This window comes from Pholcus phalangioides, unplaced genomic scaffold (assembly GCF_987345545.1).
Source record: "Pholcus phalangioides strain wild (caught in Gottingen) unplaced genomic scaffold, Ppha-v1.0 ptg000042l_1, whole genome shotgun sequence".
Classification (NCBI taxonomy): domain Eukaryota; kingdom Metazoa; phylum Arthropoda; class Arachnida; order Araneae; family Pholcidae; genus Pholcus; species Pholcus phalangioides.
The window spans coordinates 32,707,024-32,929,807 of record NW_028301628.1 but is presented as its reverse complement, the minus strand read 5'-3'; the positions used below and the strand labels follow the sequence as shown (position 1 = coordinate 32,929,807).

Below are 222,784 nucleotides of genomic sequence, written 5' to 3'. Positions count from 1 at the left end.
TGATAATTGGGATACGTGGAATGAAGACGTCTTCTCCTTTGGCACATCCATTTGAATCGTTGCTTCAATGATGTAATTGTGCAATTTCTTCACGCAGAGTCTGCTGCCATTGCAGTCTCGGTGTCTCCAAATTTCTTAAAAGCATTATAGGTGTTCCGACTTTGAGGGTCAAGTTGTACGCCCGGGTGGCACACCGGGAATTTCCAAAGAGTTCAGAAATTCTGCAGGATACAGAACTGTCTGCGGTGTGTCTGTGTCAACCGATTTATAAGATTTCTCCCGGAGTAATTTTTAGGATTTTTTCGTTGATCTTGTTCACACTGTCATTTTTCGGTGAAAGAATTGCTCTCTCGCAAAGCCACTCATGGTTTCGGAAATGTTGAATGTTTGGGAAGACTTTGTCTGCAAGTTCTTCAACTGATTTCAACAACTGGCAAAATCCATTTGGGAACGTAATCAGTCCAGTGCTTGGGTCTACGGGAATTCTTGCATTGCGAAGTTTGATCAACTGACGTGAAAATGATAGCAGTGCTGAGTCATTTTGCAGTCGAACTCGAATGTTGGGGGATAATGATAATTTTTTAACTTCGTGACAGAGTGTTGATGATTTGAGGCGAGCATTGAGTTCATCAGCTGGCGTTAAATATTTTTATCCCCAATTTTGTCGTCGTAGTAGTTGTCCACTGTTGTTAGCGACGTCATACGTCCAGCTTGTGCAGCGAATATTATTCAAATGCCTTTTAAGCATTTTTTAAATTGAAACTATGTATACCTCTACGATGGGCGGTTGATGAGATAAAGGCCGCATTAGCACTTACAGGATACCCTGTATATAGGCTAGCAGAAATACCCGGCGCTCTTCCCGGGATTTCTTCAACTACTGGGAGGATTGGAAAACTTACAAACCGTTATAAAGGAATAAACTGTTATAATAACAGAATTAAAGGTGTGAGAAACCATTGTAAAGGCATATATTCACGTCTGAAACGCATTGTTGGAAACCACGGTAACCAAAGTAAACGTTCCGAAAGTAATTGTTGAGGCCCCAAAACCATTGTTGCCCGACAGTTTTTCGCCCATTTGCCTTGCTCTGATGAACTTTTAAAGTAGCCTACGGTTCAATCCCGGTCCTGTTTGGTATATATGCAAAATCTGGCGACGATCGGCCTAAAACTGTAGATTTGTATAAAGAACAGACATACATACTTTCACATTTATATATAAGATTATAACCGATTTCCGTTAATTTCAATGCTATTTGAAAAGGTTATGAACTCAAAATTTCTCTAAGAAATTCATTGCGACCCACCCTTCAAGCCATGTATGGTAATCCCTTGACCCGCGGACCAAATGTGGAACTGAAGATTATCTGATGTGGCTTGCCCCCTCAACGTGGGCAACGCGGAACGTAACCCCAGCGAATAAGGGGGGGGGGGGTGCCGACTGTGTATGTATTTCTATGGAAATCGCACCCCGATTTACGCGAATTGGATCTCCGCAGTGATCGTTGGTTCCCCCCTATCGCGTAACTTCGGGATATATTTCTATACTCATAAGAACAGAGATATTCGTGGAAGAAATACTGCTGAACTTCATAAAGAAACGAAACCAAAACATGTACAAGTTATCATTATATTTTTTTTATTGAACCAATATATATATATATATATTTAAATATATATATACCTGATTGTTAGAGACCCCCAAAGGGAAAAGACAAAATAATCACCATTAAAAAGAAAACCGAATAAAAGAATAACTAAAGAAAAGAAAGGATATATAAATTTAAAAAAAAAGGAGACTGTTAACCTGGAAAAGGACAAATACACTCATAATTTGCATACATGACCTTCAAAATGACTCAATCGTAATAGTATATATATATTCTATTTAAATCAGTTTTTAAAAGGAATGTCGCTAAATCACATCTACTGCAAAACAATATCACAGTATACTTTTCTATTGCAATACTTACAAGGAAAAAAAATTAACAAAAAAAATTGACACATATATATAATATACACACAAAATACACATCAATATAATAATAATACGGTTATATTCGAAAAAGGAAAAACAAAAAGCTCTATCGATCGAGGCTGACTGATTCAATTCAACACAGAATAATGCAGCCAGGTGGCATCATTTAGGGGAAGGACACCCCTCCAGACACACTTTCATTGTACATAAATTACAAGCTCTTCAGCTCTATTGAAGTGTATACATGTGTAAGCACAAATCACACATGGTGAGAGATGTATTATCTTACATTCCACAAGTTCTTCTTCATGCATGCATTCTTGATTACACATCCGTTAGCAACAGCAAATAAATGTACGACATTCTGGGTAAAAAAACTATGTATAAAATAATTATAAATTAAAATATGAAATCAATCAGGACGGAGAGATGGAAATCACTCTGTAGTGAGGCGAGGGAATTTACAAGATTCATCTGACCTCCGTGTAGTCTACATTAACAATCAGAACAATTTCCATACATTTTTTCGTCAAATCACGAATCAACTTTAAAACTCTCACATCTGATTTTATTGCGAGAAAATTCTCTCAAAGTCAAACGTAACACTCAAAATCTCGCTCTCTATTCTGTACCAATTCTTTTACACTCAGGAGGTGTGGATGGGGAATAGAGAAACACAGATATGATTGGCACGTACACCAAAGCGAATGGAAATGATGTGACCGTTTCTTAATCTCTTGAAAATATTCTACCATATTTCAATGTTTTTAATCTACCATCCTTATAAATCTTAATTCCATAGCAACCATCTATAGCAGTGTTTCCCAAAGTGGGCAATAGAATGGTCCAGAGCGGCAACAGAAGCTATGGACTTTAAGACTTTACATAAGACTCTAAGACTTTACATAGAATCCTATGAGTTCAATTGAGTTGGGGGTTTCATCTAGAAAGAAATAATTCTGGAGTTCTGAATATTATCTAGAAAGAAATAAACTATAAAATTCTTTCATACATTCTGAATTTCTTGCGTCTGTAATTGTTTTTTTTTTAATAAATTCTAAATTTTCGTCAATTCTGGAATTCTGAAAAACATTTTCATCAATTCTAATTATTTTTCTTTTAATCTTAATTTTCATGGACGCTGGAATTATTTCTTGAATTTACTCTGAATTTTCATGTTCTGAATATTTTTGATTTCCCCTCTTTTCAAAGGAGAAAAAAATTGAGGCAAAGGGGCCACTATTATTTTTTCACAAGACCCCGTATCTGGTAAGGGTAGCTTTGTTTGTAGAAACTGAATAGAATTTTCAAAAATCAGACCATTGGAAATAGCTATGTGTGACACTTCTACTATTGGAAGTTTTCAATGATATGACCATTTTTACTGATTGAAAAGTACCAAATGTTTTTAGAACTAACAAAGGGCAAACTTTTCACAAGTCTTTCTTCATATCACATAAACACACCTTTATGATTGCATGTATGCTCCATTGCACAAAAACTATGATCATTATGCTTATGATAATGGGGGAAGGGAAGAATACTTATCAAAAGAACACTAAAAATTTAAAATATAAATTTAAAGAGATTTTATCTTACGAAATAAAGAGATCACATATAATTATGGGGACAGTACACTTGAACTGAACAGGGCACAACACATACACGAACTCTAAAAAATTAGCTATAAAGAATACAAGACTTGAACCGCCTCTCACACACGGTGCTGACTGCTTCTGGGCTTGACAATTTTGTTCTTGGTTTCAACATACACATTTTTTTTCCTTCTAATACATACTAAAGCTACACTATTTCAAGTCTACGAAACATCTCTTGATCTCCTCTCTGGTTTTTTGTCGAGTTTAAAACAAACATCTCATAAACAGCAAAATTTTAATAAGAAGCATGTGTTTAAATAAGCATCATTGGTGAGAGAATGGGAAATAAAAGAATTATATGAATTGAAACAAATGTAACTGAAAGCATTCATTATGAGGAAAAATAAAATTTCAAATTATACTATTCTATACCACATATTTCTTGACACATAAACAGAGTCACAGCCAAAAAAACCACACCTCATTAGAAAAGTTATCAACTTCAGCATCTGTCAATTAACAAATTCAATCTTAAAAAAAAAATTAATAAAATTAAATTCTGAATATCAGGGAAATTTTAATTTGAACATGCATGTGCAAATGTCATCTCAGTTTTTCATGGCCGGCATTAGATGGCAGAATCACGAAACATCAGGGTTATTAGATCCATGGTGGCAAAATTACTTTATGTTCCACCTGCAACTATAGCGTGGCATTTTCACAGGTGTTGTATGAGGGTCTCTACAGCTCCTCTTATGACTCTTCTCACTTGCTATGGAATCCCCTCATGCAACACCTCTAAAGATTTCTGCCCTAATCGCAAACAAAATATTAGTGATATTCCTAAACCATGGCTAAAACTCCCCTTCTCTACGTACATAGATTCCAGCATGCACAGGAGCATTCTACCTTTGCGTGGCATGCATACAGCTTAGGAGCGGTGATCATGACCCAATAGTCCAGAAGAAAAGCCTGTAACCATATGGAAATTTCACCTACATTTTGAATTTCATTCTTACAAAGGATCAAGAAGAAAATAAGTTTTGTTTCCATTGACTTATGTATGCAGGTAGTCAGGGCTGAAGGTAAAAAAAAATTACTAGCTTATACTGAAAGAATAACACGTGCTTAGTTATGAAAGTACTGGGCTATCAGTAGGGGGATTGCCCTAAGTTTTTCCATGTGAGTAAATGGCAAATACCAAGGTAGAGCATGTGCATTGTCAACAGCTGCTTTGAGGTGTTTTTCTCTGATAGTCAGCATGTAAATGCCACAGTTCAGTGCATGCTTAGGCTAGCTGAATTTAAATCAGTGACACATATTCAATGCCGTGTATAAACTGAGTAGAATGCGGAGCCTCCCACATCTGTATCAGGTCTGAAGGTAAAAAAAATTACTAGCTTATACTGAAAGAATAACACGTGCTTAGTTATGAAAGTACTGGGCTATCAGTAGGGGGATTGCCCTAAGTTTTTCCATGTGAGTAAATGGCAAATACCAAGGTAGAGCATGTGCATTGTCAACAGCTGCTTTGAGGTGTTTTTCTCTGCCAGTCAGCATGTAAATGCCACAGTTCAGTGCATGCTTAGGCTAGCTGAATTTAAATCAGTGACACATATTCAATGCCGTGTATAAACTGAATAGAATGCGGAGCCTCCCACATCTGTATCAACAGCACATCTCTGCAGTAGTTGATTTAAAAGCACTTCATACGTTACTAAACACTCTGTGAGAAATCTGCTACAAATTAGACATCTACTCTGCCACTAATGGTGCTTACATTGAACTTTATCAATTTGCAAAGAGAAACTTGAGAAGTTGCCCTCTTCAATGAAACTTAGATTTATAAGCAATTAATGTGTGGTTCTCTAACAATAAACCATTACTTTTGGATACTTTTAGCCTGGACACCCACTACAATCACATACTAAAGAAATCAACAGATGCACAGACAAAACTTCAAATTACCCAATAGTGATATTTTCTAATACACTATGTCCCAAATAACATTGCTCAGGGTAAAATGTTTTATGTAACCAAAATAAATCCCTCAATAATATTGTCTTATAATAACGTATTATTAAAGGAAAATTTCTTTTTAAGGTTTCTTTTTAAGTGTTTTCCATTGAGAGAACCAACCAGCAATACCGTCAAATTGACAAATTGCAATATGCATGAAATTTATCATGCTTCGAGGGCAAACTCTTAACCAGATGTTTCTTCCTATTGCTCAGCCGCAAAAAAAAAAAAGAAAAAAAGAAAAAAATTGATGGAGAACACTGAATACATGACATAAATAACAAAGAAAAAAATCATTATAGTTTAGATCTGACATAACTGCTAATCCAATCAGTAAAAACCGGTTTGAAAACCACAATTTACACAAATTCATCTTGATTCTTTTTGGTGCAAACACATGGTTATATAGAGGGGGGAGAAACAAAGCTTATTAAAAATCAACAAAATAAGGGAAACAATCGTATCATTGCACATAGAAGGGTGGTCATTACTATTTTCAAAGTAACACAAACACATAATAGAAAGGGAGGGGGCAAACTCACCAACAACAAAGATTTTACTACTAAACTACTTTTTTACAAATATACCATTATGAAAAACTTTTTCCATTGACTGAAGACTAAAAAAAAAAAAATACTCGTGACTAAATTTCATGTTTGATTCTAAGTTAAATACACTATATGGACACTACAAAAAAAAAAACAAGTTTTGATCGACCGTTACCTCATATAATGATTGTGAAAAAAACCGTCCTTTATTTTTCTTCTTATTTAAATTTGTGAGATAATCCAGTGTAATGTATCATTGGCAATAATGGATCAATTTTTTTTTCCACTTGTAACATTCACCAGTTTGTGGGTGTTCTTCATTACTAGACGGATATATTTCAAATATAATCAACATTTACAATTTATAATACAATTGGAGGGTATATGCTATGGACGTGGTTCTTTGTATTTTTTTTTTTTTCCTCTCAAGTGTAATGCGAGTGTTCTTCACAAAGCTACAAATCCTATATATAGCTAACAATAACAACTACAACGGCTACAAGATTAATTTTCTCTGGGGGAAAAAAAGGGGTGGAGCTTGACCTTTTTTTTTTGCTCATGCACATATACACACATACATACATACACACACACAACTAACAAGCAAAGGATAAAATTTAATTAACAAACATCTAAAGCACAAAATATAGTAACAAGTAATTTTCTTTTCCGATGCAATATTAGTTTATACAGACTTTTTTTTCCGCATAACAAAAGCTATCAACCAGCATGACAACTTTTTTTTTTCTTTTTACGTAACTGTTCTAATGCACCTTATATTGTGAGCAGCATAGGGATTTTTCTCTCCCAATTAAATCGTGGGCTTTGAACAGCTAATATCAATAACGCTGTTGGAATTCATGATGCCACCTATTGAAATCAATGTAGAACACAGTGATTGAGCCATTAGCAAGACCTGCCAGAAGAAACCTACAAGAGAACAACAAAACAGATATCACTTCACTGACCTCATTGGAATTTCTTAGATTAAAAAAAAACTGTATATTTAATATGGAAACGTACTCTCAAAAACATGCACTAACACAGAAACATAAAATTGATCAAACTAAAAGCATGTTTGATGAAACACGAAAAAATTTGTTGCTTAGATTAGTGTGAAAATTCAGCACGGTCACACCACCCTATTATCAGATGGATTCCACAATACCCATTTACAAAGCACTACATTGCCCACTGCTTGAATCATCAGGTCATAGAAAGTCGCAAGCATTGCAAGAAATTTAACAAGGAACCAGATCAAATTAAATCTGACACCTTGAGCTGCATGAGATCATGGAGAAAAAAATAGTTTAAGGCGGGCATTACACTATAAAAGTCTGATAAAACATCTTTTCCGAAACTTGAAAAAAAATTCAACAATTTGTTATTGGTTATAATTAGTTAACATTTGCTTAAATGTATTTGATACACTTATTGGTTGCATTTTGAAGTTTTAAAAGAGAAAATTTTCTAAAACTTTTATAGAGTAATCCAGGACTAAATCAGTGTTTCCCAAATTTTTTGATGACATGGCTCCCCTGTAAAGAAGTTTAATACACTGCAGACCCCTGTGATACAGATCAACACTCCACCAACCCTTCGTAGCATCAGATGGTCAATTTAGATGTCTCCTGGCATGAAATCCAAACTGCATTGTTTTTTTTATAATTAGCATATCATGAAAAATTTAATAAACTATGATTTTACAGTACAAAATGTACCACTCGTACAATGGCAGTGAATGAAAATGATTCCGTGGACCCCTTACAAAGTTTTCACAGACCCAGGGAGGGCTCTGCAGACCACAGGTTAAAAAACACTAGTTTAAATGTTTCAATCAAAATTTATTCTTATTTATTGCTATCAATGAAAAACATTATCAAGTGAAGATTTCGGGTATACACCTACACCTCATTCAGACAGGGATATGTGGATTAACAAAAGAAAAATAGATAACTTACTTCTGATCATGAGACAAAGCCAATGAGCGAACACCACTGTCACAAGCTGAATATGCATACAACAATGACAAATTAAATGTTCTCCAAACTTCGACGATCCCTTTATCACTTCCAGTCACCATATATTCACCATCTCTACTCATCGTGAGACACTACAATGCAAAAATACAAAAAAAACATTGTTTTTTTTTTCAATATAAATCACAATATATATGTGCTCCCATACATATCAGTTTTTTCCAGTTAGGTCCTATACAATTATTTTGTGTGCTCCTGGTAAAAAAGATATAGGAATAGTAATGATTAATATTTTGTAATAGCAAAATGGTTATTTGTATGGTTTTATGGTAAATGAACAAAGACATGGGAAAATAGTGATTTTTTCATTTACATAACTCGTTTTGGAATGTACTGCTCAGTTACGAGTCAAAGAAAACTTCTGATTTATTTACTTTTTTTTTAAAGTGAGCCTGAACAGGTTGTTGTTTTTAATGCTCAAAATATGATCAACAATGAGAACAAAGAAATACAGACCTGCCAAACTTCAGAAGGTAAAACCCTGTAACTTTCTTATGAAAATCCTATTTACTTTAAAATCGGCCAATACTTTTGCATGATAATTTTTGTTTTGTTTTTTTAGACATAAGAACTAACATAATAAATACAAAATAAGATAACCATATTACCCATATTTTACGCGGAATTTCACGTATTCTATGTCATTTACTGTCTGACTATTCTAAATGAATCCAATTTTTTTACTGATGCTTCCTCGAATGACACTTACTGGACATGTTTTCCCCCCCCCCCCAGCATAAACGTTATGCTGAATTATTTTTTTGTGTGAAATCATTCTAATTAACAGATCTATAGGAGCCCTCAATTTCCTCCCATCAGCATTAAGAAATTTTGATCACAACTAGTGATGCCCCATATTTTCTGGTACATAGATCCTGATTTTCTCCATAATTTTTGCCATGAAATATGGCCGGCATAGTAATGTCTACTAAATTGTCTACCAGCTGTTTTGTGATTAAGCACGTATTAAAAGAAAGAACACTTTCAACATAAACAGCTCATTTTTTTTTGTTTTGTTCATAGATTTGGACAACTTCGACCACCATTCATACCGGGTACTGTTCAGGTGATGCAATGTCACAAGAGCTTTTTCACAGGCCCGTCATTTAGGGGGCGGGGCAAGGTGGGGGCCATTCTCTCCCCCCCCCCCCCGGCTTTTGAAAATACACTAATAATGGTATATATATATACATACATTGAGTACATGTGCTTTGCCCTCCCCTGGAAAAAGTTGAAATGACGGCCCTGCTTTTTCATGTAAATGGGGGATGGGGCAGTCCCTTTCTGAAGAAAAGAAACAATGGCAGTGGAAAACAGCGAACTTAACCCCTTTCTCTTTTTTTAAAGTTTCTATTTTTTTCATGTTGATGACAATAATTGAAACCCAGCAGTATGAATTAACAGCCGCTGTGGTGTTCGAGTGGTCATAATGACGGACTCGCATCGCGAGGATCCGGGTTCGAACCCCACCGTCGCCATAGTGGTGGTCGGCTGAAGTTGGTTTCCTGTGGTTCCCAACTTCGAGGCGCAAATGCGAGCCGATCTCCCCATTAAAAAGTCTTGCCACAGAGAGCAACAGGCCTACAACGATTAATTATTCAATCATTACACTTCACTCGTATTTAGAAGAACTGGTGGCAGATGGCAACACTACACATAACAAGCATTACACAGAAACAAACTTTACCTCAGGTTTCACTACACGTACACACACATTCCCGCATGTACCAATTCGTTAGAAGTTCTGCAGAGGAATATGAACGAGGTACATGTGTGGTTTAGTAGTAGTAGTATGAATTAACAATATGAAAGCCCTGTAAATGTTGCAAAATCCCCCATTACCGGGCTAAATCCAGAAAGTTGGCAGGTCTAAAAATATCATCTAAAGACAAGGTTCAAGGATGAATGCATTTTTCCTCAACTAATTTTTGAGCAACATGAATTGAAAAAAATCCAAGTTGGTCTTTATTTTACTTAAACTGTCTACTTGATAGCCCCATCCCATATTTTTGAAATCATGAAGGCCAAATAAGACACAAAATGTTCTGCCACCTGACCTAAATTATTCTCCCAAATACTTTAAAAAATATAGTTTCAATTTGAAAGAAATTAATGAAAGGTAATAGTAATTAACTACTATTACCTAATACTATTTAAAGGTAATAGTAGTAATTAATCAACAGCTGTCACCTGAATATGATGATGATGTGAATCATGACGTAAACGTCTTCCATTAATAGTGAAACAACAGATGTTGCTGGTGTCATAACAGACAACGATCAATCCTTCCCTGCATAACGTGCAGAGCTCTGGAGAACGAAACTCTTCTGGCGCTTCCAAAGAACGTAACAGGTCTCCATTTGTAGTATGAACCAAAACAGGTCCATCTAAATTATCAAAACATGACAACATTATCAAATCATACCAATTCATTTCCTTTTCTTTCTTTTCAATCACAAAAACATTGCTAAAAGAGTTGAGGGTAATTCACTTGCAAGATCTTTTAAATAATTGTGTTGAACATATAAACATTTAAATCTAAAATTGAAAAAAAAACAAAAAACAAATTGGCAAAGCAACAAAGACATTTCAAACACTGCAACACAAACAAAATATTTTCCATACTTACTCCTGGAACCACTGACAACTAGGCCAAGCTCAGCGGAAACTACAATACAGGTCACTTCAGTTTCATGGCCAGTCAAAGTGGCTCTTGGAGTTGGTAGATCTGAAAATTATATTATTCATAGTTATTCACAATATTTTGTTATCATTTCAAACTCTAACTTAGCTAGCTGAACGGAGAGAGAGAGAGAAAAAAGTAGATACATATATACTTCAGTAATAAGTCAAACCTAACCCCCACTAAGATTGCCAAAACCACAATGCAGATATAACTCAAAGTTCTTATCCGCAAAAACTGACCCATATACAAGTCTAACCCTCCCAAATTTCGGAACTAATTTTTGAATAAAAAACTCTGCTTATACACAAGTATAGACAGTAAAGGCTGTACCTCATCCAAGACAATCACAAGACACATAGAAGATGTAGCATACAAAATTGATACACTTTATATAAAATGGAACACCATGCATCTGTTTTGAGGCTAATTTAGCCCTATTTTTAAGTGGAAGCATTTTCTTCTTCTTCCTTGAGTTTGAGAACATTGTGTCTGTTATAGTGCAGACCGATTGCTGGAATGATGGCACGTGGTCAGATTGAGAAACATTATATCTCATTCCAGCAAGCAGTCTGTGTGAGCTATAACAGACCATTTTCTTCTCTCAAAAATTCACTAAAATTTGCCTCAAAACAGGTGTGTATGGTTTTCCACTCTATGTATTTTGAATGCATCAATTGTATCTGCTTAAAGGGCATTTTATTTTATACAAGATACATAATGCAATTTTATTCGTATATTTTAACAGAAGATACAATACAAAATTATGATGCATTCTTCATACCTGGACAATTCAGAAGGTCTCCAGCAATGCATTGCGTACGAGCATTCCAGTGCCACAGAAGCACAGTGCAATCTTCTGATCCTGAGGCAATATAACAATCAGAAGTAATGTTGCATTCAGAACGCGCTAGACACGTGACAACACCAAAGTGGCCATAGACTATTTGCACAATTTTTGCTGAAAGATAAAAGCAAAAATAATCTTTTGATTTCTCAAGAAAATTATTTTTACACACTTGTATCTACTAAAAGTTATTAAAATTTTTTAATAAAAGATTTCTCTCTCAGAAGAAAAAAAAATAGGACACTTGAAAACATTAGATAAGATCACAAAATAATCGCAATATAAAAAAAACAGTCTAAATGTAGCAATCTCGTGTGTCAGTTAAAGAAAATAAAAATAAATAAATTTAAAATAAAGCAAATAACTTAAAAATAGATAAAATAAATAATTTAAAAACAGATAAGATAAATAATTAATTAGCATATAATTACTAAATACTGTATTTAGGTTTTTACAGCATCTGTATAAAATTCCAACCTACATTGCTTTTCTTAATGATGAGAATGTTATAAAATAACAACATTTTCATCATTTTTAACTTCCTCAAAAATTTTCAATTAGGGTGTCAATATCTGTCATGTCAGATTCAGTTTGTACATTATCATATCTATTTTTACGTAATCCACAGCATCAGACCATGAACAAATTTTGTGGGGGAAAGAGAACGCAACATGATTTTTATTTATTTTATTTATAACACAATCCAGTAGGCAGATGCACTTACACTGGTAAGATTCAAACAGGAAACATAAAAAAACATAAATCAAATGGAAAAACACTTCATATAAGGAGAAAAGTTAAAATCGTCAAAGGAAGAGACGAATCCAGCATAGGGGGCAGAAATGAGGTCCCGAGGCAGATTGTTCCACAGTCTAGCCGAGTGGCATCTGAAGCCATAGAAGTAGTGGTCGCCTCTGGCCACTGGAATTTTCAGTTGAAGACTGTGTCTACGGAGGTTAGGTCGTCTGTCCAAGACTTTGAAAAAAGGATTATCGGAAGGTAAATATACCATATTTGTACCAGTTTATAGCACATAATTAGGTCAGATCGAGCCCTCCTCCACTCCAAGGAGTGAAGGCCAAGTATCTCGAGTCTTTCTTGGTATGATCTTCCACCCATCAAATATCAAATACCTGGAAGTCGTTTGGTAAAAGCTTTTTGGGGACTCTCGATGAGTAATATGTCTTTAAGTTTGTATGGACACCACACCTGCGAGCAGTATTCAAGAATCGGTCGGACATATGTGTAAAAAGCGAAAGACAGGATATGCATATCGCACTTGCTGCATGCCGTACGTATCATATATGCAACTCTATTCGCCCTGCATACCATATTACGATAATGATCAGTGAAGTCAAGAGATCCGGATAACGAAACACCTAGATCAGAGCATATGGTCAAGTGTTGTAAAACTTCAGGACCCATCTGATAACAGACAGGGTCGGTGGGTCTGCCTAGATGCATAGAGCCACTCTTGACGGTAGAAATAGGAAGATTGTTCTGGCTGCTCCAATGGAAGAGACGAAAGCAGGCAGTCTCGAGGCCCATTGTGTTGTCCGTCGTTGAGAATAGCTTTATATCATCTGCAAACTGTAGAATGGGTATGGGAGAGATGACTTAAGCTACGTCATTAGTGAACAAGGTGAATAGAATAGGACCCAATACAGAACCTTGGATGACGCCGCTTGGTACGGGGTGACTTGCTGACACAGCCCCAACAACTCGAACACAATGGACTCTGTCTGACAGTAGGGCATGGATCGTCCCGACTATTTTGCCAGGAACACCCATATCGGTTAACTTTCTTAAAAGAATTGATCTGTCGACTTTATCAAATGGCTTATTAAAAAATCCACATAGATTATATCAGCATTGTGACCTTCATATCTAGACCAACTGTTGTGGGCGACTAGATGCTGAACAGGTAACGAGCGGCCCGGTATGAAATCATATTGTGTAGGAGGTATAAGACCCATCTCAATTGCATATGGAAGGAGGCGATTGGCAATACATCTTTCGAAAATTTTGCAGGTGATGTCAGTCAAGGAAATCGGGCGATAGTTGCATGGATCTGAGGCGGAACCCTTCTTTTTGTAGACCGGAATAATAATTGCGGAGTGCCAGGAATGAGGTATAATCTCATGGATGTAAAAGTAGGAAAATAGAAAACTGAGGAGTGGAGATATGACATCAGAGAGGAGTTTGAAGTAAATGCCTGGAACTCCATCGGTACCCGGGGATGCACTGGTGGAAAGAGAGGAAATAATGGACTGTATTGTATGGGTATGGAACATGTCATTAAAAAACGGATGGTCTTCCACAAGGTCACTGAAGGAATGGTCATAGCCCTGTCCAACAGGACTGTAGGAGTGAGAAAAGATGTCAATAAAGATATTAGCCTTATCAAGGTCTTCAGATATTGGTGAGTTGTTCAGAGACAGCACAGGGATACTCCTGGTCGCACAAAGTCTATGGCAGACATCTTTATAAAAAAAGTTGCAATCATGATTCGAACAAAGTTTTTGAAGATGCAAATGCTCTCTATACTGCACATAGTCTGAGTGTATATCCGTGATATATTTTTGTAATGATCTTTGGAAAGTTGAGAGGGAAAGTTCTTAAACTGGCGCCAGGCATATAGGTTTCTTTTGTTGCACATTCGTAAAACTCTATCTGATCTACAGGAGATACAAAGTGGAATATGATCTCGGGAGTGACGAAAGAGAGTAGGGAGGACATCCACAGCTGGAATGAGACCCGCCAGTGCCTGGTTGTAGACCTTGGTGACAACAGAAGATAGCAGAGAGTAGTTGGCCTTAAAGTAATTTAACGATAAATTGACTTGTACGTCTGAGGTAATAAGTAACGTGAAATGAAGTGGAAGGTGGGGCGGGTTGTCATTGTAGCAGAACGGGAGAGTGAAAACAAGTCTTGAACCAATGAGGGGGTCGTTGTGAAGAGGAGATCCAAAAAGTTGACTCCTCTTGTAGGAAAGTGGACCGGCTGAACAAGACCCAGTTCGGTAGAGTATTCTAGGAACCACGATGCCACACTAGATGAACACCTACCGGTCAGCCAGTCAATGCCATGCAGATTAAAATCTCCAAATAGAACCACCGGGAAGTGCACCGAACAGAGTTGGGAGAGCTCACTCCAAAAGATAGACCAATAGTCAGTAGAGCAAGACCTATTAGGAGGTACGTAGGCCGAAATCAATCTGCATCTATTATTTCAACACTTGATGTCCACTGACACAATCTCAAACTCATGGCTCATATGGGGCCTGGCCACCAGCTTCGGTTTGAGTTTGATGTTAATAAAAAGACACACACCACCACCTGAAGAAAAAGATCGATCGTGCTGAAATACCTCATATCCCGATAGGCCTATTAAAGATGTTGGAATGGACTGATTCAGCCAAGACTCGGCTATGCCCAAGATGTCAACGTCATGTGCACGGATGAAATAGTGTAGATTGGCCAGTTTATTCATTATACTTCTAGGATTCATTTTGCAACCCTCACCACTTTAAAATTTGGTGATTTCATAAAGGTGTTTCTGTATCCACGTAAAATTTGCCACCCTCTAAATTTTGCCATCAGGGCAGTTGCCGTTTTGCCTCTCTCAGATTAATTCCGGCCCTGCTCAGCCTTTCGATCATGGAATGCACCCAGCTTGCATGAAATTTTGTAAGTCTTGCGTATCATTTGGAAATTCTACCCTTACGCTAATTTCTCTCATGGAAAAGCCTGCTTTTTCAAAAAAATTTGTTACAATTTCAGAAAGTAACTGCTTTACTACACATAGCTTACCAAAACCACAGTATCAAGTACACAAACAGACTTTTGCTAATCTAAGGGTGGATGATGTAGAACTCACATTTGCAGTGGGGTATTTCAACATTCTGTATGATCCTTTGGTCTACTGGTCGCCAAACACTCAGTGTTTGTGTGAAATTTTCTGTTAAAGGGTATAATTTTCCTTTTCCATTTCACGTTAGTCCAGGTTTCTTAATGTGTATTTTGGCATTGAAATCACAAGATCACAATTTTTTTTCCCATTGAAGACACACACACAGATTTACTATTAATACAGATTCCGTTAAAGACAGGTTTTACTGCATATTGGAATGCCCAAGGAATATCAGATGTTGTAACTATGGAGATAGGTCGATCTCATTTTATATGATACAAATTATTTATGCTATAAATTGATTAAGTCTTCAATTTTTCAGTCGAATATTTATTTGATTCTATGTTAATAGTTTTTGTTTTAAGGAAAGTAAATTTGAACAATAAATTATTATTTTTTTAATAATTAAAATTTTTGCACGTTTCAATCTTGTAATTCTGATTTAAAATTGTATTAATTTATATTGTAAGACCAAGGTTCACTCTGATGCTTCCTTAGTCTACACATGTACACAGGATCTATCTTTTCAGGGGAGGGGGGGGGGCACACACTGGTTTATTGGAAGTTTGCAGGGGGAAGGACACACAGAATCTCTTGCAAAGAAATATTGTTTCTAACCTTCAAAAAGTTATTTTAAATACACAGAAATCGATAAAAACATCATACGAAGTTGTTGTTGTTTTCAATAAGATCTTGTACCCCATCATGTACGCCTCTTCATTAGAAAGTAGTAAGTAGAATTCCAACCTTCTGGTTGATTCTCAAAGTTTGGAGTCAAATGATTGGGGGGGGGGGGGGTGTCACTCTTTTTTTTTTTTTTCTTTTTTTTTGCTGGGCTTCAAATTTATTCATATCATGATATCAGGATAAGCGTTAAGGCTTCCACAACCCATTCACTAGGATATACAGCTTGATATCAGGATAAAACTATATTGGCTAATATCCCACATTCAATATTATTTTTCAGTAGCACAAAGATGTAGATCGATATTGTAAAATTTCAGTTTCGGATATCGAGCCAAAATATAGATTGATACGTAAAAAACATAGTTTGAAATACATAGATCTATACAGGGAATCTGACAAAGATTTATACCAGATTCACAATATAGACCTATGTCTTTCAAGATAGATCAATAGTATGTTGATGTATGAACCCATTTTATCAACTGGTCACTAAATCTCAATTGTAATTGAATCTATATTACTGAGTATGTTTTATACTAAGGATTAGAGGATTGATGAAATCAGTCAATGATGGAAAAGATGCAGTGAATTCTTTGAGAGAAAAATTGAATTTATTGAAATAAAAAAAAAGAATTTCAAGTACCTCTTTTTTTTCCTTTTTCTTTGAAAATTCTAAACAACGCAAACAATTATTTGCATTATTTATAATTTTTCAAAGATAAAAAAATGAAATAAGGCCAAAATAAAACTACATTAAACATCATTAGCACCATTAATTGTAAACTCACGTTATAATAGCAAATTATGAGTACTGCTATAATGGCACAGTAAGTTAAGGCATCAAGTCAGCAAGACAAGATCCTCAGGGTCCGGGTTCAAATCCTCACACTGGAAGACTGCATATTTTTTTCGAAATGGCCCTATGTATTGACCAAAAGTCAACGTATTTGCATATGGTCAGCTATGGTCATTTCTACATATATATATGCTAGATTCACAATATAGATATATGTCTCCTAAGATAGATCGTTATCAGATTCACAATATATATTTGTCTTTCAAGATAGATCTTTGTCATATTCACAAAATAGATCTATTTATCTCTGACTATGTCTTTTTTAAACCGTATCATCATATATTGTTCGTCAATATTGTGACCCAATATTGATGAATATTTGAAACTGAAATTTTAGGATATAGCTACACATCTTTGTGCTACTAAGATAACTAGCAGAGTATAAATTTTTTCTTACTTCTTCGTACAGAAAGCAGCAACTATTACATCAGAAATTTAAAAAAAGATATAAAATAGGCCCAAAGTAAAAAATTTACCTGATTCAGTTGAGAACACTCTGAAACTGTTATCCCAGAACCCACAAGCAATAAGGAATCGACTATCAACTGTTGTCACAAAGCAGCAGGAACGCATTTTGATTCTTTGGCTGAAGTTATCACCGAGATGTCTCTTATAAGGGGCAACATTCATGACTGAAAATAAATACTTATCAGCAAAATAATTCTCATAGAGAGGAAAAGAATATTTGTTCTAGAATTAATAATGTAATTAACTTTTTCTAAATTTAATTAACTTTTTCCAAATTGTTGAGATCAGGAGTTAAGGAAAATGGTGATTTCAGACTTTTAATGTGGAATGTAAACATAAAAAAAATCACTTTGTTTATATCGCAAGAGATAAAAAGTTACACATTTATAATTAAAAATGTGTTAGGCAGAGATTACACTATTGAGTTTAACACTTTAAAGTTTGATAAAACATCTTAAAAGTTCTTTTACCAGACTTGGAAAAAAAAAACCAATAAGCCTATTGGTTACTTTCATTTCATTTCATACCGTGCACAGCCCAGGCTCTATCGACCATTGTCAATTTTAGCCATTGCCTCGGATGAGGGGGCTGGGCAGTGTCTGGTGCTTTCTTATGCATATAAAATACATTACATGAATATAAACACATTATTTAAAAAAAAGTACATACAGATTTAAATATTTCTATCATTGGTTACATTCACTCAAATGTAACCAACATGCTTGTTGATTACATTTTTCAAGTTTTATAAAAGTACTTTTCTAAAGCTTTTATGCTGTAATGCTGGCCTTAAATCTTTGCTGCTTTCAAAGTTGTACTTCTATCTTTAATAAAACTCAAAAGTTTTAAAACATGGTTTCTTTTATTCCATCGCCCCCTTTATCAAATTGTTTTCTTCTTCTCATCACCCCCAAAATCAGAACAATCAATCCATAGAACCCTATACTAAACCCTGAGCTTACAGTCCACCTGGACCTTTCCATCCCCCCTCCAGGGGGTGATATTACCCACTTTGGGAAAAACTGTTTTAAAAGAAGAAAAACTAAACAAAATTGAGTTTACAACAGTCTGAAAAGGAATTAATAAACAAGCCAAGCCTTAAAACCAGTGAATTGTAATCTAAATACACAAATTTTTTTCATTCAATATATATTACAACATATGAAAATCAAAATTAAAAATATTTATTACCAAGTAAAGGATCCATAGCTAAAGGTAAATTTGAAGGAGATGTCTGAGGACTATCAGAGTAAGGGGACTGATGCAATGGACCTAAGTTGAACGAAGAAAAGACATTCCATTACAAAAATATTGATTTTGAAATATGGATAATGTATGCAGTTGAGAAAGAATCAAATATTTTAAGATTCAAAATAGAGGTTTAAAATTCTCAACACATTTGGATTGTTTACATTCAAAAAACATGAAATCAATATATTTTTTTTAGATTTTCTAATCTTCAAATAAGTATGTATAACTACAGACCTGTCAATTTTCAGAAGGTGAAAATCCTGTAATTTTAGGAAAATCCACTAATTTATCTAAAAATTCGGCAAACATGCTTTTGAACTTTTAAAATTTTTATGGGTTTAATAAGAATCAAAATAAGAAGTAATACATATGGTGACCATATTACCCAATACAGGGTTCCCAGCAAAATCAGTTTGATTTCCCTGACTAAAACTCTGGAAGAAAGAAATATCGTTCAAAATCTAAACCTTCCGAATTTTTTGTTTTTTTATTTTCATTTGTTTACGACTTTACAGAACTTTTCCTTGACTTTTATTAAATATTTGCATATTTCCCTGACTTTTAAAAAATATTTTACATTTTCCCCGATCATTTTTTAATTTACCTGATTCTCCCTGACTTTCCAGGTCGTTAGAAATCCTGTCATAAATTGCGCAGCCATATTTTTCGTTATCATTTGGCATCTGACTATTCTAAAAAAAAAATGCCCAGTTTTTCCAACTATGTTTGCATGAATCTCTCATATGCACCGGACGTTTTCATTATGTTAAAACATTTTTTCGTGAAATTATTCCAATCATTCCATTCCATAATAGAAGCTCTCAATTCCCCACCCATCAGCAATTTTCAGCGATAAATTTGGGAATTTTGCCTAAAACTGATGATTTCTCATATTTTCCGGAGTATATAGATCCAGATATATTTTCTATAATTTCCGCTATGAAACATAGAATGCATAGAGATACATTAAGAAAATACGGTGACTGAATCCTCTACCAGCCATTTTATGACCAAATATGTATAAAAAAATGCTTTCAGCATGGAGTCGCCATGTTTTTTTACATTCATAGCTTTGACCACCTTTCATATAGGCTAACGTGCCTAGAGTGTAGAAGGTAGCATACTACAAGAGCTTTTTAATGTAATGGGGATAGGTAGGGTCACTTTCTTAAAAAAAAAACCAAGCTTAATATTCATTTTCTCCATATTCTCAAGTTTTTACTATTATGTTGAAGGCAATAATTGAAAACCAGCAATATGAATGTATAACCTGGAAGCCAAGTGAAAGTCATGAAATCTGGCATTGCCAGGCTAAATTTAGAAAGTTGGCAGCTCTGCTAGATGAATTTTAATTTTCCCTTGCAAGGAAAGAGTAGCAGGAGCTCATACAGCAAAAAAAAAACAAGATAGAACAGGGAAATTCAAACTTACCAGTGAAGCATGGGTTCCATCGGTTCACAGCAAAGTTTTGGTTGCAAGACACAGTGACTACTGAAGGCAATGGTAACTGTGGATAAGTGTTTGCTGAAATATGGCACACTGGAGAATTTGACAGAAATTTCATAATCATGCACACTTCTTCAGTTATAGGAGAAAACATCATCGGGCTCTGTAAAAATATAGAAATAAGTTTCAACTGAAAAATAAACAAGGGGGGGGGGGACTAAAGCAAACTTCACAGAAAACCTAATTTTATATGTAATAATCTGATCTTTTAATAGTTTTTGTACATTTTTTATATTATTCAATGTGACTATGAATTAAATATTTATTCTCGATGTCGACCATTAATTTCGAAGAAAAAACAATTACAACTACAAAATTGAATTGCAAAAAATATATAAATTAAAATTGTACAAACATTTTTATAAGATTGATTTCAAAATTACGTAATACAGTAGGACCCTGATGTCTGAGCTAGTACAAACCGGACCCTACTCAAATAATTAAAACATCGGATAATTCAGAACTTATAGAATTTTGCCATAAAATGAAATAAACAGTCATAAATGGTGGAAAATATATTTACATAGAAGTTATTTTTAATTGTTGTATAGAGCAATTAAATGATCGAAAGAATATACTGCAGCATTAAGTTACATAAAATACTGTAACATATTTGCAGTTTACGTAATTTCGAAGATTACACAGGTGCTTTATGAAAGAGTAATGTCCTCTATCATTGCCAGCATTCTTAAATGCTTCAGGAAGTACTGTGGCACTTGTGAGGAAAAGGTTTTATAAGATGTTTCTCTAATCAAAGAGTGTTCTAAACTTATTTTTCTAATGAACCATCTTCTCAGAAAAAATAAATTTGTCTTCAACTGGCTAAGCTAACCCATATGATCTTATGTTGTACCTGTAACTTCTAACATCCCACTGATCCGTTCCATTGCCTCCTTCTCAAAGCGGAGATATTACCCAATTCGCAAAACACAGTGTCTAACCTCTACATTCCATGGAGCTCTTCCATATGCTTTGACATTCAGCAAATGGGTTTGTTGCGATGCTGGGCATTTAGCATGTTGCTTGTCTGCATCTAATTTTTATAATGAGTTCATGAAAAAAGCCTCGGATAACCCAAAATTCCAAATTTCAAAATTTAATTTAGGCTTGGATAATTGGGGTCCTACTGTATTTGTAGATAATTGCTGTTGCATCTTTTAACTCACAAAGGAACATTAGCACAAGAATATTTTTTTCACAGTAATCACTATTCATAAAAATTTATTAGATATCTGGAAAAAAAACTGAATAAAAGAACAATGAGTGGCGCTTAGCCAAAAAATGCTTATATAAGGGTCAAACCATAAGCAGAGAGAGAACAAACATAAAAAAATTGTAAGTAAGAGAGAAAAATATTGATATGAATATGAGTCTCGAGTACATACAATATGCATTGCAGAACTTCTAGGCGGATGAGGTTCCATCAGAAGCTGGGATGGAGTTTGCCCGAAATTTCTGATCTGATTTTCTATGGCCTGGAAAAAAGAATCATATTAATAAATATATATATTTGTAAATAAATGGAGCAACTATTATCTTCAATGTAATTGAAATTCATTGTGTAAACTTATTGAAAATTGATTATAAAACTCTTGTATTTTAGATAGCATAACTTTAGGCTGAGTGTTGCTGTACAGTTACAGTAAATAAATAAGCAATACTAACTTCCTTCATCACAGGATCTTTCATATTCTCCAGGTCAACACTTCCTTCATAAGTCAGGTAATAGAACACATTGGTAGCTCGAACTGCTTCAGGCCCTAGTGTAGGAAAAACAATGAAATTAAAACAACTGAAAAATTTAGGCATCTAGCATTAATGTCTAATATATATATATATATATATCAGCAATTCAATCTTATAAAATCACTCTTTTCTTTAGTAATTATCAATGAATGACAATTAATAACGTAAATCTTACTAGAATGCATAAAAGTTTTCCTCAGAGATCCAACAGTGAGCTACAAGCATATTATATATATATATATATATATTGAAAATTGTTTTGATGAATTCATCAATTCTAAAACTGAAATTTATTTGAAGGTATAAAAAAATTGAATAAGTAAGATTAAATTGATTTTACATGTATATTTCAAAATTAAATGATATGTGCATTTATTTCATAGACGGAGATAGACTAGAAAGTCAGGGGGGAGCACAATGATGATTTCTGGGGGGGGGGGGGGCATGATGATGATGATATCAGTTCATATATACCCATATACATTATATCAACTGGCTTTGCTTTCAATGGGAGGGGAGAGCAATGACACCCCCCCCCCCTCCGGCACATTTGGAAAAAATGTTGTATTTATTAGTCCAAACAATACACACGCAGGGCTGTCTTAACACATTAGCCCACCTGACTATCGATGATGATGAGATATGGTACTAGGATTTTTGACAGTACGTGAATTGGTACGTTGGTGTTTTCAGTTGAGTAGGAGCTCAGAATATTACTTTACCTGGGAGCCCATAAAGCTGTTGAGATGGCCCTGTACAAATATTTGTTCAGGGTTGTGTGACTTACGTTATCTTCTAAATCCACAAAAATACCCTCTCCTTCAATAAAGCTGTGAATGTTTTTGAAAGGGCGGCTGGTTCACATCCACATCAAAGTTGAAAAATTAAAAAAACCAACTTTAGTCAATTGTTAGAGAACCCCCAGCCCAGGACTGATAACTAGGATTTTTATGATTGGGGGGTGGGGAGAAGAGGAGCAAACATGGTTTTGCCCACGTCCCACTGTAAAATTCAATGACTTTATAACCTATAACTGTGTTTTTTTCCCTCCTAAAATTTTTTGTCTCTCAAAGTTTGCTACCTGAGGCAGTTGCATCTTCTCTCTAGTTTTCTACCCTGACTCAGTCAACTACCATAGGGAACAAATGTGGGCTTTCGCAATGCAAAGCCATCAAATTATTTCCACAATGATACAGCTGAAAATATATGTTGCAACTGCAGATGATACATTCTGTTCTGCTCTTGATTTCCGACAGTAGCTCCATAGTCCATTGAATCATTGAGTTATCAGATGTATGTAGCTATGATGTATGTCTTCAAATTACCTCTTTGTTTGTATCCAAAAATCAAATCAATCCACTGATGCAGCTGACAGGATACAAATTCTGATTCAAGTGCCTGAAATTAAATTAAAGAAGAAACAAATAAATACAAATACAATGCCACAACAGGCGAAATGTCCAATGAGGTAGCTGAGAAATATACCAATATACTCATATACCAATTCAGCATTTCTAATGGAAATCATAAACAAGTCATTCTTTGAAATGAGTTATCGTAGACTTAAGAGAGATTTATTTCTTCAAAATGCTTGAAACTTGCACCAAAAAATGGCGGGAAAAAAAACTTTAGTCACGGCAACCTAATATCCTGAAAGCTGTTAATTGTCCAATTACTTTGTTATAGCATTAAAATAAAATAAACTACAAAATTATTCAAAAACTGTAGATAAATGAATTGTTTTATTCACCAAAAAAAATATATAACTAAATGAAATTGAGAACTGTCATGAAAGTTTTTGCCCACCCTGTATATTCATAAATAAACGTGAACACTCACTATAAAGATTATCAGGGCTCCCACTCAAAAATTAAAAAAAGTAGGAAAACACAAGACTAAAAAGTAAGATGGGGGAGGGTAACCCCCTTAGACAACATAATCATAGCATAATGAAAAAAAATCTCTAAAAAAAATTTTTTTTTTTTTTTTCATAGCACAATTTCAGTATCCTGTAAGATTGACTCGAGCCAAAGCAAAATGACAAATGACTTGGTTACTAAACCAATTTTTGGCTAAAACAGTCTAGCAGCAACCACAGATAATTCTTTTGCTGTCTTTCCTCTTATATATTACTTTTTTTTGTAGTCTTCCAAAGTGCAGAGTTTGTCAACGCTCTTCAACAATGCACAGCAAATTTTGAAGGTGTACGTTTTTTAAGAATGACGCTCCTTCGAGACTACTTTCAAAAGCACAGTGCAAAATGTGTAAATTACAAGATCCGATGTAAATAAGGCAAGGAGACCCAGATAGTTTTACTGCGTTGTCCATCCTTTTTTAAAGGGATTTGTTTACATTTTACTGTTCAATGCCAGTGTAATCACTTTTGACAAATGAAGCACTTTCATTTCTAGCTCTTTGCTGAGCATTGCAAATATTGTTCATGCCTCTTCATGCCTTAAAAAACCAGACGACTACTGAATGCTATTGGGTAGCATTAGAATCACAGAACCTAGAATAGGCGTATGTATGTAACTGCTTTGTAATGCAAACATGTTATTTCACCTATTTGCACCATAATTTTGAATGATGAATGTTAGTTACTGTCCAAGACCATGAAGTAATAAATACAAAATTATTTTTCCCATCCAGACAGACGTTTTTAATGACTAGTATACTTGTTGAACCCTCAAACTAAGCAAATGAAAACATAATAAAACAAATGGTCCGCATACAACCTCCCCCCCCCCCCCCTCCAAATAACCTTAAAAATGATACAATTTCTGCTTTGACAGAAATCATTAGTTGCAATCTCCAACATTTGTAATATTTGGCAATATATCAATGATTCCCTGTTCAATTAAAATCAATTACACAAATTTTGTTGATAGGATTTGGTAAAAAAGTAGGAAAAGTAAAACAAAAACTAGAAAGTAGAACAAAAGTAGGACATTTTACCAAAAAGTAGGAAAAGTAGGACAAGTGGGAGCCCTGGATTATGTATAAATTAGCACCCTATCACTCTTAAAACCTAATGAATATTATTAATGCAACTGCTCACCATCCTGTTGATGCGAACAAACTCTTCAGGAGTCGAAGACCAAAGTGGAAGAACTACATCTCCAACAGGTGTACCATCTTCTTGACAGCCCAACTGGTAATTATTTTTGTTCATAAATATTTCAGCCAGATAGAAAAACTCGGGGATCAACTCCTGTCAAGTAAAGAAGAAAAAAAAGCAGATGTGCGTGATTTATAAATAACTAATAATTATGAAAAATAACACATTTTGTTTTGTGTCAACTCATATAGCACAAAAGATTTTCAGTTTTACATACTTTGACATCCGATGTATCCCTCTGACAGTTTTTCCAAGCTTGAGCAACACTGGCAAACATGCGATTGGCATGATCAAATTTTCCTCCTTGCAGACTCAGAAACATAGTAGTGAATGGTTCCTTTGAAAAGAAAGATAGAATTAAATGAAAACAAGAGTAGATACATAAATAAGTTTTAAAAAAATGACCAATTTATTAGATTATTAAAAGCAAAACTCTGGGCAATCAGAAATACAACACAACAAAACAATCTGCAAGTTATCCCCAAATAATCATATTAAAACCATAAATATGTCAAATCTATCTATCGCTCATTATCAGAAATCACTTTTTTAGACAGATACCTCGAATAAAAATGAAAATTCATTTCAGAATCATATTCATGAGAAAAACATTTTTTAGCCACAAATAGATTGCTCGGAGATTTCTACAAAAAGTTTTTTAATTCCTTCTATTAATCAACTGTACATGCACCTTGTACATATTACAAATATACAAATATTTCTTTGCAGAAGTTCTAACGCATCGATACATGCCAGAATGTGTGTTCCGAGTGTATAAGTGACCCCTAATGTATTTACATTGTAGGAGTTGTGCTTGTATCATTTTGTTGCTGGTGCTGCCATCTGTCTCCCACACTTCAAAGCAAAAATGACAAATGTCCAAATTTAAGTGTTATGTAAGTGTCGTGTTGAGGGTCTGTCTGTTCTCTGTGGAGAGATATTATTTTAAATGGGAGACTGACTCATATTCACGCTTCAAAGTTGGAAAACCACAGAAAAAAAACTTCAGTCAACCACCACAATGTCGCCAACAGGGTTCAAACCTGGATTCTCCTGATCAGAGTCCAACACAATGCCCATGCAACAAGTGCACAGCGGCCTTCAATTCCATCTGAATACTGCTCAAAGTTTACATATAAGTTTTATAAAACAGTAAGAAGCCAAAGGGGGAAAAAATATGAAAACTCACAACAGCTTTTACAATTGGATGAAAAGTGGAAAATTTAAAAATACAAAAACTGAAAATCTTTTTATTTTCCAAAGTTTACACATCCAGGGGTGGGAAGTGACCAAGTCCATTTTGGAGCAGCCTTGGAGCAGCGAAATTCAGGATTCGGAGCAGTTTTGGAGCAGCAAATTCGGGATTTGGAGCAATTTTGGAGCAGCAAAATATGATATTCGGAGCAGATATTTATAAATTGGAGCAGTGAAATTAACAAGAATATTTTCGTTAACCCTCAACCCTTTTCAAAATAAAGCTGCACTGTCTTTTGTTATCAAACATCTATTCATCAGCTTGATTTTTGTTTTTAGTGTTTTAGGTTTTTGACACCTTGTTTGAAAGAGTGGCTGTCATAAAATTTTTTGCACCCGTCTATTTAAGATGATTTTTGCTTACTGAGGGCACTATTTGCTGCCTTGAACAGCAGCACTTCAAATGAGCTAGAAAAATTTTATAAGTTTTTAATTTTTTTATACTTGGAAAGAAATTGTTGCAAAATGGGAGAGAATTTCGGTAGAATCAACTCTATGTTTGGCGATTCAGCGCTCATTATTATCTGGCGAGATTGGCAATCTGACACTCGTTATTTGGCGATATTGACGATTTAACACTCGTTATTCGACAACATTGGTGATTTAACGCTCGTTATTCGGCAACATTGGCGATATTCGGCAAAATTTCTAAACTAACATTCGTAATTCGGCGGACATGCGCTTTTTACTTCCGGAATGAAAATTTTTTTCACGAAACATCGAGATTTAACACAATCACAATCAACTACAGCAATTTCTGCTGCTTCCAGTGACGACTTTTCTTTTAAACGGAAACACTCAAATTTGCACTTTAAAGCTGAAAGGCATTGCAAACCATCTTCAGTTCCGGACAATATCGGGTTTCGCGATATTGTCCGGATGGATCAGGGACCCATAGTTTAAGGCGATAGTTTAAGTATAGTGGAATAAAACACGCTCTTCTCATAAAGAAACGTTTCGTGGCTAGCGGGAAAAAATTTTTTTGCCGTCCTTTCCGATATTTCGGGCATACTGAAGCGAAATTCGCTATTTGGCGCAGAAAAATGCGAAAATACGCTATTGGAGCAGGATGGCGCAAGATATTAGTTTTGGCGCAGTGCGGCACAATTGGCGCAGAGTTCCCACCCCTGCACATCCTAAAAGTGTTGATGGGTGATGTGTCCAATTATGTTCCCTATGTGATATGGTCAGTTCATTTCTCTGTCTCATACATAGAGAGAGAGAGAGAGAAAAGATAAGCTACTGGAATGGCCCAAACTCTGTGTGTGTATGTCTAGTATGAAGCTAAAAGTCTTGCCATGTGCACTAAAAACAATAAAGCCAAAGTTATTTTTTCTTTTTAGAATGGCTACAGAAATTAGGATACAGGGTAAATGTAAGAGTACCGCAGATAAAAAACTAAGTAAGAGTACCGCAGATAAAAAAAAACTTTGACAACCACTGCCCCAAAACTTCAGAGAATGAAAATGGTGCAATTTAAAGTTATACATATGGCACCATTTTGGGGACAAAAGCAAAGGCTAAAAAATTTTATTGGGTAAATTTGTTGAGAATTTTTTTTCTTCCAAAATCAAGAAAAAGTGAGGATTTTTTGCAATTGCCAGAAAAACTCTACAGATTTAGGAAGTTCCTGGGCGTTTTAGAAATAAGACTTGAAATTAAGACTCAGCTGTGTGGTACTGTATAAGCACAAACAATTTTTTAAATAATTCCATTCATAAATAAAAATTACTTACAATTCTGATGAGCCAGTTCAAAGTGAAGGCTGCAGTAGAGTAATGGGTTCCATAGTGGAAAGGAGGAATAGTATCATGCTCCCATGTTTCATAACGATCTTCAAAAAATGCTTTGCGACTTGGATTCAGAGCACCAACTGGCTGCATAACAACAAAGTAATAACATTAACAAAAGACAAAAACAGTTCAATTCTTTTTCCAGAAACTTTTTTTGTGTATACAGAATGGCTCTCATGCTAGTATTCACGCATAAAAAAAAAGTTATAATTTCATAAACTGCTGCTTTATAACTCACTCTTACCTTTGATAAGTCACGGTAATTACTAGGCAGGCTGAGATCTAACTCTGGGGATTCATAGTTTGTAAGTACCCAAGGAAAAACAGGATACTGATTGAGATCATTGTAAGTACGTCCTGAAATGAGTTTAAATCACAGTAAAGAATAAAAATATTGAAAAACAGAAATAACATGAGCATTTGGACAGGGTTGTTCAAAAGGCGGGAAACTTTTCAAAAAAAGTCTTCCGATTACATTCGCCAGAATTTCTCGCTCCTCTGCTTTTCATTTGTAGCAAAAGACATCACTCCATGTTAAAACTATTCAATGTAACATATAGTAAGTCAAATACAAGTTTATCATCATCTGGCAAGTTTAATAAAGAATTATTCTGCATTTTACTTTTAGCATACTGGACCAACGCACATTATGTACAACAAGCACATTTTCAAATAATTAATATAACTTACCTGCAATAGTGTTCAAGAACATCAGGTATTCAAAATTTGTAATTTCTCTCCTTTGCCATTTCTGTGTCATGTTGGACTGTTGAAATATTTGACGAGGGGACATGAGAGATGCTCGCCTGCATTGGAAAAAATAATATCAATGAATGAAAGCGAAAGTAAGATATGAAAAATGTTTAAGATGCCTGATATTTTCCAAACCACCACAAAAACTGCATTAGGTTTTGAATTCCCATACCCTATACAATGCATATTTTCTATTTTAAAATTGCTATATTCACAGCTGGTTATTCTTTCATCCCATTGAAATAATTCAATGCTTTGAAATTTCTATCAGTGGTTAATTAGCATGGGCACTGTTTGATAATAGTGTAACAGAGAAAAAAAATAACTGTGAAGAAAATAACTGCTCTTAAGAATCAAACAGTGCAACGTAGATTTGAAATGAAACTTTATACTAAATTTTATCATCATATCTAACCATTGCTGCAAATGCCTTTTTTCACCTATTTCTAAACTTTTTGTAAAGCACCCTTTTTGAATGTTTCCGGCAATAAATGCCTATTTAATTCAACAAACTTTTTAACATTGTTGTAAGTTAATTCATGGATTTAAGAAATCATATTATGTATAATTCAGATATTTTGAGTAACAATCAGGGCCGCAACTAGGGAGAGTGAGGGAGTGAGTCTGGTGCCCCGGCTGCTGGACCAGGAAGGACACAAGTTTATTTTTTTTGTTACAAAAATTACGGGGGAGGGGGGACACAAACTATGCACCCCCAGACGACAAATTTTCATTTTGTTCCTGTATACAATGCAGTCCAGTCTAATGTATAGCTGACCAATGACTTCACAAGAGGCCACCAGTTGAAGTCATGGCTTACATAGGGCACATTATATGGTGCACTGGCCCTGGTTATTTTGATTTTATTTTTTTTACACCATAATGCGTTTCAAACAATGATACAAGATGCACTGCAAGCAATCGCAGCAAGTTGTTCTAGGCACATATTTAATGTTCAAATAAATTGTCTAGAGCTGCCCTCAGACGGCTGTGTGACAGGTGTAGCCACAATGAACCCAGCTCTTGAAGGAGTGCCACATATACAAATGCAAATACAACACCACAACAGGCAAAACGCCCAACGAGGTGGCTGAGAAAAAGATGCCCATAAAAATATGGATGTCATATATTTCAAAAATATAGCAACTCAATTAAAAATGCAATTAGCAAAAATTATAATCAATATATACACATGATAAAATATTATACAATATCCATAAAGAATACTTATGGTTGTCTTATTCTAAGTATGGATAGTTTCTCGATTTACCCCAACATGTTCATCATATTTCTTTTTAAACGTGTCAATTGTGTTACAATTTACTACCTCTGGGGGTAAGCTATTCCATTCATTAACAACCCTATTAGAGAAAAATTTCCCCTGCAACACTATAACCTCGCATTGTCCCCTACCCATCGATACTGGGTGTCCCCTTGTAAGAGCAGTTGATTGGCAGTGTACTAAAAGTTCATGGTCCATCCTATCCATCCCGTTAAAAATTTTGAACACTTCGATCATATCTCCTCAACACCTGCATTCATCCAATGCATAGTCCCCCAAACTTTTTGTTCCATCGCCCCCTTCATCAGAATTTTTTTCCTCTCATCGCTCCCTAACTCAAGTAAACCCATAGGATCCAATGTTAAATCAGTAGGTTCTATCGCCCCCTAGTGGGCGATGGAATGGTCCAAGGGGGCGATATTGCCCACTTTGGGAAACACTGATCCAATGTAATCACAACCATTTTCTCTATGGGTTCTGTGTCTGGTAATGGTGGGCCCTGAAATCGATCTTATCCTGAGGAACCACAAACACTTTATTTTTGGCATCAAATCAATTTAATTTGGATAATAATGTGATAATTATAAGCTATAACTGAACTGGTAAATGGAGTTGGTGCAATCAATTTTTCAGAAAATTTTCAGATTCTTAATATCTTAACGTTTAGTTATTTTGCCTTTCTCTTTCATTAATTATAAATGCCTATTTTTGGTGCCAAAACTTCCAGGCCCTACTAGTCATAAATAAAACTTGACGAATGTCACCTGGTTTGAGGAATTCCATATTTGATGCCAACTCCAACACAAGGAAGTGCTTTGACCACCTTCTTGACTGTATTGTGATCCATAAAAGCGAGCATAATTGATGCTAAAAAAACCAACAAAAAGAGAAAAGGAATGATACACAAATACATCAATTGAAGAAAATATAAAAGTAAGAAAATAAATAAAAACCAGGCAAATAAAGGCATATAAAGAGTAAATAATAATAAAAATATATTTTTTTGGAAACTCCCCAACTCTTCCCAACTTAAAAGAACTCAAACATCCATCTGATTTTATTCAATTTCAACTTACTTCGCGATGCCAAGAATATTTCCAAAGCAACATTTTGTAGCAGATATCGCCTGGAGAAAACTGCTCTGATTTCACTAAAGTGCCATTTTCCATGAACATGATCACAGTATTTGAGAACCTAATAAGGAGTAGGAAATAAATTTCAATCTCATCAAATCATTATCAAAAATAAAATAAAAGGAAAAAAAAGCTATTAGAATACAAATTATAATTACGAAAAAAATAGTTATAGAGAGATATAGATGGCTTTTTTCTCAGCCAGAGATATCAAGGAAACAGTTATTTTCCGGATATTATGCTGAGGTGAGCTCGGAAAGAAAAGTCATCACGTCTCCGCCGGGACTCGAACCCAGGCCCTCTTGCATACCGGGCAAGCATGCTTAGTTAGTAGCATGCTTGCCATTATTAAAAATAGTTATGTTCCAAGTGTTTTAGAATCACAATTGTACGTCATATAAAAATTTATAATTAAATTACCACAAAACACAAGAGTAAAGAAATCGCTATGATACTAAATTGTTGATGAACAACTCTGACTTTGAAATGAGATTTGTCTAATTAATTAAGAGAATCTTGATATTTATTTCATGACTACTGAATATGGCCATACCAAGGTCATTTTCTGCATTCAAGGGCTGATTAGACAGGGACCAACAGATTGTTGCTGTATCCAAAAAGCAGGGATCGATACAGTGCTGGCCGAAAATATAATTTTAGAGAGTAATTCCCCTCTTTTCCAAAATTTTAATTGGTATTTTCGTAAAAGGGGAAATATTTTTTTAATCAGTGAGAAATAACACTTTTAAAAAAAACTGCCCAAAATTTGAAAGTGTTTTCACTATTCAAGGAAATTCAGAGCAGTAAAATTCTATTTTGATGTGTGAATCACGCATCTAGATGAGTATTGGTGAACAACACTGGTGTTCAACATGGTTTTTCTTTTATGACTTAAACTATTAGGTGGGGAACTTCCTTTTGTAGCAACCTTTTTCTACAGCAGTGGTTCTCAAAGCGTGCGTCACGGCTCCTGGGGCATCGCCGACCATTATTAGCGGCGTCGTGATGAGCTGTTAATATTGACACGAGCCAGTTTGATGCTTTAAATAAGCAATTCTTTGTAGGACTATTAGTGGGGAGCTGCTGGTAGACTTTGACTAAGGGCAAGAAAGCCAAGGTGACAAAAGTTTTAAGAACCACTGTTCTATGGTCATGTTGTCAAAATATTTCTAGTGTACCTCCACCAGGGCCCATTTATCGTAAATTCAGGTCCTGGGCATTGCATTTGAAAATTTAACATAAGGAACTCGCTAGGGTGCTTTTCTTTTGTCTTGTGGTATCATACATTGCATTAGGATTGAGTGACCTCGCTACTTCATCAAACACATAAAAATGTTCTAAGAAAGGGAGGTAAAAGACCGAAATTTTTGGGCTCCTGAAAATTAGTGGGCCCGGGCACGTGCCCCGTACGCCCATATGATATATAGGCCCTGACCTCCGCGTCAAGAAAGATTCCGACAGAGACGAATCGGGTATCGAACTCACGACACCTCTGAACATCCTTTGGTACAGCTGACAAAGAATTCATCCTATTATTGAACTTTTTTTTTTTTGAAAATCTTATTAACATTAAAACTATTTTTAGCTGAGCTCAGTGATTGCGAAATTGATTCAAGCACGAAAAAAAGTTTTCCTTCAACCAATTCTTATACAATTTTTTTTTTCTTCAGAATTTATATCGGAATTTTTTTTTCCCACTAGCTCATTTTACTACTTTTTGAATTTCAATCAACGAAACTGGCAACTTACAAAAACCTTTACGTACTTCCGACGAGTACGACTGAGATCGAATATCCTGTGTTATATGACCGTGAATTTCCATGTAAGATTCAAGTCAAACTATTGCATGTGTAGGTAGAGAGATTGGTACGAAACGATATCAAGTGACAGCCAAGCTGACTTTGCCTGAGGCCGCCGAAACGTCAAGACTAGACTTGGAAGACATAACACATATTACCACGACTTCATCATATTTTCTGATTAGAAATTTCCACACGTATCCCAAAATAATTTTATCTTATGGCTGGTTCAACGAAACACTTACGTGTTGAAAAAGGTAAAAATTGGGCTGGAAAGAAAACTAGAAATTCTAAATTTCTAGTTTTCTTTCTTTTTCCTTGTCACATGGTTTTATCGGCTTTTCTGTGATAGAAATAAAATGGATTTATGAATTCAAATGTAAGTAAAGAAAATATTGTTACTGCCCGAAATTCCAAGCCTCGGTGAATGAGAAAAAGAAAGAAGAAGCCTAGATATTTACGGCAGCCTTCAAAGCAGATGTTTTACGACCTGTTTTTCCCAGCGTTTGCTTTGGTTCTTTCTGACTTTCACTGATAAGAGAGGTTTGGCTGTTGCTCCCTCAATGAGTTTTTTTCCCCCTTCTTTCAGGTCAAGTAAAACAAACGTAACGCCGGAATTCAACAAAATTGTAAAAGTTCCTTTAAAATATTTCGCGACCGTATTTAAGCACAATCAAAAATATTGGGTTTTTTTTTGGATAGCTATCTTTTAATGATAATAATATACAGTAAAAGTCATAACGAGTACAGCTTATAACGAGTGATTGTCAAATAACTAAATGTTAAACATACAAAAATATTCGGCTATAGCTAATTGAAAATTAGGAAACATTTGCTATAACGTCAAAAGAATTCTCAAAAATTCGAGTTTTTCCTATTCTTTCTCCAAGAATTTAACATGGTAACTCTCATCATGGCACATGTTATTAGTAAAAATTACACACACTCGGTAAGTCGAACGGAGAATGGACAAAGAAAAGTCAAATTGTTTCAACCCCTTCTTCCTATTTTCGGCCTTCCCCGCTATACACATGGGTTATGTGACGATTTTATTGGACTTTTATCTCTTCTAGTGACAGTGAGATCACAGGCCTAGCACATGCAGTTTAAAATCGTTCCCGAATGACTGAAAAAATCGAGCTAAAAAACTTTCTGATCAGCGGGAAAATGTTGACAAGTCCATACCCATGTGTGAAAGTGAACAGTAATATAATAATTGAGACTTTTAATTGTTCAGTTGGTCGAATAAATTAAATAAATAAATAAATCACTTTAATACGAAATTGTATGCATAAAAATGTCAAAGAATTTACTTCCAACTCAGTATTTTACAAACCCAATTTTTCAAGACCGCGGATTACATTTCCCCAGAATGGAAACTTCCGATAAGGATACAAAGTTTTAGATAAAACTAAAAACGCTGTAAACTTCAGATTGAGTTTCATCACAAACGAGAAGAAATAAACATAAGACTTTTGCAGATGTGATTCAAATGCCGATGATATGACGATAGAGATGGCTATGATGCAAACAGAAACAGCAGCCACGCATCACAACTCCCGAAGGACAACTTCCAGTCGAGATAGGATACATACCAACGATGAAAACTCATTTAATCGCTTCTGGTGTCTCTTCAAATGGCCTGAACATGCTCTTTTTGAATCACTTCTCTTCATGCACTCTAAAGTGGTCACGCGCGTGTGAAAAAAAACATGAAAACAAGAAATATATTGTGATGTTTTAACTAAAGAGCTTCCTAAGGGGGAGAAGAAAAAAAAACACTGCTCTCGTTCCCCTTTTAACTGGTCCCTAATGCGATTACATAAAATGCATATATGTATGCTTCTCCCATCGTACACGAGCGCGTGCTCCGGCAGGGGAAGCCTTCAATTACAGAATGAGAGAGAGCAGAAATCTAATTTGCTCTCTTTCTCAACCCCCGTAGAGTAAGCAGGGTGAAGGGTAATAGCGTTTAGATTCGATTAGAGGCAGATGAGCTAGATCTCATGCGATGAGGAAAAACACCAACTCATCCGTGACTGAGAGCAATCGCACGTGGGGGTGTTTAGCAGAGAGAAATCATCCATCGACGAACGAACTTGTTCTTTCTCAAGTGCTTATTACCACGAACACGGTCGTGATGTCAAACGCATTTACAGACAGATTTGAATTTTTCCAGATATTCGAGGTTCTCTTAACCTTCAAATAAAAAGCACAAGTGTAACATTGTATAAGTGTATTGTTTTCACTCAGAAAATAAAAACTGAGGGGAGAAATACAGTAAAACCTCTCAATAAGGGACACCCATAGGACCAGATATTTTATCCCTTAAATGGGTTCATCTTATTCAAAGGCAAAAGTTTTCATTCGAAAGTACACGGATCTGAACATTCGTCCCTTAAATAGAGGTGTCCCTTATTCGTAGTGTCTAACGGAGCTTTGGCTGCACATTTTTGAATATTGATACGAGTAGGACTATCAACTTTTTTTCCCCAGATTAATTTATGATTGGTTTTATCGTCATTTAATAACCTGCAAGGATGACGTCACTCTCCGCTACCATACGAAGGATTTAACAACTGGTTGTTGCGAAGATATATTTTGGAAAGAGAGAAAATTCAACTGCCCCTGCGGGAAATCGAACCCACGTCCTTTCACTTTCCGGGTGAACGCCCTAGACTACAGACCTATCCCTAGACGTCGCCATCTGGTGGCAGCTTCGGCAGTTGTGAGCTTGTCCTGAGTCTGGTCCGGCCGTCCACGTACGGTCCCTTTCAGTGTACACGAGCTCCAAGGAAAGATTGAGAGATTCGGTGCCTCTGTAGTCTAGTGGTCTACGGCGTTCACCCGGAAAGTGAAAGGACGTGGGTTCGATTCCCCGTAGGAGAAGTTGAATTTTCTCTTTCCAAAATATATCTTCGCAACAGCCAGTTGTTAAATCCTTCGTATTTAATAACCTACTTAAAAAAATGCAAGTGACTATACAAAGTCTCTTCTTTTTTCCTTGGATCCAAAGATTACAACAGGCTGCTCACACGCTACAATGTCCAAACCGGAATAAATTTCGAATTATAGATTGATCAAGGGGTCATTCAAGTATTACGTCAGCATCGGGGAGGGGGGGGGGGGGGTTCGGATTTGCTGACTTTTGATGAGGAGGGGGGTTTGAAGGTTGCTTACGTCATCAACCACCCTTTTTGAAGATATGAAATATTCTAAGCTGCTGACGAAATTTCGCTGACAAGGGAAGAGGGGGTCAGTGTTTTGCTGACTTTTGCTGACAAGGAGGAAGGGGGTCAAAAATGGCTAAAAATCTGCTTACGTAATACTTGAATGGCCCCTAATGGTAAATATGATAAATCTGATTATTATGCATAATCACCAACCATTCTGGTAAGTTTGATAAATATTGAGGATTTATCCCCAGCTCGTATTGGTAAATATGATAAATCGTCAATCGATTATTTAAATTTTCCGGACATTACACAGGAACTTCAGTACAGAATGATGAATTTGATCAGTCATGTTGGTTATGTTTACAACATGTCAATAAATATGAAAAAAGCCAACATCAAAAAGAGGGCGGTGAAAAAATATATTTATCTTCTTCACTCTTATTTCAATTTAGTTTTTGCGGCAAAATACGTGTAGTGGATGCCTCACGTACGGGCAAACCTGTTAAGTGGTTAAATTAAAGTGATGTTCCCACATGATTTCTTCCATATTTATCAAGCTCACCATTTGGGAACTATGCACAATCACTGGTAAAAGTGATAAATGCAATAAAATTGATCAAACTTACGATTGTGATGAGCAATCGCACTTCTATTCATGAAATGACAGACACAACTTAAAAAAAAATTTCATTGCTTCTGATGAAAAGTTAACGAGCAATGAATGCTAAATACAGTGTTACATGAAGTCCGAAATTCTTCACAAATAAGCGCTGAGGACCACGGAATAGTGCCGTAAGTCTACATTCGTAGTCTACAAGTAATAAGTCTATAGTAATACCGTAGTCTACATTCTTCAAAAGTGAATCCAAAAACAGAAGCTAACTATTTTAATTCTGATAACTACTTCACCAAACACCAACTCTGGCCATATCGCTATATTGCAATTTACTGCCATTAGTGAGATGGGTTGGAAGTGAAGGCGCTGGCTATCGGTGGTCGCCTCGAGTTCGTTAGGGAAAATATCTTATATATATCCCTCCCCCCCTTGGGTTTGAACCCGGGACCCACCCCTTCCAGGTGAATACATTCTTCCTCACTTTTCATGGATCAGAGAGTTCTAATACAGATTTAAAAAAAAAAACACTTCACCCCGTAAAAGAGAATCCTCCTCAATGCAAGCAGTTTTCATAACTGTTTATCAGAAGTGCTCTTCAAAACCCAATGTAGCAAAACGAATGCATACGGGATCACAGAAGCGTGAAATGGTGCATCTCACTAAGTTGGGACTCGGCACAAGAAAAAGAAGTAGTGCGTTGAGTGGAATAAAGAAGAAGCAATTGCTTGTTTCTTTTTTCAGAGTCTAAATACACCGAAAAAGATTCAACAGAGTGGAATATTCACTGAATAAGAAAAAATAGCAACATGAATTCACTTTCTGAGTCCTGGTTCACTTCAGATTCCGCCAATAGCTAATTTAAGACATGTTTGAGCTCATTCTTTAAACTGTAGCGACCTCTAACGGCTTTGAATTGATTACTAGAGATTTAGCGAATATGTGATTTGAGGTAGTATTTCAAATTACCTTATTTTCTTGCGTATAAGACTGAGGATTAGACATTAAAAAATTGGAATTAGAATTTTTTGGTGCGGATTATACAGGGTGTCCTGAAAGTTCTAATTCGGCCTCTCATCAATCGTTCGTTATAGAGGTATGGTTCCACTTCAAAAAAATGCGCAAAATGTATTTAGAAATCACTCTCTACCAGTTTTGAGAGTGAAAATAAAGTGTGTCATACAATAAAAAGTTCACCTTTTTATACGATTCCCGTCCTCTAACTTTAATTAGAAATGTTGTTACCTTATCTCTCTTGACACCAATAAAACAAAAATCCCATATTTCTACATGTAATTACTAATGTAATATTTCTACATTCACTGAGCTATTGGAATTCGAAATCTAAGATAAAAGGGGAAAGAATACAAACTAACGGACAACGCTTCTTTCCCTCATTTATGCTCTTCTTTCCTAAATTTTCACTGATTTTGAAACTAACATCTCAACGAATATTGCACTTAAAAACTTTTTTTTCGGCTTCAGGAGAGGCAAGGCAACAACATTCTAATTAAAAGTTAGAGGACGGGAACCGTATACAAAATTAGACTATTTATGTTATGACACACTATATTTTCACTCTCAAAACTGCTAGAGAGTAATTTCTAAACACATCTTGAATATTTTTAAATTAGAGACATATCTCCACGATGAGATAAAGGCCGTATTAGGACTTACAGGCCATCCTCTATACTGCTGCGTCTTGTCTGCAGCTTTTATTTATAAGTTGGAATATAAATAAATATTTTCAAAATTTTTTAAAAAAAATGAATTTTTAAAGATTAAAATAGAGATAGATGGCGTAGAAAAATTAGTAAAAAATTAAGAAAATCGACATTGTCTCCACAAAAACGTGGCAAACACCCCCCAGCTTCAGTTCCTTAATATTTCGGTATTAACGAACGGAATTTCACATGCGGATTGTAGGCCAAGGCGGACTATATATATATATATATAAAGATGATATTTTTTCTCTGAAAGTAAAAAAAATTTGCTTCTGTGTTTTACACGCACAGGAAATTACAGTACAGTTGTTACAATCAAAGATGTCAATTGGTGACTACACGATGAAAAGACGCAACCCCCCCCCCCCCTTAAATACAGTAACTCAATCAAGTTCGTAACAAAATTAAACGATTATTACCGATATTAGCAGATATAATGCTCTGACATTAATCTTATTTTGACAGAAATCATAACTAAATTCGCCACTCAGCAAAGAATTTTTTTTAAATGACAATCACAGTTTGGCAACTTCAACGAAGTAGGGTGATACTATAGAGCAGCGGTTCTCAACCTTTTTTGAGTCGCAGAGCCCTTTCTGATGTATAATTTCTATGGAGGAGTCCCGTCGACCTATTTTTCATTCATTCATCAAAGTTACTGATTTATTATTATTATTGAAAAATACTTATAATTATTTTTTTCCAATTTGGGAGTTCACAAGGAGCCCCAAGGGCTCCGCGGAGCACCGGTTGAGAACCGCTGCTATAAAGCAATGTTTCTCAATCTTCCCCCATGTCCCCCGGACCATATTTTCTTCTTGTGACCCCCCATCTTGTCCAGGGACCCCTTATTCTCATCCAGTAACCCTTTCTACTCATTGTCAGCGAACTTTCTTTTTTAAGTTCTCAGAACTCCAGGCTAGAGTTAGTGAGTTTCTCTTTTCTGGTTCTATTCAGGGTCGTCTAAAACGTCATGTGCCTTTGGGCAAAGTGATGTTATCGAGGTCGTACTTAGCTGGAAGTAGCAGCTTTCACGTTTACATACTTATTCCCGAAAACCATAGCACCAGATCTCATGATTTAGACTCTAGGCCTGTGCTTCTCAAAGCGTGCGTCGCGGATCCTAGGGGCGTATAACGGCAAGCTGTTGACATTGATGATTGTCTACTTAGAGTTGTGAAGCTATTCTGGGGAGCCGTGGATAAACGTTGACTTGACAAGGGAGCCACTGGTGGCAAAAGTTTGAGAACCATTGCCCTAAGCACTCATGGACATCAGGCATCTGGGAAATATCTGTATAGACCCCCCCCCCCCATGCATTAGGACGGCATTGGTTCTGCTATATTCACAGAGTAATCAGACTTTTTCACAACATGTTAGAATTTTTTCAAAGCTCTCTGTGGCCGCTTGACCACCTATGATTTCTCCCCCTCCATTAGATTTTCACCCGTCCACTGCTATAGGGTATAAAAGCTCCATCGCGAAAATGAATTTTAGTAACTTAACGATTATAAATATAATTCTTTTGAAGAGTCTGCAATAAGATAATGATCTTGTGATTATTTTACGACGAAAATGCAAAAAAAAAAAAAAAAATTAATAGTTTGATTAATTGCTGCGGAAAATGTTATAGCAACAGGAGCTCAATTTACAAAATTTAAAAAATGCGTTAAAAATGTAACACATTTTGTACGCATGTACATGCGTAAATATGCGCTCGTTCATTTAAGGATAAAAAACGTCAGAAGAGAACCTGCACTGCGTTTGCAGCGTACTGTATAATAGCAGCTGGCGTCGGGCGCATTACTTCCGGCGGCTACACGTTAAAGGAACAGAAAAGAAAACGAATCTGACGAAAAGAAAATTTCGGGTCTTCATGTCAACTATGACCAACTAGGCGGAAACACTTAATAAGGGGGGCGGGATGAAGACTTTCATCGTCTCCCTCCCACCAAACTTCACTGAAATTCGAGTACGACAGAAAAGTGGTCACAGTTTAACACACTCCAGACTTGAGAGCAGACCCACTCTACACGCCATCAAAAGCGGCCGACTTACAGATTACTAGCTATATACGCCACTTGGAGGCAAAAAAAAAAATAAAAAAAATAAAAGCCACTAGGTTACTCTCTTTTCTCCGAGGGAAAGCCCTGATCCCAAAATTACTTTTCTTCTCGCAGATATGGGGGGAGGGGCGCAAAGAAAATGTTTCCTTCTATTTCTAAAAAGAGGAATTTACGTGAACGCGAGGAACGTCGAGTCCAAAATAAAGTCGACGAAAACTCTGCACCTGGTCACGTCAACAAAACAAGGGAAGGGAGGATCTGAATTAGCCCGTGCTTAATGTATTTATTTTTCCAGAATAATTACTGTGGATCCTTTTCAGGAAAAGTAAAAAAAATGTACCTGATGGTGAATCGTTCAGAAAGTAAAATATCGAGTCTTCTCGAAAGTTTTGAACGCTTGTAAGTTCTTGCAAGTTTTTCCAGCGAAGGGGGAAAAACTGAAAATTTCACTTCTATTTTTGAAGCACAGTAGAAGTCCGATATAACAAGCGATTTGCGAGTGATTCACAAACAGTTAATGTTAAAAATTATAGCGATTATAGGTTATAACAAGTTAAAAATTATTTAACTTCCGTTATGACGTCAACAAATATTTTCCGAAAAAATTCTCTCTCCCTCTCTCTGAGGTACTTCTAACAAAGAATATATTCAGAAATGTCAATTTTTTTTCCCTTTCAATACTTTTGGGCTTTCCCGCTATACACTTTGTATATGTGACAATTTTATTCGACTTTGGTCTCTCTCAATATTACGAGACTACGGTCACTCCCATAGCTTATTTTACCGAAAATCGTACTTCAAATTCGTTTCCAAACGGCTGAACAAATCGTGGTAAGAAGACTTTGAGATTAGTAGGGAATTTTCAACTGGTCCATAACGCCTGCAAAGAGAATTTCAATTTTGTTCAGTCAGAGTTGGCTAAATCATTTTGGAAATACGAAATTCTATGCAAAATGTCTGAGATTCCGGTGCTTCGAGAACAAAAATCAGTAAAATCAGTTTCACGAATGGAGAGTCCTGTTCATTCGCTAATATTGGGAACGAAATAATCTAAAAGACAATTATGTACAATGCAGATATATAGCTTGAATTTTCTACAATTCATAACCTGGCAAATTGAAATTCACTTACAACGAGAAGTCCGGTATAACGAAAATTTTCCCTGGGATTATAAGCTCTTGTTATTGCATGACTTATTTGCATGTATATGTGTATATATATACTCTTCTCTTTATCTTTTTTCTCACAAACCAAAGCTATTTCCAAGGTAATTTCGAAGGAGCATCTCCGTGGCTTTTGACACTATGACGCTGCATTAGTACTGTACATGCAGCGGTGATTTTTCATGGAAAAAAAATTCCAATGTAGCAAAAATGGCACAATGGCAAAATATGATAAAATATCTAATGCAATTTGTTTTTGAAGACCACAAAACATTAGTCATAAAAATAGGTCGATTTTGTTGCGTTTCAGAAGAATGTTATACACAGAATATCGATTCATTCAGTTTCTCTCCGACTAAATAATTTCACAGTTTCTGTGAATTGCAGTTTTGAAAATGATTGGAATTTCCTCTATGTTTCGAGTAATCATCCACTTCGATCCTCATCTTTTAGACTTCTCTTTTAGAAATTCCAATACTAGATTTACACAGTGGCGTCTTGAAAGTGAGCCCAACGGGGCCCAGCACTCCGAATCAAATAAGAGATTCTCTGTTATTGGAAAAGTTTATTTATTCTCAGATTATTTTTCATTAAATATGAATTTCCATAAATTCTGAAATTATTTTTTCATTAATTCTAAGAGTGTGTGTGCGTGCGCTTCTAGATACTATATTTTGATCGGCGGGCCACCCTGTTAACGAATGTTGCAAATTTTATTTATTTCATTGACGAAAACGGAAATTCACAAACTTCAATATCAACGTTTAAAGAGTCAACAGATATGACATTTCCACTGCCGAATTTTAATTTCAAACACATATTTTTAATTTTTGTTATTATTTGTACAGAAGTGGCTTTCGGTACTATTCAGCAGTTTATTTCCAATGGCCTATTCACAAAGGAATTTCAATGACTATGAAACAAAAAAAAAAAATCGGTTGCTTTCTTGTCAACTGTATTCTTCTCAAGATACGATGCAACTAGCAAAATAATAATAAAAAGAATGCATACATATAGTTACCATGAACCAGTTTCTTTTTCTTCCTCCTAACCAGAGGACCAAAAAGAAACTGTTTTGGCTGCTTGACTATTCTAACAATCCCCTCCCTCTCCCCTACCGCTGTTCCTCGCTTGTCTATAAGATCCGTTGTATGCTTGTGCTTATCAGAAAAGCCACAGACAGAATGGAATAACTTAGAAATGAACCAAGGCTTATCGAGATGACCCTCCAAAGCAAAGAACCGCACACACAGGTCGGCGCGGCACATCAGCATGGAAAAAAAAAAAGACGAACGACAGGGCCCTTGGAAATTCTTTCTTCAACCTCCGTCCATCAAAAAAGACCCTTGGCGACAGGAGCCCCTACTCACGTTCAAAGATCGTAATCCACATGATATTGACGCCACAAAGGTTCCCACGAGGACTTTAAGAATAATATATACAGTAAAAAATATGAATGTATACGCATGTATCATACATACGAGTTCATCGGTGGACTTAACAATTACCACAGATGAATGATTGTACTGGACAAACTAATGTCACACGAATATATAATAACAACAACAAAATTCAATTGATGCGCAATGCTTTGAAATAACTGTGGTTTGGTGTTCGGATGCTAATAGCCGAACCCGCTTATAAAAAATCGGGTATTACGAAGTAACGATAAAAACTAATTTTTTCCGTCCCAGTAAATCTGCGACACCAAACTGTCAAAAAGAAATACCGCTTATAACGCATTGCCACATTTATGAATATCGGATACAACAAAGTTTTCCACAAGAATTTAATTTTTTTTATAATAAAATCGAAAGTTCTCTTTCAGAAACGAAGTCCGAATGTGAAGAATGCGAAGTGTTACTGTGTACTATCTCGACTGCAGTTTTCCAACTTTAAGACACGAATGTAATGACCTACAACACGATATTTACAAAACATAAAAACTCAATCATTTAACATCTTCACTTCAAAATACGGAACACAGATGGCAGCACTAAGATTACGAAAAGAAGCACAAGTTCAACATGAAGGGCAGCATTTAGGGCCACGTATATACATATACACGCAACACGTTCTTGCATGTACCGATTCATTAGAAATTCCACCGAGGAATTGCACGAAGTGCATGTACGGTTAAGCAATCATACTATTAAGAGAAGGACTATGGCCGTGTTCTGTTAGTGCCATCTATAGCTAGTTCTGTTAATTTCCAAAACCGCTCGGATAAAGAGGGATAATAATAATAATATAGCATAATCTTTTGTTTGATGTCACCGTTTCTTAGTCTTTGTGAACCCCAGGATCCTTAAAATGTCTGTAACAGTTCAAAGTACCACTTACAGCAGTGGTTCTTAGATTTTTTTCACCCGCATTCATTCATCACATTCATTCGAGGCTACCCAGAATAGTCTAATAAAGAGCCATTTTCAATGCACTGAATTGGCGCACGTCAATATCGACAACTCGCCTCTGACAAAGGTCGGGGAATCTCCAAGAAGCCGTGGCGTACACTTGTAGAACCCTAACTGTACATGGGTCTAATATTTTATTCAAACTTGTCAATATCGTTACAACAGTGGAACCTTGATATAACGATATTCGTGAGCCAAAAAAAAAAATATCGTTGTAGAGGAATTACCGTTATATCGTTATCTTATCACGCGCCACCAAATTTATGCTGTTGTTAGCATCTTTCTAAATCTGCATTGTTAGTACCATGAGAAAACGCACTTGAAGGTATTTATTTATCGCGAAAAACTAATTAGTTGATTAATGAAATTCATTGTGTCTTACAGAGAAAGTGGAAATATCAACAGCTTTATCAACATTTTCAGTGATCATATGCAAAACACCGATGTTCAGATGCTCTTGGAAGAATGAAAACAAGTGACGTAGTCGAACCTCAAGACGATTTGGAGCGAAATGATAAAAAAAAATCTGTACGACTTAAAAATCTCTTAAAAATATACCGTTATGGAACCGGGGTCTTTAATCTTTTAGACACGGCGAGCCGAATTGACACTTCTCACAAAGGCGGCGGGCCACCAACTCTAGTAATTTAGTTACATCTTAATAGAAGGGGCCTATGTGGCTCTCAGTTAAACAGGGGCAAAAATAATTGGACACTTTTATTTATGCTGAAATTATTTCTTTCATTAACTATCACTTTTGATAAGTTCCAAAATAATTTTTTTCACTAATTATTTCTTTCATTCATTTATTCTAGAATTATTCATTTCATTTGTTCTAGAATGATTATTCTAAAAAAATGATTTCTTCCATTTATTAAAAAATTATTTCATTTATTAAAAATTATTTCTTTCATTTATTCTAGAATTATTTCTTTCATTTATTCTAGAATTATTTCTTTCATTTATTCTAGAATTGAAACTTGAATTTGAACTAGAATTGAACTTTGAATTTTCATAATCTCAAAATTGTTTCTTTCATCAATTCCGAAATAAATTGTTTCTTTCATCAATTCCGAAATAAATTGTTTCTTTCATCAATTCCGAAACTGTTTCTTTCATCAATTCCGAAATTATTTCTTTCATCAATTCTAGAATTAATCGTTCTTAATGTTTTCAACCATTTTCTGAAAATGATCGGCGGGCACGACGAAAAGCTCTGAGTGCCAAATGTGGGCCACGCATTGAAGGCTCCTGTTATAGAGGGATTTATCGCTATATCGAATATCGTTGTAGAGCAATTTACCGCTATATCGGGTATCGTTGTAGAAGGATTTATCGCTATATCGAGTATCAATGTAGCGAGGTTCCACTTTATTCTTTCCTAATACAACTTATTCCATCTTCGCGGACATTGAAAGTTAGGTTGAGAAACGCTGCTTCAAGTGGATTCCTCTCATTAAACTCGAGTATTTATCGTGTATCGGTTATAACGAATATTGGATGCTTGTGATTTTTTTCATGTTCTCGTGCGACTTCGTTATATCTGAGTTCGACTGTATTGTACCAATTCCACGAATCCAAACGCTTTCTTGCGAGAAGTTCGTCAGTGTGATTTCCATTTGTTTGCGTACTCACATAATAAAAATTACCCGTCAAATTGAAATGTAACCCCAGCGAATACGGATGGACGACTGTATATTTAATAAGTGCGTAGTGACAAAACAAATGAATACGTACATAATAATAAATATAAGTATAAACGGCCGTCGACTTACGACCGGGCATTAAGAATCGATTGGGCCGTAATTAGACACTGTAGGACGTCTCTATCATTTTATGTAGAGAAAACGTTTTAACTACACTAAACCGTTACATCCGTTCTAACATATTTTTTTTCAAAATACGCCATAAAATGTCTCGAAACACTTCTATATAACTTCCACAAAGTTTCTACACTCGTCTATTTCGATGAATGATATAATCTGAAGAGCCAAAAAAAACTGGTACAGGCATGCGTATAACACAACAAGTGTCTGGCATAATTGTTAGATCGGTTACTGCTGCTACAATATCAGGTTATCGAGATTTAAGTGAGTTTGAACGTGGTGTTATAGTCGGCGCACGAGAAATGGTACATCTCCGAGGTAGCGATGAAATTTGGATTTTCACGTACGACTATTTCACGAGTGTACCGTGAATATCGGGAATCCGGTAAAAAATTAAATCTACGACATCGCTGCGGCAGGAAAAAGATCATGCAAGAACGGGACCAACGACGACTGACGAGAATCATTAAACGTGACAGACGTGCAACCCTTCCGCAAATTGCTGCAGATTTCAATGCTGTACCATCAACAAGTGTCAGCGTGCGAACCGTTCAACGAAACATCATCGATATGGGCTTTTGGAGCCGAAGGCCCACTCGTGTACCCTTGATGACTGCACAACACAAAGCTTTACGCATCGCCTGGGCCCGACAACACCGACATTGGACTGTTGAGGACTGGAAACACGTTGCCTGGTCTGACGAGTCTCGGTTCCAATTGCTTCGAGCTGATGGACGTGTACGGGTATGGAGACAACCTCATGAATCCATGGACCCTACATGTCAACAGGGGACTGTTCAAGCTGGTGGAGGCTCTGTGATGGTATGGGGCGTGTGCAGTTGGCATGATATGGGACCCCTGATACGTCTAGATACGACTCTGACAGGTACGTAAGCATCCTGTCTGATCATCTGCACCCATTCATGTCCATTGTGCATTTCGACGGACTTGGACAATTTCAGCAGGACAATGCGACACCCCACACGTCCAGAATTGCTACAAAGTGGCTCCAGGAACACTCTTCTGACTTTAGACACTTCCGCTGGCCACCTAAATCGCCAGACATGAACATTATTGAACATATCTGGGATGCCTTGCAACGTACTGTTCAGAATCTCCACCCCCTCTTGCTCCTACGGATTTATGGACAGCCCTGCAGGATTCATGGTGTCAATTACCTCCAGCACTACTTCAGACATTAGTCGAGTCCATGACACGTCGTGTTGCGGCACTTCTGCGGGCTCGCGGGGGCCCTACACGATATTAGGCAGGTGTACCAGTTTTTTTGGCTCTTCAGCGTATTTACTTTACATCGATAGCATAGCAAGAGGAACTAGACATTTCCCGGAAAATAATGTTTCTGAAGGCTTACAGTAAATTTACTAATCGCTTTTAAAGATGAATTGTTTAGAGCAATTTTGTTTAGTACGACTTAATACGTCGAAACTTTCCGAATTCAAAACTCATAACAGCTTTAGGGGCCATTAAAGTATTACGTCAGCATCGATGGGGGCGAAGAGGGTCTCGGGTTTGCTAACTTTTGATGAAAAGAAGGGAGGGGAGGTCTGAATAATGCTTACGTCGTCAACCACCCTTTATAAAAAATATGAGATATTCTTAATGGCATCTTACTCAGTGTACCAAAAACGAGAATAAATTTTCGCTAGTTTGTGGGCACCCGAAATAACATTCGTCCTATTGATAAGTCCTCTATAGATCCGCTTCAGCGATCTCTAAATGCCCCGCTGATCCTTAAGTGAGCTGGAAATGTGTCCGGACTGCTCAAGTGTTCTAGGAATGTGTAGCGGGACGCTCGAAGTGCTGTGAAACTGTGTCGCGTGTCACTCAAATGATGTGTAACTATGCCGTTGATCACTTAAATAATCTGGGAATGTCCCGCGGGTAATTTGAGTGATGCAGAACTGCACTGCGGGCCACGTAAGTGCTCCAAAACTGTGAAACATTCCACATAAGAGTTCTTTAAATGTGTCGTGGATCATTTAAGTGATTTGTAGATGTGTCACGGGCCACTTAAATACTCTGGAATTGTGCCACGAATCATTTAAGCGATCTGTAAATTTGCCGCTTAGTTCATTTTCACCAAAATTAGGTTTGAGGTGGCGGACCACATCAGATATCTCCGAGGGTCATAAGTTTTGCATTTGTGGCTTAGAGGGTGGGTCGCAATGAATTTCTTAAAGAAAAAATTTTGCGTTCTTAGCCTTCAGATAGCATTGAAGTTAGCAGAGATTGATTATAATAGCATATAAAGATATTTTTCTTCCCAAATTACATTTGTTTTTAAACATTTTTTGCATCAAAAAATTTTTTTGTTTTTTTTGTTTTTGTTTTATCATCGGGAGGGTAGCATAAGCCCCACTATGCGCGTATGTATCTCATTCAAATATGCGTTAGGAGGAGGGAGAGAGTGCTGACGAAAATTTGCTGATAAGGGGGGAGGGGGCATCTGACTTACTGACAAGGGGGGTAAAAAATGGCTAAAATTCTGCTGACGTAATACTTGAATGGCCCCATAGCACAAAACGAGCAACTGCAACCTCTCTTGGGAAAAAAACGCACACACAGGCATGAATTCGTCAAGTGAAGTTAATTTCGAAACTCTAGCGTACGAAAAGAAACGAGTAGGAGACAACTTTTTTCAGCATTTCTTTTCTCAGTAATTTTCGGTACTCGCATCCAGACGTACCTAATCTATAGCTAGTGTAGTGTTATCGTCCTGCACCCTCCAGCTTCAGTTTTGAGTGAGAAAAAAGATATCCTCGCCATTAATAGACCAAAAAAGCATCTCGTTCCTTAGTTTCACTAAAGTCACGTCGAAAAACTCAAAGAAAAAAATTCAGGACGATAAAACACGGCTGACAACAAAATTAATGAAATAAGAATGCGGTATTTCTAAACGTATCGCAAGTGTCATAAGAAATATGCGTATAGTTTCAATCGTTAGATACATCGATTTTTGTCACCGAAACAACACTATCGATTTCGAGATCGACAGGATACTTTATACGGGAAAACATTTTGATCATTGAATCACCCTCGTCACACCATGGAAATGGATGGGATCTAGAGTTTACAGCAGATTGCGAAAGATCATGCTTCCTACCTGTTTTCGAGAATGGAACCCAGAAAGTTGGGAGGATTCAGTTCATTGGAGAGGTTGGTGCGAAAACTATACAGCTGCCATCAGACTAAATAAAATTCGTAGATGCATGTACTGTGATGAATTATTTCATCATCGTATAGATATCGTAACTATATAACAATCAACATTTATTTACTTTTACTCGCAGTGAAATTAGCTCACAAAAACCTTTCACATACCAGAAGCTACTTACGAAAATTTCTAAAATTTATACAGAATACGGTGGCACCACGGTACTTGTCGGTAATTCGTTTCGAAAGTTGTAATGAGTGCTGTAACCAACAAGTAGGCTACAGAACGTTTTCACACAAAATTTGATAAATAAGAGATTGACAGACATTTTTATTGTGAGGCCGTGAGCCGGTTATAATTTGGTGGCATTGTATATATAAATAAAAGATTGATGTTAGAAATGATTCTGCTGGTCTATTGACGCGATCGGAACACTGTTCATAACCAGTGCCATACCGTTGAGTGAAGGTACCATGAGGCAGATACAACATTTGGGACCCGTATGCTAATCTCTTTCTACATCTAATAATGTAGTTCATGTTGGGGGCCCCCTCGGACGTCGAGAGGCCCTGATGCATTGTTCGGTTGCCTCGACATTGTTAAAGACTTGTTCATAACTAACGAAGTCCTCAGAGGTGGGTCGATTTCTTCTAAATGGAGCAATGAGTTTTGAAAATATCGAGGGCGACTGTATTGTTAATAGACATATAAATGAACTTAATGTAGTAACTGGTTATACTGCGTCATGTGCATGTTTCAAATATATTCGATAAAGTTACAACGATACTTGATATAGCGATAAATCCCTCTACAACATTATTTTTTCGAGTCTTGTTTGGAAATGTTTCCACTCAAATGTTAAACTACTGCCTCTAAATATAACGATGATCCTCTACAACGATTTTTTTCTTGGTCCACATAGTATCGTTATATCGAGATTTCACTGTATTCGAATAGCGATTCCGGGACCATAAGGGGATTTTTAGACTGCATCAATACTCGGCGGCTTCAAAAGAAAAGGATGGGGGAAAAAAAGACTATTATAGAGATAATATTCGAACGCGAAGTCTCCCTTCACGGAGTAGAAAAATGCTTCCTCATCACTCTCCTTCCTTTGGTGAGTAACGGAGTGGAGTCAAGAGTCAATGCAAACACAGGAGAAGCCAGTGCAAAAGGGCGATAAGACACGAGTGTACACAAACACAACATACACAGCTCTCTGGCATCTCTAGTTCTTTAAACACTGCAGTACAGCATCTCCTCCAAAGTGAACATTATTCCAGATCGGGAGTGCTAAACCTTGTTTCCATTTCCACCACTTGCAGTAAAAAAGCACTGACATATAGTGTATCCACAAATTCATTTATTCAATTATTAAAATATACAATTTCTTCATTCGAAGATGAAACTTCAGATTCCCTTTGCATTATTCAATTAAATCTGTGTAATGTAACTTATTAATAAGTCGTATTTTCATTTCCCTACAGGCTAAATATGAGAATATTGAGCATGAGTAAATAAGCGATGCGTATATAACAGATTATTCGTGTATGCTCGTTCCTCCAGTAGACACGCAATTTCTGCCTGGAACATATCTTTAATGTATTAACGAAATAGGTAAAAATTTCTGCAACCAGAGACACTGATTTATTTGAAAGTTACACACAAAAAAAAAAAAGAAAAAAAAAGTATGCACTAAGAACATTGAAAAGAAATTACTAAGGTGTTCAAAAAATGAGAAATTGGTCAACGCTTTTTTTTAGTTAAGAGAATTAATAAACTATGAAAATGGCATGAATTTTTTCTTTGCATTTTAATAAGCTTTTAAGAAACTCCCACTTTTTTATATTTATTAATGTTCAAAATACCTCATTTAAAAACGACGTAAGTTTGTACGTATGTATTTTTTGGATTTAACATGATATCAAACCGATTCCATCACAGAATTAATTTTTTCTTCCACATTGAAATTTGTGAAACGCGAGTCATTTGATCAAAAAACTGAACATGGAATTTCCAATTTTCTAGGGATTCACTTTACGAAATTGAGTTAACCTCAGTGAAATTGAATTTTTCAGCTGCGTGTTATCTAACTGTAAAAATATAATCATTTAAATTCATTTACTCATGTTTACAATCCTATATTTTTTCAACGACAAATCACAATTACATAATGATTATTTCTTTTTCTTTGAGAAATACCATGAAATTTCATGGTATTTTTCGCAAATGAATAAACAACCACCAAAAAAGGTTTGGCAAAGGCGAGCAAAATACCAGTTTAGATGCTTAAAATCATGGGAAATACCAACTCGCCTTCATCCTGCGAAATCTAGATTATCCAATCAATGAAAAGCAGGGCGTCAGAGACTCGGTTTCGAAAATTTTTTGAGTGAGAGTTCAGAACGTTTCATTGGTTTTACTTGATTAAATAAATCGATATGAAACAAATTTAGTGTTATCTATATCAGAAGTTGTTTTTACAAGTTATCTTTTATAAATTTTTGAAAGTTTTCTAAAGGACCGAGTAAAACCTTCAAAAAAAATTTCAATATTTCTAAAAAGCAATTTCTTATTTATGAATTTATCTATAAAAAATGAAAAACAATTTTTTCTTTTATCTACTAGAAAAGAGGAGATAACATGGTACTGTATATTCATACAATTTTCGGTTAATTCCATAAAGTTTGTTGTGCGACAAACCTGCCGCCTATTGCCACAATACGCATATAAAATAATTAATTCACACCCTATAACATTTCACTTATACCAAAGGGTAAGGCATTAATAAAACCCGGAAGTTTAGGCACTAAAAAATAGGCAGGCAAAAGGGCACTAAAAGTGCTTAAAAATAGGCACTAAAAAGGCATTTATAATTAATGAACTAAAAAAATTAACTAAAAGCTACCATATAAAGGGTCCGAAAATAGACAAAAATCTTGACTGCACTCACTACATCTTTTCTGTTCCAATAATAATTTCATTACGAGTCAAATTAATTGAATGTCAAAGAAAAAGTGTTTGTGATCCCTCAAAATTAGGAAAATTAGGTCGCAGTTCGAGTCAATCGAATACTTAAAATGTAATTACCTAAAGCGCAAAAATATAGTGCTAGCTGAAATTAAAAATATCAAAATTATAACGTTTTTATATGGAGTTACTTAAAAAATATTTTTATGACGACGATATATTTTCTCAAGACTTTCAAACATTGAGTTATGTATTAGATCGGTTTACATCGATTTTAAAAAAAATATCTCTCAAATTCAGGAGATGATTGTTCCACATCTAATATAACTGAACGCGATTGTTTGCAGTGCATTTATTTTGTGAAAAATAAATGACTGAATAAAAGAAATTGAAATAACATTAGATCCTGGGGTAGAGCTTTATCAGCACTTATCCCCCACTATGGTGTAGCCATGAAGTTAACCAATGGGTTATTGGGACAGTCACTGGTCAGCTATTCAACTACAGTGCTGTGCAATGCATAAGCAAAACATGTGAATCAATTGGAAAAACAAACTTCTAATTTATTTTTGGCTTTTCTTATACATGGGTTGCTTTCGTGTCCAAAACGCTTACAATCTTGATGCGAATTCGACGGTATGTTGGTTTCTATCTGAAAGCTACGTATATGTCCAGAGATGAAAAGTCTGTCACTTCTATGCCCATCGCCAATGTTCGGGACGAGAAGGCTTCCTGATAAAAATTAATACTTAATGTTGAAGATTTTGGAATGCGAAATTTTTTGAAGTTCTCAATGCTAAAAAATATCCAAGTTCTACAGAATATCGCCTCTGAAATTCAAGAACTTAAAATAATGTTAAAAAGGCATTTATGGCAGGAAAAATTGAAGAAAGGCATTTTTACAAAAAAGTTTGAAAATAGGCAAAAAAAAGGCATTTATGGCATTTTGCCTGAACTTCCGGTCTCTAGGCACAAGCAAAAATATTTGAAATTAGCAAATGCTACAACTTGATTGATATATATATATATATACACACGATTAAAATTTTTCTCATCGATTTAGCCAATGAAGTGGGATCAATGAAACATTTTGACCTCCTACTGACAAATAATTTTTGAGAATTGTTTGAAAACAGACTCCCCACTTTTCCTTGACTAGGTAATCTGAAGCATGCAAAAAAAAAAAACACGCGTAAATCAAAGTCTGTGGTTTATTTAATAATTTACATCAGTGTTTCTCAACCTTTTTGAAAACAAGGGCCATTATCGTTGTTCCGATTTTTTTATACATTTGTCCCGTTTATTCAATGATACTTATTTGAATTTGTAATAATTACTAAAGACGCACACACACATACAGCGTTTTCATAATAGTATAAATTATATTATGATAATTATGGCAAAAATTATAGCTATTCACTTCACACATTTGCAAGTTTAACGTTATTTCCACAAATTTTCACCAATTTTAATTACGATCGGTGATTGTGCCTGCTTTTGGCAATGTGTCTTGATGACAATCGGTGATGTCTCGTATTTTACGGATTATTATTTAAAAAAGATCTCAGTTTACCATATTTTTCTCAATGAAATATAGTCATCAGATCATTTGAATACTTTTTCCGTGAAATACTGTACATTTTTGTTAACTGCGATTTGTAGCAGCACTATATCTTCACACCCTTCAGCAATTTTAGCAGTAGTTAGCAAATTGCATTTGAAGCAATAAATTGAAATTTTTGGCAAAAACTTAGTGATATCCCGGATTGAAGATTAGTTTCCCGCATTCTCCTCGATGATGTATGGCGAACATAAGTATGAACATGGCATAATTTTAATTGAAACCACATGGATATTACTAATATCAGTTACAATGGGTGAATAATTTTTGTGGACCACTTATGCCATCGTCGCGGACCAATTCTCATAGGTTGAGGAACGCAGATTTACTTTAAAAAAAAACCTATTTTATATGTACGTGCAGAGGCGGATTTATGGCTTTTGTGGCGGTGGGCTATTCAAATTTTGCCGCCCTTCTCCGTTTAAATATTTAATTACCTTGACCACCGACTATTACAACTTTCCGAACTGGACTAAAGCCCGCATAGCCCTTCTTGTAAATACGCCTCCGCGTACGTGAGAGGTAACTAGACCAGGACCTACAGTTAAAACGCGATTCCAAAATTCTATGTTTTCGTTCCCTTCACCTGGATTCGAACTTCACACCTGTCGAAAAAGGCGGTTGATATTTAATTGTCTGCCAGTGGCTCAATGAAAAAGCCTATTCACAAACAAACCGGCCTTTTCCTTTTCTTGCGCTTTTTATTTTTAACCCATAATATTTGATCATCGTCCTAGTATTTATACAGCAGTTTCAAATGGTCACAAAGCATTTATACATTTAGACTAAAGATTATCATTACATCAATACCACTTGAATTTGTCATATTGAATTTTCATAAAATGATAAGTTCATGAAAAATCAAATGAGAATTTCATAAAAACATTTTGATTAATTAAATGTTTGTCAAATATGGGTTAAGTGAATCCGATAGTTCTTTCCACCTGCTTCATTCCTCACTTCATTATCGTCGCAACATAAATTGACTAAGCACTATCTAGAATTACTCTTTTGTTACCGTTTCCAGATGGTAATCTTTCATGGTCTTTCAAAATAATGGCTAGATTAAGTCTATTCTTGAATTAATTATTATAATTCTATTGTTCAGAACTCAACGACCCGCTTCTTCTAATTAGAAAACATCGTCCATCGCTGACGATCGAATTTTTAGTACAATGACTTTTTCCCAATTGAAAATTGGTATAAACTAAAACGAAGCAGATATTTTGTGAAAAGTAGCATAATAAGCGACCGACAAAAAGGAAAATTTGAAAAAAAGACTTTCCTAGTTCATCACAGTCAAAGATTTTTGACATTTATAAGATATGATGAGAAAAAAAATTCGTTGGAGGTCCTTGCAAGACCCCATGTGACGTCAGGTTATATAAATGCGGTAGCAAGTCATTAATATCTGAAGGTAGCAGTTTTGTACTTTAGAACAGAGCCAAGTCAGTCAGCGATACATACTTTGCTTACAAAAATTCAATTTCCCTGGGGACTTCGTCCCAAAAAAAGCTTCACTAAATGACCCAGAAATGTTAGTCTGAGCTTTTCATGATGTTTATGTAACACAAATTGTGTCCAGCGTCATCGTATGTGCAGTTTTTTTTTCAGTTTATGGGAACAAAAACTCGATGTCAGAGATTACAATCATTATAAAAATACGAATAAGCAAAAAAAAAAACAGATAAATAAAAACTCATCGAGGAGCGTTGTAGCTAAAATAAACGGAGAAATAATAATAAAAATGGCACGTGAAACGCGATAACAATCACCATCATTCTGTAAATCTCAGTTAATGAATTCGTGTGACCAAATAAATAACATATCCTCCACCTCTTTTTACAAGGCAGGAGGAGTCCACACGTTAACACTTGCATTTCCATAACAAATAACGATAAAAAGAATGTTGAAATACCTATACATAATATCCTAGTCTCTTCAAATTGCTAGTGGTTAAATGTACCCCCCTTTTTGATCTTTTTTTTATCATGCATTTAACAAAAACCCGTGTGAATACAAACGGCCTTGTTACGTTCACTCTTCAATAGTAGCCTATGAACTTTAAAAAAATAATAATAAACGTATAAAACGAAAATAATAACAATCATCATCGGTCGGAGAGAGAGGTCGGGAATTTCGACAGCTTCAGGTGGATGGAGAAGTGCAATCCGATGGAACATTTATCGGAGCATGAAGCATGCTGGTTGGCTCTCGGACGGAAAAGGGCGGCAACGAATATCGCGCATGCCGCACAAGGAGTTGCACACGCCCACTTTGATGTGAGAAAAAAAAACGTTCAGGAACGCGTAGAGCAGCAAAATAAGAGTCTGGTTTGAATTTCACTCCTAAAACAAACTAAAACAAAAGCAGAGAGAAAATTCTAATCAACCTTTTAACGAACTGATAGCGAGAAGCTTTATCTGAATAACAATTATTTTTTCTTAGCTGCTAAGAAGCACGCGCTTCAGAGTAAACACAAGAGACGAGATGCTAGTACCTTCGGACATGCTTTCGGCTCAATCTAAATTACTGTATCAGCTGAATAAGTTTTACGGAGAACGGGTGCAACCGAGAAAAGGCGGAATCGCTAAAAATGTCAGAGAGGTATGCAAAGTCGTCCAAGACGTGCTGAAGGAAGTCGAGGTGCAAGAACCGCGCTTCATATCATCCCTGAATGATTGCAATGGAAGGTACGACGGTTTCGACGTCATCTCGCAAACAGAATTCGAAGTCGTCCTGTATCTCAACCAAATGGGAGTATTCAATTTCGTAGATGACGGATCCTTACCGGGATGTGCCGTGCTAAAGCTCAGCGACGGTCGAAAGCGATCCATGTCCCTCTGGGTAGAGTTCATCACTGCCTCTGGATACCTGTCGGCCAGGAAGATCAGATCCAGATTCCAGACCCTGGTAGCGCAAGCTTGCGACAAGTGCACGTACAGAGACATCGTCAAGATGGTAGCTGACACTACCGAGGTCAAGCTCAGGATTCGCGAGCGCTACGTGGTGCAAATCACGCCAGCCTTTCGATGTAGCGGACTATGGCCAAGATCAGCAGCACACTGGCCTATACCTCATTCACAGTGGCCTAATCCTAATCTCGTAGCAGAAGTAAAGACCGAGGGTTTCGATTTACTCTCGAAGGAATGTGTGTCATTGCAAGGAAAGCAGTCTTCCATGGAAGGGGATGCGTGGGTTTTGAATTTCGGAGAAGCCGAAAATCGCCTCCTGCAAGGTGGCTGCAGAGCAAAGTGTCTCAGCATCTTGAAGACGCTGCGGGATCGTCACCTCGACCTGCCGGGAAGCCCAATATCAGGATACCATCTAAAGACCCTGGTCCTTTACGAATGTGACAAACATCCATCGGAGCGCGAATGGGACGAGACCTGCATCGGGGATCGGTTGAACGGGATCCTATTGCAGCTCATATCATGCCTGCAGTGCCGCAGGTGTCCGCATTACTTCTTGCCACAACTGGATCTGTTTAAAGGGAAGTCTGTAAGTTCCCTGGAGAACGCTGCAAAGCAGACCTGGCGATTAACTCGAGAACTATTAACAAACCCAAGATCTTTGGAAAAACTTTAATGTGAAAATTACTATTTAAATTGGAATGAACTGACTTCGCGGAAGTCAAAAATTTAATACGTAGTCATTTAAAATCCCAAATGATGGTTTTCGTCGACTTCTGTCCCTTTCGCGTAGACTGTAGGAAAAAGACAATACAAAACTGGTTAAGCTGTACATAGTGAGATTTCCACGGAGATTGCAGTGAAATCAGAACACGGACAGTGTTATTTCTTCAATTTTCGCGAATACATAAAAAAGAAATGACACATCGTTAGAGTTTTTATTATTTTTTTTTCTTATCTTATCGCGGGAAAAAAAGACGAAAATCAGATTTTTGTGTGAAATGTGCAATAAATTTCGAAAGGCATTCTAGGAAAAGGTATCAGGTTTTTTGTTTGCTGAAATTTTTTTCACCAACGAGCAATGAATCAATCATCCAGGAAAAGAAATCAGGGGAAAAGTGGATTTTTCGACAAAGCAGTGAGTATAGCAAAATTACGCAGGAAATCTAAAATAACAGAGTTCATAGCAAAACATTTCTTTAGCAACTACAATAATTTTTTTAATAGATTTAACCCATTTGCATCATTCGAAAAAGCGGAAAATTGGCCCACATCACCAAAATTTTTTTTTTTATTGTATAATGTTAAATATTTCAAAATGATAAAAAATCGAAAAACAAACTGACATACACTAAGAATTTATAATGTTACTTAGTTCAATAAAGATATACATTGAAAATAATTTGAAAAATTAAAGTTAATAGTTTTATACAGTATGATAGTACTCTAGTGTTTTGTTCTTATGCATAAAAAACTCGCGCCCATATATATGTGCTTTGGTGATAATGGCCAGGAAAATTCCGCGCATATATGCGCTTATGATGCAAATGGGCTAAACAAAAACTGGTCCGATTAATAGACTGATCGGGACGGTTAATTGCAGTTAAAAATTTTAGTTGAGTTAATCGACTCAATCAATCAATCAAAGTTCGATTAAAATTTGCGTAAAAAGTTACTAATTTAACTTTATTAATTTAACTAGACCGATTAGATGTCTTATATTATTACCATAACATTTTGGATCACTAACATTTAAAAACATTTGAATAAATAATTTGATGAAAATTTTTCGGCATGGGGAAATACAAGTTGGTTCAACGAAAACTGGCGATTTCAGTTTCAGACGGAATTTAATTGGAGTTTTAGAACCAAAATGTATTGTCTATTTTATAATCTATTCCTATTTTTCTTAATCTATTCCTACATTTGTTCACACCTAGAGCATAGGTGTGTGAGAAATTAATAATGCGAGGTTACGAAAAACATTCGATGAAAGTTTGATTAATCAGTCGATTAAAAACTTACAAATTAAAAGTTTTAATCGATTCTCGGCTCTAATTAAACTGTTAATAAGAAAAGAAACAATATATTACGACATGTGTACAAGTATTCATCTTCGGCAGCGTATACGTATTTATTTCAGTTCAAAAAGATTCTGAAACAAAGATATCGATAAATTCACGTTTAAAGTGTTCACTGAATAACAGAATCAAACATCAGACATTGGCATACAAGTACTTGCTCTAGTTTCCTAGATGTCTTTCGACAAATAACGATAAGATGACATGCCGATCAGAAACAAGGAGAAAAAAAAAAGCGTGTGAAGTTGGTGTGTATTCACAGAATTAGGAAAACTTTAAGGATGTCCAAACAGAATTTTGCACACATAAACGATTAAAACGATCACGAAAATCTACCGAAATTCTGGTTCCCAATAATTGCAAATTAAGATATAGTTTCGATCAATTTCCAGAGTATTCATATAGAATTTCCTTTTTTATTACAAATAGCCCAACCACTATAACAAATCTGTAACTTGCTATTATTAACGTGATACAGTTCGATTGTTTTAATCATTTAAAAAAATCTTTTCATTTTTTCTATTAAAAAAATGTGAACCGTATTTACCCGTTCTTACCAAAGTTCAACAAAAAAGAAATGCAAAAAAAGCTGACAGAAAAAGTAAAAAAAAATTATGCACGTAAACTATAAACATTTATAGTTACAGTCTATTTTTGAACTAATATTATCTATCACCAAGAGAGAAATCGAACTGAAGAAAATTTTAACTCAAACTGCGGAATCGACCATATAGTTAAATAAAGGATTCCACTTGTAACCCCCCCCCCCCCACAAAAAAATAAAAAATAAAACTTTCAAAAAAATGTTTAACGTCGAATTGCAATGTAGAATATAGATATATACAGTATTTTATTTTAATGGCTATTTTTATCCACAACATGTTTCGAAAGATTCATAAACATAAAACTAAAGTTACGATTAGAATTGTGACGAGAAAAAACACTTATTATGCGAGCATATCATTTGATCAATTTAACAACATATTCACTCCTGTATGATCAATTTGCATTATGATAGCAGAAAAGCAAAACAGCAGCGAAAGAATGAAAAATCCACAAAGAGCTCGAAAAGATATGTAGGATCATATTTGAAATACAAAATGTAATCAAATCTATTTTTTAAATTATTAAAAAAATTTCCCATCTCCAAGATATGAAACTTAGCAATTTTAAATTTTGGTTTATTTGAATTATTATTATGACATCTCGCCAAACAATTTTTTCAATAACACTGATTTTTTTTATATTTCGGGTTTTCCCCGGATATTCTCCTAATAGCGATGAATTTCGTTTCATATTTCGATTCGTGTTCATTTCTTCTAAGAATGTACAAGAATGAAGTAATTGAAGACACGCCTTTTAAGTAAAAAAAAAATGTATAAAATATGGCATAGGCGTAAAACAAGTAGCAACACGCACGTTGGATGTGCACCGATAAACTCATCTCAATTCCGGGAGTTGGAGCGGATAGGGTCCCGCGTTCCTACCGCAGAAACACGGCATCGAAACGAAGCGATTAGCCAGATTCTCACAGCAGTGAAAACGCGTTGATATATCACCCACAACACCACGGGAAGATATCTCACTAACACCGTCGTTGTTTCCTTGCAATGAGATGATGCACTTTTCAGGCTTAAAAAACTTAAATTTCACTTACATGCTTCTTACATTACAAGCTTCTTTTTATTAAATAAAAATTCGATAAATCAAATAAACTCCCTAAAAAGTTCCTAACGTTCCCCCCCGAAATCTTGTGATTGTATTCATTGCAACGGAAAAAAAATACCGATGAAACTTTCAATAGAACGTGAAAATCTACTGCACATGAATTTAAAAAAAAACTATTTGTGTCGTGGTGTAATTACTGTGGTTTATTTCAGTATATTTAGATCGTAGAATGACAAGTATTCAGATATTAAAGTTAAATCATAGAAGAAAGATATTATTGAAAAAAATACATCAGAAATTCAAAATTATAGTTCATGAACTCATGATTGTGAATTTTCATAAACGGGAAAAGTTACCCAACAAACTACTATATAGACACTTTCTCAGCCACCTCGTTGGGTATTTTGCCTGTTGTGGCCTTGTATTTGTAATTGCTTTACTTACAAAACCATAAGAGAAAATGTCATCGTCCCCCACACGTTTCACAAAAAAAAAAGGCTTTACAAATATAAAATTTTTGCAAGTAAGCAGTGAATAAGACAATCAAATAAGAAAACTTTACAAACTTTCAGAGTACAAAAACGTTTTCTACAAAACAAATTCTCTATCCATTTCAGGGCATAACATTCAATCAATTACTTACTAAATAAACACATAGTAAAAACTAATCTCGAACGAGATCAAAGATTTCACTGGAAGAAAAAAATTTCAAGAAACTTTCATGAAAATGAAAAGGCATGGAAAAGGAATTGATGATTGCCAAAATATTTCTTTCAGCCTTTATCAACTACGTTATGAAAAATGAAAGAAAACTGTAACAAATAAAAATATGGATATAAATGATAATAAATGACTGAATTGAATTATTTGGTATGTCATTTCGGTTGTAATTACCTGCCAAATTTTTAAAAAAAAATTTTAAACAATTAATTAGTACATACTAAATATTTAACTTATAACTTTGAACTACCGTCAGTAAATAAAAGCTTAAGCGTCCGTCCAGTAAGAAATGTCTCAGAGTTAATTAACAGAAATTTCGACTATTTCACGAACCAAGTTTTTCTTCACACGCCAATCCATGTGGCCAATAAAGGCAAAGTCAATTTTGTACAGCAACGGAAATTAGCCTAAGGAGGGAGGGGGGGAGGGATTAATATCCTTCACACAATGTACAAACGTGGATTTAAAGAGTTCGGCTTCCGAAAGATGTACTTAAAACTGATAAGTTACATACAAGGTGTGATCAAAAAGATCCCGAACTACCACTACAAAAAATATAGGGTTCAAATTACGATGACATTTCGCCGGGAAAATTCGCCTATGATGTCGTCACTCATGAGGCTAAGATTTATGGAAATCCCTTGAAAGAGAAATCCACATTATTTATTTTTCTCTTAGAAGTTTTGTAAGTTTTCTTTACTTTCGAGATGAACGGAAATTTAGAGCGACGTGCTTGCGTTTCCACGTTATTCGTTAAACCTGAAATACATACTTCTGAAAAAATTGAAATGTGGAAAAAGGTTTTTGATGACCATGTTATAAAAAAATATCCAAGTTTATCAGCGTCACGCTCATTTTAATATCAATCCTTAAGAGACAACTAAAGTTTTGGGGTATCCTTTTACGTGCGCTACTCTTGTCGAATGTAAGATGTCGAAAAAATGGAACGATCGCAGACTTTATCCGAATCTAATAAAATGGCTGTGAGAGATAAAATAGTGAGAGCTAACAATCACAGGAAAAATTGTTGTTACAACGGACTTCTCGTTGCAAGCGAATTTCAAGTTTTTGCTCCGTCAGGTTATAAATTGGAAAAATGCGTGCTATATCTGCATTATAATCGTCTTTTAGATTATTTTGTTCTAATATTAAGGGATGCGTAGGACTGCAGTCGTAAAATTGATTTTTTGGTCTCACAGAACTTGATTCTCTAAGACGTCTTTTGCCTAAAATTTCGTATTCTCAAAACGATTTAGCAGACAAAGAACAATTGAGATTCTCAATTATTACATTACTGCGAAATTCCACGGATTTACAGATCGCTAATATTTTTTCTGCTAATTGGAAATTTTTTTTAGCACGATTTGTTCAACCGTTCGGACGCGACTTTAAACTGCAAGTCCCAGTCAAATATGGCAGTGAGCGTCTTAGTCAGTGGGAGAGACAAAATTCGAATAAAATCATCACATATCCAATGTGAATAGTGAAAAGGTCTAAAAATATGAAGAGGGAGTGGAAAATGTGACTAATCCTTTGTTAGAAGTAGGACCTCAGAAAAATGTTTACGAGAAGCATGTGCGATGATAAGTGATAGTATTGTTCAAGTCTTTAAAGGGGGAACCTGAAATTTTTTTGACGTTATAGCGAATATTTCATAATCACTGTAACCGAATATTTTTCGTGACTTTAACATTAGCTATTTGAAAATCACTCGTTATAGCGAGATTCTCGTTGAACGCCGTACTCGTTACACCTGACTTTTACTGTAGTAGGTATAAATTTTAGATCTATCTAGGCAATCTTGACAAATGAAATGGATATTCACACCGGGGACTTTTCGATATGTCCTAAAATGAAATGATAGTTCAAAGGGAGTAAATTGAATGATTTCGAAGAAATGTAGAACAGCACAAGGTGCTGCATGGGACACCCTGACAAAAAACGCCACCACTTTCCAACGCATTCAATCAGTGGCAGAAAAGCTGGAATAAGTGTATTTAGTCTGTAAAGAGAACTTTGGCGTTGATTTATAAAATATTAATTATACTGTATAATGTAGTAAACACTAGGATAAAAGCTATTTACGGAATCATTACAGGATCTTCTTGATCGTATACCTTGTGTTCCCTATTTCTATGGATTAATTTATTTTACGGATTATTATTGCTTTTGAACGTGGAAGATCAAATTTCCGTTATTTCAGAACAAATACTCGAAAAGCAGGATTAGTTGAGTTTTACAGAAGTATCACGAAAATACAGGATTTGTTTCAAAAAGAGCCACCCGATTTAAAATGCGTATATTATGAAAAATATTGAGCATAGGCACTTAAAATTAATTTTATATTACATGGCCAATAAAAAAGTTTTTTTTACAAACCAAATTAAAAGTGCTCAATATGTCCACCTTGGGATGCACGACATGTGTCTATACGGTAGTCAAATTCATCAGAAACTTTTGCGAGCATGTTTGCATCCACTGCCAGTGGATTTCTCTGGACTACGTGCGAAACTCTGTCGGATGCACTCCACATTTTCGTCTGACATGCGGGGACGGCCACGAACCCATGTCTCGGAATTGTTTATACCATCGCCTAATGCTCTGAGCGGTAAGAAGTTCAACACTAGGGTATTGTCGACGAAAAGCACGATGAACAGTTGTTACGGACTCACACTTCGCGAAGCTTAGAACACAAAACAATTTCTGTTGTGCAGTCGCTATCTTGACAAACACTGAAGTGGCGGCCGAAGGAAGAGCGTTAGTGCTGCCTGTCGGCAACTGCGTGAAACTCGAGATTTCCCTCTTTCTACCTATGCATTATTCGATCAAAACGGATTAAAAGCGGAATAGTTATGGTTTTTTTAAATCGGATGATTCTTTTTGAAATACCCTGTATTACGCGATAAATGGCAGATTTTCCCTGTAGTTGCCCGTTAATGATTTCACAAATCATGGATACCCAAGAGTGATCATATTTCATTGAAACTAAACCGGGCATACAGTCAGTCGTTGCAATCAATCATGAAAAAAAGTCGAATTGCATCCCATTACCAAAATCGAAGTTACGCTGAACAAAAAATAGTTGATTTGAGACTAAAAACTGCAGATATTATATCCAACAGTGTGATCGCAGTCACAGCTTGTCCTTATTCAGCACTGAGCCATGCGATGTTATTTTGTTTTCAAATAAAAATACTTACATTTAACCTACAAAAGTTTTTAACAACTGGCTGTTGCGAAGATGAATTTCTGGAAAGAGAAAATTCAACTGCCTTTGCGGGGAATCGAACCCATGTCCTTTCACTTCCCGGGCGAACGGCGTAGACCACTAGACTACAAAATCAACGAATCTCTAATCTAAATCTTTCCTTGGAGCTCGTATACACTGGAAGGGACCGTACATGGACGGCCGGACCTGACTCAGGCCAAGCTTTTAACATTTACCTTATTTCACACGACTGACCTCTGAGAAGTACAAATGACACCCTCATACATAAAAATTGGTCACATTAAATAACAGCCCTAGATCAGAAATCGGCAACAGTAGAACGCCTACAATATGTTCCCTAAGTTTTCCGCGGCAGAGATTGAAAGATTTAAAAAGAAGTTTCAAATAACTGCTTTTGCATGCTTATGCAGTTTCAGTATCAAAAACCACCTTGAACTTGTGAAAAAACCTAAAACATCTGTACAAAAATGGAATGCTCAATTATATATCCAAACATCACATCCTCCACGCTCATCTCGACAAATTCAAAGGCATGGATGCTAAACTCAAAAGAGCATCTTCAACAATTCTCGACTTGGAGCATTTATACCAAGGAGAATGCATAGAAATTATCATGGAGTATACTTTCGGTACTGATAACGGGAAAATAAAGTTACACATACGAATGAAGACCAGATAAAAAGCTTAAGCAGCACTTTTTCTGACGAATCTCAATTGATGCTCGCCTGATAAAGAGAGCTTCCAACAGAAAAATAAAAATTGCTATCAAACGCACTGTATTACATAAACGCATATTATGTGTTTTAAAGAAAAATATTTTTCATGAGAAAAAAAAAATGAAATTGTCATCACAGAGCTCATTCTTCGAATGAGTTGATACGATTTGTATCTGTCACACTAATATCTCACTTATTAATAACATTAGAGAGGTAAAGTGAAATCGCAACAGTCACCATCATCATGACTTTTTTATTTACAGTCAGCCCCATGTATTCTCGGTTTTTTTTCCCTTTATTAAAAAAAAAAAATTTGACAACACTCAGCAATCGTCATTCACATGTTTTGTTTACAAAATATGAGTTGTGCTTGTTTAGGATGGCTCATTCTTCTAGTGCTACTGATAATGCTTTGAAAAGGTAAATAAAAGTGAAAACTTCACAAGAAAAATTGGATATATTGCTATGGTTGGAGAAAGTCAATACCTGCTGCCGTCCGCCATTACGGAATCAACGAAACTACGTGAGATATATCAAGAAAAAAAAATGTGAAATTCGTTCAGCCGTAACTGTAGCTGCACCTATGACAGTCAAAACTTTGCAGCGCCTACGGGATCCATATATTTCTCGTACAGAATATGCTGTTTTTGTGGGTACAAGACTGATACAAAAAGGTATTCCAATTGATTGTAATATTTTAACACAAAAGGCGAATACTTACTCTTCCATAAAGAAAGGGCTGATGAAACGTCTATTTCATTTTATGCAAGTAAAGGTTGGTTTCATAGGTTTAAGAAACGATTCGGATCACGCAATGTAAAAATCACTGGCCTGTCAATCCTCTGCCGACCAGGAGGCAGCTAGAAAATTTCCAAACACTTTGTAGAACATTATTGAAGGGATGGGTTATGCACTTCAACACGTGTTTAACGCTGACGAAACTACGCTATTTTGGAAGAAAATGCCGCAAAGAATTTAAGCAAGAAAAAAAAATCGAGCTGCTGGTTTTAAGGCAAGTAGAGATACTTACTATGTTATTTTGCGCAAATGCGTATGGGTAAATGATAAACCCCATCATTTTCAAATCTGTGAATCAGTGAACATTAAAGGAAAGGATAAGCCAAAGCTCCCAGTATTTTGGACGAACAATAAAAAAACCAGATGAAGATCAAGATAAAGAAGCAGAAGACAAGTTCACCACAAGTAACATAGTGGGAGGACTTCCCAAGCTCAAATCAGCAATAGATTATTTTTATAACATAGACCCCTCTATTTTACGTTCCTCACATGTAGAAAAATTAGTAGAGGAAGCCTTGTCAACATACTCCAACATACTTGATATGAAGAGAAGAAACGGCAAACAGAAAAATCACAATATTCTTTCAGAAAACATCGCCAACAATCGCTGCACCCTCTTTTACATTCCCTTCTACCTCTGCTTCACCCTGCACTTTCTTGTGATGTTCAGTAAACGAGATATACAAAAAAAACCCCCATGCTTTCGGTTATTCGCGGTCACCCCCGCGAATACGATGGGGGCCGACTATATTCCTAAACTGATCATCCACTGTAGATCTGTAGTTTTCAAACTTTGTTACCCGCGGCTCTTTTGTTCAATTCATGGTTCACCTGAGGTACACACGCAATAGATATTTTCACTAATAAAAGAACCGCTTCAAAGCATAAATAGGCACACAAATCAATATCTCCAGCTCGCCGCGACGTCCCTAGGAGTCGCTACGCACACTTTGAGAAACACTGATTTAGATACTACTTGATAACATATACTGTAATCGTATTTAATTTCGAACGAACGAAAAATATAAAGTAGAACTTGGTTAATTCGAATTTTTGATAATTTGAACTTTTACAAGCTCCCCTTGAGAGTTTTCGATCTAATTTAATGTTAAATTTCGTTGTTTAATTCGAATTTTTTTCCCGTATTTTTTGAAGTTAAATGGAAAAAAAATCATGATTTTTTGCATGAGCAAATTTAGTTTGGAAAACTTTCTACAAGCTAGACTGAGTTTCTCGATCAAATTGTTAAACGAAAAAATTTTAAAGGCAAATAAAAGAGATGCTGATTCCAGAACAGTTGAATAACCCATTAACGCCGATTGGTAAGAAAATTTTTTCTTTGCCAATAATAAATGTGCAAGTGGTTACACTCATTATTTTTGTTTTTAAAAAAATCAAAGTCTTCGTTAATGGGACAATGTAGCAGCTGAGATCAATCAAATAATTACAAATTATTAAAATTTGGGAAACAGTTTCGTAACTGATAAAATTTTAATAATTGATAATTATAATCATATGTGAATGTTGATTATTACGTTGCAGTTTGTAATTTTACGGATCCAGGTTAGATTAATTGGATAATTCGAACTTTTCTTCAGTGACTTTGGACTTCGAATTAACCAAGCTGGGGACTGCATTAGAAAACTTTTTTTAAGTCTTGCAGTTATGGTTTTCGATTAAAATAAACAGCATACACTGTAGCATGAGTCTAGTTCCGATTGTTTTAACTAAAAAATTTCACTAAAACCTTGTTCATTTGAACATGTAATTGGTATTACAGAATGGGGAAAACCAAATAAATGAACGGGTCTATAGTATAGCTAGTAATTACCGAAATCACGATCAAGAAACTTTAAAAAGAAGGATGGATTAGTATTAGCGGAAGAGTTCCGGTACGAGTTCCTATTTAGCCCCCGGGGAGCTTGTTATAAGGATTAAGTTTCAAAAAGATTACAGTAGGGGGAAAAAATTGAGATCCTCCTACAATCGGTAATGAACAGACCTCCTACTCAATTTTTTTTTCTTTTAACAAAAGATAATTCAAATGCTGGAAATATAACACCCTCTCCACCAAATTTCATGTACCGAAAAATTCAAAAAGGGGGAGAAGTTTGAAAAGTAAATATATAACGTCGACGTTCGTTACGTGACCCTCTTTATGGTGACCAGATGAGGTGCCTGGGAAACCGGGACGAATTCCGGAATTCGTTATTAAAAACCCGGTCATTGCACGGAATCCATCAATACAATCCGGGACATTTTAAAAACCCTCATTAGATGGGCTGGGCATTACGGTGTAAAATTGCCAACTAACAATGTAATATGAAAATATTTTTTCCACTGTTTCTACACAGAGGCACCAAAATATCAGGATGGAGCTAATGTTGTCAGATTTCTCGTATATACGGGACTGAAGGGCGTACGCCATGAAAGGGGTGGCTTAATTACATAATTAATAGATAATTACGTGATTAACATTAATTACTGGGCGGGGGGCCTTAGTCCCTCCACAAAATTTATTGGGGGCGGGGGGGCTCAAAAACCTCAAGTCCCCAGGTTATGGCACCTATGCACAGATTATACGTTAATACAGTGGTTCTCAACCGGGCGCCCCAGGATATTCCAGGGGGCCATGGAGGAAAATATCGCAAAAGGGGGAGCCATAGCTGCTGATAATAAAGCCACGAAGAAATTTATTAAGAGTGACAAAAAAAAATTTAATTTAAAAAAAAAAATGCACAGAATATTTTTTTCACAATTTTTCCTCTATTTAAGTAACATTAACATAAAGATTTGATTGATATTTCAACACCGAACATAAGGATCTGAGTAGTTGAAAGATGAAATTTAGTACGTGAAGTATCAAATATTTTAAGAGTTTCACGAAAACAAGCACAATGACATTTTTGTGTGTGTTCATCCAATTTTTCATAAGTAGGGCTCTGATTTTTATAACCTAAAGATGAAACGTCATTGCTGATAAGTTATTAGCTGCTACGTTTCTTTTTTAGGTCATAAAAATCAGAGTACTAGTCATAAGCTTGTTATCAATAACTATAAGGTTTCGAGATGAATGTATTTATATATACAGTGTCACTTTAATGACAGTGATTGACATTTATTTGAAGACAACCAACCAAAAAACTGCGTTAAATGCGAATAAAACTATTTTGTTGACATCAGGAGAGACAGGGCTACACTTTGTAATTGGGTTTTTAAGCACACGGTGTCCGTATAAAAAGTTAACATTTTTATTTTAATAACTATACAACACTTTGCAAAATGAACGACATATCGGAGTACTACACGTTAATAGGATAATTTTTCTAATTGAAAGTATTCCTGTAGGGCGAACGGTTCGTCAGTAAAATACCATACGTCTTGTTACCTATATACCCTGCACATTACATATAATAGTGTCTGTTATGTGAAATATTGTGTTACGTTTAAACCAACTCACACGTTGCTTCGTTCGCCTGAGAGAGAGAGAGGCCACATTATGAACCAAAAAGCCACTTGTCATCTAAGGAGATATCAGATTTTCACGATGAATGTAAATCTCACCGTATCGAAATTGTATAATCAGTAAACCAATAATTTTTTTATTTGAAATTTGATTATTTATAATTTCTGATTTATCCAAATTCAAATTTACCCAAGAAAAACTAATTTGTAAATAATTCAAACTTCTCCTGTACAGTATGACGTCTTCAAGCGCAAAGAGGTCGTTCGAAGTATTACGTCAGCAAATTTTTAGCCATTTTTGACTGACCCCCTCGTCAGCAGCTTAGAATATTTCATATCTTCAAAAAAAGGTGGTTGATGACGTAAGCAACCTTCAAACCCCCCTCCTTCCCATCAAAAGTCAGCAAATCAGAAACCTCCTCTTCCCCCCCCCCCCTCGATGCTGAATGACCCCAAAGTTTACATTGATTGAAAATAATTTATTACATTTTTTTACTATGTTGTATATTGTTTATTTTGCTTTTTCGTTATTTTCATAAATTAAAAATTAATTAAATTCAAACACATATTTATACTTTAAACAATACTGGAATAATTGTCTAATGGGAAAACAGGGGGTAGGAAATTAATCATGGTTGTAAGGGGGGGAACACAGGAATAAGAAATGGTTGAAGGGGGGTGCAGTATTTCATTGAGACTATAACGAGACATCTAACAGATTGGCACCGAACACTGGGTAAAATCATTTGACATTATTGTAGTCAAAGCAAACTAGGTCACTTATTTGGGTCATAATTACAAGAGTGACAGCCGATATCCGAAGACAGGGCATTCCGTAGGAATGGTGAAAAAATGCCTGGTATTTTATACAAGCATATTCACATGCGTATAAATCAAGAAATCAATCTTTTGCGATATGCGTAACATGCTGAAGCCCATATCTGTTTTCCCCGTATTTTGAAATCTAACAATGAGCTTCATGTATAAATTTCCATTGTTGAAGCTACTGGCACTGAATTTTCTTAAACAATGCAAAAGTGCCTTTGTTTTGGCTGGGAACATGTTTTCAGTTTGTGATGTTCATTCTTGTTCATCCCCTCTGTAGAACTCCCCGCGGCGTTTTACCTGTCTCATCCGATTGGCTGACCAGCCTTCGTCTGCCACAAGGCAGTAGCACTTGGCCAACACCATCTATAGCACAAGGTCTCCGCGAAAAAGCTCGTGACGTTACTGAAGGTCATTAGATACACTACAAAAAAAGGTAGAAATGGCGCATGAGTCGGCCGGCTATGGGTGAGATTATCGTCTTCGGTGAAGTCACGAGCTTCGAGCGGAGGCCTTCTGCTATAGATGGTGTTGACTTGGCCTACATCGCGACATTCCGCGGGCGGAATGATCGGCGAGGTAGCAGCCGATGTCGAAAAACTTCTTTCAGAGAACATCGTTAGGTTCAGCCCTAGGACGCCGGGTTCAGGACTCGACGTAAGGACAAGGCCCTCAATCAGAGCACGCAACTAGAGGTTGCTGCTGTTCTGGAGACCATGGAAAGAAGAGCTTCGATCGGTTGCCCAGGATGAAGACGGAAATAGGCCTACGTGAGTAACCCGCCGTTCACAAAGGATTAGCCCGCCTGGCACCATACATTTTGGGAATGTATATGTACAACGACGTCAGAAGAGTATGTAGATTTTCATTTTCAGAATCAATCCTGGGGTACTCGAACACTCACGGCATCCCAGAACCGACATCATAGTGGTCAGTCTGATATAACTAAAATACATAGCGCAGTTTACCGCCCTCTATGCAAAAATTAGAAGGAAGCAATAACTGAAATTTATGCCGGCAATTTCACGTAACTAAATTATGCCATAAAAAAAAGTTTGGAACCGTTTTCTTTATTTCCAGGGTTCCATCACAGGGACAAAAAGAAATGTAACCAGCTCCTCGTTTCACTTAGGGGCCATTCAAGTATTACGTCAGCATCGATGGGGGTTTCCTGACTTTTGATGACAAGGGGGGGGGGTTTGGATAATGCTTACGTCATCAACCACCCTACATGAAAATACGAAATATTTTTAATGACATCCTACTCGGTGCGCCAAAAACGAGAAAAACCTTTCAATAGTTTGTTGGCGCTTGAAGTGCCCTACAGAACCACTTTAGTGATCTCTAAATGCTTCACGGATCCAAGTGCTCTGGAACTGTGCCACGCATCACTCAAGTGATCCGTAATTATATGCCGCGGATCACAACAAAACTCTGGAAAAAAATTATATGTGAAGATGAATAAGACCTGCATCATCTTGGCTGAAAAAAAAATTGAACGAAGTGAACTATTTTTTCACAAAAGAAAATTTTATATTCGAAAAAATAGTTTGTTGACAATTGTTTTTAATGCATTTTTTTTTTGAGTATCAAAAATGCAAAAACATTTCGAGAAATCCAAAAAAAAAATGATCTGGGTCTGAAAGGATTACGTCAGCAAATATAAATGTGCAAACTTTAGAAAATTGGGAAATGTTTGAATATTTACTCTACCCATGTTAGAGCTACGGCTGTCATTTTCCTAAAACGTTTTATAACGTATTTTTCTATAGGGGATACACATTTGCGTTTCTCTCAGGCAGAACTTATTAGCAAAGAAAGTTATCCAAACCAGCGGATAAACCCAAAAAAAGAAAATTTGCACATTCATGGCTCTGGCATAAGGTTGAACGCACAGCCGTCCATAGAGGCCTGCGACAGGTGCGGTCGCACCGGGCCCCGCGCTTACACGTGTACTCACAGTAAATACCTTCGGTCAATTTTTCATAAATTTCTGTGTTAATTTAGATTTAGTTGTGTGTTTAAAATTTTTTGTAGGGATATTTCTATATATATAAATATTGATGAGTATTTTGGAATAATGAATGCCGATTTCCCGCCCCTACAAAATATGTAAAATCGGAGCAAAGGGGTCCCCAAACATTTTGGGAGTACCGAAATTTTTGAGACGCACCCGGCCCCGTGTCTCGTAAGTGCGGCCTGCTTGAACGATATATATTTATTGGAAGCCGGCTACTTATTGCATTTTTGAGCTATATGCAAAATGATCGCAAAAATTAGAGGAAATAAGTACTCTTTTCTTGTGGCTCCAGCCAGCACTATCTTTAGCTGGAGACTAAAAAAAGGTGTTGCCCCGCGCGGTTATCTGTTCTATGACTGCACCCCCTCTACCAGTTCGGAAGAGTATAGCAAGAAACAATATCAGTAATATAATATATGTAATTTAGAAATACGTTTTCCATCTTCCAACTCCCCTCATCTGGTTCTGTTGAATCACATGCTATTGCTCTCTCCCCCCTGAAAATGAGATGAAGAGAAGGATAAGGATGAGACTGGGGTGCTAACTGTGTTACACACTAACTGTTTGACTGAAAGCAGACGTGCACACACTCTTTCTCTTATTACATGCTGTAGTCCGAATGGCAGCAAACACAGACATCTACTACTGTAGCTGGATGAAACGACTAACATTCATACATTCATTTACTGGAATCATCCGTAAAACTGATAATATTTCTTCGATTTAAAAAAATTGTGTGTAATTCATATCCTCTCACAGAATACCTTGAACGAAATTCTGTGGAACAGTCAATTTAGCTTCTTCCCCCCCCCCCCCCCAGTCAATTAAAAGAGCACCATAAAAAGAATTTTGGACCATAAAATACCACTTAAGCTTTGATTTTAAAAACCTTAAATCTGACTTTTTTTCCTTTAATCGTACGTAGAAACGTAGTAAGGCGTCTGATGGTAATATATGGAAAATTTCCTGTATTTTTTTTTTTATATTTTGAACGGAATTCGAACGGAAATCTTATGCTGTGTAATAGTTATATATTATTTATTTGCTTGGATGATGCGGTAATGCGTGTTTTCACGCCATTTCACCATATTGTGCTGGAAGTGTCGAACACTTGTACTTCCTTTCAGGCTCCATTATTCCACAACTTTAGTTCGTTAATCATGACATGAGAAGATTTCAATGCTTTTTTTCAACTTCATTCCTTGTAACTTCGATCTGTACAAAATTCTGTCTGCCATGTAGGTTTCTTTAGAATATTTGACAGGTTGGTTTTATGTGGCCAGATGTGTCATATTCACTGCGCATGTGAGGTTTTTTTTTTTTTCACAAATTTCATGTGACCAGGTCTCTAGCCCCTAGCCCCCCCCCTTTTTTTATTCTCTAAGGAGGAAGAAAAAATACTTATCTGCTCGATAATGTGTCTTAATTCCCTTAAAAAACTTTCAATTTAGATTCGTTATTTTAATTTAGCTAAAGTGCAAAATTTATTTTCTAGAAGTATATTTCCTTCTCTTTTCGTATTTAATTTTTAATTAAAAGTTTGGTTTGTTTAATAACTTTCTAAATCAATAAGTTCTCGTGAAAATGTCTGTTAATCTGCTGAGGTATGCACGTTGAGGACTGCATTGGTCATATCACCGTCACCTGTTAGACTATGAAAAAAAACTTTTTTTTCATATTTTCTGTTGAGATATATACCGTGGATCATTATTTTTTTCTTTCAACAATATGGTTCAAAGTATTTTTAACATTATCTGTTTTCAAAAATTTATCATACAGGATTCAGCAAAAATCACCGAAGCTTAGCATGACCATATTACCCTCACTTATCTTAATTTAAAATGAACATAATTCCAAATTCTGTTTTAACACATTCTATGTACAAGTGATTTTTAAACACAAGCCTGTAAGGCCACCGCAACAAACTATACCACCACGCGGCTTGTAATGATAAACAGCGGAACAAATAGAGATCTCGGTAGAATCGTTTTATGAATTCATATTCCAGCAAAAAGCATTTGGAACGGGAGTTACGAGTGAATCAAAAAATTAAAAGCCATCTAACAAACTAAAATAGAAATTCGAATTCCGACTTTAGGAAATGATAAAGGCGACGCGACTGTACTTCTTTTGTAATGAGAGCTTTTGCTTCGATGAGAATACTTCCTCGTTAAAGAAATCGTATCAGAGAAAGTATCGGGATAAATCAGGATGGAAGCATTATACAGGGTGGTCAGAAGTCTTGACCTGTTTTGAGAAAAATATTTAAAAAATGCTGTGTCAAAGATGGAGACAAACTACTTGAAGAATTGAAGAATTTGATGGGAGGTGGTTTCAAAGTTTTCATTATTGTTTTTTTTTTTTCATTTCCATCCATTTTACTTCCATGTTACAAATAACATGACAAGAAATGCTATATAAGCTTGACATCCTCGGCTCACTAAAGGTGCGCATATAGAAATTTTGCAGTAAGTGAAAAAAAAGTTGAACCTTTGCTTTTAGGCAGTTCTATCTCTATCTTTAACAGCTTTCGTTTTAATATATATATGTATATATACAGTCAAACCTCGTTAGTGCGTCACCCGGTTAACCCGTCACTCCGCTTACCGGGTCACTTTTTGGAAGTCTCAATTGTCCTCTATGGGGTACTAATGTTATTGAATTCCTGATAATGCGTCACTCTACTCCGCTTAATAAGTCACTTTTGCGAAAGCACTCTTTCGAAAATTATCATTCAAATCCGAAACTCTTCGTACAATATACACGGAAGTTCGTCGTTCACTCTTGCTGTGTCAAAGATATATTATACCTATAGCATTTCTCAAGCAGAAGCCACTGAAGCCGTCTCCATTCCCCCATCCATACCTTTTACTACAGGCTTGTTAACAGAATCCTTCTGTCAACATTAGGTTGTTTCTTGTTTGGGAATGGTTCAGGCATTAGCTGAAAAAGCAGTATCCATGGCAGAAATTCGCCAGGGTATTTTTTTTTTTTTTAAAGGGGAAAAAAACGTTTAGTTTATAGGGCGAATTCAATATTTTTGGCTGCTTTTTGACGTTCGAAACAAATCTTGGCTATAGTCTGTTTCAGGTTAACTTTGCAGTGAAAAGAAAGGTAGAGAGTGTATTCCTTCGCCGCAAAATATAGTTCTCATATATCGGAGGTTTAAGATGAACCTTTATACATAATATTTCAATTTTTTCTATGATTTTGAAAAAAATACTGAAAAAAAATCGTTTTGAACCGATGTTTACTTGTTTAAAATTTTTGAATTATAAAAAATATTGGTTACCATTATTAAAAATCCATAGCAACGGCAACGACACTCTGGCGCGATATCCTAGAAATTTTCCCCGCCAATATCACTGTCGTGTTTTTTTTCGTTACACAATTATATACTGTATATATACATTTTTTTTTTTCGTTATTTGGTTGAATTTTCCATAACGATACAATTTTTCATTCAGTTTTACATGCAGTTGTAGGCTTACATAAAAACGAATATTCAATCAGTTTTATTTTCTCCTAAAAATAGGCTTCAGTGAGTTCAGATATTAACTCATAGATTACAAGAAGTGTTTCTCTTCCTCGAGAGTGCCGATACTATTGTGACTTGTGAGAGGCCCTCTATGGGTGCAGAAGTTTTGGTTATAGATCCTCCTTTTTTTAATTATTTATTTTTTGCCATGTTTATGGGATAGTTTTAGTTTCCGATCACGGAGAGTGTTGACAGAGTCGCGACTTCCACTCACACGAACGGACGCCATCTTCCACCCACCTGTTTCTCCTCATGCCCCTTGCCTATAGCGTCTCTTCAGATACAATAAATGAGGGGGGGGGTCCACAGTGGTTTGGGCTTTCATCTGTTATGCGACAGTTGTGTCTTAATTTTCACCAGAGATAGCCACGCTAAAGTTCTCTGCTCTTCCATTCCTGAATACTATATTTTTGGTTTTTGAATATTCGTTGTAAACAAAACTCCATAAGAATAATCCGTAATAACCATGAGCAGCACATCAACCGTAACAAAAGACTAAAGCTGTCGGGAAAACAAGTGGCATCGACGTATACCGTTCGGGGAAGGGGGGAGGTCGAGTGACGGAAATTTCGGCAAGAAAAGTGAGTAAAAAAATTCTAAACTTTTCCGTATCATTATTATTATTTAGTGCTATTCCTGCATTTACATGTGAAAACAGAGTTAACCTGCTTCTTCTTAATTTATTTAACATTGCAGATTTTAATATTGCAGAAAAATATGACTTTTTTGAAATTTTTAATGTTACTTACGTCACATCAATGAAGAGTAAGTGACACGCTGATAGAAGATAATTATTTTTTTCTATATTTTAAAACATTTTCTAATCAAAAAACAAAACAAATGATTTCAAAAACCACACTTTAATTTCTGAAGGTATCGGCAGTGGTTTTCTTTTAATTCTATAATTATTACTAATTTAACTGTGCAATTACGTTACACGTAAAAAATATTTTTCTCAGTGAGATTGGCGAGAATCGGCCATACCTTACCGAGGCCGCGCATCGATACATTGGTTAAGAGGCTTTCGTTCCCATAGCAACGAGTGATGCGGTTCCCTCGTAGCTTCCCCTTCACTGCAAAGTTAACCTGAAACGGACTATAGACGATTGTAGAGCATCTATTAACCCTGGTGTTCATTACAGAAAAAAAAATCATGAAGTTTATTTTTCAGACATACACAACATAGTTTTCTGTGTCCGCTCTCGTCCTACTGTCAGAATGTCCTCCAAATTTAAAAAAAAAATCGTTCACCATTAAAAACAAAGCAGCGTTAGTGGTTGAGTATGAAAAATCGGGAATGACAAAAGTTGCATTTGCTAAGATGAAGGGAATACCCCGTACAAGTTTGAACAGTATCCTGGCATCTAAGGAGTTGATTATTTCGGCAGCGCACGTGGGGGTTACAAAGCGCAAGAGATTTCGAGATTCGAACTTTAAAGACATCGAATCCTAGCTGGGTCGAACAATGTTCCAGTTTCAGGAAGTTTGCTCAAAGAAAAATCATTGGAAATTGCCAGTGAACTTGGTGTCGAAAAATTTCATGCCAGCAATGGATGGGTAGAGCGTTTTAAGGAAAGACATGTACTATCCTTCAAAAAAGTTAGGTGAGTCTGCATCTGCTGATATGTATGCCATAGATAATTGGAAAGAGACCAAAATTGCCATAGATAATAGGAAAGGTACGCCTGATGAAGAAACGTATCTGAGTGCTGACGGAAATCTTCAGATATGCGCTGAGAGCAACGTAACAGATATTGTAGCTGAACATCACGAAAGTAAAAACATATCCGATGACGAAACAGACGAAGAATTACCTCCTGCGAAGATGCCTTCCAAACAAGAGGCCATGGATTCTATCGATCTATTAAGAAAATTTGTATCGGGACTGGAAAGCACAACAGACAGAGACTTCCAATTTCTTTCTTCTTTGGAGAGGAGAATCACTTCTTCAACCACCAATTCCATACAAACAAAACTCGATAGTTTTTTTTCAGTGTAAAATGAAGAATTTTTTTCCAACTCAGATAAAGAATATGTATTTTATTTTCATTTATAATGTTCCAGAAAAAGTAAACTGCTATATACAAGAAGACAATATTTTGGTTACCATAAATATGTCGAAAAATTTTCGAATTTTGAAAAATCGAAAAGGTAATATTTTTGTGTTTTCAAACGCGTAATTATGTGTCAAATAAACATTAATTAATTAAGAAACTCGAGTAATTAATTTTCATGATTGAGCACGTTTAAATAACTAAAATGTGGTATTTCCTGCATGAATACATGCATAGGAAGGCAGGAATTGGCACAGCTATGGCTTACTCCGTTTAACGAGTCACTCCGCTTACTAAGTCATATTTTTGCTCTCCCAAGAGTGACTCATTAACGAGGTTTGACTGTATATATTTTTTTTTAATGGGTCCAGACTTTTGGACAACAACGTATATTATAAACACACATCATAAAAAGCAATTTACCATCGACAAAAGGATTTACAACATTTTTTTTTTCTTTTTTTTTAAAAACATTTCCATAACGTAATCTTCTGTTTCAAAGAATTGGTGTACTCGCGATTAAAATGATTTATTTTCTACAAAACAGAAATAAGGGCAAAGAAAAAAAAAATACAACCTTAAACTGATGGAATTTTCTGGGGTATTTGGGGTCTAATACATCCATCCTAGGATATTTTAGATTTTGGTTACAACTACTACACCTCTTAAACAATAAAAACATGAAGCTTCTTACGGAAATTATTTTTGATGCACGATTTCCCGAAAGTATAATGACATTAGTTTCACATGTAAAACGGTCTACAAAATAACAATGCACGTTATACGATATTGTTAATTATGAACAATGTGGAAATTATTTAAAGGATTTTTTAAAGAGATGATTATTAAAGCATTCTAGTAGCCTACCGTATATCTTGGAGCCAGAGCAACTGTAAATGGGAAAAAATGGTTCAATGCACACACTGCATATCTCATCACAAACGTATATATATTAAAACAAATATTTGTCAGAAAATGCTTGGTAAAGGCCCAGAACCAATTTCGTTTCGAATAGTGGAAATGAAATTCAGTTTATTTTTCAGTATTATAAGATAATGTTCATAGAAGAATTTGTCGTCTTGAATATTGTGTTTTTTAAGCAAAAATTACAGTAGTCACCGCATTTGTAATTTGTATCTACACCCCCTAAAACGTTTTTTTTAATTAATTATAAAGAATAACATTGTCAGAAACTATAGAAAAATATTCACAAAGTGATGAGAACAAATAACAAACACACCGACGTATATTTCGACACTCATGGGTGCCGTTTTTTTAATTATTTTTTTTTAAAAACGTACGTAAGAGCCTCGGCGTATATAAGCACGTTATCACCTAATGGCACTGACTTTCTAAAAGCATATGATATGAAGTATAATCCACTGTGGTCCCTCTATGTATTTGAATATACATGGCAAATACCAGGTCAAAAGACTCATTATAATAATTTATTTTCTCAAACTTTTCGGTAGGAAGTGCATCTTTTAGTATCATTTCAGTACAAAATACGGCTATATAAGTACCATACTCTTTTTACTAAAAAAAGACAAGATCTAGTCGATACCATTTTTTGAGAGCTCTGCTGAAATTATACGACTTCAACGATTTATAAAAGTGCACTAAATTGAGGGAATCCGAGAGAAAATTCTAGGAAACAATTACTATTCAACTTTGCTACACAAGATTTTATCTATACAAGATTCATCGAAAGACTGGTTATTTGTAGAGATGAAGATTACAAGGAAGAAAATTCATCACTGCCCCCACGGGGACTCGTTTGCCGGACGAGTGCTATACCATCTAAGCTATGGAAGCAGATAGAATATTTCAACCTTGGAGCGTATATATATGTTGAAAGACACCGTACATGGACGGCGTCAACAATCAACTAATAGCTCGTGAATGACAAAGGCCAACCAGATGGCCATATGCATATAGAAACGTCCTCACCACTTGCCAATACAAGATTCATCGAAAGACTGGTTATTTGTGGAGATGAAGATTACAAGGAAGAAAATTCATCCTTGAAAATTCATTCGTGATGAATTTTCTTCCTTGTAATCTTCATCTCCACAAATAACCAGTCTTTCGATGAATCTTGTATTGACAAGTGGAGAGGACGTTTCTATATGCAAGATTTTATCTGTTTACAGATAACATAAAACCAAGGCAAATTGTATATTTCTCCTTTAATTAACCATTTCAGCTAATTAAAACAATGCACTCTAATTAATTAAATTCCTGTGTTGATGTATTGTTTCAATTGAAAATATGCTAACAGCATTAACTTGCATCCGATTTTGTAAAAAAAATCAAATAAAATAGAACATGTTCACGTTTGAAAAGGAAATTAAATGCACAACTTAAAAAAAAAATTCATCCATGTTAAGCCCTTTTCTGCCTCGATAGGTTTCAGTGTTTGGTATCTTTAATCAAAATGAGAATTAAAAGATAGAGGTTCTTCCTAAAAATCTTAGTGCCTGCAAAAAGAATAAAGGACAACATATACGAAAGCCGTAAAAACTGGATGAGAGAAAATTCAGGGATTCAAAACCTTCTCTTTCCACTCCATCCCGAGCATCATTTAGAGGAAAATAGGGTAGAAGAGAGAAAGGAGAGCGAAGTCTCTGTACGGAAGGCGCCATTTCACGGCTGGACAATTTTACGAAGCCCTGTTTCTTGCACCCTCTGTATAATAAAAACAAGGCCCAAACACGCGAGTTTTCAAAACGAACGGATGAAGGCGAAAGTAATCGGTTTACCGCGGTTCGGAAAGAGAGCGATGATGCAAAAAAAAGGCACCTCGTCATACGTACGTCCAGCGGGGAAGCTGAACATTAAAAAAAAAAAAATTAGACGGATGGGGAGTAGGCTTGGGAAGTGTTCCGCCTAATGACGATGTTCAGCAGCAAAATGATGAGAGATGCCCCAGAGGGAGAAGATGGAAAGAAAATACTCTCATGATACTGAGATTTTTGACGCGAGCTCAAATGAGAGATGAACTGTTTAATCGCGGAATTCTATGCTCCGTAATAAGGACCGCTACTACAGATCCACTCCGTAATACGTAAAAAAATGAAAGAAGAGGCTACAGGGTACGCCGATTTAAATCAGCTTGATTTAAATAATGATTAAAATCACAATTTAAATCAATAGGTTATTTTTAAAAAATCATTGATTTAAATCACAAAATTTAAATTTTGTTTTTTCTTTACATGACTTCAATGATATTGAAGTAAAAGTAACCTGGCGTGGTATGCCTGTTATTGATATGTGGTAAAGTTCATGATTAAAAGTAGTACAGAGGATTTTTGGGGTAAATATAGACTTATTCCTTAATCCCTAGATATAATGCAGAAAGAAAACTGCTCTACTTTCACATTTGTGAATGGAAAAAAAATTTCAGAAAAATAAAGGGAGTTGAACCTAGTACTTAGCTAAACTGCATTAAGTATTTTCAATGCATTACAATGTAGCACTAGGGTTCCCAATTGAAAAACAGAGAATTATTTTTTTTTGTACAAAGCCTTGAATTCTATGGCTCTAACTTCTAGATGTTGTACCAAAATGCATTGGGCTTTCGATTTTACTTTTCGTATTAAAATTTTGAGTTTGAGATGCTCATTTTTTTTTACCAAAACGCATTGAATCTGTGAAAGAATAAAAATGCGTAAATTATTAAGCAACATCCTGCAAGTCAGAAAAACATCCGCCAATTATGCAAGAAACAATCTTGTCAATAGAACTTGTTTTATATTTAGTTGATGCTGAATGGCCCTTTGATTGTAGATCAAGTGAACTTATATACCTGCACCATAATTATGTATGATACTGAGTTTGGTGCACGCAGTTGCACCAAAAAAAATCACATTTTTTGTTCGTAGTTCATTCATTAATGCTGAATTAAATTTGAGAGATTAGAAGAAAAAAGCAGTTAGGTGATATAAAAATACTATGCATTATTAATGATTAACAAGATTTGTTTTAATTAATAAGCAGTCAGTTAATTTTAATCAAAAAAAATATCACGATTTTTTCATACCCTGAGAGGCTACTATTACCGACTACTTAACCGTACATGCACATCGTTCACATTCCTCTCATTCCTCTACGACATTTCTAACAAATTGGTACATGCCGGAATTTGTGTTTTGAGTGTATGTGTGGCCCTAACATATTTTACGTTGTATATATGTTGTGAGAATTGTGCTTGTTTCGTGTTCTTGCTGATGTTGCCATCTATCTTCCATATTTTGAAGTAAAAATAACAAATGCTTGAATTTTCCATGTTAAGTATCGTGTTGTAAGTCTGCCTGGTCTCTGCGGGGCAACTTCTTTGCAAACTAGACTGCTCGACTCAAACCAGCTTGCGCAACCTCTTCGAATGATGCGTACCAAGATTTATAGTCAAACAACTATCAAAATTACTGAGGGGGGAAAAAGAACTAAACAAAACAACTGACTTCAAGCCTGAAACGAAGTCCCGGGTAGGAAGTGCATGAAATGAGTGTTGAATCAAGTGTTATTTAATCTGCTCTTGAAATTTTAAACTGTAGGTATAATGATTAGCACCATCCATTGTAGTTTTCACAACTGCACTTAACCATACATGCCCCACGAACACATTGCTCTACGGAATTTCTAACGAATTGGTGTATGTCGGAATGTGTGTTCTGAGTGTACGCGTGGCCCTTCAGAGTTATGCTTGTTTCGTGTTATATTACTACTACTTTAACTCCGGTCATATCGCCATACTGCAATTTACTATCGTTCAAGTTGGGTCGGAAATGAAGGTGCCGTGTATCGGTGGTCGCCTCAGCTTAAGTAGGGATAAACTTGTTATCTATGTACTTCCCCAGAAACCTGAAGGGCAGCCTCTATAGTGCGCCCGAGTGGCGTGGTGTTAAAATGCTCGTCTATCACCGTGAAGGCTGCTGTCACGGTCCCGGGTTCAAACCCGAGGGAGGATATAGATAAGATATTTTTCCTAAAGAATTTGAGGTGACCACCAATAGACAGCGACTTCATTTCCAACTCATCTCATTAATGGCAGTAAATTGCGATATGGCCAGAGTTGGTGTTTGGTAACGAAATAGCAGACGAACATCTTACCACTGCGCCACTCGGGTGCATTTCAGGTTATACTGATGCTGCTATCTGTCTTTCATATTTTTAAATGAGAATGGCAAATTCTTGAATTTTCGTGTTCTGTAAGTATCGTGTTGAAGGTCTGCCTGCTCTTTGCGAAGAGTTTTTCTCGCTGTAGATGCTATGTGATTCTGGTACCTAAAGGCTGCACAACAGACAAGAATGCAATTCGATTTTTTAAAGAAGTTCTCGGACGTCCGGGCAAGCATCCGTTTTGGCGACCGGTTTTGAACATCAGAGCCGTCTTAACGCACGGGTTTACCGGGAGGTCCTCGTGATAATGAGATTTAGTACAATGATATTCGAGAGTAAACGTGTAACATCTGTATGCATTGCATCTGTTTCTATAGCTATCCCAAATGGATTTCCCCATTTAGGATTTTTAAAAAAAAGTCTTTGAAGCACTCTCAAATCTGGACAAAAATTACCAAATACAAGCCGGTGTAATCTGGAAACATCGAATTTCTACTGATTTAGAGAGATAGATGGCTTTTTCTCAGCCCAAGATATCAAGGACACATTTTATTTTCTGAATATTATGCTGAGGTGAACTCGGAAAGTAGAGTCATCTTGTTTCCGCCGGGACTTGAACCCCGGCCCTCTTGCGTACCGGGAAAGCATGCTATCATCTACAACACTGGAGACACGACCCTCCCTTCCTTATTTCAAGCATTGTGGTGTGAAGCACTGAAGTAGAGACATTAGCAGCCTCTCTTAACTTTAGGAATTGGCCCCCCCAGGTGGAACAGTTTAAAGAGATAGATGGCTTTTTCTAAGCCCAAGATATCAAGGAAACATTTTATTTTCTGGATATTATGCTGAGGTGAACTCTTGTGCGTGAAATAAGGAAGGCAGGGTCGTGTCTCGTCTTCAGTGGTGTAGATGGTAGCATGCTTGCCCGGTATGCAAAATTGCCGGGGTTCGAGTCCCGGCGGAGACAAGATGACTTTTCTTTCCGAGTTCACCTCAGCATAATATCCAGAAAATGTTTCCTTTTTATTGCTTTGTTCCAGACATGAAATTAATCATATGCGATCTCAAAGAATATTGTAAGCATAAAATTTAAAAGACTGATAATCATCAATGACGTTAAGCTTATCATTTTACCTACCGTCAACATTTTTTACGGTCGGTTTCTTGTGTTCAATAATGAAACCACATTCTTTTACTTCCATAAGAAACCGACCGTAAAAAATGTTGACGGTAGGTAAAATGATAAGCTTAACGTCATTGATGATTATCAGTCTTTTAAATTTTATGCTTACAATATTCTTTGAGATCGCATTCAAATTAATCCTTATTCGAAATTAATTTTTCTTGACAAATAAATCAATTTGAGCGCCAAGTTTTTCAAGTTTTCCAACATCTTATGCAAGGATTGCTGAATATGTGTATATGTTTAATAAAAAAAGTTTCTTTATTGTCTGATCTTGATTACCTGAAACATTTTCAATAAACACTCAAACAATGAAGAGGATAGAGAAATGAACATTTGCTGCCATGCTTCCTCTTTTCTATTGTAATTATCATGGCCTCTAACCCCATCTATTTTTTCTCGTATCTCTCTTTTTGCATGGAAAGATGTATGTTAGATATCACAAGGAGAAATAGAAAACGAATTACTTGGATAAGAAGCCACACAAAGGTACATGATATTATAGAAAGAATTAAACATTTAAAATGGGAATAGGTTGGACATATATATATATTGCAAGAAGACAGAACAACAGATGTACCACGAGTATTCTGGATTAGTACCCCCGTGGTGTTACACGTCCGATAGGGCGTCCCCACGCACGATGGATCGACGAGATCAGAAAAGTAGCTGGAATCAACTGGATGGCTAAAGCATAATGCAAGAGTGAAAATGGAAAAATTTAGAGGAGACCTTAATCCAGCAGTGGATTGAAAATGGTTGGTGATGATCCCTCTTTTTTAAATAACCAAAAATATTTTATATATATAGATGGGTTTTTTTTTATTTTTTTTAAATTTCATTCGATAATGTTAAAGCACGAAAGTTACCTTCATAAGAACGCTTTGCCATCCGTTAACAATGGTTCCTTAACAAGCTAGTTAAGATGCATTTAACTATCGGTTCCCAGACACATGGTTTATCTGACAAAGATGTTACTTCATTATGTTTAGCAGTGTAAGTTCACAATACTACTCAAGGAAACAGAACTCTAAGTAAGAATAAGAAAGCCCAGTATATAAGAATAAGAAAAGCAATGCAAATACGAAATAAAAACACACTGATCTCGGCGCATATATTCCATTGTATTCCATATTGCATAAGTAAAGTGAAACCTCAAAGTTGATAGATGGGACCAACCATAACCGGAAAAATAACTGAAATAAAAAACGGTTTGCAGGATTAGCATCGCTAGGTAACGGGAATTTTTTTAAGACAGGAAAAATCTCAAAAAACGGCCGATAGGTGGCGCTGACGTACGCAAGTCAAAGAAAAGATACGCAAATAATGTACATAATGCCTCCAAATCGTTTATTACAGCAGTATATTTCACATGACCACCAACACAGGGGATAACACATTGCAGGCGAGTCACAAATCCAGCAACGCCACAGTGCAGCAGGTCCATATACACGGTTTACAATGGCGAACTGCTTCTGGGTTAGGACATCACCTCCTAGAGATAGAAGGCCTCTGCACTGTTTGCCATAAACGTCATTCAGACTACCTAGCAAGTTTGCCACATTTTGAAACACAGCATCCTATTTCGTTTCTTCTTATTTTGGCGTAGAATCTTCCTGATTGGCTCACAAATACCGCGTAGTGATTGGATTTGGGGCATAGAAATCGCCAATTCTGAACCCGATCATTTCTTTTCCTCACAACGATGATACTGGCACTAGCAGAAAATTTTTTTTCCCTGAATATTCTGAGGGAAAATGGACTGCTTACTGACGTCACAAGCTGAGTGCAAAGGCCTTCTGGTTATGAGCGCAAGTTCTTATAACCGTCTCATTTGCATATTTCCACCGAAGTCGCTCGTACCAGTGCCCCCTATCGGTTGTTTTTTTGTTTTTAGTTTTTTTTTCTTCCTGTCTTACAAAAAATTCCCGTGACCTAGCGATACTAGCCCTGAAAACCGTTTTTATTTCGGTAATTTTTTCGGTTTTTTAAACTTGCTACGGACTTTTTGTCCACGTAGTATTAAATTGGGACCAACCACTATGGAAATACCTGGTCTTTTGATAAGAATGGAAACTAACCCCCCCCCCCCGCTCTCTCCACAGCTGTTGCTGTATAATTCAGTAAATAACATCAATTACTTATAATGATACGATTGACTTCCTAAATTCTTTTTATATGGTTGTGATCCGGTCCTTAAAAAAGTTCGTTTTCTCTAAAATATGTGCAAATTAATGTAATGTGCTACTTTAATTTTTCAGCCATCTCGATGGGAAATTTGCTTGTTGTGGCATATTTGTATTTGAATGCATAGATTTCTGGTCCATTGAAAGAGCTGCTTGTGTTTGAAAGCAATTATTTTCATTATTTTATTTTAGTATCACTGTCGATAATTTTTTAAGACTAGCACACTGGAAGAAATTAAGAATTGGTCGCAATCAGCTATTACCATCACCGACACACAATTTTCGACGAAAAATTTCTTATAATGAACTGAAAATGAATTCAAATGAATTCTCCGAAAATTGTTGAATCACAAGATATAAAATTGACGAGTGCACTTGAAAAAAAAAATGGGCCAGTGGATTTGCCATTTAGAAGTCTTTTTGGGTGATCACACTAAAAAATATAAAATGGCCGCCGCAGACACGAAAATTCAACAAGATTGCCATAAGGCGTTCACTCACGTGCCGATCGAAGTGGAGGCGGATGGAACGAATGAACCAGATGAAAGTCTCCTCCGTTCGCTCGCTTTTAGGCTGCACTAAGGCGGAGGAAAAGCACTCTTCAGGTGCAACTCAATACGGGAATGAAAAACAGCAAAAGTGGGTGGGAAACGCTGCAATGCGCAACTCCAATCGATCCACCAACCAGAAGCCAGGACACCCAAATGGAACGAATGCTGCCGTCATTTCACAACTAAAACCAAAATACGAAAATAGCAGACACGAACAAGCAATTAATTATCAACCAACGAAGGCGGAGAAACACAAACCATTCTACTGTAATGGCGCGAAGAAACTCGCTTCTCTCTGAGACGGGAACAATTCAATCTGATCGCAACAGCCAGACTTCGTGACCCAGTATATCTGCATAGACCAATGGCACTGAATCACAAAGTCTGAATTCATATGATCGAAATGCGAGATGTTTTTCCTTCAATATTATGACGTATTTGATAGCTCAAGTTTGGATTAAGGCATCATTAAGCATTTGAGGCGTCAAATAAAAATTTGGCATAAAGACTAATAAAAATAACTGCAATCGACAATTCATGCTAGCACGAAGAAATTTTCTATCAAAGTGAATCTGAATCGTATACGTTGAAGAGATATCAACGAATTTCGTGCCGGAACGTTCCACCAACATAAACGAAAGACAAATTTAATTTTATCGTTATTCCATATCAAAAATACGAAGCAGCTGCTTGTTATTGACAAATACATTTAATAGGATAGAAACATGCAGTGTATTGAAAGCTTTTCCAACTTCGAGGAGCGAATGCGAACCCGCCGGTATACCATTTGAAAAAATCGCTCCTCACAGAGTAGATAGACCTTCAACACGATACTTATATGGCATGAAAATTCACACATTTGCCATCTTCACTTTAAAATATGGACACGAAACAAGCACAATTCTGACAACATAAATACGTTGGGGCCCCACATACATGCAACCTGTTCTCGCATGTGACGATTCGTTAGAAATTCCGCATGTGACGATTCGTTAGAAATTCCGCATGTGTTCGAAGTGCATGCCCCAAAACAGAATATGCCGTACGTCGCAGAACAGTCAGTGCTACTGCAGAACAATCTGGAAAAATTTTAAGAAAAATGTAAAAAGCTCTATTATGGTAATTTTCTATTGCAGAACCTTTCCAGGCAGCCAAGGGTTTGTTGCAGAACAATACAAAACATTCTGCTTTGGGAAGTGCATGTATGATCAAGTAGTAGTAGTATCGATCAACAAAAGGAACAAAGCGCTTTAAACGTGGCTCATTCGGCACCTTTAGCGTTACTGATTATTCAACTAAAGACTGGCTGACTATATAACGTATCAAAAACTTTAAGAAACTATCATAATTACTCATTGTATTCACTCGAATTACCACTGCTTAATTAAAGCAATAACAAAAACCAACGGGCAAAATGTACCCGTTGAGAAAATGACAAATCAAAGTCAAGTATAACTTGTTGACAACTTGTTTGTTAAATCAGACATAAGAGATGATTACGGTCGAATCCCGTTATAACGAACTCCAAGAGACCGGAGAAATCACTTCGTTATAAAGGAATTTCAGGTTGTTTACATTGTTCCTATGTAAACTTATCTGAGGAATTGGAAAAGTGTTCGTTAAAACGAGACTTTTGCTATAACGGTATTCGTTAAAACGGGATTCGACTGTATTAGAGCTTCTCGAGTTCTAAAGTGTATTGGAATTTCCATTCAGTTTCGCTCACTTTAGGGCCGAGTTTATTCGGGAGTGATGCGAAGTAGAGGACGGAGCCTATATTTATGTATTGTGCTGGTTTATGGTGGCCTTACAACCCCCTTAATAACTTTATGAATGAATGATGACCGCGAAAGTCTTATACAAATACAAAAGCCGTAACAGGCAAACTGCCCAAGGAGGTCACTGAAAAAAAATTATGCCCATAAAAAAATGTAGATGTTAAATGTAACCAAAATACAGCAACCCGATATAAAAGCATATACAGTCGAATCCCGTTTTAACGAATACGGTTATAGCGAAAAATCTCGTTTTAACGAACACTTTTCTAATCCCCCAGGTAAGTTTACATAGGAACAACGAAAAACCTGGAATTCCTTTATAACGAAAACTCGTTATAACGAACTGATTTCTCCGATCTTTTGGAGTTCGTTACAACGGGATTCGACTATATCACCCAAATAATAATAATAGTAATGACACATAATACACTGCCTATAAAAGATTATGGTTGTCTCATCTAACATGTATTGATAACTTCTCCATTTATCCCACTATGACTGTCGTACTTTTTACACGCATCAATTGTGTTAGAATTCAAGACCTCCGGAGGTAAGCTATTCCATTTATTAGTAACCCTATTAGAGAAAAACTCCTTGCAACATCACAATCTGGAATTGTCCCTTACTAAACGATACTAGTGGCCCCTGGTCGAAGCGGTTGATTGGTTCATAGGCCATCCCATCAATCCCGTTGAAAATTTTAAACACTTCGATCATATGCCCCCCCCGAGATACCTGCGTTCTGCCAATGTAAATAATTTGAAAAAATCACGTCTTTCTTCATAGCTCAAACCCCCTTGCACCAACAAGCGCGTGCGAAGATCTCTTCCTTCAACCAAGTCTATGTTCCTCTGTAGGTATGCTCTTCAAATTCTTACGGCATACTCCAGTTCAGGACGAACCAAACCTCCAAAAAGGGGAAGGATCACTTTAGACGTTTTCAAGAATGGAACCTAGCTTTATGAATGAATGATGGCAGTGAAAGTCATACGTTACATAATGAGAACCTCATTTTTTCGTTTCCAGGGGTGGAAAATTAAAATTTGGTTTTGTAGCTGGAAAAATTTTTGTAGAAGCAAAAATATTGTTTTCGTAGCAGCATTTATCAGTTTTGTAGCACTTTAAAATATTGTCAATAAATATAATACAGTTTTATATACATATATGCAGTAGCGTAAACAGGATTACTTTTTACTTAAAAAAAACAGTGTTAGCTCAGAAGAAGGGGGGTGCCCCCCCCCAGGAACTAAATACACAGAGAATTCATCTAGAAGAAATTATTTTTAATTTTTAAATCATCAAAAAATTTTGAGAGACTTTGATATTTATATTTTTACATTACCTACAATATCATAGAGACATTAACACATGGTATTTAAGATTTCAAAAATAATTTGAAAATTATTGTTTTTAGATTTAGCATTTAGACTTGGTAATCACTAATTTTAAAAAAAAATCACTAGAGGAGAGACTTGAAACACTCAATAGAAAAGTAATTATTTTTCTTGTTTTTGCCGCGGATGCAAGTCTAAGTTGTGCTTTTGTTCTCTTCAGTTTCAAGCATTTTTGAACATTTGATTTTGCTTCTTTTACCAGAATTTACCCATTTCATACTTAAAATGATGTGTTTCTTTTTGAATTCGCTCTTGAGCATTACCTAAATTTGATTCAACATACTTTGAGATAACTTCTTTTGTTGGATCATTCTTAAAATATTTATTAGAAATTCCGAGAAATTTAATAGGGTGATTAAAAACTATGGACTTAAATTATTTCTAACTTAAATTATAGTAATTTAGACCTTAGAATTAAATTATTTCTATTTAAACTATAGAAATAAAAACTATAGAATAATGATTAAGCTACTAGAAATTTAATAGAATGGTTCTACTCTCACTCGATTACATCTGTTTTCACTTATTTCCTGACGTTTTTCTCATTTCATTACTTTTCCGGGATTTCGTCACTTTTCTATGATCGTAGATACCTTGAATGTACCGACGACTTTTGCGTCGCAACTTCTGATGGTGAAGACGGATTCGTCATTGGTTTTTCCAGTGCGATAATACGTTATTTCGCGTACTTTTCCGTTCTATTAAAGCAGCCATCTTCAACTCATTGCTCCCCTGAAGCACCTACAGTGCTCGATGCTCATTTCCGATTTCATGCTCGTGACCACTTGATCAGCGTTCCAATTAAACACCTTGTACAAATTACATTAAAGAACTGAAATCATCATGATTGCATGCATTTGTATGACAAAAGGTTGAAGACCTCTGCGCTAAATGATACACGAATGTTTCAAGTACAGCCTTTCAAGGAAAATTGATGCAATTTAAAAAATAATGTAAGGAACGCATAAATCAAAGGAATCTTCTTTTTTCGTAAAAAAATATCTGGAAACAGTGACTGAAGGTGTTTTTTATCGTCGCTCTGCGGATGAGCGGCAATTTGTATAGTTTGCCCGCATTTAATACGTTGTCGGAAGCCTGGGTGCTGAATCCTGAATAGGAGGCCTCAAGTTAATTCCATTTGTGACCCCAAGAAATAAAATTGCGGGGAGGACAAATGATGTTATCAAAAAGTCTACTTCTATTGTGACACAACTTCAAAGTTTCTTAAGGGAAAATTTTGTTTTTGGCACAAGATAGAGCAGAATTGAAGAGTTTAGGCTTTTTGTAGCTAAAATGTAGCAAACCAATTGTACCATATTTTCCATCCCTGAGTTTCTTATATTTCTGAATGAAATGTAGATAGTTGTCAGTGTATTATATTTTATCATGTATATATAGTTTCTTGGTTTATATAATTGCACTTTTAATAGGGTTGCTGTATTTTAGAAATATATGACATCCATATTTGTTATGGACATCTTTTTTCCGCTAACCTCTTTGGGCATTTTGCTTATTGCGGCCTTGTATTTGTAGATATTTATTTCACCATTTAAAAAAATAAATTTAATAAATAATGAAAATTAACTGCAGCGTTCATCGATTTCGCCGACTGCCACCTCCCGAAAGAAAGAGACTTCATTCCCACGTCTGAAAACGACGGCCGTCCACAAAATTTCTAATTCCAAAGAAGATTCGGGCGGATTTCGTCGATTTCAAAGTACTAAAGGGGGAAAGAAGAATGATGACACCAAAGTTCCGAAATAACTAGAGAAATGAACGGGCGACTGGCTGGTCCGACGAACGGCTCTCGAGGGACAGACAACACACCATCAATGGGAGAGCGGTAGGTCCCCCGCCACCTTCATCAAAAACTGGAAACCAAGTTGGTTCTCCTTGGCTAACCAAGCGGTACACTAGAGGGGGTATATTTCTGAACACACGCGGACGGTACCTAAATTTCTCATCAGGAATAGGGAACGGCAGTTGCAACGGAGGACTAAGCCACAGAGAGTTCAAGTTCTGAAGACTCGGTGCAGCGTTATGAATAGCATTCATCCATTTCACTAGACGCGAATGAAACCTGTCGCATTCACGGAAAAGTACAGTCCTTCATTAATCCACCGCGTAATAGAGAGAGGGTAACTCACCCTCTCCGTATAAAATGATGGCGAAAAGAACATTACATCTCAGTCCCTCGTTATGCAGATGCATGAAGATGCATCCTGATAAATTTGCTCCCCTCAGCTGATTTCATGAGAAATTTTCGGAATACAGCATGTTCAACGTAAATTCGTTCACATTATCCGCCAAATAATGTGTTCAACCGAGTGATTAGATTCAAACAGGTCTAAATTGAAATTCCACGGACAGCAGCCATTTCAAAGCAGTTTAAGCAATAAATTTTTTTTTATCATAAGAGAAATCTGAAATACGGGGCATCCATAACTAAAGCCCCGTTCACATGTGCAAATATTGCGGTAGCATCGAGAGTGCTAGCACCCGCTTGACGACTTTTTTCCTTCGTAAGGAAAGAAATAGAGAGCAGTCATTGGCGAAAATTCTTAAAGCGGGTTTAAGAATTTTAAACCCGCTTTTTCTATTTCCCATGTGAACGGGGCTTTAAAGACCCTATTTTAAAGTAGTCTACAGGCGAAACCAGTCATCAGAAAATTGTGAAATTTTGTGGAGGACTTCATGAAGTGATGGGAATTTGTTTGAGGGGTGGGAGATTAGTTGCACATGTCACCGCCAGAGGGTGTTTTATTAAGAAATAACGCATTTACGCAAACGTTTACAATTTTAACAATTGTTAAGCACTTATACAATTGTTGCTGCAACAAAACATGTTCCACATGATGGCCATCATTTTCAGATACCATGTGAAATCGCAAGATGGCATGTTCCACAACTGACCGAAGTGTGTGTACGGGGAAATGTTCAGCACGTGGCGTGAAATGCTGCCTTCAAGGTCAAGTTCTTGGATTGTCACGACTTACCAGACCTTTCAAATGCTTCAAAAGCCAAAAATCGCAATGGATTAAGGTCCGGGGATGGGGAAGCCATAGATTAGGGAAGTGCCGGCTGATGACATGTTCTGTAAAATGTGTTTTAAGAACATTCTCAACACACACACCGCAATGTGTGGAGGAGCTCCGTCTTGCATAAAGATTGTGTCTGCAACGCAGTGACGTGCTTGCAGAGCCGAAACAATTTCGTTCTGTAACAGCAATGCATATCGCTTCCCGGTGATCGAACATTGGACCGGTAGAACGTAACTCCTTGTAGAAGTAGGGACCGAGAATAAATGCAGTAAATCCACACCATACCGTCACTTTTGGTGAATGCAACAGAACCTCTAAGATAGCGTGCGGATTTTCTGGTTCCCAAATCGGGCAGTTTCGAGTATTGACTGCACCATCCAAGTGAATGAAAGTGTGCTTCGTCTGTCCAGAGGATATTCCAAGGTCATTCTGAATCGACCTCAACGCGAGCTAGAAACTGCAGTGAGAACCGGAATCGAGCGTCATAATTATGTGGAAGCAACCGCACAAGTGAAAGTTTTTACGGATAATATCGGATAACAACTTTCACTTGTGCAGCGGTTGCTTCCACATGATTATGACGCTCGATTCCGGTTCTCACTGCAGTTTCTAGCTCGCGTTGAAGTCGATTCAGAATGACCTTGGAATATCCTCTGGTTTGTAGGGATAATATTAGGGGATATTCCGCGTGATCTTATAGATAGTTGAACGTGTCTTATTCAACGCTTGTGCTACACGCCTGACACTAGTGCTACCACGAGAATTTGAAGCTCTGTCCTCTTCTACCTGAAGCGAAACCTCCTGTACTGCGCCTATAGAAACTGGTTTTATTCCTCTTCCAGGACGCACAGACAACGATCCTGTGGTTTCAAATTTCGTTATCATACTCCGAAATCCTGTATGACCTTAGGGTCAGGGGTGTGTGAAGCATTATCATAATCCGAAGATTTTTAACATTCATTGGACCTTTTCGAATCCTTTTCCGATATTTCCGTAGAGCAATTACTGCGGAATTGCTGTTTTGGTAAAACAATTTGACCAAGAAAGCGCGATCTCGTCAACTTATTGTCATTGTGAGCAGCAAACACAGAAACAAGATGTTTCTAGGTTTTATAAGAGCTGCTGCGTGACATCACATAAATTTACATGTTTACTACAGGTATTCAAAGTGGAACGCCCTCTGGTGGCGACATGTGCAACTAAATTTTTCTCCCTGAAACAAATTCTTATCACTTTATGAAGTCCACAAAATTCCATAATTTTCTGATTGCTGGTTTCGCCTCTAGGCTACTTTAAAATAGGGTATTTTAATTACGGACGCCATGTAAATCGGTCCACTTGTAATGAAGTCGGAACAATTTTTAATGCATCTCCTCTTGCTTTTCTCCAAATCAAACAGATCAAATAAACCACCATTTAGAATTCTTTTTATGAAAAAATCGATCGAGTATCTAGTAAAGGCTACACACATGATAGAGTAAATAATCCTTTGCTTGATACAATCAGAGGGTGAGAAGAATCAGACCTGACCACGACGACGGATTAGCACAGAGTATTTTTCTGCTGAGCAACAGAGAGTTGAGATTTGGTAACCAACCGAAATGGGACCTGGTCAGCATAATAGTGGTGAAGAAAGCACCCATTCTTTGTCGAAATGCGTTAGGAATTTCGTGATTTTTCTTATTCTTTGGTTATTTCTATGATTCTACGCACAAATGACCGGCACTACAGGACAATTTACTACCGTTTCACCTCCCGAGAAAAGTCAAAAAGGCTCTCGTCCAGACCTTATTGTAAACCGGGCTAGCATGCTCAGACGATTGACTTAACAAAATTGGCTTTTGTTGAGTAGGTGCACGAATAATATTAATGAAGATCGTTGAGAGTTTTTGGAAAATCTAAGAACTATGGACATAATCAATGATGTGCATGTGTAAACAAGCTAATATGCAAAGGACTCAAGTTATATGCTTTATATGCGAGCAGAACCAGACGTGCCAACTTTTGAAATCCAGAAATCCGGAGATTCTCCCGAGGGGGGTTCCCCCTCCCCCGACACGATAGACTCGATCAAAAAAAAAGTTCATAAAAAAAAATTTCGAGGAAAAAAAATTTTTTTTAATAAATTAAGAAAAAGTTACATTCTTCCCCGCCCCCTCCCCTCAAGGCAGGTTCTGCATTGCCCCTGAGAAGAATATAATTCCATGCCAGTCTTTCCATGCAGAATAGAGAAATCACATCTACATACTGTTTATAAAGTATGTGTTTTCTTTCGTGGATGCTATCAGTGATTGATAATCTTGGGTATATGAATTCTTAAAGGCTTTATATTTAGCTGTATATAGCTTAAAGTTTTATATTTTCTTTCTGAAGATGTTTAATCGGAAGAAACGATTTAAAAAAATTCAAATTACACAGCTGCGGACGAAAAAACGTGTTAACCGTGAGGCTGTTAATGGAATGCAATAACGATTATACACGAATTTCGGCAACTAAGGGCTTCCCCCCTGATAAATGATTCCGATAAATGCTACGAAAACAAAGTCGCGTCTTTGCCAGTTGCTTAAATGCGGTCACAGAGACTTTTTCTTACGGCTGCTCAATGGAAATGACTACGGCTGTCCTCTATGGGTGTTTTCCCTAACGACGATGGTAATTATTGAGGCCACGACAACGTGAAAGCTCGCGTAAAATCTAATTTTCTGCCAAAATCCGGAGAAATTTTAACAAATCCGGAGAGCGGGAGGAAGGATGAAAAATCGGGAGAGTTGACAGGTCTGAAAATACCATTTTCAATCAGATGTATCATCATGGATTAAAATCTTTAAAGAGTTGCTCTGAAAACAATAGTTTCATCAATCGAAAAACTCGAGAATTTAAATTGAAAAGAAACAATAAAAGCATTGAAAATAAAAACAAAAATTTTGGGGAATGTCAAAGAATGGTCAACAACTAACAAGATACACGTGAAGTTGGAAGATTAAATATATATATATCCCCCCCCCCCCATTATGATTGGTATCTTGTTTGAAACGGATATATTCCAGAAATGATATTTCTGCTCATATATATATAAATAAATAAGCGGTTCTTGGTTTTTTTTGGTAGGCAAGAGCTGCTTCTTTCTTCATTAGTAGATGAAACAGCAAAAAAATCTTGAAAAAGAAGGAAAACGTAAACTAGGTTAAAAAAGAAATACATACACAAAATGAAAAAAAAACCATTTCAAATACGTCAAAGGTATCGTGGAAGTGGTAGGTTCGGTGCTGGCTAAAAAGGGCCATTGTGGAAAACCTACCCACACAACGCTGAGAATGATAAAGTGATGCGAGTTTCCCAACAAGAGAAAGGTACGAAAAAATAAAGAAAGAAATGAGCACAAATTCAAAGGGGAAAAAAATTCCGACAGAAAACAAACATAAAGAAATTATTAGTTTAGAAGAGACCCTTGTTTTCGAACGTAGTCATCAGCGAATGTCAGGATACTGAGAGCGTTCGACCGTTTTCTCACTCTCAGACAGCAGTGGAAGCAGCCATAGAAAAAAGTCGACGTCTCGGTCTAGAGATTACTAATGGTGTAGGTGGCACCGTTTGTCACTCACGTGTCGCTTGGTGAAACCGCCAAGACTACGGACTCGGAAACCCTATTATCATTTCGAAGACGTTGTCCGACTGAAACTGAAAAGTGGTATTTTCTGGTAATTCTTGCTGTAGAAGTTGAAACGTAAAAAAAAAAAAATAAGTATCGCATGTGAGAGAGTGACCAGGCGTTTTCCTCTTCACTACACCTCTGTTAAACAAAAGCTGGAAAGAGTGGGGGAAAAAATCAGAAGTGATGACAGTATTTTCGATTCTTTCTCTCCTTCACTGCACAAAACCACCATTCATGAAATGTATATTTTACTCATCTCTTTTCAATCAGAAGATAGGGAGGAAAAAGAATACGCTACTGTCTAACGGAAACAGGCAACTGAGGAAGAGAAGTGAGAAAATCCAAACGAAAGATCGGTAGAGAAAGGTTTTTCATTAATATCGTTCCTATTTCTAGTGGTTCTGAAAGCTGAACAATTATAGTTAATGATATCTATGTACAATAATTGCTGTTTGATTTTTAGTTCCAAACAAGTTCATGGGCAAAAAAAACTAAAGAATACATGAAACAAAAACATTGTGAGCGTTTTCTTGTGCGATAATTTTTTATACATACACAAACACTTATGTATTGGCTCAGAAGATGGGGGCCGATTCTCACTGCTTTTTTATTTTCCACTTCCACCATTCGTACTCGCAAATAACAAAAGAGTTGAATAAATTCTACCTCCGATTCTTCGATTCACAAATTGTTTCTCATTAATTTTTTCCCCATGTATACTTTCAGTTATTAATTCACTAGACAAGAAATAAATTGTGGTCATCAGGAAAGAAAAACTGCTCCTGATTGAGGCAATCGAAAATAGAGCCATTGATATTAACACGAGATAAACATAGTAATTTTAAGCATTCGACCCAAAGGTACTTTCATCGATAATCCCAGTTCATAAGAGGATGTTGTCTGAAGCATGATCTTTAAAATGACTGTGGTTCCACAAATACCAAGGTAAGTCCTGAAACTAAAAACTATATATCACTCACTATCGCTCTTCTCCAAACCAGTGATGGAAAGTCGCGAGGTGAAGATCCCAACCACAATATCGAAAAATGCTATACAGGATGGTTGTATAACAAGGGAGATGATTTTAAAAATCGGGGGGTGGGGGGAACACTTATACCAAGACGAACGAGAAAAAGTGGTTGGTGTCATGACATCCACCAGCAGAAAAAGAGGAAGGCGGTGACCCGCTGATGAGAGCTTGAGGATCATGTTGACGTGCCTTAACCGCCCCAGTGAGACCCGATAAGCGCCGTGATGGATACACAAAACCATGGATCCTACCCTGTGATTAGCCTTAATAAATTTATTATCAACTCGGAGTGCAAGACTACATGGTACAGAAAGATGGATTTTCGCGGGAAATGCGCAACCGAAATCACCATCCCTTCAGTCAGATAACGTAACCAGATAATGATGGGAAAAAGAATAACTTTTAAGAGCGACTCTAAAATTAATTACTGCTCAGGGTGAGGTCGAATTTTTTTTCCCCTGCCCACATCAGTGAGGGATGTGTGTAGTAATTGAAAATAAAAATGTTTTTGCTCTATTCCTTCCCCGCCTTCACATATCCGTAATCATAGCAAAAAAAAGAAGCTTTTAACGTGCATTTCCATTTTCTTCATTGTCTTCGCATATTGTGTATAAAAACAATGATTGTAACTATTATTTTTGCCCAGATCTGGAACGAAAATTAAACCCATCTTCACTCTGTCCCATATCATCACGCATCGATACAAGAATTGGTTTTTAAATTCTGTGAAAGTAATGATCCAGCTTTCGCATATTATTCCGAATACAAATTTAATCGAAACATTTCTCTCAAAAATAACAAATTATTCAAGGCACCGATCCTACGAAGATATGGGATCCGTTACCGCAAGAACGGCATTTTGGGCATAATCCCTGACGATTAATAAGGAGAGATAAAGGCAGGGCTGTTTAATAATCTCAAATCACTACAAGCTCCTCATAAAAACGAACTCTTAGAATGTTGCAGAAAAGTTAGGGCGGATCTATTTAAAGGAGGGAGGGGGACAGAAAAGTTAGCGAGTGCATGTGTGCATAGATATACATGCATCCTATTTTTCCTCTAAGTTGTGTGGACAAGCGAGAAAGCAGCAATCTAGATATCGCGTCAGATTCATAAGAAATAGATCAGTAACTATACGTTTACGACGGCGTATGTCCACTGAACTCCCCTCGATCTACTTCAGGTAACTCCCTCGCTATCTGAGCTCTTTCACTCTCCCCCACCTGTCGTGCAATGTGTGTGTGTGTGGTCGAGTGAAGGGGAAAAAAACATGCAGAGCTGCGAAATGTGCATCTTAGATGGGGTAGAAGAGGAATGAATCAATATAATGAAAATAAGATTTATAAGGGGGGAACATCAAATTAATTATAGGAAGAACGTTTTTTTTTTAATTAGTATCTCGAGACTATTATAAAAACTAGTAAGATGAATAGATCTAGAAGATTCGATGACTTGCAGACACCGCCGCTGAAATGAGGTGCCAAAACGCTAGATTCTACTAAATATCTTTCCGTCATCACCTGCTCCCGAAGATTGGCTCTTCCAGAACATAATTCTGCCTAACGTTTATAGAGATTCGATTTAGCGTAGATGAATTTTTCACCAGATCTTAGTTTAGTACAAGATGGAAAATGCTTATCTGCAAAGTACCGAGAATTACAATTGTGTGTGACGCTAGAACAGCAGATGGCATTCATTAAACGTTATGAAATTTGAAACTAAAAGTGGTAATAGTAGGTATCAAAAGCGAATATGTGAAAAATTGCAAAAAAACGATTTTCGCGCGTGTAACTATACGTTTACACTAGTGACGTCTTTAAACGCTCTTTTGACTACATAGAGGCGCTTTTCACGTTTAAAACATCATAAAGCTCATTTGGGGTCATTCAAGTGTTACGTCAGCATCGATGGGGGGGTTCGGGTTTGCTGACGTTTGATGACGGGGGGGGGGGGGGTGAAAAATACTTATGTCATCAACCACACTTTATAAAAATATGAAATATTTCTAATGGCATCTTACTCGGTGCACAATAAACGAGAAAAACCTTTCCCTCGTTGTGGGCACCTGAACTAACATCCCCCCCATCATTGATAAGTTCTCTACAGAGCCACTTTAGTGATCTATAAATGTTCCGCGGATCTTTCAAGTGATCTGGAATTGTGTCCGGGCAGCTCAGTTGCACTAGAAATGTATCACGGGCCACTTAAGTGCTCTGGAAAACTGTGCCGCGCATCACTCAAATGATCCGTAATTATGCCGCGGGTAACTTGAGTGATGTAAACTTGCCGCTGTGGTGGTCGAGTGGTTATAGTGCCGGACTCGTGATGCGAGGATCCGGGTTCGAACCCCACAGTGGTGGTTGGCTGAAGTTGGTTTTCTGTGGTTCCCAACTTCAAGGCGCAAATGCGAGCCGATCTCCCCGTTAAAAAGTCTCGCCACAGAGAGCAACAGTCCTACAACGGTAAATCATTCAACCATAACACTTCACTCATAGTTAGTAAAACTGGGGGCAGATGACAGCACTACACATAACAAGCATTACACAGAAAACAAACTTTACGTCAGGTTGCACTACACGTACACGCACATTCCCGCATTTACCGATTCGTTGGGGGGTTCCGCGTGGGGGGGGGTGAGCAGTAGTAGGTAGGGGCTCGGGGATCCATGATGTTCTTAAGTCAGCCACCTCGTTGGGCAATTTGCCTGTTGTGGCGTTGTATTTGTATTTGTAATGCCACTCAAGGATCTCTAAATAGGCCACAGACCGCTTAAGTGTTATGGAACTGTGTCGCGAGTCACTTAAGTGATTCGTAAATGTGCCATGTAGTTCATTTTTACAAAATTAGGTTTGCTGGTGGGCCACATCAGATAACTCGAGGTATTTGCTCTGGGGTATTTTTTTTAATGAATTTTGGGGGGGGGACAATTTATTGCATTTGCTGAAAAGAAATAAAGTCGAATCCGTTACAACAAACTGCAAGAGACCAAATCATACATGAGAAAAAATACCCACGAAATTAAATTTTTTAAAACTACATTGCTGTATAACTTAAGAAACTGTAATTGCATAAAATTACTGTTGTTTCAATCGCAAGTATTCATATGCCATTCCTTTCAATTTAACAGGAAAAACGAAATTTTAAACATATTTAAGACGATCTTAACGTCATTTGGTTTACTGATTGGTTTCTATATGCAATTCCAAGCAGATAATGTATTGGGACTTCCTCTAAGATTCACAACACACCTTTAAAGTTTTTCTTAATCAATACTGTAATGCTTCCTATTAACTGCCCTACTACTTATTAAGCCTGTTGCTGGCCTACTATTGGCCTGCAATATCCCAAATAATTTCAATGCAATTTTCCTATCCTGCAAGAACAATGTTGTGGACATTAGAAAAAAAAAATTCTAAAGGCGTATCACCCCATTTAAAGCAATTTAAACCCGTTTATTTGAGACTCACTGCACATGCTGATTTCTCAGAAAAGTGCAATAAATTCTCACGTAAGTCTTCACTTTGAAATGTCCATAACTGGCTCAATGCGTCTCTTTGTATCTGTCAACCTAAAATTTATGGTTTTTAGTGCATGAAAAACCAATTCAGCGACGCACTGTGTTTTCACAATCTGCAAAAACTGTGTGGATTTGATGGTTGGAAATTATGTCTAATTGCCAAAGATTTGGAGTTCGAGTCAAAATGAAAATGTCAAACAATTGAAATTGTGCTTCGTATAAATTAAATATTTTAATATTGGAAGCTATATGTAGAGCAGGGGTGCAAGAGCTGTGCTAATTGCGCCAAACTGCGCCGAAATGGTTCTCTTACTACATGGTGCACCAAGGCGCCGAATCCCAGCGCATTTGAGCCAATTCTTGTTTGTGGTTCGTGAGAGATACCGCTAATGCACTGTAGTGCGTCAAATACCCGGGATTTAGGAAAAAGAAGCATGAAAAGTTTGTTTACGGGACTCGTTCTTTCCGACACTAGGAAAAAGGTACGGAAGGGGAAACTTCAATTTTTTTCGTTTCCCATCATCTACCACAATCGCATTATCTCGTAACCTTGGAAAGTACCTTGAAGCACACTGTACTGTTGTTGGTATGACCCGCGGGCTATCTAAGTTCCTGAATGAATATACCGAATTTTCCGATTTTGGGCAGCGTTTTTTCTCGTGCGTGTTACAGACTGAAAATAACGGCAATTTCGCGGCTACCAACCTGCGTTCAAAGACAGCATATCTATGGCGTAAATTCGCTCTATTTCCCGCAAGATTGCACACGAGCCTTTGCAAAGAATCGAAAAAGGAATTGGTTTATTCGTTTAAATTACCAAAATTTTTCGGAGATTGTTGGGAAAAAATGGGATCTGTAAAAAAGAAACCCCAGCTAAATAATAAGATTTTGGTGTTCAAGCAGCAGAAATTCTTGCTGCCTAGGTTTTCAGTATGCATGGTGTTTAATTTGGAAAGAGTCTAATAATTTTTATTCATTTCAGTAATGCATGTTTTAGTAGTGACAGATAATATAATTCAGAAAAAATTTAAATGGACTTTAATTTGTGAAGGAAATTTATTTAGAATTATTCGTTCCAACCATTTTTGGCAAAACTTTTGGCATTTCACAGAAAAATTACTCCTTATATTGCAGATATAGTCAGCTTTTATTTCTGCTCCGTTTTCAAAATTTCTGCTCCAAAAATGAGTTTGCTGCTCCAAAATGGATGAGGGGCGCTTGCACCCCTGATAGAGATTAATCGTAACCGTAGTCAAACGTCTCATAAATGTGAAATTTTGTCATAAAACTGAGAGTGAAGTGCGAATCCCCTTACGCACAAGTGGAATTTCGAGGAATTTACGCACAACTGAGCCCCTCTTGGCCATTTTTTTTTTCTCCCCACCCTTTCTTCCTTTTGTTTCCTTCCTAAATTTATAAAAGTAAAAGGACTGTTTTCAAAATAAATTGCCGAAGTTCAATTACGTTAGCGCAAAAATGTCAGATTTTTTTTTTGGGGGGGGGGGGGGGGGAATACTGTCAAACCCCATTATAATGAACTGCGAGACCGGCGAAATCACTTTGTAATAACGAAATTTCGTTACAAAGGAATTCCATATTTTTATATTGTTCCTATTTAAACTTATCCGGTGGATTAGAAAAATTTTCGTTAAAACGATATTTTTTCCGTTATAACGATGTTCGGAAAAACGAGAGTCGACTGTATTTCATCTCAAACTATTTTTTTACGTGTTGCTTCATTCACGCCGGCGAATTCAGAACGGAATTCATTCAGAATGCCGTTTTTCACGTTGCTTCATTCGCCTGCGAGAGAGCGGCCACATTATGAACCAAAAAGCCACTTGAAGGCAGCTTGTCATCCAACGAAACATCAGATTTTCACCGTATCGAAATTGAAGTCAACAAACTGATAATTTTCTTATTTGAGGATCTTATTATTTATATTTTCCGATGGGCTTGAGAAATCCTGATAATGAATCTTTATCATGTTCACATGAACAGTTTTGTCAGTGCGGCATTTTTCTGGAAAGAATAGTTCAAACAAATATTTAAAAATTTTTCAAACGTATTTTAGTTCATTTTTTTAAATTCAGAGTAGGGCTACAACATGAACCTATATCCTTGTGACATATATTGTTGAAAATGTTGAACTTTTCAACTGTGATTCATTTGTGTGGCTACTTTCTCATTACTACTTTTATCCGCATGAAGAGAATAAAATTAATAAAACTGCTTTGCTACCACTTTTTGTGATTTTTATCATTATAAAAATGCGTATTTTGGAAGCTACAACTGACATTTGTCAATGAAAAACCATAATTATTTACACACAAAAAACTAATTTGGAAATAATAAAAATTTCATCCAGTACAGTAACTTGATGACATTGTGTCGTCTTCAAGCGTAGAGTTTACATTGATCGAAAATAATGTATTCTATTTTTTTACTGTATTCTATTATGTTTATTTTTCTTTTACGTTATTTTCATAAATTAAAAATTAATCAAATTCAATTCAAACATATTCACACTTAAGAAAATTTTTGAATAACTATCTTCTAATGGGAAAACCGGGGGGGGGGGGGAGTAGAAAATTAGTTATATTCGCAGGGGGCCACGGGAATGAGAAATGGTTGAAAGGGGGCCATGGACGAAAAAAGGTTGAGAACCACTGCGTTAGGTGGTTAACTCAGTGGTTCTCACCCGGAGGCCATATGGCCCCCTAGTGGTACTGGGATACCTCAAGGGGGGCCACGGAAGAAAATAGAAAAAGGGGCCGTGACAGGTGGTTTGGAGGGCTTCTGAGAGCTGAGAAGAAAAATTAAGGTGTGAAGAAATAAAGCTTTTATATTAGTGACTATACACAGAATCCAACAAAACCACCCATAAAACCAGGGCCGCCTTAGGGCATGGACCTACCCGGCCTCACCGCCTACATTTTGCCACAAGTTCCCTAGGATGAAGTTTTTCGCAGGTCCCTGGCTAGATTTTTCACAGAATCCCCTTCTCTATATTGAATTATAGTGTGAGAAACAAAAAATGATGAAAACCATATCAGGCCCCGGGCTGCAGCTCTGACTGTCCCACTCTTGTGAGGGGTCATGCCCGGGACCCTCATGTCCATAAGTAGGGACATTATGATATTTGTATAGTACAATAAATTTTGAAAATAAGTAAGAAATGTATAGGCTGTTTATTTCCAGCTATGTATAGGACTAACATGGTATCACTTTGCCTGGGGGGGGGGGGGGGTGTGCGTGATGTTGAGACGGTTCTGATAGAACTCTGACTAGCGGGGAGATCGATAAATTCTAGGCCAGTGGTCTGGATGCCAATTTTCTTTGCAAAATTTTCGTTGAGTATAAATTCAATGAAAAAATTATTCCAATACGTATAAAGGATCTTGCTTCTAGATGAGAGTTGAAGACTCAGGGTAAGACGGGGGGCCACGAGAAAAAAAATGGTTCAAAAGGAGCCACGGGCAAAAAAAGGTTAAGAAACACTGGGTTAACTGATGAAATTTTGCTGACAAGGGGGGGCCCCGACTTTTGCTCATGGAGGAGGTCAAAAATGGCTAAAAATCTGCTAATGTAATACTTGAACAGCCTCTGACACTTTAACATGAAAAACGGTGTTTGAAATTTCTTGGCACACACCGTTTACTACTTTTAGTCTTCAATTAGCTCTTCAATAACCTTTTCTTAGAAATGGTACCTTCATCAACAAATTGTGCAATCGCTTCAAAGCCCAGGAAAACGATTTTTCTGACTGAAGTCAATGAATGATACTTGAGAGTTACAAGAGTTGATTGTTATAATCATGAAAAATTCAAGAACGTAAATGCCTTTAGTGAGTAATTAGTAAAATAATAAAAGTAATTTAGTAAAATTTTATCTTTTCTGTATAGGTACAGTATTTGAGAGAGCATGTGCGCGTTTTGCTCTGTCTCGATTTGTTAAACGATGTGTATGATGTTCATTCCAAAAAAAAAATTCAAGAATATACAATCAAATCTTGATATGTCGAATATGCAGCGGCCTACGAAAAACTTCGAGTTATCGTGAGTTCGATTTTCATAATGAACAAATTTTTTTTAATTACTAAGTTATTTACAAACATCTCATTAGTAAAAAACGTCAAACTACTGGATTTGAAGAAATTAGTGAAGATAAATTATTCCAGCACCTAATTATTTAATGAGAATATTGAAGGAAAAAAATGCATTTAAACATGGATGTGTGTATTATGAGTATGAGTATTTACATTACTTATTTACTACGAGTATTTACATTATAATATGTAAATAATAAGTTGTAATATAATATATATAAATTAAATTTATAAACCTGAAGCAAGATTGTTCTCAATGAAAAAAAATTCAGTAATTTTTGAAAGTCTCTCGTTTCATTGAAGAAAGTTTCACAAAGTGTCTTTTCCTTTTTGAAATCATTGATAGGATATTCAAGGGAATGCTTTCTTTTAACTACAAACTTTTTGTTCTAAATCTAAAACTTTCAACTTTTACTTGAGCAACTTTACTAATTGCAACATTTTTGAAAAAAACGACGCACAATTACGATTTGTTCTGCCGTTTGAACACTGCATTCACTTACAACTGAACTAAAAGGTGATACCAACATGACCAGACGTGTTCTAAGAAAGATTTGCTAGCAAAAGTGATCAAGCTTATTGTCATTGATAGGTTTATCTACAAAACTAGAGAAGGAAGGAAAAGAAAGAAATTTTCTTTTAATTATGTACGCCACACCTACAATTTGTCATTGAGATGATAATTTTTTTAATTCATCTCATACCCAAAACTTAAAGGAAGAAAACTTCGAGTTACGAGGAAAAAAATTAACACTAAAATAATATTGAATCGATAGATGGCAGCACTTCTATCACGCAACTCAGACATAAACAAATATTTTAAGGCCATACACACTTTCCAGCATGCACCATTCATTAGATATTCTTGAGAGGAATGTTTATATGGCACTTGTGAAGGTTAGTACTGGTAGTACAACTGATTTTTCTCTAGTAAACTTATTGCATGCATTTGAACAATACTGTATTATTCTGAAAAGCATCCAAAACTTCTTTGTTGCAAAATAAGGTAGAAGATCCATCACAAAGGATCCAGGGAACAAAATAAAATCAACAACCTATATATTTTAGAACTGCTTCTTCTTCACCTAAAGCTGCAATACACACACACACACTGCACACTTTTCTATATTTCATAGGCTACAAAAATATTCCAAAAAAAGAAAAAATGTGGAATTCCAGAGAAATGAACGCTTATTTGTTAAAATTTTGCTTAAAAAATTGTAAATATTTCGAGGAAGTCTCAGCTTTAACCTATGAATAATATTATACTATGATGTTATACAACCGGGGGAAAAAATTTAGGGGAGGGCAACAAATTTTAGGTGAAAACAAAGAACACCATTATAAAATTATGGAATTTTAAATTGGTGGGGCCAGCAGAATCATGTTTCCCTTTGGCGACAAAAATCCTAATTACAGCTGTGTTATACATTGGATAACACATTTATGTGCAGGTGCAGTTTGAAATACAGTAGACTCTCTGTAACTCGACACCTCAAAAGTATCAACAAACATGTCGACTTAAGTGGATGTTGAGTTAGCGGGGTTTCACTCTAAATTTTTGTCCAATCATTTTTGTGTACGTAATTATATACATTCTAACAATTATATTAAATGAAATGTTAATTCTCATTAATTTTAATTCGGGGTTGTTTCAAAATAGAATCAAAACATATAAAAAAATTTACCTCATGAAAAATAATCAAGTATATTTGCTTGTTTTTTTTTCCGAAGAGAAAACAAAATTTTTTCTACACTATTCAGTTTATACCATGATTGTTCGGCTTTTTCCTGACTGTGTAGGAAGTGACATATCACATCTAGAGTTTTTAGTGCATCATGGAGAGATGGTGCAGATACTTCTTCATCTGAACTTTCTGTGTGTGATTCTATTTCTTCAAAACATGAAGTACTTGCTTTGGGTGATTGATTCTAAAATAACGTCTGCTAAAAGTTCTGAAGTTACAAGATCAGAGTCGATACTCACAAATTCATCGTCGATACAATCACCCATAGTGCTTTTTATGCTTTCTTCACACTTAATCTGGGAGGAACCTTCAGGAGAAATAATCTTTTCATTTTGATTAATTAATTTTCTTTGGAGAAATAATCATTCTCCAAAGACTCCGAACAAAAACCAACATGACGGAAGCAGTTCCGAATCGTGGCACTCGTGCCTGAGTTCCATGCAGAATCAATCATTTCAACTGCATCTAAAGCAGAAATTTTTGCGACCATTCTAACATCCACAAATTCACAAATTTTTTGTCTGTAATTTTCTGTAAAAAGTTTTCATACTTAGGATAATTCCTAATTTCTTTGATTGAGATTTTTCCCGAAATCTTTTGCTTTCCTTGAATTATTGGTCCTGATAATGCGATTGAGTGAGATTGAGAGATTTGAACCACAAAAAAGTTTCAAATGATGAAAAAAAATTTCCGTCATTTTTAGCAAATGTTTAAATGGATTCCGTGAAACTCCATCATATTCTTTGGCGAGTTCACTCTTGTTTTCCTGATTCTAGTTTTTTGAAAATTTCAACTTTTGATTTTATAGTTAAAGTATGAAGTTTGCATGGAGCCATTGCATTCACAGCCGTCGATACTCACAATGATAACCAAATGACATATTCACAATCTAATCAGGCTTTAGCTCTTTTTCTTTTACTCCTTTTCCAAGAAATCGTAAAACTGAGTTCCGCCAAAAGCATTCTCCGCAACAGACAATATCAAAACTTACAATAGATAAGATTTTTATCCCCATTGGATTGTGGTGTATATCTAGTGCGGCCTAGAAACAACAAATAGTAGATTCAGTAGTGCCAGGAAGAGACAAGAGGAGAGATGAATCTGGCAACACGAGGAGTTGGCACTTTTGGCTAGACCACGCTATACGGATAGGACACTCTTCCATCGCTTTACTAAAAACATGTAATTGTTCTTATATTATGTTAAATTAAAAAAAAAGGTTATAGTAGATATATAATAAAAAGCTGACTTGAGTTCTTTTCCGACTCCGACAAACTCCCATAGGATGTTGAAATTGTCAACATCCAATAGGGATCACATCAAACTTTAGGGATCATCCACACTTCTTTTGACCATGGAAAAAATGAAAGACCTGTCCTGGAAACGCCACTAAAATGATAGGCAGGACAAGAGGCTTCAAACATTAATTCTTCACATGCACCCCCCCCCCCACCCATAGCGCAAAAAAGGGACTCATCATATAGAACAAAGAAACAAAGGATTATCGAAGCACCCACAGACATAAAAAAATTCTTAGAATGGTAAAACACGGCAATTGTAAAAACCAGTCATAGTAAAGGGACAAAAGTCGTAGTCTACTTAAGTGGAGTTAAGCCAAACCTGTGTCGAGTTAAAGAGTTTCCCCTTCATTGAAATTAGTATTGCGCCAACCAAGGGAAATAATAGATGTCGAGTTATCCATGTGTCGAGTTACAGAGAGTCTACTGTATTAAAGTATATAACACGAATTATAATGCAATAACTATTAAAGCTATATTTTATTACTATGTAAAGGAAATTTGTAGTTGCTTTCAAAAAATATTCCAAAAACGTTTTTCTTACAATAAGTTAGGAGGACAGCCATTTTAAATTTTAAGCTCTCTTATATATGCCAAAATCTGTAACTTGAATCCGATTCTGAACTGGTAGTCAGAGATATCCAATTCCCATAAAAATTCAAAACAGATCTGCACAGTCGAAGGCGTGAACTACCAACATGACAGCCAGGGAGGAGGATTTTTCTCCCTCTCTCACCATATATACATATACACAAAAATAAAATTTGTTGAAAAGGAAAAACCAGCTGTTGTCCAACGAAACTCATCTAAGACAGCCACTCAGCATGTGGAGGCGACAGCCAAATAGAAGTTGTATGACAGGTAACAAACATTTCAGGGGGCATGTCAAAATAACAATTTTCAATATCACAAAAAAATCTTACTCAATTTATTCAAAATGAGAAAAAAAAACATATTTGCACAGTGAAACTTCACTACAACAACGATACTCAATCTAATGATAAATACCTGTATAATAGTATTTTTTCCCTCTTTTTAAGAATCAAATATAGTGCATAGCTGCCAACTTTTGAAAATGAAAATTCTGGAGATTTTCGCACAAACCCGTATTTTATGCTTAAACCATTCCCTAATAAATACAATAGGGATTTTTCCAAATAAAATAGGGATTTTACACACATGGAAGTTAAACCCTTGGGAATAAAATCCCTACTCAAAAACTGAAGTCAAATTAAAATAGGGATTTTACACACATGGAAGTTAAACCCTTGGGAATAAAATTCCTACGCAAAAAACAAGTGAAATTGGAAGCCAAAACTTCAATGATGTAAAAATAAATATTGTGTTCAATCAGAAATGCTGTGAACAAACATTCTGCGCGAATGACCCCAAAATCATCGGAAGATGAAGGAAAACACCGTCAATTTTTGAAGAACACTGACTTTTTGTGACACTTGCTTGATGTTTTCATTTCACAAGTGATGATGGTAGTCTTTCCATGCCCGATGTTTATGTCCGTAACACAACTTGTACAAAAAGGAAAAGTCGGCCCTCTTCTGGAACGTTTGATGAAAGGAAATTCATCGAAATAAGTATCTTTAAAATTGATTAAATATGTTTTTGCTTATCAGTATTCACGCTTTGTTATATCGCACGTACGTAACTTCAACAAAAGAAATTTTGACCATATGCGCGTCACTATAATCTTCGATTACTATCCAGGACTATTGGCTGCTAAGCCATTTCCCTGCACGATAAGACAAACAACTTTCTTGTTACCATGAGAGGGTTTGTAAAACTTCCTTAAAAAGGGAATTTCCCCATTCACGACGTGTGACGTCATTTCGAAAGGGGAAAAAAAGGGCTTCATGCCCCACAAGAAATTCCTAAGGGACTGTTTTCATAAGCGGGGATTTTTTTTTAATGAAGTAGGTAATTTTTAGGGACAATTAGGGATTTTTGTGATTTTCGTAAAAATTCGGGAGATTTACGAATTTTTCGGGAGGTTGAGCGATGAAGCTAAAATTCGGGAGACTTGGCAGCTATGATAGTGTAATGTTTTAACCTGATGGTGTCACACATAACAGAAAATCCAATCGATCCAAAAAGGTATTTATGTTGATGTATAAAGATTATAAGGTTATACAAAAGCTTACACAAAGAGAACTAACTATCAGCTCTTGATGAATTTTTAAAAAAAACCAGCACAAAAACTTTTTTTCAAACTCTTATCAACAAGGAAGAAAAAGCAAAGGAAGTGGCCACAGACAGGTTGGTTGCTGACTGTATATAGAGGTGGCAGTGGAATAGGGGTTGGTTTTTGTATTATGTCTAATCCCTAAGGAGTGATTTATCATCCAAGTGAACATGTTATTTGACAAGATAAATGCTACTGTTGTAGCTGAGCTGTACGTGTGTGCAGCTGCGAACAGAGTGAAAATGCTTCCGCATATACAAAATCATGAAATATGCCAGAGATAGATATAGCATATTCTCATTCTGTGCACAGAAGAAACAGGTCTGTACATGTAAAATAAAGAATATCTGTGAATGCCAACATACAACATATTGAGATAATCTCTAATGTGTGCACTGATACATTAGAGTAAACATACTCCCTCATTTTGATTTTTTTCGTCTCATAAATATGCTTTTCTTTTGGATATTCTGGTAGGATATTCAATCACTGCGACAAATACATATAAAAAAATTTGTGTATTCTAAATGAAATAGTTTTTTTTACGCTTAGGATAATTCATTTTCATAATTTCTTTGATAAATATGTAATTTTTATGTTTGAATTTTACAACAATTGAGTTTGACATGCCAACTTTTGAAATCCAGAAATCCGGAGATTCTCCCGAGGGGGGTACCCCCCCCCCCCCCGACACTCATAGACTCGATCAAAAAAAATTTAATAAATTAAGAAAAAGATACATTTCCCCCCCCCCCAAGGCACGTTCTGCATTGCCCCTGAGAAGAATATAATTCTATGCCAGTCTTTCCATGCAGAATAGAGAAATCACATCTACATACTGTTAATAAAGTATGTTTCCTTTCATGGATGCTATCAGTGATTGATAATCTTGGGTATATGAATTCTTAAAAGTTTTATATTTAGCTGTATATAGCTTAAAGTTTTATATTTTCTTTCTGAAGATGTTTAATCGGAAGAAACGATTTAAAAAATTCAAATTACAAAGCTGCAGACGAAAAAACGTGTTAACCGTGAGGCTGTTAATGGAATACAATAACGATTATACAGGAATTTTGGCAACGAAGGTCATGCCTCTGATAAATGATTGCCGATAAATGCTACGAAAACAAAGTCGCGTCTTTGTCAGTTGCTTAAATGCGGTCACAAAGACTTTTTTTTACGGCTGCTCGATGAAAATGACTACGGCTGTCCTCTACGGGTGTTTTCCCTAACGACGACGGTAATTATTGACGCCACGACAACGTGAAATCTAATTTTCTGCCAAAATCCGGAGAAATTTTAACAAATCCAGAGAGCGGGAGAAAGAATGAAAAATCCGGAGTCTCCCACCTAAATCGGGAGAGTTGGCAGGTCTGTACAACATATTGAGATAATCTCTAATGTGTGCACTGATACATTAGAGTAAACATACTCCCTCATTTTGATTTTTTTCATCTCATAAATATGCTTTTCTTTTGGATATTCTGGTAGGATATTCAATCACTTCGACAAATATATATAAAAAAAATTGTGTATTCTAAATAAAATAGTTTTTTTTTACATTTAGGATAATTCATTTTCATAATTTCTTTGATAAATATGTAATTTTTATGTTTGAATTTTACAACAATTGAGTTTGGCTATGTCTAGAAGCTGAGGACTGGTTACATTTTTATCCAACATAAAAAATACTGCTCGTAAATTAAATTAAAACCTTGAAGCAAAATGAAAAAATTCTAACAAATATAGAAACATAAATCTGAAAGAAAGTGTAAGAATTGATTTATGCAAAAGGTATAAATGTTCACCAGAAATTACTGGAGAAATAATGAAATATGCTTTTTAATACTCATAACAAGAGATTGTCAATATATATGAAATAAGTCTACCCTGAACTTTAATTAATTCCTATTATGCAACAATATGATTCATTATGTCATGAATGTCGTGACACTCAGTATATCGCTGGAGCATAAGGCACATTCCATTTTTTTGTAATATTTTGTACATTTAATCAAACATTTTATACCAACATGTGGTTGAACTTGCTCATAACAAACTTTGAAAAAACTGAATTTATTCATTATACTGGAACTTCTAGTGAACTAGGTTGTTCCAAAGTGCTAAAGGTTGGCTAATGTGCAAGGTTTTCTGTCAACTAAATAGGATTTAACAGAAAAAAAAAATGCAAAGCTTTACAATACTGAAAAAAAACCCTACTATAATGCCTTTAAGAAAAAGAAAAGGGCCATTGTCAGCTACTCATTGCAGAAAGGTAAACCTACAGACAAGATTTAGATAAGGTTACAAAATAATTTGCAAAAAACTGGTTGAAAATTTGCTATGAGCATGCTTTTCTGAAATCATCCTTTCAGAAAATCATCCATTCAAAAATTCATGAATCGAGAACAACTTTTTCACATGTGAAAATTCTTAATATCTGTGTTCGTTATAAGCAAGTCCAACTGTATAAGGTATGCCATTTTTTTTCAGACCTACTTTATACAAGAGAAATAAGCCCCTCATGCCAGTAAATATAGTACGTCAGAGTTAGGGTGAGTGCCTGATACTTATTTGCCATCTGATACAGTGACCTAGTCCATATTCCTATGAATTTCTGATAGACTGATGAATCTCTGCAGAGAATTCCTGGAAGGGGCAAACCATGACCAAATATGCCTTCCAATGGCATTCCAGATACTTTTCACAGGGTTATACTCTTAGAAATATGCTGGCCACTAATAATACCATTGATATATTTGAGTTTCTGCTTTACAATAAAGTATTTCATTTGCTGTGTGAAAGAAACTCTTAACCTAGAATATACCATGTAACAATTCATACATGATGTTACAGCATTTCATCATAACACATGCCTCATGTAGTAAATTTGATTAATCAACCACACAACAGTGCTTCACAACTAAATGATTTCAAATATATTTGTATTTTTTTCATACACTCTTACCAAAACTGTGGGCAGTACAGTTCTAATGTCAATTCAACTCAAGAGTCTGAATATAGACTGAATCAACTTCAATATTTTAAGAGCAATTTAGGCGGTACATTAGGTGGGTGCCCCGTTCAATTCTTCGCAATACCACTGTAAATATGTACTACTGAGCACCTCCTTTAGAGTGCAAGCATTCATACATCTTGCTACAGTTCATTAAGATATAATCATATGCATAGACAATTAGTTCATTGAATTTTCAAGCCAAACTATTGAAAACATTGTCATCTTTAGGTTTTGAGCATCAGTGATAAAGAAAAAAGACAAGTAAAATTATTTGTTGACTGATTCCGTTAAAATTTGAAATAATCACATCAACCCTGTAAATAACCATGTCACCAAAAACAGATTCTTGATCTAATATACCTCATCAGTCAAAAGATGCAATTTAATAGGATATAACTGTATAAAACAAACATCACATACCTCTGAATCCATCTTTTTATATTCTAAATCCTCTTCATCCACCTCAAAGAACATTTCAGCCTGTGTGATAGACAACATGCCGGGAACAACCAGTCCTGGTGCAATTAATCTGCATTTAGTGCTGAAGCTTACTGGTCCTTGAAAAAAAAAGAAAAACCTTACAGTTCCACTCCCTTCAACGACAAAACATTTATTTTGCACATTCAATTGTGACCAGCACGATACAACTAAAATTTAACATTTTTACTAAAAGTTTCACTTGTAATATGTTTTTCTATTCAACTTCAGTTTTAAATCAACAAAAAATAATTTATGCCTTTTCAGTAACTTCCTTTTAAGTGTATTTTTATACTCCTCACATTTCATACAATGATATTCATAATCATAATATCATTAAGGGTCATAATAAAACAACTTACCAGCTAATTCTGCATCTAAATCTTTATCATCCCACAGATCACTATCATCAAGGAGATCGCTGCTTTGCAAGTGATGCTGTTGCTGCTGCCTCCGACTGAGAGCAAGTTGATGATGAAACTCTTCTTTTGCTTGCAAAATAGCATCTTCTGGGGCACCTAAAAATAAGTTCAAAATTAGCCTCTTGCCATTACTAAAAAAATAATATACATTGAAAACAGAAGTCAGCATTAAATTATGGATCAAAATGACATTTTATAATATAGGTAATTGAATAAGCAAAAAGTGATTGAAATGACTAAACTTCATACTGCTACTGTTGTTTCTGAAGGAAGCAAATGCTATGGGCAGTTATTCTTCCCAAAAATATGCCAAACTCAATAAAATTTTGTAGATTATTGTTAACGATATAGCTTATTATCATAACAATTATTGCTCAATGCTATAAATTTAAAAAAATGTTGTGTAGCTGAATTTGATTATCCAAAAAGAAATAATCCTCCAAGCAAACACACATATTTTTAATCACATTCTCAAGGCCACAACAGAAAGTGTGGCTATCATTTTCTCTTTACTTATGCCAGCATGGTGTTGCCACAAATAATTGTATTGCAAACTTGATAACATTGAAATATGTTCTAAAATAATATTTTATTTAAATAGGTAATGTAATTTCCCCAATAAAAATTAATCTGAACGATTGTTATCATAATACATCAGTTACTTGCTGTTATACATTTGGCAATATTAAGTGGATAAGACAAACTAGAGCTGTAATTTACAAGTTTGAAAAAATTATATATATATGCCAGTTAGTGTAATGGGGTAACAATGTAAGCCAATTAAATTTCATCAGTTTTTTCATCAATGCTGCTCTGTGCAGAAAAACATTCCTTTTATGTGACCACACAGTCTGTGTCTAGTATAAATATTTTTTCAATCGCATTTGAATATATATAAGGTTCAAAAATTGCTACTTCATACCATGTTCTATAGCAGCCTTCAATGCAGCTTCTGGGTGATTAGATCCATAGGGGTTTTGAACAAATCTCTTCCGCCTTCTTGCATCATCTTCCCAAGAGTCCAATTTCAAAAAATCTTTGTTTCCAGAGCGTGTTTTGCTACCCCACGCACCATGCTTATTTGTTAATATATTAACAATCTTCTCAATGGTTCTTGCTGCAGTTACACTATCTCTACGACGAGCAGCTGTTATGAGATGGTCACACATCTTTTCCTCTTCCTTTCTATCCAAGACAGTTTGAGCACAGAGGGACTGAAGAAAGAAAATCACTTTAGAAACAAGTAATAAATAAAAAAAAATGATAGCAAATATTTACGATACCATAATTCTAATAACTTCTGACAGTGTTTGTATTTGTATAACTGTATATAGAAAATTCTGATTTTATATGGAACATTTGGAATAAAATATCTGCTAAATGCTAATACTAAATAGATAATTTTTAATCAGGACCAAAAAAAAAACCATTTAAATACCTCAAAATCAGCATGTTTCAGAACATCATCAGCTCTCATTCTGTTCAAAATAAATTCTGCCTCATTTGCAACTCTCACAATATGGTCTTTCATAGCATGAGAGAGAAGCCTGAAAATTAGGACATTTGTTTCAATAAATTTTGACATCAGTATGAGGTTTAAAACATGAATATATGAAGAAAAATATGTGACTACATCACTTTATTATAAAAGGAAATGCTTAAAAATATTTTATAGTATTATGAATGAAAATTGACCATTAATAAGTTTTATCACCTTCCTTCATTGATGAGCTCAATAAATGCCAATCCTGCATGCTTCTGCAAAGAATTTTGCCACTCCTGGGAACAAAGCAGCATCACTAGTTCAACTACAGAAGTGCTGTTCTTGAAAGTACATAAACCTAAGGAAATTAAAAAACAGTCTCCTCTAAACTGCTGCTCAACACGAAATTGTATCAGTGCATAACATGGTTCACAAAAGATCAATAATAACACAATCAAATTCAAAGCAATTAGGAGAAGTATTCGTTTAATCTCATTTACTCCCTTCGACTGTTAAATTTTCTGTTGACTGACTACTAGAATTTTTCCAAACACTTGCTGTTACTTCTATCACTAATTACAGTGCTTTAATACAGTACCTCTCATTTTTTTTTTAGAATAATTTGTTTAATATACAAAGCATAAGTAGCAGCTGTTACAGATTGAAAGGTAGGTTTCATTTGAAAGTTTGCAGCTTTAATATAGGAGCTTTGTTTTTTTCAATGGAACATTTTTTATAGCCTTCATCCTGCAAAAAAATTTCTGATGTAGTTCAAGCGAAATTTTTGATTTTACTCAGGAGCCATTCAAGTATTATGTAAGCAGATTTTCAGCCATTTTTGACCCTCCCCCCCGTCAGCGAAATTTCGTCAGCAGCTTAGAATATTTCATATCTTCAAACAAACCCCCCCCCCCCCCCCCGTCATCAAAAGTCAGCAAATCCGAAATCTCAATGCTGCTAATATATTCACTGACATAATGATATTCACTGACCCCTAATATCAATTGACATAAGTGTACTTTCCCCATAACAGTGACTACATAATTTTAAAGATTTAATAAATAAAGTACTGTCTCTATATTTGTTTGTATTTGCCTTAGCCATCAGTAGGTCTACGAATTATTTATCCTATACCTGCCAGTCCTTGAAATTGTTCAACTATTGCTACTGGTCCATGGGTGTAAAAAGGGTTGAAGAGCACTGCTCTAAAACGTTGAAAAAATACATATTTTTAAAAAAACAGACTTTTGGGTTATGCCATCACCAGATCCTACATTTTTTATCATACCTTTTCCCTCCATCAGCAAATCTTGACCATGTGAACCAACCAATGTCCGAGAGAGGAAAGGAGCAAAGTCTAACATAATTTCCCTTAGTAGAGGACACACACTACCCAAAGCAGATTCCAGTTTTTGAGTAAGAGTAGCTTCCCTAGACAATGGTGCCGATAACATATGCACATGCATTTCAGGACTGTCTAATGCAGCAATATGCAGATCGTCAGGTCGTGATTGTTGGCTAGTGTCTATGTTTTCTAACACTCTAGAATAACCATTTTGAGCCAAAGATGCTGTAGCTGGTTCGGATGTTTTCTCAATCATAGAAAGGTGGTCTTGAGTAGCTGAAGACTCGTTCAAGTTAACTTCCTCCATCCTATCAGGTATTTCACCATTCATCTGCTCCTCAGCACTGATATTCATAGAGTCGCCAACTTCAACAGAATCCTCTGCCAACCCATCACTGGCTTTCTTGGAGTGAATCACCTGGAAAGAAGACACAAAAATTTCATTCAAAAAAGATTTTGCACCAAATAATTCCTTGAAAAGCATGATTTCTCTGAAAACCTTAATAATAGATTGAAAAGCAATAAGATGGAGAAAATTTGATCATTCATTCATTGTTTATATCCCTAACCTTTTTGATGTCGCAGTCCCCTCTGTAGCAAAGGTCAATTCAAGCAACCCACATCCCTTAAAATCCAAAAGGTATTGTTTTTATAATTTGCATATCATAAAAAGTTGAAGTAATAAATTAAATTTCACAGCATTAAATATGTTATTCATGTAATGGTAGTAAATGATAATGAACCTGCAGACTCCTCACAAACCTCAGGGGTTCACGGATCACACATTGAAAAACACTGGTTTATTTCATTTGAAAAATCTTTCTAATGAGAACAGTGAAACCTGTTAGTTTGGACAACTCTGCATCCTAGACACCTCCCTACATTGGACAATTTTAAATGGAACTCCAACCATAATCCTTTAGCACAGAATGTTCACAAAACAAACCTCCATATCTAAGACACCTCTAAATTGGACAGATTTTAGTGGAACCATAGGTGTCCAACTTAGACTGGTTTTGCTATATATGATCAGTCATTGTTTATGAATGTTGCTGGTTTTATTTTAAGAGCCATTGCATATTTGAGTATTCACTCAATGTTTCTCCAACTCCAGTGATTCAAGTCATCATAAAATTTTTTTGGTTCTCAGGCAAAATGGTTCAGCTTGAATGCATATGAATGACATTGAGCGGAAATGCTGCAGTTGGTCACTCTGTACTATGGTGGTTCATACATCTGGAAAACATTTCCCAGCACAATCTGACATCAATCAAGGAATTGGACTGACCCAGTCATTATTCTTTCCACACATTATTAAAACATTTGTTCAGTAATCATTGATTTTGTCATGAGTCACTTTAAGTTTTCAAATTACTAACCAGTACCAAGATACCACTATTAATTTTTATGAATGAATTGTTCGAAATCAGGGCTTTTCACAGTTTCACAAACTTACAGATGGAAATGGAGCACCAGATGAATGCAAATGAGCCAATATGCTTGAATCTGTATCCTCAACAATAATAACCTCATCTTCTCCTTCATGTGACACTGATATGGAACCACTTGGTTGAACAGCATTAGCACCGCCTAAAGATGAAAAATAGAATTATCATAAAACTATATTACACATTTTCTTCATTTGATCAATAACGAAAACTGTAAAATAATACATTGTAATAATAAAACTAAAATATTACACTGTAATAATAAAACTGTAAAATAATACTTAGAAATAAATGTAATATTTAATATATAATCATATTCTACCAGAAAATATTTTATTTCAATTTCACATACATTTTGTTAAATTTCAATGACTGCTTTATCAACAATTAATTACTATAAGAGAAAGATCAAATGTACAAGAAACAATATACATCACCCAATGGTTATAAAATCCATATAAAGAAAATAAAATTTAATTATTAATTCCAGCATGTACATACCAGCCTGAGCAATAATAGCTGTACCAGATGTGATGGATTGAGAAGTGTTTTGCCCCACAGCCCCTGATGTCACTGAAGGAATAGAAGAATAAGATGATGCAGACGGGGGTGGAGGAGGTTCCAAAATGTCTCTGTATTTAGACACCATCAGCACAGAAATAAAATATACTACTGCCAATGCCAGAAACTGGGCTTGTTTAGTTTCATCCTGCAAGAACAATTGAATACAAAGCAACTTGGAATAGAAACCCAAACTTTGTAGAGCATTCACAGTAATCATACAATAAATATAGAGCAGAAATCATATAAAAGTAGTGGAACATTGAGAAAATTAATTCATGTAATTAATCACCATTAATACAACATTTTACGCAAAAAAGATGGTAAATTTTTCAAAAAATTGGATGGATTTTTACAAGGAACATTTGAATTTTTAACTTGAATCTCTGAATGAAAGTATTATTTATATATATATATATATATATATATATATGTCTCTCCCTCTTTCATTTTTGCCGTATGAACTTCTAAGTATGGAAACAATAGCTGCGTGAAAAAAAAAAACTTACAACATCTCGATAAATCACTGCTCTGAGGCGATTCACATCCATATCTTGAAGGAGTTTTTCTGGATCACGTATTGGACTGCTTTGGCCACCCAAATTTTCAACAATGTTCTATAAAAAATAAATGCATATTAACATTAATTGTATGTGCAGTTTGTAACTAATGTTGTTTATAAGCTTTTTTAAATTTTTAAAGGATAGAGTACCATGCATTTTATTAGTTTCATTTTTTTTTTTTTAACCTCAATGCCCATACACAACTGTGTATGTACATTGGTTCTTTGATTTTTGTTAATGAAATAAGCAAATCATGATTTTACAGGTCATAAGATAATTTAATCTGATTTAATGGATTATTAGGCAAATCATGAAAAAGAAAAAAAAACTATTTGAGAGTAAGGGTTTTGAAATAATTACTAAAATGAAACAAAAGTTACCTTAGCAGAAGGTTGGACACCCCCTATCAAAGATTGAATCGGTGTAGGTCGAGAAGCATCCTGCATCACCATCATACTTGGATGTGTCACCACAGGTGTTTGTGGCAAGCTACGTTCACGACATTCTAAGCAGTTTCTGACAGCAGCTGTGCACACTGGAAAAATATTAAAGAGCATCATGATGTTAACAGACAATTATTGACCTTCTTTCCTTACCCAACACCATAAAGATGAGAAAATAAATTCATGAACTCTATCAAAGTATACAAGAACATTTTTACATCATTTAAACTAGTGAATCTTTTTTTCCCAGGTTTTCAATACCAATTTTTATAGTTAGTGAAACATTAATTGAATGAATTCACAATTTCCATACCAAGTCTCAAGCACTGGCGAAGTATTCCACCACTAGACATGTTCTTCTCTGCTTCCAGTTCACTAAAACTTAAGGAAGAGGCAAACACCAGAACATCTGTCATGTTCACAAGTCTTTGTAGAAATGCTACAGCAACTTCAATCGACATACCCTGAGTTGGTTCAATAACATCCAGTTCATGCTGAAAGTTTAAAATACAAAATAAAAAATCATTGTTTGAAGAGTTTATCTAATTATAATTAGCTACTTCTGCATAAGTGTAATCTATATATATAAAATTGATTTTCTGTGTGTGTGTGTTCTCTATACAAATCTACAATTTTAGATCTATCATCGCCAAATTTTGGATATATTCAAAATGGGACCTGACTCGAATGATAGGCTACTTTAAAAGTTTGTCAGAGATGGGCAAATGCCAGAAATGGGTGAAAAACTGTCGGGCAAATAATGGTTTCTCAATCTCAACAATCCCTTTCGGAATGTTTACTTTGGTTACCGTGACTGCCGAGCAATGCGTTTCAGACACGTATATGCCTCTACAATGGTTTGTTACTTCTTTAATCCTGTCAGTATATGTATATTATTTTGTATGCCTTTATAATGGTTTGTCACTTTTTCAATCCTTTCAGCAATTGAAGAAAACCCGGGCAGCACCAGGTATTATAGCTATTAAATAAATTCAAAATACTTAAACATGCCAATGTGCCAATGTAAATGAGTTTAAGATATATAATAGCATAATAAACTGTTCTAATTTGTGTAAAAAGAAACATGAATAATATGCACTCACCATCTAATTTTTTTTTTAAAAACAAGGAAATTTAATAAATTAAAATATATTTTTAAAATTAAAGATTTTAAATTAACAAATGTTTGATAACTTTAGCAGACAGATGTCTATAAATATTTTCAGCAATTCACTTGGACATCTGTATAAATAAAAAGATATGAGATATTATTAAAATAAATTTAAAATTTTATACAAACATGCACATACACCTTTATGAAAAAATTATAAAATTTAAAAAATATGTTAACATATATTATTATTCTTAAAAAAACCCTAAAATATTTGAAAGGTAAATTTGGTTGTTTCAAATTCAAGTATTTCAACTTTTAATTTTATTCTCTGGGTAAAATACTGTCACTATAACATATATGTATATTAAACAATTTCAAAGCAAATTTGGATTTAGTAAGAACACTCACATTCGGTGATGTAGCTGATGCCAAGAGAGGTAACAAACCCCCACACGCAATGATTATATTATCTGCCACCTGTGATATCAGATGAACAGTGTTGATAACAAAAATTGCATTTTCTCCACTATTTACAAAATCAATGACTGTTTTTGATGTATGGCTGCAATACAAAAATTGGAAGGTTTTAACTAATGAAATAAGTTCTGATTATATAAATATTCTGAATTTACAACCAGACGAATTAAAATACTATTCATCAATGCATAACGGCAATAGAAAAATTATGTTAATTATTCAGATCAGTTTCCCAGGAAACATACAAGAATTTTGTAAAATACTGTGTTCTGTGTGAATAAATTTTAATTAAAACTGTAATTTCCCCATATTACTGGATAGCTTTAAAGTTATGGGTGGACTTAGTTATAAAACTAAGCAATGCAGCTGTTGTAGAGGGTACATTAGTAGATTTTGAGTCATTATAATAGTTTAGACCTTGTAGTACGCCACACCATTCCAGTGGATGGGGTAATCCACAAAACTTAGGTAAAGTAGTAGGGGAGTTTCCATGGAACCTAGCACTGCAACCAAAAGTGTATTATACTATCCCCAAAAAAAAAAATGAAAAGTTTTCAATTGAGACCTGTAGCTGATGCAAAGTTCAGCAGAGAACTAATAGGAATGTCTTGAAGCTCCCACGGTTCGATCAAATGATGACCCAAGTGCTCAAACCTATGTGCAGAGTACAGTAGTGAGTAGGCCTATACTGTTTCTTCCTTATATAAACAACTCTACAGATGGGGTCACTACTAACTCCTATGTCATTAAGATGCATTTTAAGAATACAGTGACTAGTAAGCAGACCAACAAATACCATTTTTGCTGAGTTTCATCAGCTCATGCCTAAAACTAGGGCAGTTACAATTTATCTCTTCTGACTGTCACTAACCATCAATATTCAGACAATCTTGGTACTGTTTTTCCCTGAATGAGTTGAAAACAGTATTTCTCATCAATTCCCATGAAATGCCCAAAGCTGGCTCAGGACCAATGAACAGAGTCCCAGAATTCTTTCTAGCCAGCTTGTCAGCCAATTCATTACCTGAGATATCTGAATGACCAGGTACCCAGCAAAGCTTGAGCCTTTTGTTGTTGGATAAATTACAGAATGTGGTGTAACACTCCCAAACCACATGAGAAGTAATTTTAGAGACTTCTGAAGAGCCATCAGAGCAGCCTGAAATGAATAGCTTTACTAAAAAACTATGGCTTTGAAGTTAATTTTTAGCTCAAACAGCTAATTCAAAGCTGCAGCCTACACAACAATTTTTTTTTCTAGCATTCTAACTTTGAGGGATTAAAATGAATTTTATATGAACACATAGGCCTACTCAAATAATGTGTAATGTTTGATCAATAATAACAGTATTTTATTTTCAAAGACAATTAGATGGCAAAATATACAAAATTGAGTTTTATAAAAAAAAATTTGTAGTTCTTGAATGAATAGTATCTGCTGCGTATACAGGAATGAATGAATGGCAGAACTCTGTTGCCGGACTTATCTTGATTCCAATATATCTTCCAGCCCAGCTTCGTAACAGTCTGGAATACTTCATTATCAAGTCAAAAAATAAAAAAAGGTTCAAAAATCTACAATCATACAAAAATGTAACAATACATTTTTTCTGGATAATTGGGAACTATAGTGATTAATGAATTTTGTGGTGATAACAGATGAAATGGCGTTGGGAGTTGTTGGAGAATGTTCTAGGAATTTGTTAAAAGAATGACTATTTATGCTGGTGACTTATACAGAGATGCAGCATGTAAAAAGTTGCTTCATTTCTACAAAAAATAAATTTCTTCAGTAATTTTTCTGGATGCAGCTTACTTACTGGAAATTATGGTTATTTGATTTTTAAAAAACACATGGGGAACACACAGCTACTTGTAGGAAGCTCACAGAAGAAGTGAGCAAATTTTGGGAACTCAGAGAAGCAGTTACAGCAAAGGGTTTAAAAATTCTTCGACTTTGATGCTTTCTGGAAAAACATTTACCCTGTTAATAATTCTGTTAATGGTTCCAGTAATCACAGTATAAACAAATGTTTTTGAAGAAATAAAATAATTCCTGGTTTTATATAGTATCTGTCATAGTGATGCCAAAAAAGACATTTAGTTAAGATTTGGAGTAAAGAACTGAAATTGAAACCAAAAAAAAAAATATTTACAAGACTTTGATAAATTATACTGCATGTAGACATGAAATTAATAGTTATTACCAGTTATCCACTCCAAAAAAAAAAAAATATACAATCATAGTTTACCTGCGCCACACTTGGATATCAGTTTCCAATGAAAACAGCAAATCAGATAGCAGTCTTTGATGAATGGGTGACCACCTGAATTCAGGAATTCTAAATGGTGGTCGTGTAGGCCCTGAATTGAACATTTGACGACCAGCATTTGCATGAGAAGTTTGCTTCTGACCTAAAGACAGGGAGGAAGACTTTGGCCTCTGATTCTGATTACTCACTATTTTGCGAGGAACTGTAATTGATCTTCCACGACGAGTTGGTGCAACATCAATCTCAGAAGAGCTACTTCCAGTCTGAATACTAACCGAATTAACATTCACTGGCTCATCTGAACTAACAGGTTCAACAGACACAGAACTGCAAGCTTCATTGTTATACTTTTCTTGAGAGTCTTTCTCTTCTTTTTCAGAAACTGTGTGAACCTCAATGATAGAACTTTCTATAGCTGACTGCTCCATTAGTTGTCGTTCTTTTTGAAGCTGGCCTTCAATGGTGCTGATGCCAGTTGGCTTTTCTAGTTCTTCTTCTTCTTCTCGTTCCTTAAATGACATCTTTTCACTTCTTGACTCCCCAAGTTTTTGCTCAACATCCTCATTAGTTGAGGCTGCATCTACTGAATCTCGATCCCCAGCTCCTGTTTGGCTTGGACTGGCTGGCAGACTATCAGAAGCATGAGTCTCAGAATCTAGATTATCTGATACTGCAACAACCTCTCCCTGAACATCAGATCTGTCAACTACAGCATCATCTAGGACCTCTTCCTCTTTCTCAACCTTAGAGATGAATTCTTTCTCCACTGCATTGTATGTAGCTACAATTTCTTTTGATTTCAGAACAGCCTCATCATTTTGATTGTTGCATTCTAAGCAATTAGCCTCTGCAGAATCTTCAATGAAGTCAGTGTTTTCTTCAACATTTATTGTTGAATCATTTGCATCTTGTAGAACTTCCGAATTTTCTTGTGATGTTTCTATTAGGTGCTGTCCATTCAAAACACAAACTAATTCCTCATTCACAAATGGTGAATTCATCTCAGATCTGATATCTGATTTCACTGGTGATGCATAAATACTATTATTATTGGATGCACTTGCACTTTCTAAATTTTCGTTCTGAACAGTATCTTCAAAGCTTTCATGAGTTGCAGAACTATGAGATGGACTTATTGATCCTTCTGGGGGCATTGGTGAGCTCATCTCACACTCCACACATGGCTCAGAGTCATCATTATCAACCTCTGAACTAGTTTCTGCAACAAGGTTGTTTTCAGACATTTCATCTGCACAATGACACTTCGTCTTATTCTCCATCACATTTTCAACAATATTAAGCTCATCAAATTTCTCATCATTTTCTAACTTCTCAGTACAGCTTAGTACTTCTTGGTCATCCTCAGCCAGAGTTCCTTGTGTAGTACTATTCATGTCCTCAGCAACAGTATCACAACTGTCACTTACAACAGCACCAGCAGTCTCTTCAAGTTGACTGGATTCACACATGTGAACCTCAGGTGCTATTTTCATCAGTGTTTCATTAGCATCAGTGCACAATTCATTAACATCTTGAGAATGCATTATTTTCTCAGATTCTACTGCATTTTCGACTTCCAGTTCAACATCATCTACAGAAAGTTCTGCTTCAACTTCATCATGGCAGCAACAAGCATCTGTAGTAATGGTAATAGAAGAATTTTGCTCAGAGTCACAAACTGTCACATCATCTCCTATAGAATGACCAGTTAGTTGGGAAGATGAAAGAAACAACGAATCTGTCTCCAATTTCTCACTTTTCACAATAACATCAGAAGCTGTGGTTCCATCATTAATTACACTGCAACGATTTTGGTCATCAGTGGATACTTCATCATTTGCAGGTAACTGACTTAATGAGGGTTCTTTCTCAGTATAATTTGCAGAGGCTTCTGTTACAACAAATTGAGCGTGTTGTTCTTGCACATTGAAGTCTTCACCTGACAGAGTACTTGTAGTAATTCCTTCACCTTTAAGTTCAGTTTTTAAAAGTGACTGACACAAACTGGTGTATTCTGTAGCAGAATTAAGTTCAATATCATCTTTGCGAGGAAAATCTGGCTGAAGTTGAGCTATACTTTCCTCTGCTTCAAACTCACCAGAGTCACAAGCTTCAAAGTGTTCATAAGATTGATGTACCATGCTGTTACAACTGTCCATCATTTGTTCTTGTGAAACTGAACATAAAACATTTGATAAATTCCTTTCATCATCTTCATCATTAACAGTTTTGTCTTCATCAGTGATGCTATTAGATATATGGACGCCTTCAGAGCGGGCTAGTTTCAATGCTGTTAAGGCACTCTGGGGTTTACCTTCTACTCCTGAGATGGTACTGATTGGCTTTTGTCGACGGATTGCTGGATCGGAAATATTATCAGCTCGTTTCTGCTCATACTGCTCATACATTTGGGAAAACTGGACCTTGAACTCTTCAAAAGAAACCTAAAATTATGAAAGTATAATTTAAATTATAGCATTCACATATCTTTGGTATCTTCAATTTAAAATTAAAATTTATAATTTTCTTTTTGAGATATAAGTGAAGAGTGAAGACATGCTTGCAATGGCCGATGGACTTATTTAAAATTCCGTACAAAATCACGTTTTTTATAAAAAAAAATTAAAAACACTAAAGAAATTTAATCATAGACAAATCATAACACAAAGCATAGCTTTGATAATTTTTCCTAATTAAAATAATTCTGCCTGCAGTAGCTACAAATAAAAGCTATTAAAATGATAAAAAAAAAAAATTTTTACTGTAAATTCCTGCACATAGATGGCTTTTATATAAAAAGAACCAAGTGCTATTTTTAACATTTTTGAGATACACAGACATCTGAATTATTGAAAGAGATGGGATTTTTTTGTCAAAATAGAGCCAAGTGACGTATAGGCTGTGATGTTGTCTGTGTGCACTTAAACCAGCTACAAAACTGAAGAGATAACTGAATTAAAGATAACTTTAAATAGCTTTTTCTCAGTTTTGATTTAATGGCGCTTGGTTCCTTTTACATAAAAGCTGTCCATATGGTCTGCGGCTACATAATCACAATGTGAAAATTTCATTCATCAATAAAGAAATCTTAAGGAATGAAAAGGGTGGTTTGTCATGTTTCTGGAGAAAAAATTCCAAAAATCTTTACTGACATTCACATGCCATCTACAAATCTTAAAAAAATTGTTTTTTACAAATGTGACGGTCGGTGAGATGTATACGAAGCGGCGAACATGGGAAAATTCCTTTATTCTGCATTAATACACAACAACTCTATGTTAACATGCGAAACTGACAACCCTTTATCATGAAGGTAAAAATCAAACTCTTCGAGAATGTCTGAATGTCTTCGTCTCTCGATACAACTTAAACCTCACATGTCTCATGAATAAAAGTATCACTGTACATCCTTGTCAACAGCTTGCCTGTTACACAAATTATTTCTATTTGAATGCCTCAGAAAAAAGCTGCAGACAATATGCAACAAAATGCTGCATGTAATCTGCACTAAAGAAAGTTCCCATGTTTATTCAGTCCCATGTTATGATCCACTTATAATCTGTGGATTATCCACAGAAAAATATGATATACAAAACAGTTTTTGATACATAGAATATAATACAAAACAGTTTTTGATACATAGAATATAATACAAAACAATGAATTATACCTTAGAATGAACAATGGCCAAAGTGTCAACCCATACTCTCCATCCGCCATATTCATATTTTATAGCATGATGAAGTAGCATTCGGAAAAGTGAATAAACCATGTCAGAAATCTTTTGTTCTTCGGCATTTCTTGGGTGAATATAAGCCATTGCTATTAACCACTCTTGCCAAACAGACATCTGTAATACTGTTCTGCAATATGAAATAAAAGAATATTTTTAAAGCATATAAAATCACTATACACATATGCAGTATATATCAAGTTATGGTGGAGCCCATAATCAAATAATTTTAAACAATATAGTGTAATTACACAAGACAGACTTGATTCTTTAAACATGTTTCCTTCAGAAGAGTACAGGAGCCAGGGAGATATGCTCTAAGTAATAAGGATTCACAACGGGTGTATAGAATACACCATGATGCTATTATTGATACACAGTCAATAAAGTGCTTTGACAAGGGGACACCAATATTTTTTAGGACAATTCCAGGCTGTTATGTCACGGAGTTTTTTTATTAAAAGCATTGTGAATGAATGGAATAGCTTACCTTCTATTGTCATGAATTCCTCTTAAAATAGACAAATTCATAGAGAAATATGATGTGTTTGGTGAGAGAAATCAAGATATCCTTACTGAGATGATAAAAAATCCTACTTTTCAGGGAAGATCATAATAATTGTTTATTTATTTTGCCTTTGGTATAATTTTTGGTTGCAATATTTTGGTTCTTAGACGCCCACATTTATTATGGGCACTTTTTAAGCACCATGTATATGCCAGCTTTTTTATATATATAGTAGAAGAATCTCACCTTCTGTTTTCTTTGTTATTATTGCACAACAACATCATGTCTGAAAGGAAGAGTTTTTTGGTTTCAATAAGTTCTTCACACTGCTTTGACTGGCGGATCAGAGTGGCGACAACTTTTAATATCACTGTGAAAGAAAAATTACATTACAATGAACATTAATATAATTGAGAGATGAAAATGATATATATATACTTTATATGAATATGATAAAGTGATATTTCACAACTTACAAATAATAAAAAAACGTATGTTTCAACCAACATGTCTAGAACCCTGATTACATATAGCTAAGTGCTTTTGAAAGTTTAACATTTTTATTAAAATTATCACAAATTTTTAGAATCATATAAAATAACTTACTTGGGTTTTCCAGCCTAAAATGTGATTCGGGCTCTGGATGTTTTGTATATAAAATCTGACTTGATACATGCTCAGTCAAGATCTGTTGAAAATATGAAAAAAAAAATCAAAAATTTTTATGCATATCAATAAGCAAGCCATAGGTGGAGAGGGCCCCCCCCCCCAATGTCAATGGCATAGCTGACTGATATTGTCAAAATTCACACCACAGCTATTCCAAGCTAAAGCGTGTTGTTAATTATTCTCACTTTACAGCTATTAAACATTTCTTTCCGGAACTTCCTATGAATTAATGCATATCAGTAAGTGCTATGTAAATATGATTGTTCACTGAGATTGGTTTGCATGATATTTATTCAACATATGCTGCCATCTATCTTTCAATTGGAAAGTTATATCTTTGCAAGAGCCTTCCTTCTTTCCACTCTTCTAGAGAATAGTGCCCCCCCCCCCCCGTTCATGTTGGCAATGTGCTGCTATAAATTCCAAACATTTTGTGCTGCTCTCAGCCTGCAATTTAGTAACTACACAAGGGAAATTTTAGACACCAATACCAATTTTTTAGTTACTATGGTAACCTAGTGCCTGGAATTTGCCCTGTCGATGAGCGACTCTAAATATTGTTAGTCGGACTGCTGCCTGCAGAGAGATGTCTTTGAATGGAAGGGCAACTTGTGTGTTTGTGCCTTAAAATTGAGAAGGGGAAAAAAGCAGGAAGAAAACCAGCCACCTGTGGAAAAATTGAAACCGGGCCCTTGTAATGACCATATAGAAGCTCAGTCTGCAAATACAGTATGTAACCATTCAATTTCAGAAATTGTAGAAAGTAAACTTTGATTTTTTACCATGCTCGCAATGATTTTTCTAGATAGAAGATAATTATTTTGCTCTTAATATAGAATTATCATGCTCCCTACTCCCTTTCAATATTATTGGATTATACAATTTTAGTTTAACAAAGTTTTGGTTAAAAAAAATTTTTTTTTTTTTGGTTTTAAATTGATCTATAAATTCATGAAGTCTACTGCAAAACAACTGTCTTTGATATAAAAAAAAATTTTAAGGATCCAGTTTAACTGTTTTATGAGCTTTCCTAATCCAGGCATACACTAATAATATAACTAAGATGCATTAAATATAATTTGCATATCATTAAGTAAATACCATCACACAAGCATAACACATTTTCTAATTTGTTTCACAGATTCATGAACCTGATACAAAAGAAGCTATAAGATGAAGGAAATTCTTATTCCTTCTCAATGCACCAGCAACATCATATTTTGAAATTGAAATCTGCATTAAGGTATTACAAAAACTTTTAGTTTCCCAATTCAACAATAAAAAATGTTCAGGAACCTTTGCTTTAGGAAAAAACACCCAATCACATAATACTTACTTCAAACAATACATTATATGTTGAAAGAGACAGGTGATCTGAATGAAGCAACAGTCTTTCGGCCAACAGCATATAAAGATTATGTGGACCCATCACATCATGTTTCCTCCTAACAAGTAAAAAAAAATCAGCTCTCAAACGTTTGGTTTCCTCTTTTCTATTGAATCACCTAATCGATTCCTTTCAGCAGAGTAAACTTACTTGTGAGTACTCCTGCTAAGGAAATAGCCAAGTAGCTTCAATGCCTGAAGACGGATCACTTCATTTGTTGAAGCAAGGAGTTTGAAAACAGTCCTGAAAGACATTTATGCAGGGAAAAAATGAATTTAGATGAAAAACAAACTACATAAATAACTATTTGTTATTACACTCAATTTTCAGAATTGCAAAATTGGTTTAAAATATAGCAAGATATACAGAAAACTGGATGTTGCGAAGATATTATTTGAGATGTTGATTTTTTAAGGAAGGAAAAACTCATCTCTGCCTCTACCGGAACTCGAACCTGGGTTCCTCAATTGCCGGATGAGTGCTCTGACCACTAAGCTACAGAGGAGATAGAGATTTTCCTTCATTAAAGCGTATATATGCCAAACGGAACTGCCCATTACACGGTTCCGTTCAGCATATATACACTCTACGAAAGAAAATCCCTATCTCCTCTGTAGCTTAGTGGTCAGAGCACTCGTCCGGCAATTGAGGAACCCGGGTTCGACTTCGGGTAGAGGCAAAGATGAGTTTTTCCTTCCTTAAAAAATCAACACCTCAAATAATATCTTCACAACATCCAGTTTTCTGTAGATCTTGCATTAAAGGGAAGAGCGACATCGTCACATAAAATACACCACTTTTCATTAATACAGTAATTCCTCAATACACAATGCCTCATTATAATGCATATTTGGATATTTACAGAGATCCTCTCAACCCCCACAGTTCAGTAGATATATATTTTCTCCCTTTTAATCCCTCTTATTCCTCTAGCGCAGCGGTTTCCAAATACTTTCAGTTGTGGACCCCCTCCCATTTATGGCAACAAAAAATACAGCTGTCAATCAGCAAAGAACATTCTCAAAGAATGGGAATATTATATCCAGAACTAGTAAATGTGATACGATAGCAATGTCATCTAATGGACAGCAAAAGAACTAAAGCAATGTTTTATACTCCTGTTGAGAGAGGTCACCACAAGTATAATTTTTGTCGAATCATAAACACTATTACTACTGCAGTCTACTAACTTTGAAGCAGTACTTTTGTGTGTTAATTCATTTAATTAAAACTTTTCTTTTTTTTCTTTGTTTACTAGTAAAATGCAGCAAGAGGAATTATGGAAGCACCCTGTATATATATTATATATATAGGGTGACAAATTACAACTTTATACATGTTTTCCAAATAATCTTTTTATTAATTGTAATAACAAATTGATAATTTGTAACATAAACATATACATTTGTTAACCACATTAACTTGAATTGAAAGTAGCTGCCTTTGAGCTAAGTGTCTCACCTCTTCATTAGAAAGTTTATCTCATTCTTGACCAATACCAAACGCTGGAAGCTCTTAGCACAAGCCCTGTTCTTCAAAATGAACCACATGCTGTGATCCACGGTATTGAGATGTGGGGAATATGGTGGCCATTTAGCAGATGTAATGGAATCAAGTTCTCAATTATGAGACGCAAATGTGGGCCAATCTCCCAGTTAAAAAGTCTCGCCACAGAGAGCAACAGGCCTACAACAATACAATTATTCAATCATCACACTTCAGTTATTGTTTGAAAAATTGGTGGCAGATGGCAGCATTACACAAGCATTATACAGAAAGAAACTTCCTGTTAGGTTCACAATATGTACACGAACATTTTAACTTGTATCAATTCATTAGAAGTTCTGCAGAAGAATATGAATGAGATGCATATGTGGCTTCATAATAGATGTGATGAAATCACAAAAATTGGCCTTGCATCACTGCTAAATACCTTTTCTCTGGGCGATGGTGTTGAATCTTGCTGAAATGTTCAAACGTCTTTTCCAAAATGCTTTTGACATCATGGAAGCACAACAGCTTACAAAATATCTTTCTGGTAAACATGTTGATTAATTTTAACCCTTTTTCCCACAAAAACGAGAAGTGTCTCTCCAATGGAACAAACTCCATCCTAAACCATAACGGATTGGGGGGTTTTGACGTCATTGAGCATGACTGCTGATCCTGGAATATCTGAAGACCAGTACCTATTGTTTTGATGACTGTGCGCTTGCTCAATTGTGAAAAGTTTTTCATCTGTGAAAAGAATGTTCTCTCATTGGTTACCAGAGGCCCAATGTGACAATGCACACCATCTTTATAGCTGTACTCTCTTATTTTCATCAGTAAGTTGTTGACACTTTTGAGAATATGTTCTTTAACATTACAACAACAGATAAGAAAATTAACCAAACTTTCACCAGCCAGAGCGTTAAAAAATTTTTACACACTTTATTTTTTGTCACCCTATATGAGTGTGTGTGTGTGTGTGTGTGTGTGTGTGTGTGTGTGTGTGTGTGTGCGTGCGTGCGTGTGTGTGTGTGTGTGTAAAGGATGAAAAAGAGGATATCAAGAACTATCGACCAATCAGTCTCCTATCAGTAATTTATAAAATCTTCGCCAAAGTGCTGACATACATGTCTTGAATCCAAATTGGACGAAGCTCAACCAAAAGAACAGGCAGGATTTTGAAGTGGATTCAGCACAATAGATCACATCTAAACAATCAGGGAACTTAGAGAGGCACAAGGAATACGAATTACCATTGTGTATGGCCTTCATTGATTTTGAGAAAGTGTTTGATTCTGTCTTCACATCTGCTGTTGTTAAAGCTCTAGAGAAGACATCAATATCATCATATATGACAAAGCAACTGCAACAACTCGTTTGGATAAAGGAAAAGCAAAGATTAAACTCAGAAAAGGAATCAGACAGGGCGACACTATCTCACCAAAACTCTTTACTGCTGTTTTAAAATAAATTTCTCAACCATTTGCGTTTTGCAGACCACATTGTTGTTATCAGCAGTAATCCAGACGAACTAGAGAAAATGATACAAGAATTGGTGAAGGAAAGTATTCAGGTGGGCTTGAAAATGAATCTCCAAAAGACTAAACTTATATTCAACCCCTTTTCATTGAAGAGGACAATCTTGCTCAACAACACAGAGATAGAAGAAGTAGAAAGCTATGTATACCTGGGACAAGAAATTAAATGGACAACGAAATGAATGAAGAATAATGAAATGAACAGAAGGATCAGGATTGGATGGAGCACTTTTGGCAAAAACTATAATTCTGAAGAGTCACATGCCATAATGCCGAAAAAGAAAAGTTTTTAACCAGTGTATGCTACCAGCACTGACTTATGAAGCTGAAGCATGGACACTCACAAGCAAGACAATACAAAGGCTACAGACAACACAAAGGAGCATGGAAAGATGTATGCTAGGTATCACAAGGAGAGACAGAAAACGAATCACTTGGATAAGGAACCACACAAAGGTATATATCATGGAAAGAATTAAAAGTTTGAAATGGAAGTGGGCTGGACATATTGCAAGAAGACAGGACAAGAGATGGACCACAAGTATTCTTGATTGGTACCCCCGTGGTGTTAAACGTCCGAGAAGGCGTCCTCACACAAGATGGATTGATGAGATCAGGAAAGTGGCAGGAGTCAACTGGATGGCTAAAGTATCAGACACAGCAGAATGGAAAAATTTAGAGGGGAGACCTTCATCCAGCAGTGGATTGAAAATGGTTGTTGATGATGATGTATGTGTGCGTATATATATATATATTTATTTATTTAATTAATTTTTTTAATTAAAAAACAAACACATATTTTTCTAAATCTCGTGTTTCACAAATTTTACCTTATTCCATTTTTTATGTCAAAAGCTGGAACCATGGAGGCTGGATGTTCAGACATTAGTGACATGAGCATTTGAAGAACATCATGGAGGTTTTCATCCTAATAACCAAAAAAGCAGCACTAAATCAATATTTTATCCAAATATCAAGTTAACTATTTTACACACAGTGAATTACATTCCTTTCCATAGTCATAATAATGAGAATTAAAAGTTCTCTAAAAGAATTAATTTCTACATTTTACTTGACACACACACAGCTGGTGATACTCAACTTCATTTTTTTTATAGATATGTAATATGATGAAATGGTAAAGAATAATAAAATGTAGCTTTAGCTTATTGAATTGAAACAAAAATTGCTGCATCAATATTAGAAACTCTTTACCTCCTATAGAACTACATTAGAATTCTTAGGTATTCTTGATTTTAATGCATAAAACTGAAATATACTTTTATCAAACAAAATTTATTAACACATAACCTCACACTTTATTTTATTTCTCAGAAAGATTGATTCTGAGGTTTTGAAAATGAAACTTTAATGATAAAACAGTTTCCCAAACTCTTCATTTTAACCTCCTCCTCCAAAAGTTTTTTCTTCTCATTGCCCCCCCCCCCCCAACTCAAGTTAACCTATAGGATTGTGTAAGCTTCCATCGCCCCCGGAGCAATATTGTCCACTTTGGGAAACACTGAATTAAAATATAAAATTGAATTAAAGTGAAGTAATGCACAGAAGTACATGAAAATTTAAAAAATGTTTTTGACCACTAAATCATGGGAAACTATACGATAGAATTATGAGGCTGTAAAAATTTCAAAATTGCTTGTTAGAACTGAAGTTCATATACATTTTATATATATATATATATATATATATATATATATATATATATTATTATTATTATTATTAGAAATAATTTAGCAAGTCAGAAGGATTTCATTAAAAAATGTGTGAATATACCTCATGGACGGTTGTCAAGTAATTCAATATACTTTGCAACTCATCTTCTTTAACACCATTTCCTTTCAATATAAGTTGTTTCAAAAACAATAGAATATATGCCCTTATGGACATAATATCATTTTGGTTAGGACGGGGTCCATCTAGGAAATAAAAATTATACATATGTACATAGGGTGTTATTCTTCAAAATGGCATAAAAAAATTAAAAAGAAAAATTATGGAAAATTTTAGAATAAAGCCTGCACCTTACGGTAAATTTTTAAAGCATTTACTTCACACATATATGATTTGATAAATTAATAATCTATCTTGTACTCTACTAGTACAAAATGCCAATGAGAAGGAAAAAAGTTGAATAATTTAATAACAGCAATGTGAGAAGTATGTTTATTACATGCCAGCATTACCTATGCCTTTAGGAGTAATTCCACTTTTATTTCTTGGGTTAACTACCCAGTAATAATATTTCAATGTATGCATCGTTTGTAGCACAGTACTGATGCGGCGGACATTTGTATATATTTGTGTATCTGCCAAAAAATCTGTGGCAAGGTATGTAAATAATTTTGTTTGTACCTGAAAGCAGACAAAAGTAAGTACAGTTTGTGGTTAGTGCTAAAAGTTGAGCACTGCATATTAGCAATATACATATTTTAAAGTATAGATTTCAGAAAATAACGTACAGTAGTAGATGTATATATCCAAAGGGCAGGATTAAACAGTACATGGTCTAGTAGCTGCTTTAGCAACAACTCACTGTTATTGTTACTAACAGTGACTAAATATTTAGTCAAGGACAGAAAAGAGAGAAGAACATCTTCCGTAATATGGTCTCTGGATGCCTGCAAAGAAATAAAATAAAAACATTTTCTCACAAACATCAAGCTTGGAAAGATTTGCAAATCATAGTTAAGTGGAACTTATTAAAAACCACATTGAATTTCAAGTAACAAAACTGCTACAACACCCCTCCCCTTGAAAATTTCAAGTATGGAAAAAAAATGCAAAATAAAAAATGAAGCTATATAACCATAACCACACAATGCAATATAAAAAACCATTTCCTCTCATTAAATATTATAATAGGTGACAATTTGAAATTGATGAATGATGTACCATTTAAAAACAGACATGAATATTTATGGATACCTTTTGTAACAAGTAGCTAATGACCAGAAAAGCTTTGTTCTGAATCATATGCTGTTGGACGGTCGGAGAATTTTCCACCAAATCGCACACAAAACCAATCAGAGTGGAGCTGGGGAAACAAAATACATGAACTAAGACGATCATACTTATAAAGAGAAAATCCGAAAACAAAAAAATCTGTAAACATTTTGAAAGGATCTTTCATGAGTGAGTAGTAAAAACAAACTGGATTTTTGTTTTAAAAAAAATCCTATACACTAGTGACTGCAATTAAAAAAAGTTGATCAAGTCAAAAAATAAAATTTAATCAATTTACCAAATAGTCAATTTCTTCTCTTGATTTCTTGGCAAAAGTACACCTGTTGGCATATCCAACTGACCTAGCAGTGGAAACAATACCTAAGGAGAAAAATTCAGGGTCATCAAGAATGAATATTAAAGCAATGTTTTAACCCATTAACGCTGGTTGGTAAGAAAATTTGCCATTCCAAATTTTAAGTTTTTTCTTTGCCAATAAATTGTGGAAGTGATTCCACTCATTATTTTTTGTTTTTAAAAAAATCAAAGTTGTCGTTAATGGGTTAAATCAAAACTACAGATGTAAAAACTCATTTATTCTTCAAAAAATTATGATTGATTTAATATTACTTTTCTTTCAAATTTTGCTAAAGAACCCAAAAAGGATTTGCAAATCAAACAATAGAAATTGGGGTGATTTAGCTTGGATAATCTTTCTTTCTCATATTTAGTTTATGTACGAAATTAAATGAATAAACTGAAACGAAAAAAAAAAATTTAACTCAAATCTACCACAATGTTTCCTTGCGCCTGCAAATTATATAGTTCACTAATCCGGCACATCAGGGAAATGCCAGATTACTGAAATCGCTGAATCACTTCTAGGTAGTTTAAAAAACCCCACTCAAATAATATAAACTTCTATGCATAGGCACACCCACAGCCCGATTTCAGCATAGGCAAACATGGCATTTGCCCAGGGTCCATGATTACGGTGCCCCCCCCCCCCAAATTCAAACCACATAATCCCACAGCTTAGAGAAAACAGTAATGAAAATAATAAAACAAAAACAAATTTATTTCTGATGAACCACATATGTTGTAATTGACAAAGAAAAAAACTAATGAATCATACCTGAATACCACCAATAGAGTTCAATGTACTATGGATGGAATGGGTTGTAATGGCTTTCACATCCTATACAGCAAAACAAAAATACATAAAATAAGAAATCTCAATTACTATATTCTCAATTCTCATACTTTATTAAGATTTAAATTTTTCCTTCATGTCAGTCATATGATGGTTTGCATACAAATCTACAGAGCAAAAAAAAATGCAACTTGGGATCAACTTCATAAGCAAAGTAACAATTATTTTATAATTATAGTTGCAACAATTCAAAAATGTGAACCAACATTGATAATTAAAATTGTATTAAATTCAAATGAAAAATATCATACTTTTAAACAAAAATGTTCTGCTAAATTACATTAGCACTGGAATTTCTTTTACCTGTAACATCAAAGCATGAGGAGTATGTACAAAGAAAGAAACATTTCCCTTCGGAGCAGCTTGCAAACAAAGCTGGCTATCTGTAGCAACAGGATTATACATGAAGACTATAGCACTAGAAAGCTTCCCATCATATAAAACCTGAACAAAAAAAACATTAAAAGACAATTTTAATTAAACTCATAAGGCTAAACAATTTTATATGCATGGAAGATTATCAACTGATCACCAACAATGTTCAATTACCCTGCTAACCCGAATGGATCTTTAAAAAAATGTGTGCAAGAAAGGGGCCATTCAAGTATTACGTAAGCAGATTTTCAGCCATTTTCGACCCCCCTTGTCAGCAAAAGTCAGCAAAACACTGGCCCCCCCACCAGCAAAATTTCATCAGCAGCTTAGAATATTTCATATCTTCAAAAAAATGTGGTTGATGACGTAAACAAACTTCAAACCCCCCTCCTTATCAAAAGGCAGCAAATCCGAACCCCCCCCCCCCCCGATGCTGACGTAATACACTCATGTCCATAAATTAAGGATAATGCCAGCTCCGGCAAATAAAGGTTCAGAAACACAAAACAAACGTTACTTATTCATAAAGCCCATTTATTAAACAGAAGATAAAGAACAAAAACGATGGTGTATGTATGATACCATTCATAAAAACTATGATTTTTGCTCCCTGGAGCAATTTTAAAAAATATCTCCTTTACAAAAACTTACTATTACATGGTTGGTATGATGGTTAATACATTGTATGTCTCCCATGCTATGAAATACAGTCCGTACAACGCCTAGGCATGCTGAGTATCAAATTATCAATCTGATCTTGGGGAAGATCATTCCACTCAGCAAGCAATGCTCTCCGAAGTTCCAGTACACATGTAGGAGGTGGTTCACAGGCTGCAACTCGTCAGCCAAGCATGTCCCACACATGCTATATCGGATTCAAGTCAGGTGAGAATGCTGGCCATTCCATACGAGTTATATCCTCAAATTCAAGGTATTCGTTTACGATGTTTGCTCGGTGAGGACGGCGTTGTCATACATAAACACAAATTCTGCGCCCATGGCACCCCTAAACAAACGTACATGTTGTTCCAGAATGATGTCCCGATAAATTTGGGCTTTCATGGTTACGGTTTGAACATGCAGATCTGTTCTGGAACCCAGTATAATTCCACCCCAAACGAGCAATGCTGTACCACCGTAACGGTGTCGTTCAATGATGTTGTCTTGGTGGTAACGAGTACCTGGCGTTCTTCATATGAAAGTCCGACGTGAATCAGATTGCAAGCTAAACCTGGACTCGTCGGAAAACATCACACAAGCCTTGCATGTTCTCTACTCCAGGCTAATCGCTGCCGACAGTGAGTTGCCGTGAGCGGAACACATCTGACAGGCCTGCGAGCATATAGACCCAAACGTCTGTACACGGTTTGCCTTGAAACTGTGGTACCCGTGGCTGCAGATAGCTGACGAGACAGGTCGGATGCTGTGCTCCGTCTGCTTCTTTTGGCAGTTACTGCCAAATACCGGTCTTCATTCGGCATTGTAACTCGGGGGCGACCTGTAGTGTAACGTCTACTGACATTTCCGTTATCTTGGAATCGTTGCCAAAGCCTAGAGATGGCACTTTGGGCAATTCCAAGTTCCTCGCATACTTCCATCTGAGTACGCCCACATTCCAGGCGGCCGATAATTCTACCACGTAAAAAATCATCCACATGCGTCCTCTGTGTCATAACTATTCGCTTATGGCACTGAGCGCCTCACAGAACTCTTGTGAACAATTTTACTTCTTTGCCACCATTCCTTATATACCCCCCCAACCCCTCTTACACTCTCGTCATTGTGACGTACTATCCGCATCCATCTGGTGGCTTCCTGAAATTTTCATATCATTCTTGCAGATGTGTGTGATAATTCTACAGGTGAAATTTTTACTTTAGATTTCGATTTCCGTGTGATTCTGAATTATCTTTAATTTATGGACATGAGTGTACTTGAATGACCCCCCCCCCCCCCAAAGTTGAAAAATCAACAAAAGAAAAAATAAATCCTCAGAAATTCTGAATTGTGACATGTAAAATTTCATATGTGGACAATAAATACATTATCATATCTCATAATGATGAATTACATGGTTGCCTTGAAAAAATCTTCCATATTCATTTGATGAATCAATGTATACCTAGCAGACAAAGCAGTTAATAGTCATTGTCTCAGAAACATGTCTACAGGGGTTGCATCATCATGCTGCTCCATGTATTGAAGAACAGTTTCAAAAGCAACCACAGCTTCAGAATGAGTTTTCAATGGTGGAATAGTCATAATCTAACCCATCACTTGACAATGAGTCATTGCCAGTTCAATCTCCGGAGACGATTTTTGTATCCCTGAAAATTTGATGGCTGATGGATTCTAATGATGACATTTTATCAAAATATTTTTCCTCTGCTTCCTTACAACCAGGAAGTTCGTTTAAAAACTGGAGTATTTTGTCAGATTCTTTTGTTGTTTCTTGATTATCTTCGCACATTTTCCCATGCTTCTGTAGCCCAGTAAATGACATCTTTCACTGAAATGTTCTTCACTTCTTGGAGAATGGAAAGGGATTCCTTCTCATGAGATACTGAAGCAACCTACATCTGTTTGATATTTTTTAATGCCTCCCCCCCCCCCTTGGACCATTGGTTAGAATAAAGATGTAACATTGGGTGGTAAAAAATTACTTTAATTTCCCCACAACATAATTTTTCTGGTGAAAGATGATAGGTGCATGGTGCTGGGCTGCCCCATCCCCCTTCCCACCAATTCAATGTGCATTATCGTCCTCATTCAATGCATTTATGAAATTTCTGAAAAAGAAAGATAATCATTTTATTTTATCAAGTTTCATTGTTAAACAGAATTATCTGGTCTGCAACTTTTATCACACTTGTAGGGATACTCACTACTATTACAGTCTTGAAAGTGCACATTTTAAAAGATGAACCCTTGTAAGACAAACTTCTGGCTAATCTAATTTTGTTAGAACAAGGTGCATGTGTGGTTTAGTAGTAGTCCCAATTAGTTCGGGTTAGCTGGGTTCTGATGTACAAATATGCTCAATTTGTTAATCACATACCTTACAACTTGAAAAAAAAAGGTGATTCCCTACAAAAGCACATCATGATATCATGAAAAATGCCTATGCATGTCTAGAAGAGAAACCTGAGCAAAGTCCGATTTCACAGCCAATTTCATACATGCATATTGAAACGAACATGAAATCTGTATTTGTTCTTGAATTTTTTTCAACTTGTATCATATATACAGTGAAAATCCTATGTAAGTTATTGTTCCTCTGAAACAATGATAGCCTATTTAATGATATTACTCTGTCGTCCTGATCCCCTTTTCATAGTGTTAATAATTCCATCTATAATGATAACCACTTTGTAATTATACGTTTCTCTGTCCCTTGAGTATCATTATATAGGGATTTCACTGTATATATGTGTTCAAATACAGGAAACTAAAATTAAAAAAATAATTGAGAATAAAATCTCGCTCACTCTTTTCAAGTTTTCTGGTAATGATGAACTTGATTCTCCTTCAAATCTAAATTGGCTCTGAGAAGAGAAAATTTATTTATGATAGCTATTTGCAAGATTGATAGAAAAAGTGTTTGAATTATTGTCCAAATTATCAAAATGATATTTTTCCCCTAGGCAATAACATTTAATTTAAGAAAACCACTACTCACCTGATAGCCAGGTCCTAACCTATGTATTGCACAAACTTGATGTGTACTCAGAGCCTCACTGAATAAATACATAGCAGACATTTGGCCACAGAATACATGCTCTTCTTCCAACTCTGGAGCAGCTCCAATGTAACACTTGTCAAAAGGCTGCAATAAATTGAAGAAGAAAAAAATCAGCTATGTTGTACAATTTATTCTGACTTTTACATAATTTTATTTGCCTTATTTCAGGATAAAATAAATATAAATAACACGACTCTAAATTAGTACATGAGCAACATGAATACAGCCGCCCTGTCTCTGACTTATGAACCATTATCTAACAAACTTTTTGAGTAACAAAACAAAATATCTTAAGTGAAACCTAAATTAGCCTTAGCAGTATTTCGTAAAAATGTTCCAACCAGACTCACCTGGTCTCCTCATCTTAGTTGAAAAATACCATGCAAGTCGCTATACATAATTATGCATATTGCATGAATTATATACATTCACATATGAATTTGAAAACAAACACCTTCAGAATAGCTATAGCAGGAACAAACAATGATAAACATTATAGAAAGTTATGTATATGAGTTGATGTATATGAGTTGATGTACTGCAAGCAGTGTCATCTTAATCAGTTAGCCAACAAGGCCTTGAGTCATACAGGGACCCCTTAAATCATTGGGAATGTTTATTTATTTTGAAGGTTCAATTTCTTTTACTTCAATATTTCATTTCATTACTAGGGCATTTAATTCAGTTTTTTACAACTGAAAGGTGTCTTTTGCAGAAATTGGAAAAGGGGCCCCAAAAATATTTATGACTTGGGCTCAAGATTTCCTTAACTACAGGGGATCGTAAACTGGCAACCTGCTTGTCAGGTACAGCTCTCAAGAGATTTGCATTCATCCTGAAGTTATTAAAAAAAGTTATTAAACTTTTGATTTGTTATATTTTTCTCTCAATTTTACATTTACCATGGCAATTTCATACTCACATCATAACTGTGAACAAGCCAACTCATTTCTGTAGTGGATGCCAATTGCCCATTGACAAAACACTTGATTTCACTCTTGCTCCAACGGTTATAAATATAAACAATAGCAATCATATACCACTGAAACAAATCATGAGACATAAGTGAATGTACGTAAAAAACAAAATTAATTATGAGCATCACAAGAAAAATAATGTGAATTTTTATCTAAAAAAAAACACATGGGGAGTTGGGATAGCCTGGAGTACAAAGACTGCAGGGATAGTCTAATAAATCAACACACAAGTCAAAGTACAGTCAATGTTTGTTGTAACAACATCCATTGTTCCACTGAAAACTTACGTTTGGGAAGTCATTATAACAAAAATTCAAAAATTAACAAAAAAAAATTATATTACTGTGATTTCACACAACTATGGTCCAAACATCCTTGCTCACTATAACATAGATAATTGAAATGTTAACAACATCTAGTGAATTATTTAAACACTAAAACAAAGAGCATAGATAGTGTAACATGTAGATGTGGTTAGAACACCCTCTATCCAATATTTTCCTGCCAATCAGCTGTTAGTTGGGGGTTATATTTTTACATTATCTTGTCAGCTGCAAACTTTCTTGGCTACAAGTTACTACAAAAAGCTGTTATGCACTATTGATGTTCTGTGTTACAGGTAATTTAGTACTTACATGTTTATTAACCATTTTTACAGTTGCATGTGTATGAAAATATTTATAGGAAAAATAATAGAAAATTGTATTTTGCTCTCAACTATGGTTCAACCATTTTTATGGACCACTACTGTTACCTGCGGCTTCGCTCGTGTGGATTTGGTAATCTGAAAATTACTCGCTGATGATTCCCCCCATATAACATTTGAAACCCTCATAACTCCCTTGGGAGGATGAATATTCATAAATCCTGTCTTGGTGGGGTATCTACATTATAAAATTTAATACTGAGCCTAAATTTCATATTATGACTTCAGTAATTTCGGCTTAGTGATGACTTGCTCCATATAAATATAACCTTTGAACACCTCCCATAGAGGCTTGAATTTTGAAAAAATACCTTCTCACAGTGAATTTCTACATTACAATACAAAAATACTGAACAAATTTCATATTTATAGCTCCAGCGGTTTCAGCTCACATGATTTCTTTATACAACCCCCTTATGACCCCCTTAGCGGTAAAAAATTTCGAAAAACCCATTCTTAGTTTTTAGTCTTCGCGTCATGAAACTAAACTTCTGACCATGTTTTAATTCCAATTGTATTTTTTTATAAGAACAAGTGGTTGCATTAAAATAAATATGCAATTTGTCTCCATCTTCTGCAAATTTATGTTTTTTTCTCAACTACGGTTCATGAGCGATTTATAACTCGAAATATTCGATGGACTATAGTTGGGACTTCATAACACAACTATGGTACAAAATTTAATTTTAAAACGATTCCATATTTGAGCTAAATAAGGAATAAAAACGTGTTAAATATTAATGCTTGATCTTTTTACAAGCACAGTAAAAAAAAAGTTTGAATAGCTTGAATACAGAAGTTGTGATAAATCTAGAAAATGATTATATGTGAATGTAGAAAATGATATAATGGTGTTATGTTAACATAACACCATTATATATAGTCTACACCTATATATATATAGTCCATATTATGTTGTGTGAAATTACGGGGTGGGGGTATTCATTTTCTTGTAACAGGAGGAGTTGCAATGAAAATGCATGAGGCTATAATAGGTAATAACAATAAAATTTCAATAATTAATTACATGCATGTACTAGTGTGAGTGTACTTAATTCTTGAAATATCAAATGTCAAGGTCAAACACAAAATTGCACGAAAAACCTGAATTTTGCTTATTTTTGTGCAGAAAAAAATTTGGGAAATAGCTGACAAATGCTATCCATACTTAGAATTTGGATGTAGTAGTGGATTGATTGGTCTTTGCAGGTCATTATATCAGGTGAAAAAAACACAAGATGAATACGAAAAATTCGGGACTATTGTACCGGTTTTTATAATGGAACTGTTACAACACAGGGTTGTCTAACAATTATAACACAACAAACAGTTGCCTAATTCAATTTGCATGTTTAAAAAGATGTACAATAAACATACTGGGATAAATCAAAAAGCTATCCATAAGACAACCGTAATCTATTTTTATGGGCTATGTTTTTGTTTTTTAATTAATTTTTTAATTACACAAATACAAATATAAATATATGTACATACACAAACATGTATACAATATACAAACAATATATATATTTATAATGTTACTGCCAAAGCCCAAAGTTGGCCAGTTCAGCCCAGTTGACTCAGATTAATGTCCAAAATTCAGACTCTTCCCCCAAATACATGGTAAACATATTCAGAATTATACAACAGAGATTTCACACAAAAAACAATTTTAGATCATTGTGAATAATTAAGAAACACATCTCAAAGCACTTACAGATAAATATTTTAAACTCGAGAAAAGGAAGGTTACCTTTCTTGGTTGGAACTCATATTTAACACAATGTTGATAGCCTTTGCCTTTCACTTTCATGGATGTAAATACCAAACAATTCCCAACAAAATGAGCTGAATATCCGACTCCCTTAGAAGTTCGAAAACTGCAATTATCAAATCATCAACTGTTAAAAAGTTTCAGAATTTAAAAAAATACTAATTAATTTTATAGTAACTTGGAAGCATAATGACTCATAAAGCCAATAATAATCATTTTTATTTTGGACTATTCCATTTAGCCAGACAAAAAAAAGACAGTCCAAAAAATATTTATCAATTTGAAATTTTATATAAATTGCATATCACGTTTTTCCATTCCTTAAATAAAACACAACAGAGTTGGGAAAAAACTCATTAATATAGCCAACACTCACCAAAATAAATATGGCTTCTCACGTTCAATATTCACACTATTTATAGGATCCAAACGAAACCAAGTGCTGAATGTCCATCCACTTTGATATGGCCAACGAGCCATAGGTGGCAAAGCAATGGCCTAGAAATAATTATTAGCACATTTTAAAGTATCAGCAATTTTTTTGTAACACCAGACTGCAAGTAACAAATTTTACAATATTGAATATTATTGATATATATTATTTTCCACATTGAAGAGGAAATATTTCTTTTTTAAATTCCCGATTATCACAAAATTTCTATTGTTAAATCAACCCCATTTTATTTTCTAGGAAAGGCTAAATTTTTTTTTGCTTTTTTAAAATTTTTAATGTTATTATTTGGAGAAGTCATAGCACTCAAACTAAATATAAGAAATAAAATAATTACTACTGAATCAAAACATAATGACTGATAAAACGCAAGTTGTTTTAATAATAGAGAGAAAACCACTGATTGATGAAAAAACCCATAAAATTTCAACATGAAATTTTTATAAAATTAACTAAGAATTAAATATTCAGTAATAAAAATTATGAAGACAGGATAATCTATTAATCATTTATGAATGTTAAAAAATTATCATAAATAAAGTAATAAATAAGGTAAATTATTTTCCAGATGAACGTTGTACAGAAAAGTCACAGAAATATTTGAAAATCCTAATTTCTACAATACGAAAGAACAGACTTCAAAACTAAACAGGCCTTAGCCTTAGATCTAAGCTTTGAGAAACAAGAACACCTCCTAAAGAGTGGCCAGAGCAGAATACAAAGGAATGCTGTCCATCTTTTTTTAGTTTGCAAGATGTTATAGCGACCATTTGAGGACAAAAAGAGGTATCCACTGGTTTGGCTCAATTCAGCAGTAACTTTGGTAGAAATGAAAATCAGCTGTTTTTTACATATGAATTATGTCAGTGAAATCTAACATCATCAGAGCAATCAAATAGTAAAAACTCATTTATTTATTGCTTCAGCATTATAAAAAGTTGATCCTCTGAAAATGCCTGTCAATGGAGAAACATTCAGAAGATATTCCAAAACAAATGCCAATTAAAAGGAAAACAAAAAATTTACCTTTAAAAATGTTTACTAATTTGTTCGTATAAAACTAACCTATTAAAATCATTTTCAAAAGTTATAATAACAGTACAGATACTTACAGCACCTTTTTTACCAGAAAAACTGAAAAATGTATCTGGACCATGACGTTGTGGTAACTGGCGTAATACTGACAATAGCTTCACAGAATGACGAGGCTGTAATAGCATCAATACATAAATGTGACACATATAGATATTTAATAATGTTTTATAAAATGCTTCGGCTGCATCTTGTTCTCTTGCTTAAAAAGAAAAGGGTTTGATAAGATAACAAAATTAGCATAGCCTAATTGAATCAAAGACACTAAGTTATCATTTGATGGGGGAAAAAACTTTTGAGCATTTCCTATAATTAATAGTCTAAAATTAATGTCATTTCTTCAAAATTCATCATTTAGTCATTTATCTTGCATTAAAAACAAGCAAAACTGTTTTTAACTTACCCATCTTCCACTATCTGCTTTCATGCATCCTGCTAATAACTTCAACTCTCTTACGGTGATGCTGTAACTAGCTAAAACTCCTAAAATTTCAATCAACAGATCTGCAACACAGAAACAAAAATCAGCACAAAATTTTAAAGAAACTCACTTTCTATACAAACTATGGGAAATCATGTCAGCTTATTTAAAATTACATAATAAAATGTTTTGTTGAACATGCTATACAAATTCAAATACTTAGTATAAAGTATTTTGTTCTTACATATTTGGTTACACCAATTTAATAATGGCTACCTTGTTTCTTAACCAGCCATCTGACCAATTAATTTCTCTCCCCCCCCCCCTCTCTTGGAAGTTTGAAGCTAATACAATATACTCTTTTAATAATTTTTTTATGAATGCAGTGAAACTGATTTCATGTTATTTGCTGTTTTTCAATATCATCAACAAAAACAAATTTAATAATTGGAGTAATTAATAATTAGTTTTCTGGATTATGCAGAAAATAGGCAAGAAGTGTTATTCAGTCATAGCCAGATGACTAGTTAAATACCTTTTACTTTTGAACCATACACAGCTCAGGCTGTGTTGACAAATACCAATTTTTGCTGTTGCCCGAGTTAAGGGACTAAGTGGTGTCAGGATAACTTTATTGTCCATTTACATGGTACAAAAACTACATACATAACAATAGTTATTAAAAAAACTCTATCAAGAAACAATAACAGAAGCACTTTACACACACTAAGTCATTTGCATGACTCCACTCTGGAAAGCACAAGCACTGCTACAAAGCATATCCAGCAGCAGCCCTGTGGCACCCTGCGACCCCCCCCCCCTTCCTTCCAACACCACAACAAGGTAAAAAAACACTCAAGCTCCCTCCCCCAAATCTGATGACATTGTTGTAGATACACATTATACATTTCTTGTCATTGTGTTTTCCATGGTCAGGACACCCCAGCGAGGGGTAAAAAATTTGAGTCCACTGTGATTTATTTCTCAAGGGTAACAAGTCTAGTACAAATGCATCTCAGAGAATATGGATGGAAATCGTGACAAAATGTTTCACTTGACAAGTAAATAAAAGGTCAAATTTGCGAAATAACAAGTGTCTATTTATCAATGCAATGATCTTTAAATATGTATTTAGACCAAAGGTCCTCAAACAGTGATCAATCTGGCTAACCTCTTTGGCCAAGCAATGTATTTAACAAATTTAATCTTTGTATCCCTCCTTCCTCCTCAATAAATGAAGAAAAGAGTGAACCTGATCCCATGATACCAAGTGATCCCAAAGCAGAATGTTCTGCAATGAGCCCTCAGCTGACTAGAAATGTTCTGCATAGTCCAAGTTCCCATAATAGTGTTTTTGACATTTTTCTTAAAATTTTTCCAGATTGTTCCGCAGTAACACTGATTGTTCTGTGATGTATGTCACAGATTTCGCATATTCTACTTTGGGGCCAAGTAATCTTAAATAATACTAACACTAGAAGGATCAACATTTTGTTCTACATAGAAGGACTGATACCAGTCAAAATGACCAGAGGTTGATTTTTACTGTAAAATATTGATTTTCCTAAGTTTTTTTTTTTTTATGTTCAAATATAGATATGAGTGTGGGTAAGAAATAGAATATAAAAACAGAGTTTTCTAAATAAATTTTATTTTTTACCTCTTCGCTTCAGAGGGACACATGCGTGTACCTATATTTCAAAGGTTTTTAATAGTGATTAATTATCTTTTGAAGTCGATATTTGAGGTACGTGTAAGGGCACCTAATTAATTAAAATAATTAATTACTTGAATAAGTTAATTTTAGTGTTTCTTTTCTTTCTAAAGGCCATTTTGAAAAACAATAAACACAACTCAATCGAAAAAAAATTGATGGTCAGTTAATAACTGATTAACTGAAGGAAAGTCATATTTTGGCTCTGGTTTGAAGAGTATACCTACCCCAAAGTTCCTCATTGCATGACTGATAAAAAAAATATTTACATTCAAAACATTGTTTGCTATTGTATTTGCACATCACACTTTCTACACTTTTCAATACATTTGTTACATTAGAAACACGTTTTCCGCACACAAATTTTTTATGTTTTGAAAATTTATCGCTTGTTTTGTTATTGTACAGTGGGACCTGACATCAGCATCTTTTTTTCTTGGTACAGTAACGCTTGTTGTTAGCAAAATTCTGATTCCTAAACAAATACGATTTTCTAAGCCATTAGTTAATATCAACCACAAAGAAATGAACTTTTTCCCATTTTATTTTTTTATTTTTTCTACCAATCGACCAAGCATTTCTTGGGGTCATGTCAAATGTTGTGGGAAACGCACACTGGCAAATGAATGACATGAACACAGAATGCATTCGAGCCATCTGATCAACATTATACATCATTTTATCATAAAACTCAAAGGTTTCAGAATGTTTTTCTCATTTTGTGAGAATGTATATTTCAATGCATTGAATATGTATTAGAATACTTTCCTTTTTCTTTCCCAGAAAACATAAAATGTAATGTCTTTATATGTAAACGCGGCCATATAAATGGATCCTTGTTAAATTGCAAGTGAAATTTCTTTTTGATCTTTTATTATTATTACCTACCAAGATGGTATTATTCTGCTTCAGTATTTCAACAACTATTGATAAAGAGAAACAATCATCTCAAGCTCATATTTCTACTAGCTTTCAGATAAGATTCAATGAGCATTACTATATTTTTGGCCATATTAGTATATTTATTTTGTAATTAGTCAATCATTAAGGATGCTTTCAATTAGCCGAAGTGAGGATATCCATATTAGAAGGAATTTGATCCCACGATTCGACAAAATATTTGCTGCTCGGCTGCTTGTGGCTATAAAAGTGCTTATAGCATTACCGGTCAAACTGATCAATGATGGTCTTTCTAAGTAAAACTAAAAATATTGTGGCAGATTTTTTCCCCCAATTTATGATAGTTGGACAGCATAATATTTAAGCATTTTTAGGAAAAGTCATTAAATTTCAGCATTCTAAATGATCTGGTTCATCCTGAAAATCGAAGTTTGAGAAGATTGAAAACGGTCTAAATGACAGCTGTGGTTCTTCTAGTGTTAAATATTTTCCAGTTCAAAAACAGGAAACAATTGAATTTGTTATTACAAAAACAATGTAATCACTGAAATTATTTTGTAAGCACAGGTTTCAGTTAGTATGTTGAAAATGTATTCGAATTACAATACATGTGTCACAAAATAACATATTTTAGCATTTGCTATATAAGATGAGAAAAAGTACCTGCAACTACTTCTTCTACATGACACAGTCTTGTTAATATATGTTTTATCAAACCAACATCGGTACATGCTTGAAGATTTCTAAGACTCTTCTTGAGAATAGCAATAAAGACGCTCCACACCTCTGCCTAAAGTTTCAAAAGTAAATCGACAGTGATATATTGACAAATAAATGTGCAACCAATAACTCATATGTTTTTTGGTCTTTTTCACAAAAAAAAATCATAAGATTTGAAGAGGGCAAAAACCATTTCATACTGAAATTTGAGTGCAATGTTTCTTGCATATTCACTATCACACACATATCACAGAAAATGCTGAAGTAGTATTTAAATGCTTTTAAGAAAGCAAGACAACATTATAAAGCACAGTATAGTACAACAAATATAGCTTGCTATATAGTCTCCGAAAAAAATTAATATGCAGTCTGTCATAAAAAAAACAAAAAAAAAATATCTAATCTTAAAATAAGATTATCATTTTCACACAATCATAATTTTAAAAAAAATTTAACACTTCATGCATTCATATATATTTTTTAAAAATTCATTTTTTTAACTCATTTTCAACCAATTTTAACCAAACAGCTTCCAACCAAATTATAAGCCATTTGCAATGGGGATATAATAACATTTTCACTCAAAAACATATCAACTAACTAACCTGCAGAGTGGACGGGCAGTGATCCAATAAATCTAAAGTGTAAATCACATTCTGGGGCTGTTGTATGACAAAATTTAGTTCCATGTCAAATTCACCTCCAATAAGCTGAAATGAGCAAATTAGGATACATTCATTATGATAAATATTATACAAAAATGTGTGAAATATTTTTGTTACTATCACAGTCCTCGTCACCACATATATGTGTAATTTACTACAATTCTATTTCGGAAGTGGCTCTGTCATACATCGTTTCGCGCATCCAAAATCAGAATCAGTTACATAAATGGTATATCCAGGTGCTCTACCTATATTCCAAAACTGAAACTGGCAATGAATGAATATCTTTATATGTGTATTTCAAAGCTTGACAAATCAAAAACTATTCATGTGCCAGCCATACAGTTTAGGATCCAAGCATAGTTTTTACTCAAAAAATTGATCCTAAATACTGTATTAGCCGGCATGCCATAACAATTGGAGACACCAGGTTTTTGACTATTGGAGTCGGGTCTATTCCCGGCATGTCAAGGAAAAGCAAGGTTCAATAAGATTCACAGAATAATTTAAAAATCAAATATTAATGTTTATTAATAACTGAATAAATATGCAAATAACAATAAAATTTATCAAAAATTAAGTTTTCCATCAGGCAAATGTATTTTGTCCGAAATTCGATAATGATAATAAAAATTGAGCATTTTCTTATTGCTCTAATTTAACTATCATCAGCATCAGCATAATACAAAATACAGATAGGCCTCCTGTATCCTGTACATTTTTCCGCCAGTTTAAAGATTGGAGATATATGCTGTATACAACTATATATTATAACAGTGTTTTCTTGTGCAATTTTTCAATTTTTTACATTATTTATTCGAATTTTAAAGCCATGATCAAAGGATTACAAAAATACTTCACAATCTCTATGTATTTCCATTCAACTCCTCTAATCTATGTGAAAAATAAGACATAATATCTGCCATTTTTAATAAATCAAATATATTAATCAATAGCAAAAGAAAACAAAGCTTGAGCTATTTGGATGCATTTGGTAAAACAGAAAAAATCCTAAATTGCTGGGAGAAGGAAAAACAAGGTTCACATCAGCCAATTCAATCATCTGTCCTTAGAGTCGAGATATTTAAGAATTTTCTGAAATCCATGACTGATATTGCTGGTATGCTAGTTCCCCACTGTTTCCTTGCAAGTTATACAGACTTTTCCCCTTTGCAAAAACGTACATCGTGAAGGACATCACGATCAGCACCAAGTCACCAACCATTGTCACCCAGTAGGTTAAATTACCTGTCATTAAAATACTCTTACACCAAATCATGGCACCAAAAATATCACTATCTGGCTGAAGGCTGGTTGTTTGGTGAATCCCCCCCCCCCCCCCCCCCCAGAAAATGAAATGTTTCTTATTTGATGTAATGGCAATTTACAATATGCTTCAGATGTCATTTCATGGATTAAAATTAAAGTAACTGTTGTTTTTTCAAGTAAATTGTTTAGGAATATTTTTTTCGTCTAAAAGTAGGGATTTTTTTAAAAATTACAGTCAAAATTTGGGAGATATAAGAATTTTTTGAGAGTCCAGAAGATGGAGTAGAAATTCAGGAGACTTGACAGCTATGGGATGTTGATATGAACAAACTTATTGAAAATCTATGATGACCATTACAATGATTATTTAGATTTCTATACATTTCAAATAATTAAACATGCAGAAGCATAGTCGTTGAAACAGGGAACCCAGAGCCCTTCATTCCCCGCCCAGATTTACTTTATGAAGTAATGCACCCGCTCCCCCCTTTCATGATATATGTCCTTCCCGCCCATATAGGCCTATACGAGTATACCAGACAGCTGACAATCGTAGCCCTATCCTGATGCTTCACTCTTTTTTCTGTACTTTTATGTAAAAGTAGCGTAATAATATTTTCATATTACATTTCAAGTTTGCATCCCCACTTATAATGTTCATCAAATGAGGGTTTTGAAAATGTCCCGGTTTTATCAATGGATTCTGTGTTTTGTTCCAGTTTTTGATAACAAATTCTGCGATTTGTTCCGGTTTCTCAGGTACCTTATCAGGCCACACTATTTTGGCTTCATTTAGAATTGTAGAATTGACTTGTAATGCAAAAGAGGATCAAACTAAGAACACAGTAGGCCAGGGCTGAACAAATAGCAAAAAAATCTAGACACCAGAAAACAATTTTTGGAGCTAAAACAAGTTTTAATAGAAGAAAAAGACCCAAAATAATGCTTCTTTTGGCATTTTGTGACCCTCTTTTATGTTGGCAGATATGCTGCTATAAAATCCCAGCATTTTGTGCTGCTGTCAGCCTGGAATTTAATAACTACACAAAGAAAATTTTAGAGATGCCAATAACAATTTTTTTAGCTGCCATAACAACCTGGCACCTGGGTTTTGTTCCCCCACCCTCCTCCAGGCTACCAATTAAAATGTTTATTCTCAAAAAATTTAAACCAGATCTCACTGTTATGAAACTCTATATAGGCCGTGCTCGGATCAGCCCACACATTAAGACTGCTTTGAGTTCAGTAAATACCCTAGTGTAAGAATCAAGACACCCCTTCCCCTGCAAACTGAACCAACTTGTATTCCTGGGGGAAATGAGACGAAAAATAACAAAACTCATTCTTGGAAACAGATTTAAACAAGGAATTTCGAACACTTCCAGCATGGTGAATTATTGGGAACCTTAAAGCTTTGATACTCAAATTATCTATGCCCAACTGAAACAGTTCTCAACCTTTTTTGACTTGTAGGGCCCTTTCTGGTATGTAACTTTTATGGGGGTGCCATGTAGACAAATTTTTTATTGATAAGTTACCAATTTATTTTCATTATTCAAAATTTATAGGTGTTTTTTGCTCGTTCCCTTTTTTTTTTTAAATTTTAATTTACAGGTTGTTTTTTTCCCCCTTGAGTGACCAAGGAGCACCGGTTGAGAACAGCTGCTTTAATGTGCAAGGGGACCATGGGCACACCCCTGCTAGTTAAGAACCCCTGCATTAGACCAGGGCTCCCCAAATTGCAAAAAAATACCTAGGTGCCCAAACAATTTTTCCTCCCAAAAACTGGTCAAAAACTATTCATTTTGGCTTTTCAAGTTATCGATAGATATGCTGATATAAATTCCAAAAACTTTGTATGGTCCTCAGACAGCGCCATCTCAAGACACTGCCTGGAGACCTCAAGAGAAAAGGGGCCACACAAAAATGAGATCTGGTTGGAATTTTCCAGGTAGGGCCTCAGAAAAAATCACATGGACCAGGGGTCCCACGATGTTCTAAATACGGCCCTGCCCTCAGATTCCAATTTAATAACCACATATAGAAAATTATAGGCATCAATAATAATTTCTTAGGCGCCATGGCAACCTGGGATTTGTTCATACCTGGGACAATGCATGAACTTAGATGTTACATCACAACCAGAAATGCCAAAACAAAAAATATTCAGGAGAGTTGAAAGTTGCCCATTGTGCCCCAACAATATGTGGAACTCAAGTTCATATGCAGGAAAGGGGATGGTGCACTGCATTGTGTATTCATCAATTATTGAGGGGCTCAGCCCCTCATAAAATTTATTGGCAGGGCCGAACTCAGGCAGGTGCTAAGGGGTGCAGCCTCACCGAGCTGGTAAATTTTAGGGGTCACATAAAAGGGGTAAAAATGTTTATATTACATTTTGAATTTTGACTTTAACTTGTCAACAAATTACGTTATACTGTGGTTTGAAACTCTATTTAAGACAAGGGAACATTTAATATTCAGATACTGAACTCTCAAGACCAACGGTTCTCAACCGGTGCTCCGCGGCGACTCAAGGAAAATAAAATAAGTAAATTTGATAGATAAATGAAAAAAAGAAGCCTACAATGTTCCGCCATAAAAATTATATACAAAAAGGGCTCGAGTCAAACAGGGCTCTGATATAAAAATTATATACTGAAAAGGGCTCAGCGAGGCAAAAAAGGTTGAGAACCACTGCTCAAGACCATGGTTTTCAACAGACTACCCCCCTCCCCCCACAGGGTGGAGATGAATCTGGCTGTTCTTGGTGCCAAGTTCTTTCTTTAGCCAATTATTAAAAATTACATGGGCGAGGTGAAATGCAAGCTTGTTCTGGTTGGAAGAGTATGTAGTTATGGCTCTGGGTGGATGATCCGTTCTCTGGCCCAAACAGCCCTTCCACTATGGTGCCACTGCATGTAAATATTGTGAACAGTTGTGTTGGGGCCACACTTGTGCATTTTTCACTTTTTACTGGGTACTATTGTCCAAATTTATTGCAAAATAGCTTTCTTATTAAAGTAATACTTCTCTTGCAGACACCAGAGGGACAAAAAAATTTGTTCATAAAAGAGGGATGACAGGTAATCAGGGTTTTTTGGTTTTTTTTAAATACTTTAAATATACAGTAGGAAACTTATTTTGGGTCGCGAAAGAGGGGTATCCGTTCTATGAAATAGTAGTTTAGTAGTCATTCTCGGGTGCACCAGGGTACCCACAGACACTAGGGAAATGAGAAGGCCAGTTTTAGACTGGCGCAAGGCTACTTTTACACCGGGCCACAAAAAAAACTTGGATTCGTCCCTGGCCTTAGCCCCCCCCCCCCTCCCAGTTCCGGCGCCTATGATCATAACTTAACTCAGCGAAATCATGTTAATTCATGCTCATTGTATTCGCGCTCTAACAATAGATCCAACAACACAGAGCTGGATAAAGCAATAGATGAACCAACTCACCAAGTGAAGAACCGTGTTTACAACCTCCTTGTTGGACACGGGTCCGACCTCGACCAAGCTTATGAGCAAGGCGAACTTCAAATTGTCACTGACGGGCATTTTGATGACATCCTCGGGCTTTTTAGCCTCTCCGATCTGCTGTTGAACCTCACAATGTTTCTCCATCTTTCCTACAGTTTCTTTTACAACCACAACATCAGAGAGGACGAGAAAATTCAAAAATAAAATAAAAAATTAAAGAAGAAAATCACAGAAACAAAGCAGACGAGAGTCTCTTCTGTTATTTACACTGCACCGTTTATCATGGAGCGAATGCGTTCGCACCTCTTCTTTGCGACTGGTAGTAGTAGCATGTTTATTATGCACATGGAGCGAAAATAAATCACTGGCTAAATGATTATATTAGGTGAACGGGACTACTCATCATCGTCGTCCTCGCAGGTCTTCAATAAATCGAAATTATTATTTTCCTCGGTGATATACGATATCGGTGACTGGATCACCGGTGACAAAATCAGGGCATCCCAAGAAGAAGAAAAATCAACAACAAATCCTTAATAACAGTGCATTATTATATTTTTCCTCAGCCCTCCCTCATTCACAAAAATCTGTGTAACCTCCAAGGAAGCGGAACTACTACTTTCTCCCATGAGATGGCTCTTGCTCTCCTCCTCTCCGCTTTCGTCATTGCCTTTTACAGGTGAAATCTCCTAAAGATGTCGCTACGTGCGTTTAAAAGGAGTAGCGATCGTGGGATATATAATTTTTTTTTTGGCAAAATTTTGATCATTTTTGAAAGGGAAAAAAAATTGCTTTCGTGAAGTATGGTTGCTAGACTACTAAAATTCGAATAAGGGATACATTTTTCTATGATGGACTGTTGATCTGAAACATAGATGGCAGCACGTGTGAAAATGCATGATTGATAACTCTGTAACTATAATATGTCCGGTATATTTTCCAAGACAGAATTGTTTTTCATTTTCGCATTATTCGGTTACTTTATCGTTTGTGTTGAAATGCCTAATTTGCCAAGTGTGCTATGAAAGCCCACTTTTAGACTTTTAATCGTGAAATCATTATTTAACTTGAGTTGAGTATCAATGAAATGTCCCGTTTTTGGCCATTATAGTCAGACCATTATAACACAGAGACATGGCCTTTATTCCTCTAAAGCCGATTTTTTTTTTCCCCCATAAGAGTGGTTTTTCTGTGTGAAGTGCAATGTGAATCGACCAACGCGAAACACCGTCCACTCAGCAATAGGAAAAGCGGTACGACTGTTTTCTCTCAGAGAGCAACAATTAGCCACCTGCTTCTGGTGGAGCAAAATGCTTCTTGCGCCTCGTCTCTCCACATTTGTTGTGTTTTCTTTCCCTTCCTTTCTGCCTTTGCACAATAAGTGCAAAATGGCAAAAATACGTGGATATGTAGACGAAGGAACAAATGATGTGTCACGCTAGGAAAACACAAATGCGTAGCCTGACAGAGCTACACGTTTCTGCCGAAGCGAAATGGCCCTATTCGGTTTATGCAGCACAGGTAAACCTGCTAGCCACTGTGGTGGTGGTCAAGTGGTCATAGTGATGGACCCTCATCGCGAGGACCCGAATTCAAACCCCACCGTCGCCACAGTGGTGGTCGGCTGGTTTTTTGTGGTTCCCAACTTCGAGGTGTGAATGCAAGCCGATCTTTCCGTTGAAACGTCGCGCCACAGAGAGCAATATTCCTACAACAGTATAAAACCTTCAATCATTACACTTCATTCATAGTTCGATGAATAGGAGACAGATTTCAGCACTATAACAAGCATTACAGAGAAACAAGCTTCACATTAGGTTCACAATATGGACACGCACATTCAAACATGAACCAATTCGTTAGAAGTTCAGCAGAGGAATATGGACGAGGTATATGTGCAGGGCCGTCTTAAGAGAATCGTGGGCCCCCGGCATATGCGTATGTATGGTTTAGTAGTGGAAAAACCTGCTCCTAGGAAAACACGCACAGTAGCGAACACGTTTTCTTACTAATTGTCTGCAACAATGTTCCGATTTCTGAACGTCCCAAATGTCTTTTCCACAGTGATATAACCAGTTATCATGTTAATCGTGTCACAAGCACCGGAACCTGGACATAAGTGGATGAAGGTTCTCGAAAGGGGACGGACGGATGTCCATCTCTGTCATATGCAAATAATAGGGTGGGTCAACCTTTTCTTGAGTTTGTAAGGTATTTAATTAACGGTTTTAATTAATAAATTGTGCATACATGACTTTTTATATGCAAATATTCTTTTCACATATTCAACGTTTTTCTTATAGGCGGAGACAGACGAAGGTCTGGGCACGATGATGTCAATTCATATGTACACACAATTCATGAGGTGGATAAAGGTCGGTTGAGGCCCGGGCACAGAAGAAAATATTGGACTCCTGAAAAAAGTGTAAAGTCGGGGTTCTGCGGGGCCCAGGGTGTGCGTTCGCCGTTAAATCCACCTCTGATGTGCACAGAGGTGTACAACCATAGATGTTATTGATTTTCTGTGATTATTATATTCACATAAAAATACGTATTTTTGTCGTCAACCCCCCCACCCCTTGGGGGAATATAACCCCCGTGATAGAATAATGCGCGCGCTATTGCATGCACATATACTATATTAGCGCACTCACATATCTTTACTGTTTGCGGGGGGGGGGGGGGCAACGATCCCCTCGTATCCAAAAAAGGCATACTAAATAAATTAAAGGCATAGGAATGTGTATCAGAAATTTAGAATTTTTATCTTTCAACAGAGGATAAGAACGATTTTGAATGATTTCAAGGCCCCGTCTGAATCAAGTAGACATGGCCCCTCGGTCAACGGGCCCCTTCTGTAGTTAATTTATAGCGTGAAAAAGTAAAAAAATGATAACCGTCCCGGGCCCCAGGGCTAGAGCACTGCCAGCCCACCCTATGTGGGGGCCATGTAAGTAGAACCCCCCTCCCCTTCCACTTTATCGGGCGTTTACAGTGTGAAAAACAAAAAATTGAGATGAATCGTTAAAGGGCCCCAAGCAAGACTGGAACCCCATCAGTTCCACCCTTGTGGGGGACGGGGGCAGCTTATGCAAAAATATTTCTTGCGCGAAAGAAGCATATGAAACCACCCTTCCCAAGGTTTAAGATGTTTGGTTGGTCACCCTTGAGAATGTATGCTGTTCAAATTTAAATTTTAGAATCGTTAAATAGGGGGACCTGCAATAATTTTTTTGCGCAGCTCTTCAACACAGACGGATCCCGTTTTAATGAACACCGATATAGCGAAAATCTCGTTGCAACGAAAACTTTTATAATCTTTAAATAAGTTTACATAGGAGAGAAATATATTGCGAATTCCAAAATGAAAAATTCGTTACGACGAATTCAAAGTAAGTTTCCGAAAATCAACAAAAAGACAGGCCCGTCATTTGGGGGGGGTCGTTGCCCCCACCCCGGCTTTTAAAATACACTCCAAATGGTATATATACAAATATATATGCATACTCTGAGTACATGTTCTTTGTCCCCCCCCCCCCGGAAAAAGTTGAAATGACGGCCCTGCAAAAAAGTACAGAACGTAGCGAAAAATGATCCCGTAAAATTAGAGAACTGATTTGCTGGACTGTGTTGACGGAGAAGGGTTGTTTTTCTATGGCTTGTCCACACAATTTGTGGAGGAAGAAATTTTAACCTATACGGGGCTTGAGAAAGAAATAAAATTTACGGTAGGCCAGTACTATACGCGTTTATTAGGAATGCTTCATTATTTCTTGTTTCAAAACGAGTTGGCGTCGAACAGGGATGGTTCTGGACGTTTTTTAAGTGTAAGCGAATATATACTGGTGATAAAAAATCAGCCCCGTTCAGTTGACACCTTCTGCGGCCGTGTAATTCGCAGGATTCAAGATCCGGCCCTGGCTGACTTGATGCTGGAGTAAATAAAAACATTGTAACATTAAAAAATACGGCATATCTCCATAGACTCTTTCAATATTTTTCAAAAATCGCACAAGTGGGAATTCCAAGTCCTATAACAGCAGTTATAGGATCCCATAGAAAAAATAAGATTAGACTTTCACTCAAATTTTCAAGACTTTTTCTTTACAGGACATATAAGCGTGCAATATGCTTGAAAGATTCCAAAGCCTCTTCTTATGAGTTGGCTAGTAACTGACACATTTCGGGAATGAATATCCCGATACCATCAGGGCCGTAACTAGGCTGGAGCAACCGGGGTCCTGGGACAGTGCCCCGAGACGAATGGGGGCCTACAAAAAATGTACTTATTTTGCATAACCACCTTTTTAAGGGGGGAGGGGGTCCAAGAAAAAGTCTGCCCCGCGAAGGCACGCTGTGGACCTGGACACTATGCTTCTGGAAAAATGTCTTGAACGAAAAAACTTCAGGAATTTGTTTCCCCTACTAGGCTACTTGTAAAAAAAAAGGGGAGGGGGGAAAGGAACTGATTATTTGCCGCAAATAGGCACTGCAAAACATGGCAGCTGAAAATCTGAAGACTTGGCGCCAAAGGATAGTTACCAAATTCAGTAGACATAATTGTCATTGTCAAGAGTGCGTAACTAACAAGCAGAAGCGTATTTACAGGGAAGCTTAGCGGGCGGCAAAATTGAGGAATGAGGTCGTCAAAAAAATTAGAATGAAAGAATGGTGGACAATTCGTATATTTCCCCTCCAGCAATAAAATCATAAATCCACCTTTGTTCACAAGTTGCCTATTCAATATATTCTATAGAACACCACCCAGCCAGATTCAAAATTTACCAAATTCACCCCATGTGCATACACTTCCTATCCTTTAAAATTTCTAAATTTTGAAACACTATGCCATAATAACTTGTCAAAATAACATCCATTCACTTAAATTTATTAAAGATACAAATGACAAATACATGGACATGATGGTGATAACAGCAGACTATCTACAAAGCAGAGATGAACATGGTCTGCATCATGATATACACTTTTATATATATATTTATAGTATTTATATATTTACAGAACTCTAAAAAGATGTGCTCTGCATATTTACACTTCATGGGATGAAATGGAAAAGTCCACCTGAAAAATACAGATTAGACACTTGGAGGGGGGGGGGGAATTAAAGCATAAAAATAGGAAGAAAATGAAGTCTATAACTACTCGAAAAGAAAAAAAAAGTCATGAAATGGGTGGTTTTAATTTTCTTTAATTTGATGGAATCTGAATGGAAAAAAATAGAATATAAACGCGGCCACAAATAACAAAGAAATCAAAGCAAACTGGTGGATGACAATTATGTAATTTCTGGACAAAATAAAAAATAAACAAAAAAGCCCACTGGCACTGTTATTTATCAGTCGAATATAGCACATAATTTCATTTCTATGAAACACTGATTTTTTTTCCAACTTATGGTTTTTCCCTTTTTTTTTTTGATAATAATATACACATTTGAATGTATACAAAATAAATACTTCACAGTGAGCTATTTACAGAAATGCACTCAGTGTAAACACAGTTGATTAGTCTTTTAAAAATTGATTCTGTACATAATTTCTCCAAACACACACGCACGCACACACATTGTACTTTTCATAATCTTGGAGAGAACAAAAAAATATATATATTTTCATCTAGAGTAAACTAATAGCGGGAAAACAAAAGAGTGAAGCCATTAAGCTGTCAAAGTTAGACTTTTTAAAGCAATTTTTCCACAAAATTAAACTAATAACACACAGAAAATCCCTAAACTTTCAATTTATGAGTTCTACTTATATTTAAAAATTCAACACCGCAGTAACTTTCAACGGCTCTCGAAACCTTGAGTCAGTACGTCAGATGTGTGAACGTTTTAATCTAGATTCATAAGACAATATTGATACTAGATTTGACAAAAAAACTGCATCGACTGAAAAATATTAAGTTTCGAAAAGAGAAAGTTATACGAATCATTAAAAATAATCCCTATCAGAGATTGGCCGAGTCATTTTATATTAGATATCAATCTTTTTTTCAGATGCACCTAGTTGAGAAAAGAATATTTAAATGATTAATGAAGAAAACTGATTTTTGTAATGAAAATATATGATGGTGAATGCTTTTTTTCACATATATCAGAGCTGCCAACATTGGAGAATGAGAATTAAGGAGATTTTCATGTAGATCCAACTCATATACAATAACATTAAAGGGATTTTTTTTTAAAATAGAAGGAGGTTTTCCCTATTTGAAAAAACATGACATCCTACTAGCCATCACCACTAAACAATAGGTTAAATAACTTGTAATTACATATCAAATCCCATCAAAAAAATGACATGCAAACTAAACGGGACGTACGGTCAGACAAGGTATCAGCCATCTCATCTGTGTTGAGACTATCAAACTGATGCAGGCTGCTCTGCAAATTTTGACTTTTTCCCGCAAAAATAAAATATTACTTTGTGATCTGATATAATGGTGACAATTTATACTGTGCTTGTAATGTGATTTTAGGTGGAGGAAAAAAAATTATCCAGGTAAATTCTTTAGAATTTTTTATTTTTATTTCACAAAAGTAGGTTTTTATTTATTTGTTTTGTAATAATGATGAAAAAATGTCAGAGATATAATTTCTTGAAGTCCGGGAAATGGAGTAGACACTCGGGCGACTCGGCAGCTATGATACATAGTATGTATGAAATAAGAACTATTTGATGTCTCTAATCATAGTGTAATTTGAGGATTAATTTTGCGATAACAAATGATAATATCATATAAATGAAAGACTATCCCATATGTACATCACTTTGTCATTTTTCAACATATTCAATTCATTTATTAGCAAATGCTTTATGTAATTAACAGAATTTAAATAGACCTTTTATAGAATTTTTTCAAAGAACCACAATAGTTGTGTCTATTGATTTAGAAACCAGAACTTCATAGGATCAACCAAATCAAACATGAAATGCACAAAAAAATAACTGATATTCGAATGTATAATAAATATAACTATTATCATGATCATATCCATTTGCAACATGCAAACAAGTAACATTCATAGGAAATGAAGACCATGCATTCAAGGCAAAAATCAGCACCCAGAGAATAAATATTCATAATATTCTCGATAAAAGACAAACAGATCAAAACAGGGCAAAACTTTGCAACAATAAGATCATAGACTATAATAAGAGAGAAATTATCATCAGTGCTATGACTTCATGACTACTTTTTGCTCCTGTCACAGCATTGTGAAAAAAAGCTATCTACATTATTCATTCGATCAAAAAATGAAACAAATAATAAAAAACTAGTTAGTGTACAGAGTGCATAGCTAGCTCCTCTTGCTGCAAATTACTGATGAACCGTTGAACATAGAAGCATGCTTCCAATTAGAAAAAGTATCCAAAGCATCATTTATGTTTCAAGGGGTTGTATAGTTGTTAAAATTTAAAAAAAACCTTTTTATACGGACACTCTGTGCTCAAAAACCTAATTAGATAGGTGTTGCTCTGTTTCTCCAGAGGCCAAAAAAAAAAAAAAAAAATTCCAATTTTTCTAATTAATATTTGCAGAGATATTTTAATTCAAAAAGCGGAGAAAAGTTGGGAAAGAACAGCTTAAACGAGGGAATGAAGCGTTATCTGTGTTAGTTTATGATGTTCTTTCCTAACTTTCCACCAATTTTTTAATTCAAATATCTCAGTGCATATTGCACTGAGAAACATGGATATTTTCATTCATTGGCCTCACAAGAGACAGGCATCTGAATAAAAAGTTAATTTTTTTATTTTAATAACCATACAATACAACCTTTGTAATATGAATGACGTATCCGAGGTCTACATGGTGAGACCCTTTTAGACCCTTTTTCTTAATTGGAAGTAAACCTCTAGGCTAAAAGGTTCGTCAGAAATTTGTGGTGAGATATGCACCATGTATACGACTTAATGAATAATTCAACACATCAATATTTTGAAATGTCTACCAAAGACACAACTAAAAATATGATCGCTCAGCAGAATATTTCATACAAATTATCATCAAACAAAATCCCATTTTCCAACAAATAAATGCATTTAGGATAGAAAAACTGTTAAAAATGATTTATGAATACCAACAGGTAATTTTGACCACTTATTCTGGCTACCATGACAAAAAGAAATATGAGAAAAGATCATTGAAAGCATAGGGTGGGGAAAAAACCAAATGACACCACTGTTACAATTTATTTATAAGTAAAATATCCTTCTATAGTGTGTAGCATACTTAGTACAAAAAATATATTCTCTCAGTGACATGTGCGTAGGCAGAATAGGACAGACTGCTGGTAGAAGATATTAAGTATATCTTATAAAGTGTCACTACATTAGAAATGTGAGTGAAACTGTATTTTATCCTTTAAAATTTGTTTTCCCCTCTCTAAGCAATTATGATACATAAATCAAGTATTTCACACAAATGCCTATTAAAGTTTCGTTAATTCAAACACATATATAATCCTACAATTTTCTTTACTCTTTTCTCATAAATTGGATAAAAATTGCTTCTCTGATTTACACCATCAAGCACTGGATTTGGGGATGGGGGAGGACCACCTCAAACATTATTTCTCTATACAAAAGTTTTAACAGACATTGATTGCAGATATTGCTCGCAAACATATACCACTCAACGACGTGCTTCCACAAAATAACAATGTGGGAACCTGATTATCATTAAAACTCTCCTTTTTACACGGGAAGAAAAGTCATTTACTAAATTATTCACAAATTTACACACTTCTGACTGCACATTTTTTTCTCACATGCCTGTCATCATCATATGAGCACTGTCTGAAACTGTACATTACATTGATCAACCAATCAATTTTTTTCCTTTTTTACTCAATTATATAACAATCAAGCTATGGCAATAGAACTGCAGATAAAAATGGCTATATTTTTTTCCTGAAAGAACAATGGAAACAGCAATGGGAAAACAAACATATAATTGCATTCTTTGCGAAACCTGACAAAACAATGAAAATTTGTTTCTACAGCATATTCTCTTGTAATATGAAATGTGTTGTTTCTTGCCTTTCACGTGTTCTGAAAAACCTGCTCTTGAAGTATTCGCCTCTGTTTTTATCAGGTGATGCTCTCTCTAACGGCTTTAATTTTCCTAACAAAGAAAGCTTCAAGAGTTTCTGCACAGTTATAGAAAGGAGATGATCTCGGGTTGTAGTAACGACAGTTATCAAATATCTTTGTCATATCACCGATAAAATCTGCTAATTTTTTATAATAATGGGAATTCAACCTTTGTTCAACAGTTCTCAAATCTGAAAAGAAAAGATAAAAAGAATCTAGGTATAGTATCTTAACTATCTCAAGCACCCAAAATAATCTTGGTAAAAATTCAACTGTTTGTAACTAACATTTAAAAATTCAATATTTTCTGCAACACATAGAAAATAATATATGGGGAAAATAGACTTACCCATTGGTTCTTTAATCACTTTATAATAGTCTGGTGCTTCAACTGGGTCAACAGGCTTCATAAATGGCCATGAATGTTTATGCGTCTATTGAAATAAAGTGTATATGCCATATGAAATGCATGCATACATAATCAAAGTAAGGATGAACATGAATATGTGAAATGAGTTAGTAAAATCAAAACAGTAAAAAAAGACAAAATTTCATCATTTGGCGCAATATAAAAGTACAACTAAAAGCTGATGAATCTTTCACATCAATTGGACTAAACATAGAGTTAAGACTAAAAGCAGTACAGCGGATTCCGCTTATAATGTTTGAAAAACAGTTGTAAGCGGGAAATCTTGAAGAGTATTGCTAAGAGTTGGGACCACAAAAATATTATACTAAGCCAGAAAACGTTCCAAGTAACAATGCTATAAGCAAAATCCACTGTATACGTACTGATGCAGAGGACTCTGATCACGCAAAGGACATGCACACCAGAACCACACAAGTCAGTGAAATACTGAATGCTGTTGGCTCCAGCAAACAAGTATTTGGTGACATGCTGGGTACAGAGACCAGTTCTTAGTGAGAGCATCAGTGTAGACTGAGGCAATGAATAAGAAAGACCTTCCTGCCATAAGTCGCTTTATCACTCCCCCCTCTTCTCACTCGCTACCTCACATATTCAAATATTGTAAAATGTAATGTGATAAATTAATTCATCTTGAGCGGATGGGCCACCATTAAATGAAGATGAGTGAACATGAATTATTCAGTTATGTCTTTATTTTCATGAGTTTGTGAATTTATTTAATCTATTTGACTAAGTTTGATAAGACACAATACCACGGTAATATCAGTACATAAATTCACATGTCATCAAATTATCCGTATGCTTTGAAAAAGTCCTCAATAGAGTTGAAACGTTTTCTGCAAAAATGAATAAGTCATTGTGTTGCATCTGGAAGTAAACTAAAGCCATCAATTAGGCTCATATAGTATTGACAAATTGTCAAAAGTATTGTAAAGCCTGTCTTTTACGAACACTAGCAGGATGGGGGAAATTCCTCTGTAAAAGAGGGGTGAACGTAAGAAAGAGAAAGCGGGGGGGGGGGGGGGGGGTCTAGAGCAGTGTTTCCCAAAGTGGGCGATGGAATGGTCCAAGGGGGGGGGGGCGATAGAACCTACTGATTTAACATAGGATCCTATGGGTTTACGTGAGTTGAGGGGCGATGAGAGGAAAAATTTTCTGATGAAGGGGAGGATGGAACAAAAAGTTTGGGAGACTATGGTCTAGAGCAGCGGTTCCCAACCGGGGGTACGCGAGAGGCTGTTAGGGAGTACGCGAAAAGAAAATGGTAATGACGGCCATCCATCTAAAAAAAGGACAAAATAATTAAAAACATTAAAAAGAATTTTTTTAAAAGTAGGTAGAGGTTTTTACTAATATTGTCAGTTGTAATACATTGGCCTTCCCTATCAATAAAATCTTCTATAACAGAGGGGTTGTGTCCGCTGGAACAGTCGGCCTTCCCCCCTCCCGCCCCCAACCTATGATCGGGATTCGTGAACTCCTTCCTCTCGGCTCACTTTACTTCTGTGTTTTAGATTTGATTGTTGACACATGCGGGGCTGTGCATAAAAGCGAAGAATTAATTCTTGTTGTGTTTAACTTTTGTTGTGGGCGTTTGTATTGAGGCGTGTGTGTGTTATTCCCGCAATTTTCTCTCTACGTCAACTTTTCTACCATTTCTACCAAGCACCTACTACTCACGCGATTTGCACTATGGATCAGTGGATAAAAACTAGATCTTTGAGGAAGCAAACTGAAACACCAAAATGAAATTACTGAGCACCTGTAAACGTGAAAACATTTTGTGAATCTTCCAAAAGTGATTCTGCCAAAGCTACCGAAACCTCCTACTATATTAGCTATCACATTGTGAGACGAGGAAAAAATCACACTGTTGGTGAAAAGATGCTGTCAGATGCACGTTTGAAGATGGAAGCGCTCTTATAATGAGTTCAATATCTCTATCAAATAATGAAATGTCTCGAAGAATACAGGACATGTCAGGCGATATTGAGAGCACAATAAGTCATGTCAAAGGTGAATTTTTTTTCTATCCAAGTCGACGAAAGCACCGACGTTTTGCACAATATTCTGTGCTACTTGTAACTGCTAAGTACTTGAAAGAGAACTCGAAGTAAAGTTTTTTATTTGTCACCCATTGAAGGGGGTCGTACGACTGTTAAAGACTTTTTTGAAGCAATTGATCATTATCTCGTTGAAAAAGAATTCAAAGGTCAAAATGAATTGGGCTCACAAGAGATGGAGGAAAATCCACGGAAGGTTGCTGCTACTCAGGCCGTCATGTTATTATGATTTATTTTCCTTATATGTTAAATAAATACACTGCAAACAACCATGCCAAGTTATTTTTTATGTGCAAAAACAGTCTCCAGAATTTGTGAGATTTTTTCATATTGATGCAAACCGATTACAAAGCCCAATACTGTGTATGAAAATATGTCATAATTATGAAAATGTTTCAAAATAATTCTGCATGAAAACGTTATAATTTAATATAGCTATTCTTAAATTTCAGCTTGTACTATTCTGTATGTCAGAAAAATGACATAATATATGTTCAATCAAATCTAATCTTCTACCTAATCTTGAAAGACCACAAACCCTTTTTTGGCATAATAATAAACTTGCTGATAATGTAATTATAATCTATTATTGAAACAGTAGACTCGGTGAGCACCGGATCCTCAATATCATACAGCTTTTTTAGTTGCTTTTCCTTTTTTTTCCATTAACAGGGCTCCCCACACAGAAAATTAGAAAAAATTAAGACAGGGGTATGTACCCCCTTTAGACAACATAATCATAGCATATTTTAAAAAACTTTGTTTTAAATTTTAAAATTAAATTATTTTTTTCATAGCAGTATTTCAGTATATTATAAAACGTGATCGAGCCAAAGCAAAATGACAAGAAATGACTTGGTAACAAAAACAAATTTTGACCAAAACGTTGTATTAGCAACCACAAATAATTCTTTTCCATCTCTCCTCACCATATAAATTACATTCTTTTTGGAGCCTTCCACAGTCCAGTCTTTCAATTCTCTTTGACAATGCAACGCAAATTATGAAGACATGCAAGTTTTCAAGAATGATGCTATTTCAAGACCACTTCCAAAAGCACAGTGCAAAATGTGTAAATTACAAGGTCTGATGTAAATAAGTCAAGGTGAACTAGATGGTTTTACTGCATCGTCCATCCTTTTTTTACTGTTCAGTGCCAGTGCAATCATTTTTGAAAAATTAAGCATTTTTATTTCTAGCTCTTGGTTGAGCATTGTAAATATTGTTTACGCCTTGAGAATGCATGCCATAAAAATATAGAAGACAACTGAATGCTGCAAACCTGGAATAGGATATTTTTGAATGATAAATGTAAGTTACTGTCCAAGACCATGAAGTAGTAAATACAAATTATTTTTTTCATCCAGACAGAAGTTTTTAATGACTACTCTACTTGTTGACCCCTCAAACTAAGCAAATGAAAAATTAATAAATAAAATGGGTCACATACATTCCCCAAATAATGTTAATAATACAATTTCTGCTTTGGCAGAATCATTACTTGCAATCTACAACATCTATAATACTTGGCAATGTATCAATGATTCCCTCAATTAAAATCAATTATACAAATTTTGTTGATAGGATTTAGTAAAAAAGTAAGCAAAGTAAGACAAAAACTAGAAAGAACAAAAGCAGGACATTTTACCAAAAAGTAAGAAAAGTAGCCCTGCATTAATTATAAAGAACTTTTTACTGCCTATTTTAGGCATTTTTAGTGTTTTTTCCCTGCTTATTTTGATAATTTTTAGTGCCTAAATTTCTGGGCTCTAATTATTATAAACACATTTCTTAAGGTACCTTTTATTTATCTTATTATTTTCAGCAGATTTTGATTTTTTCTTCACAACTTGTGCAGACATGAAATCTATTGCTATAAGAAAAAGAATATTTGAAGAATGCGTCTATATCTGAGGGTGAGTGTTTTTCTGGGAAATTCACATTTGGCTGTAAAACAAGGATAACTGTTGAGAAGAGTTTCACTGTAGTAATCTTTAACCAGAAAGTAAAGCAGTAGTAACTATAATAAACTTATAGTAACCAGATTAAAACTATAATCCTTTTTGCCAAATCTTGAAAAGAAAAATGTATTTGATTCGATAGAAGAAATACAGAAGAAATTGCTGCTTGCATTATGTAAACAAATGTTATCAGAATAATCTGTCAAGCTGTGAGGATAACATCAAACTGAAAATATATCAATATGATATTACCATTATACTCCTCAGAAGTTTCTTAATAGAATCATAATCTTTGTTTTCTAACGATTTCAGATTGGCATGATTAATTTCAGTGTTACTCTGGCAATTTGGACATATGTATTCATCAATAGAATCTGCTTCACTTTGCAAAACACCAACACATCGTCCATGGAACCAGCCTTGGCATCTATCACAGCATATATAAAACCTGAAAAGAAAAAAAAGAAAAATAATGTGTGTGATTATAATTATTTGGAACATCCCTTATGTCTATGCTGCTGTAGTTTCATTTAAACACCAGTGTTTCCCAAAGTGGGCTATATCGCCCCTGGTGGGCAATGGAATGGTCTGGGGGGGGGGGAGGGGAGCAATAGAAGCTACGGGCATAACACAGGATCCTATGGGTTTGCTTGAGTTGGAAGGCAATGAGAGAAAAAATTTTTGATGAAGGGGGCAATGGAACAAAAAGTTTCGGAAACTATGATTTACATCTATTAATAATATTACAGGCCATAAACACATAAATCCTGATATTACTATTCCTAAAAAGATTATGTAATCTTACATCATTATGCAAATTAGCCAAATTTTTAAGAAAAACAAGGACACAAAGAGAATTCATCTTCACAATAATTTCTTCTTGAAACATTACATCGCTGCATCAATATTTATGGATTGTAGCAGTGAAGCTGCTTTATTTAAAAGCACATGTGTTCCCAGAACCAAAGTTGATGAAAAACTTGGGTCTTTGCCAAGTAAAAATATAACCATAAGATACACAAATTAAATTTCCACATCTTTTTTTATGGAATTACAAGTATTTGATGCGCTATAGCATGTTAGTTTCACTGTTGTTAGATTTATTACGTATTTACAGTATAAAAACGGATGATAGATGACTTGGACCATATCTGTGAGCACTACCTGTCACCAACTGCAATAAGGATGGCTCACAAATCCATACACAAATTGCGGATTCTGTCATATTGTGTTTGACTTATAGTAATTTTCATCACTCAAGACAAGGTTCCCAGCGAAATCTGCTTGATCATTTGCCTTACCAAAAACCTCAGAAATTTCCCTGGCAAAAACTCTGGAAGAAATATAATTCAAAATCTTAATCTTTAAAATTTTGATTCCCCCCCCCCCCACTTCATAGAATTTTCATGCCTTTGATCAAATATTTGCATATTTCCATGACTTGCATTAAATGTTTCACATTTTCCCTGACCTGCCTGGTAGCTAGGAACCAGGGTATAAGCTACGGTTGCATTTTTCGCAAAATGCGAAAGAAGTGGTAGCCACTTTCACAAAAATGCGTACAGGATCACTAATTTTGAATTCACAAATTCATTAAACAAATTTTCTCACCGCAGAAAACAAACTTTGAAAAATGAAACATTATATTTTAAAGAACATAGCATGAAATACGATTTTTTTTTATAAAGAGTTTACACAAAAAGCAGTCGTTGTGGTACAAGTTAATTTTTCTCAATATTTTCCCCAACACCAGCGTTTGGCATCGTCATCATCATCAGAAAGTGTCTAAGTTGCATAACTGAATATTAAATCTGATGATTTGTTTCAGCTAGAAGTTCAAGATGTTTTGACAGCTGACAGATAAATGACTTCAATGTGTACTTATACTTTTCAGCCTGTCAACTTTTTGGAACAAAGGTTGATAAACAGGGTGACTACCAAATACCAAAAGCAAAATTTGGTGACTTTTCTCACTCACAGGGCTTCCACTCAAAAAATTAGAAAAAGTAGGATGGGGGGAAGGGTACCCACAGTCCAGTCTGTCAACTCTCTTTGACAATACACACAACAAATTATGAAGATATGCAAGTTTTTTTAAGAATGATGCTCTTTCTATACCACTACTAAAAGCAAAATGTGTAAATTACAAGGTCCGATATAAATAAGTCAACGTGGACCTAAAAGAGATTTGTTTCAATTTTAGTGGCCAATGCCAGTGTAATCGTTTTTTAAAAATGAAGCGTTTTCATTTCTAGCCCTTCACTTGACCATTGTAAATATTGTTTGTGCCTTTGCATACCCTAAAAATAAAGCAGAAAATTGAATGCTATTAGTATCATCAGTAACAAAACCTAGAATAGGTCTATGTACCCAACTGCTTTGTTATGTAAACTGTTGTTTCACCAATACACAACAAATATGCACCATATTTTTGAACACGATGAATGTTAGTTACTGTCTAAGACCATGAAGTAGTAAATACAAAATTATTTTTTTTCACCAGGCAGAAGTTTTTATTGACTACTCTATTTGTAGAATAGAACCCTCAAATTAAGCAAATTAAAAATTAGTAAACCACCAAATGGTCCACATACACCCCGCCCCCAAATAACCTTAAAAACAATACAATTTCTGCTTCGGCATAATCATTAATTGCAATCTACTACACTTGTATTATTTGGCATTATGTCCACGATTCTCTTCTCAATTAAAATCAATTACACAAATTTTGTTGATAGGATTTTGTTCAAAACGTAGGATGACTGGGAGCCCTGCATTTGACAAAATAAGCCATGCTGGACGGTTTCCTTACATCAGTTGTTCCCAAACTGAATACCAACCACCTGGGGGGGGGGGGGGGTTTAATAATAAAATAGAGGGTCTTAATGAAAGGGGGGAATGCAAGTAGCTTAACAAAAAAGACCTGAATTTTGCTTCAAATTTTTAAATTTAAAGTTGATTTAATTACAACGCTCCATAGAAACTGGACTCTAAGGGCTCAAGACACATTAGCTTCCCCCGGCAAAAGCTCAAGTGAATACAGGTTGTTTCCCTAACAAGGCAGGGACTTATGTCCGCTCTTCTGCCTACGCCAATAATTTTTTAACCGGGGGGGGGGGGAAAGGTCCTTCATTGCCCCCCTGTATCCCTACCCATGGCTTCAATCAACTTTGCAAAATCATCTAATCCCTCAGGTTATCACGAACATTCAATGCAATCCATTCCTGCATATGCCCTTGTGAGTCGTATACACGGACATCTGGCAACCCTAGAGCCCCCCCACCCCTCATCAATGTTTTTGTCGTATCAGAGTTTCTTTGCCATCTAAAGCTCTGTGGGCACACCCGTGCTCATTGGAAACACGTCCTGCGAACGCAAAATGCTGAACACACTATTGATCAATATTAAGCTGTGTGCACAACAGCAGCGGTGCATTGCATAGCAATAGTGGGCTCAAAACAGAGCAAAAAAAAAAGAAAAAATACCTTGAATGGGGCAAGGTGTGATTGATTGAGCAGTCGCTTTAACGATCGGCGCCGACTGTTGAAATCGGCAGTTTGCCGATGGAACCAATGCGCATTGCCAGACAGGGATGTGCATCAGAAGAAAACGCCATCTCAATAGAATGTGCACGAATGAACCCATTTCTTTACTAATTGCATTAACATGTGCAGGCAAAATGCATTGCCGCAAGTAAAATTGAAAAAAATTGAAGAAACGTTTCTTATATATATACGAGAATGAAACCATTGTTTAAGGATAAAAACATAGTCCAGCCGATTTTCTAATTCAGAGGGAAGCACAGTAGAGGGCTGATCCAGCCCAGGAACTCTAAATGAGATAATTCTCATTTTTGTTTTTTCACACTATAAATTCACCATACGGGGCCTGTGAAAAATTTGGCCTGAGTTCCGCCAAAGATCTCAGCTTAGGTGGGGGGGGGGGGGCTACTGGAAGATGTGGGGCCACTAGACCAGTGTTTCTCAACCTTTGGAATCCTGGGGGAACGGTTGATTTCTTTTTCTTGATTGGTAGGCCTGGGCATACACAAGATTAATGGGAAACAAAGCAATAAACTACTCATGGCCCAGTTTAGTGGATGCCAGGACCCAGCAGTTGAGGAACATTGCACTAGATCGAATAAGGGTTCATTCGAAGGATGTGTGTGGACATTTCACATATTCCTTTTCCTATCCACCTTTTTTGAAGTCCAATATTCAATGCTTGTTATTTGCTCTATCGTCATGCTTACTTAGATCATGAATCGTTAATCTGTTGCTCGCGAGCACCATAGTGCTCCTTGAAGCACCCAGAGTGATCAATGCTCGTGTCCGATTTGATGCTCGTAAGCACTTGATCAACGTTCCATTTAAACACCTTGTGCAAATTGCAATCACTTATCAAAATCAGCCAGATTTCATACATTCATGTCAAACATGACGTAAGAGTGCTATCTTTTTGATAGGTACAGGCAGTGCTCGCAACTGGAAAAAGGTTAAAGACCTCTGGTCTAGATCGCAAGCTTGTTACTGTATTCATGGTTCTCTTTTGTCAGCTGCTCCTCTTGCGCAATTCATGGTTCATCAGCGGCTTCCCAAGAAGTTTGGCAGTTTTTTCACCATATAAAAGAACCACTTTAAAGCATAGGTTTTGTGCGCACAAATCCATATTTTGAGCTCGCCACAAACACTTTTGGAAGCACCATGGTACTCCTTTAAATTTAGCCTTAAAGTTATGTCGCAACACATTTGATGGCGAATGAGTCCAATGTCAGTCTTCTCTTGAACTCTGTTGTATGCGTAAACTGTATGATTTTGACGTTCGCTATAGCTAGTCGGTAGAGATTGACGCGATCAAAATAAAAAAATGGATGATTAATTTTTTAAAAAATTCTTTCGCAGGGGAAAAAATTGGTGCCCTTTCACTTGTCCCCCACAAGGATGGGACTGACAGGGCTGGAGCCCTAAAGCCGGGACAATCACCATCATTTCTTCATGCTATACATTTACGACAGAGCCCCCCCCCCCCAGTGAAAACTCCGGTTTGCAGACCTGCCAAAGATCCAACAGCCCTGTTTCACGATGTGGAGGGAAGATCATGTCCTTTCTATGGAAAATCAATATTGTTGCCAAGAGGACTCACTACTGCCATGGTCTATTACAGTCCCCCCCCCTCCTCCTCTAGGACTTGTCATATGATCCTGAGAACAATGCTTTAGGGGGAATATTACAGATGCTGAAAGGTCTGGACAAGTCTAGCAAGAAGAGTTCTGTTTTGTTCATCCAGTCTAAATACCTTTTTTGCCCCACCCCATATAATGTCGGCTTCAATGTAGGGTAGCTACATATTGGCATTGTTCTTTTCTGTTGCTACTCACCCATCCATTCCTTCAGGGCAAAAAAAAATAATGAATAAAACCTGAGAGAAAAGAAATACTGAATGCCACAGCTTTTCAAAAGCCTAGATTTTAGGGTAAAAAAAAAAAAATCTCTGGAGAATCAAAGAAATCAGTAACCTACACTTAAATTTTGTGACTTTTTCAGGATTTTTGTAACCTTTTTCTCATTCCGTGACTTTCTCGTGTTGGTACACACCCTGTATATGGCAGCAAACTTTCCCCTATGAAAACTTTTACTACCCACAATGACAGCCAAAAACTAAGGAAATATTTTTATGAAAACACTTTAACACCCATCCAGTTATTTCTCAAGCTACTTCTATGAAATAAATAAAAACAGGAAAGATAAGATTCCTAATAATTCTTACTGAGATTCATCATATGGTTGCTGACACAGACAGTAAAGTTCTTCAGCAGCTGTTTCAGTTGCTTTCTTACATTCATCACAAATGTATTTCTCCATGAATCGAGCTTGGCCTTCTGAGATGCCAATGCACTCCCCATGGAACCAATTGGAACACATATCACAGCCAACCATGAACCTAGAAATATTTATATAAAAGCATAATAAATAATATCATCTGTACCTAAGTAAAAATTTGAATATTAAAATCAAATGATTGTGCAGAATTCTACTGAGAAATCCAAAACAAATTATACAAGGAATTCAGTAAGATACAAAAACTCACTTTTTACTGTCATAGGGTTTTTTGCACACACAATAAAGTCTTCGGTGGTCAATGGTCTTATGATCTGTGGGCTTCTTGATTGACATGAGCTTTTGTTTTTTGGAAGCAGTTTTATTACCATAATGAGGTTCAGCTCCAGCATCACTCTCACTTGAATGCGACTTTCTTTTCTTTGGTGGCTTGATCATACCTTCATCTTTAATTTCTTTCTTCACTCTGGACTGAGATGCAGACGCAGGTGTTTGCTTCAAAGCTTTTGGGGTTGTCTTTTGCATTTTCACTTGCTTTACAGGTTTGGCTGATTTTGAGATCATTTTGGGCTCTAATAAAGTGGGAGACTGGATGACGGGAACTACGGTAGCTCCAGAAGAAGATTCTCTCCTTTTTAGCTCTTCCTGAAGTTCCTTCTATCGGTTATAGATATTTTAATAGAAAAAGAAATCTGCAGTTAGGATTATAAAAAAAAACTTGTTTTCATACATGTAATGTTGTTTTGGCATTTCAGAATGTTATTTTGAAAATTTATGTTTATTTGAAAAATAACAATTTTATTTTTTTACTAACTTTCCATATCACCACATTGCTATTAAATGTTTCTTATACTTACTCATGTTATTTTTGGAATGCAATGTCTCTACTCTCATTCATAGTCATGTGCGTTATGAATGCTGTTCATGCAAATTATATATACAGTCGAATCCCGTTATAACAAACTCCAAGAGAACAGAGAAATCTCTTTGTTACAACAAAATTTCATTATACAGGAATTACAAATTTTTATATTGTTTCTAGGTAAACTTATCTGGGGATTAGAAAAAGACTGAAACAATATTTCCGCTATAACAGTATTCGTTAAAACGGGATTCGACTGTATTACAACTCTAGATATATACCAGCTTTAAATAACCATTTATCTAAATATTAGAAGTATCATAAGTTACTGTTAATATTTTACTTTAATATAAACACATGATTATAAATAAGGTAAATACACCAGTAGTGGGCCAAGAACATTTAATTCATTATAATTAAAACTTATATCCAAGCATCAAAAAGTAATACCCATTTGATAACTATTTTTTTTAACATAATCTAAACTCTTATCCATCATTGTTTTTTAATAAAAATTTGAAGACTAAGTTCAAAATTTTGTAAAAAAAAATGTACACAGTTTATGTACCAGTAGTGGGCCACCAAAAATTGAATGAAAAGGACAAAAATTTATACTTTACCTTTATTATTAACATAAGTAAAAAGGAACACTGTTAAGGAAAAATAATAATATATGTTTAATAAGGATGCCTTTAATAACACTTGCCATTAAAAACTCTATTTAGTTCATACTCTTGTGCCAGTTCTTCTTTCATCAAGATAAACAAGGTGGTGAACTTTTTGTTTTAGCTGTGGTTATTGTTGCGGATGATTTTCAACAAGACTTCGAGATCGCAAAACAAGAAGCGGTTCGACGGACAAACACAGATTTATTTAAAGTACAGCAATTTACACGTATTTACAAGCTAACCAGAGAGCTAACAACTTTCTCGCAAAGTTTAAACACAACTGACTGAATCTCCTTCAGCCTGTCTAGCCTGCCATTTTGTGAGTGTAGGACTATTTATAACCCCGGAAAAACTTCGCGAAAAAGAACATTCCACAAAATTTTATTTTACAGTTTCCTAGTTGGCGGCGCTACTGTGACCACTGTCTGGAGGGGCAGGGCTTTCTAGAATGTTCCAGCCAATTCTCCGCCAATCGCATGCCTATGCGCTAGACCGAAACCGGTATCAACTGATTTCGACGTTTTGAGAGCAATCAGAAGAAATCGCGCCATCTATCGTCGATAGTTCGTAACATTATGATGCAATGATATCTGGAAATGTTACGTGGAACACATTTAATACTCAAATAAAGCTTTTAATATTTCTTGTTGATCTCAAACCTAAAACAGATATCATTTTTTTCCTTTTATTTCCCGAACCATACATAAATGCACTTTTGAGCACTATTTTGAGTTTAACGACTTAAAAGTGACATGTCACTGAAGATTCTCTTCCATTTTTCTCTTTTGACTTGTTTTTTCTTCATTTTCATTCTCAATCTTATTGCATGTAAAGCATTAGTGTGTTTTTATTCTTTTTCTAAAATTCTGAAACATTTGAGAAGTCGCCACTGGAAAAACTATGGATTTTTTTTTGTCTCACAAATGTCTGCATCTGGCCACAAAAGAAAGCTTTTGAAAGGAAAAGGTATGTTCAATGCCTAGTAATGTATGTTATGCCAAGCAATAGCATTTGGAGTGTTTAACAAAGACATTAATGCGAGCTGATTTCCCCAGTTAAAAAGGCTTGCCCACAGAGAGCAACAGGCCAACAATGGTACTAATATTCAACCATCACACTTCACTTCTGAAATATAGAAGACAGCACTGAAAAATCAGACAACGATATATATGCACTCAGACTATTCGGTACACACAACTCACTCAATAGTAAATTGCCCATGGCGATAGACAGGAGTTGTGCGCGGAGAGGAAAAATAAATGAAATGAAAAAAAAAAGTGTCGGGGAAGGGAAAATTATTCAATACAAACATGTCTTAAGAAAAGTGCTAAGAATCAGTTGATGCAACACCACCCTGACACCCACTTTTCATAAAATGCATTTAGCTTCAACACGTAATGAAAACTAAAACAATATGGGTTGCTATTTATCGTTGAAAAGAGTTTGTAAAATTAAAAATTTTTCTTATAATTAATCTTTGATCTAGAAATCTTTTTTTTTTCCAACTTTTGAAACAAGTGGCCCACCACTACTGGTATACTTACGTTGAATACAATTTCTTTCTTTAAAAATAAATTGAGACTATTCTTACTCAAGAGTATAAGGAGTTAAAGAACAAAAAAATCTATATGCAAAGATATATATTATGATGCCAACCTGAATATTCACTGACAAGTCCTTTTCCATAAGAGCTCTTTTCTTCATAATATCTCTCCTCAGTGATTCAGTATGCTTGAAAAGCAGTGTCTGCATCTTTTGAGCATTAGCTTTGACCTTTCTTTCTTCAGCTGTTTCTTTTTGTTTCATTTTTCGTTGCGCATTCCTGTCTTCGCGTTCAAGCTTGTCAATCATGTACTTTACGGTTTGCTGAACAACAGATTGTCTGGAAAAAACAATGTTTTTACATCAGTTTTGAATTATATAATTAGTAAATCTATATATATAAAATTTATTTTCTGTCTGTCTGTGTGTGTATGTTCTCTATACAAATCTACAATTTTACATCGATCGTCACCAAATTTTGCATATATACCAAATGGGACCAGACTTGAACGATAGGCTACTTTAAAATTTCGTCAGAGCAGAGCAAATGCCCAAAATGGGCAAAAAACCGTAGGACAGCCATGGTTTTTGGGCCTCAACAATCACTTTCCGAACGATTACTTTGGTTACTGTGGTTCCCTAGCAATGCGTTTCAGACTTTCATATGCCTTTACAATGTCGATTCTTTAATGTTGCCCGTATTATGTGTAATAGTTTATATACCTTTATAATGGTTTGCCACATTTTCAATACTCTCAGTAATGAGGCTTTTTGAATAGACGTCATAATCATCACCAGCATCGCTTTGAGGGTCTGGAAAAGGGTGATCCTTATAGAAATCAGTGTTATAATTGCCAATTCTACTGTAGAAATGCAGAAATTTGGTGGGGATTTCTGTCACATCAATAATTTTAAAAATTATATAGAACTCTCGATTTTTGAAACATTGAGTTCGCTTAGAGATATACGAAATATGAAGCAATTAGCCGGACCTACTTTTGAGTTGGACATTCATGCAATAACATTGATTTCAACTTTTTATTTACATCTTCTCAAGCATGAAAATTAATGTCTCCGTATTGTCTTTTGATATTCAACTGCATAAATCCATGTGGGTTAGGATATTTTAAAATTAATAAATTATTTTAAATTAATTGGGCCCGTAAAAAGTACATCGAAAAAATTCCACAGCTTTATAATTAAGCATTTTTTGGAAGCTGAAACAGGCAGATGGATAACTTGAAGTTCAGGGGGAGGGAATCAAAATACCTAGCGGCCATAAAAAAAATAGGGGGGGGGGGGAGCCCTTTCCATGTTTCTATAAATCTAGATTTGTTTATTTCATGAGTCGCGCAGGAAGTCGGAATATTGGTTAACTTTAAACACGGTTTGCATGTCCCTCAAAGAAAGAGGGAGATATCACGTGATCGAAGAAGCCTTATTAAAGAAAACCCAGGCAACGCCGGGTATTATAGCTAGTATACTTATAATTTGATAGGATTCACATCATGCCTAAAGCAGAAAAAACCATATTTAGCAGAATATAAATAAATTTTTGATTCAAATAGTGACTCAGATATTCACAGATATGTTTTAAAATCTCCAAGATTACAGCTACAAATCAAATTTTGACAGATACCTTCAAAGTTTGAGGAAGTGATGGGTAAATCACACAAGACAGTGAATAATATTTGCTACATATGATATTATCAACAGTTGATTCCAAGGGAAGAAGTAAAAGTTGCAACATATGCAGATAATTTGGCAGCTGAACCTACCTTTGACTGTCTTCCCTTTGTTCAGGAGTAAGGTTCTTGAATTTGCTTCGGTCAATCAGAATAGAACTGAGACATGCAGAAGATGCAGGCAATGAAGAGGTAGGGCTACTGTTGATAACTTTTTTGTCACCTTCATTCTGCTTGTTAAGCTGCTGCTGCTGATGCCTTTGCAGAGCTAACAGTTTCTGCTGTATTTCTGGTGATGCATGTTGTTGGTTCATAAGAGCTTGCCGAACAACTGAATCAAAAATTGAAAATAAAATAAATGTGTTAACATGACAGGTTTGCAAAAAAAAAAAAAAAAAAAAAAATACATGCATAAAGTCAAAAAAATATATTTAGCATAGCTAGTTTCCAAAAGAACAATGATAAAAGCAAATACAAAATTCCTAATGCATTTCAACACACTATGGGTGCCGTCTTCAGAGAGAAAAAATATATAACCATTATCATGCTGACCAGGGGTTGGATAACAAATCTTAACTCTTGGTTGCTCAGCGGAAAAAATATGTTTGTTCAAGTCAGACATCATGGCCAGACTGAAGCTGAGAGTTTGCATGCAAGTTTAGTGCAATGTTCTGATTAGTGATTGAGAAATGACTGCTTATAATTAAGAATGATTAATCATTTCAATGCATATTTTTTCACCTAATCTCTCAAATTTAATTGAGCATTAATGAAGAAACTAATGAACAATAAGAAGCAAACTACAAGCAAGAAATATGAACATCCAAAATCTGTGTTCATGTGATATGACAGGTTGTCCAACCCGAATTAACTTCATGGACCAACATTTTTCTTATAGAGATAAATACATTTATTCACAAGGGCACACCCTGCCTTTTAAAGTAAATACTTGGTGGTGACTCAGCATCACATATGGTGCAGGACATCAATCAAACTTGAAGGTTCCCAATCACTCGATGTAACAATTAAAGGGTCATTCACTATCAACAAGTCATCAAAATTAAAAACACTCTATTGACAAGATGATTTCTTGCCCAACTGATGGATGCATTCATTGAGATGTGTTTCTGACTTGCATGATGTTACTTAATAACATAGGCCTACACATTTTTATTATTTTAAATATTTAATAAGTTTTGGTAAAAAAATGATTAAACTCAAAATTTTAATACAAAAAATGAAAAATTCTAAAGTCCAACAGTATTTATGTTGGTGCAACATCTATTATTAAATCAGCAATTAGGGCATATAATTCAATGCTTTATACAAAAAATAATTTCTGTTTTTATCGGAGTAAACCTAGTGCACCATTATCATACATTGTAAATACTTGGCACAGTTATATCCAAGTTTAGCTCCCTATATTTTTTTGCTATTTCCCCATGCACAAAATATTGAAATAGAACAGCTATCTGCACTATATCTAGGAATTAAGTTCAAGTCAAAATTTATCAGATCTATATTTCTTTTAATCGGGAAGTTTACACATTTCAATAACATACATACCATACAAGGTTATTTTTACCTCATTATCAATGAAATTAAAGAAAAAAATTATTTTTCTGTTAAAAAATTGAGTGATTTAAATAGTGATTTTAACCATGATTTAAATTGGCGTACCCTGATATATGTGCCATCATAGAAATCTATATCAGTCGTGGGCGTTACTTTCAGTTTCAAAGTTCGAATTTGTGGCCGCCCTCTTGCTAGCAATGAGGCAATGGCCGATTTATCAAATTCTTGATTCTCAACACAATGAGCATATTCACTCAATCTGGTTTTTATGGGTCTTCTTGTCTATCCTATGTAACTCAAAGGAAATCCCGGTCAACCTGATAATGGTAATCCCCCCCCCCCCAAAAGACGACACCCAGTGTCAAATTGCATTAGGGATTTCATATTTTTCAGTATATTTGCTTTTTTCATTGTTCAACTTTTGTGTTTATATCAGATAAAAGATTTTTTACTCTGCATTAGTTAGTTTCCCTTTTGGAAACTGAATTTATACTCTGGACTAATTTTTACTAATTAAGATGTCACATAATCTCTCTCTCTCTCACACGCGCGCACGCACACACACACACACAACTACCCATGAAATTTATGCAATTGATAAAAGGTAATATAGAATTTGTTCAGTCCCGCAGTTGAGGTAAATTGGATTAACATATAGTGGTATCAGAGGCAGAAGTGTTGTGGGCGCACACACACACTATTTTGTAACATGGAGCTAAGCATCCCCAAAACTACCGTATATACTCGTGTATAAGCCAAGTTTTTTTGTGGAAAAATTCGTTCCTCAAGTGGGGGTACTCGGGTCAGTTTTTGATGATAAAATATCGACCATTGCAATCAGTAGTCATTTTTGTAGGCGCCATTATTGGTATGAGATATGTTCAAACCCCACAAAACCAATAATGTCAAAGCCGAGGCAAAGAAAATATCATTGGTTTTAATACCAGGTGGGCTAACAACGATTGTACAGCCTTTAGATGTGAGCATGAACAAGATTCTCAAAGACTATTTGAGTAATTTGCGGATGGAATGGATGAGTTCCGATGATAAAGAAACTACAAAATAGTGGAGCCTTGAAGAAACCTGACATTGGTCTAGTGTGCCAATGGGTACATGCGGCGTGGAATTCTGTTTCCACGGAAGTTATCGTCCGATCCTTCAAAAAGTGTTGCATGAGCAATGCGATGGACGGAACTGAAGATGATATCCTCTTTGAAAGTGACAATGGAGATGGCAGCCCAGATGAGGATTAAAACGAAGATGCTGCACCCCCATGATGATCTGATGGATTATGATGAGCTCGGAGACTCAGAAGATACGGATTAAAAAGTTTGAATCATTTTCTATTGTAAATTTCCGTAAGATATTCATTTTGCATGAAAATATAAGAATTTTTTTTCTCTAAAATGCATGGATTTTTTGGGGGTCGGCTTATACACAGGGTTTCAATTTATTGCGGTTTTGGTTGTCCTGAAGTGGAGGGGGGGGGGTAGGCTTATATACGAGTCGGCTTATACACGAGTATATACGGTAATTCAGAAATTTGTATATGTAGAAAATGTTGAGTTTACACAAATTTTTCAATGAATTTGAATACATTTTTGACACACTCACTTTGTTGTGTGATAGCTGGTGTGAGAACAAACTGCTGAGAAGAAGCGGAACTTCCAGGAGAGTCACCAGCTTTAACTATTTTGGGACTTACTTGGACAGAAGCAGATTTGATCGGACTAGTTAACAAAGATTTTCCATCAGCCGGATTAGTCTTCAGAACTGTGGTTGATACTTGATTTATGCCTGGTACAACAGTTGTATTCAAAATTTTAGATGTTGGAGCTGGAGTCTGGTTAGCAGTACTAGCCGATACAACTGGAGAGGCCATAACTGTACCCAAACCTGGGATAGTGACTGTTGTATTCTGCAACTGCATTTGCTGTAATCCAGTCTGGGTCGGACGCACTGAAAAGAAGAAAACAAAATAAAAAAATAAATTATGACAAGGACTGATTACGCAGAGCAAAGTAATTAATCAACTGTGTTCACTAATTTTTTGATTAAGTAATGACAAGTTCCTACGTGGTCACTGTGAGGACCCAGGTTTTATCCTTGCAGAAAGCAGTGGTTTTTGGTGGTTTCCCTACTTGGTGTGAATGCCTGCCAGTCTCGCCCATTAAAAAAGTCTCTCCAAGAGGGCAGGCTCTCTCTCTTCCAGCATCACAATAGTTACAAAAATACAATAATCTCGAAAATCCAAGCCCCGAAAGTTTGCGTTTCCAGATAATCCAAGGCACTGGAAATTTTAAATTCCTTCTTGAGACCTCCCCCTCTTTTTTACCCCTCCAAGAACCCAACTTCTTTATTTTTTTTTTGCTGGGAATATTATGTATTGTACAGTAATTTCAGTTGGAAAGGGACTAGGTAGCTCTATAATGGGCAACTGGTGTAATAGAATATTAGACTCCCCCTTGAATGGAAGTACACCATTTGAACTTTTGAGGAACGAGGGGTCATTGAGAGAGAGAAGCAAGTTTGACCATTTCTTTAGTAATGCTGGACAATGACATTGCCCCTAATTGCTTATGGAAAATCATTGGAAAAGCAGTTGGAAGCTATAGATGAATCAGCATTGTTTACTCTCAATCCCATCCCCAACTCTTTCGAATCACTCCTTCATTTCAGCACCTTTTACACATTGCTTATTTTTTGAAATGCATTATATGGCATCTGTATCTTATTAAAGAATTAAAAATACGGTAAATACGCTAGTGCTAATTTTTTTGGGTTTTTTTTTTTCCGAGTAAAGCCAACAATTAGAGCATATTTTTTACTTTTTTTCAGATAAATTGAGTTTTTTGATAATACGAGCTCGTCTCGGTCTCATTCACTGAAAAAAGCTCCTAGCAAAAATGCTTGTTAAATCCAGTCACTCTAAATGGTTTAGATGTATAAAGTATTTTTCATATTTTTCCAGCAACTTTATAATTTCTATTTCATCTTTGAATTTTAATTCACTATTGGAAAAAAATTTTGCAAAAAAATACTGAAGAGCATAACACATGGGAAAAAAATTCTGCGAATGATCTTAACACTCAAAGTTGAATAAGGGCTGAATCGGTCATTTTTTAAAATTCTGACTGGTCTGTTTATCTTCATTTCCCATCCTCACCCTTCCCTTCTAGACAAAGTGCTGCTGTTCTCTCTTCTGCGCACTGACAAAAAACTATATGGGGTGATAGGTATTTTTTGAATGATTTAATTGACATTTATCCATCAATTGTATTATCTTACTATGTGAGCAGGGCAAAAAACCAAATGCATGGATTCTTACATTCACTTATATATATTATATATATCATCTCTCATTTTATATTTATTTTTTTGCAAGATTCCCTTTCAAAGTGCTCATTAAATACAAGCCATCATGGTAACAGTAAACTTTCCCCCGATTTCCTATCGGTCGTAAGTCCTCGGCTGTACCTCCACTATGATTCCAGGACGAAATAACTGGATTCTAGACTCCCAAAAAGAAGAAAACAACACTTTATTTAATTTATTATCCAACACCTCCAACGAAACCGTCCTGTCTCTTCGGTCCAAACTTTTACACTTCCCTTATCTTTTTCGAATGTCTCAAATCGTTCTCGTTTCCCTCTCTCGCGACTCCTGTTTCTCCTCAGCCTTTTTCCAACCTCTTTTCTCCTGAACCTTACAGTAACCTGCTCACTAAAAGTGACAGAATTGCCATGTATAGCATTGCATCAAACAAAACACATCAATTTGCGAGTTAAATCTACTCTTGCTAAAAGAAAGCTCATTGTAAGAGGGTATGACTGTACCTTTTTATCTTCCGAGTGTCTACCAAATACCAAAAGCAAAATTCTGTGACTTTTTCTCATTCAACAAAATGAACAATGCTGGACTGTTTTGTTGTATCAGTACTTCCCAAACTGTGAGTAGTGACTACCTAGGGGTTTGGGTTATTAAAATAGGGGGTCCTAATGAAAGGGGGAATGCTAGTAAATTTAGAAAAAAAAAAAAAAAAAACACCTACTTTTAGAATTAATGTTGATTTAAATACAACAGTCCATAGGAACTAGACCCTAAGGGCTCAAGCGCCACATAAGCCCCCATCCTGCAGAAGCATAAGCGAATGCATCCAGTTTCTCAAACGGGAAGGGGGGGGGGAAAGGAGCAGCAGCAAATGTCCACCTTCTGCTTATGGCAATAATTTTTTTTAATCGTGGGGGAAGCCGATCCGAGGCCAAAAAATATATACATACCCTGAGATGTTTGGGGCCTGATTTGTATTAATTTACTTCCAGAAGTCACAACAGTTGTCGGACCTCCTGCGCTTGAAAGTGCAGCAACTGGAGCCTGCAGCTATAAAAGAAAATAATTAGTCACATAATTGTTTTCAACTGACAAATACATAAATACGCCTCAAAGTGGTTGAAAAGTGATCATGAAAGAGAACATGCTTTTTGCTTGAAGAAATATTTCATGAGGTCACTAAAAACATTTTTTTCTAAATTAATTCAGTGAATTTATCCCTTGGTGATTCCAATACTTAATTTTAATTTGTTATGAATTCCATCCAATGTTCAATTGCTGACATTTTTTTTACCAAAGTTGAAAAGAAATCCTAATTATTTTTGGGCAAAACTCTCCCGAACTCATTGACAGCCTAGGCAAAATATTATAAGCGGCACTGCAACTAGGAGAAAAGTAGTCAGGTCTGGTGTTTCTGCATTGAACCAGAGGAAGCATCAAAATACCACCTCCCCCCCAAGTGTCTAATTGTGGCCCAGTTTATAAGATCTGCAACTCTTGTTAATAAACCAAGCACATGTGCTTCATAAACATTCCTCAGAGCAATTTCTAACGAATACAAATAAGAGAAAATTGGGGATTTTTTTAGGATGACCACATGATCTGTTTTCCCAAGCAATTCCCATATTTTTTATTCTCTCAACTTTTTTAAAATAAAAATTTCCTGTTTCCCGTACTCTTGAATTCTTATGCTTCACTAAAATCAAGATGATCATTATTCCTATGAATATTCATCTCATATTTTATCTCCCCATTGTTTTTTTTCCTTTGCCTTTGTGGAATTCATTTTAGTCAACTGATTTGCAGTAACACTTTGTTTCTCACCATTGGCCATTTTTTTAGCGATTTAATAATAATTTGAAACTTTGCTCAGTTTTGGTATCATATTTGGCAACAATTGGCAATTTAAAATATTTTTCTTGAAAGAAACAGCCATTTGGGAAGTGTTGGATTTCTTTTGGAGATCTTTTAATTTCTGTAAAGCACAATTGGAGGATTTAGAGGGATTTTTCCTGTACAGATACAAAAATTGGAAGAATCTGGTTTCTGACAGGAAAATTTTGATAGGACAAAAAAATCGGGAGACTTTCAGGTAAATCGAAAGCATTAGCACCTATGCATGCCAAAAACTTCTAATAAGAGGGGAAAAAACAAATGCTATGAGACCAACAACTTCATTTCGTTTTAAACTTTCGTAAGCATCCAAATGTAGAAACTGAAACATACTTTTATTTGAGTTGGTTGATTTCCTTGTGATAAAAGTTGAATAGCTGTGCCTGGTGCAATGTTCGCAACAGGTGGCACAGTTATAGTCAAGGGTGATGATGAAGTAGCTAAAGAAGTAACAGTGCTAACAGAACTCCCAGGATTAACAATATTTCCAGCAGTGGCAACTGGAGATGCATTAGCAATCGACAATGTAGGTCTCATTGCAGCTAATTGAATTGAGGGCTGGGGTGCTTGAGGTGGTTGTTGTTGCTGTACTTGTTGCTGTTGAGTCTGCTGCTGATCAGTAGGTGTCTGTTGAACTGTTGGCAAAGTCAGAAGCTGAAGACGGCCATCTGAAAGGCGGATTAACTGTTGACCTGAAAACAGAAATTAAAAGTTCAGATAAATATTTTAGATATAGGCCTATTTATATACATGAACTATGTAAAAGCAAGCAAAGAAACGTATAACTGATTGTGTCATAATTACTAAGACGATGCAATGATTAAAACTGGTAAAAATATCTATATGGCAAGTCAACTCTAAAAACTAAACTTTGAAAAAAAATGTATTTTTATGCATAAAGTTTAAATTTTTCATCCATCAAATGTACCTTTTTTCAATTAAAGCTGGGTACCCAAAAGAAGAAAGTTTTGTATTTTTCTACAACAAGCCCTCAGTTGAATGAAAATGTTCTGCGGTAAAAATTAATTTATAGAATGTTTTCCATGCAAAAAAACCTATTCTTAAAATTCTTCCTGAGATTGTCTTGCAGTAGCACCGATTGTTCTGCGAGGCACGTCACAGATTTTGGCATATTTTGCTTTGGGAGCTGGGTGCACACTATGTGTGCTGCCACTTGTTCTCAAATAATTTGCCTAACTAGTTACACGGCAGGCAATGGACCAGTAGCTTAAAAGGATCTATTTGATGTTGGTACATACTTCAAAAAGACTTGTGCCACGCTACCTGTATGATGTAAAGCTGTGATCGTAGCTAGATTGTAAGTTGGTGAGGAAAGCAAAAGTCAGGCATATTTCTAGAAGAATTCAAGCAAACGTAACAGGGACCCACTTCAAAAATATTGGCAATGCTTATATTAACTGGCTTCAAAAACTACTGCTCTCCTCCTTATCCTAGTTTTCTTCGTCATATCATAAATGATAGTTCTAGTGAACAATTCAAACATCATTCCCCTCTTTTTCCCTTCAACTTAAAATTTCAACATAAAAATTTGTCACTAATTTCAAACATGAACTTGTATGATTTTATTGCAATTTAGCAATCGGGGAAAAGTAAATTATGTTATTAAAATTAGATTCCTATCAAAAACAGATTTTAATGCAGCATCCCACCAACATAGATGCGACACATTAGTTTTTATTGTAAAAAAATCTTCCAAGAATTTTTTTATATATATAAAAATAACAATTGAATTCTCATCATTTTTACATATCATTCACTAAAATACATCCCAAGATCACAAAATCTATACCAAAGGTGCACAACCTTTGAAAGAGTGTGGGCCACTTCACTGATATGAAAAAGTGCCATGGGCTGCTAAGCAACCTACAAATATGCAGTGAACCATGTATGTGATTTGGAACTATGCCACAGGGGCCCTTAAGTGATCTGGGAATGTGTTGCACGGAACTTAAGTCGTGTGGAAATGTGCTGTGGGCCACTTAAGTAATCTAGAACTGCGCAACGAGTAACTTGTGACATGTGGAATTGCACTGTAAGCAGCTTAAGTACTCTGGAACTCTGTCACACGACACTTAAGTAATCTGTAAATATGTTGCAGGTCACTTAAGTGATCCATCAATGTGCAACAGGCCACTTGAGAGGTAAAGAATTGTGACATGGGCTGCTTATGTACTCTATAAATGTACCATGATCCACTTAAGGGCTCTGTACAGGCGCCATGGCCCATTTAAGTGCCTTGGTACTGTGCAGCAGGTTGCTTTTAAGTGAGCTGTAAATGTGCTGCTTAGTTATTTTTTTACAAATTTAAGTTTGAGGTTGCAGGACACATTTTTAGTCTGCGGGCCATAGATTGAGCATATATGCTCAAGTAATTATCATATAATACCTTCAATACAAAATAAAACACATTTTATAGCATCATCATTCATTATATACTTTTAGTTCATAAAAGTAAAATTTCATCATGAAAAAGTAAGGTTAACACAAATATTTTATTGGGGTTTTGCTCTCACAAATATTTCAAAGATTCTGTTTTTAAATTATGGCACATATATCCAATGTAATACTTACTACAAAAACGTGAGATGAAATTACCTGGAAGAAGCCCTCGAACTTGCAGTTGACCTCCAGGTCCTTGGATTAATTGTATTTGAGGTCTTACAGGAGTAGGATTAGCAGTTGGAGTAGTTGCTGTGTTTGTAACAGTACGTATTGTATTTGGAGATCCTATCTGTAAAGGTAAAAGAAAACCCCCATTCAAATGAGCTTTAAAGCATCACAAAAAATGGCAAGATTGATAAAAAGCAGATGCATTAAAGAATTGTTACTGTAAATGGTCTTACAGTAACATAATATATATTTCATCATTGAATATTGGGAGGTCCATGCATTATTTACCTTCAGAAAAAGCACATAGTGAGAGTAACTTTAAATTTGAGAAACAGCTGCACATTGATTCAAAAATCCACATAAAACCAATAAGGTTATCAATAAAATCAGGGAGTTGGGGAGATTACAAAAATTCATACATGGTTTTCAATAATAATATTATATTAGGGGGTTTTACTGTACATAGTATATAGAAAATTCAATCTAATGCGTGAAAACAATTCTCACAAATATTTTCGGTATTTTATGGTACAGGGTTGATTTAAACATTTTTTTTTTCTTTTCAAATTCAATTTTTTTGTTGGTTTCCAAAATGCACTTGTGACTGCATCTTTACTGTAAACACAAGTTCAAGCACTATGTGTACATGACTCAAATTACAGAAATATTTGTAAAGTTCTTTTCAAGAAATTAGACAAAAAAGTTTAAAACCAAAAAGCATCTGCTAACTTTTGGCTATATGGTGTATATACGAGGCGTATCAGCTAAACTGCTCAAGTTATTGTCAAGAGGGATTTGTTTAGATATAATAAGTCAAGCAACATAAATTTCATATTGAGGTCCCTCATTCAGTTTCATACAATCTAATCAAAAATAACCTTGATGTGTGATGAGGTTAGTAATTGCAATAAAAAAAATCATGTGAACATGCATCAAATACATAGATGAATACATACAATGAAAAATATATTGGACACATGCATAACACGCACACATACCGTTAGAACTGTGGGTCGTGTACAAGGATTTGTGGGCGAAGCTGTACTAGTTGCATTTGTTCTTACAACTACTTGTGGAGACTTGGGCAGAATGGTACTTGATATAGGGATTTTTCCAGGAGGACCTGCCGGGGATGCAATAGTCACTTTTCCTGGTGCTATGATAGAAATGAATTACAGAATCGAAAAATAAGATTTAGTAATTTTAATTAACACTTTTTATAACACACATTTTAGTTTGAAATTTTTATTAATGCACAATACAATCCACACAATGAAAATCCCATGATCTGTTCAGGATTTAATTAGTTATTAGAAAAAAAGATTAGTCAGAAGAAAAAAAAATCCTTAAGAAAGGTGAATTTGTAAATCTGATTTTTATAGATAAAAATAAAAAAGAATAAAACAGTAGTTATCATAACAAATATTTTTGAAATAATTTCATTTTCATAAATGACAAGAGCAGATTTAAGCATAGGTCTTCTAACTTCATGAATACAAACAAGTATTAAAGTCAACACCTGCTATTGCAACCTTTCCATTAGAACAAATGGCTGGGGATAAATTCCAAATGGCTATATTCCTATTGTTATGCCATGTTATTTCTCATCCAATAAATGATCCGCAAAAAATCATTCAATCTATTGGGTTGTTCGGAAAGTAATTTCGTTTCGCTGGCAAAAAACTTATCCAGGTGATTTTTGACCTCCTCATTTGAAGTAAAGGTCTTACCATCTAAAAAATTTTGTAGAGACCGGAACAAATAATAATCAGAAGGTGTCAGATCTGGAGAATATGGTGGATGTGGCAGTATATCCCATCCAAGCTGTAAAAGCTTTTGGCGAGTTACCAAACTTGTATGAGGTCTCACATTATTTTGGTGGAACACTACACCTTTTCTATTGATCAATTCTGGCCTTTTCTGTTTAAGTGAATTATTCAATTTGTCCAGCTGATGACAGTATACTTCAGAATTGATCGTTGTGTTGTCTGGTAGAAGCTCAAAAAACATTTTTACTTTTTCCTTTTTATTCCATGATCTCTTGCATTTAACATTGTCGTAGACAACCCATTTCTCGTCCCCAGTGATGATGCGCTTCAAAAATGTATCATTTTCTTGACGTTTGAGAAGCAAATCACAAACCCCAACGCGACGACACAAATTTCTTTCCGTAAGAACATGAGGAATCCATATGTCAAGCTTTGAGATTAAACCTAGGAGTTTCAAATGATCATGAACAGTTGAATTCAATGAATTTAATCTCTCAGCGATCTCACGAGTTGTTATTCGCTGGTTTGCATCAATTAATGCCTTTATTGTGTCTTCATCAGCTTCAACAGAACTTGACTTCCTTCCAGAACTTGGTGCATCTTCAACATCAAAATTGCTGGATCAAAACCAGTTTTGGCACTGGCGTTCTGTCAATACATCTTCTCCATACACATCAGATAATTTTTTCTTGTTTGAATAGCATTTTTACCTTTTCTATAGTAAAAAAGTAAAATATGCCGAAAATGCTGCTTTTCACTTTCCATATTTGAAAGGGCACCAACCAAAAACTACTGCGTAGAATCAATCGAACTTTTTCACAAGTAAGCCTTGCTATATCAGATGTCAAATATATAATGGTTATGCAGCTTAAGTGTGAAGTTGGCTGTGAAAAAATACAATTAAGTCCTCTGTTGGAAAAAACAAAATTACTTTCCGAATAACCCAATATTAGAACACCTGAACTTAGTTCTGCCCCTTTTTTTACACAAAGAAATGAATGTAATCTGTCCTTAAATGTGTTTGACCACCACCTTCAGTATCAGAAAATTAAATAAGCAGCCAAATTTTATGGGGTTTTTTTTTTACTTTCAGTATAGCTACCTTATTGAAAACAGACGTTATATTCGGAGGGTTGATCTAAAGTAAAACATATACGATAGTTATTCTGTGAAAAGCATTTGGGACTTATCCTACTGGTCATTGTAATGGAATGGTTGCTGTAATGAGCATTGACTGTATAATGTCCATTTTTCATGGAAAGGGTTGCAGGGGTGGGAAGTGACTAAGTCCATTTCGGAGCAGCTCTGGAGCAGCAAAATTCAGGATTCGGAGCAGTTTTGGAGCAGCAAATTCAGGATTTGGAGCAATTTTGGAGCAGCAAATTCTGGATTTGAAGTAATTTTGGAGCAGCAAAATATGGGATTCAGAGCAGATATTTATAAATTGGAGCAGTGAAATTAACAAGAATATTTTCATTAACCCTCAACCCTTTTCAAAATAAATCTGCACTGTCTTTTGTTGTCAAACATCTTTTCGTCAGCTTGATTTTTGTTTTTGGTGTTTTAGGCTTTTGACACCTTGTTTGAAAGAGCAGCTGTCATAAAATTTTTTGCACCCGTCTATTTAAGATGATTTTTGCTTACAGAGGGCACTATTTGCTGCCTTGACCAGCAGCACTTCAAATGAGCTAAAAAAATTTTTATAAGTTTTCAATTTTTTTATACATGGAAAGAAATTGTTGCAAAATGGGAAAGAATTTCGGAAGAATCAACACAATGTTTGGCGATTCAGCACCCATTATCTGGCGAGATTGGCGATCTGGCACTTGTTATTTGGTGATATTGAGAATTTAACGCTCGTTATTTGGCGATATCGACGATTTGACGCTCGTTATTCTGCAACATTGGCGATTTAACATTTGTTATTCTGTAATATTGGCGATTTAACGCTCGTTATTCGGTAAAGTTTCTAAACTAACATTCGTAATTTGGCAGACATGCGCTTTTTACTCCCGGAATGAAAATTTTTTTCACGAAACATCAGGATTTAACACAATGACAATCGACTACAGTAATTTCTGCTGCTTCGAGTGACGACTATTTTTTAAACAGAAACACTCGAATTTGCACCTTAAAGCTGAAGGGCATTGCAAACCATCTTCCTTTTCACGATCACACACAATATCAGGGTTTCGCGATGGAAAGCCAGATCAGGGGCCGATAATTGAAGTACAGTGGAATAAAACACGCTCTTTTCGGAAAGAATCATTTTGCGGCAAGCAGGAACAAAAATTTTTTGGCGTCCTTTCCGAAATTCCGGGCATACTGAAGCAAAATTCGCTATTTGGCGCAGTGCAACGCAATTGGCGCAGAGTTCCCACCCTTGGGGTTGTTAAAACAAGCGTCGTTTGTACAATTATTGAATGCGAGTAGTGCTGTTGGAAAATCTCAAGGGTTTTCACCAGAAGGTTGTTTAGGATTTCACCAGAAGAATATTTACAAGGTGAATGTGCAGTTCAGGACTTTACAAATACCGGGTTATCACAGTGACGAGAAAATCTGTATTGGCACCTAAACCTTCCTATGTGTGATTGCTGAATTTGAGTCAAAGGATGATACAAAATTTTCTGATTTCATTAGAGTACAACTTTCAATACAGAAAAGAGTTATAAAGTCCAGAAAAAGTCATAAAAACCTTATCTAGAACCCATTTCTCTTGAGCGAAAACAATGCTGATCTCTAAGAAATTTGGCTCTGGCACCTTAATATTTTTTCAATTTCTCAAGTCCTAGTTTAGGATATATATCAGTATGTCAAAAAATATATTACCTTCAGGCCTTGGTGATCTGGTAGTAAATATTCTCCTGACATTAGGGAAAGGCTGTTTTATATTGGCTGCATTTGCATTAGCTACTGAAGGAACAATAGACACCTATAGCAAAATAGATTTTAAAAAAAAAACAAGCTATTGAAAATAACCAAAATTGATTTAAATAACACCTGAAATCTTATTTTCAATGGCATAAGAAATACTGCTTTCAATCAAATTTATTTAGACTTGAAAGCTTTATTGACATGCCCATCATTAAGAAATTAAATCAGACTTATGAGATTCTGAGAAAAGAAAAGGATTTCTTTTCCTCATATAAGTTACCATTATCAACCTGCAAGACAGTCAGAAGGTGTACCCTTCTCTCTTGTTAACAAAAATTTTTGTGCTCAATTCACGTCATAAATGAATTGTAATAGCCACCATAATACTTATACCCGTGGAGCTGTTTGTAATAGACTTTTAGTGAACGAACACAAATATTTAGGTTGAAAAAAAACCTTTCAGTTCTTGGTCAGATTCTGTCAGTTGACTAGATTCACTGTTCCACAGCAGAGAGGCTTTCTCAAAGAATCAGTGATTACATATGGTATAGAAAAAGCATGTTATATTTACACACATTTTAACTAGTTCTATTTTAACTTCCGAGAACAGCTGAATGAGAGAAAAAGGCATGATCTTAGTTTAAAAGGGGGGAAAAAATTCTTAGAATTTTAGCTTCTTGGATATTATAATAAAAGAAAAAACAAAACTCAGTGGAATACAGCAGTATGACTGAAAATTTTACAACCAGTTTTGTGAATAAAAAACAAAGTTGTCCTGTTTTTCACACAAAACAGGATGTATATCCGGTCTTGTATTTCCTTTGGTATTTGTATTTTCCATTGTATAAAATCAGTTAAAGTCAGAAATCCTAAGCCTGCATGTGATCACATTAAGTAGCATGCGCTGTATTTTTATTAACACATTATCAATAGGGAACAGCATTTTCCATTTGTGAAATGATCCTTGACTGTAGACATGGAAAAACCTTTTTTAATTTTCTCAAGCATAGGAAACAGTAAATGCAATGTAAATATAGTTTTTATTGTGGTTAGGCAATAACGCACCCCTGACATTGCATTTACTGACTAATGTAATGAAAGTTAGTAAATATGACGCCAGGCATATGATTTAGCTCAGTGCTATAACCTAACCATAATAAAAAACAGTGTACCATAATGACTTCTGTTAATTCAAATAAAATTTAATACAGAACATGATAGTGGGTGCCATGTATAACATTCTGGGTTAAACAGATGTTGCATTGTATACTGAGAAATAAATGTTTCTCAACAATACTGTCATCTATGTATTAAATAGAAGCATATGAATTGCCATTAACAATTAGCAAGAATAATGAAAAATAAAATAAAAATACAAACATCAAATCTTAACACAAAATACTGAATTAGTTTTTCTTCCTTTTTTCTAAAATTTGAACGAAACAGTCTTCATGCAATCGTAAGTTGTATGGAGGATTTTCTAGGACAAGGGTTATGTTTTTTTACTACAAGATAACACTATAATCTTGGTCAATGCATGCAATTATGATTCAAAAAATATATAAATTAGCACTATTAAAAATTATAAGCATCCCTTGAACTTTTAATGAATAATTCATTTTAAGCATATTTTAATTCTGGGAAAATTGATTGGACTAGAGATATAAATACAGCAGATAATTTTAAACATTTCAACTAAAAACAAATAATTAAAAAAAATGTAAATTTCCAAAAGAAAATAAAGTTATATTATAATTATGACTCAGTAAGATTTTCTAAGACTGTAGTGACTGACTAGACACGTTAGCGTATCAAGTAAAAAAGGAAGAAAAGAAAGAAGCGATGAAATTTGGAATAATGCATAAATAAAATGAGAAGGAAAAAAGGCACTAGAAAAGCATAGTTGAGCATGCTAAGCCATGAAGCAAAAAGAAAATACGAAAAACAGATTTCTGTTACCTTAGTGATAGTAGAAGAAGTACAGCAGGTAGTAGATGAGGATACAGAACTTACACTTGTGATTTTGGCAGTTGTCTTTTGTGCACAAGGTATAGTTACTTTCGGACTCTGGTTTCGGTTGTTTACATCCAAAAGCCTTTTTTGTTGAATGGCCAACCTCTGCTGAACCAATTGCTGTTCCATCTGGGCCTTGATTTTTTCGGCACTTTGTTGGGATTGCTGCTGAACCTGCTTTTCTCTCAAATGTTCCCGTTTCTTTTTCTCAATCCTACGAGAGAAATCATTGTTTGAGCAACCAAATAATTCAAATGCTCAAAAAGTTTAACACATTAGTCATTTTAATTCATTTGTAAGCTGTAAGCAAAAAAAACTTGAAAGCTTCACTATAACACAACACAATCATTGCTTTCATTAATGAATTATATTCCGCACGCTTGAATAACATCAAACAGGAGATTTAATTTTGTTACAGGACTAGTCAATTCAGTGATAATAATGAGGGATGAAAACATACATTTCACCGAATTCTCTGATTTCCCATAGATCCAAATCTTCTTCGGGAACCCAAGACTCTGACACAGTTGGCAGCCTGGCTTCTGGTGATTCAGGCCTTCTACGTTCCCTTAAGCCACTTCTTTGAGGAGTTGACTGAACTGTGGGAAGAAAATTAATTTGAAAATTTTGTTCACATACATTTACTTTTGCATACATTTTTGAGATGAAGTTGACAAAATAATAACACAACACAAGGGCCGGGCAAATCACCATGGAAACCAAATTTTCATTGTGGAGTTTCTAAATTGCAGGCTGAGAGCAGCACAAAATATTTGGAATTTATAGCAGCATATCTGCCACCATGAAAGAGGGTCACTATGAAAAAGTCAAAAGAAGCATTATTTTAGACTTTTTTCTGGTAAAAAAATTTTTTTGGTGACTAGATCTTTTTGCGATTTGACTAACCCTGGACAACATCCTTCATTTTAGTCCTGGTTCTCCCCACAAAAAATATCAGTTAAGTTTCTGCCACAGCTTAATTCTTATTCAATATTTAAAGGTGCACATTCCTCGCAGTCCGAATATTTGAAAACTTGATAATCAAAGCAATATATATATATATATATATTAAATACAGCCAGAACTGCGTATGAAAAGGAGCTTGTTTGCAGAGGAAATGCTTATTAAATGCAGTCACTCACTAAATCTGTTTTCAAGTAAAAAAACAAAACAAATTATGGAAATTAAGTGCTTATAACAGGGTTGGGTTTCTTCCGGAATAGTGGAAGAAACTGGAAAAAAAGAAACGGAAAAAAAAATAAAATGTGCTATTTGATTTAAATTGTTTAACTGAAGTACATATAACTAATGCTTGTTATTTCCCCTCATTGGTTGTGAAATAATAAATAAAATTCAAAAACAATATTTTTTAGCATTTCATTATAAATATCTTACCAGGATGTGCAATATATAATTTTCCAATGAAGCGCTCATATTAAAACCAATTATTTCAATTACCGCACAAAATGAATAAAAAAAATATTACGTATCTGAAAGTGTAATTAATACATGTTTGTGCAAAATAATTGTATTGCATAATAATTTTATGCTAAAATTGTGTAACTTGAATAAAACTTTAAAAGCTGATCATCTGCTTTATACATGATAATGCAATAAGACCAAAGCTGCTGGGAGACATAAGATTTAACAGCCAATTAAAATGCTTAGAAAATTTTTTAATTGCAATGTTTTTTAATCATGGTGAGTGACTATCTGCATGAGGGTGGTTAGAAGCATACTTGACATAATTAGAAATTTTTAGGTGCATGGAGAGTTCAAAGATTTAATGGAACAACTATAACCCACTGCTATGGCACTTAATGTATCAGTGACAAAAAGATTGTGTAAATAGTGCTGCTTCTTGTCACAAATGGATGGGACTTTTTACAAAATGCAGACTTGATACCTTATTTCAAAGTCATAAAATTAAGATTTGAGGAGGCCTTACTTATCATTTGTTTGCATGTCTTATCGATCCTGAATATTACCTATCAATCCTGAATTCACCGTCTTGGATGAAAGATTAAATTCTAAACAATAACAAGTGGCAAGGAACTGTGGCAAAATGTAGTAACTTGTGATTTTTTTCAACAGTACGTGCAAACACTTATTTCAGTAATAATACTCATTGATCATTTTTGTGCACCACGGTCATTTTCTCCACACGAGGGCTAATTAGACCGGGACATTCAATTTATTGCCGATTCCGAATGGCAGGCTTGTTTTTTTATACTCGTTGAGAGGTTGGTGCGCTAACCCCTCCATGGGGGATTCTCTGTGGTAGCAATTTTTTGCTGCAGTCAAGTCGCTGTTTTTTGTTGTACCCCTGTGTCAGGACTGTGTCAAGTTTTGTGACAAGGACGAACCAGGTATAGAACTCACGACACCTCTAAACATCCTTTGGAACTTTAGGCTTGTATCTTATCGACCAGGCTACAGCGCCCTTCAGTAATACTCATCAAAGTACTTTTAATTTAGTGATGTGGAGAGAAAGGATGTGTTAAATATCCAAAATTTACAGAAAAATGTGATTTGTGTTGAAATGCTTCCAAGTTGACCCGCAAATTCAGTACTTTAAAAAGAATTATATATATTTTTGGATTTATTAACTCAATTTCGGAATAGCCTAATGACTACCATAACAAAAAAAAAAATTATACTACCATGTTGCACTGAACTGATAAAAAGAAGAATTTTAATTTTAAAACTCTTATATTTATCAATAAAAATAATTTAAAGTTTATACATAAATAAAAATAAAGGACTTTATATTCAAATATGCAACTAATAAAGCCTTTCAAAATTGATACTATATTAACATTATAGTTAATAAAATCCTCTAGTAATTGCGGTAAATTATGATTGCATGACTATAAAATGAAATAATTTCATATGGAATTACTTTTTAACATGGAATTAACTCAAATTCGTGAATTTTTGAGTTGTGACGTTGTTCTTGCAGTATATGTGCTGATTAGTCTCACATTCAGACACACATGGAGTGTAATTGGAATTAAAACCTGGAACAAAACCTGAATAAGCCTTTTTTTAAAATTCTGGTTGTTTTCTTTTCATTCTCTATGTTAATTCCTCCCATCTAGAAAAACTGTTGCTATTCATGCATATTGACAACAAACCTAAAAAGGTAATGAACCTTAAAACTGATATTTAAAAAAAATGGCCATCCTTTGTCAAAAAAACTCATTATCTCCATATTAAGAGCAGTGAAAGAAATTCAGGGCAAATTACTTGCATTTACTTTATATAATTCTTGTATCCATTTTTTTTCAATATGTTTTACTTTTAAATTGCTCATTAAATCTGAGCTACAAGCAATATAATTGCTAAACAATTAGCATTGTACCAAATGTACTAAAAATGGCCATTGTACCAAACATTAACCTGCTCATTAAATGCAGACTCTCACTAAAAGCAGGCTCATGTTTGACTGTATGAAGATGCTTAATCAAATATTCGCATGAAAAAAGGTGAATTTAAAAAAAAATATACAAAGCTTGAGTTAAAATTTTCTAAAAATTAAAATTTAAAGCATTTTATAAAACAATTTTTGTTGCAATGAGTATTAATATTCTGATGGTGGTGCCGCTGGAGTAACACCAATGGTGGCATCCAGCATATGTGAGATTCATGACCAAAAATCAATCGTGTAATCACAAAAATACATAATATTTGAGAAAAGATCTGATGTATTAATATAAAACTCCACCAACTATTAACATAAAACTGGTGGACCCTCCACTCTCCCTAATATGGTGTGGTCATAACAAAATGTCAGCATGGATCTCAGATCCAGCACCACCATCGGAGTGTTCATTGCAAATTACGATGGAAACTAAGAATAAATGTAGCATGCTCACCACGAGGCTTTGAAGGAACATCAATAGGAACAGTTATTCTTCGTACAAGGTACTCAGAACGTAGACCAAACACTCCCACATCTCTTCGCTGCAAAAGTTCAACTGTTTGAACTTCTGTTTCAGTCGAAACTGTGTTTGTACCACTAGGAGGCGGTTTAGCTTGCACATCGTCCCAGCGAATGCAACCCCAGATGATACGTAATTGCAAGGCAGCATCATGTATACTTAAAAGAGTTTGAGTTCTGAATTGCCAAGCCGTCCTGAAAGTAGGCCTGGGGCATGTTCCATAAGGCCAGACATACTGGTTTGTTTTAGCATTATAGCTGAATCCACTGGTCTCTCGGAGGCCTCCTTTTCTAGAGAGCCTGCGCAGTTCATGTGGAGGTATTGCGAGAATGCTTTTCCTCTTTGAGGGAGTAGAAAACCGTGGACATGGTGGTAAAATACCTTTTCCTCCTTTCTTTTTAGATTTCACTACTCTTACTTTTCCCAAATTAACTTTATCCATGGTAGATTTTTGTTTGGGAGTAGTATTGCTTCCACCTTTAGAATCAGTAGTATCATCAATCTCCGTCTTTACCACAACTTTTGGTTCGACACAAACATTGGACTTGACATTTCCTTTCTCATTAACTGACAGCAATGCACTTGATGTTGTTGCACTGGCCTGTGAAGTATTTATGACACTGCATTTTGAACTATTTTCAGATGCTTCAGCTGAGAGAACTTCTACCTTGGGAACAATGGGTTGAAGTGGGGGTGGAGATGATAATGTGCGTAGGGGCTTTGAATCTGAAGAGTGGCTTTGAGTGTTTGATATATGCTTCACAGTTACCATTTCATTAGCATCAGCTTTAGAATTTTTTATTTCAACACCTATTGAGTTTACAGTGCTTATATTTGTGTTAGAACTTTGTTGCTCAGTACTTTTCTTAGAAAACAACTTGCATACTGGAGAATAACATGTGTACTTCATGGCTCCTTTTGGTGATCCAGATTGACATAAAGGTGAATAACACTGGGGATACCTCACAGGTTGAGAGATCTGCGGTTTAGAGTCCAGTTCATTGGCAGTTGGAGTTACCTCTCCATTAGGTATGGCTTTAATCACTCTCGTTGCCTTTAACAGATCACGTTTCCCCAGTTTGTTAGCAATGGCTCTTGATATTTCAGCTGGCGTTGCACCTTTCTTTACAAGCAATCGCACACTATGAGTACCAGGAGTACCGCTCGATTTCAGTTCAACTTTAACTAAATTTCCTTGATTTTTTTTATCTATTTGCAACAGTGATGGCAGTTTTTCTTCCATTTCTTTCAGTTTTGTACGAAAATTCAACAACTCATCAAGTTTTGATTGTTTTGCTATTCTGGGATAATGTGTTCTTACCTTTTCAGTCAAACCTTCAGACACATTTATAAGGTCAACATTTAAGTCAGGATTTAGTGAATGAGAACTAACGACTTCTTTGAACTTTGATATAAATTTGGTAAAATCATGCTTCACAATAATATTGTCTTCAGGCTCTTTTTTAACTAAACAATCAGTTTCGGATTCTGATGGCAAATCTTTTTCACCATCAGAACCACCAGCAATATCTTGTTTCTCTGGAATCTCGCAAAATGAACTTGGGATAATGGATGGACTTGACACTTGTGTGGATTCTACACTGGATGAAGACTCATATTTTTTAATGTACTCATCAGCATCTGTTATTTCTGGCATGCAATCTTTTCTACAGATTACTACCTTATGGGGTCCAGCTCTAAGACCCATAGTGTGGGAGGGTTTGAAATGATTGATGCGTGTATAGCTAAGCCATCTCCAGCCACCCTGACCACTTATGCGATACTCTTCACCTTTCTGCTTCCAAACCTGATTTGAAAAAAAAAAACCCAATATATATATATTAATTAAATCACAATTGATTAAGTCTAAAAATTCAATTTTACACTTGCAAAAATTAAATATTAAAAAAGTATATTGTTAGTATGCTTATCCATTAAACATGTAAAACTTTAATTTTACAATGATTTTTTTAAGCATTTCCTCTGGGAGAACTTTCTTTGTTTCAACATTTAAAAATGAAATTTATTTCAAGTTTGTATTCTTAAAAGAATTCATAGGAAAGATTTTCAAGCATGTGCACCAGCAGGTCTTTGTGATAGCAGAAGTGATGCTAACCAGAAAAGGTTTCAAAATGCCTTGTTCGTATGAGGCTGTGTTGTATGCAGCTCAGTTAAATCCTGCTGCAAACCCAGAAAGTAGTTGGATGTGACCTGGGATATTCAATGGAAGATCCGTGAATGCAAGCCAGTCTCCCATTTGAGAGAATTTCTCTGCAGAGATCAGGCAGACCTCCAACTCAATACTTAACTTATGTAACACGAAAATTTAAGCATATTCAATTTGTTTACTTCTAAATATGGAAGACAGATGGCAGTATAACACGAAACCAGCGTAACTCTGACAACATAAATAGGGCCCACACATAAACACTTGTTTCTGCTCATACCAATTCATTAGAAATTTCCCAGAGGAATGTTTACAAGGTGCATGTACAGTTAACTAGTAGTATGGAGGATTAGAGAGAAACACACCTATTCCATCATTCTAAAGAGCAGAGGTTTTCAACTGTGGACACACGTATACATTGAAACTTCAGGCTATGAGTACCTTGTAATATGTAAATAGTTGTGAATTTCCATGCGCAAATAATGTAAATAGCTTTTGCTCTATGTAAAACCAATAATTAGACCTAAAATGCACATTTTCTTGTAAATCGCACCTAGTTTGTGAGTTTAGCAACAGTGCCAACATTCTATGATGTCACGAAAGAAAGAGAGGTTCCTGGAAAAAGACAAGGGACTGGAATATTCTAGTCGGTTCGCATCTAGAAGCTTTGCCCCCCATATAATGGTGTGCCAAAGTAAAAGTGTATTGAAAACGAAAGAGAAATAACAGCATAGCTTAAAACCAACACGAGAGAGAAGCCATCTTAATGGAGCTCTCTGTATTAGAGTTTATATTCAAATCTCTTCTTGAATTAATGTAAATAGTTGTCATATAAAATAAATCTGTGATGTCCTACTTTTTGTTTTGTGCTTTACTATCTCGAGGACTTGTGTGTGCAGAAATTATTTGGTATTAACAATATACACTCAGATATATGACAGAATACCACATATATATAAATAAATGAAAACAGTCACCTCCATTGAGATTTGAAACAAGTTAAATAATAGTACAATAATAACTGAAGAATGGGCTTGTAGGCCATTATAAGAAAAAACAAAAAATTCATTTCACAACCAACTTAAGGCTGCACCAATTCAAAATTTCATTTAAAATTTTGGTTAAAGTTTTAAAATGTTTCAATAGTTATATTAAAATTTTCCCAAATTATTAATAACGTAAAAAAAAAAATGTATTCTGTGAATAGCATAATCTTACTTGATGTTTCAGGCCTAAAGGATATTTAACCCAAATTGTTCTGCCGATTTCTTCATCATTACCATCTCTTTTCCTCTCCTGCTTTTTTCTTTCTTCTCTGGCTAAAGCTGTTGTGCGTTGTAATCGAGTATGACCTAATAACAGAAATGTAAAATGTCTATATATAATAAAAATAATTAAAATATGTTATTAAAATACACCAGCATTATAGGGGCTTTCTCATTAGCTAAGCTCAACAATTTTTTTTTGCAGGTTTGAAAATATCATAAATTTCAGATTTTGATTTGTAACAACTAATAAAGCTTGCACAGTAATACCTTGGCTAACCAATGCCTCAGCTTACAAATTTTAACAAATGTTTTTTCATGATTTTTCTGTCTCAGCTAATGAGCATTTCTGTTGATATGGATGCACGTACTAACATAAAACAGCTGTGTCATGAGCTGAATCTGTCACTCGAGCTCAATTAATTCATGTCTACCTCAGAATATTTTTCCAGGTGTACCCCACTTCTCTTTCTGAACATTTTTGAGCCACTTCATGTAAAATGAAGGATTCAGCTAATAGAAAATGCATTGCAATAAAAAAAAAAAGAACCCATGTTTTCAGAGCATTTGTTCTTTCAATGCAAGACTCTTAGCATCAAAGTGAACAGTCTGGACATTTTATACGCTTATTTTTTCGATCTACGTGTATAAGACACAGAAATTAGCTGACCAAATCACAAATGGATGGGGGGACACTACAAACTCAACTGGGTTGCATCAACAGTAGCTCTAGTAGACTAAAGCTGATGTTGGTTGTGTACATAGTGTAAAATGAAAAGATCTTGTAAATTCTCTGAACTATAATTTAATTCTGAAACTATAATTTTAGACTTAAGTCAGTTTTAAAAAAAAACCCCTAGTGCTGCTTGGTGTTTAAAAACTTATCTTCAAATTTTGGGCAGTACATGAAATGAATTAAATAATTTTTCATAGAAAATTGTGGAAAATCATGTTTCGGCTAACAAATGCAATTCCGGAACAAATTATCATTAGCAGACGTATCATTGTACTGCATCAAAATAGCAAAAATAGAAACAAAAATGTATTATAAAACAAAAGACTGTTTACCTAGAGAATCCGTCCACACAGGATTAAACAACACCGGTTTCATAATTGCCTCTAGAATACTCAATGCTAAGCCAAAATCTTTAGAGAATGTGCACTTGTTGACAGCTTTCAACCAATTAGTCCGATGCATTGTCCAATAGGCATGAAGAAGATAGGCAGGAATATTATTCTCGAACTGCAGTATAGCTTGCCTCAATGTGGCTACTGTAAAGCTCCTGTCACCATATGTTGACCCTTGCCACTTGAACTCACTGGCAGGAGTCAAGCTAAATTTGTGAGAAAGGTAGCGTTTTTTGTCCCTGTCTTCAGCATGCTGGTGCTTATTGAGTGCCAAGGGATTCGAGCTGTACTGGTTGTTGAAGTTTTTATGACTATTGTCCATGCCAAGCTTGAAATATGGAGAGTTGGCCTGATGAGAATTGCTCTTTGACCTTGTCGTCATACGAGTTATCTCTCCATCTTTACTTACAATCACTATAGACTCTTCACCATTTTTTCTCATTTTAACATAGTTGTCTGAGGCAAAGTTTCTTGGGGTTATGGCTCCAGTCTTTGACCGTGTTACTATTCCAACTTTGGTATCAGCTGTTTTTTCACCTGAAAGATTTGAAAATTATAACTATTCCACTAACTCAGACTGATGAACATGATGCACATGAACATTATATCATAGTCACTGTTGAAGTGATTGAAATCATGTATTAGATCATAATATGGTTCAATTGGGTTATAAAATGCTTAATGCATATAAACAAAAATTATGATTATTTTTTTTAAATCAGAAACAAACAGTGAAAAATGCACAAATGTAAATTCATCAAATTTAGGCTGAATTTCAAGAAACTTTAACATGCTGAAGAACTAATATAAAATAATGATAATAGTTATCATGAAATGACTTTCAAGTGTTCATCAATGATGTTAAATAGGAAAAATAAAAAACATAGTAATATAGTACAATTATAATGAAATATATGGTTGGGGGACCAACCTTCTTCATCATCTTTCTTTTCTAGTCTCACAACATTGCATTTCGGAGGTCTTCCTATCACTCTGATGTTCAATGGCTTAGCTCCGGAGTTCTCATCCTTTTTTGAAGCATCAGAAGAATTAGTATTTGTAACTTCGCCACTCTTCACATCACTGTTAGAGTCTTCACTGGATCCACTTGTTTTGATAGAATCAACACTACCAGAGTTCTGAGCACTGCTGTCAACTATGACTTCAGTTTCCACTTTTATGTTGCTTGCCTCGATGATGCTATCAGATTTTGATTCATTTACAGTTTCTTCGCTATTGGCTTTGGTTTCTTTCCCTGTTTCATCAGTGTTCTCGATTTTTACTATGGAATTTTAACAAAAAATTTAAATTAAAATCCAACCCACTTATAATAAAGTAAGCGTACGTCAAAACTTTGATCAAGTAGCAAGAAATACTGTAGGTTTGCCAAGTAAATTTTATGACAAAACAGTTTTAGATTATAAAAAATTTCTCATCATGAGCAGAGAAATCCTACTACTTCTTACAAATAGTAAATATCAAGTATTCAAAATTTGTCGAATTATATGTTAAATTCACTATATCACCTTCTTGATAGAGTTTATAAAAAATGTTGAAATTACCAATAGTAGTAGGCATTTTGACTTCATTGGAGGATTCATTTTCACATTTCACAATGTTACTAACAAGCTGGTCAGATCCACTTTTGTCTCCAGATTCAGGCACCTTATAACCATCATTAGCAGCTACATTCGAGTTTGATACGTTAGATGATTCCATCATTTCACCCGATTCCTGTAAATAAAGATACCGCTTGAACTGATATATTTCATTTTATAAAGCTTATCATAACGTAAAAGACATGATAACTATGCATCCAATTGACATAAAATCACACATAATTACGAATCTCAATAGACAACTGAAACTCATATCGTTGCACTCACATTGTGACGCAAAAATACAGAATTTTATTCGTACACAAAAAGCAGGAATTTTGAGAAAAATAAAAAGGTATAATTTTCTTACAGCAAGAATCAAAGATAAAATGCAGATACATAAAAAAGAGAAAAAAAACCTCATATAAAAACAATTTTATATTTGTGAATAAGTGATACGGATGCAAAATATACAAAATTATATATGCAGAATCATAATAAAAGAAAATTTAAGAGAAACTTGGGAGTGCTGTGACCCAGGTCAATATGATACTCGCCTAATGCACCAAAGAATGTTTAGAAGTATCATTACTTTGATATCCAATTCGTCCTCACCTGAATCTTTCGTGAGGCGGAGGTACAACAGGAAAGGGGATAATATGAGTAGTGAAGAACACATTGCTACTGCAGGATGTCCTCTGCTGAGATCGAGCACCAACCTTTTTCATGAGACATGAGGGAAAAAAGTAGAATGCTGATGTTCAGAATTGGAAATAAACTGTAGGTCCCAGTCTAATTTGCTTACATGTGCAAAAAAAAAAAGCACAATGCAACAAAACTGATCAAACAAAATAAGAGAAACTTGGGTAAATAATCAACAAGAGATTATAACTAAAACCGACTTTGTCACCTATGTAAAGCTAGATTGAAATCAGTCCAGAAGTTTTGTTCTTCTAAAAAGAGGGCCAAAACATATCAATGGCATTAAGGGTGTGGAAGTCACATTTTCAACAATTCTGATTTAAATCCAAAAATGCAATATAGAATACAAAACCCCAACCCTGGTATATATTGGCCAAAATAATTCTGTAGATAGCAGACGTTTTACAATGATGTTAAACATCCATTCTTTATGTAACATAGTCACTTTAAACATTATATGCAATCACAATATGTGTATTTTCTATGAAAATTTTTATATTGAAAAACAATATTTTATGTTTCGATGTGAAAATTTAAACAGACACTTTAACAGAACTAGGAATTTCATAAAAAATTGGCATGACGTCAATGAAATGATATCTGTCCTTCTATAAATTTATGATTATTATTAGATACCTCAGCTATGTTAGAGACCACACCTCAATTAACTTATTAAACAATAAAGAAAAAAAATTAAATTCAAGTTTTCAAAAAGAAGGAAATGATAAAATTAACCATATAATTGAGATAATCTAAGGTCCCTATAAGATTTAACTAGAAAATTTTCAAGTTGTATTGCAAATAAAATAACAATACATCAAGTTAGTGACTAAGGTCTAAATGTTTTGTGGCAAAACATTACATGAGGACATTCACTTGCTTATTGTTTAATCATTGAATTTTTAAAATATTACTTTTGAGATTAGAATTCTGGGTGTTATTACACTGATGACAATTAGATTTAATGACTTTCTGCACCAAGAATTACTTACAACATTTTTTTCCTCAGCTTTCAACATCATCATCATTTCCTCTTCAGCTGCTCGCCTCATTCTTTCTTCAGCCTCTTTGGCCTTCTGGACAACTCGCTCAGATTGAATTTTCGCAAGAGCAACTGAAAATAAAGGCATTGAATGGGAAATTGTGCATTAACCAGCAAACTGACTAAAATGTTAATTTGAAATATATCATTGTGATATTACGTTTTTTTTCTTTCTGAAAATCAACCTGCAAAGTAAAAAAGACAGGAACCAAGCGGAGATGAAGCTGAGTCTCAGAAAAAAAAATTCATATTGTAATTAAGCGCTATTAGCTGAACTAGAAGGCTGCCTATGCACGGTCCCATTCAGTGCACAAATAAGCTCTTAGGGAAGAAAAAATGTCAGTCCCCTGTAGCTAAATGTTAGAGCACTCATCTGGTCAATGAAGGGACAGAGGTTTGATTTCCTGTAGAGGCGTGTGAATTTTCTTTCTGAAACTCAGAAATTGATTCCTACATCAGAAACTGTTTATTCTCACCTGCAAGCACTTACATTAGAGAAATGACTCACTGTTATCTCCAGCAAGAAAAAAAAGTTCAATCCAGATGGCTGTGCTTCAGAAATGAACCACACACCTTCTACAGCCACCAGCGAAGAGGTGGATCTATAAATCATGGTGTGGGGTGCATGTGGACTCGAGGAAACTGGGTTTTTTGGTTGGTCAGCAAAAGTGCAAAGCTCATCAAAACATTCTTAGAACCTCACTTCCAGATGAGAGAAATTATTAGGTGTCAACCCGCTTACAAAATCATTTCAATTCTAACCCCAGGGGTGACATTATATAGAGGTCTGACACACACCTAACCACTTGTAAATACTAATTTAATTTCTAAAATTTTTTTATATTGCATAAAGCTACTTAGGTATATGTAGAAATTACCATATAACAATATTGTGTGTCAATATTTATCAAATAACTTACCATTTTCCACTTCTAGGTAAGACTTCTTATTTCCCTTGGCACTATTTGTGAGTCGCTCAGTTATATCCATTTGTCTCATGATTTCATCTTTTATATCCTGCAATGTTCTGTACAAATCAGATTCCAAATCTAATGCATCAAGAACTTCCAGAAGCTCTTGGAGCTGCAATTTTGTAGAGTAATAGCTGGCGTCTTCATCTCCTTCCCTATAGAATAAAGATCTCACAAATTATATTCCATAGAATACAAATTTTGTTTAGCTAAAACCCACTTAAAAATGCCGTTGTCATTTTTAAATATTTAACATCTTACGACTTTAATTAAAGGAATCTTCATTACTTCAGGTAAGAAACCTTGCTTCAAGATACAGGTAACTTTCAGAAAAGAATTAAACTTGCTCAAGAGAACCAAAATAATAGGTCATATATATACATCAGGGTTTGACAAATCAAAAAAACATTTAGGCGCCAAGCTTCCCCTCGATAAAAATTGTTCCGAAATAGTGCTTTTTTACCTGTCTGAGACCCCTTTCCAAACTAGCAGACATTGACATAATTTCCAATAATTTTGTGCTGCCCTCAGGCTTCCAATTCAGTAAAATCATCATATCAACATTCAGTATGGCATACCAATTTTCTAGTTGCAATGGTGAACTGGCACCTGAGATTCATCAATTCCTGTATTCATTTAGCCCTACTAAATTTTGCTTCTCATCAAACATGATAGTTGTATTTTATGAGTGAAAAAAACTTACACAATCACTCTTCGGCAAAGAAACCAATATTTCCTTCCATGACGATCCATACCAAGAGGCTCTTGGCGGCTCAACAACATATTCTTTTCGATTTCTGAAATGCAATCTGTAACACCAGTTACCTAAGTGAAGAATGATGCGAAGTCAGAAAAAAATATTAGAAACAAAACAAAAGATTTCAATTTTAAAACTAATATTTAGACATTTCTTCCATTGAGGGCAGTACTGCCATTGTGAATAAATAAGTACACTCAATGTTTTGTCCATACAAGTGACAGAAATCTTCAGGACTGCTTGTGTGACTTAAGGCCCATTTATACAGGTTAAGTGATGGTAGTGAAATAAATCTGCAGTCATCAAGAACTCTAAAATCTGTCCACACACAAATAATCAAAAAGTGATTATTTATGTTCAATTAATCATCGGAAAATACAAGGTCACACTCACTGGCACATAGATATAGTGCCTACTAGCGCTTTATTTCTAAAGTGCCTGTTTACATGCTAGATCCCCTTGGAGGATCAAGCTATCGAGGTTTCACAGCACTCAATAAACTGGGTGGTAATTTCTGTTTTAATGGTGAATTTTGCACAACAAGCAGGCCTATATGCTCATATGAGCTGCTTTCTAGGGCCAACCAATATATATATACAACCAATATATCTTTGGGAACCAATATATATAGGCTCAACATAAACTTGCAAAACACATCTTCCTCAGTCTGTTAAAGAGTACCAAACAAACCAAATTAAATAGTATATATACGCCTACTGCAATTATAAATATATGAAGTGAAACTTGTGGTGCGAGTAACTTGGTTTACAGGTGTCTTGTAAGAAAGCAAGCATTTGAAATGATTTTACAATTTATGGCTCATTATTAATGTCCATCATGTGATAACTAAGAAATATAACTTCAGAGACAGCAAAATTGTTTTTTTTAAATCATTTTTGTTGGTTAATTCCTGATGTATGGTACGTCGCTCTTTGGAGACTTTTTTAATCACCAAACCTGATTTGGTGCTATTTGCTAGGGTCACAGGCAATACAATTAAGACCAAAAGCATTTGTTTTAGCACCAGAGCAAATGACGCTAATGAAGTATAAACTTGGTGTTGTCGAAAACTTGGCAACAAAAAAGTATAATGCATATTGGGATTACCCATACTTATTCGGCTGAAATTTAATAAAACTAACAATATCCTGATGAACAGAGCTTGACAAATTAATAAAAAAAACTATTCACCAACCAAATACTTCAGGAACCAAACTTGTTGATTTTGCCTGAGCTAGTAATCTTGTATGGATAATTTTTGACACAATATCAATTTTTTTATTCATCATGACCTAAGATTTGTCAAGCCCTGTTAATGAATATCAAAAAATAGCAAGCAATAAATCTTACTCGATTCCCTTTACAGACCGTGCAAGTCCAATCTTCGGTCGGGACTTCATCCAAAGGAGGGTCAAGGCACGCCAAATGGTAAACAGCTGGACAAGTCTCACAGCACAATAGATCTCCCAACTTATGGCATACACGACAATGGTCATCGTGCAACATATTACCTTCACTGGTTATATCGTCTCGTGCCGGATTGGTCGTTAAAAAACTATCACACAGAAACTGCAGCACTTTTAAGCGATTCCCTACCGACGTGAATGGGTACTCTATATCTTTGAACACATCAAGAACATACTTATATTCTGGATCACTCTGCAGATAAATCTTCAACACTGCGGGCCAAGTCATGCTGTCGATGAAATAAAAGTTTGCGTTAATAGCGTCTTTCATGTCTATGGGTCCGAACATAGTTCCTGTAGCCTCCTCCTCTCTGAGTATTGCTTTAATCAGCATTATATGGACCTCCGACAACATGCCAGTTTGCTCAGAGGACACCAGAGCGGCGCAAAAATCCTCAAATAAAAATGGAGATAATCTTAAAATATTTCTGAAATGCCTCAAAACTTCATACACTCCTAGGGTCTGCATTAGATGCTGCCTCGATATTAATAGATCTTCACTTGATTTTGGTAGGGTCAGCTCGGGGAACTCGCGATCCTGAAGAAAAACTGGAGTCTGCGGCCTCCTACTCCATCTCTTCTTCACTGTTGGGAGGCTGGATATTGTACTGAAGCTGCTCTGGGAGTAAACACTGAGTTCGTCTGACTCCGGCAAGCTGGCTTCGGATTCGTTGGCCTCTTCATCGTCCATCTCATCGTCGTAATTATATTCACTCTCGTCACTCGAATAGTTGCCGCCACCATAATCATCGTCGTAATCGTAACCGCTAGGAAGTCCGTTACCGCGATTCTTGTGAGATTTCTCACGCAAATTCCTACCTCTGTAGCCCGCTGCCACGTGCGATGATGCCATACCTCGAGACGAGGGGCTGTTCTCTCTTTGTTTTGGTGGCGATGATAAAAGGCGGGAACCATGATTGCCCGAGCCCGCGAACAAGTACCTGGGCTTTTTCAAGAGATTAACTCTCGGAGATATGGCGGATCTTTTCGGAGGTCGACCTCGTCCTCTTCTGCCTCGGCCAGACATTTTTCAAACGGATTTTAATAACATGTAATAATAATAATCATCATTATTATTTACCTGTCAACAACAACAACAATCAGTACACAAAGGGTAGATGATGCTATTTACTTGATGAACCGTCATATTTGAGGGGGGAGGGGGAAAAAAACATCGAGCCGTCATTAGATCCAGTAGGCTTAGCGACGGGGGAGGTGGTCACGTGACCACCCTGAGAATATCGCAAATCGGCATTTTTCGGATATACAAATCCCACAATTGAATATTAATCGACATAAAACGATGAGAAAAAAACCAAAAGCGTCGCGAAACGATGTATTTTCACCAACAGACGATCATCCGATGCACACGTACGTGAAGGGTAAAGCGCTGAGCTGATGGCAGCAGTCGTCGATAATATCCGTTGTTGCGATGAAGCTTCTTCATCCTATTGGCGGGTCACGAAAAGACGCCATTTTTCTTACGATGAGCAAAATTTAATTCCGCGTTTTCTTCTGCGATTTCCAGTCACACGTAGAGAGACCATCGCGATGCACAAATTTTTTTTCGCCGATTTATTGTACTTGATCAAGATGTAAAAAACGCCATTTTTTAGCCATTGCAAAAACAACAGAGAGCCATATTGAACTTCGAAAATGAGCCAATCACAAACGGCCTCTCATTTTTTTTACACCAACTTCATCATAAGCAGCCGTGAAGTTAAAAAAATAATAATAATGATAATTACTGTAAACAACTTTTACATAGTTATTGCATTGCTTTTGATCTTTATGCTCGCCACGAATTTACAAAAATATGGGCATCCATTTCGGTAGAATAATATTTAATTTTTATTTTGTTTTCGAGGAAACTGAGATGAACGAAATGCCATTCAGAAACATCCGAACATGATGAAACTTTATTTTAGTTTGCATTGTCGTCATTTCTCAATTATATTATTTAAATTGTGTTTAGTTTTCTTCCTGATCATGTAAAAGATTATTTTCTAGCCGCGGATAACGAAAAATATATTTATTTAATAAGACATCACCTCTATCTAGGAATGATGGATTTCAAATATCAAAATACGGGACGCAAATGACTGCGAGAGTTTCGAACTAAAAATTTAGATGGCAGCACTAACTATCATGTGAAAATAACGTACATTGCCCAAATTCGATTGCTTTGATTTCCGACAGATGGCACTACAACGAAAATTATTTCATCATAGCTAATGCAAGTTCGAGTTACCATTCGTCCTCCTTTGTGATTTCCTCATTTTTTTTTTTTTTTTTGCCGAGCACAACTCAGGTCTATCGTCATGGGCAATTTACTACCTAGTGAGTTGTGCCGGAAGTATGTGTACCTAACAGTCTGAGTGCGTATGTGTTGTGTATGATTTTTTTAGTGCTGCCATCTATATCTCAGAAGTGAAGTGAGCGAAGTTAATGACTGTATATTTGTACTGTTTGTAGGACTGTGGCTCTCTGTGGCGAGACTTTTTAACGGGGAGATCGGCTTGCATTTGCGCCTTGAAGTTGGGAACCACAGAAAACCAACTTCAGCCGACCACCACTGTGGTGACGGTGGGGCTCGAACCCGGGTCCCCGCGATGAATTCCTATTGATTGCTCGAATGTAACTGATACACTTATTGGTTGTATTTTCAAGTTTTATAAAAGAACTTTTCTAAAACTTTTGTAGTGTAATTGCTGGCCCAACCAAATTTCCCAGAATCATTGTTTGCTAACCAACAGCAAGTGACGTATGCTGAATAAGTGGGGAAGGGAGATGGTGGAACTATTCAGAAAGAAAGAAAATAGAATGCAAACAACACTCAATGCTGATTCCTATGGCAAATCACCTCTGGCAAAAAAAAAAAAAAAAAACCAACGCTCCTTAAGAAAAAAAGGAAATTTCTGAGGGTAGAGCTCTCTCTACCCTTATAAGTTAGCTTAATAACGCTATGGAATCTTTCAGAAATGCCAATAAATGCAACAAAAGACAAGATTCTTTGCCAAGGAAAACCTCTTGCTCCAGGCAAAGCAATAAAGCTGACTAGATGGCGAGAACAATTCATTATAAGTGAAGGGAGACGGGTCGTTATTTGTCTCTTTTTGAGTGGTTCTGTGTTTGGGTTGGGGAAAATTATTGTGGTGGCCGGTTTTTTTTGTCAGTATAGTCTATAGTGGCTCTATCTGTTGTGAAAATTTAAAGTGACGTTACCACGGGTATGTACGCAGGCGTCTTCCTTTCTCAGTACTCGAATCTGGTAACCCTATGCATAGTGTTAATATTACTTATTACTTAACAGTACATGCACCTCGTACACGTTTCTTCACGGAATTTCTAACGAATCGGCACATGCCGGAATGTGTGTTCTGAGTGTATGTGTGACCCCTAACGTATTTATGTTGTTGAGCTGCGCTTGTTTAGTGTTCATCTTACCAGACGTCCTCATTTTTGTTGTCATTTTGAAAGCCCTCATACACTTTTGAAATGTCCCCCTTTTGTCATTTTTAGGTTTCCGGAATTATTTCCCTCTTGAGAAAAACTCTAAATATCTTGATTGCCGAAGTATATGAAATAATTTCTATCCCTAATATCGAAATTATTTCATTGATATTAAACAAGTTGTTCTTTTTTCTAATTCTTTGAAAATATTTTATTTTACAAATTCTTTAATTATTTACTTCAAAAATTATTTCCTTCAGTGTAGTTCTGAAATTATGTCTTTCATTAATTTTGATTCCCTCCCCTCATTTCGTTGTTCTTTAGTATTTCTCTATATTCTGTAATTAGGTATACCTGTTTAGCTGCCGACATCTCCGTCCAGGTATTGGGGACCCAAAAAGTGTTTGCGTCTCGAGGTCCACCAACTCATAACGATGGCCCTGGTAATGTACCACACGCACAGCGTTAATGGCAAATCTGGAAAGCATATCGCGATTCTAGATAGCCAAGTATTACTCTCTGCGGCCCCGAGGACTTAATCAAATATATTTTTTTCAATTTATCTGCTTTCAACGAGTACCGATTCCCCTTATGACAATTCCGGGACAAAATCACTCAATTACGCGACTTCCAAAAGAACTACACTTTATTCGTTCACAAAAGCAAACCATCACACGAACATCTCGATCCAAAACTTGGTACATGGAATTCTCCTACAATTTCGACTCATAGTGCCGTCTTAACGCACGAGCCCACTCGGGTAGCCCGGGAGCCTCCAAAAGAAGAGGGAGCCTCACAAAAATTAGATTTTGTTGAAATTTTCGAGAGTAAACAAAGTAAATTTGCCTGGTATGTCCTGAGAAAAATCATTTGGCTCGAAGGCTCATATGATGGTTTTAAGTCAGCCCTGTGCCGATTCATTATCGAACGTTTCGATCAGGGCCGCAGCTAGATGCTTGGTCAGGCTTGGCAAGCACGCATTTCCCCCCCCCCCCCCATAAATTTGAAGGAGAGATTGAAGGTGAAATTTGTGCTCCCCCCTCTCCTCTGGCTCGGCAGCCGAGACACCGGGCCCCGCCATCTTCCTCCTAGTTGTGGCCCTAGTTGCGATCGAAGTCTCGCGATCTAAGTTTTTCTGAAAGTTTTTAATTTTATATGTTAAAACATATGAGATATCCTCACATTGGCGTACGTAAAGGGGGGGGGGTTGCGGTTATAACACCCCCCCCCCGAGCCAAGGTCATAGTGTTACTTTGCAGGAAAAGACGTAAAAGACCCCCCCTCAGAAGGAAAAAAAACTGAAACCCCCCTCGGGAAAAAATATGCGCACGCCTATGTATCCTCATATATATATAAACATTCTCCTACACAATGTTTCCAGCCAATCTCTGAAAATAGTTGGTTATCCACGGCAAAAAGCTCCACTGACCATGCGTAGAAGACCCCCTGATGTACAGTTAAGGCCGGACTTGGACACTTTACGGTCAGAAATGGTCAAAAAATGGTTTTGCGGGCCTTCTACAATATCTACACTAGACCCTCCCCTAGTGGACATTCCTCGGACACTTTCCTGATTCCCGGTCGTGGAATAGGGCTTTAATGTATTTCACTAACCGTTAGCGGATCATAAAATCAGGAAACTAATTTTTTACAAGCTCTAATCTTTTAATTTTTTTTTTGGTCGTAAACCGAGAACTTACCATATTCAACGCTAAGATTACGTTTATTCCCCCTCCAAGCTCGTGTTGGTAAATATGATAAATCATCAATAAATTAAGTAATTTATTGAACATAACTATGGTCCAGGATGGTGAATTCCAATGGTAATGGTGGTTTTGTTTGTTGATACGAGGGAAGAAACTCAACATTACGAGACTGATAGTGTTGTTATGAATGTTTTTATCTTCTTCACACTTATTTTGATTTAATTTGTATTGCAAAATATGTGCAGTGCACTTATCATGTACGGGTAAAAATAACTAATTGGTTTAATGAATAGAAGAAAGGTTGTAAATTTTTCCATATTCCTACTTTATTTGGGAATAATGCATAATTGCCGATAAAAGTGATATAAATGTCGAAAAAGTTAATCAAATTTTCTTTATTGAGTTGATTGATGATTATGCATAACCAAGCGTATCACTTTTGCACAGTAGCATATATATTTTAACATTAAAATGTGTAGGAATCATTCGCGACCAAAGCCAAACGTCGCATAAATGTGAAAGGCGTATATACGAGGTTCTACTGAATATCGCACCTCCCCATTAGCGGACAAAATGTTTGGTCCCGTGGGTTTTCGTTATCGAGAGGTTCTACTGTTTTGAGGACGCTCTACTAAATATCTCAGTCGGGGGTGGGGGCGTCCTGGCTTCAGGATGGGCTCGGAGATGCTCGCGGGGAAAGTAATGAATGTATTCCTAACATGAAAAGTGTCTTGTAACCATAGGCGGAGATAGATTTGGAAGTATGGGGGACGGGACGGTCCTGCTGGGGGAAGGGGAGCACTATGATGATGATGTCATTTCATATATACATTTGATCAGTCGACTCCACTTTGACGCTGGGGACAATGCCCCCCCCCCCCCTCCACCTTCCCCGTATCTCCGCCCATGCTTTTAACTTTTTTTTTCCACATGAGGCACATTACCTTTAACATCATTAACATCACATTAACATCATTCAACTAGAACTAGTGCTGTCACCTATCGGAAAAAAACACAACTGTTAATACTTCGATTGAAATTAGTGATCAGTTTTTATGTAGTCTATGAAAGAAATCAATATGGTATGTATGATGTTAATAAATACTTTTGAGTGATAATTGGATCAAGTGCTATGATAAATAGCAGGTGCCGTTTGGGTAAATGTTCAATTTCTCTACGCAGAAATTCGAGCAATTAACAATGGCCAATGGACAATAATTTTAGGACCCTCCAATGAGAGTTTTTCCATGGCATTTGTTCTCACGGAACCCCAAAGTTCCGCGGAACACAAGTTCGAAAACCGTGATTTAGGCTAAAGCGATTCATACTGCCTGTGATATATACAAATTTTGCTGCCCTTCTTCGATTCTACTGATTTTTCTAACCAATCATTCCTTAAATTTTTCGTCCCCTTCATACTCGTCGTTAAGGGCCCGTTAAGCCCCCCCCCCCGCCTCCTGTAAATACGCCTATGAACATTTTATGAGTTCCGGATCTTCTTTCGCATGGTATGTATGCACGTACGCCCAATCCGTACCATTAGCAGAATCAAACGCAAGGATCGGCTGGGTTCATATACGTACACACATATAATGAATTCTGAAAGTAAGTTGGGGGGGATATAGAAGAAAGAAAAGAATTTTGGCAGGTAGCATTTGCTAAGGCGGAAGGTTGTTTGGTGAGGGGTTTAGGGTGGTCATGTGCAGCCCCACCCACTTCCAGATACGCAGTACGTACATGTAATGTGAAAAAAGAAAGAGAAGAAGATTAAACAAGAAAACGGAGGGAGTCTCTTCTTCGCAAAGCCAAGATTCAGGTCGCCTCATTATTGCTATGGTCGGATGCCCGCGATGCAGCAAATGGTGAAGGCAATCTCTCTCTCTTCTCCAAAAGAACTATGTTAAGCGAAAAGAAAACCTGTATTCAACGTCATGGTTGGCGACTTTTTTTCCCAGTCCGCATCTATACTTTTGGCGTTTTAACGCAGTTTGTTTTTCGATCCTCGAGAGGCCAATGAGAGAATAAGACTTATGCATTTTTTTTAAGCACTCAGAAATTGAGTCGAAATCAAATCTAAAAAGTTTTTCATAGAAATGCGGTTCAGGTCTCGTACAGTGGCGCATTTACGGGGGGGGGGGGGTCGCTTAGCGGGCTATATAGCAACACCCCCTATAGATAAGATCTATGTAATAGATTTATCCCCCTGTAGATAAGATTTTATCTATAGGAGGCCCAGGGCGGCAAGTTTGAGGAATGAGTGGCCGAGAAAATTAGTAGAATGGGAGAAGGGCGGAAATTTTTCTTTTTTTGTATAGCCCTAAATAAATCCGCCTTTGCCTAGCAGTGCCGTGGGCCTGAATGGGCCATAAACCATGGGTCTACCCGGGCACGGCCCGGGGGCCTCATGATGATGATGGAAGGGGGGTCGTAAAACTGAGATTCGACAAAATTTTCGAGAGCAAGTGTGTAAATGGGTACAGGACAAGAATTTCTAGCCAGGTATGGTTCCAAAAATGCCATTTTTTCCCAGTGATGCTCTTTAGACGGCACTGCTGCCGTGCCAGGAAGGGACTAGGCCAGTGAGTGACCAAAAGAGTGACCTAGAGAAATCGGAAGTACGTGGGTGGGCACAAGAGTGGCTTGGAGTGTGAACAAGCATATGAATGAACAAAAGAGTACTCTAGAGCAGCGGTTCTCAACCTTTTCTGTCTCGCGGAGCCCTTTTTAGTATATTATTTGTAGGGCGGTCTAGTTACCCTTAGGTCTTTTTTTTTTCTTTGTTTATCAAATTTATTGATTTATTTTAGTATTCTCGAGTAGCCGCGGAACCCCTGGGAAGTGCACACGGAGCATGTGTAAACGTGTAAATGACCAAAAGAGTGACCTAGAGCATGTGCGAACGCATAAATGATCAAAAGAATGACCTAGAGCATATGCGAAGGTGTAAATGATCAAAAGAGTGACCTAGAGCATGTGTGAACGTGTAAATGATAAAATGAGTGACCTAGAGCATGCGTGAACGTGTTAATGATCAAAAAAGAGTGACATATAAAGCAAGGAACCATGCCATTGAGCGACCAAAATAGTGTGCAAGAATGCGAGTGATTAAAACAGTGTGCAAGCATGTGAATGACTGAAAGAGTGATTTATACAGTGTGTGAGCATGGGAGTGACCAAAAGAGTGACTTAGAGACATAGGTGTACTTGCAAAAGGGAGGGAGGAAGGACAAGTGGGTCATAGCAAAGGGTGGTGAGTTCGAGGAAAGAGTAGTCAAGAAAATTAGACTAGAATGGGAGAAAGGTCATATAACAGGCGGAAAACCATAAATTCATGTCTCTTCCTGTAGCATGCGCATGATTTTCTCAAGTAGGGGTTCATGATTTTCTTTCCTTCCCAAGAAGATTTTTCAACGTAAAAAAACAATTATTTCGCCGCGGGGGAAGGGGGGGGGCCAATCTGCTAAGTCAGTGTTCATGTCATATCTGTCTACGCGCATCCTTTAAGTGAATTGAGTTTTGGTTTGGGTTTGTATGTAACAGAAACGGTTTTAACTCATAATCCCCCCCCCCCCAAACCCGGGGTGGGGGCCCTCGAACAAGAGAAGCGCCAGGGATTTCTCCGTAATAAATTTTTTTTCCAGTTTTAGCAATTTATTTTTAGCATGAAGCGGGGTGTGTTCGGTCTTTCAATGTTCAATATGTATGACGAGTACGAAATCACACATGCACCTCGTCCACATTCCGCACAAACTTTTAGGGAAGGTAGCCGAGATATCTCGGGTCCTTAAAACTCTCTCAAAACGGCAACCACGAGCCCACATGGCATTGAAAGTTCTCTTCCCCCCCCCCCCCCGTCCTGTCAATCAATTACCAGTGGGCGGAGTCAGTTTTTTTTTCAAAGTCTGATAACTGGGGGGGGGGGCTGGCTTCAACACATGGCCTTCGGGACACTTTTGGCCTTCAGAGCTTTGTTGTGGCTCGCCGATCATTTCAGAAAATGATTGAAAACATTGAAAAACGATTGATTTTAGAATTAATGAAATAAACAATTTCGGAATTAATGAAATAAACAATTTCGGAATTAATGAAATAAACAATTTCGGAATTAATGAAATAAACAATTTCGGAATTAATTTAGGAAATATAATTTCGGAATCAATTTAAGAAATAATTTCGGAATTAATTTAAGAAATAATTTAGGAATTAATTTAAGAAATAATTTAGGAATTAATGAAAGAAATAATTCTAGAATTACAGAAATAATATTAACGAAGGAAATAATTCTAGAATTACAGAAATAATATTAACGAAGGAAATAATTCTAGAATAAATGGAAGAAATAATTCGACAAATAAAACGTCACAACAGGCAAATTGCCCAACGAGGTGGCTGACTTAAGAACATCATGGATCCGCGAGCCATTTTTTGGAGGCCCTACCTACTATTGCTACACCACACATGCACCCCCCCCCCCCGCGGAACCCCCAACGAATCGGTGCATGCGGGAATGCGCGTGTACGTGTAGTGCAACCTGACGTAAAGTTTGTTTCTGTGTAATGCTTGTTATGTGTAGTGCTGTCATCTGCCCCCAGTTCTTCTAACTATGAGTGAAGTGTTATGATTGAATGATTTATCGTTGTAGGACTGTTGCTCTCTGTGGCGTTTTTAACGGGGAGATCGGCGGCTCGCATTTGCACCTTGAAGTTGGGAACCACAGAAAACCAACTTCAGCCGACCACCACTGTGGGGTTCGAACCCGGATCCTCGCAAGTCCGTTACTATAACCACCCGACCACCACAGCGGCAGAATAATTCTAGATAAATGGAAGAAATAATTCCGGAATACACACACACACACATTTATGAAAATTCAGAATTTAATTAAAAAAATAATAATTCTAGAGCAAATCAATGAAAATTCAGAATTACTGAAAGAAATAATTTTTGAGACAAATAATTTCAGAATTGGTGAAAAAGAAAAACTAATAAATTAATGAGACATATTTTCGTAGTTTTTGGTAGTAGTCATAATTTTCATATATTCTTTTATTATTTCGCAATCAATAAAAAAATAATTGCATAATTATTGAAAGAAATGACTTCAAGATACATCGAAGAAATTTTTTTTAGAATTACTGAAATAAATAATTATAGAATCATTTAAAATTATTTCAGATTGAAAAGTTAAGCTCAGAACTAACCAATTTAATGAGTAGTTAATGAAAAACTTTTTCAGAAATTAGTGAAAAAATAATTTCAGAATTAATCGAAACTGATAATTAATAAAAGAAACAATTTCAGAATATATAAAAGTTATTTTTATCCTCATTTAACCCCGGGCCCCATTAAGCCCTTCTATTAAGATGACACTAAATTACATGAGTTAGCGACCCGCGGGCTCTTCGTGGGAAGTTTCAGTTTGGTTCGCGGTGTCTGAGAGGTTGAAGATCCCTGGCGTACAGGGTAAATAAATAGAAATAACAGAAAACGTTAATTTTTATTAATATTATTACTTTGTGCGAATTGTAATGCGGATCAGGAAAATTTTGAAAACCGCTTAGAGAGTTAATGCCTATGACCTTATATCCGTGCAACATTCACAGGAAAATAATAATAAATTGAATAAAAATCGGGAAAAATTTGGGTTTTTCTTTAAATCACTGAGCAGACATACTTCAATATGCTGGACTCGATACGACAATCTTGGGGGGGGGGCGGCATGATCATGGATTCATCTGGAAGGGGGTGTCGTTCTCTATAGAAACCGGACCAGTAAAGACCAGTAAAGGCACCGAATTGCCTTTCTTCAGCCCCTCGTTCCACATCACGGAGTTGCCAAAATGCATATTTGCCCCGGCTGACCAAGTATCTAGTTGTTTTTCCAAATTTTTAAAATTTGGACATTTTAACATTAGAGTGCACGTGCTCAACCCGTGGCCTCCCAGAGTCATGTGATGTGGCGCACGGCCTCAACCCTAATTTTGCAAAAATGGACTAAGCGGCACATCACCAGATCGCTTAAGTGGCCCGTGGCATGTTTCCAGATGACTAAAGGGACCAGCGGTACATT

General features: G+C 35.6%; 3 protein-coding genes across 4 annotated transcripts; 1 reads left to right on the top strand and 2 right to left on the bottom strand.

Annotated features, from left to right (window-relative positions):
* Window positions 1-4,125: 4,125 nt before the first annotated feature.
* On the bottom strand, window positions 4,126-156,880 carry rg (A kinase anchor protein rugose). Its single transcript, XM_089255286.1, has 54 exons — window positions 156,243-156,880; window positions 151,456-151,560; window positions 150,794-150,920; window positions 147,499-147,599; window positions 147,116-147,211; window positions 145,929-146,050; window positions 145,532-145,658; window positions 143,018-143,137; window positions 142,033-142,179; window positions 141,842-141,898; window positions 138,282-138,422; window positions 137,901-137,963; window positions 137,064-137,146; window positions 136,748-136,856; window positions 136,282-136,440; window positions 136,006-136,174; window positions 135,596-135,738; window positions 134,632-134,729; window positions 130,923-131,015; window positions 130,722-130,830; window positions 129,323-129,404; window positions 128,963-129,086; window positions 128,146-128,338; window positions 124,455-126,919; window positions 122,134-122,287; window positions 120,925-121,105; window positions 120,549-120,703; window positions 120,115-120,222; window positions 119,546-119,753; window positions 119,053-119,186; window positions 117,540-118,014; window positions 116,483-116,609; window positions 116,207-116,315; window positions 115,691-115,982; window positions 114,709-114,864; window positions 114,290-114,426; window positions 31,417-31,534; window positions 31,105-31,207; window positions 28,996-29,111; window positions 28,550-28,662; window positions 28,249-28,389; window positions 25,476-25,595; window positions 25,199-25,351; window positions 23,466-23,538; window positions 22,060-22,154; window positions 21,780-21,869; window positions 20,320-20,497; window positions 18,829-18,909; window positions 17,646-17,801; window positions 11,652-11,828; window positions 10,814-10,912; window positions 10,375-10,571; window positions 8,107-8,258; window positions 4,126-7,075 (listed from the first exon to the last, which is right to left on the bottom strand). The coding sequence occupies exons 1-54, from the start codon at window positions 156,405-156,407 to the stop codon at window positions 6,985-6,987; spliced, it is 9,687 nt and encodes a 3,228-aa protein (XP_089111412.1). The 5' UTR covers window positions 156,408-156,880; the 3' UTR covers window positions 4,126-6,984.
* Window positions 56,336-57,957, top strand: LOC149064911 (protein mab-21-like 2). Its single transcript, XM_089254732.1, has one exon. It carries the CDS (start codon window positions 56,511-56,513, stop codon window positions 57,606-57,608), a length of 1,098 nt encoding a protein of 365 aa, XP_089110858.1. The 5' UTR covers window positions 56,336-56,510; the 3' UTR covers window positions 57,609-57,957.
* Window positions 156,881-161,135: 4,255 nt separating the features above from the next.
* On the bottom strand, window positions 161,136-213,217 carry E(bx) (nucleosome-remodeling factor subunit NURF301 E(bx)). Of its 2 annotated transcripts, none has more exons than XM_089255402.1 (24): window positions 211,440-213,217; window positions 210,036-210,157; window positions 209,282-209,487; window positions 208,312-208,433; window positions 206,582-206,753; window positions 205,951-206,301; window positions 204,960-205,556; window positions 203,845-203,978; window positions 200,394-202,266; window positions 196,976-197,114; window positions 196,462-196,729; window positions 194,458-194,560; window positions 190,858-191,015; window positions 189,845-189,980; window positions 187,562-187,920; window positions 186,286-186,385; window positions 183,620-183,964; window positions 180,524-180,761; window positions 178,860-179,085; window positions 175,924-176,330; window positions 175,603-175,776; window positions 170,089-170,284; window positions 165,732-165,816; window positions 161,136-165,573 (listed from the first exon to the last, which is right to left on the bottom strand). In XM_089255402.1, exons 1-24 carry the CDS (start codon window positions 212,580-212,582, stop codon window positions 165,380-165,382), a joined length of 7,848 nt encoding a protein of 2,615 aa, XP_089111528.1. In that variant the 5' UTR covers window positions 212,583-213,217; the 3' UTR covers window positions 161,136-165,379. The 2 variants fall into 2 exon arrangements, with proteins under 2 accessions (XP_089111528.1, XP_089111529.1); XM_089255403.1 differs by having other exon boundaries at window positions 196,516-196,729.
* Window positions 213,218-222,784: the final 9,567 nt, after the last annotated feature.

Excerpts from the sequence above, each read along its gene's own strand:
- LOC149064911 (XM_089254732.1), top strand. The coding sequence starts at position 56,511 with ATGCTAGTACCTTCGGACATGCTTTCGGCTCAATCTAAATTACTGTAT.
- rg (XM_089255286.1), bottom strand. The coding sequence starts at position 156,407 with ATGGAGAAACATTGTGAGGTTCAACAGCAGATCGGAGAGGCTAAAAAG. Across the intron at positions 137,147-137,900 it reads ACTCTATTGGTGGTATTCAG|GTATTGTTTCCACTGCTAGG; the intron begins GTATGATTCATT and ends TTTTCTCCTTAG. Across the intron at positions 31,208-31,416 it reads AATATTCTTGGCATCGCGAA|CATCAATTATGCTCGCTTTT; the intron begins GTAAGTTGAAAT and ends TGGTTTTTTTAG.